Genomic DNA, 288,358 nt, shown 5'->3' with positions numbered 1-288,358 from the left:
GTCCAGGGCAGCCCCTGTGTCTGTGTAGTGGAAGCTGTTACTAAATGAATGTTTGTGTTCCCCCCAAATTCCTATGTTGAAGCCCAAACCCCCAGTGTGATGGTATTTGGTGGTGGGGCCTTTGGGAGGTGATTAGACTTAGATGAGGTCATGAGAGTGGGGCCCGCATGATGGGATTAGTGTCCTTCTAAGAAGAGGAAGAGAGACCAGCACATCTCATTCTCTCTCTCTCTCTCTCTCTCTCTCTCTCTCTCTCTCTCTCTCCTATGTGAGGACACAAGCAAAAAGGTGGCTGTCTGCAAGTCAGGAAGAGAGTCCTCACCCGGAACCAAATCTCCTGGCACCTTGATCCTGGACTTCCATTCCTCCAGAACTGTGAGAAATAAATATCTACAGTTAAAGCCACTCAGTCTGCGATATTTTATTACAGCAGCCAGAGCAGCAGTCTTGGAAAGATGTATTCTAGATGAAATAGCTTTGAGGTAGAAGAAGGCTATGGCTGTGATGTGAAATATAACTTCTGGTGTGTTATGCATTTAGATTTCAGGGTTGACCTGTTGCAGCAACTCGCATCACCTCACTTCTAAAATAATGCAGATAATACCAAGTGTACAGGGTATTGTTAGGAATGAATTAGGTAATCACTGTTAAAAAAATCCTGTGTGCGGTCTCACTCAAGTAACTCAAATTCAACAAGTGCCTAAATAGCACATTCTACCTACCTGGAACTGTGCTGGATGCTAGGGATTCAAGCCCCAAAAGCCTGCCCTCAGGGACATTTTAGTCTAGCAGGGCAGGCCTGTAAACAGACAGATTACTATACGTGGCAAATGTCCAGTCATTGGAGGGTACACAATACACAGGAGGGGGTGGTTAATTCTGGAGGATTCAGGAAAAGTGACCCCAAAAGGGTAGATGGGTAGCTCTCTGAGGAAGAACCAGAGCTTGCCAGGTTAGAAGAGGCAGAGACCTGCCCCAGGTGAGATGGGTTTGGTCGTGAATGGGGGGATGTGCTTAGTGAGGAGGGCCCATTCCTGGTCTTTAGAACGTTCATCTGAGCCCTGGGATTCCCAGATCCCACTTCCTATGGGGATGGGTCACTCCCAGTGAGCAGGCAGGGCGGGTGGAGGTCTGGGGAAGCATGAAGTTCTCATTTGCTGGTGGTAAAGCAAATACAAGTTTAAAATTTTTTTTTAAGGCCATAAAAAACTGTCCTGTTTTTTTTGTATTCACTTTGAAGGGACCAGCGGTATCCGTGTCTGCCTCCCCAGGTGGGCTGTGAGTTCCTAGGGAACAGGGACAGACCTGGTCATGTAGGCCCCCCGGGTTCCCAAAGCCCGGGTCCTAGTCTGTGGCCAGAGCTCCTCAAACCCTGTTGAATCCAAAGGAGCGTAAACCTCACCGGGTTCCCGGGCTGCAGCGCTGGACAACAAAACTGAAGGCCCCTCCAGGGCCTGCTTTCCCGAATCTCCATCCACGGACGTGTCAGAGGCTGAACTGAGGCTCCTCTCCCGGGGACCTGGGGGAGCGCCTGTGTCGGTCCACGGCGCCACCCCGCGGCCAGACCCGGGAACTTCATCGTCTCGGACTGTGGGAGCCCCGCCGCCCACCTTGCCAGTAGGATCATCCTCATCCCCACAGTTTTGAGGGAAATAGGAATCCTGAGCTGGTCATCCTCAGCCCCACCTCCTTCCCCCTATGAAGTCTCTGAGAAAGGACAGGCAATGCTTTGACCTCCATTGTTTTGGCCCTTGATACCTTAAGCCCCTGTTAAGGGCCTATTAAAGGGAGGTCACTGTGACAACCCAGTTAAGGACTTGGACAGATGTGGGTTTGATCCCAATTAGCTGTGTGACCCTGGGCGTTGCCTCGCCTCACGGAGCCTCAGTTTGCCTCTCTATAGAATGCGGATTATATAACTCACAGAATTGCTGTGAGGATTACAGAAGCCGTGTAAATGAAGCCAAGGATCTGTGAATGGCACATGGCAAGTGCTCGACAAATATAAACACAAGCATTCGTGCTTCTATAACTCCACTTGAGTCTTGCTTCGAGATGGTGAGGTGGACGTTAATATTATTTCCATTTGAACGAAATAAAATGGAAATGGTGGATCCAACCGCTTAAGGGACCTGCCCGGGGCCTTTCGGCAGAGGGGAGGCCAGGACTTGAACCCAAGTCTTGTTGTTCTTGCTAGCTTTCCAGGCAGCTCCTGGAAGAAGAGATGCAGAGGGCAGAACTGCCAAAGAAAAGTTGGGGGCATCACAGGAGAGGAAGAAAGAGTAGCTGCAGAACTTGAATGCAGCATAGACCTGCTCCACTCTCCTGTGGATGTTAGATTCTTTCTGGAAAAAGTTTTAGTTTAAGAGATGGTCCTGAGAAGCACCTGGCCCTGTCAGGAGACCTGGGCTCTGGTCCCAGCTGTGACTGGGTGACAGTGCAACGTCCCCTCGTCGGCAAAATGAGCGAGGGCGTTGGCCAAGATGTCTCTCAGGGCCTTTCAGCTCCCAACCTGTCCCTGGACAGCCTGCCTTGCAGAGATCCAGTATGTGTCCAGGGTCGGGGGTCATTGCCGTTGTCCCTCAGAGACCTCGAATGGAAGGTAAGGAGGACACCGAGCTCCGGCCTGGGGGATGACAGACGGAAAGGATAACTCAACTCACTCTCATGAACAGGAGATTAACATTAATCCTCATTGGGATGGCAGGGCTTGGCCCGAAGAGGCCCACACAAGCGGCCGGGGGAGAAGCAAGGCTTGCAGGGATGCAGGCGGGGGAGCTGGGCCCACTGACTGGGGGGCAAGATGACAAGAATCAGATGATCTGAGGCTTCGAAGACCAACACTGGGCAGAGCGGGAGGAGAGGCACGTGCTGGGAGACCACCTCTCTGGGTTCAGAAAGACCATGCTGTGCTGGGTACCCACTCCTCTCTGGGAGGAAGAGTGGCTGTTTTTTTATTGCTTTGCTTTTTGGCCGATATTTCAAACGTGAGCAGGCCAATTGGGAGATGTAATCACGGGCCTTCCATACATGCCTATCAATGGCAAGATGAATGGTCTGGGTGGTGCTCGAATCATAAATAACAGCAGCATATCGGGGCAAAATGAAGAGAGAGAAAAGCAAGTGAAATAAATCTATTGGGACTCCAGGGCCATCTTTCCTAGGAAAACATCAGGATGAGAAAGACTTGATTCCTATGCCAGACCAAGAGCCAAAAGTCTGAACGCTCTTCACGTGGCACCAAAGGAGCAAGTTGTTGACCTTGAATGGCTTCAGGACGTGCCCACGTCTGATTCACGCTTGTGTCTGACCCTCCGGTGCCTGGCACAGAACACACACGACTCTGATGGTCCAAATGGGTGAAGGACGGGGGGCAGCACAGCTTGGCAACCAGACCCCGAATCTGTATCTTTCCAGCAAATTACTGAATTTCTCTAAACCTCAGTTTCCTCATCTGTAAAATGGAGACATAATAAGAGTGCGGTTGTAAATAGTAACTAGAATATTGCACACAAAGCCTAGTGTACCGTGAGCACTGTGTCAGTGCCTCTTTGGTACTGCTAATGACTGAAGGAAGTAGCTGGAAACTGAAAATTCATCCCACATGCCACGCTGGTAGAATTAAGTTTTTTCATACCATGGGGAGATACAGGCTGAGGAAGCACGGGTGATGATGATGAGGGAGACGTTATGCTGGGGTTTGGGGCTCCCTAGCCACCCCTGCCCTCCTCTTTCCTCTCTCCACTCCCCCTCAGACTCGGGGAGGTGTCCGCTGATTCAGGCTGCAAACGTGGCAGACACGCAGCCCATGGCCCCCCTCAACTCTGGCCTCTGGGAGGGTGGGGTGGGCAGAGCTGTCTGTGATGATGCTGGCCCAGGAAAAACAAACCCCAGACCCCAGACCCACATTGACCCCAGGCTGAAGGCCAGCTTCCCCTTGGCTACCACTTCCTTCCCCGTCCAGGGTACCCTGTCCCCAGTGTGTTCAGCTAAACGAATGGCAAGCTTTTGGGGGAGCCAAGCTCTGCCCTTAGGGAAAAACAATTCCTACCTTCTCTCCTCTCTGTTCCAAAGGGATGGCTCTGCCTGACACAGGCAGAAAACCATGAATGACACATCAAGGAATTTAATGGGGTGAGATATTAGGCTTTGCATGAGAGCCCAAGTTCCAGGAGGACCTTCGAAGGAAATCTTTCTTTCGGTTTGGTGCCTCCTGCCACCCGGCTGGGGTGCCCGGAGGTCTTCAGCCGCTTCAGTGCTCTGTGCTCAGGGGACATTTAGTGTCAAGCCAGCCAAGCTCCTCTCCACATGAGGTGCCACCACAGATGCCCCCGCCAAGGCGCCCATGGCGAAGGATTGTAGCTGCTTCTCAAAGGCTGCTCAGGCTTGCGTGGGCGTGAGGTCGGTGGACAGGACCAACTCGGGGCATCCGAGACGCCTGATGAGACCAAATGCAATCAGACACCCTGACTTCTCTCCGTAGATGCTTCGAGCTCCATCTCTCAATAGCATCACCAGGGAGTCCGGACCGGGCATCTCAGGCACGGCATCCAGCGCTTAACGCCTGAGGGGCTGAGGCAAAATGCCATCCCAGGCGCCACTGGAGTGTCTCCAGTGGGAGCTTGCAGGGCTTGGCAAAGTACCCATGAGTTACTTAAAGGGACATCAGGACACTGGGACTCCAGGGCCATTAGATGTTGGACGAAAGACAAGTTCCTGACCAGAATATTCAGAAATTAGAAACCAGGCCTGTTTAAAACACACACACACACACACACATACACACACAAACCTTAGGTCCTGCTAATTCATAACACCCAAAAAGAGCGACATTCAAATTTGTGAAAAGTCAGTGAGCGGCAAAAATGTCAGAATCTTAGAAGTGGAAAAAAACCAAAAGTTGCCTGTTCTGGTGATTCTCAGACATGATCCCACGAATGGCCTGTGTTGGAATCACAAAGGGAGCTTAATAAAAATTGCAGATTTCAGGGCCACCGATGCTCAGAAATTTGTGGGGATTTTGTTCGTTTTTTTGGGGGGGTGGTTTGTGGTACACGGGCCTCTCACTGCTGTGGCCTCTCCCGTTATGGAGCACAGGCTCTGGACGTGCAGGCTTAGCGGCCATGGCTCACGGGCCCAGCCGCTCCGCGGCATGTGGGATCTTCCCGGACCAGGGCACGAACCTGTGTCCCCTGCAACGGCAGGCGGACTCTCAACCACTGCGCCACCAGGGAAGCCTGAAATTTGTGTTTTTATCAAACTCCTCAGGTGCTTCTAATGACAACCAGGTTTAGAAACCACTGAATCGATCTGCTGCTCCTGCAACTTTCCTGTGGACGTGAATCCCCTAGTGACTTTCTTCAAATGCAAACTCGTTTCAGGAGGTCTGGGGTACGGCCTGAGACCCTGCATTTCTAATGCTGATGCAAGACTGTTCTCCAACCTCCCCTTTATTGAAACCGGCAGAACGTGTCTCGGGACTTAGTAGAGCGTCAGTTCTTCTGTCTTAGGGCTGAAGGAATTCAGGGGGAGGCAGATGACAGGTAAGGAAAGAATTTATTAGTACAGGATGCTTGTGAGAGATACAAGCAGGCAGGCAAAGGAGTGGTGCCCTGAGAACTTAGTGGGCTACAGTTTTATAATCAAAGGGAAAGTTGGGGGGAGGGGAAGACCACCTTCTTCCTCATTCTTGAGTAGACATCACCGTTGCATCATCAGTTCCTCCCCCATGTCGGGCGGGGGAGTTTTCTTGGTCCCTACACAGTCAAACTGGGACTGTCATGGCACAACAGAAATGAGCAAAAAGGCAAGTAACATATACTAAAATATGATAAACCATCTCAGGTTTCGGTCTAATTTCATCTTTTCCTTGTATTTTTGTTTTTAGTGTGCACAGAGGAGCATGTCCTAGGAATCATTAACTTACTGACCTCACTGGGCAGGATGTGGGTCTCAGGTTACCATTGTTTTGTTGTTTTGGGGCATGTCTCATGCTTCTGTTGCATGTTTTGTTGCTAAGCAAGCCTGCTTGCTTTTGTTGTTAAGCAAGCCTGCTTTCTCGAGTGATCATTAATTTACAGGGGTCTCCCATACTTTTTTTTTGTCTACTTGCAATCCCCCAGTGGGATTAATTATTTGATCACCTACTTTGGTCCTTTTCTCTGGTCCTATCAATATTACCAAGGAAACGGATAAACTGAGCTGCAGGCATGGGGGAGACTGAAAGAGGAACCGCTGAGTTAGGAGGGAAACAGTGAGGTGGGTGGGGATGAGCCAAAGGGAGCTGGAAGCTAGCTGGGCAAAAATGACGGGAGAGTCAGCCCTAGAGCCAGCAGAACATCTCCACTGGGGGATTTCCTTACCAGACAGGAGTCTTGGGACTTGTTTCCTAATGATGGTTGCAGGCGTACAATGGGGAATATTCAGAACCGTGCCAGGCGGGGCTCACCAAAGGAGAAAGGCTCTCTGCAGAGACACCCCACCCCCAGAAGGAGAAGTGGCAGCGGCCGGACCATAGCTCTCCCCACTTTGGCAAGATGAGCTTCAGAGTCTACACGCCAACTGCTGGCACTTATTCCAGAAAGCTCATCAAGCACCTCCCCCATACAAGCGTGCACATGCGTGCACCCACACACACACACACATACACACACACACACACACACACACACCCCTTGGCTTCTCAAAAGTGGCACCGTGAGAGAGTCACCTATTCCAAGGGCTCTACCCCCGGGCACAGCTTTTGTTCAGCGCTTGCTGCAGCCCAGCCTTAGCTGCACCTCTTCTGCCTCGGGGTTTTGCACAGGCCTCCCTGGGATGCCCACAAGCAGACCTGGAGGTGCAAGGAGATGAAGACTCCCTGGGGCAGCCCTTGCCCAGGAGGAATGAGAGCTGATACAGAGATTCCTCTCTCCTGGGCATCACGTGGACAGTGCGGGGTGCCCTTACTGTCCAGCTGTAAGGGCATGCCTCCACGGGTGACCAGCTGAATAATGCACGCTTCATCGGCTCTCACGCCTTCTCCAGTTCCCTTTGCCCCGGCTCCGCATTCCTGTTCCCTTAGGTCACTTCCTAAAACAAACTACCTGCCCGTAAGCCATCCAGGCTCTGCTCTTGAGGAAAACCACGCTCACACACGCCTCAAGCAGTAGCGGCTAAATCCTGCAGGGCAAGGGAGGAGAAGGCTGGAGACTTCAGAGAGGACCCAGAGTGAGCCAGAATGTTCGAGGTGCTCCCTAAAGCCAGCAGCCCCTGCCCGAGGCTCATACAGCAGTGCAGGGGTATTCTGAGAACAAATTATGTCTTGTCCAAAAAATAGTTTAAGGTCCTCTGTGAGATGCTGGAAACAAGAGAAGGGAAGATAAAAGAAATGAGGCTTGTTTAGCCTGGAGAAGAGAAAGCAAAAAGGTTAATAACTGACTTCCTAAACGTAAAGTGCTGGTTCTCAATGTTAGCCGACGGAAACAGGGAGGAGGAGAGACAGGCTGAAGCTGGGGCTAAAGGACCAGGTCGCCCATCAGCATGCTGCCAAGGGGGAGATGGCATCTTCAGGTGAGGTAATGAGCTCCCCGTCATGGGAGGCATTCAGCAAACTTATTGGGGATAATGTGTATGGGATTTATTTTTTAGATGAGAGCTTTTCAAGTTGTTTTTTCTCTAGGCCCCTCTTTAAAAATCACGGAGCCTTTTCAAAGTAGGATCTTGGGAGTAGGGGTCTGCCCCAGAAGAGGGAACATTGCTAGATCTGTAACCTCATAAACTCCCCCAAGTCCAACAACACACACACACACACACACACGACTGAATTGTATTCCAGTTCTGATGTTATTCCACAGCAGGCGGTTTTCTCATGAGGTCTTGGCACCACCTAGTGGCTCCTTAGTCCATTACAACATATACTGGGGATAGATGGTATTGTAGTTTGAACACAAACACCCTCTTTGATTGACATCAATTCAACAAAAATATATTAAATACAAGATATGGGTGAGGAATTCCCTGATGGCGCAGTGGTTAAGAATCTGCCTGCCAATGCAGGGGACACGGGTTTGATCCCTGGTCCGGGAAGATCCCATGTGCCGTGGAGCAACTAAGCCCGTGCGCCACAACTACTGAGCCTGAGCTCTAGAGCCAGCGAGCCACTACTGAGCCCGCGTGCTGAAGCCTGCACACCTACAGCCCGTGCTCCACAACCAGAGAAGCCACAGCGCACCGCAACAATGACCCAACGCAGCCAAAAATAAATGAGTGAATGAGTTAAAAAAAAAAAGATATGGGTGAGGAACTGTGCTAGAATCTGAGGTGCAAAGGTAACCAAATAAGACATGGTCTCCCCTTCATGAAGCTCACAGCCTCATGGAAAGACAACAAACAAGTAAACAACAAAATAATCATTACACATTGTGCTGTCATCAGGAAATAAATCCATTGTGTGATAGAAAATAACGTAGGCAGGAGCGGGTCTCCCTGAGAAACATTAGGCCAAGCTCAGCAGGATGGGATGAGAGGGACAGGGGTGCAGAAAGCATGGGGGAGGGGTGACAACATTCCATGAAGGCAAAGCACAGCACATGTCTGGTGGCATCAAGAGCCTGGCTGGTCAAGGAGCCTAAAGATCAGTGTGTTCAGGGCAAAGTGAAGAGAACGAAGCGGGGTGCAGTGAGGCTGGGGCCAGGACCTAGGAGTGGTCCACGTTCGTAAACACTTCCTTAAGTGAAAGCACACGGGTAGTTAGGGTGGGTTCTTCCAGAACAGTAGCTGGTTGAATTTTAATTTTAAAAAAAGAAGAAGGAAAATGCCATTATGTGAACTTGGCCGTTGGCTCCAAGGCAGCAGGACCCCATCCAGGGACATCAGTGACAGCTGCATGCCCTGCTGAAGACAGGCTACATCTATCTGCTCCTGCCCTGCGTGATAAGCTGATAAGCTTCTGTGTCCCTGGCTAATTGCATTGAACCTCATATTCAAGTCTAGACCACAGGTTCTCAATCCTGGCTGCAAGTCACCTGGAGCTCATAAGAATCCCAGAGTCAGGCCACACCCCTGACTCGTGAAGTCGGCATCCCTGGGGGTGGGCCTGAAGTAGGAGATAGGCCCCTGGACCAGATAGCTGGTGTTTGTCAAATGGAGCAAAACTGAAGTTTTGTCCTCAGCCAGATGAGAATGACACCCGTTTCCCTTCCTTCATTGATATGGAGGGAAAGAACTAGCAGTGGGAAATTTCTTGCAGCAAAAATAGAAATGAATTTTCCTTTTCCTGAGAGCGAAGGGAAAAAAGGGAACAGCGAACAGACTAGAGAAGAAACATAACCTGGCCTGAAAGAGTTCATCACTCCTAGTTCTGTTTTTTAATAAATTTATTTATTTATTTATTTGTGGCTGAGTTAGGTCTTTGTTGCTGCGCGCGGGCTTTCTCTAGCTGTGGTCTTCGTTGCAGTGTGCGGGTTTCTCACTGCGGTGGCTTCTCTTGTTGCGGAGCACGGGCTCTAGAGCGCAGGCTCGGTAGTTGTGGTGCACGGGCCCAGCCCTCCGCGGCATGTGGGATCTTCCCGGACCAGGGCTCGAACCCGTGTCCCCTGCATTGGCAGGCGGACTGTTACTAATCCGCCGTGTCTGTAACTAGATTTGTACTTCACAAAGCTAACCTCACTCCCTGACACTATGTAAATTACACTCTGCACCTATCACCCCTAACTCTGTGTGAGTTACATCCTGTGCCTATCACTCCCTAACCTTATTACATCCTGGTGCTTACATTCCCTATGCCCCCTTCTAACAAATCGCCCCCTTCTAACAAATCACCCCCTGTAGGGTCACCATTTCAGAGAGAAGGTCGCCGGCCGATAAACCAGAGACAAATGGACCCAATTACCAGAATACCAGACCCAAGTTACCGGGCTGCCTGATGCCAGCTATGACTGTTTTGAAATAATGCAAAGGAAAAAGAATACAAGGCCTTCACTACTTTGATCCTTATCACATACCCCAGACTGCAAGCCCCGCGTATAAAATCTTCTCCGATTCCCCGAGGAGGGAGGTGCAGTTCTTGAGGCTCTAGTCTGCTGTGTCTTCCCTTCTGCCTGGCAGAAAAATAAAGCCATCTCTCTCACCCTCCAAAACCTCTGTCTCCCTATTTCTGTTCGGCATCGGTGCACAGAGAAGCCAAGATTTCAGCAACACCACCTGCCACTGGCTGGGAAGAAAGAACTCACCCTGGGCAGGTGGCAGCCAAGACAGCAATGCAACACTGAGTACTAACTTCCAATAAAAGGAGAATGAACATTAGGGTCACGATAATCAAGCTCCATAAGGAACTGGCAACATGCACTTAAGCGGCGCATGTCCTGCATGGGTTTTTTATACATTATATATTGCTGATGCTATTTTCCTAAAAGAAGACTGTTGACATACATCTCAATGCCTAGAAGGATATGCACCAGAAAGGTAACTGTGCCTACAACCTGGATGGTGAAAATCCAGGTGACTTAAGTTTTGTTATTGTTGTTGCTTATCTGCATTTTCTAGGTTTTTATGATGAATGTGTGGATTATTAATATAAAAATGTTACTTATGTAATATTTTTTAAAAGCAGAGCATAATCACACAGAGTTCTGTTTCATGCACAATTCAGGCGTGTAGCTGGTCTCTGGGTGCTCAGCTCACAACTTGGCTGCTCAGGACACTTCCTGACTGAATGAAATCTCTGCTGCTCAACCAGAGGGCAGGAGCCACACTGTACTTATTCGGTTGCTCGGCAGACACCTAGTAGGATCACCATAAACACGTCCATTCATTTCATTGTTACAGAGAATAAGACCATTCCTATCAGTCTTTTTCACAACAGAAATGGACACTTTCCTGTTTATCTATTTATGCAAATTCTGTCACACTGTTTTGCAAGGTATATTTCACAAAACTAGCATTCTCCAGACAATAGGTGTGCAAAAAAAAAAAAAAAAAAGTGGTGGTCTGTGAAAGACAGATTTCCTTCCTATAGGTATTTGCAGAGCCTCAACTATACAAATATTCATTGTGGATCTGCAACAGACGGGTACAGTATATGGCCTTCCCTAAATTTATGTAGCCATGAAACACTTTTTTCCCAGGAAACGTCTCCAGGGACCAGTGCTCCCAGGAATGTATTTTGGGAAATGCAAGTCTATCCTCCTAGCACATAGTTCTTTGACCTGCCACCACAAATCAGAGCAACTGTGCCCTGTCCCCTGTGATAAGGGCAGGGCAGCAGGGCCCAAGCAGGGTGCTGTACGGAATGAGACTCAGTGACACAGCTCGCTCAGACTTCTGTCATCAAGCGAGCTAAGCCACAGAAGTGGCTTAGAGCCTAGAAAACAAATGAGGAATGGCACATCAACTATTAACAACCAAGCACCAGGTGACATTTTAATTTATTCTGCTTACAGAAACCAAAAAAAAAATTATACTATTTTTTTCAGTCTCATCTGCGTTGGACACAAATACTTTTCAGAGGCAGGGTGAGAGGGAAAATGACAGACGTTTCACTGGCTACTGTAATACTGCTGTATCTCTCCCCAACTTGTCACTCCCAAAGACAGTCGCTGCCAAACGCTACTGCAAAAACACAATGCATTTACGTCAATAACACCTAACTGTACATTTAAATAAAAAATTAATACTAATCCCACCTAAGCTCTGCTAGAAATGTATGGCAGAAAACGACAGAGTAAGAGTATGAGTGAGACATGCACAGCCACTAAAAGCTGATGAGCACCTAGCTTCCCTGCAAGTGACAAAAAGCAGTGATGACGCCACTCTTCCTATGGGGCAGGATGAGACCTCTCTTTTATACCCTGCTCAAAATGTCAGGTGGACAATGGGACTGCATGAACGTTTAAAAGCAGCTCGACATTTTAGCTATCACCTTGCAGAGGTCATCGCTGCACTGCACGGCCACACTTCCCAAAGTATGTCCCTAAGAACACTGGTCCTTGAAAACAGAATTTGGGGCTCAAAAAGATTTATAAGATACTATAAAAAAAAAAAGATACTATAGACTATTATCCACTTCTTAGAGAATCACAATGTACATTACCACATGGAAGGTTCTAGAAGTCCTTTAAAAAGAAGTGCTTAACTGTATTTATTTATTTGTTTGTTTGTTTATTTTTGCCTGCATTGGATGTTTCTTGCTGAATGCAGTCGTTCTCTAGTTGTGGCGAGCAGGGGCTACTCTTCAGTGCAGTGCGCAGGCTTCTCATTACAGTGGCTTCTCTTGTTGCGGAGCACGGGCTCTAGGCGCACAGGCCTCAGCACCTGTGGCATGTGGGCTCAGCAGTTGTGGCTTGCAGGCTCTAGAGCGCAGGCTCAGTAGTTGTGGCGCACAGGCTTAGTTATTCTGCGGCATGTGGGATCTTCCCAGACCAGGGCTCAAACCCATGTCCCCTGCATTGGCAGGTGGATTCTTAACCACTGTGCCACCAAGGAAGTCCCGCTTAACTGTATTTAACCCAGAATTTCCCACTCTGTCCTTGGACTCTTTTCCTTAGGTAACATACGTCATAGAATATATTTTGAGAAATGCTCCTCTATGGCTTTGAAAAATTCTTTGCAGAAACAAAGCACAGAAAAATTACGTAACTCCTGGAATCATGTGCTGGTCAGCAACACAGAGGACGAGTGGTCATAAAACCACAGACCACCACTCTAGTGCCATCTCAACACTTTTGCCATAAACTGAACCTGCCTGAAAAGAGGCAACAATACATTTTCCACAATTTCCTTCTTTATGGTGTAAAGCGTTGGGCATGCTGATCACAGTACAGAATTGAACGTGGCCCACAGGGGCCCATACTTCATGCACAGAGACCAGATGTTTCTAGTCTTTTCCTCTTCTGTAACAATCAAATCATTAAACAACCGTCGTCGCTTATCACATGACTACAAGATTTTTCAAATAGACTTGACAGCCCTTTGTTCTTGACAGGACACAAGAAAACAATAGAGCTTCTAATTATTTTCAGCAAGAATTACACAGACCAAGAAATCAAAATACAAAAGCTTTTGGCTATATATGCCAAAAAATTTTAAAGTATTACAGCAAGGACAGGGAAAGATGGAAATCAAGGACATTACTGGAATGAGGTAAACATTTCATCCATTTGCATAAATACATAATTTTTTTAATTCTCGTTTCCAAGGAATTTAACATGATATATTGAAACGGAAGACAGCAAAAACAACTCTCCAGTTGTGGGACTTGGCAAACACAGTTATTATCTGTGCCAGGATGTAAACCGACCTCACACCTCAATAGCGATTCTCGCAAATCGATACTGCAGGGAGGCAGGCGGCCTCAGCAACACGAGACCCCTCTCCACTCCTGGCTGGCTGGACAGCATATCCAGCAAGCCCGTCAAACTAACAAACCCCAGGGCTTCCCCACAGCCGACAGCCATGGAAAAATCTCCCTGTGTGACAAAGCCAAGGAGAACTCTGGAGCAGTGAGAAGTCACAACCGGGAGAGGGCCTGACCACAAGCCCAGGGTCAGAGGCTGGTGCCCAGCGGCAGGGTCCCCCTCTGCCAGGCCCTCAGATGCAGCACAGCCTCGCTTCTGCCTCTCCTCTAGTTTCTTCTTCTCCTTCTGCTTCCGGATCTGGCTCTTGAATGGGTCACTGTGCTTGGGCTCCTGGGGCCCACAGTACAGCCGATCCTGGCTGAGCTGGAGGAGGTCCTCCTCAGCTGGAACACAGATCATGGTGTGCGGCTCGGGGTTGCCCTTCCGGAGCAGGGACAGCCTGACCCACACCAGGGCCTTGGGGAAGCGGTCCAGGACGGACAGGCAGGCCTCTCTGCTCAATTCTTGCTGCCCTGTGCCAGGAGCTCGTGGGGCTGCCCGACTGTCCCCAGAACTGGGTCCACACCAGGCTGACAGCTGCCTCAGTAATTTTCTACTCCTGCATGAAGTGGGAGACACACGTTTTGAGGATATTTTGTTCAAGGAGAAAATATGCAGTTAGAAGACTGGACATTGCTAGAGTTCATTTGATTTTTTAATACTCTATGGGGGGAAAGGATCAAAACTTCGATTTTTTAAAAATCAAAAATACACATTTACACACTTGTGTAATGATACTTTTCTTTTTATGTGTCTACTACTCTGAGACTCAAGGATTAAAGGTTTAAAGTTGAAGGCAGAGAAAAATAAGACAGTGGAGTAGAATCTATGGCTATATTCATAGTGAGAGGACTCGAGTAAAAAGGAACTGATGTTTTGATGAAAAAAGAAACTGTAAGGGACACTTATCTGAAAAGTAAGAAGGAAGGATATGAAATTACTGTACAGAAAAGTAAGTATAAAGCAAAGGGGTGGCACTCTTTTAAAATCAGAGCACAGAAGAAAGGGTAAATGATAAGCAGAATCGAATAGCCTGCAGCAGCACTGAGAGAAGAACACATTTTACACAGTAACCTCTGTGATATGACAATATCACAACGAATGGGAATCTAGTCGGCCACAAATGCAGATCATTCAAAAGCAATGGGAAGAAATCTAATTCAACGATGTAAAGAATACTTGCAGGGGTTCTTCATTACTTAAGATCACAATCGTGAGGGGACTGCTTTGTGAGCAAAGACTAAATAAAACAGGTCATAAACTGCCTTGGTTCAGGTCTATGGATGCGATATTTTAAATCATTTCGTCAGTTAGCTTCATGCCCCAAATCAAATGTATGTGATTTAGCCTTTTCCCTGGGCCCTCTATGATTCACTGGCTTTCCCTTCCAGAAGGTCCATAAATTCACTTGGGCTTTGTGTAAAGGAACAATGATAACTTTTACTTCTTGTAGCCTGGTCAGTATCAAAAAACAGACAATCCAAAAACGTACCCGGAAGTCGTGTGAACTCACCTCAGAACGCAGAGGAGACTGCCGGTGGCACCCTGGCCCACTCCCCCCTCAGTGCCCGCCCAGGTTGGATCATCTGTGTCCATCACTCCCTTGGGCTCGCTGGAGTCGTTTAGGGGTGTGCCCTCGTCATCAGACAGCTGACGAGTCCTTCCAGGCGTGGGAGCACAAGGCACCACATCTCTCCTCAGGCTACTCTCCTCACCACCTGGAGAGGAAGCTGCAGGTGATTTGTCTTGGGCCTGGACTCTTGATTCCCAGTCTCGAGTTAACTGCTCCCAGGGACAGCAGAAAGGTGCCAGGGTGCCAAGCTTAACGTAGTTGGGCCGTTTTGCCGGAGGGCGTCTAATGGAAATCAAAGAGGAGAACTAATTTTGAACAATTTAGGATGGATTATCAAAATAACCATGGCCACCGTACTGCATCTCTATTTTAAAAACAAACATACAAAAAAGTTTTTAAGAAATACGATTTTAAAAAATAATAATAACCAACTCCACTGGCTGGGCTTTTTTGTTTTCTTCGGTTTTTACTGTAAATAGGTAATGCACCCACAAAGTCGCCCTACGTGCATCACTCCGGGGAGTGCCACTCCTGAAGAACTGCAGGTAAAAGGTGCTCCTGGAGCTGTGCAGTGATGCCCCTGAATACTCACAGGGTTTGAAGTTCAAAAGGTCCAAAAGGGGGACTTCCCTGGTGGTCCAGTGGTTAAGAATCTGCCTTCCAATGCAGGGGACGCGGGTTCGATCCCTGGTCAGGAAACTAAGATCCCACATGCCATGGGGCAACTAAGCAACTCTGAGCCCACGCACTCTGGAGCCCGCGTGCCCCAAGTAGAAAGCCTACGCACCGCAACTAGAGAGCCTGCATGCTGCAACTACTGAGCCTGTGCACCACAACTAGAGAGAAGCCCGTGCACCACAACTAGAGAGAAGCCCACACGCTGCAACACAAGATCCCACATGCTGCAACTAAGACCTGATGCAGCCAAAAATTTAAAAAAAAATTTTTTTAACAAGGTACAAAAGGGGTAATGGTGAAGTTTCTCTCTCACCCTTGACCTCTGGTGACCCAGCTGTCCTCCACAGAGACAATATCACCATCTGTTTCTTATATATCCTTCTAGAGACATTTTATAAACTTACAAGCAGATATGTACATATTTCTTTTTTTACCCATTTTACACAAATGGTGGCAAACCGATTCTGTACTCTTTTGCTTAACTTTATACATTTAACAAAATATCTTGGAGGTCATTTTATATTAGCATATCAAGACATCCCTCACTCTTTTGCACAAGTCCTATCCCACTGGATGGTTATACCTTAAGTTATTTAGACAGTCCTCTCCTGCAGGACATTTTGGTTATTTTCAAGCTTTTGCTTCTATAAACGATGCTGCCATGAATGACCTTGAACATGTTGTACAAGTACAAGTATATCCACAGGATAAAGTCCTGGGAGTGGAAGTGCTAAGGCAATGAGTATTAGCACTTGCAATTTTGACAGATATTTCCAAACTGCCCTCCACATGGGTGATACCAAATGACCTTTCCAGCAACATGTAAGTGAGGGAGAACCTTCAAAAAACCACAAACTAGTGGGAACCAGGGCCTGCTCTGGTATGTAATGACCCCAAGAGGTAGGGAGCAGCCTGGCCATGGGCCCTTCTGGGCTGGGGTACTCTGTGGGAGTCCCAGCCTGCACCCTCAGGCTGATGGTCTCCTCGGGGACAGGCCCAGACATTCCTTCCCCACTTTGTTTCTTACTGTGTGCTATGCACTAGGACCTCAAATGGAAATGAACCTGTATGCTTAATCCGAGGTTCAGTTTGAGCCTATATTCTGGAGATTGAACCAAATGTGTTCTGGCCTCCTGAGAGGGGCAGCTGGTGAAAAACCCTCTCAGGGTACTTGCCTCACCTGGAAACTTCTAAAAAGAGACATGGACAGTTTACAAAAAGAGAGACAAAAAATGGTGAAAACACTTAAGAGTACCCAACCTCACTTGTAAGCAAACAAACAAAAAATGAAAACAGTAAGATGCCATTTTTTCACCTGTTTTGTCCGTATTAAAAGATTGGTAAGGACTTCCCTGGTGGTGCAGTGGTTAAGAATCCGCCTGCCAATGAAGGGGACACGGGTTTGAGCCCTGGTCCGGGAAGATCCCACATGCTGTGGAGCAACTAAGCCCATGTGTCACAACTACTGAGCCTGCGCTCTAGAGCCCGCGAGCCACAACTACTGAAGCCTGCGCGCCTAGAGCCTGTGCTCCACAACAAAGAGAAGCCACCATAACTAGAGAAAGCCCGCATGCAGCGACAAAGACCCAACGCAGCCAAAAATAAATAAATAAATAAATACAATTTTAAAAATTAATTAAAAAAATAAAAGATTGGTAATAGCCCATGTTATCGAGACGTGAGGGAAAACAGGCACCCTCAGAACTAGAGGTAAAATTCTACACTAATACAAATAGCAATTTGTCAATAGTACATCAAATCCTCAAAGCATGCAGCTTTTTTTTTTTTTTAACCAGAAATCTTATTTATGAGATTGAGCCTAAGGTCCTTCTTTGCCTTCTTTCCCCTACAGCTCCTCTCAAGTGATAGCTCTTTCTTTTTCACACTCCACAGGCCTAGGGGTGGGCACATTCCTCCTGATGCCCCCAGACTGCTTTTCTTCTCCTTCCTGCCCCCCTGAAGCACAAGCCATCAGGTAAACCACTGGCTCTCCCTGCTCAGCCAGGGCCTCGGTCAACTCCCCAGGCACCCCATTCCCCACCACTCTGCCTTCCCCTCCATCCCGACCCATTCTCCATGGCTTCAGCAGCTACATATATCATCCTTCTAGTACCCTGGCCCACCAGAAACTTCTCACACCTTTTACTTCACTCCATCTCAACCACCCAGTCTCCTGGTCACACCTTACCTTTTGGTCACTGCCAACGCTTGCTCCACCTTAAAATCTCAATTTCAAGTATCCTTCACTCAGAATGATGCCTCCTATTTTGCCTGCCCATTTACCTCTCCACAGCAACAATTCCTCAACCACTGGAACTTACTACGGTAAGTCCCCTACATACGAATGAGTTCCGTTCCAAGAGCAAATTCCTAAGTCCAATTTGTTCGTTAAGTCCAACAAAGTTAGCCTAGGTACCCAACTAACACAATCGGCTACACAGTGCTGTAATAGGTTTATAATATCGATACTTTTCAGACAAATAATACATAGAAAACAGACACAAAAAATAAAACAGTTTTAATCTTACAGTACGATACCTTGAAAAGTACAGTAGTACAGTACAACAGCTGGCATACAGGTGCTGGCATCGAGTGACCAGGCAAGAAGAGTTACTGACTGGAGGAGGGAGAGGAGGTGGGAGATGATAGAACTGAAGGATCCTCAGCAATAGGAGATGGAGGGCAGGCTGCAATGTCACTCATACCTGATGTTGATGGAACACATATTCGCATCGTTGAAAGTTCGCAACTTGAAGGTTCGTATGTAGGAGACTTACTGTATTCGTTTACCACTTCATCACTGCTCACTACCGTCCTCACATCTCTCTTCTTGGAAGCCTAGATGCCACAGTTCCTAAGAGAGGCACTCCCTTTACACACACCCCCAAGTCCCTCCCCCGGCAAAGGCTCTCCTGGTTACATTCAACCCTCCACTACCCCACGCCAGCACCTGACTGGCAGAACATGGCTGGAGAAGAACATGCAGTAGCCCTGAAGGGTCTCACTCTCAACACAACTTAAGTGGACTCTTACATTTCTTACAAATCTGATACGTTTCTCCGGTCGATTCTATCTTCCACTCTCCCAGGACAGTGTTTATATCAATTCCTCTCTCCTCAAATCTCCAACAGCCTCTCTCCCCCTTATTCCTAGATGATAACCTTGCCTATTTTTCACTGAGAAGACGGTCACGATCAGACTACTACCCAACCTCTGCGCAGAGTCTAGCCTACCTAAATCTGTATGCACATTTTCAGAGTCAGCCTTCCAGCTTACTAAAATAAGACAGCTAAGCCTGATCCTAAGGAACGTCACTCCTCCCCTTATGCCCTGGACGCTACCCCGTCTTCCTCACTCAAGGGCTTTGCTCTTGCCATTTTAGCCTCCCTCCCCTTGCCTGGATCCCTCCCACTAGTGTAGAAACATGTACTTCCATCAGGAATAGGCTCCAGGCTTCCCTGGTGGCGCAGTGGTTGAGAGTCCGCCTGCCGATGCAGGGGACACGGGTTCGTGCCCCGGTCTGGGAGGATCCCACATGCTGCGGAGCGGCTGGGCCCATGAGCCATGGCTGCTGAGCCTGCGCGTCCGGAGCCTGTGCTCCGTGGCAGGAGAGGCCACGGCAGTGAGGGAACCGCGTACCGCAAAAAAAAAAAAAAAAAAAAAGAATAAGCTCCACAAGGGCAGAGCAGACTTTGCCCGTCCTGTCCCCTGCTGCAGCCTCAGTGCCTAGAAAGGTTTTTTGACACACGGCAAGTTCTAAGTAAACATCTGCTAATGAATAAATCAGACAAATATGTAGAGATACAAATGGAAAGCTGTTCACAGAAGCACAGAGCAAAAAATCAGAAAGAACCTAATGGGCCACTGATAAATCACAGAACAGCCATACTGCATTGGCAAACTACAACTCACTGGGCAAACCTGGCCCCCTGCCTGTTTTTGTATGACCCACGAGCTAGGAATGGTTTTTACATTTTTCAATGGTTGAAAAAAAACACAAGAGGGAATTCCCTGAAGGTCCAGTGGTTAGGACTCCGCGCTTCCACTGCAGGGGGCCCGGGTTTCATTCCTGGTTGGGGAACTAAGATCCCACAAGCCGTGCGGTGCAGCCAAGAAAAAGAAAAAAACACAAGAGAATAATATCTTGTGGCACATGAAAATGCTATGAAATTCAAATAGGATTGTCCATAGTGTGAGCCTGGAACACAGCCGTGCTCACTCATTTATGCATCCTCTGAGGCTGCTTTTGTGCCACATGGCAGAGTTGAGCAGCTGCCATGGAGACCAAAGGGCCCACAAAGCCAGAAATAGTTATCATCTGGCCCTTTACAGAAAAAGTTTGCCAACTCTTGGTTTAGAGTCACATTTATTGATATGGGAAAACTTTCCATAATATACAGCTAAATGAAAAAAGCAGGTTTCAAAATAGTATATGTAATACAATGCCTTAAAAAAATTTGCGTCTATAAAAAAGTCTAAAGGGTGAGAAATAAGTATTACTGTCAATTATTATTTAACAAGCATGGAGAAGCCCCTGCACACTATGGGAGGCATAGGATGTACAACACACAACGGCTGCCCTCAAAGGGCTTGTAAACCAGCAATCCAGGAACGTATCCCCGTTCACTCACTCACTCATTCATCCATCATTCAAACAATAGCTGGAAAGCCAAGCAGGGCCTGTCTCTGGGGTTGCAGCAGTGCACAGGAGAGCACAGCTGTGGAGCTCACCGTCAAGGAAATACAACATTCAATTAGTCACCCGTTCATCAGTCAACAAAAAGAAAGGTATTAAGGCCCACTGTGCACTAGGCACTGGCTAGATACTGCAGATGCCACAACAAACAAGAGAGTTTTTGTGCTGCCAGAAGTCTACAGTTCAGTAGGAAATACAGGTGCCCTATGTTTCCTTTCCAGAGTATAAAGGAAATAAAGCCCCTCACTGGCCACTCCTCCAATGGAAAAAGAAAAAAGTCTAGATGGATAGATACCAAAATGTAAAAACAGTGCTTATCTCTCTGGATAAAAGGGATACACCAGTTTATAAAGTATTTTTGTATGTTTCCATACTTTCATTAAAATTCATAAGTATGTACTCCATCTATAACCATTACGAGAAACACAATTTCCATTTTGAGGAGGCAGGGCTCAGTAGCGGGAATCAATTAACAAGCGCCTGGAACTCAGGTCCACAGCTTAGGTGTACACCATCATCAGTGAAGCAAATAACCAAGAGAAAGGTTTGTAACCTGCATGGGCTATAAAATCTAGATACAGGGCAATCTCCTGACCTAAGTAGTGTCTTCTTAATTATGTCTTGGGAATGTTGACAAGTCTAGGAACTCCACATTATATAGTAAGAGTCCCTGAAGCCAGGACAAACATGATTGTTCAATGTGTCTTCCCCTTAAGACATCAAACTAGGGACTTCCCTGGTGGCGCAGTGGTTAAGAATCCGCCTGCCAATGCAGGGGACACGGGTTCGAGCCCTGGTCCAGGAAGATCCCACATGCTGCGGAGCAACTAAGCCCGTGCACCACAACTACTGAGCCTGCTCTCTAGAGCCCGTGAGCCACAACTACTGAAGCCTGCACGCCTAGAGCCCATGCTCCACAACAAGAGAAGGCAACGGAATGAGAAGCCCGCACACCACAATGAAGAGTAGCCCCAACTCACTGCAACTAGAGAAAGCCCGCACTCAGCAACAAAGACCCAACTCAGCCAAAACCAAATAAATAAATAAATAAGTTTATTTTAAAAAAAAAGAATCTGCCTGACAATGTAGGGGACACGGGTTTGAGCCCTGGTCTGGGAAGATCCCACATGCTGCGGAGCAACTAAGCCCGTGCGCCACAACTACTGAGCCTGTGCTCTAGAGCCCACAAGCCACAACTACTGAAGCCCGCGTGCCACAACTACTGAAGCCCGCGCGCCTAGAGCTCATGCTCTGAGACAATAGAAGCCACTGCAATAAGAAGACCGCGCACCTCAATGAAGAGTAGCCCCTGCTTGCCGCAACTAGACAAAGCCCACACTCAGCAATGAAGACCCAACGCAGCAAAAAATAAATAAATTTATTAAAAAAAAAAAAAAAGACATCAAACTAGAGAAGCCAGTTTCTTACCTTTTGTACTTTTCAAGAAGATTCTTAGCTTGCTCTTCAGCAAAGAGAATCCCAGCAGGGCAGTCTGGGAAATCACCTGGGACATTAGGTGACCTTTTATACTGAGAATGCATTACAGTCTCTTTTAATCCTCCAACTCTTGCACCTCGATAGATCTAAAAGAAATGCCAGAAAGATCCTGTCATTACACCAACTTAAAGTGAAACTGCTAAATTCTCTGTATGGAGAAAAATGGGAAACCTAAATACCCATCAAAAATAGAATGGATAGGGCTTCCCTGGTGGCGCAGTGGTTGAGAGTCCACCTGCCGATGCAGGGGACACGGGTTCGTGCCCCGGTCTGGGAAGATCCCACATGCCGCAGAGCGGCTAGGCCCGTGAGCCATGGCTGCTGGGCCTGTGCGTCCAGAGCCTGTGCTCCGCAACGGGAGAGGCCACAGCAGTGAGAAGCCCACGTAATGCAAAAAAAAAAAAAAAAAATAGAATGGATAAATACACTGGGGAACTACCCCATAATGGGTTACCATACAATAGTAAAAATGAATGAAATAGAGCTTCACCAATCAACATGGAAAAATCAATGTTGAGTGAATATTGCAAGTTGCAAAAGCATTTATACAAGGAATAAAGTTTAAGAACATGTCAAATATAGCTATTTTATTTTAGGATATATACACACACTTAATAAAGCTATAAAAACATGCATGATAGTGACAAACACCAAAAATAGGACTAGTGATTCCTTTAGAAGGAGAGAGGGAAATGGGATTGGAGAGGGATACACAGAGCGCTTCCAATGAACCTATAATGTCTTATTTCTTAAGCTGGATGGCGGGTGAAAGGTACACAGGTATACCTTCTGTATGCTTAAAACAGTTCATAATTTTAAAGTTAGATTTAAAAATATTCCCACTCCTAAATGATTAACTGAATGTCCTTTGCACTATGCGTAATCACTAAAATTAATTATCTGCCTGAATCTAACAGTCTTACATGTCATGTCCTTTATGCTCTCTAGCTCAAAGTAATTATTTAACCAGGAAAAAAAAACACACACACATTAGATTTTTAATAAAATTTTTAGCTGCAGTTAACAAAACAGGAATATATGGAACAGCACTTTAAAAAAAACTGTATTCTACACATCTATAAAAACTAAGTCTTTTGGCTTTTAAACTGTAACAAATTTCAAGTAAAGAAACCTCAACATTTTGTTGCCACTACTATTCAAAAATCAGGCCACTTTTAAAACCTCAAAAATTCAAAAAATGTCAGCACAACTCTTAGTAATGAAAACCGGGCTCCAGGGACTCTATGAAGTATCTCATATCCAGGATTATAGCTCAAAGGGCAGAAAACTAGCACTCAATTTCTAGGTCGTGCGTAAAGTCAGGAACATTTTCAGTGCTTGGCATTCACTAGGAATGTATTCTAAATGTTGTAACTGTTGGTCAGAATCGAAGAGTAACTTACAAATGGAATCCAGAAAGCCATGCCCCAGCCCTTTGGGAGGAGGACATCCCAGCCACTTCCCCAGCCTCGCTGGTCATCACCAGTCACTTTTCCTGGCTGTTGAATCAAAAGTATAGGAACCTTGGATTCATGGGGACCTAAAAAAAGCTGTGACCCGGGCACCAGCAATTCACTCCTCTTCCGGTTTAAATCCTGAAGTGGAAGAAAATTAATTCAAGACAAACAACCCTAGTCTTCCAGGAGATCCTACTGGGTCTCCCTATAGGCAGCTTTAGAAAGTTAAATGCTCTTTTAAAAGGCAAGAAAATGGTGTTCTCAATAAATAAATGTGAGCCATCTTAAGTACAAGGTATTCCTCCCAGGATGATTTTCCTCTATACAAGTGCTTTGGTAGAAAATGCCAAATTGTCTTAAATTAGAATATACTAGGTGATTCAAAGTAATAAAATAATAAACATTCATTCTGCTAATTCCTTATCTATCAGGATTAATCTTACATTTTGATACTCTGGCCCTACATTTATTTTCGTTAAGATTGGTGGTCATGAAGTAAAAGGGCTATAAACAAGAACTTCTCAAGGAGGGGCAAGTGGGAAAATACCCCAGCTTTTAAGAAAATTTCTCAGCAGGTCTTAAAAGAGAAGATGCTATAAATTATCTATTAAGTGGACTGCAGGGAGTGGACAACAACATCCTTGCAGATTTTTCTTGCCAGCTGGAGACAGGCCTGCCGCTCAGTTGAGAAGACTACACAGGAGACCACCTCCATGCTACAAAGTCTAACTCATGAATACCCTTCATGCATGACCACGTCCCGAGTCTCCTTTTTTTACCTTTGGTCAAGTTTCCACTACCTTCTACATATTGGTAATTCCAAAACGTCTATCTCTTTAGTCCCAACTTTTCCTCCTGGGATAGAAACCTGTCTCCTGGACATCTGCTCCTGGGACGTCCTGAGGCCCCTCCGTTTATCTGAGACTAAACTCATCTTCCCCGCTGCGTCACTCTCTTCCTGTGTGCCCCGGCTGGCTGAATGACATACAGTTCTCACAGTTCATTAGCTCATTCATTCATCCTTTCAAATATTTAGTCTTCATTCATTTACTTGTTCATTCACATATTTCCTAAGCACCTGGTATATGCCAGGCACTTAGCTAGAACTTGGGAAGACGGCAGTGACAAGTCAGACCTGCTCTGCCTGTCTTTTAGCTGAGCTCCTAAAACCAAGCTAGACCATTAGGAGCTAACCCACAGGCCTCCTCCTTTCTCACTAACCATCTTCCAATCAACCACTGAGTCTAGTCAGTTTTACCTTCCAGGTATATGTATTAAACCCCAGCCCCTCCACTCCAGCCACACTGCCACACTTCAGGCCCCCATCATGCCATCTGGACTACTTCAAGGGTCTCTTCTAAGCCCTCTCCAACCACAAGCCCTTTCTCCAGCTCTTCCGCCCCCTTATCCCCATCCCTAGTCACCATAGCACTGCCAGAGTGAAATCTGATCATGTCATGGCCCAACTTAAAATCTTCAATGGCCCCTGCATCTTCAGTCCAAATCCAAAACTGCCTCAAGGTCTTTTATGCTATAGCCCCTTTTGATCTCGTCAGTTCCATCTCCTACCCTACCCTTAACTCCAAGATATGATCTACGTGGAGATTCCTGAACATGCCATCCTGTTTTTGGCCTGGGTCCTTGCCCTCGTTCTCAACTCCGACAATCCTTTCTCCACTGTAGCCTTGGCTCCGGGCCCCTGGACGCAAGAAGCCTGGTTACTTCTGACCACACACCTAAGAGTTAGCTCAAATACCAGCTCCTCCACCCAGGAAGCTTCCCCCAGTTTCCCTAGTCCGGGCTCAGTGCCCCTTCTTTGGGCTTCCTTTGTCCTCTGTACTTGTTCAACCTGATCCTAGTCACCTACCCCATTCTCTAATGCAATACCTGGTGCTGATAGGAGCTCAATCATTGTGAAATTAATGACAGAGAACATTTAAGGGGAAAAATAATACAAGAAAAAAAATTTTAAACCATAAGATTATCATTTCAAGAAAAAGTCTTTGTATTAACCTTTTCTAGAGATTATTCTTCTCTAAGAACGGAAAATAGCATGGTATATATCGTAAGGGACCCAAAAATTGAAAATAAAAGGAAGTCTATGGGATTCTATAAAGTATGAAATAACGTTCATGGTCTCTAGAGTGATGAATTTCAGCCTGTTTTCACGACTTTACCATTAGTTACCTGATCCGAGATTTTATTCTCTGTGACACTCTTACAGATATCTTGGTTCCAAAGAAAGCTATGCGAACACTCCACAGGCACACCCTCCAGAAGCAGCTGTCTAACTTTCTCATTATCTAAGAGGGAAAAGAAATAGCCTTAAACCACATTCCTTAGACCAGTGAGGTCAAATTCTAAACAAAGCCAGGTGACCTTTTGTTACAATAAACTATTCTATAGGCTCCTCTAGAAGCCTAACTTCTCTAGAGGAATTTATTTACTTGAGTAGAAACTGTTATTCTTACAGTTGGTTTCATAATCTGTGAAACAACAAAGGCTCCTAAACTTATTTCTTTGACATTTATTTTTAGTCTGTAAGATGCAAATATTACATTAAATTGCCTCTAAATATCTGCCTGATTCCACATTTAAGATAATCACGTTCTAGGCATCACTGCAGAGGCGAACCATTTCTTGATTATATGCTCTGACGGCACAAATCATATTTTAACTATTGGCTTCAGGGCTCTTTATATCATCCCTGACCCAATGGTCTTGAGCCAACAGATACCATCTTTTTCTTCTGTCCTATTACTTCAAGTCTCTGATAACCCTTTTTTATTGAATTGAATTTATTCCTTTCTGTAAAACGTATTTTTCTCAGTCCTTTAAAATGAATATATTTGTTGTGAAATATGTTGTTTCATCCCTTTAAATGAGCTACACCATGCCAAAAAGTACTCTAGTGGGGAAGGAGGAGGAATTTTTTCAGTTATAAGCATATATATTGATAGAAGAGACTTCCTACATGCAATTACTTAACCACTAGGGGAAAAAAGTCTTTCAAATCTTATCTTGTTGGACTGAAGAATTAAAAGTAAAAAGTCAGACAATTCATGAGTTTAGGCTAAGGTCCTAAAATGCAACATAGAAAGGTCACTCAACCTGCATGGGTCTGATGGCTGAAAAAAGTAAGTTGGAAGTGACTTGGCCATAATGTGACAGATATCAGGGATAAACAAGTTAGAAAAAACGAAACTGATGAAAAGATCTGAGATGAAAGCTCCTTAAAAGCAGCAACTGCTTCTAGTGCTGCTGGAGAGAATAACCAGCAGCATCTCAAGTGACAAGGCGTGTACTGTAAAAATTCACACAGCCTCTCTAGGAGCAAAGAAGCCCCATCAAACAGCTGTCTGCCGAGAAGGCTTTCCTGTGGAGTGGTGCCATAGATCTGAGTGACAGAGCTGGGATTTTATTCAGATTTGGCTGCAGACAAAAGAGATGGCTAGGGCTTCCCTGGTGGCGCAGTGGTTTGAGAGTCCACCTGCCGACGCAGGGGACACGGGTTCGTGCCCCGGTCTGGGAAGATCCCACATGCTGCGGAGCGGCTGGGCCCGTGAGCCATGGACGCTGAGCCTGCGCGTCCGGAGCCTGTGCTCCGCAACGGGAGAGGCCACAACCGTGAGAGGCCCGCGTACCGCAAAAAAAAAAAAAAAAAGAGATGGCTAATACTTAGGGTGTAAAGGCATAGGAAAGCACAACTTCATCTTCAAATATTCTAAAAAATAATAAGTAAACAGATGAAACAAAGTAGATGGTACATCCAGACAACGGAATATTATTCAGCACTAAAAAGAAATGAGCTATCAAGCCATGAAAAGACAAGAAAGAACCTTAAATGCATATTACTATGTGAAAGAAACCAATCTGAAAAGGCTACATACTGTATGATTCCAACTATGTGACATTCTGGAAAAGGCAAAACCAGAGAGACTGTTGAAGGATCAGGGGTTGGAAGCAGTGAGAAAGGGATGAATAGACAGATCACAGCTGACTTAGGACAGTGAACCTATTCTGTGTGATACTGTAATGACAGAGCAGAGGACGTCTGCAGGCAAAGGAGGCCTTTTTTTTTTTTTTTTTTTTTTGCGGTACTCGGGCCTCTCACTGCTGTGGCCTCTCCCGTTGCGGAGCACAGGCTCCAGACGCGCAGGCTCAGCGGCCATGGCTCACGGGCCCAGCCGCCCCCGCCGGCATGTGGGATCCTCCCGCACCGGGGCACGAACCCGCATCCCCTGCATCGGCAGGCGGACTCTCAACCACTGCGCCACCAGGGAAGCCCCAAAGGAGGCCTTTTAAGTCAACAGTCTTCACTACTGAGAAAAAAATATCATCAGCTGAGTCAGCACGACCCTCAGTGTGCCCAGAATGACTGTCAATTCCGAGCGTAATTCTAAGTCCTTCCCCCAAGATTCACATAAAGCACATTCTCTTTCATCTCGGACCAAAGCTAATTGACTACATAACTCCAGAATTGTGACTTAAAGGTTGAATAGCTTATCTTCTCCTTTCTTAAATGTATTTGAAGATCACCAGATTTTAAAATTTTCTTAAGTGTTTCTTAGAGAAGCAAAGGAAATGAATAAAAGCTTTAATCATTTGGGATTCAAATGAACCAAAGTTACAGCCTTCAAATTCACTCTATTTTAAATTAAATTTGCAGAACAGTTAAAAAGGCCCAGCTGAAGCTATCAGATATTTTTTCTCCCAAGAGCAGAAACTGAGAAGTCATGGCAATAATGACCAATAACTGGGAACTTGAGAAAGTCAACAGTTTGGGGTACATGGTAATAGAGAGAGTGTAAAGAGAAAGACTAAAAAGAGCCCATGAGCACAATGTAAGGTCAGTATTTTCTAAGCAAATTCATCTCTGTAAGACAAAGACTAGTTAAAATAATCTTACAAAGCAAACCAGATGTTAAGGAGAGCAAATACTAAAAGAACAGATAGTAGAGCAGAACTTGTATTTTTAAATTTCACCCAGAAAACCAGGTCTTTACACAGTGAAATGCTGTGTTAATGAAGTTGAAAAGATTCGCAAAAACATATTGTTAATATTTATCAAACCCAAGAAATAAATGATAGGACTTCCCTGGTGGCACAGTGGTTAAGAATCCGCCAGCCAATGCAAGGGACATGGGTTTGATCCCTGGTCCAGGAAGATCCCACATGCCACGGAGCAACTAAGCCCGTGTGCCACAACTACTGAGCCTGCGCTCTAGAGCCCACGAGCCACAGCGACTGAGCCTGTGTGCCTGGAGCCTGTGCTCCACAACAAGAGAAGCCACCACAATGAGAAGCCCGCGCACAGAAAGGTAGAGTGGCCCACGCTCGCCGCAACTAGAGAAAGCCCGCATGTAGCAACAAAGACCCAACGCAGCCATAAATAAATAAATAAATAAATAAATAAATTTATTTATTTAAAAAAGAAAAAGAAAGAAATGATCAAGTAAACTTTTTCAAAGCACCTGAGGATATGCATCATCACTTCAGGGTCTTCACTGAAAGAGAAAACCATTTCCATCTCTGTACTCTATTCTACTCTCAATATTTCTGACGCTCAAGTGTGTGGGTGTTTTTCCCACAGCAAACAATTCTCTGACACCAGCTGAGTGTCCTACAATTTAACTCAATCCTGACGCTACCTACCTAGAGATAGCATCAGATCCCACAGGTTAAGGGCTCAGTCCCACAGACAGCTCCCACTTCAGACGCCAATTTTAAGTCCTGACCAACTGGCTATAAATTGGCCAGGTCCAATAATTTGCTAGAATGGCTCCCAGAACTCAGGAAAACAGTTTACTTAACTACATTACTGAGTGATTTTTTAATAAAAGGATACAACTCAGAAACAGCCAGATGCAAGAGATGCACGGGGCAAGGTAAAAGGGAAGGGGTGTAGAGCTTCCATGCCCTCTCTGGGCACCCCACCACCCAGCACCTCCTTCAGCAAACAGGAAGCTCTCCGAACTCCACTCTAGGATTTTTATGGAGGTTTCATCAGGTAGGTACGATTGATTGGCCATTAGCGATTAAGCTTAATCTCCAGCCCCTCTCCCTTCTCAGGGAGAGAAGGGGTGGGGCCTGAAAGTTCCAACATTTTGGTTGGTTCCCCTGGCAACCAGCCCCCAACCTTCGGGGCTTTACCAAAAGACACCTCATTAACATAAACTCAGGTGTGGTTGAAAGGGGCTTGTTAGGAATAAGAAAAGGCTCTCCTTTTAGCCTTTAAGGCTCTTGTCACTTAGGAAATTACAAGAGTTTTAGAAGCAAGGTGCCAGGAACCATGGACAAACACCAAAACATGTATTTCTTATTACTTCACAGCATCACATTGCTGTATCTTCTCTTTTCCAAGCTCTCTATAATTCCCAGCACACATAAGAAGATAAATTGTTTATGTTATGCAAGTCAGGCAAACCCTTCCTATGGTTTAAGTAGCACCAGAATTGATCTGTTTTGTCCAAGTCAAAACAAAGAATGACTTCAGATATGGAAAGATAGACTGGAAGCTATGTCAGAGAATTAAGACCATCATGACCTTCAAAACAAAGAGTGACTTCAGATATGGAAAGACAGACTGGAAGTTATGTCAGTGAATTAAGACCATCATGACCTTAAGATTCTTCTAAGGATTAATCTTTTATTAATTGACTCAGCTCATCAAGGTATATTTCTAAAATTAGTTTTGAATTGTCATCCCAGATGGTATGTCACATTTGTTAATAATATTTGTGTAATACTAACTCCTTAAAAAGTTTACTTTTTTATATAGCTCACATGCCGATACTTCTTCAAAGAAATTACTTAAAACAGGTTTTAATAAAATACAACAATAAGATTGGTGGCCACGATGGTAAAGTAAGACTCTGAACGTACCTCCTCACATGGGCACACCAAAACTACAACTGTTTACAGAGCAACTATCTATGAGAACGTCTTGAAGACTAGCAGAACAGGCTCTCCAGGACTAAAGATAATAAAGAAGGAACCAGATAGGAGAGGTGGAGACATGGTAGAGTCAAGACACACACCCCTGGGTAGGCGACCCACAAACAGGAGGAGAATCTTAATTGCAGAGTTTCCCCGAGGGAGGAGGAGGACCAAGCTCCACATCAGGTACCCCAGCCTGGGGGTGCTGCATAGAGAGGATGAGCCTGTAGAACGTCTGGCTTTGAAGGCCAGCTGGGCTTGAGAACAGGAGAGCTGGAGGGCTACAGGAAACACAGACTCCACTCTTAAAGGGTACACGTAAAATCTGCATGTTCCAAGTCCCAGCACAGAGGCAGTAATTTGAAAAGAGCCACTTGCTGATCTTAGAGAGTTTCCCAGAGAGGCAGAAGGCAATTGGGAGTCCTCCTGGGGACACAGATCTGGCGAGCATGTGGAGAAAAGGGAACCCTCATACACTGTTGGTGGGAATGTAAATTGGTACAGCCACTATGGAAAACAGAATAGAGGTTCCTCAAAAAACTAAAAATAGAACTACCATACAATCCAGCAATTCCACTTCTGGGTGTATTTCCAAAGAAAATGAAAACACTAATTCGAAAAGATACATGCACCCCTATGTCCACTGCAACATTATTTATAACAGCTGAGGTATGGAAGTGTCCATCAACAGATGAATGGATAAAGAATATGTAGTATATATACAATGGAATACTACTCAGACGTAAAAAGAATGACATTTTGCCATTTCCAACAACATGGATGGACTTGGAGGATATTACACTAAGTGAAATATCTCAGAGAAAGATAAATAGCACATGATAACACTAATATGCGGAATCTAAAAAACAAAACAAATGAACAAACATAACAAAACAGAGTCCTAGATACAGAGAACAAACTGGAGGTTGTGAGAGGGGAGACGCGTGGGGGGGATGAGTGAAATAGATGAGGGAGATTAAGAGATACAAACTTCCAGTTATAAAATAAGTAAGTCATGGGGATGTAATGTACAGCATGGGGAATATGGTCAGTGATATTGAAATAACTTTGTATGATGACAGATGGTAGCTAGACTTATCTTGGTGATCATTTGGTAATGTATAAAAATATTGAACCACTATGTTATACACTTGAAACTAATATAATATTGTAAATCAATTATACTTTGATTATTAAAAAACACAATGACATAAGATGGTAAGCTTTAATAGTAGAAATTAAATCATGTTTTTCAAGATAGACTTTAATTTTCCTTGGACTGATTTACATTAAGACAAAAGCCTTAGGAAGAATTTAATACTGCCTTATTCCAAAAAAGGATTTGAGGCAGCAAGAGAAACTAAGTAGAGTTTAACTACAGTTTTGAGATGATTACGACAGTAAACATTTATTGGTGTAGTAGACGCTGTTAACTTTTATGGTTGTTCCAGACCATATTGCTATTAAAAAAGAAAGAGGCAACAATGAATTGATTAAAGTGTTAGGCTCCCTAATTAACTAACTTACCTATACATCTTAAACTCCTCCCTCATCCAATCCACCTTTCATGTAAAGTTCTGGCAGAGTACTTTAATGCCCCCTTAATAAGCTAACTACATGTGAAGGTAAAAAAAAAAAATTCTGAAGTTGTTTCTACACACACCTGTATCCTTCCTCCAAAAATTCATAAGCTGATTTTAATTATTCTTCCAATTAACCGTGTTTAAATGACAGTAAATACGAGACATGATCACAATTGCTGCAAATCGCAATTTTAGACTAAAATTTTAGCCAGCCCCTACCCATCCCCCACCGTGTCACCCCAAAGAACTCCTGCAGGCCACTCTACTGAGTCTAAACCAAGACATCTTACCCTTCAGCACCTGGGATGGCCTTGCCAGGATTCGAACCTGGATCATCTGTATGGTCAGACAGAGGCTTCCAAAGAGCACAAGACCAGCTGCGGGTGCCGATCCCTTCCTTACAATTAAAATTCTGAAAAGCCAGGCATTTTCAGAGAACCAAGTTTGCAGAGACAGGTTTTACTTAGATACTAAAAATAGAGAACTCAGGGGAAAAAAATGAACATAAGGATCAGGCTACATGTTTACAGCTAAAAGATACTTCCTCATACACATCTCCTTTGAGCATAATCACCTTGAAAGGTAGGCAGGTAAAGACTGCCTTAATTCTTCTACAGATAAAGTTACTGCAGAAGTGTCACAGACAGAACCCTTCTAATGGGACTGACTGCTCTAAACAGTAAGGAAAACCAGGTTGTCTCAAGAACTTTACCTTGGCATTTTTCTGGATTGGGCAAAACTTTGGACCTCTTTTGAGGCAAATTTATTCGTGGATCACCAACTGTCAGTCCCAGAATAGTACCTGCTGGAATTTCTGCTGGTGATGTTATTCCTTTAGCAAAAAAAACAAAACAAAACAAAAAGCAAACAGAAAGTTATTCACAAATACATATATATTTGCTTTTATTTTCAAAGTTTTCTAATGAAACTTTCATCTTGGGCTAATTACGTAAAGACACGCATTCCCCATTTTTTTCCCCAAAGATACTTTCAGAGAATAAATTAACGTTCATAAAGAGTGAAGTTTCTTACAAAAAGCATTAAATTAACATAACAGGTTATTTTATGACATGAACATGTATGTTCCTATCAATAACTACAAGAGCTTCACAAACAAATGCAATCATGCAAAGGTAAGTAAGATTTTAGTTTAGTAGCTGGCACATGCATTTATCTATAGCAATGGAATGCCAATTATTTAGAATACTAACACCTCATTTGTGCTTTCTTGCTGTATTTTAACAAACAGTTACAAGTTAAAAAGCACACCACATTTAGGTAGCTCAACTGCAAGATGCTCTTTTAACCCATTTCCCACTCTTCCCTTCTTCCCCAGTACAACCCAGTATCCCCCCTGTTATACCTCCCAACAATTCAAAAATGGTTTCCTGTCTGTGATGAAGGGAAACGCTATCAGGATCCCTGCAGGTTTCAATCCACCAACAGTGAGGTGTCTTCTCTGTGTCCTCTCCCTCCTGGAAAACAACAACTCCTGTTCACCAGACAAATCATGGATCAGACTTAATAATTTTGGTTGAAATGGTTGTGCTATTGGCCCCCATCCTTTTTTCCCTGTTTGTGGGAATGAATCTTTTATGAGGGGAACCAGGGAAACTGTCACATCAGACTAATGATTCTTCTAATTACAGACAAGGACACAGGACTATACTTCTCTCAAGATTTCACAAACTAAGAAAAACATTCATGGTTTTCTGAGAGACTACCTACCTAATTGATTGCACACCTGTGGTCTCTGCAGCACAGAGCCAACAAGAGATGCCTTGTTCTTCTCCCACTCTACCAACTTCATCACCACAGAATGAAGCAATAAAATTTTCCTCACCAAAGAAAAACCAAACCAATACCTTTTGAAGAAATCTTCAGCAAAAGGATTTATTAGTACTATAGTATTTCTAGAAATTTCCAGAAAGTTACACAAGTATTTTACTTGCCTTTTTTCTGAACAGAACTAGGAATTGGGAAAGGTTTCAAACAGCAGCTCAAGTACCATAAGCATGCCCAGGAAGAGAACCTACAGCCATGATTCATACCAAAGTTCACTGAAGTAGGATGTGCCCCTACAGATTCTAACCTGTAATACATGCGCCCTTTACCTCACACAAACTCAGGTGGCACAAACTAGGGGTTCAAAGTACAGGCCCTGGAACCAAACTTCCTAGGTTCAAATCCTCCCTCTGCAACTTATGAGCCAGCATGGAGTAACAACTCTGCACCAGGCACTGTGCTAAGCCCAGGGGACAGAGTAAAGAATGGGACTGCCCCGTCCTTGCCATCACGAAGCTCAGACTCTAATGAGACACGAACATCGAACAAATAGGCAAACAAATCTAGACGTAAGTAGAGGAAATGTGCAAGAGGGGATGAAAACAACAGGGGGGATATAATTTAACTTAGGGGATCAGAAAAGGATTCTAGAGGAAAATGATACAGATGCTGAAACTTAAAGAATGAGGACGGCTTAGCCAAGAAGAGCGATAGAGGTGGGACATTCAGACAGGCTCTAAGGGAGGTGAGATCTGACATATTCTAGAACCTGGAAGAAGGCCAGGGTGGCTGAAGTGCCAAAGGCAAGGAGAGATGAGGCCAGACAGACATGAAGGTATAAGATTACCAGTCAAATTAAGGGCTTTGGAATTTATCTCAAATACAATGAGAAGCTATCCAAAAGCTTTTAATCAGGAAGTAGTGTGATGTGAATAAACTGTCAAAATATCACTTTGCCTCCTGCGTGGAGAACAGAGTGAAAAGTGAGAGCAATGAAGGAAAGTTAAGAAGCTGCTTCAGGATCCAGGAAAGAGATAACAGTGGTTGAGACTACTGTGGAAACAGGGAAGAGGGAGAGAGAAGTCATCTTTTTTTTTTTTTTAATGTATCTGTCTTCTAACAGCTCAAACTCTGTTCAGATCTATCACCATATTCAACGTGTCCAATCTGCGAGAGGCACAGGCACTGAGAGGTTAATTGCACAAATACAGAAAAACAAACCGAATCTGAACCCAAAATGTCTGATTCCTAATCTAGTCTCTATTCTCCAGACCTGCACTGTCAACATGGCAGCCACTAGCCACAGAGAACAGTTTGAATTTAACTGTTAGTTAATTAAAATTAAATAAAGGAACCAATTCACTTCCTCAGTCACGCTAGCAACTCGGTAGCTACCTGTGGCTGGTGGCTCCGTAATGGACGGCACAAAGAAACATCACCCTCACAGAGCGTTCTATTGGACAGAGATGCACTCAACACACTGTTCTCAACCTGTTAGACATCACCCTTAAAACTAGCCCCAGAAAATATGCATCACACAAGTACAAACAAAAAAAACTAGCATATACTTTCCAGGATTTTAGGGGCTCCCTGTTAGCTGCCTATGGAGAAGTTAAGAACCTTCTACAAGACTCAGAAGCTGCAGGGCAGTCTGTATTTAAATAAGAACAAGTCAGTTTACTTATTACATTCACTTCAATTTGCTCTTCTAGGAAAAGTGAAAGATAAAAGTCTTTGATAATAAGCATAAGTAGGGAAACAAACATTTATAAGCCATGGCCCAAAATGTTACCAAATTACATTAGGTTTCACAAATTTGCTAAGAAGGAGGTGACCAGAATAAAACATTACAAGCACGTTTACTCTCACAGTGTGGACAGAAGCAGCCTTGAGTGCTTCAGTTAGGATGCAGTGGGAAAGTGGACCAATCAGCCGGAATCTGTTCATCTCCATCGTCAAATCACTGAAAGAAAGAAAAGGTCTTAAAATGGAAACTTCCATCGTATATGATGTCTGTTTCACCAGCAAAAACAGAGCACATCTTCACTGAAAACAGTCAGTAGGTTCGGAGCAAATTCAACCCATACCTGATTACAATGCCTGTGGTTGAAGAGATCCAAGAATACGGTTGAAGTGGATCTCTAGTTCCATCACCGATGACTTTTTTAATTGGTTTAGCATTTTCCTCATCATCTTTCCATTTTCTTTTCTTGCCAATTTTCTCTTTGCGCAGGTCAGTTTGGCTTTTTCCTTGGGATGGTGTCAGAAGGGGATCAGGGAGGCAGACAGTCGACTTGGTGGGCTCCATACACTGGCACACTGCTTTTATTTCCTCTAAGATATCCTAAGGATACGTTTAAACATTTTACTTTTAAACTCTGGAATTTAAATACGTTTCAAATTTAAGTTGGTTTAGTTTATGTATTTTTTCTACCTTTAAAAATGTACATTTTTATTCTTCACAAATTAAACTACATTTATCATCATCAAAAAGGTTTTTTGATTCCTCTGCACTTAGAACAAAAAAAGAACTCTGAAATGTCAAAGATTAATGAAAACAACATGAATACTCTGACCAGTTTTTTTTAAAACTAGTTTAAAGAGGAATTTGGAGAAAATTTACAGTCTACTATATAAAAGCAGTGAGTATGATAAAAAAGGAAAGCTAAGCTAAATGCAGTATTAAAAAATCATCAGAATTACTCAAAACAGATTCTCATCATCAAACAGGCTCTCACAAGCACCTGAATACCAATGAACCAATTCAGGCTGATGGAAGCATTAGTCCCAGTGCACCATTTCAAGCCCTTTGCATAATAAGATTGGTTTTCATCTCTCCTTCTACTTAGGGCTTACTAAAAGTCAGGTCAAGATTTGCTCCACTTAATATTCACATAACTATCCTCCCTATATTCAAATATCAAGCTATTAATCAAACTTTTAGACTATTCAAATTTCTATAGCACTGATTTCCAACAGTAATCAAGAATACAGTAACAGAGTGATGAGGAAATACTGTCAAGGATTATACCTGTTTAAGACTTGGATGAAGCCAGATCCACAACTGCCTGCTCTCAGAAGTGTCACCAGGGGTCTTCTCAGCCTTCCAAATAAATGTCACAGGACCCAGCATTTCTCTAGGATATTTATTTGCCCGGTAAAGCATGAGACTACCTTGGCGCTTTCCAGACAAACAGTGAACTGCTGCAAAAGTCAATCCTGACATAAACAAAAACAAAAGTCTAAGATTTCAAGCGCTGAGACTGCATTATTAGTTCCTGATAGACATACTATTATTTATTGTCTATCTCCATGATGGATGAGGTGTTGGTTTTGATCACTGCTTAGATCAAGAAGTGATCAAAACCACCCAAGAAGTTCTCAATAAATATTTGAGTAAATGATTTAATGAGTTCTGAGTTTCCTCCTGCCTAAATTCACTCCACCAGAATAATGGTTCTCTCACTTTACACTCAACAATATTTGAAATGGCTTAAAAGCCACCCCAAGCTTTCCTTATATGAACATAGTCATTGGTAACAAGAATTGTCTCAGTAAAGCATGTTTAAATTCCAAAATGCTTACAGCAGACACTTGTTCATGAAATGAATACATATATAAAGACTAAAATAGGACTCTGGGCTTCCCTGGGGGCGCAGAGGTTAAGAATCCGCCTGCCAATGCAGGGGACACGGGTTCGAGCTCTGGTCTGGGAAGATCTCACATGCCACGGAGCAACTAAGCCCATACGCCACAACTACTGAGCCTGAGCTCTAGAGCCCGAGAGCCCCAACTAGTGAGCCCACGTGCCACAACTACTGAAGCCCGCGCACCTAGAGCCTGTGCTCCTCAACAAGAGAAGCCACCGCAATGAGAAGCCCACGCACTGCAAGGCAGAGTAGCCCCCGCTCGCCGCAACTAGAGAAAGCCCGCACAAAGCAATGAAGACCCAACGCAGCCAAAAATAAAATAAAGAAAAATAAATAAATGTATAAAAAATAGAATAAAATAAAATGGGACTCAGCTCTGAAACAAGTTTACCTGTGTCTATGCTACACATTGGAGAAAGTGCCTTCAGTATTTCTTCCTCTTTGCCCTTCAACTCCAAACAACAGTAGTAGGATAAATCCTGCAAAAAGAGGGAGATACAATCAAAAACTTGAATTTCCATTGAAAATGTAAGCGGCAGTATCCTACTTTTTAGAAAGAAAATATGTGTTTTATCCCATACTCACAGATAAGTTCGAAGTAGGGTGTAAAAACTACTGCCTCTAAGTAACGGATTATCCCTCTCCAAAACCTAACTAAAGTAAAAAAATCAGAGTAGAATAAGCAAGACAGGAATAAATTCAGCAATATTATGTTAAGGTTGCTCACTTTGGTTACCTAATTCAGGACCTCAGGATTACTGAACACTGAGCCTAAAGACACACGTGGCAGTTTATCCCATATTTCTCCACTGCTCAGTCTTGACCATGATATCCAAATTTGACTGAGCAATGTACAAGGAAAACTGAGAGCAATCAGAGTAAGGCCGTACCAATTTAAGTAAGATGAAGAGAGCTCAGACTGAGCGAATAAAATCAATTACATTAAAGAACTATAATAATGGTTAATGGATACTGCAAGGTTACTGAGTGCCAGCGCTGGGCTACCTCCTTACATGGACTGCCATTCAATCTTCCCAAGACCTGATGAACCAGGTACTATGGTAATCTTATTTGACAGATGAGGACACTGAGACAGAGACTGTTACTTGAACAGAGCCAGCCATATCATCAGTAAGTGGAGAAGCTAGCGTTCAAGTCAGGCTCACCGACCCCCGAACCAACCCCTCCGCCATAGCTCCTTTAAGCAATTTCAGTACACGCAGCAACTGAAACTAAAATGATAGGTAAGGCTCTGACAAACTCACATTAATCAATGCTATCACTCACACACAGAAACCTTCCCAGCAATAGCGATCCACTCTCAGCTATCAGTGGCAGAGGAACCCCACCAGAGTGTGTACAACTGGGTGACAGCAGAGAATAATGGTTAAGAGCGTGGAACTCTGGAACCAGACCACCTGGGCTCAAATCCCAACTTCACCACTCATTAGTTGTATGGCCGGGGATAAACTGCCCAACGTCTCAGTTTTCTCATTTGTAAAATGGAAATAATGGTAAAACTTACCCCATACTGTTGCTGTAAGGATTAATTGAGTAAACACATGTAAAGTACTAAGGATTAAGTGAGTAAACACATGTAAAAACACATGTAAAGTAAACACATGTAAACACATGTAAACACAGACATAAATTAAGTACTCAAAAATATTTGTTATTACGAGCTATTATTTTTATTACTTAGGACTAATCAAATGTAAAGAAAATACTTGATAACCTCAGCAAAAATTCTGTCCAAAATGAGAAGTAACTACATGTCTGCCTTAAAATTTGAGAGATGACAGAGTACAGTGGAAAAAGCAGAGGCCAGGGGAATCAGCTCCCGACGTAGCACTGGGGAGGGCCTATCTTGCTACGTAGGCCACCAACAAGCTGTGCGGCCCTAGGCAAGTCACTTCATCTCTCTGGATCCCAGGCTCCTCAACAGTCAAAATGAAGAATTTGACTATAATCCATGATTTCTGCTGCTGAGTCTTCAAATCAAAGGCTCTTAAAAGGCTCTTGTATTTACTTTACACCCACTAGGATGGCAATTATCAAAAAAACAGAAAACAACAAGTGTTGGTAGGACATGGAGAAACGGAAGCCCTTGTGCACTGCTGATGGGAATGTAAAATAGTGTAGCCTCAATGGAAAAAAGTATGATGGTTCCTCAAAAAAATTAAACATAGAACTACCACATAATCCAGCAATTCCTCTCCTGGGTATATACCCAAAAGAACTGAAAGCAAGGAACTGAAGAGATATTTGTACACCCATATTCATAGCAGCATTATTCACAACAGCCAAACGGTAGAAGCAGCTCAAGTGCCCATTGACAGATGAATGAATAAACAAAATGTGGTATATACATACAATGAAATATTATTCTGCCTTAAAAATGAGGGAGGACTTCCCTGGTGGTGCAGTGGTTAAGAATCCAACTGCCAGTGCAGGGGACACGGGTTCAAGCCCTGGTCCAGGAAGATTCCACATGCCGCAGAGCAACTAAGCCCATGTGCCACAACTACTGAGCCTGTGCTCTGGAGGCCGTGAGCCACAACTACTGAGCCCGCGTGCCACAACTACTGAAGCCCGGGCGCCTAGAGCCCGTGCTCCACAACAAGAGAAGCCACCACAATGAGAAGCCTGCGCACCACAACAAAGAGTGGCCCCCACTCACCGCAACTAGAGAAAGCCCGTGTACAGCAAGGAAGACCCAATGCAGCCAAAATAAATAAATAAATAAATAAAAATTTTTTTTAAATGAGGGAAACTGATGAATGATACAACATGGATTAATCTTGAAGACATCATGCTAAGTGAAATAAGCCAGTCTCAAAAGGAGCTGGCTTTTTTATACGAGGTACCTAGAGTAGTCAGATTCATAAAGATGCAAAGTAGAATGGTGGCTGACAGCGACTGGTGGAGAGAAGAATGGGAAGTTAGTATTTAATGGATGCAGAGCTTTGGTCTCGGAGATGAAAAAGCTCTGGAGATGGATGGTGATGACAGTTACACAACAATGTGAATATACTTAATGCCACGGAACTGTATACGTGAAAATGGTTAAAATGACAAATCTGTTGTTATGTCTAATTTACCACAATTTTTTTTAAGGTTCTTGTATTGATTGTTCTGCTACATTGCTCTCAAGAGGTAGCAGAGGATGCTAATACTAACGGCTTTCAAAAGTTGGCCAAGGCCATCCTGCCATTGAAAGATAGGCCCTCTGCAAAGAACAAATTTCTAAACATGTACTGGAAGAGAGAGAAAGCTACTAAATTAGCAACTGACCGGGGGCGGGGTGGGGTGGGGGGAGGCGCAGGAGAAGATAGGACAGCCAAATAAATACTATTATGCAGCTCTAAACCCAACTGTCCTCTTAAAGAGTTTAAAACAAACTTGCCAGCATAGATGGGTCTCAAATATCTGTGGTGGTGAATGACTGCTGAATGAACCCCGAGCATGACCGACAAGACCCTGCAGGATCTGGTTCCTACTTATTCTCCAGAACTAATCTCGTTCTGCTCTCACTCTCTTCATCTTTGTCACAAGGAATTTATTTCAATCCTTCCTTCCTATCTGGCTGCCTCTGCCTTCACCCACTCTGCCATTTCCTTATCCCTCAGAGCTCAGCTCAAGCATCACTTCCATGGGGAAGCACTCCTAATCCTGTTACGAATGGTCACGGTATTGTATAGTATTCCCTTATAGTTGTATATTTGGCTAATTATTTGATTGTCAGTGTGCCCCAATAACTTTAGGCTGCTTCATCTCTAGCATCTGGCAAAATGCCTCTTGCCCAGTAATTATTTTTAAAATGAATAATCTTAGATAGGGCTTTGGCATACCATGAACTAGTCTAAAAGTCAAAATCAGAAAGGGTCCAAACGAAAATAAAGGGGAAAGCAATCGGAAAAGCATACCTGAAGGAGGCAGCGGCTCGTCATGGCTCGATAGCAGGCTCTGTGGCTCTTGACTGTCGGCCTCTCCCCCAGGCAGTAGCCCCACCTCTTGACCATGTGAAACCGCTTCGCATGCCAGATGTGAGTTTCTAGCCATTTGTTCTTCTTTTGTCTCCGGTTAAATTCTAGTATCCGGTTTATGTGACATCGTCGAGCTTTATGGCACTTATTTTTTGAGTGTTCTTTTTTCTGATGAACTGCTTTCTCTGCCTATAGTTTCAAGAAGACAGGCAGATCCTAGTTGGTAACCATCTCAAAACAAAGTTAAATGTTAGGAATTCAAACAGCTAATTTTAGGTGAGGTGGAGTACCTTACAGACTCCATTAGTTTGCTTAATTTTTTAACTTGGTGATTTCTCCAATGAAAGTAGAGGAGGCAACAGAAAGAGTGAAGATTTTAGAAAAAGCTAAACCTAGGAAGGAAACACCGTTCTATCACTTACTAACTGGGCAAGCTTCGGGGACTGGGAAGATTAGAGTATTTATAAAATGTTCAACACAGTAACTCAAACTTATTTGTGGCTATTAATATTAGAAAGCAAGAAAGAATAAATCAAATGCTAGCTTTGTGTTGATTTTTTTTATTGTTTTTTAACATCTAAGAATATAACTAAACCCAAAACTTAGGACCAAAGATATAAAAGTGGGGAAAACCTGCACATTTCCTATCACTTAGGTAGGTACTGACAGACAAATGCTAAATGCTATCACTAGGAAACAGACTTCACATTAAATCTAGAGAGAACAAAATTCCTGTTTAGTTTTCATTCTTCACTTCTTCCATAGCTAAGCTAAACTTTTGTGGGAAAAAACTCTTTTCCATTAGTTTGTGGGCCCCTTAAGAATAAGGACTTTACCTTAATGGACCCTAACCCCACCACCAGCATAATACCAGTACACAGAAAGCACTTGGTAAAGAAATTTTGAATCAATTAGTAAAGACACAGGGTGGTTAGACAATCAAAGAATGTCCAAGCCAAGAATTTTGGTAAAGCCAAAAACAACTGGACTTGAACAAAAAATTAAATCCAAGTTCAAGTTTTCAACATTAAAAAAAGACAAAAGGCAAATACTAGGCATTGATGCTGCCTTTTTTAACCTTCCAACTCTCTACTGGTCACACCCCCAAAGTGCAGAGCTAAAATTACTTATCTGGTAAGAAGGTCAAATTTTCATTTTAAATCTGGCAGGGGAACATCAACTGTTTAACATCATAAAGAGAGAGAGGTTCCAAATGCTGTATTTAAAAGTAGCTGTAGGGCTTTCCTGGTGGCGCAGTGGTTGAGAGTCCGCCTGCCGATGCAGGGAACACGGGTTCGTGCCCCAGTCCGGGAAGATCCCACATGCCGCGGAGCAGCTGGGCCCGTGAGCCATGGCCGCTGAGCCTGCGCGTCCGGAGCCTGTGCTCCGCAACGGGAGAGGCCACAACAGTGAGAGGCCCGCGTACCGCAAAAAAAAAAAAAAAAAGTAGCTGTAATATCCAACAGCCTGCTAATTTTGGAGGGGAGTGGAAGTGGAGGTGCGGAAGATAATGATTAAACCAAAAGATATGCAAAATTAGCATACTGTTTTTTAGTCTTCATTTTAATAAATTATGTTAGGTTAATACTTCTCAATTTCCTTTAAGAACCACTAACCTAAACATTTACATTAAGGGACACTTATACCTCTTTCTGGGCAATCTCCTGTAACCGTCGAGGAAGGCGTTTGACATTGTGACTCATGGCTCTTCGTCTCATGTGCCGTGGCAGCGTCTGGAAAACCAGTGAATTAGAAGATTTCTGGGCCACTGCTTTCAACATGGCACCGATTTCAGCAGCTCGAGCTTGAGCAAAAGTAGAAGCTGTCGAAGAAAACACCACCATCATTAAAAACTCATCTTGAATTGACACTTTTCCTGGTAGGTTTCAGAAGGAAAACAGATTTGAAGCACATGAGCTTACAATTCACCCACTACCCTAACTCCTAATAGATTAACACCAATAGTAGTTATTTCTGTTACATGATTGTGAAACTAAGGATTCGGTTTTACTTTTCTAATCAGAAAAAATTTAGTTAAAAAATAAGGTAAAAAAGAGTTTTTTTAAAACAGAGAGCTGGGCTTCCCTGCTGGCACAGTGGTTAAGAATCCACCTGCCAATGCAGGGGACACAGGTTTGAGCCCTGGTCCAGGAAGATCCCACATGCTGTGGAGCAACTAAGCCCATGCACCACAACTACTGAGCCTGTGCACCACAACTACTGAGCTCATGTGCCACAACTACTGAAGCTCACATGCCTACAGCCCGTGCTCCGCAACAAGAGAAGCCACCGCAATGAGAAGCCCGCGCACCGCAACGAAGAGTAGCCCCCGCTCGCTGCAACTACAGAAAGGCCACGTGCAGCAACTAAGTCCCGATGCAGCCAAAAATAAATATATAAATTTATTTTAAAAATTTAAAAAAGAAAGCTACATGCAATATAATCACAACCATTCTTAAGTGTAATAATCCCACAAGAAAACAAAGAAAAAACAAAATTTTAAATGATTTTGACTCTAGGGGTTTTCTTCCTTAATATTTCCTGTTTTTTTACAAATATGTGACCATAACTATTTTTAGTTTTCTTTATTGAAAAAATGGACTATTTTTTCTGAATAATAAACAGAGCACTGGAGAAATTTAAGTGAATGCCTCCAAGAAGGCATAAAGAAACACCAGAAGGCACGCTTAAGGTGTGTACAAGGAATACAGGGTTACCAGGTAGTGAGGGGTGACAGTGAAGGGGGGTGTTGGGAAATGAGACTGGAAAGGGCCTGGAGACAGGTACTTACAGGTCTTGGTTGCCCTCAGAGTGCGTTAAATTGGGTTTTATCTTTGGAGATGCCGTGCTGAGGAGTGTGGATGGCGTTTTATACTTTTTAAAAAGGGGGGAGGGAGTGACAAAGATGACTTTAAGACAAAAAGTAACAGTTCACAAATCAGAACCTCTAAGAAGACAGTAAGAGAGAGGAGGGAGCCCAAAGGAGGGACAGCTAGCAGGCCCAGGGAGGCGCTGGTCTGAGTCCAGGCTGGAGGTGAGACGCGCCCATGTGGACGGAAGGGAGGAGAGAGACGGAGAGGCGGGGCCAAGGCCTGGGCGGAGAGAAGGCACTAGAAATCTGGCTGCAGGAGAAACGGAGAGCTCCCGGTACAATCAAACTTGGTTTCTGTACAAATACCTACCGGTTATATACTTGGGAATCTCCTGAGAAGTGCCCTCGGGACCTGCTTTCCATCCTCCCTTTTTTTTAAAGGTTACCCTTGAGGAAGACTGCTCCTTCGCATCAGACTCAGCCAGTGAATGGTGGGTCGTTTTGGTTTGCCGCTGTCGTGAAGTTCCAGAATGAGGCTCTAGTACATTTTCAAAAAAGAAAACAAAAAGAAAAACTGTCACTTTTATCAGAAATAAGGATTAGAGTGTTGGGTGAACACTGATCAGGTTTTTAATCCTGCAACCACCCTGTAAGTGGCTATTACTGTCCTCCCCTTAAGGAGGAGGGATATCAGGCAGGGAGGTGAGTTGACTTGCCCAAGGTCACATAGCTAGGAGGCAGCACACTAGCTAATCATGTCAGTGTGACACATGAAAGAACCTTGGGTATAACAGATATGAGGGAACTTTTCTCCATATAAATAGTGCAATGTGGCTTTTACACCTAAGCTCCCTTAAATACTATAATCCACATGATTTTGCGTATGCAGTCTTTCATCATAATTCTCTGGCACACTCAAGTTGAGAGCCACTATGTTAAGAAAGAAATAAAAGCAGAGTCTCTATACAAATGTCTAGGCATTCAAACCATTCTGACTTTAACACAATATCTCTATGAATACAGGGAAAGATCAGTAGAGAATTTTACAGCCTTCCTGTTTATTTCCATGGCAGTGATAATTATTAAGCCCCTATAATCATGAAACTTGTTGCAAGGTCTGTCACTGTGAGGTTTAAATGAGATAATGTGTGCTATGGCTTCTCACTTGGCACAATGGGCATGAATGTTGGATCTGAATCAATTTTCTGTTGCTGCCTGATGAACAGCTATCCCCTTCATATCACTTTACAAGGTTCTAAAATCAGCACACAAGTTAAACGCAGATATGATGAATGCACTGCATTTCTTTTAGGAAATATAGAAGTGTCATTTAATAACTGTTAAGGTACAGATAAAATATATCAGCTGTAAAATACCTACAGCCAATTCTCATTATTCCCAGCAGTTATGTTCTAGAAAGTCACAGCCAACACTGAACTAGTGAACACTGAACCACTGCTCCTAGAGAAAACAAGTATGTATCTATGTATGTATGTATATATACTTCTTACAGAGATTATGATCTTAAATCATAAGAACAACTCATCCTAGTAGATTCTATTTCCTCTTTTTTACAAAGAGAAAATGAGGTTCAGAAGTGTTAAGTGACCTACCGGAGGCTGCCCCACAATCGGAATTCAAACCTCTGTGATGGGGCCTCCCTGGTGGTGCAGTGGTTGAGAGTCCGCCTGCCGATGCAGGGGACACAGGTTCGTGCCCTGGTCCGGGAAGATCCCACATGCCGCGGAGCGGCTGGGCCCGTGAGCCATGGCCGCTGAGCCTGCGCGTCTGGAGCCTGTGCTCCACAACGGGAGAGGCCACAACAGTGAGAGGCCCGAGTACCACACACACAAAAAAAACACCCGGTGAGAGCTGGAGCTTCTTGCACTACACTGCCCTGTCCCACCAGTCTCCTTCCTCTGGTCATCTCTGTATGAAGCTGAAGCAGGAAGGCACTGGGAACCTCCACTGGGAATACCCACATCAGGTGACTCAAAATTTTCCCCACTCTTTGCATGTCCGCAAATGACCAAAGTGCCATGAGTATTAAGTTTGGGGTTACAAATTTAGCAACAAGGTGAAATTGCAAATATAATACTTGCAAATAATGAGGGTCAACTGTATCTATTTTTAACTCAACTCCTTTATCATTTAGATTATGACTATCAAAAGGAGCTGACAAAAGCAATCCGATCCAAATGGAAGTATGTGTAGAGAGCACCATGTTTATCTTACCTTTCTGAGACTGGAAAGGTTTTCCACCTCCATTATGGTACTTTACACCACTATCAGCCACAAAGCCAGAGGATAAAGTCACATTGGTGGGCTGGTTTCTCATTTTCTTAGCATGTTTCCTTTCTTTTGCAGTAGACATTTCTGGAAAGAAAGTAATAAATTTAGTACAGGGAGAAGGAACTTCCTTTCAAAAATAAAAATAAATTTAATGGATAAATGTTCAAGTGACTCAAAATTTGATTCTTCAATATAATAAATCTCCATTTATTGTAACTGGATTGATGATATCAAAACGTTATCATGGGGCTTCCCTGGTGGCGCAGTGGTTGAGAGTCCGCCTGCCGATGCAGGGGACACGGGTTCGTGCCCCGGTCTGGGAAGATCCCACATGCCGCGGAGCGGCTGGGCCCGTGAGCCATGGCCGCTGAGCCTGTGCGTCCGGAGCCTGTGCTCCTCAACGGGAGAGGCCACAACAGTGCGAGGCCCGCGTACCGCAAAAAAAAAAAAAAATTAGCAGATTGAACTAGCAATGATCCTCAAACAGTTCTGACAGCAGAAGAGAATGAATATAGAATACATCCTTATCAAGTCTGAGGATTTAGTTGAAAATAGCTTCCAGAAGGAATCTTAACTCTTACCTTAACATTCATGTGAATTTTACATCTACTCCTAAGAGTCACAGTTTGTATTTGTTTTCATATCCATTTAGTCAAAATTTTAATGACCACTAAATATGTGTCAGATTTTATAAAAGTGTTTTCTCCCAAAATCTTCAAACTGGACGTGTTATGTTTTCTTATACAGCATATGATCCCCTGGTTGATCAGACACACCCTTTGGTAGAGTAGACTCTGGTTTGAAAACCTGGGGATTAAAAGGGTTATGTCTGATTTCTTTCAATCTAAAAAATTGGTGACTCAGACTTAATATAAAGTCTGCCTTATGAATACAGGTATGTTGTTTCACAAGAAATATTTTACTCAATTATTTGTAATGCTCCAAGAAAGCGCCTTATTTAAAGAATCATACGGTGAACTGTTTTGTAAGTTAAAAACACCTCCTAATTATCCAGTTTAATCAAACTTAACAAGCTTTTGGGTACCTACGATGTGCATAATAGCTTTGGGCTGTGTGTATACCAAAGTAGTACACGGGTGCGGCCTCCTTCCTTAAAGAATTAGTCGTCTCAGGCAGCCAACACTTACTGAGAACTTCCTGTGTCAGGCACTATTCCCCATGCCTCACTCATCTAGTCTCACAACTCCATGAGGGAAGTACTAGCACTATCCTCATTTCATAAATGAAGAAACTGTAGCACAGAGAGGTCACACCAAGCTTGTGGTTGTATTGGGATTCTAACCGGGCAGTCTGGCTCTATTCACTATTTTTAAAACAAAGAAAACTTAGGGACTTCCCTGGTGGCGCAGTGGTTAAGAATCCGCCTGCCAATGCAAGGGACACGGGTTCGTGCCCTGGTTCAGAAAGATCCTACATGCCACGGAGCAACTAAGCCCATGCGTCACAACTACTGAGCCTGCGCTCTAGAGCCCGCAGGACAGAACTACTGGGGCCGTGTGCCACAACTACTGAAGCCCACATGCCTAGAGCCTGTGCTCCGCAACAGGAGAAGCCACCGCAATGAGAAGCCCGCGCACCGCAACGAAGAGTAGCCCCTGTTAGCCACAACTAGAGAAAGCCCGTGCGCAGCAACAGACCCAACGCAGCCAAAAATAAGTAAATAAAAATAAAATAAATTTTAAAAAAAACTTAAAGAATAAGACCACATATAATAAGAGACTAAATTTTGCAGTATAGCACAATAGGAAACTGGATAAGGGAAAGAAATGTGAATCTGTGAAGCTGCAGGAAAAGTCAGTGAGAAAATAGGATTTCACTAGTTGGAACTTAGGGAAGAAAGTATTCAGGGATCTGCTTTGTGAATTCAGGAGTGAGGATGCTGGATAACTAGACTAGAATGGAAAGAGACAGTAGAAGGGGATAAAACTGAGTAGGCAAGGGGAGGCCACAACTCTAAACCAATGAAAAAGCCAGAAGTTGGAAAGCCAAAACCTTAGCAGTATGTAGAACAAAATGAGAGGGAATAATGAGGATTTTCTTATATTCCGTTTCAGAAGCAGGGTGGGGCAGGGATTTTGCCAGTCTTTTTCACTGCTGCATCTCCAGGACGTAGCCTTGCACAAAGCAGGGACTCAATATATATATTTGTTGAATGTACATGTGCACGCATAAATGGAGTGAAACGTGCCTATAATGCGTATATTAACAGTAAAAAATATTTAGCCAAGTGCCACCGCTTCTGATACAGCATGACCGAATATCTGCCAAGAGAACAGCTCTGGGGCCATTTACTGGACCAAGACCTATAATCTCCTACCTGAAATCAGATCCCAGTCACTAGGCTTCTGCTGAGATAGAAAGGGAACGCAGAGACACCTTGAAAATCTTGGGGAGCTCTCCCAGAGAAGGGAGCATGGGAGGGGGTAGGTGAACAATGCCCAGGTCTCAGCGTGGTCCCCTCAGTGACCCATCTTATTCCTTTAGGATGTGCAAGCCTGCTCCCAGGACGGCCTCTGCCCGGAGGTGCAATGCAGAGAAATGACAGACACAGTGGGCTTGGTCACAGGGGCTGAAATGTAAGTAGATGAAGTAGGGGGTCCCCGGAGAAAGAGAAGCAGGCATGAATTTCTTGACATAAGAGAAGCCATTTTTGGCCCAAGCCATTTTGTGATCTAAGCCTGACCACAATGCTCGCCTTTAAACAGGTCTCAGTAATAGTGATCTTAATGGAACTAAAGAACAAACGACAGACAGTTATCAGGCAAGAGAAGTAACAATAGTAAAAATCAGTTGTAAACTCCCATTTCTATTTCCATGACAAGATTAGCCTGAAGCACTTTCTTGAGCTGTTTTGCAGAATCTGAACCCCCTCGAGCACTCAATCACCAGATCAACAGAACCTAACCTACGATGATGTTGACCTTTCTTATGACCCTGGAGGTTTCAACTAAAGCTTGGACTCTGTTGACCTTTGCCACAATTTAATGCTGAATTCCCCTCTGCTGGAGCCCCTTCATGAATATGCATGTATCCTTAGCTTAAAACTTCCCCAATTTTTCTGTTGGGGAGATACTGCTTTGGGAAAGATTCCCGGTGTTCTCCTTACTTGCAGCAAGTAATAAATCCTTCCTTCTCCTAATCTTTGTCTTCGTTGGTTTTTTTGGTTTTGTTTAGTTTTGTTTGTCTTGACATCCACCAAGACGTGAACCCAGTTCTTGGGTAACAGAAAGAGGTGCCAGGCAGGGAGAGGGGCCCCTGCGCAGGCAGCAAGAGAAGAAGAGTAGGTCAGCTGGGTGTGAGGGAGAGAATCGGAGGGGAGCCCGGCCAATACTGGGGCGCCGGTGGGGACCGCCACACACACTCCCCCATACTTGCGAACGCTGGCGGACGCCAGCCCCTCACGACCTACCTGCCAGACGCTCCGTGGTCCCGGGTCAGGATGACAATGCTCTACCACAGTCCCCGGCGCGACATGCGCAGCGAGAGAGCTGGAGGGCGCATGCGCCACTGTGACTGCGGCCTCCACGTGGCTCGGAGTCGCACGGAAACTACAACTCCCAGAATGCCGAGCGAACACCCCTCCCCCGCCAACCAGCGACTCTTTAAAGCAGGGATTCTAGCCCCAGCTGTTCAGACCCGTGAGACAGCAGCAGAAGCAGCCTACGTGGTAGTTGTCGCCGAGGGGCGGCAAGGAAAAAGGATTAGCCATGTCGTCTTTGATCAGAAAGGTGATCAGCACCGCGAAAGCCCCAGCGGCCATTGGTCCCTACAGGTACAGGAGGCCTGTGGGAGCTGAGAAGGACGCGGGGCCTGTGGGGTCGGAGGTTGTGGGGTCGGAAGTTGGGGGCTTGGGCCAGTCCGGGTCCGAGCTGCGGGGGGCCTTCGGGGTTCACCGGGCAACCTCATGCAACATGCTGCACCCGGAAACGGAACGCGGGAAAGCGGGAAGCCCACCGAGAGACCCACTACGTGTTATAAAATTATCAATTTTGTATTTAAAATTATAAAGAAAAAAGATAACGGTCTGCAAATCAGGGGAAATGCCATGAAATGAAAGATAGGAAAGTTGGGAGCATGTTGGAAAACAAACTATAGGGAACTAGAAATTTAGAAATGAGAATATCTTGTTTTCTAAATAACCGTGAAATGGGGTAAAACAAATTTTACTTCTAAATTTAAATTGATATTGTTTTCTTTATCAAAAAAATTTTTAAACATTTAATGCCATTGAATTGTGTACCTTAAAACGGTTAAAATGGTAAAAAAAAATTTTAATATAAATTTATTTATTTATTTATGGCTGTGTTGGGTCTTCGTTGCTGCGCGCGGGCTTTCTCTAGTTGTGGCGAGCAGGGGCTACTCTTCGTTGCGGTGCGCGGGCTTCTCATCGCGGTGGCTTCTCTTGTTGCTGAGCACGGGCTCTAGACGCGCGGGCTTCACTAGTTGTGGCTCACGGGCTTTAGAGCGCAGGCTCAGTAGTTGTGGCACACGGGCTTAGTTGCTCCACGGCATGTGGGATCTTCCCGGACCAGGGATCGAACCCGTGTCCCCTGCATTGACAGGTGGATTCTTAACCACTGCGCCACCAGGGAAGTCCCTAAAATGGTAAATTTTATGTTTGATGTATATCTTTTATCACAGTTAAGAGAAACAATGGCGGGGCTTTCTTTATCCAAAAACGAATAAATTGCCCTTAAAGTTGATGTGTTCGGCTCTCTTTCAGGTTTCAGTGTAGCTTATGCTTTTTCTTGAGACCTTATCCTAATTCTGATATTTAGTATCCTCATTACAGAAATAATCAGTTCCGAAAATAAGCACTTTGCAGAAAAGTGTACCCTCACAGGTGGATCCTTAATTGACCCTTCAGCAGTGATTAACCTTGTCTAATTACTTATTTTCTTAAGAGTGCTCTTGGCATTGCTTTCTTTTGCTCGTTTTACAGCTTTATTGAGGTATAAGTTACATACAAAATTCACCATTTTAAGTGTAGAGTTCCATGAGTTTGGGTAAATGTATCGAGTCATGCACCTACTGCCACAATCAAGTTTTTGAACATTTACATCACCCCCACAAACCACCCCCCCTTGCAAAAACAATCCCTCATACCCGTTTGTGTTCAATTCCCACCCCTACCCCTGACCCCAGGCAGCCACTAATCTACTTTCTGCTGCTTTTTTTGTTTGTTTTTTCTAGAATTTTATATAGGTAGAATCAAATTATATGTAGTCTTTAGTTGGATCTATCCGTGGGTGTTTTTTATTTTTATTTTTTCCTTTTTGCTATCATGAATAATGCTGTTCTGAATATCCATGTGAAGTTTTCGGACATATTTCTTTTGAGTAGTTGTCTAAGAAAGAAGTCGCTGGGTTGTATGTTATGTGTATGTGGTGTTTTTTTTTTTTTTTTCTTGGCTGCGCCTCACAGTTTGCGGGATCTTAGTTTCCCCACCAGGGCCTGAACCAGGGCCCTCTGCAGTGAAAGCCCATCCTAACCAGTGGACCACCAGGGAATTCCCTGTTTAAATTTTTAAGAAACTGCCAAACTGTTTTCCAGAGTGTGTGTACTATTTTGCATTCGCACCAACAAAGTATGAAGGTTCCAGTTTCTCCACATCCTCATCAATACTTGTTACTATCAGTGATGCTTTACTGTGTGTGATGGTATCATAAGTGTGGCTTTGGTTTGCATTACTCCTTCACTTTCTGTATGTCTTCTTTAGTGAAGTGTCTGTTTAGATCACTTGCCGATTTTTTACCGAGTTGTCTTTATATTATTGAGTTGTAAGAGTTCTTTATATATTCTGAATACAAGTCCTTTGTTAAATATGTGTTTTGCAGATATTTTCTCCCAATCCGTGACTTGGGCTTTCATTTTCTTAAAGATGTCTTTCAGTAAGCAAACGGTTTTAATTTCAATGAAGTCCAATTATCAATTTTTTTATTTTACATTTTGCTCTTTTTGTGTCTTAGCAAAGAAATCTTTTAGCATTGAGTTTTACAGTTTATATTTATGTTTTACGTATATCCTGGATTTCTGTTCATTGCAGTCAGGCTGTGTTAGTCGACAGGACCATTTACATTTCAGGACAGCTAGGCATGGATCCTGCAAGTGGACAGCTTGTGCCAGGAGGGGTGGCAGAAGAGGCTAAACAAGTGAGTCATTTTCCACATTTGAAGTTCCCTTCTCTACTCCTTTTTAATATTGAGGAGTATTAAGAATCCATTTGGCTGATTTGTTTATTATAGAGATAATCAGAGAAGTACTTTTTAAGTTACTGGTTGACTTAAGACAGTTTTACGTCAGTAGAAAGTTGGAAATGTGATGAATCATTTAACACCCAAAAAAAAAAAGATTTTACTTTCCAAGTTGACCTTAAACCTGAATTATTGGATATCAACTAAACTTATTGTGGTAATGATTTCACAGTATATACATGTATCAAATCATCATGTTATATACCTAAAACTAATAAATGTTCTATGTCAATTATATTTCAGTAAAATGGGAGGGAAAAACCCCGAATTATTGAAAACATCTTGCCACTTCCACATGGGTTGGGAAATTGTTTTATCAGGGCCAATGACCTGCAAAAAAAAAAAAAAAAAAATCCACCACCACAAAAGTAAAAGTCAACATTTTGTTAGAAAGAGAAATATCAAAGGTTACATGCAGTACGTTTTTTTAAATAAGAATGGGGGATATAATTCTAATCCAATAAATGGAATTAAATTATAATTTAATACATTCACTGAGTCATTTGTAATATCCAAAGATAGAAAACAATCTAAATGTCCATCCATGAGGAACTAGTTAAATAAATCATGCTACATCTGTACAACTAAATTCATATGGAAAGATCTCCAAGATAAATTATTATATGATAAAATAAAACCAAGATGCAGAACAGCATACACAATAAGCTACCCTCTGTGTGTGTGTCTAAGGATACATACATTTATGTTGGTACAAGCATTGACTGTCTCTGGAAGGATATACAAGAGACTAGAAACAGTGGTTACCTTTGATGAAGGAAACTGGGGCGGGGGAGTAAGGGTGGAAGACATCTTTTCACTGTATATGCTTTTTTATAACTTTTGAATTTTTTGTCATATGTATGTATTACCTGTTTAGAAGATTAATTTTTTTAAATCATCAACTATTATAATGTGACCAATCAAAGTGGAAGAATGAATTGAAAAATAATAAATTAAGGACAGGGTGAAAAACTAATGTTTTTCCAAAGCCCAGAATATCAAACATGTACACAATTTACTACTATTGTTTTTTGAGAAAAAGGAAAAAAACCTTTTTAAAATCAAATATTGCTTTAAAGAAAACAGGTTTTAATGCTTACTAGCTCATACTTATCCTCAGAGTGATATGGAATTAGGAGCCCCAGTAATAATTTCTGTTTTAGCTTAGTGGACATTGGCTGAGAATTTCACCATTCTAGCACTGAGGAAGAGACTTCAGTCTTTTTCCTCACAAAAGGAGGCAACTTCTCACTGTATTTCAGAAAGATTCATTCCATTAAAGAAAGCCAAGAAACAATTCACTTGTATAGAGGTGGCCTACAAAGAGTAGAATTTCCTAGAAAACGGAGATTTTTCTGCAACATAGGCTATTTAAGGAGATATTAGTAAAGATGGTTAATTGAATTGAATTAAGCTTCAATGTAGCATCAGTGCCTTAGGCCTTTCTTACCTCGGTTCACAGGCTCTTACAAACATGGGTGAAATTCTGAAAGCAGCAGGCTGTGACTTCACGAATGGTGAGCAACTTGATATTATTTCACATTTCTGTTTGATATTTCTTTGGTCTTTTTGAAGAACACATGGCATCCAGTAATATGTCATGCCATATCTTTGTTATTTGAAGTTGGTTTAATTTCAGTCCCATTTTAATCAAGACAGTCCAGAGCCATATACATAATATCAATGAAAAATTAATCATTAGTCAATCTAAGAAAAAAATGGAAACTTTTATTTGACCCAACCTGAGGATTATAACCTGGCAGACTTACAGAAAGATCAGAGGACTGTTCGAAAGAGGTAAGGGGAAAGGCCAGAATATATATGATTTTGACAAAGGGATACATGCAATCAAAATGGCACACATCTTGGTAGAAGGTTACTGCTGTTCGCGAGGAACGGATATCTTAGTTAATGGTTTTAGTGCTTCTCTTAGTATTGGGAATATGTGAAAAACTAGGTTCATAAAATTTTCTCCCGAAAATATCTGAGGGCCGGTTCTGCCAGTTTTCCCAGAGCACAAAGTGCCTTATCCTGATCTTTTCCCTGAATTCCTTTCTCAATGTATTGTAGGTCAGCGACTGCAGTGGCTAATGACTTGATTCTTGTATAACTGGATGGTGGGCAACAGTCTTACTTTACAATCCCCTCTCTTTCAATCTTAATTTCAGCCAAGGTTTGGGAGACATTTGGTGACCAGTTTGTCCCGTGGTCCTAGAAATGCTCATTCCCAGGTCAGGCGAGGATTTCATTAATATGCCACTCAATGTGCTATTACTGGACTAAAGCTCTGTTAATAGTAGCCAAAAGCCAGGAAATGATTCTCTCTTGTTGCTTCTTCCCATATCTAGAGTTACACTATTATAATCATTGATCCTGTAAACTATATTTTAGGTGAATAATTTCAAGTCCTGTAGTTATTATTTTTATTGGAGGCTCAGTCACATTTGATAATGCAAGAAACAATAATCTTGTAAAATAGGCAGAACACAAGTAATATAGCTAGTGACATTAATAAGGTCATAAGTAAGTAATGTTATGATCTAAGGGGTTACATGGCTGGCACCAGCAGAAGAACAACTGAACTTTATGGTTGGGCAGGTATTTCTGTTGTTGGAGGGGTCCGGCTAATGCTCAGTGCAGATGCACACTGCACACTAGAGGGGAGAGAGGAGGACTAAATGGGCAGAGAAACAATTTTTATCTTTAAATTTTTCTTGTCTTGCCTTAAAATATGAATCTTATTTCATCAGTACTGTTTTTTTAGTAATGTTTTGGATCAGACCAAATAACTAAATAAACCTAATGACAATGTATATATCTCCTAGTGGTAAAAACAACTGTTTTGCTGGCTGACATAAACGACTTCAGTACTGTCAATGACATCTACAAACAATGTAAGTAATTTGGCTTTATTACTATTTTCCATTTTAAAGAGAAATATATCTATTAACCTTAATAAGTGCCCATTATGAATTAGGAATGTTGGGAGATGCTAAAGAAATGGTCATAGATCCTGTCCTAAAAGAATTAATAGCCTGATTAGAAATACACAGTGTCCCCCCCATGAAAACATCCAAGATATTTCTATTGCATTCCCTAGAATAACATACTACAACCGGACAAATCCATTTCCCTAAAGCTTAATTTTGTTACCCTCCTCAGGCTTTCTAAGCCCTCCTAATCATTTTTCAACACGTAGATTGTATTTATTATCGCTGTGATAAGGTCTAGCCACCACCTCTGTTCTACTCTCTCAGAATCATTAGCTGGTTAGTTAATATTTCTGTGCCTTGGTTTCCTCATATGTAAAATGGGGATAAAACCTTATAAGGTTGTTGGAATTTTAAATGAGTTAATACAACATGTAAACATGTTAGAACAGATGCTGGCACGTTGTAAACACTCAGTAAGTGTTATCTGTTATTATTAACATTGCTGTCCTAGTGGGGAAAATGAATATCCCTACCACCTGGTGAGATAAGACAAAGGTATAACACGGAAAAGGCATCATCACTTATAATTATCACTTTAAAAACAACCTCCTTCATGTCAAACAAGATCAAAGTGTCAGAGTATGTGAGTATTTTCATTTTTTTCCCCAGAAAACTAAGATATTTTTTAAAATATTAAACATCATGGGAATCATGGCAAAATATTTTATCAAATATAAATATGAGCTTCTTTTTTTCCACGTTGCTTATATCTAAGAACTGACACATATCTGAAGCACTTACCAGATTCTTGTTCCTGCAGTGTTGAGTTTCAGCATAGTATCTGAAAACTAAAATGAAATTCTTTTAAATTTAGATTTCCAGAGTAGTTTTCCTGCAAGAGCTGCTTACCAGGTTGCTGCTTTGCCCAAAGTAAGTACACATTTGTCTTAAAATTAAGAAAATTAAAAATCAAGGCCACACATGGACATGAACACAACAGAATCAGAGTACTTAAATTGTGAGAAAAAGTAAAACAGCAGCTGTATTGTTTTACTGTTACTTAGAGACTATAAATTGAGCCAGGTCTGTGAGTTCTGCAGTAAAAGTTTTACTTTTCTATCATATAATAAAAAATCTAGGGAATTCCCTAGCGGTCGGTCCACTGGTTAGGACTCTGTGCTTTCACTGCCAAGGGCCCAGGTTTGATCCTTGGTCTGATCCTTGGTTGGGGAACTAAGCCCGCAAACCACGCAGCATGGCCAAAACAAAAACAAAAAACAAAAAAACAGTAGACCTTCTATTAGAAAAAGTCATCTGAAAACCAGTGGCTCATAGATTTCTCACCATTCCTGCTTTGGTATTCTAGTCGAACTAGAAGCTCTTCCTATGCCCCTTAGCAGCACAGTATTTCTACCTATAAAGAAGCAGCTCTTATGGACTTCTGGCAATTTTCCACTGAAGAAATTTATCTTCTATGAGTGGTATTTTTGTTGCTTTAATTTTTTGTTACTTGGAATGATCAGTATCATCAAACTTATTAAGGTATAGAATGTGATGGAAGGAGCTCCGAACTTGGAGTTATAAGACATGGGTTTGAACCTCTGCTGTTTAGTTTTGTGTCCTGGGATGGGTTAAACAACCTTTCTAAGCTACAGTGTATCCCCTGCATTGAGAGAACCCCTGATAATAGAGCTGCTGTGGGAATCCCATGAGCTAACATAGACGAACACATTGAGCATGATAACCTGGCCTACTGTAGACTCTTGGTGCGTGTGCCCCCTCCTTTACTTCTTTGATAAGTTTAATGTTAAAAAATGCATATGTTAAAAATTGCATCTGTTTTTAGTAGGTATTATGGTGCTCTCTTAATTTATTCATTATTTTCCTGACAGGGAGGCCGTGTTGAGATTGAAGCAGTAGCTGTCCAAGGACCTCTCGTGACAGCTTCGCTCTAAGTGGGCCCAGTGTTATTTAGTCTGGAATTTTAATAATGTTTTTAAATTAACATCTTAATTTTTACAGTATTTGTTGGAAAGTGTAAGGTTGACTGAAATATCTGAAGTTATTATGGAAATACCATATAATAAGGGGAATTGAACATGAGTTGAAGATTAATGATGAATCTAGTTACTGATGTTATAAATTACACTTCTGTAACACTCATTACTGGATGTGGGAAAAGAGACACACATTACATAGTTACTCAGAAAAATAAAAGTAATGGGAAATAGCATGTAGAAAAGATGAGTTACTATTCCTGAGAAATAATAAAGAGCACACCTAATTCAATTAAACTCTATTAATTTAATGGTGTGAACTATTTAGTTCTCATGTCAGATACATGATTCTGCTTTTACTTGAGTAAAATTAAAGCATTTAAGTTTGAATGGTAGAGGTAAAGGAGAAGAAACTGGACCAAATTTTATATAGATAATATTTTTCTAATGGAAATAAAATAACATGCAAATTTTCCTTTGTGTGATTCTGTTCATTTATTTTTTTAAAGTTTAATGTATACACTAAATCCTATTACCTAAATAAAGGTGGGGGAAATATGAAGTTTAAATTCCAACTTTTTTTCTCAAAGCTTACTTCTGGCTTTACATTTTTACACTGGTAATAAGGCTATGTATAACCATTTTGCGTTTGTTCTTTAAAGTCTTTTAACATTTTTAGAGACTACTACATGAATACCTCCTTGTTGTAGAATAAATTCCAACACAGAATTATGTAGATTAAAAAGTAAAAGTCCCAGGACTTCCCTGGTGGCACAGTGGTTAAAGATCCAGCTTCCAATGCAGGGGACGGGTTCAATCCCTGGTCCGGGAAGATCCCACATGCTGCGGAGCAACTAAGCCCGTGCATCACAACTACTAGAGCCTGCGCTCTAGAGCCCAAGCCACAACTACTGAGCCTGCGAGCCACAACTACTGGAGCCCATGCACCTAAAGCCCGTGCACCACAACAAGAGAAGCCACTGCAATAAGAAGCCTGCACACCGCAACAAAGAGCAGCCCCCACTCGCCGCAACTAGAGAAAGCCTGCGCGCAGCAACGAAGACCCAATGCGGTGAAAAATAAATATATAAATAAATTTAAAAAAAAAAAAGTAAAAGTCCCCTTCACTCACTGGCCATTCCACTTACCTCCCCAAAGATGACCACTGCTAAGAGTTTTGAGTGTAACCAGCAGATAGTTTTCTATTCGTTATATACTTAATCATCTAGTTTGGTTTTGGCTTGTTTACATAAATGGAGCTTTACTGTATATATTATTCTACAGATTGCTTTCTTCTTGTCTTGAAGGTCTTCCATGTAACTACCTATTGATCTACCTCATTTTTAAAGCTGTTGCGGAGTCATCTTTTGTGTAAATATACCTTAGGTGATTTAACCATTGATCCAAACAATTCCATATTTGCAAAATTATCATATCAATGCTGCTGTAACATTCTTACATACACACATAACATTTTACATATACCTATTTGTTTGAGGTTAATTTAGAAATGTCATGCTAATTTGAAAAGTTTGGTAAACCAAAAGATAATATCAGAAGCACTTGGGAAGAGCAGTTATAACACATTGACTAGAGATGTATTAATGTCTTTTGTTACCCGAATGTTATTGACAGAGAGACATACCAATATCACTTAATAACAAATCACCGGCCATAGGAGTTAGTTTCTGCAAAAATCGCCCAGTCAATAACGAGTTTAAGAGCACAGACTTTGGAGTAATTCTAACGGGATTCAAGGCCCAGATCTACCGCTTATTAGCTGTATGATCTTGAGCTAGTTATTTAACCTCTTTAAGTCTCAGTTTCCTGAGAGATAATAATTGCACCTTCTCAAAGGGATGTTGTAAGGATTAAATAAGATAATGTATATGGAAAGTACTTAGCAGTGTCTAGCATACAGCAAAGGATCAAAAATCTGTCACTATTCATCAGTATTTAATAATTATCATATAGAATAATGTGCTAGATGGAAAAGTTTCTGCTATTTACATACTTAAATTTATTGACATAAAAGATAAGGATGAGGATTCTTCAAGGAGGTAGAGTTGGGGAGTATAGCACTATGAGTTAGTTGATAAACAAGATTAGGCCCTGAAAATTATTTTAGACATCTTTACATGAAGCAGTACAGTACAGTAGTCAAGGGTGTAGGCTCTGGAGCCAAACTGTTGATTTCAAATTCTATTCCACCACTTATTAGCTTTGTAACTTTGGGCTAGTTACTTAAGCTCTCTGCTCTGTTTCTTCTGTAAAATATCTCCTTTGTTTCATCTGTAAAATGGGGATATTACTAGTACCTACCTTCTAAAGTTGTAAGGTTTAAATAAGTTAATATGTATAGAGCACTTAGAATAATGCCTGGCACATAGCTATGATGATAATGATAGAAACCTTTCTGTTATTTGGCAATAAAAAGAAATGAGGGAATTCCCTGGCGGTCTAGTGGTTAGGATTGGGCACTTTCACTGCCACGGACTGGGTTCAGTCCCTGGTTGGGGAACTGAGATCCTATAAGCTGTGTGGCACAGCCAAAAAAGAAAAATAAGCTATCAAGGCACAAAAAGACATGAGGAACCTTAGATGCACGTTACTAAATGAAAGAAGCCAATCTAAGAAGATAACATACTGTATGATTCCAACTATGTGACATTCTGGGAAAGGCAAAACTATGGAGACAGTAAAAAGATCAGTGGTTGCCAGGGTGGCAGAGGAAGTAGGGGAGGGATCAACAGGTGAAGCACAGGAGATGTTTAGGGCAGTGAAACTACTATGTATGATACTGTAATGGTAGGTACATATCATGCGTTTATCAACCATAGAATGTAAAGCTCAAAGAGTGAACCCTCATGTAAACTAGGGGCTTTAGTTAATAATAATGTGTTGGTGTTCATCAACTGAAACAAAGGTACCACACTAATTAAAGCGGTTAATAATTGGGGAAACTGTGCAGTGGGGAGGAGGAGTATTTGGGTACTCTTTGTACATACAAATGCCCTAGAAAATTTAAACCTTTTTTTTTAACGACTGTAGTAATGCAGTCTGTGGTAGACTGTTAAGTGAAAGGTCTTTTCCCTTTCAGTTAAAAAGTGTTGCTCATAGTTAACTGCTATTGCCTAAAAATATAAAGACTTAGGAAAGGGCTTCCCTGGCGGCACAGTGTTTAAGAGTCCGAAGTCTGTGTGCTGCAACGAAGAGTAGCCCCATCTCACCGAAACTAGAAAAAGCCCGCGCACAGCAACGAAGACCCAATGAAGCCAAAAATAAATAAATCATAAATAAATAAATAAATAAATTTAAAAAAAAAAGACTTGGGAAAATCAGCAGGTGACAAACACCCCCCGCAAAGTGTGCTTGGAAAAATGTTGGCAGGTGATGAAATTTGTCTAGGACAGTACCTGAGTTTATGTTACCCATCAAAACTGGTTTATTATCCACTACTTCACACTTATCAAAGAAGCTATGTAATTTATATCCATGGTTTAAACAATAATAAAATGAACATCTACGTACCAAATCCAGCCCAAGAAAGGAACATCACCAATACTCTGGGAGCCCTGCATAAGCCATTACCCTCACTTCTGCCAAAGGTAACTACAGTCCTAAATTTTATATGAATTGTTCTTGCTTGTCTTTATAGTTTTGCCATTTAGAAGTTATGCATTCAAATAAGAAGTGAAGATCATTTAGTTTTGCCTGATTTTAAATTTTATATTAGTAAAATACAGAATATATTTGTCTGACTTGTTTTCACTCAATATTATGGTTTAAAAAAATGTTAAACATCTAATACCAAGCAGATACAAAAGAATGTTGACCACCCACGTTCCTACCACACAGTTTGAGAAAAAGAACACTCTTACTGCTATATAAGACCAGATATGATGCTCCAATCCGGATGTCCCCTTCCCTCCCATCTCAGAGGAAACCTGAATTTTGCATTTATCATTTCTTCTTTCTTCTGTTATCGAATGTTTGAATCATTGAAATATTTTAAGTCTCTGAGCTGAAACAAAAATGAAATCATATTTGCATTGTTATTTGTTTTTAAAGGAATGTCTTTGACATGTCACCATTGAGTATGAAGCTTCCTATTGGTTTTCTTTTAATAAATTTATTTATTTATTTTTGGCTGTGTTGGGTCTTCGTTGCTGCGCGTGGCCTTTCTCTAGTTGCGGGGAGCAAGGCCTACTCTTCGTTGCAGTGCGCAGGCTTCTCATTGTAGTGGCTTCTCTTGTTGCAGAGCATGGGCTCTAGGCGCACAGGCTTCAGTAGTTGTGGCTCGAGGGCTTAGTTGCTCCTCAGCATGTGGGATCTTCCCAAACCAGGGCTCAAACCCATGTTCCCTGCATTGGCAGGCGGATTTTTAACCACTGTGTCACCAGGGAAGCCCCACTATTGTTTTTTATATATCCCTTTTATTAGATCAAGAAAATTTCCTTCTAGACCTACTTTGCTAAAAGCCCTTCCTCCCTTCCTTCTTTCCTTCCTTCCTTCTTTCCACAAATACTTAATAAGCCAGATATTGTCACGAGTGCCGTGATTTCCACAATAAACAGCCTAAAATTCTTGCCCTCAGGGAATTTACACAAACAAAGCAAGTAAATTATATACTAGGGAAATATATATCATAGGGACAGAAAATAGATTAGAGCTTACCAGGGGTTGGGAGTAGCAAGCTATGGGGAGCTATTGCTTAATGGGTTACAGTTTCTGTTGGAAGAGATGGAAGAGTTTTGGAAATAATTGGGATGGTTGCACAGCATTGTGAATGTATTTAGTGCCACTGAATTGTACACTTAAAAACAGTTAAAATGGTAAATTTTGTTATCTATATTTTACCACAATTTTTTAAAGTAAGAAAGAAAAAACAGACACAAAAAATTACGTTAGATTGTTAAGAGCTATAGGGAAGAGCAAAGCAAGGGGAGTTGGAGAGTATAGTGGATTGCAGGTTTAATAGGGTCAGTGAGAAGGTGACATTGGAGTTTAAAATGGTTGCTGAAATTTGTTGAATTTTTCCTGTTATCTATGAGGTTGTGATATGATTTTTTTCATTCAATTTGCTAATATGGTAAAATACAACTATAGTAATGACTTTTTTATAATGTAGAACCAACCTTTCATTCCTAGATAAATTCAACTTGGTCAGCATATATATTATAATGTATGTTTTATACACTGAAATTCAGAATGATGTATTTCTTTTGTTGTTTAGGATCTTTACATTTATGTTCAGCTGTGAGACTGGTTTTTGTCTTTTATAAAAGGGTTTATGGTTGTAAATATCTATCCTTGAATGTTTGATGGTGTTTACCTATAAAACTGTTGGGGCTTGGTATTTTCTTTGGGAAAAAATTTTAAATTACTGATTCCATTTGTTTCATGGTAACAGGAACATTCAGATTTTCTAGTCTTTACTTCAGTTTGGGGTCATTTACATTGTTGTAGAATTTGCACACTTCATCTAAATTTCACCTTTTTAATCTCTTGCATCTGTATTCAAGTGCCTTCATTTCATCTAATATAGTTTATTTGTGCTTCTATTGTTTTTTAATCAGTCTTGCCCAGAAGTTTATCAATTTTATTAATCTATTTACAGGACCATTTTTTGGCTCTTTTGATTCTTTCTATTACCTTTCTTTTCTTTAGCATTAATTTCTGCTCTTATATTTAATGTTTTCTTCAGCTCATTTATGACACTTCTTTCTACTTTTAATGTTAAGACTCTTATTTGGATGTGACAGAAACCCAACTCAACTAGTATAAGTGGAAAAAAAGAAGAGTTCATAGGCTCATGTAACAGAGAAATCCAGAGTACAGCTGGCTTTAATTATGTGTGTTCCAGAAACCTCCCGGCTCCATCTGTCTCTTAGGGGAAGATGCTGCAGGGCCACCAAGGTAGAGAGAGACCACCAAGGTACTAACCCAGCAGAAAGACATCATTTCCTGATATCTCTGGCAGGAGAGTCTCAGAGAAGCCTCTGATTGGTCCAGTCCAGGATAGGGACGCATTCCTAAACCAGTCACTGTAGTCAAGAAATCAGATACTAAGTGATCATAAAATGTCTAAAGAGTCACCCATATTTCCCTGCTGTTGTCATACACCTTACCTTTGAGGGAGTGGGTAATTTAAAAAATGCTTTGCTTTCTGAAGGACACAATGAGTCAAAAGTAATATGTTTCTATAACAAAAATTCACATAAATACAGAGAAAAGGTTTCAAACACTTTATTTCTAATAACATTCAATCAAAATTGTAAATATTGAACCAGCAGTACAAAATAATTTTATAAAAATTTTGGCCATATTTTCCCTATAGCCAATTATATTCAGTTCTGAGGAAATTATCATGATTATTTAAGAATAAAGAGCATGTGTCATCAACAAGCATTTAGAGTGCAAAATTTGTACTAGGCCCTGTAGGGCACTCTTCCTGCTCTCTAAAGAGCTTACAATCTTTTCAGTAACATTTGGTCAACAGTTAGAAAGCATTAACAATAACTTCAAATAAAATTTTTAGTTTCAGTGTTTTTTCCTAAGATATCAAAAAATTAGTTATCATAAATTGTGGTCAGCTAAGTGCTAATATACTTGGGCATAGTTGCTCTCTCTGTAACACTAATCAATATTTACTAATATAGCAAGGATTACTGGAACATTCTCTGTAACCTGCTATCTCCAATAGATTCCAGTGAGGAAAATCCAGAAGTGCTATGCTCAGCGGTTCAACAGACATAAAGTTCTATTAATAGTTGTGCTTTGGCTAACTTGCTATTGCAACACTAAAAAAATAATAATCCCTCAGATGCATCAACATGATTTTTGACTGATTGTATTATGTGTAATGTTAGATTTCCTCTTTTTAAAGTTTATATTTTCTGAAGTTTCTACCATGAACATGTATTCATTTTTACTAAGAAAAAATTATTATTTTAATAGTAAAGGAGTTCTTCCTTACAATTATTACCTAAATAATCGCTGTGTCATATACAAGTACTTAGAAGAAGTGTTTTTACCAAAAAAAAAAAAAAACACTTTTTAACAAAGCTCTGATATCCAGAAAACTTGAAGCAAATCCATACTGATCCACTAAATAACCACTAGCTGAAATAAACTTTTCATTTGTTTTCACAGTGGACTGCTATGAGTTCACCTTTGGGCCTTGTGTCTTCCTAGTGAGGTGCTGGGGCTAAAACTCCCTCCTAGCCCAAAGCCCCTCTACAACAGTACAGCTGCTGTGGAGAGCCTCTTCTCTTTATCACTGAATATATATATATATATATTTTTTTTTTTTTTTTTTTTTTTTTTTTTGCGGTACGCGGGCCTCTCACTGTTGTGGCCTCTCCCGTTGCAGAGCACAGGCTCCAGACGCGCAGGCTCAGCGGCCATGGCTCATGGGCCCAACCGCTCCGCAGCATGTGGGATCCTCCCAGACTGGGACACGAACCCGTGTCCCCTGCATCGGCAGGCAGACTCCTAACCACTGTGCCACCAGGGAAGCCCTGAATATATATTTTTTAAGTATTTGGAATCAGGGTCACATAAATTGATTCAGTATAATATGCATTACTTTTTTCATAAATTTATATGATAGCATGAATTATGTTTTGCTACAGTTACTTTTATTTTGTTAAGAAAAATTTGAGAACTACTTATATTTTACAAGGAAAAAAAAATGAGGCAGATTTCAAACCAAAATTATTGTCCCTAACTGGTTTCTCAGAACTCTTTTTCTGTAAACTGGTGAGGCTTGCAGATCTCTGTCCCAGTAGTGGATAGAGTTCTATGTTTATTCACGTCAGTTGCACATTATTAAAAAGAAAGGGTAATTTAGATTAACATAATACAGACTGGCCCCTCTTCGACCTTCAAAAGTTATTAAAGCCTGGCTGATGTCTGGAGACTTCTTTCATTAGGCTCAGAAGTAACGATATGGTTGTTAGCTTGCAACATCTCAGCTATTGCCCAGTACATTTGCTGGGTGGTATTTCTGAAGTAAAGCTGAAGGTTTCCAGTTTGACTCCATATGGGTTAACACTGACACGGAATTCCTTAACTTTTGCTGAAAGTAACAAGAACTGAAAAGAGAAATTCCACACCTGTCAACAGTTCTCTAAGATTACACTGATTCTGCAATTAAAACCTTGAGATTGCAACCAATCTCACTCGTTAACTTTATAAGCTCTGGGGACAAGAGGAGCTGACAAAGTTTTAGATTAAATGATACCTTGTGAGCAAATGCTTTCAACTTTTCAGACACAGCCATGCCTTGCTATTAGAGGATCATTCTCCTTTCACCCAACAGATGCACTGGGCTACATGAATGGCTTTATGATGTTCACATTGCGGACTTTTGTGAAACAATTCAGAATTGGGTCACCAGATTAGCTTTATAAAAATGAGATGCTTGTAATGTTAGATGCTATAAGAAGCTATTGTATTTACCAAAAGAGCACAGATTATTTGACTATGACCACCCAACACTCTTTGATTTTCCACTTCAATGTGGAAAAGAAACATTTTCCTTTAAAAGCCATTTTTAACTCAAGGCCAAGTGTGGAATAAAGTATTTGTTAAGAATGATGATGGGGAATTCTCTGGTGGTCCAGTGGTTAGACCTCTGTGCTTTCACTGCTGAGGGCCGGGGTTTGATCCCTAGTCAGGGAACTAAGATCCCACAAGCCATGCCACATGGCCAAAAAAAATTTTTTTTTAAATAATGACCTGGGTGTTTTGACTGCTCAAAGGCTATTAGCTATGCTAGGACTCTTACTACAAAGTTTAAATGGAAAAAGCAATGAGGTCACATGTTGGCCACACACTCCTATCATGTGGGTCCCCCAGGAGTGATGCAGAAAGCTCAGCTTCTCTGTTCACCGGTGCCAAATCAAATCTTGGAGGCAGAGTTTTGGGTGAAGCAGAAAAGGATAGCTTTATTACTTTGCCAGGCAAAGGGGACACAGCAGGCTCCTGCCTCAACATACTGTGTGTCCTCACTTGGAGAAGATAGTGAGAAGTTTTATAGTAATTGTTCAAAGACGGCGTGATCAGCTCATGGCCATTGTTCTGATGGGTTGGTGGTGAGGTAAGAGTCGGCATCATCAACCTTCAGGTCCAACTGGTCTGGGGTCTACATGCTTGTGGGCAGCATACCTTCGTTAATCGTTAACTTCTCCCACCTGGAGGGGGTTTCAGTATCTGCAAAATAGCTCAAAGATATTGTTGTGTGCATCTGTTGATGGGGAAACAGAGCCTTGCCCCAAGGCTGCTCTTGACTGTTTGTTTCTCCCTGGTCTCGCATCCTCTCCCTCCCCTGATTAACAACTGCTTGAATCTGCCTATTGGAACTCAGGGAAGGTCATGGAGGCTGAATGAAGGCTGTTTCCTGTAATCAAAGAAATGGGGGACACAGAAAGGCTTTGTGCCCAGGAGCCCCACAGGGCCCTGCTTGGTATCAGGAGATGGTACAGAGCACATCTGGCCAAGAGTTTTGGAGTCTGGATTGGGAATTTCCTAGATTCGCAGCTGGCACCCTCTGTCAGTAAACGCCAACGTTCACTCCCTAATGGGGATACCAGCTGGTGAATCGTTTGTTCACCATTTCCTTCCCAGCTAGATACAGAGAATTCTGAATCATCTTAATAGATCACAAAACTGGGTTACAAAGTGGTTGTATGGCCACTGGAATTAGAAAATCCAGTGGAAAATCCAGCCCTGATGGTAGTTTTTCTATTAATTCATTATAAATAGCTCAAGCCTTATCCAACTTGTGCATTTTGAATCTGGAAGCAAAACTGATAAACTCCTCTCAGAGTCTGGGGACTTAGAATGCACTTTGATATGCTAAGTCTATATACCAGTTTTAGGCAAAAGAAAAAAATTCTAGCAGTGGGAAGGATGGATTCGTGGTTTTACACGCACTTTTTCACAATGTAAGGACAAAATAGTGATTCGTGGTTTTTTTCTTAATTAATTAATTAATTTATGGCTGCGTTGGGTCTTGTTGCTGAGCGGGAGTTCTCTAGTTGTGGCCAGCAGGGGTTACTCGTCATTGCAGTGTGCAGGCTTCTCATTGTGGTGGCTTCTCTTGTTGCGGAGCATGGGCTCTAGGCGTGTGGGCTTCAGCAGTTGTGGCACGTGGGCTTCAGTAGTTGTGGTGTATGGGCTTAGCTGCTCCGCGGCATGTGGGATCTTCCTAGACCAGGGCTCGAACCCGTGTCCCCTGCATGGGCAGGCAGATTCTTAACAACTATGCCACCAGGGAAGCCCGTCATTTGTGTTTTAAAATGTGGATGTATAAGCATACACTTCTGTTTTAGCATATCCACATAGCCTTTTTAAAATTTTATTTATTTATTTATTTGGCTGTTCTGGGTCTTAGTTGCAGCGTGAGGGCTCTTTTAGCTGAGGCATACAGGCTCTTAGTTGTGGCAGGTGGACTCTTAGTTGCAGCATGCATGTGGGATCTACTTCCCTGACCAGGGATCGAACCCAGGCCCCCTGCATTGGGAGTGTGGAGTCTTAACCACTGGACCACCAGGGAAGTCCCTACATTACCTTCTTATGGAAGTAAACACAAGAAGTTTTATCATCTTTTCATAGAGGAACTAAAGGATATGGGAGGAACAACTTTACTTCCCATTTCATACCTTTCTTTATTATTTGAGTTTTACTACAGGCACTTATTACTTTAATTTTGTTTAAAAAAATAAATTAGCAGATTATTTAGATGAAACGTTTAATTTTAGAATATTCAAATATGGAACATTTCAATTTTCTTTATAGGTTTTGAATTACAAAGTTATTAATATTATCTAAAAGAATAATTTCTAAAAATGTCTTAGTAAACACATTAAAGGCCAAAGACAAAAGTATAGAAAATATCAGAAATTTATACAAATTTCCAAATTTTTCTGAGAATAAATGATTTTAGTTATTATGGAAAATAATGGTATTAATAAGTAATTTGAAAACTTTTACATTATAACTATATAATAATGCTTTTGAGAGAGACTTCTTTCAAGAATGAGCTCTGAATAGAGATCTCTTTAACATATGTTAGAGATTTTTTTTAAAAATCCACACAATGGAGAATGGACCCTTATGCCTATTAAGTAAATGAATCCTACTATTTCAGTACTTGATACAAAGTATAATCACTTTTTAAGGTGATCATATTTTACACTAAGCTCTGACATTTTCTATTTACTAGATATCTATATAAAAATACCTTTGGGTCAGGAAAAACACCTTTGGATTACAAAATGTAGCTTGAAAGATGTTATAGCAGTTCTGAGTTATGTAACTTTCTGACCCCAAATTATTACTATTTTTGGAACCACACTAAATATATAGTCTTACTAAGCTTGAGCAGCTTTGGAATGAAAACATTAGTGTCACACAAATTCATATTTCAAATTCAATATATAAAGAATTCTATATTCTTTTTTAATGAATTAAGTGTAAATGGGAACACTTGGTATTTATTATTCATTTATTGTTTCGACAAATACTTATCAAGCACCTATCATGTCCCATTAAAAGAGCTAAATGCATGAATTCAAAGACACATAAAACAATCCCTGTTCTCAATAAAATCACAACCCAGCTTCTTTACTTTGCAGGAAGGATGAAGTCATCTACTCAAGTAACTCCTCTTGTTAGCTACCTCACCTCTTTAAAGTCAGAAACATAAACTAACATTAAAATCAGAGTAAGGATGATAATTCTTCCCTCTATCTTATATTCTTAAAATTAATTACATCATCTTAATAGTCAGTTTAATATAGAAGCTAAAGTAAAATAGTCTAGTTAATTCATCTGAGCAGTTATTTTTAAACTAGATATTTACAAATAACATAAAGATATAAAATGTTTCCAGAATATAATTCTATCCTGATATTCATAAACACAAGGCACTCATTGGTGGACAAGGTTGCTATCATTATTATTATTCACGTATCATCATTTACCAAAATCCCTTGGCAACTTTGGAGGAATACTTGAAAAGTGACTTTCTGTGGTGTATCATTTTAACACAAATAGAATATTATAAATGGTTTTTAAATCTTGATTTTTCAGCTCTTTTCCACATCTAAAGCCTAATATTAAATCAGAGTAATCTTAAAAAAAATAAAATAGGGCCCAAGGAATAGATTCCACATAGGCAACAAATCTAGGTTTTAATTCTTGCTGTTTGTTGCCTCTTAAATATATTTAAAAGTTAGTTAATTTAAAATACCTTTGATGTCAGTCAAAAGGATAACACCAATTGAAACACCTCACATAAGTATAAAATCACTAGACAATTCAAAATGGCACATAAAACATGTATAACCTTTCATTGTGAAAATGCCTAATCTTATAACAGCACCAGAGTCTGCATTCCTTTAAGAAGAATTTTGTTACCATATTTAATACACCATAATCAATAAGGATGTATGGTAGTAGATAGACTTAAGGTGAGAAGGTAATTAGATGACATACTTTCCCAGGTTCCCACCAGCTCTAAATTCTGTGATAGGAAAGAAATACTGGTATAGTTTGACCGGTTATTGTTCATCATTCTTACTCTATCCTAATTCCAACTGTATGACTTTATTATCATGAGCTCCCTAAAATCTGCTAACTCCTTTCTCCAGCCACCTATACTTAAAGGTTTATACTTTCTTTTACGGTCTCATTTTCTACACTGAATGGACCCATTGCCACAGTGAAGAAAACACCCTCACACTCTTCAACGAACATATACCCTAGTTGGTATTGGCTCTGGCTATTGTAGTTTTCTTTTTCTCTCTTTTTTTTTTTTTTTGTAGTTTTGAATTGTAAGTAGCTAGAAAAACTGTTCACAGCTTAGCAGTTTTATGGAACAATGTAATCAAGAACATGATAACCACACTCCTTTTATAAAACATGTCGATGTTGAAAGATCTGTAACCACAAACTTCACTGCCGCTTTCTGTCTTCTCTGTTATGATACGCTGTGTCCGTTCACCCTTCCAACACCATACCTATCTACGGGGCTGCTGAAAGATCCACAGCTTCTCCTGTTTCTTCTTCTTTTGTTTCAGCCCCTTCACTTACTTTCTCATTCTCCATCTCTGTTTCAACCTTTTCTCCTGTTTCACCTGGAAAAATAACCAAAGGTGATATTAAGAGATACTTGTTTAGCATTAGCAACAAAGTGCTCCGCAGCTGGTTTCCAAGGGGGGCAGCTCTTGCTCTTTAGGTCTAGAGAGTAAGTTTCTCTGGTGGTATCAAGAAAGGCAATTGCCCTGGGTCTCTCAGATCCTCGGACTGGCCCATGTCACTTACCATTTCCGAGTCTTGGCATTTTCTTATATAAAATCAGGATGCAGAATTACCCAAGAAAGCCAGAAGAACATATTACAAATAGAAAGTTCCATTTATATTTAATTCAAAATGTGTTCTATGGGTGCCCAGAAAGCGTCTTGTTTGGTCATTCTGGTGTTTAAAGAAAACAATCATTGAACTTTTAAAGAGCTTAAACATTTAAAAGCCTGGCCATTGCACATACAAATTTTTCCCTAAGAAGTCACTTTGGGCAACACGGGTCCCCGTGCTTTGAGTGGAGCCCAGAAGCAGCTGCCTCTTTTGATAGGATTGTGCTCCTGTTCACCAAGGTGCCCGGGGCTTCCCACAGCATTACATGTGCCCCTCACTTCAACCACTGTCATTATCCTAGGCCCTAAAGACTTGAGTTTGCCAACCCTGATCTAACAAATATATACCTTTACTTGCTTCTCCCTTGTTATTCCCAGAGCACTTTTATATACCTTCACTAAAGCACTTAACCTCGGTAGACTGTAGTATTTTGTTTAAATTCTGCCTTCTCCCCGCTAGATTGTGAGCCCCTTGAGAACAGGGACTATCCCTTATTCCTGCAGCTAGCAAATGATTAGACACTCAAAAACTGCTGCATTAACTAATGAGAGAATTAAAAAACAGATGAATGTTTCACTTAATTATACTGTAGGGTGAAGCCAAAATTTACCAAAATGTAAATCCTGCTCTAGAAGAATTATTTTTATTATAACTCCAATAAAGAACAGTATAGATACCATTTGCTTTATACTGGTAAAATACATTTTTAAAAAACACCATTTGCTAAGATGTAGTACATTTCTCTAGTCTTCTAATAAAGATAAAAAGACTATAGGAGGACAGGAGCAGGCTGACAGTAATTTTCTAAGGGTAAGAGTGCAAAGATGAAAATGACACTCTAAGAGGCATTATTTGTGTGTTCTTTCATTAAAAAGTCAGTTCCTCCACTGACCATCTTTAATTTGTATCCTCATGCCATACATGGGGCGTGATGAAGAGTGAACTTGGAAAAATTCAGAAATTTAACATTCCTTCAATATTCCATTTTATTCAACAATGAAGCTCTAGGTTACAAATCTGGACACAGACTATGCTTTAGAAAATTTGTGCCAGAAAGTCAAATGCCTGTTTTTCAAGTACAGAATCCTTTTTGGTTTGGGTCAAATGAACTTCAACCACTGAAACAGAGACTAGAGGGACTGTGTCAGCCAATCCCATCCCCCAGAGGTGATCTTTTATGGAGCACACCTAAACCACCTGCATCTGTGACAGCATGACTTTTACCTTCAACGTGTTGGTCCTCTTCGTTAGCATGAATATTCCTGACCGTTTCCACATTTGCCCCTGTCTCTAGAATTCCTGCTGGATGTTCCATGTTTCCAACTATTCTTTCAGGTTGGATCTGCTCCATGTTTCCTGGACCTTCAGGAGTTTTATGGAGCGAATCATCCTTGACAGCTGTTTTCACAAGCTGACTTCTGTCTGATCCTTCTGGTGTCCCATTCTCTCTGGGAATCATCTCTAGAAGTTGGGACTGCTCATCCTCTCCCAGTGTTGCTTGAAGTTGCTGCTTTTCAGCTGTTTCCACAAGCTGACTTCCATCCAATATTTCTGGAGATTCCATCTCCTTGGGAACTGTTTCTGGGAGTTGGGACTGTTCATCCGTCCCCATAGCTTCTTGAGATTGTGGCTCTCTAGCTGCTTCCAGAGGTGGAATTTTCTCAGCTGTTCCTAGGGGTGTCATCTCTCCGGCAGCTTGTGGATTCTCAGTACCTTCCACTGCTCCAGGAGAGTCCCTCTCTCCCGCTGTCCTCGAAGGTTGACTCTTGGCTTCTGCTCCTAAAGCTTCGGTCTCAGCGTTTCCTTTAAAAGGCTGAGCCTCTGTCACGGCTTCCACGTCCTTCTTCTTTTCTCCTGCTCCTGGAGTATCATCTTTGCCACCTGGCTGAGGTGACCCAGACTCCTTCAGTCCCTTAAGAGGCTGAGTTTCCTCTGCGGATCCTGGTGGGTCTGCAGCATCCTTTGCCAGGGGCTGTTCATGGAGGGATTTAACACCATTAGCTGTAGACACGGCTGAAATCTTGAGCTTTTCTAGTTGAGGAAGGCTTTCCTCTTGTGCCTTGCCAAATAAAGTAGATTCTCTTCCCAGTGTACGTGGTTTTGGTTGGACAAAGCAGGACTCACTTTCTTCTGTGGTTGAAAAATACATATTTGAAGTTACTTTTTATCATTCATTTGAAAAGAAAAAATACAAATTATTGTTTAGTTTCTATCCTGAGAAAGCGTATTGCTATCAAGAAGTAGATTTAACAGTTCAAGACAGTCCTGGGTACAATACAGTTGAGTACAGAGAGGCCATACCATGACCCTAACATGCCCTAAGTCAAATCTCTTTAGTGTTTTCAGCTCAAATACCTAGTCTTAAGCATGAAGGTTCCCCCAAATCACAGGGTTTTTTCCTGTTTGTTCCTTGTGCACCTTCTCATGACTCCAGTTCCATATTCTAATTTAGTTCCCTTTGTTTCCTCATGCTCTTTCCTCTGCCCCACCCTTTCTCCTCCTTAGGCTTCGTAGAAGATTTTATAGCCCAAGAAGTGGTCCTTGGGCTGCTAGAGAGGTCTTACCTTCCCCCTAAAGCAGAATGGCCCTCAGTGAAAGGAAAGGGTCCCATGACAGAGAAGCCCCACTAGGTCAAAACTAAGATGTCTGGGAGAGAAAGTGGCAGGCACAGTCCAGCCTGAGTTTCATTTCATCTGGGGGTCTTGGTTAGAAGAGAAATCAGGAGAGAGTTGGGAAACATGCATTTTGATTCTGGCTCTTCCGCCAACTGTGTGACCTTGGGAACTTAGCTCCCAATAATCATATCTATAAGATGGCAGTGAATCTGTGTCTCCTACCTACGTCAGAGTTGCAAGAGGCATCATATCACATTAAACAATGAATGCACAAGTGCCCTCTGGACAGTTTAAGAAAGCAACGTGGCAACATGTTTATACTCTTTGACCCAGTGATCCTACTTCTGGAAATTTACCCTAAAAGCATAAAGTTCAGGGAAATGCTCTGGGGGAAAGTATATCATCCCAGTATTCTTTATAACAGCAAAATCTGGAAAACAACTTAAAAGTCTAATAATTTGGGGGAAAGATCAATCATCCATTGGGTGCAATATTATTGTACCATGAAAAAGATGATTATGAAGACCATATGCTAAAATAATAAAATAATTATTATATAATAAGTTAAAAAAACAGCACTCCCAGTTGGGTTAATCAAATAAAATAATGGATATAAAGTGTATATTAGCACAAGGTCTGCTATGCAATTATGTGCTCAATAAGTTAGCTATCAATTTTATATACAGTATGATTATAGCAGTGTTGATCATTGGAAAGGAGAAAGACAGGAAAAGCAAACAGAGGGGGAGATACTGGAAGAAAATAAACCAGCATGTTAAAATGGGCCTCTAGGTGATATATTTCCTCTTCTACCTTTTTTTCCCCCAAAGATAATTTTCCATCTTGTTCTTTTTTTCCCTAAGTTACCCCTGACCCCAGTTATATATGTATATAGTTTAAAGAGTTACCTGCTTATTTAATGTAAGTTAAGATATACAACTAAGACTCAGGTCTCCTCTCTCTTTTCCCCTTCTCTAGGGTCAAATTTAGCTGTCTGGGAGGGAGACTTTTTTTTCCTATATCTCTAAGTGAATTGCTACTTCATTATTTTTTAGTTTGGGCATTTCAACTAACTCCCACTATGGAAAATAAAGACTTAGCTCTTTTTTTCCGCACCTCCATCATCCTTCACCCTCTCCCATTACACGTTCACATTTCCTTTCAATTCAGTAATTGCATATTAGTAATGATTTAAGATAGTAATCATGAGACTTCCCAGATGGTCCAGTGGTTAAAAATCTGCCTTCCAATGCAGGGGACACGGGTTTGATCCCTGCTCCGGGGACTAAGATCCCACATGCCGTGGGGCAACTTAGCCTGTGCATTCTGGAGCCTGCACGCTGCAATGGAATATCCCGCATGCCACAACAAAGATCCCACGTGCCGCAACTAAGACCCGATGCAGCCAAATACATGAATAAATAAATATTTTTTAAAAATAAAAAACAATTGTAATCATGTTGTAATTTGGGTTATATCGATATTCAGTTATAGGTACACATAATGAATATGTCTGCTACGAAGAACTGAGCCCTGTAGTAAACTATTACTTGTGTAAACATTTTTTTTTGTTTTTCCCCTGAGTTAGTAACTGTCATGGATCATCACGTCCTTAGTTTATGTATTCTCATTACTTCATTTCACTGCCAATTGTTTCTCTTTTTAATACATTTATTCACATCAAATAGTCTCCCACCCTTCCTCTGCAACTGTGTTTGAATCCCCCAGTGGAAAGGAATTAGAGCCTGAAGCTGGAGAAGCAGAGTTCAGAGAGGATTTTGTGAGGCATAGGACACAGGCTGTGGGCCTGGGGTCCAGAGCTGGGAGGAGGGCTAGCCTTCGCCTCCCCCTCCAGCCTCATTATGCACGAAGCCTTCAAATTAACAGCACAGAAGGCAACTTAACAGAAGCAATTTCTCAGGTCTATAAAGAAATTCATTATGACAAGATAATTCATTTAGATACCACACAAAGGATGTTTAGGAGATGGCTGCCTTAGGGAATTGACAAGGAAATGTATTATTATGCTAATCACAGATGTCTGCCAAATTATATTTTCTGGTAAAATAGTTATTACAGTGATCAGTACTGTCAGTTAAATGAGACGAACGATTTTCATCCAGCTGTGCCAGCTGTGGGTGCATTCTACTGTCATCATTCTTCTAGAGCAGAAAGCTTGAAGGAAAAAATGTGTTGACACACCCAAATCATAGCCACTCAATTTTATATTTTGAAAAAATATATTATGCTATCAGGCTAAGTCAAGTTTTTTTCCCCAAAAGCTTTGTGAAAATTTATTTATACACAAATGGTGTCTTAAGTTTCCAAAGGATCTATCCATTTTTGCCATAACTAGAACATTGATGCCCATGATCACAGTATGGATTTTCATTCTTTTTTTTTTTTTTTTTTTTTTTTGTGGTACGCGGGCCTCTCACTGTTGTGGCCTCTCCCGTTGCGGAGCACAGGCTCCGGACGCGCAGGCCCAGCGGCCATGGCTCATGGGCCCAGCCGCTCCGCGGCACGCGGGATCCTCCTGGACCGGGGCACGAACCCATGTCCCCCTGCATCGGCAGGCGGACTCTCAACCACTGCGCCACCAGGGAAGCCCGATTTTCATTCTTATATACTTTTTCTAATCTTACTGGCATACGTGAAGTAGGGAAATGTCCTCAACATATAATATTCTTATACTGCAACCTGAAAATAGTCAACCAAGCTGGGAAATATTACAAGAGAAGTCACTGTCTCTAACATTTTTCTGAGGTAGCTCCAAAAGCTAAAACATCTTTAAAATGATCACCAAAAATTAGAGAAAGTGCGAAAAGTGTAGTGACACACTCATTTTGTAATTCATGTTGATTAACTGCACTCTGAATTTTGAAATAAATGTATTTGGGGGTTAATAAGTCCTCACTAGTCACTCAGTAGTTCTTTTTCCTATGTGATAGAAGAGAGTAATCTGCTCTAAAAGGGAGGACAGAGATCTTATGATCTTGAAAATGACACCTCCAATGTACTAGGTTTGAATCCTCATTCTTCCACTTACGAGCCTTGTTAAACCTCTTTGTGCCTCAGTTTCATCACCTGTAGAGTGGGAAGAGGAGCGGTCGAGCTGTTATGAGGATTACACGAGTTAATACCTGGAAAACACCAGCACAGCGACTGGCACCCCCTGAACGCCAAGCAAGCTAGCCATGGAAAGCATTACACTTCACCTGCCAGCCCTAGCAAGGAAGAGACCGTGGTGGACACACAGAAAGGTAAGGTAATTCCATTCATCCTAATACTGGTACCTTTCTCTGAGCCTATTCAGAAAAAAAGAAAGATCAGAGTCAATACATGAAAAGGGTTGGAAAACAAATGGTTGTTTCAAACCCTCTCTCAGAGAGCACAATACTAAAGACTACAGTGACCACAAAACTTCCTTTCTTATGCTTCGGAATGTTTTTATCCCCAGCTGCTGAGGGAAGTACAATTTGGGGATCCATCTGGGCTCCTTCCTCTTCAGCTGGAGCAGGGCATTCCAGACTGTTCTGATGTTCAGTGTGACTCCTCATCCCATCATCTACTTAACTGTGCAATCCAGACAAGTTACGAAACTCTCTGGACCTCAGTTTCCTTATCTGTCAAATGGGGATATTATCTTTGCCTTTCAGGCTGGTTAGGATCATTGATAATTCTGAGGTGATATGTGTGTAATTACTCAACATGGTATGTGACATGAGAAGGTACTCAGTAAACAGGGACGCAGCAAACGGCTCTGCAGGTTTCTCAATGCAGGGGGTGTGTCCCGCTGAAGGGGCAAGGGAGAGATGAACTCCAGCCTGTGTGCACCAGCAAGGTTGCATGCATCAGGGGTGGGAAGGGCGGCTTTTTCTGATTTCATAAAAGCCCTCTGTGGGTTAGCAGTAGCCCTGCCAATAAATTAGAGCTAATTTAGCAGCAGAAAGAATGAACTGCAACATTAAAGAGCTTAGATAGGGCTTCCCTGGTGGCGCAGTGGTTGAGAGTCCGCCCACCGATGCAGGGGACACGGGTTCGTGTCCCGGTCCGGGAAGATCCCACATGCTGCGGAGCGGCTGGGCCCGTGAGCCATGGCCGCTGAGCCTGCACATCCGGAGCCTGTGCTCTGCAAGGGGAGAGGCCACAACAGTGAGAGGCCCGTGTGCCGCAAAAAAAAAAAAAAAGAGTTGGATAAACAGTCCCCTAAACACTGTAAAGTTGTCACTGTTGACCTTTAAAATTCTGTTGTTACTAATGGTAAGTTTTAAATCATGGTTGTTGATAGAGAGTGAAGTAGTATTCATGTCAGCTATGATTTGACCGGACTTGACTGTCATTAATAAAGGCCACTGTTAGCTTTTATATAAACAAATATGTTTCATTCTGTTTGTTGGCTTTAATTCATTTATTCATCAAGTATTGATCAAGTGCCTACTATATGCCCGCTCTGGGCTAAGCACAAGGGTCACAGCAGTTAACAAGGAAGATCTGGTCCTCGCCATCCTAGACTTTACTGTCTGCATGGAAATTCAAACAATAGCTACATCCCTTATTAAGCACAGCTTGGTACCTACGCACGACCTCTTACCCAAGGGTCTCCACACTCTGTCCACATGGTTTTGTGAATCCCAGGATAACTCCTTGAGATGGAAGAAGGTTGTACATCATTTCTTCTAGCACTCTAACTTGAAAAGCAGTGAGATCTTTTGTTCAAAAACAGGAGACATTTTATGCCTAATCTGTATTATTATGTAATAAATATTGTGGACAGATGCATTGTTTCCACACCCGAAGTTGTTTAAGGATGTGACTGTTTTCTGAACCCTACATTTTATCAAATCATACACTGCTCTGGGCCTAATCCTTTGGTGCTCATTATCTCTCTTGATTCTGTTGTAAGTTGATCCCTGCACAAATTTGTTGTGACAGCTGAAATAACAGAACCCTTGTTGCAAGCACCATTGTGATAGGCACACAAAGAAGTTAAATACTAGGCAACATTACAGAAGGGATTAGAACCAGAACTAACATACCTGAAATTCACATTATGGTGGAAGCTTTTCTACTCAGTTCATTACCCCAATCAAACATGAAAAGTTTCTACCCAGCAAGGAGAAAAACTTGAGGTCAATATTTCCTAATCCATGGCTAGGGCATATCAGCCATCCCAAAGACCTCACTGGATTGTCTGCTGAGTTTTCTAGAGAATCAATGAGAAAGGGCATCCTGGTATTTTCCCTTGCTGCCACCATTTCTAGGTAGTGGGTTACTCTTTGCTGTGGTCCACGGGCTTCTCATTGCGGTGGCTTCTCTTGTTGTGGAGCACGGGCTCTAGGCGCGCAGAGGATTCAGTAACTGTGGCGCACAAGCTCAGTAGTTGTGACTCGCAGGCTCTAGAGCTCAGGCTCAGTAGTTGTGCCACATGGGCTTAGCTGCTCTGCGGCATGTGGGATCTTCCCAGACCAAGGATCGAACCAGTGCCCCCTGCATTGGCAGGTGGATTCCCAACCACTGCGCCACCAGGGAAGTCCCTAAAACTAGTTTTTATATCACAAGGTAAATGCAATAAAGTTTGAAGGTAAATCTAATTTTGAAACTTAATTACAGAGTAACAAGAACATGTAGTTGGAAAGATACTTCTGGAATACTTGATAAGTACACATGGAGATGGGGGGCTTCTGCCTAGGGGAGAGGCTGACATGGAAGAGCTACAGAGCCAGTCATCAAACATGACAAATAGTCACCACCTTCAGATATGATTTTCTAGTTTCGTTTTCTTTGGTTTCTTCTAGACTCCCATAAGATAAACTCTTATTTCAAAAAAGGTATTTTACAGTGATTGCATAAAACATTTTAAAAATTATCAACAGTATTTGTACTAAAAAAGGCAAGTTTCATTGATTGATGGTCATTATTGGCACATGGGAATCCAACATTTGAGCAGAAATCCAGTCTACAAAATCAAAGACTCGTCAGTGAACAAGGAAAAAGAGAAAGTGAAGATTATGTCTCTGATATGTATAAATTGTGACACTTCACCAACCTAAACAGGCCTCGCCCATGATGCTTCACTAGGAACAAGAGTGGCTAACATTTATTGAGGCACTGTGCCTAGAGCTTTATAGGGATTATCTCATTCAATCTTCCCAACAACTCCACAAGGTAAGTCCATTATTATCTCCATTATATAGTTGAGGAAATACAGCACAGAAAGATTAAGAACATTTATCCAGGAAGGGTGCACAGTTCGGAGTAGCAGAGCTCAGATGTGAGCCAAAGGAAGTGTGATCCTACTTTGAAGATTTAGGTGCTTTAAAGCAAATTGTGGTTCCAGGACCTGTACCATCAGTATTACCTGGGAGGTTTTTGATTTTTGTTTTAGTGCTAACTCACAGGCCCAAGCCCAGATCCACTGAACCAAAATCAGTATTTTTTTTTTTTTGCAATACGCGAGCCTCTCTCTGTTGTGGCCTCTCCCGTTGTGGAGCACAGGCTCCGGACGCGCAGGCTCAGCGACCATGGCTCACGGGCCCAGCCGCTCCGCGGCATGTGGGATCTTCCCAGACCGGGGCACGAACCCGTGTCCCCTGCATCGGCAGGCAGACTCCCAACCACTGTGCCACCAGGGAAGCCCCCAAAATCAGTATTTTTAATAAGATCCCCAGATAGTTAGCTTATCTATGGCAGCACTCTGGGTTTATCAGGGAAAGGCATGATGGGATTAGTTAGGGGAGACTAAAGCGGATGACAAACACACAGAACTGATGGGTGTGGGTGTCCCGTGTTCTCCGCAGGCATTGCTGCCCATCTTTAAACATTGGGTATGGTCTCTGTCCTCATGCTAGCATGCCACGGCAGCACAAGAGATGAGGTGAGTATATTGCTTCAGCAATGAAGAAAGGGCCAGAGCTGATCTAAGTGAGCTCCATACTGGGAAGCAAGATTTTTCTCAAGCTTCCTCATGTCCCAGAACTGGCTGGGTTTGCTAAGCCTCCACCTTGGCTAGGTCAGGACAAAGAGGTCTTCTAATTTCTCATCTGAAATGAAGGTTAATACTTGCTGTGCCTTGCTCTCTAAGAGCTGTGAGCAGGCGGCTCCACCGATGCTCATATTGGTGGCTGTTCTCCCGGCTCAGCCACTGTGTCTGTGCCTCACTCCATCACGGTGCAGAGTACAAAGGTGCCTGTGGCCAAGAGCAGGTGTCTGTGCTCAAGAAGGGAGTATTCCCATTACCAGTTAGCAAGTCTGTGGCTGGGATGGAATATTTAAATTTTGCAACAGGGCAGTCAGAGTCACAGCAGACATTTGGACCTCAAGTCTGGGTTGTTAGTGTACCCTGAGAGCCCCCAGAAAAAGCAGCAGGCAGACCAAGTAGGATTGTGAACCCAGGCCTTTCAGCTGACCGCTGCTACTGCTCTCTCACGTTAGGGATCCACATGCGATTCAGATGACTTTGCTGTCATGGTTAGTACAGATCACATTAAGGGAAGTGAAGGAGGGCTTCCCTGGTGGCGCAGTGGTTGAGAGTCTGCCTGCCAATGCAGGGACACAGGTTCGAGCCCTGGTCCGGGAAGATCCCACATGCTGCAGAGCAACTAAGCCAGTGTGTCACAACAAGAGAAGCCACTGCAATGAGAAGCCTTCTCACCGCAGCTAGAGAAAGCCCACGCACAGCAAGGAAGACCCAATGCAGCCAAAAAATAAACAAATTAATAAATTAAGTAAATTTAAAAATAAATAAAGTATGGACTTTGGTTCATAATAATGTATCAAGCTTGGTCCATTTCTTGTGACAAATGTACCCTACTAATGTAAGATGTTAATAATAGGGGAAAGTGGATGTGGACTATATGGGAACTTTCTGTACTATCTTCATAATTTTTCTGTAAATCTAAAACAATTCTAAAATCGTCTATTTTTAAAAAATTATAGTAGCAAAAGTACAAGAGCAAGTAACCTAGCAAAATAAGCTCTAGAAGCCTTAGAAAAATGTTCATAAAACTTGGGCCATTCACATAACCATTTTTGTGATTTTTGAATATTTTTGTACCACTTGTGCTATTACTGACAGTATTTTTGTCACTTTCCTTTAACACATTTACTAAAAAGAAAAAAAGGTCAGAAAATCAACAGATTCAGATCTAGACCTTGATCTTGAGGGAAAAAACAAAACTTGATCTTGGAAAAGCAATAAAAATTGAGATTTACTAAAATTGATATTAATTTATCATTTTTATTGAGGACTTACTAGACAATATTCTAAGCCAGGGGTCAGCAAATTTTTTTCTGTAAAGGGACTGACAGATAGTAAATATTTTCAGCTTTGCCAGGCATAGGGTCATTATTGCAACTACTCACCTCTGTCATCTGTCATCGTAGTGAGAAAGCAGCCTTAGACGATGTGTAAGTGAATGGGCATGTCTGTGTTACAATAAAACTTTATTTACAAAAACAGGTGGTGGGCTGGTTTGGCCATCAGGCCAGTTTGCCAGTCCCTGGTGTAGGCAATATTTAGGTTCCATTCCAGGTACACTATAATATTAACTCATTTATTCCTCAGAACAACTCTATGAAATAGGAACTACTGTTAATCCTATTTTACAGATGACATCACTGAGGCATAAAGAGGTTGAGTGGCTCAAAGTCACACAACTAATAAATGATCCTGAACCAGGATTTAGACCCAGACAGTCAACTCCAGACCCACATTTTAAATTGGAACTCTATACTGTCTCTTAGTATGTTGAAATTCTCGCTCTCACATGTGCCCCCCACCGCTCTCTTTCTCTCTCTCACACAAACACACACACACTAATTAAAGGTGTACAGGTGATTATAGCCTCTCATAACCATCTAGTTCATAGAACACTTCCCTGGTGGTGCAGTGGTTATGAATCTGCCTGCCAATGCAGGGGACACGGGTTCGAGCCCTGCTCCGGGAAGATCCCACATGTCGCAGAGCAACTAAGCCCGTGCGCCACAACTACTGAGCCGGCGCTCTAGAGCCCGCGAGCCACAACTACTGAGCCCACGTGCCACAATTATTGAAGCCGGCGTGCCTAGAGCCCGTGCTCTGCAACAAGAGAAGCCACTGCAATGAGAAACCCACGCACCACAACGAAGAGTAGCCCCCGCTCACCGCAACTAGAGAAAGCTGAGCGCAGCAACGAAGACCCAATGTAACCAAAAATAAAAATAAATTAAAGAAAAACAAAAAAACATCTAGTCTGTAGAGGCTACTCCAGGGCAAACAAAGGAAAAGGAAATTAGCCAAAGGAAACTATGCGGTTCCTATCAGTCTTAGGAAAATGGAAAAGGATAAGAATAAGGAGGGGAAAAAAGTTCCTTATCATTACCAATGACAGTGAGAAAGACACAAGGAGGGCGGTTTGGGGAGGACATTTCAACAGGGGTCCTCACTGGGATGGCTTACGGCAAATGTTCTCTCTCAGTAAGAGAAACTACTCGTGAAAGCAATAGAGCAGTTGAAGGCCTAGCCCAGGGCTTCCCATCTCTTTAATGTCACAGCACACATAGAATATGGTATTTGTGCAGCACACGGGGCACACGGAGAAAGCTGTACCCAGAGGGCTCGGACCATCCCGACCCTGCCTCCCTAGAGGCTGGGAGGAAGGCTGGCACACTGGATCCCATGCTCACAGGCTGGGAACTCTGATACATACAACACAGGGACAAATGTATTTCTGTCACCAAGAATAGACTAGAGCAGCATTAGCTGGGCAAGGCTAAGATAGATGAAGCAGGACTATCTGCAAAGGGTGGAATGTTCTCATCCTGCAGGGACCCTTTAGGACTAGGTTTTAAAGAAAAGCTGCTTGTTGGAGAAAGCAGAAAGGGCCTTTTCACGGAGTATAAAGACAAACACATTACAGGCTTGAAAAAGTATTGTCCCCGAATGAGTGTCCTGGTGAAAGGAGCAGACAATTAATTGATAGGAAAAAAAAATACTTGATTTGATGGTACATCCTTATGACTGTAGGGGAAGGAAGCAGATCGCAAGGGCCTAGTGAAGAGGAAGCAGGTCTATCACTGACCCCCAGGGGCCTGGCATGGGGGGACCTGGGGGAGAGGAATCTGGAACAGCCACAAAGGAGCAGGACGAGGCTGGGGGCTCAGGTCGTAGAGAAGGCTTGTTGAGCAGCGTCTTGACCAAGAGTCATTTCAATCTTTAGCCTATGAAGTCAAGTTCATTTTATACTTATCCGTCTTACATGATGTTAATTGGTGCTATTTTGATGTCCACTTTGAATTATACTGTCATGGCCATAGAGTAAATTGTATATAAATGAAATGTGACTTTCGGTGACCTGGAAAATATATAGATAGGGCAGAGATGTCATGATGCTTCTTGCATCTTTTTACATCTTGCCTCTTCTACTTAATGTTCATTTGGACCTGTCACTTATCTAAACGGGCCTAATATAAATCTGCTCATCTCAAAGCAAGTAAAGCCATACAGATTTGAAAGTTGAGAAGTGTTTGGTATGAATAAAGAGCATGTTATCAGGCCTTGGGGGCTTTTGTCTTATTAGAAAAGCCAGGCTGGAGGAGAGGCCAAGGACTGTTGATTGTGTCATCTGAGAAAAGAGGGTCATCTGTCTTGGATGTGGGGCTACGGCCACACAGTCACCATGTCACCAGAGCCCAGTCCAGTAGTCCTGGGGACCCCTTGGGCCCTTCCACGGAGAAGAAAATGGTGTCAGCTGAACTTGACCCCATGACACAGGTTGCCCTTTCTTTTCTCCATCTCCAATGACCACCCTTGTTTCTGAGTATGCTAGCACCACCTGGCTTATTTCACCCACCTTCATAAAGCGTAATGCCTATGGCGTTTTAGCTGTTAAAAACAATGTGAGGTTTTGTGGTTTGGATTGGATTTTTTGGTTTGGATTTTTTCCCTTAAAGGGATGAAGCTCTGACACCCTTGAATACACACAAAGAATGAATTCTAGCACCTGATGGCAATTCCCAAGGAAGGATTTAAGGAATGTGAACAACAGCAACAGCTCCGGTTCAGTAAGGAAGCTTCTGAGGCCATCATGATACTTCCCTGACATTAGCACTCACTTGGAGAGCTATATTCTGATATTTCGCTTTAAAAACACAAAATCATTACCTGTACTACCTACACCTATATACACCGGGATTCGAAGCCTGGCCAAGTTTGACGTTTTTTTTCATCAGTTTTGGTGAGCCTTTCAGGAACCCTCACGAGTGTTAGTTTTTTATTTTAAACTTGATGTTGTAAAACATTAACACAAAAGGGAAAGAGTGAAAGTGTACATGTGAGCTGGGACATGTGGCAATCTTACAGAAGAATGATTTCATAGAACACAATAAAGCTTTGTTTTGCTGTGTTGATCTTTTCCTGCATGACTAGGAGAGTCTCTTCACAACCCAACCCTGTCTTCTCAAGTCCATCTCGGCCAATGTTACCTTCCAGTCTTTGTTAGTCCATGGGTCCTGATGCCTACTCTTCCTCTGCTTTTCTCAGTAGTACTCTCATCCCCCTGAATCCCCATCTCCATCAGTCCATTCATTTACCCAACCACCCCCTCAAGAGATATGGATTGCATTTCTCCTTCGTGGACATCCACATGACGAGTTCTAGCAGAACCAGGACAGGACCCAGATGGAACTGGAGTTTGTGAAAAGAACAAGAGCTTCGGAGGCACACACATTGGGCTTAAGCCCCAGGTCCATCACTTACTAGCTCTGAGACCTTGGGCAAGTTACTTATCCTCCCCAAGCTGCAGTTTTCTAGCTGTACTTGGTGAAACTTAAGGCTCTTATGGGGATTACATGAGATTATGAGCTAAAGTAACTGAAACCAACTGGGTGCTCCTACCTTGTCTCCTGATTTCTGCTCCATGCTCATGTTGTGATGAGGTTGCACTAATGTCAAAAGCCTTCAATTTTAGAAAAAGATGTATTATGTTGTTGATGAGAGTGTAATTTGGTACAACCCTTATGGAAAGCATTTAGGCAGTTAGCTCTCAGAATTATAAATGTGCATACCCTTTGACCTAGTAATGCCACTTCTGGGAAATGGTCTTACAGTTATGCTTGCATACTTTCAAAATGATGTATGTGTAAAGGAATTCACTGCAGTCTTGTTTGCAATGGAAAAGACTGGAAACAAATCAAATGTCCCTCACTGGCGGTCTGGGTAAATAAATTACACAATGGATTCTTAAACAAGGGTAAAAAAGGAGAAAGAAGTACTCTATATTATAGAGAGATTATAGAAAGAGTTCCATATTTTTAGCTGAAAAAACAAGGTAAAGAATAATGGGTATAATACACTATATTTTATGAATAAAGATGGGAGAGGGAAATAATATTTGCAGTATATAAAGAAACTTTGGAACAATATACAAAACAAACAAACAAACAAAAACCTAATAAAAGTATTTACCCATGGCTATGACTGGAACTAAGCAGATGGTGGGGCTAGGGTGGGAGGTATACTTTTCACTGTACGCATTTTTCAAATGTTTGCAGTTTTTTGAACCACGTACATAGTTCTTATATTCCATTATAATTAGCTGTATGTAATAATCAAGCCCACCACAAAGACTTACTGAGCATTCTCTGTGCCAAGCTCTAGAGGCGACACAAAGACATACAAGACTCATTCCAGAGACTTCTAGCACTTGAATGAAAGTAATCCCATTTATATAATATGTGTATGCCAGAAAAGCCTATAAAACTCATTTTAATGTTAATGATGTTTGTTCTTCAATTACAAAGGAGAAGTGTTTGTCTATTTAGGACTGAAATGTCACTGTGTGAAAATATTTGCTGATGACTGAAGGTATTTCTACGGTACAAAGATCAATTCACATAACTGTGAAATTCAACCCTCTTCCTATTACCTAGGCAGTGTGGACTCCAAGCAGCTAGTGAGAGTTCAGATAAGAACAAACACATGATTACAGCTGTCAGTGGAAATGTACACATTAACCTAGCAATGAATTTGTCAATAATTACCATCTGTTTACTCTGTCCACATTGGTGCTTAAGCTATAAAATCTCAGGAAGAAGTCTGCCAGAAACAGATGGCATTTATATCAGGAAAGAATGGAACAGTAATCACACCTAGAAGCAGGGGGCTGGTAGCACAGGGAGGAAGGTTCGGATGCCAAAGACCTGGAAACCTTTGGGTCCATAAATGTCTATGAAGTCAACAGAATCTCTGTGTTCAGATTCATCAGCTCCTCAAGGCACTGAAAGGAACAAAAATTGTCCTAATATGTAGAACATGCTTCCATGAACACAAGAAATTCCAAATTCAATCTGTCTAGTCGTCCTTTGGAAGAGAAAAGCCTCTTTCCTCACACATTTCAGGGCATTCAGTAAAAATCTACGTGTGACTACCACATACTAGGCTCTGTTCTGCACTTTGAGTAGCACTGGATAATTATTTACACCAGAGGCCAGTCTCTACCTTTGTCCTCGTGCCCTCCCCACCACATCTCTTTCCCTAATGAGTCATCTTTTGGAGGTGGTGGAAAGCAGCTCAGTGGGATTCGGTGTCTGATGGGTCAGAGCAAATATCTGCACGCGATCAATAGTATGGACTATTCCTATTCAGCCTAACAGCTACCTGACCAGTAGTAGCTATCTGATTCTTTGGAGCCCAGAAAATAAGTATTATACCTCCATATTTTAGTGTTACAGGATTTTAGAGTTGTAAGAGATCTTAAAGGTAATCTAGTCCAAGCCATTATTTTATGATGCTTTTGCTTCTAGGCTAATACTGCACTATGTATAACAGTTCTTAAGCCAGTTACAGAAAATTATTAGGCGGAACTGTACAAACAGAAATCCAGTCTACAGGCTAGTTGATGTATTTGAGCTTTAACTCATGGAGTTCTAAGGTTGATATTGTGAATTTTAAAAGAATCTCTTATGATATGAAGATTATCTGTAGCTCTATGGGAGGGCACAGGAAACTTCTCTACATCTATGTAGCTGCTGAAAATATCTCTAAGGCTAAATGTCCTCCAAATATTTCTAGTTTAAACTTGGAAGCAAATATAAACTTCATATTTTACTGACTCTTACTTAGGGATAAATATTTTACTTGTGATAATATTTATTATATTTATATCATATTAATATATTATGTGCCTGTATTATAATATTTCTATAATAAACTATTATCATATTAAATTAAATTTATTAAATTATAATAAATACCCTATTATACTTTACTATATTTCTTTTGTTGTTTGCATAGTGGATGACCACACACCTAATGGGGAACCAGAGTGATTTGAGACAAAAACAGGTTTAAATCTAGTTATCACAAACTGGTTTAAGGAGGAAAAGAACAGATAAAAGGTCAAGTTCTAGAATCACAGTACCTGAGTTCAAAGCCCAGCTCTGACTCTCAAGGAGCCCCGCAAACTTGGACAAATTATTTACTCTTCTCTGTAAAATGGGGATGATCATCATACTTAGTGAAAGCATTGTTATAAGGATTAAATGAAGTAATTCATTCAACAATCGTGTGCCAAGCATTGTTAAGCACTGGGGGTACAGTGAGTAAATGCATGTAGGGGACATTTAATAACCTTGGACTATTTTTATCTAAAAGCACATAAACACAGGCTTAGGGTTGTATACAGAATTTAAAGAAGTTGTGAGCTACAGAAACAGGAATGAATTATTTATGGGGCCTCCAAGACCATGGAGTTGAAATGCTAATGAACATACAGTAGTATCCGATTACAAGAGAGTACTGTCTAACTGAGTATCAGAAGCAAAATACACCTGTTGATTGATTCGAGATGTGCATTGAGCAATTTATGCAGTGTATTATTTAATTTTCTATGCAACTGGTTGTCACTCGTTTTAACATTTCTTTCAGAGCAACATCCACGAAAACTTAAAACAGCAATGAAAGCATGAATAAAAAATGAAACGGGGGCTTCCCTGGTGGCGCAGTGGTTGAGAGTCCGCCTGCCCGTGCAGAGGACACGGGTTCGTGCCCCGGTCCGGAAAGATCCCACATGCCGCGGAGCGGCTGGGCCCGTGAGCCGTGGCCGCTGAGCCTGCGCGTCTGGAGCCTGTGCTCCGCAACGGGAGAGGCCACAACAGTGAGAGGCCCGCGTACCACAAAAAAAAAAAAAAAAAAAAGTGAAACAGTGTGACTCATATGGATGGTTATTTATACTGGCGATAAAATGTTTTTTAAAACAAGGTTACTCATTCTTTTCTGAGAGTATTGAAAAACCCCTTCCACCCGTTGGACACTTTTGTCCCTCCCCAAGAGTAACATTCCCTGCAATCATTTGTTTAACTTGTTTGTTGTCTGTCTTTTCCAATCTCAACCCCCAAGAGTAGGGTCACTTACACTGAATACCTTCAGCATCTAGCCAAGCACCTGGCTGTTATACAGTAGACACTTAGAACACGTGTTGAATTTCTATACAGGATTCAGTGAAAACCACTTTTTTATCACATGCATATTCGTCAAGAAATACTTAAGCCAAGGATAGAGGAAAATGTATCTGACCTCTTTAAAAGTGCAGTAACCTATTTGATGGAGTAATCTGAAATCTCGTACGTTTAAGAGATTAACAGCAGTTATCGTCAATTGAGGAAATTCCGCCTCTGTTTAAGAGAACGCTGTGGCTGACGGCGTTAGGGATTTAAAGCGAACTCTCCGCGCTCACACCCCCCAGCAGGGTCTCCCCACGCCTGGGCTCTCGCGGGGGGCAACGTGCGCAGCGGAGCGCACGGGAACCGCCGCATCCTGGGGCACAGCAGCGCCGCTCCGGGTTCCACTCGCATCCTCAGGGAGGAGCTGCCCCCTGCCGGGCCGCGTGGGCACGAGACGCACCTGACGGACACCCGGGGAGCAAACGACCCGAAGCCGAGGCTCGGGCGGGGGTGGGGCGGGGGGGCGGGGTCCCCTGCTCACCGCTGCGGGGCCTGCTGCCGTCGCCGGCCTTGTTGAGGGCGCTGCTGGAGCAGCCCATCGCGGGCAGGAGGGCGCCCGGCGGGCGAGCGCGGCCCCCTGTCCCAGCTCCGCGCGGGCTTGCGTCCCCGAGTCCGGATCCCGCGCGAACCGCTGCCTCAGCACCAGTTCCTCCGACTTCGCGCGGCCGCTCCCGCGGCTGCAGAGCGCAAGCCTGGAAAGGAAAGCGAGCCGCTCGCTGGGGGAAGGAGCCAGGGTGGGGACAGCAAGGACGCAGAAGAGGACAGAGACAAGGAAGGAGCCAGGTAGGGAGAAGGTGGAGAGGGTGGGAAAGGCAGAGAGGAAAAGGGCTTCAGCAGCGATAGGGATGATGTCAGGGAGAGAGAGGGCGAAGGCCTGGGAGGGCTCATCTGAATCATCGCGAAATCGCTGGGGAGGGGAGGAGGCGATTGTAGCCAGTGGCTATTGATTGGTGACTAGATTTGTGATGACAGTCTTCTTACATAACTTCAGTACTGCTACCACAAGGAAGTTTAACGTTGATAACATACTATTTAATCCACTTTCTCTTCAGCTGTGGTCAATTGTCCAGCTCAGGACCACACATTGCATTTAGGTGTCCTGCCTCTCTTTCGTTTGCTTTAACGAACTAAAGTAGTTCGTCAGTCTTTCGTTTTTTGTTTTGTTTTTTCTTTGTTTTGAGAACAGGCCATTTATTTTGTAGAAAGTTTCTCAGTTTGAGTTTGATGTTTCCTCATGATTGTTTTCAGGTGATGCAGTTTTGTCTGGAATGGGCAGACGTTATGTTGTCTGTGGAGTCATATAAAGGGGCACGTGATGTCAATTTGCCCTATTATTGGTGATGTTAACTTTTTGCTGCGTGCGGGCTTTCTCTAGTTGTGGCAAGCAGGGGCTACTCTTTTTTTTTTTTTTTTTTTTTTTTTTTTTTTTTTTGCGGTACGCGGGCCTCTCACTGTTGTGGCCTCTCCCGTTACGGAGCACAGGCTCTGGACGCGCAGGCTCAGCGGCCACGGCTCACGGGCCCAGCCGCTCCGTGGCATGTGGGATCTTCCCGGACCGGGGCACGAACCCATGTCCCCTGCATCGGCAGGCGGACTCTCAACCACTGCGCCACCAGGGAAGCCCCAGGGGCTACTCTTTGTTGGGGTCCGCGGGCTTCTCATTGCGGGGGCTTCTCTTGTTGTGGAGCATGGGCTCTAGGGTGTGCAGCCTTCAGCAGTTGTGGCACGTGGGCTTCAGTAGTTGTGGCTCGTGGGCTCTAGAGCGCAGGGTCAGTAGTTGTGGTGCACGGGCTTAGTTGCTTCCCGGCATGTGGGATCTTCCCGGACCAGGGATTGAACCCCTATGCCCTGCATTGGCAGGCTGATTCTTAACCACTGAGCCACCAGGGAAGTCTGGTGATGTTAACTTTGATCAGTTAGTTAAGGTAGGTTTCTTAACTACCTAGCAGTTAGTCTGCTAGTTTTCTCCACTGAAAAGCTACTGTTTTACTCTTTGTAATTTATGGGAAGAGAGTTTAAGACTAAGTATCCTGTATCTCATCAAACTTTCTTTTTAATTTTTATTTTATATTGGAGCATAGTTGATTAACAATGTTGTGTTAGATTCAGGTGTACAGCAAAGTGACTCAGTTATTCATATACATGTATCTATTCTTTTTCAAATTCTTTTTCCATTTAGGTTATTACAGAATATTGAGCAGAGTTCCCTGTGCTATACAGTAGGTCCTTGTTGGTTATCTATTTAAAGTGTAGTAGTGTGTACATGTCTCATCAAACTTTTATCTGCTACTTTAGCATACATTAATATTCTTGCTTGGAACACTTACTACTATGATGGTTATCAAATGGTGGTTTTTCTAATTTCCTAATTTCTACATTATTCCGTCTACATTTATTATTGACATTCTACTGAAAGGGAGCACTTTCCCTTTCCCTCCATTTATTATTCATTTATTTAGAGCAATAAATACTCATTAATTCTTATGTTAGTCAATGAGTTACATTATCATCTGTGTTAGTTTGCTAGGGCTGCCATAACAAAGTACCAGACTGGGTGACTAAGACAACAGAAATCTATTTTCTCACAGTTCTCAGGCTGGAAGTCTGAGATCAAGGTATCAGCAGGGTTGGTTTCTTCTGAAGGCCTGTCTCCTTGGCTGGTAGACAGCAGTGTTCTCCATGTATCTTCACATGGTCTTCCTGACATGTGTTTCTGTGTCCTAATCTCCTTTTCTTATAAGGACACCAGTCATATTGGATTGACATCATTTTACCTTAGTTACCTCTATAAAGGCCCTAGCTTCAAACACAGCCACATTATAAGGTATAGGGAGTTAGAACTCCAACATACGAATTTGGTGGGACACGATCAGCTCACAACACCATCATTATTTATTTTGATGCTCAAATTGCCTAAAATTTGTCATATTTCCCTCTATGGGTCACGGGGTACACAGCTATGGACATTACCATGTTTAGAGGTCTCTCCCTCCCTTCATTCCCATCTTCCCTTCTCCTCCCCCTCCCGATGCCTTCTCTTTTCTCTCTCTCCATCTTCCTCTCCCTCTTCCTTCTGCAGCACAAGCCTGATGAAGCCTTGGCCATCCAGTAGTCAGTTCACAAATCCCTTGGTAGGAAGGGGAGACTGGGTATCTTTGAGGAAGTACGCTTCACAACATTACAAATATGTACTGTGATTCTTCTCCTTGCCTTCTATCTGGGGTTACTGTGCCCCAAGGAAAGAGAAGTACTTTGAAAGTGGCTAATGATTTGGCTGGATTCCAAGTCAAGAACTGAGAATACAGGATTCGTGCCAGGAAGTTTAAAGGAGGAATGTGGATGGACCTTTCAGAATAAGCCTAGATTTGGGAAATATTTATTTCTCATATAAATGTTATCAAAAGGCCCTGTAGAAGTCAGTGTGGGCTGCCATAACAAAATACCATAAACTTGGTGGCTTAAACAATAGATGCTTATTTCTCATACTTCTTGGGCCTAGGAAGTCCAAGATCAAGATGCTGGCCGATGTGGTTTCTGGTGAGAGCTTACTTTCTAGCTTATGGATGGCAACCTTCTCACTGTGTCTTCACATGGGGGGTTGGGGAGGGGGGAAGATCTTCCTCTTCTTGTAAAGCCAGAGTCCTCTCAGATTAGGGTTCCACCCTTATGACCTCATTTAACCTGAGTTACCTCCTAAAGACCCTGTCTCCAGATTGAACCACTGTGTGGGTTAGGGCTTCAACATAGGACTTTGGGGGTGGGCCACAAGTCAGCTCATAGCAGGCTCCCACTTCAGATGATTCTCTTTCTTTTTTTAAGTGAAAGCCACATTTTATTTAGCTAGTGTAAATTTTCAAAACTCCATTGTTACAAAAAGGGATGCAATCACTCACAGATTAAACATAAATACATGACTTGGAATTCTCTGACTCTTAATGCTTTCGTGCTAAACCAGGGCTTATTGAGCCCAGGTAAAGTTCCCACCTTTTCCCCATCAATTATGTTTTAGGAGTTGACTTGGGTATCTTACTTTGCCTCAGAGATAATTTGTTAGTCAAGTCATGGTCTCTTCCATTTCTTTCAGAGGAAGCATTTTATAATCAGGTGAACGGTAATAATCAGGTGCCCCATGGATGTTACGAGATCTTTCTCACGAGACACCCCAATGCTTGCTCAATGGGCTCAAGTATAAAATGACAAGGATAGAAGGTATGTATGGGCTCACGCCACTTAACATGGTTTTCCTGGCAGAGTGCCTGATTTGCCAGCAGCAGCAAGAGTAACCAACTGTAAGCCTCTGAAATGGTATCCTTACTTTGAAGATCTTCCTTGCGGAAGACTTACTGGACCTCTTTGGGGACAGTAGAGAATCTTTACTGTAATACACACTGGATTAAATTTGCTTTTCCTGCCCGTCATGCCTCTGCTAACACCATCAATTAGGGGATGGTATTATCAAGCCATTACACATCCATCAAGACATTACATTCAGTATCATATCTTATCAAAGAACTCACTTCACTATGAGACAAGCAAGGTAATAGGTTAATTTCTATGTGATTTACCAGTCTTTCCATATACCTCATCATCCAGAAGAAGCCAAACCTATAGGATGATAGGGTGGCACTCACTTATGGCACAGCCAAGGTAAAGCACCTTTGAAAGTTGAGATGCTGTCCTGAGGTTTGCAGAGTGTGCTCTGAACCAGTGACTAATAAATGGCGGTGCCTCCCCCATGACCAGTATACACAGATCCAGTTCTTGCTCTCCAGCCTTCCTGTTCATTTGGTGAACTACAGCATAAATTCCTTTTCTGCTTAACTGGCTAACTTGTTTCTATTACTTACAAAATAAGTATCTAAACTAAGATATAATGCTTACTCTCCCTTCCCTCTCCCAGACCACACTCATTCTTAGCAATTACCAGTCCTGTCTTATTCCTTTAGTTCTATCTTGATAATACGGAATCATAACTGATACTGTGATTTTACAGGCTGATGTGTTACATCTTGAAGGCATAGTTCATAAATCTGTTTTACCTTCAAGGACTCCTTTTATCACTTTTCTTTGACATACCCATGTTATGATGTTGTCACAAAATTGCATTTATTATCTATTTCTCCATTAAGTAATCAGAGACATTTTCTGATCAGCATGACATGCAGTGTTACGGAATTAAATTTTACTTAAAAGAAAAAAAAAGAAGCCTGTGCATTATAGCTTTATTAAGAATAAAAGTATATGTTAGCCTTTTCAAATTATTAAAAATAAAATGTAAAACGTCATACTTTTGTGGACCGTTAGAAACACAGGAATCTCATTTAACACTAAAATTTCAAAAACTGACTCTAAGAAATGTAAAACTACTCTACTTTCCAAAAGTGTCACTCCTCCACAGTAAAATAGTGAATAAAGTGCTCTGGGTTCTTTGTATCCAAGAGTACAAAAATATACCCATATTGGGGCTTCCCTGGTGGCGCAGTGGTTGAGAGTCTGCCTGCCAATGCAGGGGACACGGGTTCGTGTCCCGGTCCGGGAAGATCCCACATGCCGCGGAGTGGCTGAGCCCGTGAGCCATGGCCACTGAGCCTGCGTGTCTGGAGCCTGTGCTCCGCAACGGGCGAGGCCACAACAGTGAGAGGCCCACGTACCGCAAAAAAAAAAAAAACAAAACAAAAACCCATTTTGAGGAATGGAAAAATTATTTTTAAGAAAATAGGAGAAGGTGTTTCTCTGCCCTATTTTTAATGCAGTGCAACCTGGAGCATTCCCAGTCTGAACAGAAAGGGGTATAGGAGAAATATTTTGGACTCTTCATTATTGTGGAGGCAGAAAGGGTGGGGAGGAATAGGTGGCATTCATTCCCTCTTGTCCTCTATGGGTTCAGAATTCGTGTCTCAGTGTATGTATGTTTAGGTAGCTGAAAGGCCACCAACATTCACTGAGTTTACAGAGTCTTTTCACTTGGATTCACAATCCCTCCCTCTCCCTGCTTTATTTCTGAGCATGTTTAATGTCCAGGGTACCTTAAGAATATGAAGGCTGAGTTAGACAAATAGAATTCCAAATCATTAATGGGTTGTTTCCTAATTTGGACATTGAATAAGTTAATAGTTGATGACAATGAATATGATAGATTTAACTGCTTAACAATAAGGGGATGGGCCAGTGTACTGAACCAATGAATAGCAGATGATCTTGTTGGTATTTGCTCTAACAGGGAATGCAGCCTGTCACTTTTCATTCTCACAGCAAGTAAAAACCAGAAGCACAATAAATGCAGGTGCCTGCAGAATTCTCAGAAATTTAGAGCAGTGATTTTGGGGAAGGAAAACCAGAGAGCCTTGTGTGAATTCTGTCCTGTCACGTTTACCTGTTGGTATTCTTTCTAAATCACTCTGAAATGCTACAGACTAGCATCCAGAAAAAATAAAATAATGTCTGAATGGCAAAGTCCTTTCTTGAAACATATAAATTCCTCGACTTTTTGGTATGAAGATTTTCAAACTCACAAAAAGTTGAATAGTACGATGAATACCTGTATGGCCCCCACTTGGTTTTTCATTTTTATTTTTTTAAATATTCTTTTTGTTTTTTCTGTAGTTTTACTTATTTATTTATTGGCCACGCTGCAGGGCATGCAGGATCTTAGTTCCGTGACTGGGAATCAAACCCAGGCCCCCGCCGTGGAAGCGCAGAGTCTTAACCACTGGACCACCAGGGAAGTCCCACCTCGCCGCCACCGCCACCCACCCCCGCACTGTAAAGTCAACAGTTGTTAACATGTTGCTGCATTTGCTCTACCTACTTGTTTATCTACATTTATTTTAGGATTTTATTTACATTTATTTTAGCAATTTGGAAGTAAGTTGCAGATATCATGACACTTCATCTGTAAGTACTTCCATACACATCTCTTTAGAATAATGACGTGACTTAAAGTAGCTATTTTTAATGAAACTAATAGTAATCGTCTAACACAGGGGTCAACAAACTATGGCCTGCAGGCCAAATCCTGACTTTGTAAATAAGGTTTGACTGGGACACAGCCGTGCTCATTCATTCAATGAATGAAATTCATTCATTTACATGTTGTGGCTGCTCTTGTGCTACATCAGCAGAGTTAGGTAGTTGCCAAAGAGACCATATGGCCCAAAAGCCTAAAATCTTTACTATTTGGCTCTCTACAGAAAAAGCTTGCCAACACCTACTCTAATAAATACAAGCGTGGAAATATTTACAAAATCTTCATGAGCCAAAGGATTTGACTGTCATTCTTGCATGGCAAGTGTTTCTTCCCCTAGTGTTTGGGTTTTGCAATGTTGTGAACCACAATTTAAGTTGTGGATGGGTGGCTGCAGTGGGGAGTTAGGGAGATAGGAGTGGGACTGAGGAAGAGAACTAACATCCACTGCACACTTATTATGTACACGGCCCTGTTCTAGGTGCTTCATACACCATTACGTTTACTGTGATCCTCATAACAATACCATGAGGTAGACATTATTATCCCAGTTTTTTGATGAGGAAGCTGAAGCTTAGAGAGGTTAGACAACTTGACCAAAGTCCTGCAGGTATTAAATAGAAAAACCAAGAACCTAAATATATCTCCAAAAAAGATATGGCAAAAATCAGTTAAGGTTCCCTAGGAAAAATTCTCAAACATTTTGTGGTCATGATTCATATGGATGAATGCATGGATGAATGAGTACTTTGGGCTCCCCTGGCTTCCAGTACAAAACCATGGTAAGATCCCTGTGAGAAAGCACCTAAGGCCTTTCTTTAAAATATAGTGAGGACATTAAGAAAACAAACAAACAAACAAACAAAATATATATATATAGTGAGGACATATATTAAGGACCAGAAATTTGGTATTATAAAATGAAAAGCACCAAGGAAAGTCACCTCAAGTGCTTTAATCATATACTTTCTAAAATGCGGGTAATATTTGGCCTGATTACTTTGAGGGAAAGTAGATATTAAAAAGCATTCAGGGGCTTCCCTGGTGGCGCAGTGGTTGGGAGTCCGCCTGCCGATGCAGGGGACACGGGTTCGAGCCCTGGTCTGGGAGGATCCCACATGCCGCGGAGCGGTTGGGCCCGTGAGCCATGGCCGCTGAGTCTGCGCGTCCGGAGCCTGTGCTCCGCAAAGGGAGAGGCCACAACAGTGAGAGGCCCGCGTACCGCAAAAAAATAAATAAATAAATAAAAAGCATTCAAAGTATGGAGCTCATTATAAAAGTGTAAGGCATCATTAGTTTGTCTCTGTCTAAGCATGTATGCCTTAGAACCAACTAGGCTATTTCATTCCTCTCTACTTCTCAAATTTGAGTATGTATGAGAATCGTGGAGGCTGCTCATTAACCTCAGATTCCCAGGCCCTACATCCAAAGATTTCTTCCACAGACCTGGGTGGGGCCCAGGACTCAGAATCAGGTGATTCTGAATCAGGTGATCTGGGAGCCATACTTTGAGAAATACTGCTTTAAGATATAATTGATGAGGCTTCCCTGGTGGCGCAGTGGTTGGGGGTCCACCTGCCGATGCAGGGGACACGGGTTTGTGCCCCGCTCCGGGAGGATCCCACGTGCCACGGAGCGGCTGGGCCCGTGAGCCATGGCCGCTGGGCCTGCGCGTCCGGAGGCTGTGCTCCGCAACGGGAGAGGCCACAGCAGTGAGAGGCCCGCGTACCGCAAAAAAATATATATATATAATTGATGTTTCACAAGCTCTATTGAAAACAACCACTTTTTTATTAAAAAGGAGCTCTTTACGTAACAATGCATGCTGTAAAATAATACAATGTAAAATAATTCAAGCAGTACTGAAACATACAAAGTAAAAGTAAATGTTCTCTCCTCACCACCTACTTTTATCTCTCATCCAAGATACGTTCCGATGATTAGTTTTCCAGACTTGAATTGTCTATGCATATACCAACATATATACTGGTTAAGAATGATGAACATTTGATGTTGTTTCTATTTTTGTTTTGCTATTAAAATTAATTCTGAAATAAATATCTTTATTCTCATGTCTTTGGGCATGAGAATGTAGGATAGATTCCTAAAAGGTGACACACGATGACAGCTTACCTATTGGTCAGATTTTACCTTTTTTTGCGTGTGTGTGTGTGTGTGTGTGTGTGTGTGTGTGTGTGTGTGGTGGTGGTGAGAGACTTTCTGTGCCTAATATTTTGAATGATTCGTTACTGGATATCTGTATCAAGGTCCAACGTTCACAACAAAAAGGTTTTTAATTAGACCTGTTATCACCCCCAGTGAAAATTCGGCTTACAAGTTCCCACTAACACGGCCACAAAAGAGGTGAGTTTAGGGGAGCCAGAGGGGGGCGCCACCGTTCTCTGACAACTTGTACAGGCAACTTGGGTGAGTGCAGGGGAGGGCACGGAGCTGCTTCAGCCCCGGCGGAACCGACAGCAGAGGGTAGACCCGGGAGCTGCGGCACACCCCGGTCCTCCCCGAGTCTCCTCAAGAGCCCCGACTTGGGGCAGAGATGCACTCAGCGGCGCTAAGACCGAGGTCCAGCCGCCGCCGCCGCCGCCGCCGCCTCTTCTCACCGCCCCTCCCGCCTCACTCTCAGTCGGTTTCTCCAACTCGCGTCCGGTTCCACTTTCCTCAGTTCCTCAGTCCTCAGCTATGAGCAGCGGAACAACACAGACGGCGAGCGAGGTTTACGGCCCGCAGCCGGCAGGTGGGCCGCACCAGTCAGTTGCCAAACCAATTCGAAGTCCCTAGAGATACCCACATCAGCCCTTCTCTTTTTGCCCCGCCCCTTCCGCTTGTGATTTGCTTCAGCTTCCGGTCGCGGGGTCTCAGCCCCGACGTGAAGAGCTTGGCATTGTGGGATTTCCTTCCTTTCTCGCTCTCCGGCCATCTTGGCGGCTGCAGTAGGTGAGTAGGCTCCTCCGTACCGAGGTTTAGGCCAGGCGGGGAGTCCAGGGAGTTGCCCTTTGGAGCTTCGGATCCTAAACTTCTGTCTTGTCCTCTGTGTTCTAGGCTGGGGGCGTCCCGCGCCTAAGGCAGGAAGATGGTGGCCGCAAAGAAGACGGTGAGTGTAGCAGGCCAGGGCCGGAAGCCTGTTCACGTGCGGATATAAGTCTCGGCCGGGGCGGGCGGGTCCGAGCACAGTGGGCGCACAGCGGGCCCGCTGGCCTTGTAGGGGTCCAAAATGAACCCGAAGGACTCTCTCAAGGATTTGGGACCCACTGCGGAGGTTTTATTAAGGGGTTCAGCTTCCAGGAAGCTGGATCCGGTTTTGAGTGGTTACAAACAAGGCCTTCAAGTCCGTGTTATATGTTTGCTTTGTAGAAAAAGTCACTGGAGTCGATCAACTCTAGGCTCCAACTGGTTATGAAAAGTGGAAAGTACGTGCTGGGGTACAAGCAGACTCTGAAAATGATCCGACACGGCAAAGCGAAACTGGTCATCCTCGCCAACAACTGCCCAGCCTTGAGGTAATTGAAAGAACCTGAGTATGTTTGTCGCCCACTGCAAATTGGTCGTGAGCGAATATCCAGGAATGTGAACTTCCAATCTGGGTAGCATAAACTGGGCATCATGTAAAATTTTGTATTACAGAGGGACACCTGGAGAATAATTCAACGGTTGTTGATTTTTGGCTTTTGATTTTTCTCCCCCTCGTCATATTCTCTCCTCGTATGAGGTTCTCTTTGGGAGAAATGCGTGGCAGAAGGGGTAAAAACCAGAGAACGTCAAAGTTTGAGGGCAGCGCAGAAACATGACTTGTTTGTCCATGTGTCCTGCCTTTTGGGTCATTTTTTTTTTTTTTAACTTTAAGATGCTTTAAAAGAGCTTCATTTTATGAACTTGTTGTAGTGTAGAAAAGCTAAGATCAGAGAAGTTCAGGCTGGCCTGTGGAGCTGCAGGTTCCCAGTTCACCCAGTTTTTGCTTGCCTCACTGTTTTGAAACTGAATTTAGTGGGTATTGTAAATAAGTTAAAGAAACTTGGACCATGCAGAATATAAGCCGTGTTTTCAGTCCCTTTCCTTTGTTGATTTTCTATGGTAATACATAACCTCACAGCATTTCATGTAGTGTCTGTAGGTAATTGGCAAAGCCTGGAGAGATCTCTTCTTCCATCCCATCCCCTCCCAGACCTTTGGTCTTATTCCAAACCTTTCATGCTTACCTTCTATAGCAGTGCTTTTCAAACAGTATGCACACAGTCACGAAGGATCTGGTTTAAATGCAATTTCTGATTTAATGGATCTGGATAGGGGCCTGAGATTATGCATTTTTAACAAGCACGTTTTGGCACTACTTGTCTGCGGATGCACACTTTGAGTAGTGGCAACAGTGTATTAGGACTCCCTTCAAATTCGTAAAACCATTCATGTCTACCTACTTAGTGGACACAAAACTGCTAACTCTGGGGAAGTACAGGCATATGGCATCCCTGGTTTTATTGCACTTCACTTTATTGTGCATCGTAGATACTGCGAGGTAGGTAGGGTTTTTTTGTTTGTTTGTTTTTTATGAATTGAAGGTTTGTGGCAACCCTGCATTGAATAAGTCTGTAGGTTCCAGTTTTTCAACAGCACTTGCTCACTTCATGTCTATGTCACATTTTGGTAATTCTCGAGATATTTCAGACTTTTCTCTATTACTTGTTCTGGTGATCTGTGATCGTTGATGTTATTACTGCGACTCCCAGAAGGTTCAGATGATGGGTAGCTTATTTATTTATTTTTGCAATAAAGTATTTTTTAATTAATGTATGTACGTTGGTTTTTTTAGACACAGTGCTGTTGCACACTTCATAGGCTATAGTATAGGGTAAACACAACTTCTGTATGCACTGGGAAACCAAAAAATTCCTGGGACTAGCTTTATTGCAATATTTGATCTATTGCAGTGGTCTGGAATGAATATGCAGTATCTGAAGTATACCTGTAATATCACTCTCCATCTAGGTTTCCGAGCACCAGAAGGGTGATAGAAATGGCTTAGAAGTTGTCATGGGAATTATATAATGTAAAGTGTCTGGTGATAGTAAATGCTAAGTAAATGATAATTTTATTTTGTACGCTACTCTTCCACAAGCACAGGTATTTACTGGTTGTCCCATCCCTTGTAAGGGATCCAAGGAAGGATGGTTTGTATTGAATAATGGATATGGTAATGTTTTTAGAAGTAATAACTGGCTTATTGTTGGAAGGCCTTACCAACATTAGAACTAATGAGAGAAGTAACATTTAATCTGTGTCACTTGGTATGGTATTTATTTACCTTCTTTTGGTTCCCAAAGGAAATCTGAAATAGAGTATTATGCCATGTTGGCCAAAACTGGTGTCCATCACTACAGTGGCAATAATATTGAATTGGGCACAGCGTGTGGAAAATACTACAGAGTATGCACACTTGCTATCATTGATCCAGGTATGCTTTTTAAATCATAAAGTAATTCTTTTCCTTTATGATGAAATACAAGTATTTCTTGCTATACAAATGTCTTTGGTTTCTAAGTTCAGATGTTGAGGATTTGGATATAGCAAGGGATATCCTGTAATTTTATTTTACAGAGAATTGATAATGAATGTCAGTACAGAATTACCTTTTTATAAATGAAATTCTCTTTACTTTGAGATCATGAGTTTCATTTCATGCAGCACCTAAGAAATGATGACTTTAGGGCCTTGGTAAAAGGTGAAATTATAAAGGGACAGAATAATCAGGTGAAACGGTAGAAAAAAGGAATGTTTACTGGCTGCCTGAGAACAGATGGATAAAATTAAGTTGAGAAAAAGAAGGGCCTACAGAAACATGTCATGTTTTGAACTTACGAATTTTTAATTCATAAAATACTGCGAATATTCTCGCTGTTCTGATTTTGTAATGATCAGGGCAGGCTAAACATTCGCTATATTAAGACCATGCATGTGTCCCCAGACCTAGTTCTTTTCCTAGGGCTGGTTTTATAAATGCTGGTGATAAACCAAGTGTGATTTACATGATGAATCTTATATGGGAAATATCTGTGACTCTAGGTATCCGATCAACCTTGAGAAATGGTAGCACAGCTAGTGTAATAACTTTTGAAGATAACAATTGCTAATTTGATGATTACCTGTTGACATTAAATGAATTGTAAAATTATTGTGTTTTATTTTCTAGGTGATTCTGATATCATTAGAAGCATGCCAGAACAGACTGGTGAAAAGTAAATCATGCACAATTTTTCTTTAATAAAACTGGCCAGAGCTTGTTTTAAAAATACTGTATTCATTTCAGTCATTTTAAAAAATTTCTTTTTGTTTTCAGTATACCTTCCTGAAGCTAGGATTAGAGAGGATGGGGCAGCTAGATATATTGGCAACACTTCCCAGACATCCCAGTTTCTTTCCCTGTTTTTGTAAAGGGAGCGCACTGAGTTCCTTTCCTGTACTAGATTTTTAAGAGACTTAATTTTCATCATTTTCAGTCTCAGGATATTGTTATTTTATATTTGAGTATGTCAGAGGCAGCAAGGTTCCATACCCAGAATCTAACCAGAATTGCAATTTACAGTCCAGCTTAAATCCACCAAATCTGTGTAGCAAAGAGGATTAAGTGAAGTATGTTCCTTCCACCCCAAAATTTTCACAGGCTGAGAAAAGTTCTGTTGAACTTTATGAAGCAAGGTCTTACCGAAGGATGTGCAGTGGTTAGGGTAGAAGAAATGTACTTGGACAACTTAAGAATATTCCTAGATCTTCAATAGTGTTAATTCCACAGTTTTTCAAAGTGTGTTTTATATAATTATAGTCCTAAAAGATATACTGTGAGGTAGGTTTGGTGATCAGATTTTGGGGAAACTGCATACTACATCTCCCAAGTATGTCCTATGTAAACCTTTTCCCACATTTAATAATATCCTTTGAAACATTCAAAGGAGTTAACTTGGGGGAAGAATGTTGACTTAGATATACAGAGCTGAATATTGCTGGTAGGGTGCACCCTGCACAATTTGTGTTGGGCTCTAAGGTTGTAGAAGTGTCAGAAATGTCTTTTGGTCTTCAGAATCAATCAACTTGGGTAGGCAGTTTTTGGTGGTAGGGGAATGATCCATAGGAGATGTGGATGCCTTCAATACACTATCCAGGAAGTATTTACTGAACTTGAGTCAGAAGGCTACCTCTTAATAGTTATGTAACAGCCATGGGTGGGTCAAATTCCTACTTTCACAGGTGAGGGAATTGGTTTCTTTCAAGCTAGATGTTGCATGATTTTAGTTTATATCTGAAGTTAATCTAAGGTTGTGGGTATAATTTGGAGAGTGGCCATTATTAACTAGAGTTTTCTTACCAGTTCATTTACTCAAGTTTTCTCGATTAGGGAGTACTACTGACATTTTTCGATGGGACAGTTCTTTGTTGTGGAGGATTGTGGATACTGCTTGATATTTCTCATTCCTGGTTTTCCTTCCATGTTATTGTAACAACACCCCCAAGCGCCACCACGTTTTCACAGCATCTCTTGGTTAAGAGCCACAGTTATAAAATCTTTATCTCTGATAAGAATTTTTTGGTCAGACTACTGCTGATTTCTAATGCTGTTAGTCTATTTCCATGGTCGTTCAAATGTTTGTCTTTTGGTTAAGGAAGTTTGTGTGATTATTACTTACTTGGTCAATTTCTTCTTTCACATTGACCTTTCATGCTATTTGTTTTTTGTTTGTTTGTTTTGGCTGCGTTGGGTCTTCATTGCTGTGCACGGGCTTTCTCTGGGGCGGTGAGTGGGGGCTACTCTTCGTTGCGGTGTGCGGGCTTCTCATTGTGGTGGCTTCTCGTTGCAGAACATGGGCTCTAGGCGTGGGCTTTAGTAGTTGTGGTGCACGGGCTTAGTTACTCTGTGGCATGTGGGATCTTGCCAGACCAGGGCTCAAACCTGTGACCCCTGTATTGGCAGGCGGATTCTTAACCACTCTGCCACCAGGGAAGTCCCTTCGGGTTATTTTTGGATTATTTTCCCCCTCAAGGTTGACTAGTTCCAATTAATTTCTTAACGTTTGGGTGGTACCCGAAGAATACAGTATTGTGACTACCAGTGACCATTTCTTTGTAAAGGTTCTGTTGCATGACTTTGGCTGTAGGCATTTTGGAATTATGGTTTTTAGAAAAATAATTTATGATTTCTAGGGCCTTCTAGGTAGTGTTAATATGCTGTAAGACCATTTGGATTTTACCTTTTCTTTATATGTGCCTTTTATGCACTCATCATTTCAGCAGAAAGTTTAAAGTTCAGAGGAAAGGAGTTTAGAACTAGTAGATGGGAAACATACCTCATTCATTCTGGCCTAGGGTAACTGTGATGAAGTGCCATTAAAGTGCTGCCAGAATTGGAGAAAATAAGGTCTAAGGTGGCATTTTAAAATATATTTTTCTGATTATAATGAAAGTACAGTAAGTCCCCTGCATATGAACGAGTTTCGTTCCGAGTGCGTGTTCCTAAGTCCAATTTATTTGTAAGTCCAACAAAGTTAGCCTAGGTACCCAGCTAACACAATCGGCTATATAGTACTGTACTGTAATAGGTTTATAGTACTTTTCACACAAATAATAAAAGATAAAACATTTTTAATCTTACAGTACAGTACCTTGGAAAGTACAGTAGTACAACAGCTGGCATACAGGGCAGGTTCACATCTTTGAAAGTTCACAACTTGAAGGTTCGTATGTAGGGGACTTACAGTAATGTATTTGGCCAGGAAGCTCTAATATGCAAGGATTGCAGGAAATTCCAGTCAATTGGACTAATCCATACTTAATGCTGAACTACCTGTTTTTAGGCCTAGAAATAGGAAAGTCCCACAGAAGAGTTTGGATATTGTGGAGTATGTTAATTGCAATCAATATGATATGGATGCAGGAGCAAAAGGTATATAGAGAAGAAAGAAAACTTTAGGCTGGTGGCAAATGCAGTTAGTTGGGCCTTCTAGACGATGATCATCTAGTTCACAGAAAACAGTTCTCTTTGATTTCTTGCAGCTCTTACTTCCAGCTACCCCTTAGACTTGCACTCCCTCTGCTTTCAGTGGCATCTTGTTTCTTTCCCTCTTCCCTCTTCTTGTTGATAGTAGGTCTTGAACATCTTGTACATTTACCATTTATTATATTTACTACCTCCTACCTATTTGCTTCAAAAGATAATGTAGGAGTGGGAGTCTGCCAAAGTACTTTCCTCAGGTAAGATAAGCAAAGAATCCATCCATTTAACATACAGTTAAAAGTATCATCCTTGTGTGCAGTACTCTTGGCTACTGAAGAGTAAAAACAGCTCTAACGTAACATGTAAGTACTGTACGTGTTAACCCATTCAATCCTTACGACAATCCAATGAGGTTGTACTATTTTATTTTTTATTGAACTATAGTTGATTTACAATATTGTGTTAATTTCTACTGTATAGCAAAGTGATTCCGTTAAACATATACATCTTTTTTATATTCTTTTCCATTACAGTTTATCACAGGATATTGAATATAGTTCCCTGTGCTATACAGTAGGTCCTTGTTTATCCACCCTATATATAATAGTTTGCATCTGCAAACCTCAACCTCCATCCCTCCCCCATCCCACCCTCCCTTGGCAACCACAAGTCTGTTCTCTGTGAGTCTGTTTCTGTTTCATAGATAAGTTCATTTGTGTCACAGTTAAGATTCCACATTTAAATGATAATATGGTATTTGTCTTTTTCTGACTTCACTTAGTATGATAATCTCTAGGTCCATCCATGTTGCTGCAAATGGCATTTCATTTTTTGTGGCTGAGTAGTATTCCATTGTATATATGTACCACATCTTTATCCATTCATCTGTTGATGGACACTTAGGTTGTTTCCATGTCTTGGCTATTGTAAATAGTGCTGCTATGAACATAAGAGTACATGTATCTCTTTGAATTATTATTATTATTTTGGCTGCGATGGGTCGTTGCTGCGCGCAGGCTTTCTCTAGTTGCGGCAAGCGGGGCCTACTCTGCATTGTGGTGCGCGGGCTTCTCATTGCAGTGGCTTCTCTTGTGGAGCACAGGCTCTAGGTGCATAGGCTTCAGTAGTTGTGGCTCACGGGCTCTAGAGCACAGGCTCAGTAGTTGTGGCGCACAGGCATAGTTGCTCTATGGCATGTGGGATCTTCCCAGGCCAGAGCTCAAACCTGTGTCCCCTGCATTGGCAGGCAGACTCTTAACCACTGTGCCACCAGGGAAGTCCTGAATTATAGTTTTGTTTGAATATATGCCCAGGAGTGGGATTGCTGGATCATATGGCAACCCTTTTTTAGTTTTTTCGGGAACATCCATACTGATCTCCATTGTGGCTACACCAATTTACATTCCCACCAACAGTGTAGGAGGGTTCCCTTTTCTCCACACCCTCTCCAGCATTTGTTATTGTTATTTGTAGACTTTTTAATTGTGGCCATTCTGACTGTTGTGAGGTGGTAGGTACTTCATTGTAGTTTTCATTTGCATGTCTATAACAGCAGTGTTGAGCAGCTCTTCATGTGCCTGTTGGCCGTCTGTATGTCTTTGGAGAAATGTCTATTTTGGTCTTCCTCCCATTTTTTGATTGGGTTTTTTTGATATTGAGTTGTATGAGCTGTTTGTGTATTTTGGAAGTTAAGCCCTTGTCAGTCATACCATTTGCAAATATTTTCCCCCAGTTCATGGATTGTCTGTTTTGTTTATGGTTTCCTTTGTTTGTGCAAAAGCTTGTAAGTTTGATTAGTTCCCATTTATTTTTGCTTTTATTTCTATTGCCTTGGGAGACTGACCATTGGTACAGTTTATGTCAGAGAATATTTTGCCTAAGTTCTCTTCTAGAAGTTTTATGGTGTCATGTCTTATATTTAAGTCTTTAAGCCATTTTGAGTTTATTGTAGTGTATGGTGTGAGGGTGTGTTCTAACTTCATTGATTTACATGTGGCTGTCCAACATTCCCAGCACCACTTGCTGAAGAAACTCTTTTCCCCATTGTATATTCTTGCCTCCTTTGTCGAAGACTAATTGACCATAGGTTTGTGCGTTTATTTCTGGGCTCTCTATGCTGTTCCATTGATCCATATGTCTGTTTTTGTGCCAATACCATGCCATTTTGATTACTGTAGCTTTGTAGTATTGTCTGAAGTCTGGGAGGGTTATGCCTCCTGCTTTGTTCTTTTTCCTTAGGATTGCTTTGGCAATTCTGGGTCTTTTGTGGTTCCATATAAATTTTAGGATTACTTGTTCTAGTTCTGTGAAAAATGTCATGGCTAATTTGATAGGGATCACATTAAATCTGTAGATTGTGTTGGGTAGTATGGCCATTTTAACAATATTAATTCTTCCAATCCAAGAACATGGGATATCTTTCCATTTCTTTGAATCATCTTCAGTTTCTTTTATTAATGTTTTATAGTTCTCAGCATGTAAGTCTTTTCACCTCCTTGGTTAGGTTTATTCCTGAGTATTTTATTTTTTTGGATGTGATTTTAGAAGGAACTGTTTTTTTTACTTTCCGTTTCTGATTTTTCATTGTTAGTGTAAAGAAATGCAACCAATTTCTGTATGTTTGCTGTATCCTGCTACTTTGCTGAATTCGTTTATCAGTTCTAAAAGTTTTGTGGGGAGTTTTTAGGGTTTTCTATATATGGTATCATGTCATCTGCATATAATGGCAATTTTACCTGTTCCCTTCCAATTGGAATACCTTTATTTCTTTTGTTTGATTGCTGTGGCTAGGACTTCCTATACTGTGTTGGGTAGAAGTGGTGAGAGTGGGCATCCTTGTCATGTTCTACATTTTAGCAGGAAGGCTTTAGCTTGTCACCATTGAATATTATATTGGCTATGAGTTTGTCATAAATAGCTTATTATGTTGTGACATATTCCCTCTATATCTCTTGGTAAGAGTTTTTATCATGAATGGATGTTGAATTTTATCAAATGGTTTTTCTGTATCTGTTGAGATGATCATGGGTTTTTTGTCGTCTTTCGTTGATGTGGTGTATCACATTGATTGATTTGTGTATGTTGAACCATCCTTGTGACCCTGAGATGAATCCAACTTGGTCCTTGCTTATGTGATGTCAGATTCAGTTTGCTAATGTTTTGTTGAGAATTTTTACATCTATATTCATCAAAGATACTGGCCTGTAATTTTCTTGTTTGGCAGTGTCTTTGTCTGATTTTGGTGTCAGGGTTATGGTGGGTTCGTAGAATGTCTTTGGGAGTGTTCCCTCCTGTTCAGTCTTTTGGAAGAAGAGTTCAAGAAGGATTGGTATACGTTCTTTGTATGTTTGGTGGAATTCACCTGTGAAGCTATCTGGTCCTGGACTTTTGTCTGTAAGGAGTTGTTTTTTTTTTTTTTTTTAAACAGGTTCTATTTCATGTCTAGTGATCAGTCTGTTCAATTTCTTTCTTTTTTAAAAAATTAATTTTTGGTTGCATTGGGTCTTCATTGCTGTGTGCAGGCTTTCTGTAGTTGCAGTGAGTGATGGCTACTCTTGGTTGCGGTGCCTGGGCTTCTCATTGCAGTGTCTTCTCGTTGCAGAGCACAGGCTCTAGGCGCGTGGGCTTCAGTAGCTGTGGCTTATGGGCTCCAGAGCGCAGGCTCATTAGTTGTGGCGCACGACCTTAGTTGCTCTGTGACATGTGGGCTCTTCTCGGACCAGGGCTTCGAACCCGTGTCCCGCGCATTAGCAGGCAGATTCTTAACCACTGCGCCACCAGGGAAGTCCCAATTTATTTCTTCTCGATTCAGTTATGGTGGGCTGTATGTTTCCAGAAACTTGTTTGTTTCTTCCAGGTTGTCATATTTGTTGGCATATAATTCTTCATAGTATTCTCTCAGAGTTTTTTGTATTTTGGCTGCATCGGTTGCTATTTCTCTTTTTTCGTTGCTTATTTTGTTTATTTGGGTCCTTTTTCTTCTTGGTGAGCTTGGCCAGAGGTTTGTCAATTTTTGTTTACCCTTTCAAAAAACTAGCTCTTGTTTTTATTTTATTTTTTTCTATTTTTAAAACATCCTTTATTTATCACCTCTATGATCTTTATTATTTCCTTCTTTCTGTCATCTGTAGGTTTTGTTTGGTCTTTTTCTAATTCTTTTAGGTGGTAGGTTAGGTGGTTTGAGATTTTTCTTGTTTTTTAAGGAAGGCCTGTATCACTATGAACTTCCCTCTAAGAACTGCTTTTGCTGCATTCCATACATTTTGTATGGTTGTGCTTTCATTGTCATTTGTCTCAAGGTATTTTTAAATTTCCTCTTTGATTTCATTGTTGACCCATTGGTTCTTTAGTAGTGTGTTTAGTCTCCATGTAATCATTTTTTTCTCATTTCTATTTCTGTGGTTGATTTCCAGTTTCATGCCCTTGTGGTCAGAAAAGATACTCAAATAATTTCTATACTCTTAAATTTGTTGAGGCTCATTTTGTGCCCTAGTATGTGGTCAATCCTAGAGAATGTTCCAAGTGTCTTGAAAAGAATGTATATTCTGGTTTTCTTGGATATAATGTCCTGAAAATATCAATTAAGTCTAAATGTTCTATTGTATCATTTAGGATCTCTGTTGACTTATTGATTTTCTGTCTAGAAGATCTGTCCATTGATGTGATTGGGTGTTAAAAGTCTCCTACTATTATTGTATTCCTTTCAGTTTCTCCCTTTATGTCTGTTAGTATTTGTTGTATGTATTTGGGTGCTCCTATGTTGGGTGCATATATGTTGACAAGTGTAATATCCTCTTCTTGTGTTGATCCTTTTATCATTATATGGTGTCTTTCTTTATGGTCTTTGTTTTAAAGTCTATTTTGTCTGATATGAGCATTTTGATCCCCCACTTTTAGTCATTTCCATTTGAGTGAAATATCTTTTTGCATCTCCTCACTTTCAGTCTGTGTCCTAAAGTGGGTCTCTTATAGGCAGCATATTGTGGGCTCTTGTTTTTTTTTTATCCGGTCTGCCACTCTGTGTCTTGATTGGAGCACTTAGTCCATTGACATTTAAGGTAATTATTGATAGGTATGTATTTATGGCCATTTTAAACCCTGTTTCCCAGTTGATTCTCTATTCTTTGTTTCTTTTTGTTTTTCCTTTTGTGGTTTGATGAGTTCCTTTTATATTGTGCTTTTGTTCTCTTTTAAAAAATTTTTTTTAATTTTCAGCTGCGTTGGGTCTTTGTTGCTGCGCGCTAGCTTTCTCTAGTTGCAGCGAGCGGGGACTACTCTTTGTTGCGGGGCATGGGCTTCTCACTGTGGTGGCTTCTCCTGTTGCGGAGCACGGGATTAAGGAGCATGGGCTTCAGTAGTTGTGGCACGTGGGCTCTAGAGCGCAGGCTCAGTAGTTGTGGTGCACGGGCTTAGTTGCTCCACGGCATGTGGGATCTTCCCAGACCAGGGCTCGAACCTGTGTCCTCTGCACTGGCAGGCGGATTCTTAACCACTGTGCCACCAGGGAAGCCCTGTTCTCTTCTTTTTGGTTTTTGTGAGTCTCTTACATGTTTTTGATTTGTGGTTATCCTGTTTTTCAAGTATGTTAACCCCTTCCTTTACGTGCTTTAGACAATATTCATATATGCTCAAACACATTTTAAAAAAACCCTACATTTTCTTACTCTCCTCCACATTTCATGATTTTGAGGTCTTCTTTTACATCTTCATGTTTATCCTTTTGCTGTTCATTGTGGTTATCACTGCTTTGACAAAATTTTTCTTTTAATCTGTATACTGGCTTATTTTCTCTTTCCTATAGCTTCTTCTTTTCTATTTAGAGAAGACCTTTCAGTATTTCTTTTAGGATAGTGGTTTTTTTTTAAGCATTAAAAAAATATATTTATTCGGCTGCACCAGGTCTTGGTTGCAGCATGCGAACTCTTCATTGCGGCATGTGGGATCTAGTTCCCTGACCAAAGGATCCACCCGGCCCCCTGCATTGGGAGCGTGTAGTCTTAGCCACTGGACCACCAGGGAAGTCCCTAGGATAGGTTTAGTATTGCTGTATTCTTTTAGTTTTTGCCTGTCAGAGAAATTCTTTATCTCTCCTATTCTAGATGATAATCTTGCTGAGTATCCTAGGTTGCATATTTTTCCCTTTCAGGATTTAACTGAATATATCTTGCCACTCCCTTCAGGTCTGTAAGGTTTCTCTAGAGAAATCAGCAAGAGGGTTCCCTTGTAATTAACTCTTTTTCTCTTGCTGCCTTTAGAATCCTCTTTTTATCTTTAACTTTTGCCAGTTGAATTATAATATGTCTTAGTGTAGGTCTGTTTGGGTTCATCTTGTTTGGGACCCTCTGTACCTGGGTATCTTTCCTTTCTAGGTTTGGGAGGTTTTCAGCCATAATTTCTTCAAATACGTTTTCAATCCCTTTTTCTCTTTCTTCTCCTTCTGGAATTCCTATTATGCATAGATTGGCACACTTTATATTATCCCATAGGTCTCTTATATTGCTTTCTTTTTTTATTTTCCATTTGGCTTTCTGACTGCTTTTCTGATTGGGTGATTTCTATTATTCTATCTTGGTTCTTCTGCACTATCCAATCTGTTCACTGCCTTTAGCTCTCATCTCTGCAGATGAGTTTTCTAATTTTGGCTCCTCTTTAATAGAGTTTCTAGTTCCCTTTTACAGTAATCTGTATTTCTGTTGATAGCCTTTCTTAATTCCTTCAGTATTTTCATTATCTATTTTTTGAACTTGGTGTCTATCAGACTGAAGGGATCTGTTTGTTCTTTCCAGGGGAGTTCTCTCGATGTTTTAACTGGGGGTCATTCCTCTGCTTCGTTTTACTTGTATTTCTCTTACTCTGAGTTTAGGAGAAACAGTTACCTACTGTGATCTTGGAGGGCTATGTAGGAGCGTCCCTGTGTAGCCTGCGTGGGTTTAATATTTTTGGTGCGAGGGCTATGTTTAGTATGGATGCCTGCCACCTCTTTGCTCAGTGTGTCCTGGCCCTTACCTCCTTGATAAGGGGGTGTGACTGGTGGTGTGGTGACCAGCGCCTGCACCGGATGTTAAGTGGGGCCTTCTTTTTGCTCTGTGGTTGTCATAACCCTGTCAGGGACAGTGTCTGCTCCCTAGTTGTTGGAGTACAAGTCCCCAGATCCGTTTCTGAGTTGCGCTTCTGAGCTGCGGTGCGAGGTAGGTGGGATTGAAGTGCTCCCACCGGGAGAAGAGCCACTGAGTATTTCTCCGCCGGAGCTGTCTACCTGGGAGTGTGCTCTGTTGTTCACCTGTCATCCTTTTGTGCGGGCTCACAGAGTACACTGTTGGCACTGCCATCTGTCCTGCCTCAACCATAGGAGTGCTGGCAACTGGCCCTGGTACCCCCGAGGTGGTGTTTTCACAAGGCCACCAGCACAGATCCACTGAAGTCAGGTCCCAGGACTGCAGTAGTCTCGCACCTGGACCCTCTGTGGAAGCTATGGAGGCAGCCCAGACCTGTCCCAGCCATGGCGACACCCGTTTATTGCTCCACGTCCCGTAGTGCTGAGTTTACAAAGCTGGAGGTGGAGGTGTAAACCCGTAAACCCGTGTCTCATGCAGCCCTGAGGAGAGGTGCAGCCCTGCTTCCTAAGTTGCACAGCCTCCGGCACCTGATCCCAGAGGCCGCTGGGGCAGTGGCTGGTGCACAGAGGAAAGAGGCTGCCACACTGGGCCCTGCCCCTTCCTTCGTGCACTGCTTAACAGTGGTGCTTTGCTTCTCTGGGGGGCCTGGGCTTCTGTGTACACCTCTGCTTGCGGCCGTACTGCGCTCCAGCCCCTTCGGGCTGTCTCCACACGGCCAACCCCAATCCTCTCCCCAGGTCTGTCCTCTAAACCCGAGTTTCAGCACCCAGCCCCCACCTGTACCCACGGGTGTGGGCGTCTCAGGCTGGGGAGCACGGGGAGGTGGCATGTGGTTGTGCTCCCCTCTGAGCCACTGATTCCTCTTTCACAGCTCCTTCCCAGGGGCGCAGGTCCCATCCCGCTTCCCCGACTCCCACCCCTGCCCCGTCCTACACAGGTTCACGGGGAGATCTTTCTTGTCCTTGCAGGTGTTTAAGGTCTTCTGCTAGTGCTCAGTAGGTATTCTGTGAGAATACATACGTAGATGTATTTTTGATGTGTTTGTGGAGGTGAGTTCCATGTCCTTATACTCCACCATCTTGATTAGAGCCCTGAGATAGTACTGTTTGACAGATGAGGAAATCAAGGCTTGGAAAGGTCACACAAATAATGAAACTGGAAAGCAAAACTTTTATGCCTGAGATGTACACAGAGCAAAACAAGGAAAATGGAGAACTATTTCAAATTTTAGACAATATTCAAGTTAAATATCTTATATTAGTATGTAAATTTGATGGATTGGTTGGAGGTTTTGTCTCCCACGAAGGCATATTCCTTCCCAAGTTGGAGAAAGTTGAAACGTATTTAATAGCTGAAGTGTGGGAGTGGTGGCTGTGTGTTTGTGTGCGCACAGTCTAGGGCCACTAGAGGGAGCCAGGACTCAACAGAAGACAGATTTGCTCCAGCTGGAAGCAATGCCTAAACTGTGATTACATTTCAAAAGGTAATGCCAACCCAAATCAGCACTTCTAATGAAAACCTGTTTTCAGGATCACTCGGAGGACTCAAATATGAATATAAACTGAAGGTTTAATACTTCGAATCACAACTCTTATACCTGGAAAGAATTAGATGATTTCCAGATAGGATTGTGGCCCAGGAGATGTTCTTCCTAGTTTACCACACTGCCCTTTGGGAGGAAATTTTGATGGGAACGCTTGTCTTGAAGCGTTTAAACATAAGCTTATTCAAGGTGTTTTGTTTGTAAAAGCATCATTTGGCCTCAAAACTACAGTAGCTTCCATAGGATGGATGTCATTGGGGGTGGGGGGGTCTTCATTTCTTAAAGCAGCTGCCGCTTGTATTTTCTTGATCCTATAAGTGCCTCGAGCTGATAGATTTGAAGTCTCCTTCGACTCTGTCCCAACTCCCACTTCCTTGTTTTCCCAGGGACACCACCACTCTTGTGTATATCCTTCTGGAACATTTTTTTGTACTTAAATTTACATATTTACGTATCTTTGAACAACTAGCAGTGTAGTTTGGTTTTTTTTCATTTACCGAAATGGTATGCTAAACACAGTTTGCCATTGACTTTTTAAATTCATCTTTGTTTTTGAGTTTTACCATGTATACATGTAGACAATACGTTTCTTTTAATTTTTTATTTATGTTATTCATTTGTTTTTGGCTGCGTTGGGTTGCTGCGCGCGGGCTTTCTCTAGTTGCGGCGAGTGGGGGCTACTCTTCGTTGCAGTGTACAGGCTTCTCGTCGTGGCTTCTTTTATTGCAGAGCATGGGCTCTAGGCATGCGGGCTTCAGTAGTTGTGGCCCGTGAGCTCTAGAGTGCAGGTTCAGTAGTTGTGGCACACTGGCTTAGTTGCTCCACAGCATGTGGGATCTTCCCGGACCAGGGCTCGAACCTGTCCCCTGCATTGGCAGCCAGATTCTTAACCACTGTGCCACCAGGGAAGCCCAATACATTTCTTTTAAATATTGCATAGTATTTCTGGGGTATGCCACAATTTATCAGTTCCCCCTCTGAGGATGATTAGGTTATTTGTAATTTGTTAACTTTTATCAACTCGAGTAACATTCTTTTTCTTTTTGGACAAGAAAGTAGGATTTATTGGTGGGCGTGAGTAAGGAGGGGACAGCACCAAGGCTCTCACGAGTGCAGGGCCCGCCATTTGTCCAGAGAGCCACGATTAGGGATGTATTTGACCCCACAGGCCCCGGGGTGAGCCACTTTTCTGCCACCATGTTTTCAAATTCATCTGCATTAAACTTAGTAAATCCCCACTTCTTGGAGATGTGGATCTTCTGGCGGCCAGGGAACTTGAACTTGGCCCTGCAGAGGGCCTCAATCACATGCTCCTTGTTCTGCAGCTTGGTGCTGATGGACATTATGATTTGGCCAATGTGGACCCTGGCCATTGTGCCCTGGCGCTTTCCAAAGGTACCGCGCATACCTGTCTGGAGCCTAGATTGGGGACAGCATGCCAGTCATTAATGTACACTGGAAACGGCTGTCTCCAAGGTCCCTTAAGGCAACCCGTATAGGCAACAGGCTGCATACACTACCGAGGAGGCTAAAATCTAGTTAGATACCTGTAACTGCAGTAGCTATAGTACAGGGTAGGGCTGCATTTTCAGTTTTACTAGGTGTTGATAGATTATACTCCAGAGGCTGCCCATTTGTGTTCTCACTAGCAGTGTACAAGAGCCCCGTATTTTCACATCTTTACCAATGCTATAGTCAGACATGCTAACTTTTGCCAAGCTGATTGTTTTAACCTGCATTTTTCTGATTATCAGTGAGATTCAACATTTTTTTCATATGTATTTTAGCCATTTCTCATGTATACATATCTTGCACTTAAAGTTAAACTTAGAATTTTACACAGAATACCATTCTGTGAAGTGAATTTTAATATTGTATTAAAAAATCGGACTTGTTACACAATACATATGTTCTATGACTTTATGTATACATCCATATACATATATCAAGGTAAAGTCCAATACAAAAAAAAAAATAGTTTTCCCATGGCCAGTGTTCTACAGAAGAAAGACTGTGCAAACTTTATTTTGTAGTCAAATAAGATTGCAACACTAAGGCAGAACAAGGCAAAAGCAAATGTGTCCACAGTATATTACAGAATATCTTGCATAGCTTATTTGTTCTCACTTGATAAACTCATTTTAGGATTCTGAAAGATTTTTTTTTCTCAATGAATTTATACAAGTTAGTGTGTACTTTTTGCCTTTACTGTATAGCAAACCAGCTTTCTCAGTACTAGTTATGTTTTAGTTTACAACCTTACAGAATTAATGATAGCTTGAGCTTTTGGGGCTCTGAACTGTTTCACTGTAATCCTTGATACAATGACATACAAATACATGTAGCATTTTGAATCTTCATCTGTATCTCAGGCGATTTTCCAGGGCTTCCATTCTCTGTGTCATTTCTTCTAGTAAATCTCAAATTAAGGAAGAGGAATCTGAATGGCCTATATTTATTTACATTCAAATCAACTTGATTTATCTACATAAGAATTTGTATCCTGAAAAATCTAAGGCTTTTGGGTTTTTTTTTTCCCCATTCCTGTTAAGTATTTTAAAATTCTGACTTACAAGTTTATAGTAACTCATTAGCACATGCTATCAAGACTATAAATCTGTATGGGGTTAAATACTCTTTTTTTTTTTTTTTAACTTTAGAGTCAGGTAGTTCAGTTCAAATTTTTCTTTTTAAAAATTTTAATTCTACTCACACCCCTGTTGCTTATAAATTAATTTGCCATAGCACACCTCTTGAAGCCAAACGGATGATGTTGGGAACGAGGTGAAGAGAAGAAAACAAAAGGATTAGGCCTTGGAAAGTAAGATATGACATCAGAAGAGATGAAGAAAGATGGGGAGTTTTCACCAATGATGGTAGGACCAAAGTGTAGCAGCAGCCTTGAAGACTTCAGACCTATGCTCTTTTATTTTTTTTTATTTTTAAGCTTTTTTTCTATTTTTGGATGTGGACCATTTTTAAAGTCTTCATTGAATTTGTTACAATATTGCTTCTGTTTTATGTTTTGGGTTTTTGGCCGCAAGGCATGTGGGATCCTAGCTCCCTCATCAGGGATTGAACCCGCACCCCTGCATTGGAAGGCGAAGTCTTAACCACTGGACTGCCAGGGAAGTCCCAACCTATTCTCTCTTCTATATAACTGCCTTACTCTCTTGTGAAGTAAACCCTCAGAGGTGGGCTGGGAAAAGGCAGAGCAGAGGAGCATTAGAATAAACATTTGTCTTCCTTCCTGAAGCTGCTTAATACCCTCCACCTGCTCCCTTAATGGCAGAATGAGAGCCTGGATTCATCACCTGTATTAAACACTGTCAGATTATTTTACTTTACTTTATGGAGCATATTTCCGGTTTTCAGAGAGGGAATGGCTATATGCTGTTCTTTATTTTATAAACCCATTTGCACAGAAATAATTCAGAATTAAACCATTTCCCTTTAGACTAGTTGATGCATGTTGAGCTAGATATCAGGCAGCTTTAATAAGCTTACTATAATTTTAAGTTCAGAGCAGTTGGCAGGGTGTTCAGTGTATAAAAGCACTGAATCCTCATTTCTCCATTATCCCAAAGCATCCCTTTTATTTGTAATAATTGTTTTAATGAATCATTGGATCCTGCTGTTCCCTTGGTAGAATGTTTCATCTTAGAGTGCTGATATAAAAGATCTCTGCTGCCAAACAAAAAAACCCCCACCCCAGTCCTCTAGAACCTACACGCTGACCAAATGTGGCCGCAGCGTGGCTTGGGGTTTAGGTAAAAGACTTTGAAACCTCTTCATTGTACATAATTCTTTGCCTATATGCACTGTATCTTTAATGCACTTGAGATCTGGTATATAGCGTTCATTTCCTCCCAGCAGAGAAGGAGTTAAATAAGTCTGTTTTTTCTTAACCTTGCATACTGACTGGCTGGCTGGCCTTACTGCTGAACCTCCTAGAACCAACCGCAGGTAGCAGCTAAGTGCTTGACCTGTGCTGGAAGCTTGGCTTGCCCTTGGCTCTCAAGCACCTATCATCAGTCTGCTTAAGAAAAAGCCTTTCCTCGAGTTCAGTGTTCTTGACTTTATGGAAATGACTTCATTTGATATATACCCATATATAGAATTTTTTGAAGTTGTGGTAATATTCTTTGCATTCCATACAGAAGCATAACATTAGAAAAGGATATAGCGCTGCGTTAATTTTCTTACTTCTTCATTTGCAAGGTTCTGGAACATTATAAGGTTTTCACATTTGCATTGATTGTGTTTTTCTTCCAAAGGACTTCCTAAGAAAGCGGATGGAAAGTGTTCAACTCTATAACCCACCAAACTTCCCAGACGCATAACAGTAGGACTGAATCAGCATATGAAGGAAGCCATAATGAAAGAAATGTTCAACTTTTTCCATGCAGCCAGATCCAGTAAATACCAGGAAAGGGCTGTATGTGCTTCTAATGCTGGAAGTGGCCTTTGTTGTGGACTGCGGGAAGACTACTCCACTTTCTTGTAGTTGATTTTTTTAGTTCTCGTTTTTCTTAAGTTTTTCTCTTTCCCCCTCTCCTCCTTCCTCCTTTCCTGTCCTCCCTTAAGCTGAGTGTGTTGGCAAATTGAGAGGCTGATAGCAAATTACCCTATAAATATTTTACTTGGACTTACCTGAGGATTTTGTCGAGTGGAAAAGTTTTTGTGTAGACCGTGCGAGATTGTTTTCTTCAAACAGATATCGGTGTTGCACTGCAAAATTAGAACAGGAAAGTATGTCTCGGATGTTTATGGTGACTGGCTGAGGTTCTGTAAAGAGAGAGAAAACTGAAGTCAAACCTGTTTAACGTGGCTGTGTTTATAATACAGCCATCGACTGTCAGTAAGGTACTTGGTATTCCTAGAATGGGGTACGTAGCTTTATTTCGGGACATACTATGGCAGAAAGACTGTCAGCAGAGAGGCTATTACCAACTATGGCTAAAACAGTGTAGAGTAAATGTTTCCTGTGTGATGGAACAACTTTTGTGGGGAAGTTGTTCCCCGCAGAATTTTACAGAATTTTCCTTCTGTGGGGAAACCATGGTGCAAGTATGAACCAAAGATTCTAAAAATACTGCTTATAAAAAATGTACCTGTTGGCTGGTGGGCCCTCTTTGGCAGTTCCCCTGCTGGGGAATCCCGTCTTCCACCAGAGTCTTCCAGAGCTGAGAGGTAAAAGATGACCAAAAGAGTGACAGTTGTCCACATGGGCACATGTGTTCTTTAGGAAACTGGTCCCAGATCAACTCCTTACCTACCTGCCACCACCCAGGATGTTCTGGTTTGATTTGGTAACACCACCGATTCACAAAAGCACTTGGTTCCCCCAATAATCTAAGACCTTTCTAGGGCAGTTCTCTCTAGTAAGAGAAGCCTGGATCCCTTAAATGCATCTTAAGAATATCCCCAAAAATGTTACGTCTAGAAGGTAGGGTGGGAAAAAAATTAAGTTTGTCCAAGGATTAAGTTGCAGTGGCAGCAGCTCCATTTGAGGCGTTTCAGCTTAAATGAAAGAGCTTTGAGGCAAAACATTATCAAGTTGCATTAGAAATCTGAAAGGCCTTCCCTTCCTGGCCTCTTTCATCCCAGTGCTCTTTCCTGTGAAGGAATAAGACACATCACTTTGGGATTTTACTGGCGACTGAAGCTGGGACAGGAGTAAAAGGAAAAATGGGCAGAACTGCTATATGCAAGGACACCCGGCACCATAGTGAACTGGAGAAAAGCACAGGGGGCTCCTATACATAAGAAAATCTAAATTCTAAAGGGCAGTTTAATGTTCTGTAAACAGAAGTAGTCCATGCAAGAGGGCATTCTTTAAATTTTCATCGGTGAGCTTGGAAGGACTACCATCCCTTTCCACTCTAGTTACAGGTGTATCCCAAAATTGTGCATCAGCTTTCCTGATTCATATAACGGTTTTTTCTAGTTACGTGATCATCTCCATAGGGTTTTTGTGAGGATTAAGCATTTTGCCGTGTGTCAGAACACTTATCACACCGCTCGGTACAGAGCAGGTGCTCAAGCAACGTTAGCTATTATTTTGTCTTCTCTCTCCCCTATTCCACTTTTTGTGCTTAGTGTTTCTGGGCATCACTGGCCCTGCCTACAAGGGAGGCACTTTTTTGAGCACTTTGAAGGAATGGATTGAGAATTTCTCATTCACGTGCTGCTCTGTTTGCCAAGGTCTCTCCTAGATGTAAGCTATAGTACCTTCACATATGCCTTTCCGTAGTTTATCACTTATCTCGCCCATCGTGCTGAAGTCTTCGGCATAGAAGAGATGCTCTTCTGTGGGCTCAGAGGCAATCTCTTGTAGTTCTTCCTCGATGGCTTTCCCTACCCCAACAGCATACATGGTTACACCTAAGGAACAGAGCAAATTAAGAACAGGGTAGTTACAGACATGGAAAACAAACTTACGGTTACCAAAGAAGAAAGCGGGGGGAGGGATAAAATAGGAGCTTGGGATTAACATACACACTGCTTACTGTATACAAAACAGGCAACAGGGTCCTACTGTAGAGCACAGGGAACTATATTCAATACCTTATGATAACCTATAATGGAAAAGAATCTGAAAAATAATAATGTATCTATGTGATTATATATAATATATATGTGATATGTATATAATCTGAATCACTTTGCTGTACACCCGAAACTAACACAACATTGTAAGCCAACTTTACTTAAATTAAAAACACAGTAGTTAGGGTTGTATTCCCAGGATCTGGAAGTTGTGTGTACTGCACCCAAAGCCAGCTAGATATTAATAAGTGGTGTGATTTGAGGGGTCCATGTCAACCTCCTTTGACTTTTGCATCATTTTTATTTTGGCCTTGTGAGCAAAAGACGGGGATCCAAGAGAGAGGAAGGTGAGGCATGAGGGAGAGGTTGGGGAGCTAGACCACCAACCTGTTGCTCAGCTCTGGACAAGGTCATTAACAAATCTTCAACTTTTCCCTGAATTAGCCTTGTGGGTAAAGTAGAAAAGAGCACTACCTTATGGCTAAATGAGAATCTCTTCTGGGAGAATTCTAAGAAACAGGTCAGTTTATGACCTTGTAACCTAGTTTCTACTTCTCAGAGGTACAGATAGGAACTTTAAGTGACCTGTGGCCAAGCGAAGCTGTATTCTGCCCACCCATCTTGGGAGGACAAAGCCTTGTGAGGAGGTGCTAAGCTGAAAAGGAGAATCTGCAGACCAATGGAAATCCCCTAAGTCAGAAAAAAGAACAAACCCAAGTATCAACCTTAGATTTCAAGAGGCATATGAGATTGTTCCAAAAGCTTTTCTAAACAGAATTGATCATTAGACTCCCTTCCCCAATATCCTCTTCAACTGAAAGTAAAAATAAGAACGTAAGTTCTGCTTGACTTTCAACATTTTTCAGCAGGTATCTTATTCTGGCTAATTCATTAGACTAGATTTTTTTTTTTTTTTTTTAATAGACATAAAAATGGCTCTTCAAGCCAAAGGGCAAGAGTTGGCCTCATTCTAAAGTCTGTGTCAGGTCAACAGCCAAGTTCAGCATATTTGTCTGAGAGCCCAGTGACTTTATGCACAACTTCCTAAAAAGGATAACTACTATTTTAAGATTGTGTTAGCTATACATAGGAGTAATTAAATTCATTAGAGGATGTCACTTCAGATAAATCTTGTTGATTCAAGAACCAAGTAAACATGTTTCTTCCACCACCTGTCTTTGGAGGATTCGTGGAAATTTGAGTGGGTAAGAGTAAGGTAGATAGGCTTTAATGAGACAAATAAAAGGGTTGACAACTGTCTTTGGAGACAGGGTGCTTTCCCCTATTTTAAGAATGCAGGTTAGAGGGGCCTGTGGGTTTGACATAGGCTCAGGTAAGCTAGTCTAGAAGCAGGGGAACTGGGTGTGAGCAGCCAGTTTTAAAATCCACCCAGATGATTCAGGCAGGACACTTTTTGTGGCTCCTACTCTATTGGGTTCAGAAAAAAAGTGACGTAAGCAATATCAATAAAACGGCCTCCTCTGTGAAGAGAGTGACAATGTTGACATGAACCAGCCTTTCTGTGAGCAGGAACAGGGTTCACTAATGCTATTGCCAGCACTTTCATCCTTTGTTTATTCACTCAGCAAGGACTGGTCACACATGTACTGTGTTCCATGCCTGATGGAGGCACTGAGTCCATAAAGTCTTGGATGAAGCCTGGTTGGTACATATCCTTTCCCGCTTACAGGACCTGCTGAAGCAATGTGCCCTCGACAAGTTCTTAAAGAAAGCAGCTTTCAAGCAAACTGCTTCACAACCTCAAGGTTTCTCATCTCCCCAAGAAATCCAGACACTTTCCCTCAAGCTCTCTCCACCAACCGTCATAACTTTTGGGTTTCCTTTCATCAGGAGCCATATTCCCCCTCCACACTTGACATCTATACACAAATGAAGTAACCTCAAGTCCCCCCTGCATTATACATGGAGTCAGGCAAACCTCAGAGAAGAGGCTGAGCTCTACTGAGCAACAAGAGTTTAGAGTTACGATCTTGTCTGACATCTTGATTTTTCTCAAAAGTTAACTTTTGCCTCCTGCAAACACAAGAGTATTCGCTGTCCTAAGGCTACTGCACTCCCAGAGTGTTCACTGGAAGCATTGCTTAAAAAAGAAAAGTATTGGTAAGCGTTCCTCCTACCAGGAGTCTATTTTTATCAAGCTCTTCAGGTGACTCTAAAGCAACCAGACCAGTGTCTGGGAACTGTTGTGTATTTCTCTGGTTAAATAGCACGTGCAGGATTGATTCTCTGCTCTGGCGGTCACACCCTGGCTAGTAAATCACAGTAGATGATTACTCAGGTATAGTCTGTGTGTAGACCAACCTTCCAGTCTGCAAGATTTTTGTATCCTTCCCGAGTCCTTTAACTCCTGTGGGGTGCCTTTAAGGCCACTAGGTGGCAGTTTAGTAAAGGTGTGTAACAGTGGTGACAGGAAGCCTTTCTGTCCGCTCAAAGAATCTCACTCCTGTGGCCCCATGTGAACACCAAGTGAGTTTAAGAAACCCGAACCTTGAACCTTGAGTGGTGTAAACCACACCTCCATCCCATATTACCATTGGCCTGGGCTTTACTGGCCCACTCGGAGACATCATCCTGAGCCCGTCCATCTGTTAACACGATGGCCACTCTGGGCACCTGTGCGGAGAGAGGCCTGGCCCCTTCTACTTGGGTAAAACTTCTCTCAAACATGTGTTTCAGAGCCAGTCCGGTCATAGAGCCCTTGCCCATGTATTTCATGTGGGCCACAGCTTTTTTCATGTCTTTGGCCGAGCTGAAGTTTCTCAGGGTAAACTCTGTGCGGACCTGCGTGGAATACTGGAGCAGCCCAACTCGAGCGGCTTTTGGGGAAATTGCCAAGGAATCTATAATTCCAGTGACAAACTGCTTCACAATCTCAAAATTCTCTTCTCCGAGGCTCTTGGATCCATCGATCACAAAGACCAGGTCAACTGGGCCTTCAGTGCATCCTACAGGAATGAAAGGAAAGTTGAGCTAGTCAAATGATAAAAATCACTTATGCACAAGAGGAGAAGAAAACTCTGCTTCCACTGGAGGCATAACCACTTGGGAGAGCCACCTTTATTCTTTACATAATACACAGGACAGACAGAAAGTGTAGGGAGAGTAACGAGCAACAATAATGCTCAGAATTGCCTTTATATGCAGCTTGTCAAATTGTTAAAAAGTAGTATTTTCCACAAGCAAAAACACACAGCAGATGTACAAATTGGAAACCAGGTCCACACTGTACCCTGGGTCACCGGCAGCCAGGTCTGGGAGGGACTGTGTGTACAGTACTCTGAAGGGTCTGACAGCACCCAAAAGATTCCAATAACTTTACTCCAGGCGGGTGATAGCACCCCGGTGCTGGCATCTGACAGACAACGGACTTGGAAAGTCTTCCAGTTCAGCTCGGCCATCACCTCTTCCAGGGAGATTTCCTAGTAACCCAGCTTGTCTTAGTTACTCTCTGTGTAGCCCTAACACTACTAATTTAGTCGACAAAAAATTGTTACTGAGCACCTGCTTTGTGTAAGGCAGTCAGTGCAGCAGGATTGCAATAGTGACCAAAGCAAAATCCCTGACACCACATTGCTTATAGTCCAATGTACTCTGTGCAGTGTTCCACACTGTACAACAGCTAGTTAATTATGTGTCAGTTTCCTCCTCCAGTCTGCAAGTTCCTCCTCAGCAGGAGCCATTTCTCATTAATTTCTGTACCTCCAATACCTGGCACACAATAGTTGTTAAATAAATGCTTGTTGACAGAATAAACAAAGGAGGTGGTGTCCATTGGGTAGCACACCCGTAAGTATCCTATTGACTTTTTTTTTTTTTTTTTTGGCCGAGCCACACAGCCTGTGGGATCCTAGCTCCCCAACCAGGGACCGAATCTGGGCCCTCGGCAGTGGAAGCACGGAGTCCCAACCACTGGACCACCAGGGAATTCCCCCCTATTGACCTTTTAAAGTTTTAAAATGAATTATCACTGTGAATTCTTTATCTATATGGAAGTTTTCCAGGCAACTCAGATGGGTGACAGTAAAAGCTTTATGCAAATACGTAAGCAAACTGGGTGTGGAGAGATTTTTTTGTTATTTAGGGCTGCATAAGAAAAATTTACAGATCCCAAATGAACTCATTTCAAACAGTCTACAGTATGCAATATACATTCTCTTTTACATATCAATCAGCTGTCTAATATTTGAAAATGAAGCACAGCAATATTAGGAAGTAAAGATACACATGCAAAAATATTTCTATTCCTGGGCTTAACTAACATGCTAATGTAATTGTGTGTGTGTGTGTGTTGGAAGAGTTGGGTTCTTCTCTTTCTTCATTAAGTGCTTGTCCTCTTTACCCAACCTATTGATCTGTTATTAATGAAAGAGGAAAAGGCCAATTCAGAGCTTCATTTACATTCATAGCCCGAATCTCAAGGAGTGTGCACGTGACTCTCCAGCAGACTTCAGAAATAGTGAAATAATTTTCCAGCAGCGAATCTGTTTTCTCTTCTTCCCCATATACTCTTTTCGTACAGAATGAAACCAACACCTGCAGCCTCCATGCATAGAGGGGTGTAGAAGGCTTCGCCAGGAAACAAGAATCCTAGGTCGAGTAGGAGAGCATCAGGGTGAGAGGTGCCAGACTCGCACTTTCAGATCCAGGCAGAATGACAGTCCCTCTTGCTGGCTACTTGTTTGCAGGAAGGTCACTCAGCTTTCCTTGGATGTTTTCTTTCGGTAGTTAAGTCAATGAGACTGGAACGGAGCAGTGTTTTGCTTTCTGAACTTAATTTTCACAGAGTTCCAGAATTTCAGGGTTGGACAAGACCTTTAAAAGCCACTGGTCCAGCCACCCCTGTTGCTCACATCTTTACTGCATCCCTACCCAGTAGCCATTCATTCAGCCTGGACCTGAACACCTCTCCTGATGAGGAACTCATCACTTCACCACTGAAGCCCCATCTATAGATGGCTCTGCTGTTGATGATTACATTTGTAGCTATCATTTGTCAAGCAATTGGAATGTGCCAGCACTGGGCTAAACACCTTTAAATACATGATATCCTGTATTCCTCATGACGATTCTGTGAGGTATTATCTTCATATTATATGAAGAAAGACTCAAGTTAAATAATTTCTCCAAGGTCACACAAATGTATGATTGGGTGTTCAAATCCAGGTCTGTCGAAGCTCATGATCTTAACTAATTAATCACACAACTTCTCTGAGACAAAGTGTCTTTGTCCTCATACTCAGCTGTAGCTTCTCCCCAATGTCCTTTCTTTCCCTGGGGTTTGGGGGGGAGTGTCATATAAATAATGGGTGAGGAGATTGTCAGTTTGGCGTTTGAAAGGTACCTCAAGTCTTTTTTTCTACATAGATCTTCCTTTATTTTTCACTTGACATCGTATTGAACTTCCCCACCATGATGCTTTCTAAATCTTGTCTCTATCCTTTTTCTTTATTTTTTTTCTAAAAAAAAATTACATGCACATGGAACAAAGTTCAAACACTACAAAGGGTATCTATATCTATATATCTCCATCTCTATCTACCTATATAGCTATATCTATATTGAGAGAGAGAGAATATAGGTTAGAGAGAGCCTTTTGAAAAATACATCAATGGTAACATACTATAAAAACCATTCAGCACCATGCTTTTTTCACCTAAAATATCTTGGGGATACATCTAGAGCTGCTTCATTCCTTTTAACAGCTGTATAGTATTCTATTGTATAGATGTACCATAATTTATTTAATCAGTATCTTATGGATAGACATTTACCTTATTTCCCATTTTTGCTACTGCAAATAACGCTGCACAAAATATCCCTTTAAATATGGCTATGTGTTCTTATGTGATAAGAACACATGCACTTATCTGTGGGATAAACTCCTAGAACTGGAACTGCCTTTGAAATATCGCCAAATTGCCCTCCTAAAAGTTGTACCAATTCAGACACCTAGTGATAAATTTACAATTGCCTATTACAACATACCATTGCTGGAGACTTCCCTGGTGGTCCAGTGGCTAAAGTCTCCATGCTCCCAATGCAGGGGCCTGGGTTTGATACCTGGTCAGGGAACTAGATCCTACATGCCGCAACTAAGTGTTCGCGTGCCGCAACTAAAAGACCCCACACTTGGCAATGAAGATCCTGCGTGCTGCAACTAAGACCCAGTGCAGCCAAAAAAAAAAAAAAAATATATATATATATATATATACACACACACACACACACACACACACACACACACACCATTGCCAATATAAGGAATCATCAAACTTTTTGAACTCTGATAACTAACAGGTAAAAAAATGTATGGTAGCTTTAATCTCTCACTGTACATTTTCCCTTTTTTTTCTTTTATGGGTTTTATGTTTCATGTCATGTTTAGAAAGTTCTTCTCTGAGATTATAAAATAACTCAAGATTTTTTCTGCTACTTTAGAGGTATTATTTTTTAAGTTTAAAAGCACAAGTCTTACCTCCCTCATTCCAGATATTCTTATTCAGCTAGGATCATTCTAGCCTCTTAGCTGATAGTGAACTTACTGTCAACTAAAACCAGAAGTTTTTTCATAGGTGCAGTTAAGCTCTCTTTTCCCCATTCTGCATCTATGCATACACATATATCTATGGTAGAAGCAGAGGTGAGGGATTTATTTCCTGCAAATACTCCAAAGAGCAATTGCTCCCAAACCAAATTAAGGCAAAAAACCAAGTTGAGATCACTTACTTTTGCACCGTCTTCCATCCTCAGCTAGAATAAATCCCTCTGAACATTTGCAGATGTAAGAACTGCCACGATTAACACAAATGTGTTCACAGCCATGGTAGGTTGATTTGCAGACATCCTTCCCTGAGGGTAATGTAGGAAGTTAAGCAACCTCATCAATGTGGAAATGAGCTGGATTGAACAGTCATGTCAGGACAGATCATAGAAATAATCCATTAAAAAAAATCTCTGTTCAAACTTCCTCTATAACATCCCCCTTTTCAGTCTAATACTCAGGATAGGCCATGGTAAAGGAAACCTCTCAGAAAGCTCTAGTTCCCATGAAACTGAATGGTAAGATGGGTGATCAGGTGTCCTGGATTTATTGTTAATTTTTAGAATTGTTCGATGTGCTTTGAGTTTTGATTTTCCCAAGCTACTGATTTTTCCCCATAGACATCCCAAACGCTTCAGTTTTAATTGATGAACATTTCTTATGTGTGAGATACTTTAAACTCTCCAAAGTAGTTACAGCCTTTTAATCTTCACAACATCCTGTGGAAAGAGGAGGGCAGGGATAATTATACCCAATGTATAAATGAAGAAACGAAGTTTCACAGAGTTGCCCAAGGTCATACAACCAGTTGATGACACAGCTGAAGCAGGATGTGTCCTGAGTAGTCCTCCTCCACGGCATGAAAGCCTTTGGTTCTCTGGTTCTTTTCTATCATTAGCTCCCTAAAAGGAGAAGCTTCCTACGAAATTGGAATCAGTGACTATAGATCCTTCTGGAAATGGGAATGGTGGGATTTGATTTAGCAATCAAATCACAGGAAGAAGTTGTGCCTTGTGTACAACTGTGTACAAATAGCTCAACTTACTGAGCAAAAAATATGTTAAATGAAGAAATGATGCACATGTGTGCCCCTGCTTACAGAAAGAGAAGCATGAACAAATGGCTCAGGCAGACACAATGGGCAGAACTGCAGCCATGGGCTCCGTAGAAGGACACCCCCTTGTGAAGGCAAAACATAGGCTAGTGTAGGGAGCCCTGCAGAGTCAGGCCACGGACCCACAGGCATCCCAGGAATCGGATTTTCAGACAGAACTTCTCACTAACAGTAGAAGCCCCTCTTCCTGGCAGAAGAATGAGGAATGAGTTCTCCCCAACCCCACGAAGGCTGACCTGTGGAGGCCCCCAGTTATGTCGGGTATCCATGAGGATATTCCCCCAAATCAACCTCAACATCAAGTGAAGTTTTTTTTTTAAACTAAAAAAAGGAACGTCCTGCCCACCAGAGCAGAGTATCACAAAAACAAGTAGACAGTGTCAAGATCACCCAAAGTAGGGATTAACAGCTCAGAATCTCACAGTGGAGGGAAAATCCCCACCCTGTTCTCGTCTACTGCCCACCTCACTGAGCTCAGCCAACCTGTCTCTTCTGTTGGGGGCTGTGATGGTTAACTTGATGTGTCACCTTGGCTAGGCTATGGTGCCCAGTTGTTGCATCAAACACCAGTCTAGATGTTGCTGTGAAGGTACTTTTTTAAGATGAGATTAATATTTAAATCAGGAGCCTTTGAGTAAAGCAGATTATCCTCCATATTGTGGGTGGGCCTTATTTTGAAGACCTTTAGAGAAAAAAAGACTAAATTCCCCAAAAGGAAGAGGGAATTCTGCTTCCAGACTGCCTTTGGATTACAGCTGCAACATCGGTTCTTCCCTGAGTCTCCAGCCTGCCAGCCTGCCCTACAGATTCCTTGTCTGTTTATCGATCTATACACACACACACACACACACACACACACACACACACATCCATTTTATTGGTTCTCTGGAGAACCCTGACCAATATACCTTCTAAGTAAACTCTCAGAATCTGTTTTGAGTGACCTACAGAAGCAAATGATAGAATGGATAAACAAGACTCACAGAAAATCCTTTCGGCCCTTCTCGCACCTTCTGCCCTTACTTATAAGGTTTTCCAAGAAGAAATAGCACTATAACTGTTCTTTGATCCTTATAGAGATTGCTGGCAGAGATTCTCATCCCATCCAATGACTAGCCAGGCACCGTGTTAGGCTCTGGGCATCCACACAACTCTTGTGGAAAGGGCCTACAGCTGGGAGAAAGTGAAAAGCAGCAAAGAGCCTGACAACCCAGGATCTTGACTGAGAAATTGTTGAAGAACTAAGGGTCTATTGTACTGATCACTAGCACAACAGTTTCAGAGCACCCAAGGCAGGAACTTACAATAGTGACACTGATTATAAAGGAAGACTTTCAATGCTTAATGAAGTTCTCCAACTGTCCAAGACCCACAGATGGAAAAGTCCACCTCTACCTTGAAGCCACTTACTTCTGCAGTGTTTCCCGTCCTCAGCGAGTCGGAATCCCTCCAAGCACTTGCAGATGTACGACTCACCACTGTTCACACAAATGTGTTCACAGCCGTGGTCTACTGCTTGGCAGACATCTTCCCCTGTGAATAGCAGAGCAAGTTAAATGTTACCAACATCAATTTTCCCTGGGCTTCACCTGGGAATTTCCATCCATCTCAGCCACTGGACTCCAGGGCCACCTGAGCTCAGTGATCTCTGGGGAGGAAGGTAAAACTGAGGATGAACTTCAGCGGCTCTAATTCGGGCTCACTCTCCCAACTTCCTCACTATCACCGCCACCGTCATTCACCAGCACCTACTTCAGTGTCTCATAAATATGCAACCCATCATCAGCTTTCTGCAGATGTAGTTTGTGATATCAGAAAGGAAACACTGTTGGTATGATTACTTAGGAGATTAAACCTCAATTTAGATTAGTGGCACTGAAATCTAATTTTGGCTTTTTCCCTGACATATGACTTTGGAGAATGACTTAACCTTACCTTTCCTTTCTGAAAAATGAGAAAAATACTTTCAGTTACCCATCTTTTCTTCAAATGTGAAATATGAGTTGTTCTTTGTAAAGTACTTTTGAGAAGCTTGAGAAAAAGACGACTGATAGGGGTGGGAATCATTTGCTCAGGTTTACACACTCCCCTTTGACTATATAGAGACGTGTCTTGGCCCCATCTAAGAGGCCTTGCTTTCTGAGACACAGAATGGCCTCATCATAAGGTGGTCTCTAAGAGGGATTTGTGCCACCAGAAACAACAACAACAATACTATTAAAGATAAAGAAACAGAGGCTCAGAGAAGTTAAGCAACTTGCCCAGCTAATAAATTGCAGAGCTAGAAGCTGATAGAATACTGGATTTCAGACTGTACATCTTTCCAGTAGAGCACACTGCCAACCTGTCGTTTCTTTCCACAGGGCATAAATGAATACCTTCGGTTGTAGCTCTGGCACTGATTTTTTTCATTTGTCCATTTGTTTGTTTTCTTTTTAATAGACTTTATTATTTAGGACAGTTTTAGATCTACAGAAAAATTGGAGATAGTACAGAGAGGTCCTATAAACCCCATACCCAGTTTCCACTATTATTAACATATTATACTAGTGTGACACGTTTGTTACAATTAATGGACCATTACTGATACAGTAATATCAACTAAAGTCCATAGCTTATTTATATTTCCTTAGTTTTTAAGCCAAAGTCATTTTTTTCCGATCCAGGATCCCACATTACATTTAGTGGTCTTGTGGCATTGGTTTTTGAGAGTAACTGATACACAGAGATCAGGACGGTGGATTTCATGCAGAGGTCAGATACAGTAATGTTAGCCCACTCCAATAAAAACTTACTTCTGCAGGTTTTCCCATCTTCACGGAGTATATACCCTTCAAAGCACTGGCACACAAAAGAGCCTCCACTGCTTACACACGAATGTTCACAACCATGGTTCCCCAAAGCACAAGAGTCCAATTCTGACAATCCAATTGGAATTAGAGAAAGAGAAAAAGGAAATGATTCATACATTAGTTACTTATTCAATCTTATAAGACATTTCAGACGCCTTAAATGAAAGCAGTACTTTATCCCACAGGGCACATTTCAAAATAGAAAGCATGTCTATGAGCAAAAATTCTTAATATATAAAGAGCACATAAAATAAAACAATGTGATCATCTCCATAGGAAAAATGAACAAAAGACATGGAAAGAAAAGTTATAAGAGAGATAAAAATGGCCTATAAATATTAGAAAATAAGTTCCACATCATTGATTATCATATAACTGTAATGTCAGCTTATCTACATATCTGCTTATGTATGTATGTAGGTGCCCTACTTTGGTCATTCATCCATCCAGTCATTCATTCATTTGTTCACCGAGTTGTGGAATATTTCATGAGTCCCTTCTCTCTGAGTCAGGTACTCTTCTAGGGTCTGGGGATGTAACAATGAATAAAACCAAGTTTCTGCTTTTGTGAAGTTTACATTTGGTGGCAAGGGTGGGAAGAAAGAGGGGCAAGATAACAGACAAACAAATATATATGTTAGATGGGGAAGGTGCTATGGGGAAAAGCAGGATAAGGGGGATGGAGAGTACCCGCTGGTTTGGGACCTAGGGAGGGCTTGTTATTTTACATGCTGCAGTCAGAGAAGGTGACACTGAGCAGAGCCCTGAAGAAAGAGATGAGTGAATACGTAGTGTTTGGAAAGAACAGCACCCAAGGAGAACAGCATCTGCAAATGGCAGTGGTAGGAGTGGGTGTGGCACATTTCAGGAAAGGTAAGGAGACCAGGGGGCCAGGCAAGTGATAAGCCAGGATAGACCACGTGGGAGTCACAAGCAGTGGTTGCATCTAAGTAAGAAGGGGTCACTGGATGGTTTTGAGCAGTGGAGAGACATGAACTGACTTTATTTTTAAAGGACTACTGTGCACAGAATGGGGCACAGGTAAGGCTGGAGCACGGAGAGCTGGAAGAAACCCAGTGCACTGATCCTGGTGGCCCAGACAGGCTGGTGAGAGGGGTCAGACTGTGCCTGTACTTTGAAGGTAGAGCCTACAAGCTTTGCTGATGGGTTGATATAAAGAGTTTATCTTCATATGGATATGACAGGAGAGTCACAGGTGACTCTGAGGTTACAGGACTGAGCAACTGCAGAATGGCATTGCCGTCCACATGGCTGGGGCAGCTTCTGTGGAAGCAGGTTTGTGAACCTGTGAAAACCAGGCTGATATTTAAAAAACCCCTTACTGAGGATAGGTGGGAAGTGATTTTTTATAAGAACCAAACATAATTCTGAGAGTCAATGCTATCATTTCAGATCGAGGAGAATTTCTACAATGGATATGACTTGAGGTTATTAAATAAATGCTCCAAAGTGCATAATCACTTTTACAGTCAGGCACAGACCATACGCTTTTTTCTAAGACATTTTTGCAGTATCTTTTTTGGAAGGGAGTCCTGAGAACCACCCTATGCGTTAATTAAAGCAGCTGTTGTTGTTCTCATTTACCAGCTAGGGAAACTACGGTTTGGGAAGATGAATGGCTTGCCAACATCAAATGCTAATAAGTGATAGCACCAGATTAAACATGTAATCTTCTGATAATAAATCCCTAGCTAAATAAATGTTTTCCCTAGCTACACTGAGTTGCTATATTCTAAAGTAAGCTTCCAAACATGAAGGGAATTGTGCTTGTCTTCGTTTGGGCAGAAGCGCTGCCAAAATCGTTGTACAATGGGAAGGCATTCTATCAACGAACATTATTAACTTCAGAGGAGAGTCAAAGCAGAGCTGTCCCCTCCTCTTTGCTCTGAACATGACTTACTTCTCTGGGCACAATCTAGACTCATTATTAATGCAGAACATCACCCGATGGCTTGGGGTAATCCCTCACATAGTGTTGAGTGGAAATGCAGTTGAGTGATCCATAATACAGACAGCTGGCTGGCTGTGGAGGCAAGCACTTCTTTCCTCACCATGAATTTCTATTAAGAAGACTCCATTTTCCAATGCAATACAATAGCTATACATAACTCTTCCAGTCCAGTTTTGCCAAGCCATAATCCAGACAGACCCCCGAGCACACCCCTTCTTTTTTTTTATAAATTTATTTTTATTTTTGGCTGCTTCGGGTCTTCATTGCTGTGCGCGGGCTTCTCTTGCTGTGGAGCACAGGCTCTAGGTGCGCAGCTTCAGTAGTTGTGGCTCGTGGGCTCTAGAGCGCAGGCTCAGTAGTTGCGGCACACGGGCTTAGTTGCTCTGCGGCATGTGGGATCTTCCCGGACCAGGGCTCGAACCCGTGTCCCCTGCATTGGCAGGCCGATTCTTAACCGCTGCGCCACCAGGGAAGCCCACACCCCTTCTTTCTGGAGCTTCCCCCATGCCCTGTCCTGTCCCCGTAGCTCCATCTCAGGCTGCAATTTTGAAGAGTAATTGTCTCGGTGCAGGGACCCTGAAAGGTCATCGGCCCCCAGGTTCTCCCACGCCGAGTCATGGTGGTCTGAGCCTGTACTAGGCAGAGTGGCACTGCTATCCTTTATCAGGAGCCTGCTGAGCCTGAAGCCCCTGTTCTCAGGGGGCGTATTCACTCTTGGCTGCAGACTATCCCAGGAGCTCCCAGCCCAGCTTCTGAGCTCTCCTGGGCTTTTGTACTAATAGCTGTTTGGAAATTTTGTTGTGTGCATGCTTTAAAAGCATGTAGAGAGTTTGGGTTTTTAACCTTTCCCCTCCTCACCCCCTGAGAGCATGTGATCAAGAGAGAGGAGAGCTGTGGTTCTCACCCTCTGGTGAGCATCAGTCACTTGCAGAGATTATTTTAAAGGCAAAACAGGCCCATCGTTCAAAATTCAAACATATTAAGGGCAGACTTCCCCTATGGAGGGGTATCTGGCAATATCTACCGAAAGTACAAAATGTACCTTTGGCCCGGCAACTTCACTTCTGGAATTCTCTCCTGCAGATACCCTGGCACATACAAAGTATATCGATAATTTGATATATTTTTTTTAAATTTTTTATTTATTTAATTTATTTATTTTTGGCTGCATTGGTTCTTCGTTGCTGCATGTGGGCTAGTTGCGGTGAGCGGGGGCTACTCTTCGTTGAGGTGTGCAGGCTTCTCATTGCGGTGGCTTCTCTTGTTGCGGAGCACGGGCTCTAGGCGCGCAGGCTTCAGTAGTTGTGGCTCCCGGGCTCTAGAGCGCAGGCTCAGTAGTTGTGGCGCACGGGCTCTAGGCGCGCAGGCTTCAGTAGTTGTGGCTCACGGGCTCAGTAGTTGTGGCTCACGGGCTCTAGAGTGCAGGCTCAGTAGTTGTGGCACACGGGCTTAGTTGCCCCGCGGCATGTGGGATCTTCCCAGACCAGGGCTCGAACCTGTGTCCGCTGCATTGGCAGGCCGATTCTTAACTGCTGTGCCACCAGGGAAGCCCCTGGTATACTTTCAAGTTATTCACGGCAGCATTGTTTGTAATAACAAAAAGTGGGAAACACCCCAATTGTCCACGACTACTCAGGAGACAAGCTGAATAAATATTCTGTACAATGAGACACGACGCAGCTGTAAAAAGAATGAGGCAGTTCTCTATGTTAATGATTTGAAGAAATCTCCAATAAGTATCATTGAATGAAGAAAAAAAAAGGCATAGAATAGGGTATACAGTGCACCACTTTGTGTGTGTGTGTGTGTGTGTGTAAGGAAAGGGGAAAAAATATAAACAGATATTTGTATTGGCCTTTATTCACACACAGAAACAGAGGATAAATAATACACAAATAAAAATGGAATATTAGCTATCTGTTGCTATGAAACAAGTTATACCAAAACTTAGCAGCTTAAAGCAACATGTATTATCTCACACAGTTTCTGAGGTTGTGGAATCCAGGAGTGGCTCAGCTGGGAGGTTCTGGCTCAGAGTCTCTCAAGAAGCTGCAGTCGAGCTGTCCCCTGGGGCTGCATTGATCTCAAGGCTCGACTGGAGCTGGAGGATCTGCTTCTGACCTCACTCATGTATTCCCTGGCCTCAGTTCCTCCCTGGTTGTTGGCTGAAGGCTTCAGTTCCTCACCATGTGGGCCTCTCCACAGGGTTGCTCCCGACATGGCTTCCCCCAGAGTGAGTGATTCAAGAAGTGAGAGAGAGCTCCCAAGAGAGCAGCCACAGTGTCTCTGATAACGTAACTGGAGAAGTGACCTCCTTATTATTTCCATATGCTGTTGGTCACACAGACCAACAATGAAGGAGGGACTACACGTGTGTGAATTCAGGAGATGGGGATTGCTGGGGGCCGCCCTGGAGGCTGCCCACCACCCGTTCCTGATGGGAAGTGGAGGTAGGGGATGGGTGGAAGGGCAAGAGTAGGAGCCAAACTTCTTAATGTACATCTTTTCGTATTGTTCTGATTTTTAAACCATGTAAAAACCTTTTGCCTATTCTAAAAATAGAATAAACTTTAAACAAAAAAACTTACAAAAGTATTCCTCTTGCTCACCTTTGACACACTACAGCATTATTTTTAAAGGCTGCACCATGATTCATTTAACCAGTTTCTTTTCTTTCTTTCTTTCTTTTTTTTTTTTTTTGCGATACACAGGCCTCTCACTGTTGTGGCCTCTCCCGTTGCGGAGCACAGGCTCCGGACGCGCAGGCTCAGTGGCCGTGGCTCACGGGCCCAGCCGCTCCGCGGCATGTGGGATCTTCCCGGACCGGGGCATGAACCCGTGTCCCCTGCATTGGCAGGCGGACTCTTAACCACTGCGCCACCAGTGAAGCCCTTTTTTTTTTTTTTTTTTTTAAATAAATTTATTTATTTGGCTGTGTTGGGTCTTCGTTGCTGCGTGCAGGCTTTCTCTAGTTTTGGCGAGCAGGGGCTGCTACTCTTCGTTGCGGTGCGCGGGCTTCTCATTGCGGTGGCTTCTCTTGTTTCGAAGCACAGACTCTAGGCGCGCGGGCTCAGTCGTTGTGGCGCACGGGCTGAGTTGCTGCACGGCATGTGGGATCTTCCTGGACCAGGGATCAAACCTGTGTCCCCTGCATTGGCAGGCGGATTCTTAACCACTGCGCCACCGGGGAAGTCCCCTAACCAGTTTCTTATTGGAAGGGCATTTAGGTGGTTCCTAGGCTTTGCTATTACAAACATTATGGCAATGGATATTCGTGTACCTGTAGTTTTGCATACAATGTGAAAGCATGTCTGAAAGATAAACATCTAGAAGTGGAATTGCCTACTTAAAGGGAATGAACATTTACAACTGGATACATATTTTCAAATTGTCCTCCAAGGAGGTTGCATCAATCACCGTAAGATAATCTCTATTTCGGGGGGTCCAGGGTGCCGCCTGGGCTTCTGGATGTTTTAAAAGCCCCACAGATGATTCCAGTAAACCACCAGGGGTGAGATGCTGGCACTGGACCCAGAACTTATATTCAGAGACCTTCCCAAGTGTCCAGACGATTCTGCACCTCCACCGTCATGAACCACACGCTATCGTCTTTCTCTTGGGCTATTATTACATCGTCCACTAACGGGGTCTCCACAAACCTACTTCCGCCCCCTCCAGCACATCCTCCCCGACTCAGCCCAAGTCCTCTTTCCAAAATGAGAATCCGCTCACATCACTCCCTCCCTCTGCCTGAGATCTTTTAACGCGTCCAAGAGTCTGGATAAGACATAGAATCGACGGTGAGGTTCGCGGGACCTGCCCCGCTGCGTCATCTCATCCACGCTCCCCCAACTCTGAGTGCTTTCTTTCAGAACCTCAGTACCAAGCCAGAAGCTCTCCCCGCACAGAGCTCTGCACAGCCGTTCCCCTGCCTCTCCTTCGTCCGCCACCTCCTCCAGATGTCTTCCCAGACCCCCCCACCCCCGCATAGGGCCCAAAGCACCAGGCATCTGCCCCCTCTGGTAACATCACAGCTGTTACTGAACAGTTAGTTATGTGGTGGCTTTGGATCTGTGCCCATCTCCTCACTGGACCACGCTCCCACGGGCTCTGACCTCCAGGGGACCACGGGCTGCATCTGCCCTCCTCTCTGTGGACCTAACTTAATGCTTGGCCCACGACAGGTCCTCAGCAAACGCCTGCTGAGTACAAGGAAACATTTCCTCAGTTTTCTACTCTGAAAACCGAGGGTAACTAGATCCACCGCCCAGGGGTTTTGTGCTGGTGTTTTTTTCTTTCTTTTTTTTTTTTTTTTGTGGTACACGGACCTCTCACTGTTGTGGCCTCTTCTGTTGCGGAGCACAGGCTCCGGATGCACAGGCTCAGCGGCCATGCCTCACGGGCCCAGCCGCTCCGCGGCATGTGGGATCTTCCCGGACCGGGGCACGAACCCATGTCCCCTGCATTGGTAGGCGGGCTCTCAACCACTGCGCCACCAGGGAAGCCCTGTGCTGGTGTTTTAAATCAGAACCCATGCGGTGGGGATGCTGGCGGTCAGCTGGGCTCCCCTTTCTCTCCCACGTACCAGTCTTACAGGACGCAGTTCACATTTGTTCAGCAAAATGTCCAGTTTCCGCACATCAGGGACATTCCGGTCACTCATAATTAAAGAACTACACGTGGTAACTCCCCGACCACAGGCTCTAGCTGCCCTCCAGTCACCAAGTCTGGAAACCAGCTTGGAGTCAGCTTCTCCCCAGAGCCAAAGGTACTCCCACTAGGAAAGCACTTCAGTGGTTCCCTAACAGGCAAAGAGAGCCACCATCCCTGACTCACGATCATGGGGTGCCTTCAGCCTGGGGAGAATGGTGGGTACCCCGACGAGAATTCATTCATTCAGCAAGTGTTAACGGAGCACTTACTCTGCCAGGCTCTACCCTCATTCTCGGGCTGGAAGGGACCTTGGGGATGAACTGGTCCAACTCCTTCCTTTAGAGTCCAGGAAACTGATGGCCACAGAGAGGAAGTGACTTTCGCAAGGCCCCTTACCCTGCAGAGATGATTAGTGTCAGCTGTGCTGGGGGCAGAGGCGTGATTAGATCACAAGTCTATCACCTCCATGTTCCCTGGTCCAGCTGCACATCCAGTGGTCATCCTAGCCCAGCAGGGTCAGCACAGTCTGCTCAGATAGGCTGGTAGATTCTCAGAAGACAAACTAAAATGGTTTTCTCAAGGGAGGCTGGGTCTCTAAATAGTTTAATGTAACTCTAAATGTTGCAGGTGATTTGTCTCAGCGGCTTCTCCAGGCTCACCTCTCTCCAGTCTCCCTCTCACACTCAGCACTCAGTACTTAGTACTCAGTACTCAATGTTTTGTACTCAGTACTAAGTACACTCAGCTTCCTTCAGTTCACTCTCTGGACCCTGGGCTGGCATGTGCTATTTCCTATGCCTGGGAAGACTGCTCCCCTCCGTTTTAGTCCTTTCGGGCTGCTATGACAAAATACCACAGACCGAGTGGCTTATAAACAATAGAAATGTATTGCTTACAGTTCTGGAAGCTGGAAGTCTGAGATCAGGGTACCTGCATGGCGGGGTGAGAGCCCTCCTCCAGGTCACAGACTTCCTGTATTCTCACATGGTAAAAGGGGCTGGAGAGCTCTGTGGGCACGAATCCCATTCATAAGGGCTCCACCCTCATGACCTAATCACCTTCCAAAGGCTCCACCTCCTAACACCATCACCTTGGGGGTCAGACTCTCAACATATGAATTTGGGGAGGACACAAACATTCAGTCCATAACACCCTCCATCTCTGGCTAGCTCCCTCCATCAATCTCTAGGTGTTGGATCAAACATCTCTTTCTCAGGAGACCTTCTCTAGACTAGGTGAGGGTCCCCCTGCCACACGCCCCTGTGACAGCTCTTCTTCCCATATCATGACTCTCATCACACAGAATGGATGATCCATCTTTAATATCCTTCCTCTCTGAGAAACTTTAAACACTGTCAGGGCAGAAACTGAACCTTCATCAACCCCAGGGGTGCCCAGTGCCCAGCACAATATGACCAGCACAAAAATGCAGGTACATGGTAAATACTTGTGGAGACTGAGAATCAATGAACCAAGAGTTTAAGGAAGTACCTAGACTCAAATCCAGAGACGAGAGTGAGGACAGACTTGATTGGGAACCATCACTTAAGTGAAATGGATGAGAGGACTTAGGAGAAATCTCAGGGTGCAGGAAGAAAACATTTTCCCTCTAAAAGAAGGATCCTCTTTTTTTTTAAATGTAAGGAGGCAGGTCTACACATTAATTAAACCCTCATCGCGAATGGGGTCTGCAATTTGTGATCAAGGTGAGCAGAAGTTTCAGGACATAGCACAGGTTTTTAGGGCCCGTGTCTAACAGCCCCATACACTGATACAGCCTGTGCTCCTCACATCTGGATTCCACATGCACGTGACTCATGGTGACTCATGCACGTCTGTGGTGCAGTAGTCATGGGGTGATGTGTTCTGAGGACTCGCACCTCTGTGGCAATGACAAACAGCAATCCTGTGTCTGGGGCTCCATGTAGGAGGTTATTAAAACCAACCCCAACCCCCAGAGGGAGACAGCCACAGTGGCCACCTGCCAAGAGGGTAACCAAGGCCGAGAGATAGAATTACACCACATGCTGGCTTTTTAAAATAATAAAACTAGGAGCAGCCATTCGTTTGCTAACTCTGTGTAGGCTTTTTCTCAGAGAGACCAGAAGCAGCTGAACTGAGATGTACTTTTAAAGGGCATCTCACACTGGGTAAGAGATCCTGAAGTCAGGAGACCCCAGTTCTAGTCCTGACTCTGTCACTGACCCCCAGGGCCAGCTTGAGGGCACTGGCTTTCTCCCTGTGCCTGTTTCCCACAAAAGAAAGGAAAGATCTTTAAGTTTCCTTCTGTTGCGTTAAACCTCTAATGTGAATACACGAGGGTAAAGGTGGTCTTTTGCCTTAACTCTCTGTGATGGACTGAATTGTGTTTCCCCCCAAATTAATATGTTGAAGCCCTAACTCCCAATGTGCTGGTATTTGGAGGTGGGGCCTTTGGGAGGTGATTAGGGTTAGTTGAGGTCATGAGGCCGTGGCCCCCAAGATGGGATTAGTGCCCTTCTAAGAAGAGACAAAAGACAGCTTATTCTCTCTCTCTCTGTCATGGGAGGACACAGCAAGAAGGCATCCATCTGCAAGCCAAGAGGAGGGTTCTCACCAGAACCTAACCATACTGGCGCCTTGATCTTGGACCTCCAGTCTACAGAACTGTGAGACAATACATTTCTGCTGTTTAAGCCACCCAGCCTACAGTATGTCATGATGGCAGCCTAAGCAGACTAATACACTCCTCTTGCCCTGCTCAGGGTTGCTTCTGTCCTTCAAAGTCAAGCTGGGAGGCATCAGGTGGGAAAAGGCCTTTGCATTTCACACCCACCTCTGGTGGCCAGAGTAGGAGTATCCCCAACCGAAATTCCCAGTGCCCTATGCTTGTGGCTCAGATCCCCATCAGCACCCTCCACTTGCTAGAAGAAGGGAGTACCTGGGTTCCTGAGTCTGACTCCTCCCAGGGTGGGCCATCTCTGGAGCCCCACAAGGGGGGCAGGCCTGGCCCTGGGAGTGGGTCTCCAGGCAGCAAGGCAAGGATGCTACCTCAGCCCTCTCCTCAGTGTGGGGCAGTCCAGCAGTGGGAAGCAAGACCATAACAAGAGTACCTTACGGTTTATGGCAATTGACAAGTTTCCCAATGAATGTCTCTCCCTGTGCCACACAGAGACCCTGAGAGAGAGGCAGAAATGATCATTCCCAGTTTACATATGAACAATCAGATCCAGAGAGGTCAATTCCCTTGCCCAGCATGGGAGCTACGGGATTTAAACCCAGTCTTTGGGCTCTCAGTTCAGTGTTCTTTCTACTCTGCCACGCTGGTTCTAGATCTGGGCACAGACAGCCACAGAGTGAGGTGGGGCCACGAGAGGTCCTAGTGGAGCCTGCCTGCAGTGGGCGGGGCAGAGCTGCTCCCAGCAGGCGAGAGGGGCAGGACGTTCCCCATGGAGGTGATGCTGGCCCTGGGCTGGGTCTCCGCCAGCAGGGTGGGATAGGGACGTCGTCCTAAGTGGAGCCAGGATGGGCTGGAGGTACAGGGCTTACTCAGAGGATAGGGGAGCTGCCCCCATAAGAACTGGAGGGAGCAGGGAAGACCTGGGTGCGGCTCAGGAGGGGAGGAAGGGGTTCTCCATCACTGCCAAATCAAGGCACTCGACTGGAAACTGGGGGAGACAGTGGAGAGCCACTGAAGGCTACTGGGCAGGGGTGGACCCCGTGCCAGGTGCCACAGGGTGAAAAGACTGGTGGTCTCTGTCCATTCACTCTCTCATTCATTGAACTTTATAGAGCATCTCCCGTGGGCCAGGCCTGGAACCCAGGCTCCGAATAAGATCCAGTCTCTAACCTCCAGGAGCTCGCAGGGCAGTGGGCTGTGTGTTCCATGCACATCTAGCCTATAGAGTCTTTCCTGGTGCTGGGATGCCCTTGTACTAGGTCTATCTCAGGGAAATTTCCAGGAGGTAGAGATGGGAGGAGTCCTCTCAGCTGCAGCTTGTAGAAGAGACTCCCCCATTCCTCTCCCCACCTTACCCCCCAGTCTGTGGAACAACCCTCCAAGGCAAGGAAGGCTCCTATGGGCAATCACAGCCTGGGGGCCAGGGGACCTAGAGGAAGGGAGGATGGGCATCACGCTCGAGGCCAGAGAGCTCAAGGGTGCCTGCAGGGCTGTAGGCATAACCGTGTCTACTTCCTTCCCGGGCCCTGGGAAACTGGGCCTGCTCTTCATGCTTCAGAGAACCTTCCATAAAGCGAGTGCAGTGTTCTTCAGGACACCTGCTATCAAGGCTCTAAGTGGAGGCTGCCTTTATAAAGGGCCAAGGACACCCTTAGCTCCTGAGCCAGGCCTGGCTGAACCCCAGCTGCCTCCCCATCCAGAGCCCAGCACGATTTACAAAAAAGATGCAGTCATGGCATCAGGCTCTTTGTGATCTGGCATAGAGCCGGGAAACATACATCCCAACCCCAGTTAACTACGGCCACACTGAAAACACAGCCCATTATTTCAGGACAGGGCAGCTAGACTGAATCATCCTTGGGCAGAAAGAGAGTCTTCAATTAGGGGACGAGCTCAACAGATATGTATGGGTAAAATGCATCTCTTACATACCACCATTGCCTGAGGATAGGATAATCCTAACCCATCTGATCATCTCACATCTCATATGGACACACCATATATAAATAAATACTTATCAAAATTCACTTCTAATGGCATTGTTGAACATTTACTCATGTGGATGATATCACTGTATCATTAGTTACAAACACTATAAATGAGAAAATGGGCAACATTTAAAAGGGTCAGTGGCCATAACAGATGTGGATATAGGGAGGGAGGGAGACGGGCACGCGATTGTAAGGAAAGGAGTAGCATTTGTTTGGAAGGGCCATGAGCATTTCGTAGAAGTCCTGCAACTATCTTACAGTCAGCTCTTGGTCCTCACGGTAATGGGGAGGACCAAAGAAAGGCACGAATAATCTAAGATGATGAGAATTAAAACAAACCAGTTCAAAAGTGTGCTTCTGGCTTTGGCATGCAGTCAAAGGTAGATACAATTCGACACACCCACCCTCTTTCTGCACCCCCATACCCAGCCCGTCCCTGTGCTGGCTGTGCTGGCCATGCTGGCCATGCTGGCCAGAGCAGCGGGCTGCGAGGCAGCTGGGCAGGCAGCCACAAGCAAGCCATAAGACTCAAGACTCTATCCCAAATGGGGGAAACATTTTCTCACAGGCTGCATAGTTAGAGAGGCACACCCAGCTGTGCAATCAGCTCACCTGCCCAAGAGAACAGACGATATAAAAAGGTGGACAAGTTGTGGCCACAATTGTATCAGGGGTCAGGAAAGTCGGCCCTATAACCAGAAAGACCAGCAGGACAGACAAGGTACATTACGATCCTTTCCCTCCACTTCTGATCCCTTCTTTCAAAAAGACTATTTTTTAATCTTTAGGCCAACCTGGAAACAGGATTGCAGGGCAGAAAACACAGCATTCTTGAGTGAAGAGGAGAAGAATATCTGTGAGTCCTTTTTTTTTTTTTTTTTTTTTTTTTAAAGTAATGGAGACAGGAATTGGGACCAGCTGCAGGGAAGTATGTACCCAGGAAACATCACCATCTGCTGCCAGATTATCCGAATTGGGGGTGAGGTTCTCAGCAGCTTCCCCTTCTCCCAGAACTGACTTTGGAGTCACATAGCCCAGAGTTTGAACCCATCACTTAATAGCTAGTAACCTTAGGCTCTTTACTTAATCTGAGCTGCAGTGACCTCATCGGAAGATGGGGATTCCACGGGGCGGCGGCCGGACAAAGCATGTGGCCAGCACAGAGCCCCGCCTGAAGTCCCCAGTCAGTAATGCGTCCGCATTATTATAACTCGTGCCAGCTCCAAAATGACCGCGAGGCAGACAGGAATAGGGAACAGCCGTCTCAGGGAGTGGGGAAAGCAGCTCGGGGCCGGTGGAGCAGCAGCCACCGGCGCTGAAATCTCTGGGAGAGGCCTTCACACACTTTCACCCACGAAACCCGGGGTGCGGACACACCGGGGGTCCCTGTCCTCACTGCCCCCGCACCCCACGATCGCCTGTACCGAGTCCCGCTCGTCCGACCTCGGAACACTCACTGGCACAGGTCTTGCCGTCACTGCGGAGCACGTGTTCCTCGGGACACTGGCAGGCGAAGGATCTGTCGGTGTTGACGCAGGAGTATTCGCAGCCGTGGTCATTCAGCAAACAATAATCCACTCCTGCAAAACCCAACAGCCCGGTGAGAGGTCCTCGAGGCTCCTGGGCTACTGAGCATGGGAATCAAGTGACCGTCGTGCTTACACCACGCCCCCACCTCCGCCCCAGGTTCTGCACCGGGAAGGCACGCAGTCCCCAGGAGACACCCCTACGATCTCCAGGGTGCCAAGAGCAGGGGACAGAGGGGGCCTGCTGTCCTGTGCCGTCGTCACAGTTTTCACGCCTGTTGCGAAAACCTCTGCCCTGTAAGAGAAGCGAAACGGGGACTCACGGGAGCAGGTCTTGAGGTCCTCGTTGATGAGGAAGCCTTCCGAGCACTGGCACACAAAGGAGTCCCCGGTGTTGAGGCACAGCTGCTCACAGCCGTGGTCCTGCTCGGCGCAGTGATCCACCCCTGAGGCAATCACACGAAAACAGCGTAACCGGAATAAAGACGCAGACCTACTAGAGATCGGACTTGAGGATACGGGGAGGGGGAAGGGTAAGCTGTGACAAAGTGAGAGAGTGGCATGGACATATATACACTACCAAATGTAAAATAGATAGCTAGTGGGAAGCAGCCGCATAACACAGGGAGATCAGCTCGGTGCCTTGTGACCCCCTGGAGGGGTGGGATAGGGAGGGTGGGTGGGAGGGAGACGCAATAGGGAGGGGATATGGGAACATATGTGTATGTATAACTGATTCACTTTGTTATAAAGCAGAAACTAACGCACCATTGTAAAGCAATTATACTCCAATAAAGATGTTAAAAAAAAAACCCGTAACCAAGGGCGCTGCGCCCACCAGCGAGGGGGCATTAAAAAACAAAACCACCTCCCAGGGAGCCCCTGCTGGGCTATTTCACTTCAAAAAGAGTGACGTGGAAGGTTTCATTCTACCCTGTGCCACTGGCCTTGTTCGTTTTTCTTCGCATTTCTTTGAGGAGTAACGTGCATACGACTCCTGTCATGGGTGGTCATGACAGCAGCCCTCTGTGCCAGGCCTGGGCATGCATCACCTGCCATCCCGGGGCAACGCTGAGAGCAGGTGCCTTCCCCACTGTCACAGAGAGGAGAGCCAGGCTCAGGAAAGTCGAGCTGCTGAGCCCACAGCCCGCAGCTGACAGACAGTGCGTCAGAATGAGGGCTCCGCACCCAACGACTTGGGCTCAGACCCCACGTTCGCCGCTTCCCAGACGCGGGTTGCTGGGCCGTCATCTGGCCTCTCTGCCGTCACCTCATGACTTGAGAAATGGGGTTGACGATTACTTTCTTAGAGGAACTTGGTGAGAGGAGGTGATTCATCTACAGCCCTCAGAACAGTAGCTGGCATACAGTAATTACTTCCTGAACGCTTATTATTACTAGTACATTGCTGGGGAAGACTTAATTGTATAGTTTCTTTATATCTGAAAATGAAAAAGTGTTGTCACCTCCCATAACCAGGACACCCAGATTCAGAAAACAAACCAAAGCCAAGGCCTGCATGCGTGGCTGATCCTGGCACCGGGGCCCTGAACAGCTGGCTCCGCTAGGATAACAGACACACAGCTGCGGTGAACGGCTCCCACAGGACAGCCCTGCAGGCTGCCTCCCAGATTTCCTTGATGGAGGAAACGCACACCCGGAGACTGGAGGGACACTGGAGGCCTTGTGCAGGGCCATCAGGTGGGCCTCTTTGACTCCCACAGGGCCTGGGACTGGTGCCTTCTGGAACATGCCACCAGTGGATCTGCCTACTGCAAACACTTGCAGGATCTCAGGAGCCAGAGGCCTGTATTCACATCTCAGTTATAGCATCTACCAGTCATGTGACCCCTGGGAAACTTAATCTTTTTGTGCCACAGTTTCCCCATCTTTAAATAGGGATAAGAATGTCGATGCTTCATAAGGCTCCGGTGCAGGTCAAGTGAGCGAGTGCCTGGAAAGTGCTCACGGCCGTGCCTGCACAGAGCAGGTGCCTTGTAAGGGCTTCCTGTTATGACGGCCTGGGGGCTCCCTGAGCCCCCATGGGGAAGAGGATACCATGCCTTTCTCTGGGGACCCCTGGGAAGAAATGGCTTGGTTTATACTTTCTTGAAGCTGACTAGATGGTCCTTCTTACTAGATCCCAGAGAGAAAGGAGGCAGCTCATGGCCCCTAGGGCTCTAGGTGGGCTCATCCAGGTCATGCCAAGCCTGCCCTGGGATACCTGCCAGAGCTGTCAGCTGGCAGACCCCGCACTCCTGGAAGAAGGCAGACTGTACACAGATCCATCTTCACCGGGGCATCTTCTTGAAGAGTGGAAGCACTCTTCCTCACCACTGGCTTCTCATAAGGACTCAGAGACTTCCAGAGGCAAATGCAGAGCAGTGCCAACTTTCTGGTTCAAAAATTCTTTGACTTCCGAGATCGATCCTTAGAAAGCCTAATCGAGGCACTTTGTTCCCTCTGGAGACGGACGGGGCGCTAGCTTTCCTGAGGACTGCTCTCTATCTAATACTTCATCTGTGAAACTTCCCCTCCGGGCAGTTTAAGGTCCAAGTGCTGAACAGCTGCACTGTTCTCATTCACAATCTATCTCTGTCCCCAAAGCTGGAGCAGCTGTGCGGCTTGCTGGGTGGAAAGCGACACAAAGGGCCCCTTCTATGCTGGTCACGTCACAGCACCCCTCTCCAGCGCACCAGGGTCACAGGCCTCCACCGCAGTGTCATGCACCCCCCCAGCCCTACTGGCCTGGACCAGTGGAGACTGTGCCTCATAAAAAACGACGGAGCCATCCAGCTGGCAAAGCCTGCACGTTTCCGCGCATTTACATCACCAAATGGAGGTTTGTTGTGCCTCTTACAAAAGAAAATTAAGAAAAGTCTTCATAAAAAGTCCCATGTTTCTCAACCCTGCCCTCAGATCAGCTCTGTGGTAGCTCAAGTTCTCTCTGAGGTCTGTCTCCTCCGTCCCATTGTCTCACCCTGGGGCCAGCACTGGTTACTCTGCCAGGCTCCATGACAATAATGAACCATTATCTTTAACTGTATGTTTTCCTTGGGCCAGGCACAGTGCTAAGAGATGGAAATGGTCCTGATTATTCCCTTTAACAACTCTAGGAGACCAATACTATTATTATCTTCACTTTTTTAAACAGATGGGGAAGTCAAAGCTTGGAGAACTTGCCTGGGGTCGCACGTCTACTATGTGGTACTAAACAATCCAATCTCTGAGGTAGGTAGCATGAGTAGTCCCATTATACAGGTGATGAAACTGAGGCCAGGAACGTTAAGCCTGTCGGACCGTCAGGCTCACTGGAAACCCAGGGGCGTCAAAAGTGACTGGCTGCTAGCGAGCCTGGGGGCCTGTGTGTGAACCTGGCCTTCCCATCAGAGCCCCTGCCCTGGGCACACTCACGGCTGCAGGTCTTGCCATTGGGGTCCAGGGTGTAGCCCCGGTGGCAGCGGCAGTAGTAGCCCTCCTCCGTGTTGATGCATTCATGCTCGCAGCCTGGCTTGTTCAGCGCACAGTAGTTGATCCCTAAGGGGAGAAAGGGCAGACCCTACTTCAGGCTTGGGGCTTCTCCAAGGGCTGAGGTCAGCCCCTCACAGTAAATATTCAGTAAGTAAGATGCTCTATAGCAGGTGTCCCTAACCCCCGGGCCACAGACAAGTACTGGTCCGTGGCCTGTTAGGAACCGGGCCGCACAGCAGGAGGTGAGCACCAGGCGAGTGAGCGAAGCTTCATCTGTATTTACAGCCGCTCCCCATCACTCACGTTACCGCCTGAGCTCCGCCTCCTGTCAGCACTATGGTGAGTTGTATAATTATTTCATTATATACTACAATGTGATAATAACAGAAATAAAGTGCACAATAAATGTAATGCCCTTGAATCATCCCGAAATCGTTTCCCCTCCACCCCACCACCCCCAAGTCCATGGAAAAATTGTCTTCCACAAAACCGGTCCCTGGTGCCAAAAAGGTTAGGGACTGCTGCTCTACAGGATGGAGACAACAGCTCCTGCTCTCTATGAGCTTGTTTGAAAGAAAACCTGGCACCTGCAGCGAGCCTCCGCACTCTCCAGCATAGGTCTCTTCCCCAGTTGATGGCCAAAAAGCTGGTGAAATGGGTTGAGTGCCATGGTTCCCAGCCCATCTCCCCGCAAGAAAGATGGAAAAGCTGGGAAAATTCAGTCTCTTCTTACAGTTAACCTGATAACTAGGGCTCAAAACATGTAGGGACCTGCTGTTGGCAGTGACATCTGACAGTGACATGGGACAACACAAGGCAGAATACACAACAGCTGATCTTACAAGATACCCAGCTATTTAGGAGATGCAGGAAAAGGCAGTTGCCTTAAGAAGGATCCAGTGCTCAACCTGGCTCTGGGTGAGAGCATAACAGCAAAGGTATCAAGAAACTGGAGAAGACGCATCTCTGATACTGGCCCAGGTAGTTGCAGGTCAGTCCTATGGTAACATTCACCCCATCCTAGCTGTGTTTCTGCCAGCAGAGGGAAGCAGCATCACAACCAGCAGCCAATTAGCAGTTTCATTTTCTGGTAGAAAATGCTAAAACCACAAGATAGGCCACTCCCCACCCTCCCACAACTCACACACACCAGAGAAGGTAATAGGAGAGATGGAGAACTATAATGGGAAATAAAATAAGCTTGTGGAGGGCCTCTATGAGACTGGTGTTGTGAGAAATGGTCACCAGCAACCTCAGGGGCTGAGCTGGATCCATTTAACTGCATTGTTCTTTTTCCTGGGGATGTGGCAGACATTGTTGGTTGCCTTGCCAACAGCTATTACCCTGTCTTCTTGAAACCAGAATCCTGACTCCCAAGGCATGAGTCATGAGTTGTCTAAGGCAGCCTGGCAACCATGTTTTCCTTTGTCGGTGATTGGTCTAGAGCTGGGAATATGCTTAGTTCTCGCCAATGAGACATAGGAGGAATTTATTGGGGCCCCTAGGAAAGATTTCCCTTCCTGAAAAGACAAAGATGTATGAAAAGAAATGAAATGAAACCCACAGCCGAGGGACCTCAGACTATCCCTTAAAGGGTCCATGATGTGCCCTCCCATGTGACTAGTGGGTGGAACTTTCCACGTGCACAGAGCACGAGCAGAAGTAGCTGCAGACCGAGCACAGGGAAGGAACTCCCACGACATGCAGGGGCTGGCCTAAGAGAAGAGGTCACACCACGAGGGTCATGGACCCCTTGGCACTCTCTCTGTACCTCATCCCTTCCGCATGACGGAGGCAGAATATTGTTAGCTGTGCGTGATTTCTCAGCTCATCAACAGCCTTACCTGTGCAGAACAGACTGAATGCCAGGCAACAAGCAAAGAGCTTCAGTGAAGAAAAACAGGCCCGGCGATAAAACTCCGGCCACAGACACACAGACAAACAAAAAGCCAAGCAAACAGACACAGAACACAAAGGGTCCCACAGTTCGGGGCCACATAGTGTAGGGCCTGCAAATCCTACACTTCATTACACCAGTAGAGAAAAGTGAAATTATCTTCAGTAAACACTGTTTTTAAAAGCCAGCATTCAGCCACTATGGAAAACAGTATAGAGGTTCTTCAAAAAAATTAAACATAGAATTACATGTGATCCAGTAATTCCACTTCTGGGTTTATACCCAAAAGAACTGAAAGCAGGGACTTGAACAGTACTTGTATATCCATGTTCATAGCAGCATTATTCACAATGGCCAAAAGATGGAAGCAACCCAGGTGCCTACTGACAGATGAATGGATAAACAAAATGTGGTATATACGTAATGTGGAATTTTTTTTTTTTGCAGAATTTTATTTAAAATTTTTTAATAGATCTTCATTGGAGTATAATTGCTTCACAATACTGTGTTAGTTTCTGTTGCACAACAAAGCGAATCAGCCATATGCATACACATGTCCCCATATCCCCTCCCTCTTGAGCCTCCCTCCACCCTCCCTATCCAACCCCTCTAGGTCATCGCAAAGCACGGAGCCCATCTCCCTGTACTTTGCTGCTGCTTCCCACTAGCTATCTAGTTTACATTTGGTATAGTGTATATCCGTTGATGCTACTCTCACTTCGTCCCAGCCTCACCCTCCCACCCGATGTCCTCAAGTCCATTCTCTATGTCTACCTCTTTATTCCTGTCCTGCAACTAGGTACATCAGTACCAATTTTCTTTTCTTTTTTTTTCTTTTAGATTCCATATATATGTGTTAGCATACAGTATGTGTTTTTCTCTTTCTGACTTACTTCACTCTGTATGACAGACTCTAGGTCCATCGACCTCACTACAAATAACTCAATTTCGTTTCTTTTTATGGCTGAGTAATATTCCATTGTATATATGTGCCACATCTTCTTTATCCATTCATCTGTCGATGGACACTTAGGTTGCTCCCATGTCCTGGCTATTGTAAATAGTGCTGCAGTGAACATTGTTGTGCATGTCTCTTTTTGAATTATGGTTTTCTCAGGGCATATGCCCAGTAGTGGGTCATATGGTAGTTCTATTTTTAGTTTTTTAACCTCCATACTGTTTTCCACAGTGGTTGTATCAATTTACATTCCCACCAACAGTGCAGGAGGGTTCCCTTTTCACCACACCCTTTCCAGCATTTATTGTTTCTAGCTTTTTTGATAATGGCCATTCCGACTGGCGTGAGGTGATACCTCAGTGTAGTTTTGATTTGCATTTCTTTAATAATTAGTGATGTTGAGCATCTTTTCACGTGCCTCTTGGCCATCTGTATGTCTTCCTTGGTGAAATGTCTATTTAGGTCTTCCGCCCATTTTTTAACTGGATTGTTTTCTTGATATTGAGCTCCATGAGCTGTTTATATTTTGGAGATTAATCCTTTGTCTGTTGTTTCATTTGCAAATATTTTCTCCCATTCTGAGGGTTGTCTTTTTGTCTTGTTTATGGTTTCCTTTGCTGTGCAAAAGCTTTTCAGTTTAATTAAGTCCCATTTGTTTATTTTTGTTTTTATTTCTGTTATATAATGTGGAATATTATTTAGCCTTAAAAAGGAAGGAAATTCTGACATATGCCACACATGGATCAACCTTGAAGACATTATGGTAAGCGAAACAAGCCAGTCACAGAAGGACAAATATTGTAAGATTCCGCTTATATGAGATTCCTAGAGTAGGCAAAGTCACAGAGATGGAAAATAGGATGGGGGGTTGTCAGGGGCTGGGGGGAGAGAGAATCGGTACAGAGTTTCAGTTCAGAGAGATAATAAAGTTCTGCAGCTGGATGGTGGTGATGGTTGTACAACAACATGAATGTACTTAATGCCACTGAACTGTACCTGTAAAAAGGGTTACAATGGTAAATTTTGTTATGTATATATATATATATATATATATTTTTTTTTTTTTTTGCGGTTCGCGGGCCTCTCACTGTTGTGGCCTCTCCCGTTGCGGAGCACAGGCTCCGGACGTGCAGGCTCAGCAGGCATGGCTCACGGGCCCAGCCACTCCGCGGCATGTGGGATCTTCCCGGAGTGGGGCACGAACCCGTGTCCCCTGCATTGGCAGGCGGACTCTCAACCACTGCGCCACCAGGGAAGCCCTGTTATGTATATTTTAACACAATTTTTTAAAGGGCCAACATTGTCTTTAAGAAAGATTTACACACAATAATTAAATTAAAAAACATGAAGATTCTTTTTTTTTTTTAAAGATGTTGGGGGTAGGAGTTTATTAATTAATTTATTTATTTTTGCTGTGTTGGGTCTTCATTTCTGTGTGAGGGCTTTCTCTAGTTGTGGCAAGCGGGGGCCACTCTTCATCGCGATGCGTGGGCCTCTCACTATCGCGGCCTCTCTTGTTGCGGAGCACAGGCTCCAGACCCGCAGGCTCAGTAGTTGTGGCTCACAGGCCTAGTTGCTCCGTGGCATGTGGGATCCTCCCAGACCAGGACTCGAACCCGTGTCCCCTGCATTAGCAGGCAGATTCTCAACCACTGCGCCACCAGGGAAGCCCAAAAAACATGAAGATTCTTAAAGAGGTTATCACTCAGCTATCTGGCAAACAGCAATTTAAAAATGCCTCTTCTCCAAATGGTACTTTACAGCAGAGGTTTAACTGTAGATCTTTGCCTTCTTTATGTGCTTCAGTCACAATTCTTCACATGTTACTTAGTCATTCACACATTTATTCATTCAATCTGTATTTATTGACTACCTACTATGCCCCCCACATCTGGTCCAGTCTCCTCCCTAACTGTGATGAGCTATACATGGGCCAGGCTTGGGTGTAGGTTTATCTGGCAAAGCCTGGAGTGTCCAATAACCCTGCGAGGTCAGATGGCAGGATTGTCAGATGACCAATCAAACAGCGCTTATGAGTGCCAACTCGCAAAGGAGCTGGAGACCTCACTGAGAAGATGAGAAATAAAAACATGAAAGATTAGTGACCCAGACAGTAAACTGTAATGCCAACTGAGTGGCACAGAGAGTAAGTTTTAGAAAAATTGGACAGGCTACAAAATGTTAAAGCAGAAAGTCGTGTTCCTTCAGTTTAGGAAATCGGGGTCCAGAGAAGCAAAGCAGCCTGTCCAAGGTCACATGGCCAGCATGAGTGACACTGCCAAGACCGGCCTTCGCGTCCCCCGGCTCAACCCGTGGCCCCCGCCCCAGCTGTTTAGAATGTGATGTCTCCAGGACTTCCCTAGTGGTCCAGTGGCTAAGACTCCACACTCCCAATTCAGGGGGCACGGGTTCGATCCCTGGTTGGGGAACTAAGGTCCTGCATGCTGCACGGTGCGGCCAAAAAAAAAAAGAATGGGATGTCTCAGCCATGGTGCCAGCGTGAGCAATCCTGGAGTCCAGCACACGGGTCCCACCCACCTCTGATTCCACCTTGGGGTCCCCGTCTAGACCGCCAGTCCTGGTCTCTGTGTCGCTGCCTTAATGATTTATGCTTTAAGTCGATGACAGCACTTTCCAGAAAAAGAAACTATGCCTGGATTAGGAGGAAGAACAAACCCTGGCCAAGACTGTTTTCTTCAGTAGGATTCTGCCTTGAACTTTCTTTTTTTTCCAGTTTAACTGGATGACATCAAATTCCTTTGAAAAATAGATTTCTTATTAGAATTGAAAATAGCCCACATCCATCAACTGCCGATTAAATGTGAATGGCTGTACCCTGCGCTTGAGATCTTCAGTGCTCTCGAGATCCTCAGATTCCTAATAAGAAACTCCAGATTTTAAGCCCCAGTTCTCTGCTTCCCGATTCCATGTAATGCTCCAGAGAGAGGGTGAGCGCTCACTTTCCGTTCTGCCCTAACTGCCGGAGTGTGCGCATTAGGGCGAAGTGGCTTTCAGAGGGACCTCGGAAGTGGAGGGCTGGGTGTGTAGCAAAGACAATGGAAAAAGTAATGATGAGGCAGGATGCTGGGAGAAGGGCCGATGAGGACATTGGGCTTTAAAAACAAATTCCATTTTTCTTGGATGAAAAGTAGGGCACCTGGCTCAAGAGGAAATGGAGCTATCACTGAATACATATGAATGAGCGTTAGGGACTCGGGCTGGGCCGCAGCCTGAGACTGGCCGTCTGTGGGCGGTGGTCACACTACTCCCAAATGGTCCCTTGCTCTGCGCTCGTCCTTCTGTTCTTGGCCTGCCTCCTCCCTTGACAACTGTGCAGGCCATGCCTTGGACTCTTCTCTAACTCCTAGTGCCTCTCTAGGCAGGATGGAGAGGGAGGGGCAGAGGACGAGGGACCCCTAGATGACTGTAAGAGAGGCGTCAAGCCAGGCCCCCTCCGCTGATGGCCACATGCCCAGCTCGCTTCCTTCTCCCTCCAAAAGCGACACACCGTGAAGCCTGCAACTCCAATGAGTGTCTGAGTTGAACCAGATCTAATTATCCCCCATGTAAGGGATTTGGGTTCACAAAGGAGTCCAATGGTGAGTGCTTTTCCTTGGGTGAAGTCAGCCACTGACACTCTCACCCCTAGAAAAAGGTGTAAATAGCACAGAGAGGAGTGGCCAGGCTGACCTTTCCCACGTACTGCATGCATGTGTGGTCTAATGGAAAACTGTCCATCTGATTGTTTTCACATTCTGAACGCTCTCAGTTAGAATTCCCGTCCGATGTTTGAATGTTTCCGGGGTTTGCATCCAGGCAAGGTGGTGGGAATCATTTTTTATAAGAGAGGCTCAGTTTCAAAATATGGGCTCTGCCACCGTACAAGGTTTAACACGTATTAGAGTGAGCGTGTGAGTTAACATGGGCTGTAAGCAGACTGTAGCTTGTGGACTCAATTCTATAAACCACAAAGCTTTTCAAAAAAGATATATGGTAAAACTTTTGAAAATCCGGTCCTGTGATGCAGAACGCTGCTGTACTTACCACCAGGGAGAAGTGAATGAAGGGACACATAAGAGAATATGTCCCTTAATGGGAGTTCCAGAGAGTTCTGTGAATGACACTGTTGGGAGAATGTGTACAATTCAGTGCGCATATGTGTGGACTAACTTCGGGAATGCTTTTTGAGAAAACACTTGCATGCCTTAAAAGGGCCATCTTTCTAACGAGATAGAGTAATTCAGACGATAGTTGCCATCTCTCCAGGATGATAAATCTCAGAGATCCATTTGCTCGTTCATTCACTAAATATTGTGTCACACCAGCATGCGCCAAACACTGAGGTGATGAGGATTCACGAGTGAGAAGAAGAGAAGAATCTCTGTCCTTGTAGACCTTGCATTCTAGCAGCCTCTCAGGGACAGATCTCTTAAAGACATCCCACTGGTGGTCCGTGCTCTAGATCCCCGGTCAAGCCCTCTGAGGTGCTAGACGACAGTATCTGAGTCACTCAGCACATCTTTAATATCATCCTGCTCACACCAAGTACCTCTTGAATGCTGCAGGGATGCCCCAGAGTCTTCTATTTTTCCTTCCTTCATAACAAAGAGGAAAAGCTGCAACTTCCCCTTTCTTAGCAGCCATCAAGTGTCTCATCTTGTAGGACTGGAAGAAACCAGCTCCTTTTGCCTCCAACTCTGGACCCAGCCTTTTCTTTCTCAAAGTCCCAAATACTTGTTGCAGGTTGGGCGGGGGGGTAAAAAGAAGGGAGGATGTGCCCTCATTTCAAATAGGTGGGAGCTTCAGCTTGGGCCTCGATTTCACTAAATGAATCTGATGGGCAGACCCAGTCTATGCGGTCTCTAAAAATTATCCCCATCACAGGATCAGGTGAGACAAAAGGTAAAATAAAAGGCAGAATACTGTTAGCAAACACAAATACTGAGTACAAGTGCACCTGGTTGAGATCTGCAAGGGAAAGGAAAACCAACAGGGCCATCTGAGGAACAAGCCCTTCTTCAAGGCCCAGTGCAACTTACTTCTGCAGGTTTTCTGATCTGGATTCAGGGTAAAGCCTTTTAAGCAGCGGCAGGAATAGGAATCATCTGTGTTAACACACTCTTGCTGGCATCCATGGTTAGGTGAGGCACAGTAGTCTATCTCTGAAAAGAAAGAAAACTCAGAATGAGGAACAAAACTAGAAATCTAGGATAGAAAACTCAAAGGATTTGCAGTCTTAACTTTTCCTAAACAGATACATTCCCGTGACCTCAAACACTCATGCCATAGAGGGATCTATCAGTGAAGGTATTTCCATGTTTAGGGATACGGCCCCCCAGGAAGAGAACTTTCTTGACATGTTACAAAATGTTTATGCTTTGTGAAGATGCTTTCCTTGTCTTGGTTCACGTCAGAGCCACTAAAATGAAAGTGTGTGACTGGGTGCTGTTCGTTGTGTCACAGGCTGGGAAGAGAGAGCTTAGCTGAATATTTTACTGAACTTATGCAATTAAAATAATGAAATCTTCCCCAAGTCAAACTTTAAACCACTTAACTGAGTGAAGCACTGAGCCAAATAGGATAAAAATGATATCCTGGGAAAAAGAAGGCCTGGGAGTGAAAGGCATATTTTGAGGGCAAAACACCTCCCCTGTTAACGTCACTGGCCTCATCTACACTTAAATCATCTCAAGGCTTCACAGTCAGGGAATGTGATCTCTAGGTACACATTAATTTAAACCAAAATATTCAGAAACAAAGGTCACATGGAATTTTTAATAGTGAAATTTTACTTGTATAAGTATTTTTTAGATATGGATTAGGACTGTTCTACTGACAGGTCTGCACCAAGTATTTTGCTGTAGTGGAACTTGGGTGCATTGTCTAAAATGGCTTGAAATAAGTGGCCACTGATGGGGTCTTAAAAGGTGTCTTTTTGTTTTAATGAGGATTTTTATTGTTTTAAGGAATATATGAACCACATATATCATTTTCCTAATGAAGCATTTGGTATAAATGAGTTTTCCCAGCCTGTACCAAAGGAAACGAAACGAGTAAGAGAAAGGCATACAATATTCTCAAACGAAAAAATATTGAGAAAATGCCAATTCTTCCGAATTTAAAGTCATGGAAAATTTTAAACATGTATAAACAAATGAACTGACTAGTCTAATAAATCCACGTACATATCACTTCAAGAGAATCAATCTACAGCTGACCTTGTTTCCTGTATACTCCCATCCCCCATGCTAAGATGCCATATTACTTGAAAGCAAACCCCAGATGTTATATCATTTTGTCTATAAATATTTCATAATGTATCCCTAAAGGACTGGAACTCTTTAAAAAATATAACTGCAATACTACAATCACATATAAAGGTATTTAAAAAGACTTTTTATTTGGGAATGATTTTAAACTTACAAAAGTTGCAAACATAAAAATACAAGTAGATAGGTACAAGAAACACATATATATGCTCTACCCAGATTTATCTATTGTTAACATTTTATCCCATTTGCTTTATCATTTGCTTATCTCTCTGAATTATTTGAGGGTAAGTTACATATATCACCATCCTTTTTCCTTAAACACAGTGTGTGCTTCCTAAGAGTAGGGATATTCTCTAATATAACCACAGTGTAGCCATACTTCATAAATTTACATTTATACAAGACTTTTATTTAATCTACCATCCTTATTCTAGTCTTCTAAGTTGATCTAATAATGTTCTTTGTAGCATTTTTCATCCTCCAGTATAGAATCCAATAGAGGGTCAGAGATTATATTTAATATTCATGTATGCTTAGCTTCCTTTAACCTGGAACCATGCTGTCTAATGTGGCCATTTAAATTAAAATGGAATGGAAACAACCTGAATGTCCATCAACAGAATGGATAAAGAAGGTGTGATGTGTGTGTGTGTGTGTGTGTATATATGTACACACACAGTATGAAATGTTATTCAGCCATAAAAAAGAATGAAATAATGGAATTTGCAGCAACATGCATGAACCTAGAGTTTTTTTTTTTTTTTCCTGCGGTACGCTGGCCTCTCACTGTTGTGGCTTCTCCCATTGTGGAGCACAGGCTCCGGACGCACAGGCTCATCGGCCATGGCTCACGGGCCCAGCCGCTCTGCGGCATGTGGGATCTTCCCGGACCGGGGCACGAACCTGTGTCCCCTGCATTGGCAGGCGGACTCTCAACCACTGCGCCACCAGGGAAGCCCGAACCTAGAGATTATCATACTAAGCGAAGCAAGTCAGAAAGAGAAAGACAAATACCATATGATACCACTTATATGTGGAATCTAAAATATGACACAAATGAACACATCTATGAAACAGAAACAGACTCACAGACATAGAGAACAGACTTGTGGTTGCCAAGGGGGAGGGGAAGTGGGGAGGGAAGGAGTGGGAGTTTGGGATTAGCAGATGCAAACTAGTATATATAGGATGGAAAGCAACAATGTCCTATTTCATAGCACAGGGAACTATATTCAATATCCTGTGATAAACCACAATGGAAAAGAATATGAAAAAGAATGTGTTGATATATATGTATAACTGAATCACTTTGCTGTACAGCAGAAATTAAACACAACACTGTAAATCGACTATAATTCAATAAAATTTTTAAAAAAATTAAAATAGATTAAAATTAAATAAAATTTAAAATGCAGTTCCTCAGTTGCACTGGCCACACCTTAAGTGCTCAGTAGCCACAGTAGCTCCTGACTACTATATTGTATGGTGCAGATACAGAGCATTTTCACTATCACAGAGTGTTCTATCCAGTAGCAACAGTCTAGAAACACTTCCACAGCCTTTGTGTTTTATGACATTAACATTTTAAAATAAAACAGTCTCCCCTGCTCATTTTTAGTTTTATTGATGTACAATTGACAAAAAAGAAACTGCACATATTTAAGATGGACATTTGATGTTCTGACACACATATGTGTCCATGAAACTATCACCACAACCGAGGTAATGAACTTACACATTTCCCTCAGATGTTTCCTCAAGACACTTTCTAATTCATTCCTTCCTACTCCCTCTGTCTCCAAATAATCGTTATCTCCTGTCAAGATAAATTAGTTTACATTTTCTAGAATTTCACATAAATGGAATCATACAGTTGTGTTCCTTTTGGTCTGGCTTCTTTCATTCCTCATAATTATTTTGAGATTCATCCATGTTCATGGGTATGTCAACAGTTTGTTCTTTTTTACTGTAGAGTAGTATTTCATTATATGGATATAACACAATTTATTTGTCTATTCACCTGTTGGAGGGATTTGAGTTGTTTCCGGTTTGAGGCTATCACAAATAAACCAGCTATGAACATTCATGAACAAGTCTTGGTGTAGACATATGCTTTCTTTCTTTTTTTTTTTTTAATATTTATTTATTTATTTGGCTGCATCTGGTCTTAGTTGCGGCATGCAGGATCTTCGTTGCTGCATGTGGGATCTTCGTTAGGGCATGTAGGATCTTTAGTTGCAGCATGTGAACTCTTACTTGTGGCATGTGGGATCTAGTTCCCTGAGCAGGGATCGAACCCAGGCCCCCTGCATTGGGAGCGTGGAGTCTTAGCCACTGGACCACCAGGGAACTCCCATAGACATATGCTTTCATTGTGAGTAAACATTTAAGAGTAGAATGGCTGTGTTGTATGGTAGATGTATTAATTTCTTAAACATTCCCACCAGCAGTTTATGAGAGTTCCAGTTGCTCCACATCATTACCAACACTTGGTAATTTTAGCCCTTCTGGTAAGTACATAGTGGTTATTTCATTGTGGTTTTATTTTGCATTTCCCTCATGACTAATGCTGTTGGATGTATTTTCATATGCTTATTTTCCATTTCTATATTTTCTTGGAGTGTCTGGTCAAATCTTTTGCCCATTTTTATTAGGTTGTTTGTCTCCTCACTAAGTTTGAAGAGTTCTTTATATGTTCTAAATACAAATCCTTTGTTGGATATACATTTTGCAAATATTTTTTCCCAGTCTGTGGCTTGCTTTTTCATTTTAGTAATAGTGCCTTTTTTTTTTTTTTTTTTTGCGGTACGCGGGCCTCTCACTGCTGTGGCCTCTCCCATTGCGGAGCACAGGCTCCGGACATGCAGGCTCAGCGGCCATGGCTCACGGGCCCAGCCGCTCCGTGGCACATGGGATCTTCCCGGATCGGGGCATGAACCCGTGTCCCCTGCATCGGCAGGCGGACTCTCAACCACTGCGCCACCAGGGAAGCCCCTAATAGTGCCTTCTGAAGAACAAAAGTTTTAATTTTGATGAAGTTCAGTTTATTCATTTTTAATTTTTATAGTTTGTGCTTTTTGTGTCCTCTTTTAAGGCATCTTTGCCAAACGCAGGGTCACTAAGATCTTTTCCTATGTTTCCTTCTATAATTTTTATAGTTTTCAATGTTACATTTAAGTTTAAAACTGATTTCAAGTTAATTTTTTTTTTTTTTTGCGGTATGTGGACCTCTCACTGTTGTGGCCTCTCACGTTGTAGAGCACAGGCTCCAGACGCGCAGGCTCAGCTGCCATGGCTCACAGGCCCAGCTGCTCCGTGGCATGTGGGATCTTCCCAGACCGGGGCACGAGCCCATGTCCTCTGCATCGGCAGGCGGACTCTCAACCACTGCGCCACCAGGGAAGCCCCCTCAAGTTAATTTTTGTATGTAGTGTGAGGTAAGGGTCAAGTCCCTTTTTTTTTTTTTGCACATGGCAATCCAATTGTTCAGCACCATTTGTTGAAGACATTATCCTTTCCCCCATGAATTGCCTAAGTACCTTTGTTGAAAATACTTTCACCATATATGTGTGGGTCTATTTCTGGACTCTGTTCTGTTCCATTGATCTATACTCCACCTTTACACCAATACCACACTGTCTTGATTACAGTTGCTTTATAATTGGTATTAAAAATCAGGTGGTTTAAGTCCTTCAACATTGTGCATCTTTATCAAAAAGGGCTATTTTAGTCCCTTTCATTTCTACATATGTTTTAGAATCAGCTTGTCAATTTCTACAAAAAAAGCATGCTAAGATTATGATAGATAATACTGTGATCTATATAGATTAATTTGGAAAGGACAGACATCTTAACAGTATTGAGTCTTCTGATCCATAAATATATCTATTTAGTTAAGTCTTCTTTAATTTCCCTTAGTAATGTTTTGTAACTTTCATTGTAAAGGTTTTCACCATCTTTTGTCAAATTTATCCCTAGGTAGTACATATTTTTGATGCTATTATAAATAGCATTTTAAAATGTAAATTTGTGATTTTCCATTGAAAGTATATAAAAAGGGACTTCCTTCATGGTGCAGTGGTTAAGATTCTACCTGGCAATGTTATACAGCAGAAACTAACACAACAATGTAAAGCAATTATACTCCAATAAAGATGTTAAAAAAAAAAAAAGGATCCGCCTGCTAATGCAGGGGACATGGGTTCAATCCCTGGTCCGGGAAGATCCCACATGCTGTGGAACAACTAAGCCCATGTGCCACAACTACTGAGCCTGCGCTCTAGAGCCCGCGAGCCACAACTACTGAGCATGCGTGTCACAACTACTGAAGCCCACGTGCCTAGAGCCCATGCACTGCAACTACTGAGCCCGCATGCTGCAACTACTGAAGCCCGCGCACCTAGAACCCATGCTCCACAACAGGAGAAGCCACTGCAATGAGAAGTCCACACACTGCAACAGATTAGCCCCCACTCGCCGCAACTAGAGAAAGCCCATGCATAGCAACAAAGACCCAAAGCAGCCAAAACAAAACATAAAACAAATGAATGGCAAAGAAAAAAAGAGGGAAGGAGGACATACAGAGTAAAAGAGACTCAGTTAAAAAAAAAAAAAAAAAAAAAAGCATATAAAAAATAATTGATTTTTGTATGTTGACCTTGTACCCTGCATCCTTGGTAAACTCACTTAATAGTTCTAGAGCTTTTCTGTAAATTCCGTTGGAGATATTGTCTGTTAATAAAGACAGGTTTTGTTTGTTTGTTTTACTTAATCACATTTTTTGTATAGAGTTTTCCATTTTTAATATTTGGTTAAACAAAAAAACATCTTTTATAAACAAACCCAGCACAGGGCCAACAAAAAGGAATAAAAGCAAGGAAAACAAAAAGCCTAGGGTTGCCCCTTACTGGGTATCAGGGTCAGGCCTGCTCCCTTTCTTTCTTTTCTTCCTTTTTTTTTTTTTTTTTGCGGTACGCGGGGCTCTCACTGTTGTGGCCTCTACCGTTGCGAAGCACAGGCTCCGGACGTGCAGGCTCAGCAGTCATGGCTCACGGGCCCAGCCGCTCTGCGGCATGTGGGATCTTCCCAGACTGGGGCACGAACCCGTGTCCCCTGCATCGGCAGGCGGACTCTCAACCACTGCGCCACCAGGGAAGCCCCTGCTCCCTTTCTTAAAGGAAGTGGGGCTTTTTTCCCTTGGGCATCAGCATAGGTCCCTGTTCCTAAGCACCAGAATTGGATATGAACAGAGAAACCAGCCCTGAAATGTGTTACTTAATCATTTTGATTTTATATTTGTATTTGTTTTCTCTTATGCTGAAAGTATAGGTACAAAGTGACATTAACATTATATATATTTATTGTATCATATATTTATATGTGTATATATATAATTTCAAAATAAGAAAACAATTCTATTATTAATGCTAACACTACTGGAAACAGTTAAAGCTCTTTTGTTTTTCGGATATCTGCCACTTGGAATGTAAAGTCAACATATTCCCTGCCTGTCACTTAAAATAATTCTCTGGGTGATGATGCTAACAACCTCATATACAGTTAGGCTCATTTGCTTCAATATGTTCTGCAGACAATTCTCCAACACCAATTTGGAGCCCTGTAATTTAATTCAATTCTGACACTAACTACCCAGAGTTAACATGCAGTCTCACAAGGTAAAGTGTAAGGTCCCCAGTAAGACTGCCCTTACTTCAGATACCAGCCTCCAGTGGGGTCCCCAGGTCACCTTCACTTCTGCACAGCCACCTACAATTTTGGGGTCTCCCACAACTCACTCCTTTCAATAATTTATTAGAATCACTCACAGAACACAGGAGAGTGCTATATTTACAATGACCATAATAAAGATGCTTTTAACTCTTCCTTTCCAATCTAGGTTTCATTTCTTACTTTCTTTTTTTCTTCCTTATTACAATGGCCAGAACCTTACAGTCCATGCTAAATAGAAGTGGTGAGAGTGGGTATCCTGTTTTGTTCCTCATCTTATAAGGAAAGCATTCAATCTTTCATCATTAAGTATGATGTTAGCTGATAGTTTTTTCATTGATGCACTTTATCAGGTTGAGGCAGTTCTCTTCATTCCTAGTCTGCTGAGAGACTTTTTTTTTTTTAATAGTAAATGAATGTCAGGTCTTGTCCAGTGCTCTTTCTGTATCTATTGACTTGGATCATATAGTTTCTGCTTTTTAGTATGTTAATGTTTTAAATTTCATTTGAATGTTAAATCATCCTTGAATTCCTGGGATAAATCCCACTTGTTCATGAGGTATTATCCTTTTTATATATTTTGGAATTTTATTGCTAAAAATAATTAAAGATCTTTTGCATGTATTTCATGAGGGATATTTGTGTGGTTTTCTCTTTGTTTTTGGCTGAACCATGCTGCATGCTGGATCTTAGTTACCTGACCAGGGAATGAACCGGTGCCCCCTGCAATGGAAGCACGGAGTCTTAACCACTGGAACACCGGGAAGTCCCTGGTTTTCTTTTCTTGTAATGTCTTTTTCTGGATTTGTATTAGGATAATGCTGGCCTTATAGAATAAGCTGAAAAATGCTCCTTCCTCTACTGTTTTCTGGAAGAATTTGTGTAAAATTGGTATTTGTTCTTCCTCAAATGGTAGAATTTACCAGTTAAGCCAACTAGCCCTGGAGTTGTCTTTGTGGGAAGGTTTACAAGTACAAATTCAATTTCTTTTAATAGATAGAGGCCTATTCAGATTATCTATTTCTTCTTGAGTTAATTTTAGGAGTTTGTGAATACAACAACACATAAAAAAGATCATACACCATGACCAAGTTGGCTTCATCTCAGGATCACAAGGATGTTTCAACATACGCAAATCCATCAGTGTGATACACCACATCAACAAAAGAAGACAAAAACCACATGATATCTCAACAGATTCAGAAATGCATTTGATAAAATTCAATATCCATTCATGATAAAAACTCTTACCAAAGTGGGTATAGAGGGAACATATCTCAACATAATAAAAGCTATTTATGACTAACCCACAGTCAACATAATACTCAACGGTGACAAGCTGAAAGCCTTCCTGCTAAAATCTGGAACATGATAAGGATGCCCATTCTCATCACTTCTATTTAACATAGTACTGGAAGTCCTAGCCACAGCAATCATATAAGAAAAAGAAATAAAAGGTATCCAAATTGGAAGGGAAGAGGTAAAATTCTCATTATATGCAGATGACATGATACTATATACAGAAAACCCTAAAAATTCCACACAAAAGCTACTAAAACTGATAAATTCAGCAAGGTAGTAGGATACAAGATTAACATACAGAAATCGGTTGCATTTCTTTACACTAACAACGACATATCAGAAAGGCAAAGTAAAGAAACAATCCCTTGGGGACTTCCCTGGTGGTGCAGTGGATAAGACTCCATGCTCCCAATGCAGGGGGCCCGGGTTCGATCTCTGGTCAGGGAACTAGATCCAACATGCATGCCACAACTAAGGAGCCGGCAAGATGCAACTAAAGAGACCATATGCTACAACTAAGGAGCTGGCAGGCTGCAACTAAGGAGCCCGCGAGCCGCAACTAAGGAGCCCACCTGCTTCAACTAAAACCTGGTGCAACCAAATAAATAAATAAACATTAAAAAAAGAAAGAAACAATCCCTTTTAAAATTACATCAAAAAAGATAAAATACTTAGAATAAACCTGACCAAGGAGGTGAAAGGTTTATATGCTGAGAACTATAAAACATTGATAAAGGAAACTGAAGATGATTTTAAAAAATGGGGACTTCCCTGGTGGTCCAGTGGTTAAGACTTCATGCTCCCAATGCAGGGGGCACGGGTTCGATACCTGGTCGGGGAACTAAGATCCCACATGCCACACAGTGTGGCCAATAAATAAATAAATAAATAAAGGGAAAATACTTTATGCTCTTGGATTAGAAAAATTAGTATTGTTAAAATGCCCATACTATCCAAAGCAATCTACATGTTTAATGTGATCCCTATCAAACTACCCGTGACATTTTTCACAGAATTAGAACAAATAATCCTAAAATTTATATACAGCCGTAAAAGACCCAGAATTGCCACAGCAATCCTGAGGGAAAAGAACAAAGCAAGAGGCATAACCCTCCCAGACTTCAGGCAGTACTATAAAGCTACAGTAATCAAAAGAGCATGCTATAAAAAGAAATGAAATTGAGTTATTTGTAGTGAAGTGGATGGACCTAGAGTCTGTCATACAGAGTGAAGTAAGTCAGAAAGAGAAAAACAAATACCGTATGCTAACACATATATATGGAATCTAAAAAAAAAAAAAAAAAGGTCATGAAGAACCTAGGGGCAGGACGGGAATAAAGATGCAGACCTACTAGAGAATGGACTTGAGGACACGGGGAGGGGGAAGGGTAAGCTGGGACAAAGTGAGAGAGTGGCATGGACATATATACACTACCAAATGTAAAACCGATAGCTAGTGGGAAGCAGCCGCATAGCACAGGGTACTTGGTGCTTTGTGACCCCCTAGAGGGGTGGGATAGGGAGGGTGGGAGGGAGGGAGACCCAAGAGGGAAGAGATATGGGGATATATGTATATGTATAGCTGATTCACTTTGTTATAAAGCAGAAACTAACACACCATTGTAAAGCAATCATACTCCAATAAAGGTGTTAAAAAAACACCTATTGGCACAAAAACAGACATTTGGATCAATGAAATAGAATAGAGAGCCCAGAAATAAACCCACACATCTATGGTCAATTAATCTTCAACAAAGGAGGTAAGAATATAGAACTGGGAAAAAGTCTCTTCAGCAAGTGGTGTTGGGAAAGCTGGACAGCTGCATGTAAGTCAATGAAGTCAGAACACACCCTCACACCATACACAAAAATAAACTCAAAATGGCTTAAAGACTTAAATATAAGACAAGACACCATAAAACTCCTAGAAGAGTACACAGACAAAACATTCTCTGACGTAATCGTACCAATGGTCAGTCTCCCAAGGCAATAGAAATAAAAGCAAAAGAACCCAAATGGGACCTAGTCAAACATAAGCTTTCTCACAGCAAAGGAAATCATAAAGAAAACAAAAAGACAACCTATGGACTGGGAGAAAATATTTGCAAATGATGTGACCAACAAGGGCTTCCAAAATATACAAACAGCTCATACAACTCAATAACAAGAAAACAAACAACCCAATCAGAAAATGGGCAGAAGACAGAAATAGACATTTCTCCAAAGAAGACATACAGATGGCCACAGGCACATGAAAAGATGGTCAACATCACTAATTATTAGAGAAATGCAAACCAAATCACAGTGAGGTACCACCTCACACTGGTCAGAATGGCCACCATTAAAAAGTCTACAAATAACAAATGCTGGTAAGGTTGAAAAGGAAACCCTCCTATACTGTTGGTAGGAACAAAAATTGGTGTAGCCACTATGGAGAACAGTATGGAGGCTCCTCAGAAAACTAAAACTAGAGTTACCATATGATCCAGCAATCCCACTCCTGAGCATATATACAAACAAAACTATAATTCAAAGAGATACATGTACCCTTGTATTCATAGCAGCACTATTTACAATAGCCAAGACATGGAAAAAAGTGTCCATCGACAGATGAATGGATAAAGAAGATGTGGTACTTATTTCCAATGGAATGTTACTTAGTCATAAAAAAGAATGAAATAATGCCATCTGAAATTACATGGATGGAACTAGAGATTATCATACTAAGTGAAGTAAGTCAGAAAGAGAAAGACAAATACCATATGGTATCACTTATATGTGGAATCTAAAATATGACACAAATGAACTTATCTATGAAATGGAAACAGACTCACAGACATAGAGAACAGACCTGTGGTTGCCAAGGGGGAGAGAGGGTTGGGGAAGGGTGGATTGAGAGTTTGGGATTAGCAGATGCAAACTATTATATAAAGAATGGATAAACAACAAGGTCCTACTGTATAGCACAGGGAACTATATTCAGTATCCTGTAATAAACCATAATGGAAAAGAAAAAACAATCAGTAGTTTGGTCTTTCAAGGAATTTGTCTATTTAATCTAAGTTGCTGAAGTTATTGGCATAAATTTGTTTATCATTTTCACTTATTATCCTTCCAATGTTTATAGGATCTGCAGTGATGTCCACTCTCTCATTCCTGATATTGGTAATTTGTGTCTTCTCTGTTTTTTCCCCCCTGACCAGTGTGGCTAGAGATTCATCAATTTTACTAATCTCAAAAAACCACTTTTTGATTTTACCAGTTTTCTCTGTCGGTTTCCTATTATCTATTTCTTTAATTTCAGCTCAGATATATACTTCCTTTCTTTGAATGTCTATTAACTTTATGAAAAAGTGTTAACCTCACTGTTCACTAAGTCATTCAATAAATATTCTCTGAACATCTACCATGGCCCAGGCACTGGAATCAGCAGCGGGCAAAAGTGCAGTCCTTTCCTTCATGGAACTTATAGGAGTCACTTATATATAATCTCTTATAATGGAACAGATTGTTCGTTAATCAAATAACACCAACAAATATACATTTATAAGTTGGACATACATAATTTTATGAAGAAACGGTAACTAAAGACATGATAATAAATAAAGCAATGAGAAAAAATTTTCTCCTAGTAAATTAACAAAAAATTTTAAAATCAGGCAATTTGGACTTCCCGGATGGCGCAGTGGTTAAGAATCCGCCTGCCAATGCAGGAGACACGCGTTCGAGCCCTGGTCCGGGAAGATCCCACACGCCACGGAGCAACTAAGCCCGTGCATCACAACTACTGAGCCTGTGCTCTAGAGCCTTCGAGCCACAGCTACTGAAGCCCACGCGCCTACAGCCCGTGCTCTGCAACAAGAGAAGCCACCGCAATGAGAAGCCTGCACACTGCAACGAAGAGTAGCCCCCGCTTGCTGCAACTAGAGAAAGCCTGCACACAACAATGAAGACCCAACGCAGCCAAAAATAAATAAATAAATTTATTTTAAAAAATCAGGCAGTTTGGGCTTCCCTGGTGGCGCAGCGGTTGAAAGTCCGCCTGCCGATGCAGGGGATACGGGTTCGTGCCCCGGTCTGGGAAGATCCCACATGCCGCGGAGCGGCTGGGCCCGTGAGCCATGGCCGCTGAGCCTGCGCGTCCGGAGCCTGTGCTCCGCAACGGGGGAGGCCACAACAGTGAGAGGCCCGCGTACCGCAAAAAAAAAAAAAAAAAGAAGAAAGAAAAATCAGGCAATTTTATGGTATAGTATAAAAAAATGGTACAAAGTTTTTGGAAAATAATTTTGTAATATACATCAAAAGCCTTAAAAATGTTAATAGCCTTTGACTCAATAAATTTCCTTTCATGTTTTGTTCCTAAGAAAATGATCAGAAATGCAAAGATTTATATGCAAGAACATTTATCACAATACAATTTGAACAGCCAAAAAATGTGCTGAACAAACTGTGATACATACATATAATAGGATATTATGCAGACATTAAAATGCTTTTGATAAGGTTTAAATTACATGTGAAAATACTCATGATTTAACGTTATACTCTATGATCTCAACTCTATAAACATATATACATAAGCATTAAAAAGAAAGACCAGGCTTCCCTGGTGGCGCAGTGGTTGAGAGTCCACCTGCCGATGCAGGGGACACGGGTTCGTGCCCCGGTCTGGGAGGATCCCACATGTCGTGGAGTGGCTGGGCCCATGAGCCATGGCCGCTGAGCCTGCACGTCCCGAGCCTGTGCTCCGCAACGGGAGAGGCCACAACAGTGAGAGGCCGGTGTATCGCAAAAAAAAAAAAAAAAAAGAAAGAAAGACCAAGAGAAATGTAGCAAATCAGTATTAACAATGGTTATTGCTGGGTGATAAGATTACAGATCATCTCATTTTATACAATTTCATTTCTATACTATCCAGTTTTCTACAATGAGTCTATATTACTTTTGCAATTAGAAAAGGTGTTAAAAATAAATATACATAATTGTGAGACTAGTTGCCATGGAAAATGGCAGAAATAAAATAGAAAAAAGAACGGTGTGGGAGGTGCCCAGTAATTTGGAGAAGAAAATAATCAGGGAACCTTGCTAGGAACAATATGTATAGCTTCTGATGTCTATACCTGACACACAAGATACAGGCAAACAAACAAAGCCTGTTTGGGAGCTCAGCATAGGGGAGTGACCATGAGCTCCCAGGGATCGCTGGAATTTGGGGAGATAGGAAGCGAATGTATGACTGTGGAGAGGGCAAGCTATATGCACTATGGACCGTAACACCTGCCTCACCATCTCTCATTCTAATCTAGTCATATGGACTTTCTTGCTGTCCCTCAACACTGCCAGGCATCACAGTTTCTGCCTCAGGGCCTTTGCACCAGTGCTGTTTCCTCTACTTCAAAAGTTTCCTCCTTCCCTCACCTGCTTCAAGTTTTTGACCAAATGTCACTTTCTTGTTGAGACTTGTAATCCTCTGTGTCCCTGCTCCAATAGAATGTGTGCTCCATAAGTACAAGAGGTTCTTGGTCTGTTTTATTTACCACTGCATTCCCAGTATCTACAAAAGTATCTAGCATATAGCAGGCGATCGACAGGTATTTGTTGAATAAATAAATGGTTACTGGTGTTACTCTTAATGGAGTGTTTTGTGAAAGTTTAGATGTGTAAACATTGCCCACTAAGAACCAACAAGGAGTCACTAAGAACAGAAGACAGCTCGTGAACACTCCTTGATGCTTCTGGCCAGGCTGTTTAAACACTTCCCTCCAGGAGGATCTCAGCTCAGACATTCGGCCAGTTATGAACTCAACCAATGATTCTTTCATCCAGCACACATTTCTCCATCCGGTCTATGGGGCATGGGGATCTCTTTAGCAAATTGATGGAATGTCTGTTAGAGTCTAGATAGTTCCTCCCACATTTTCGATGCCTGGCTAGTCTACTAAATGAAATAAAATTATTCTGATATGACTCATTCTTAGTGAACAGGAAAATGTGAGAAGCTTAATTTGTCCTGTTGGTCTCAAAATGCAAGGAAGTAGTGATCAGCTCAGTATAAGGAATCACTTTCTAAGAGTCAGAGCTGTATAAAGTGAAATGCACTGCAGGGGGTGTAGTGAGTGTCCTGTCAGTAGGGGTATTCAAGTGGAGGCTGGATGATGACACAGTGAGGATATTGTAGGATGGGTGGTTGGGCTAGAAGTAGGTTGAACTTGAAGGTCTCTTTCAACTGAGAGTCTTTTTTTTAAAGAAAACACATTTAGTTTCTTTTCCTTTATCATTTATCACAGGATATTGAATATAGTTCCCTGTGCTATATAGTAGGTCCTTGTTGTTTATCCATTCTATATATAATAGTTTGCATCTGCTAATCCCAAACTCTCAATCCACCCTTCCCCAACCCTCCCTCCCCCTTGGCAACCACAAGTCTGTTCTCTATGTCTGTGAGTCTGTTTCCATTTCGTAGGTAAGTTCATTTGTGTCATATTTTAGATTCCACATATAAGTGATACCATATGGTATTTGTCTTTCTCTTTCTGACTTACTTCACTTAGTATGATAATCTCTAGGTCCTTCCATGTAACTGCAAATGACATTATTTCATTCTTTTTTACGGCTAAGTAATACTCCATTGTATAAATGTACCACATCTTCTTTATCCATTCATCTGTCAGTGGACATTTAGGTTGTTTCCGTGTCTTGCCTATTGTGAATAGTGCTGCTATGAACATAGGGGTAACTTTTTAAATTATAGTTTTGTTTGGATATATGCCCAGGAGTGGGATTGCTGGATCATATGGCAACTCTATTGTTACCAACTGAGAGTCTTCGATTCATGCACACAGGTCTTACGAAAGCAAGTGGCATGTTGCAGGCTGTAAGAAGATACTGGGGCTCAGCAGGTTAACAACAAGCTGGCCAGGAAACCCAAAGACTGATACATTCTAGTTCTTCTATTGCTGATGCAGTCAAAAATTATTTCCTATGTCTGTGTTTCATTTTTAATGCAAGTATAAATATTCATTTGGTACTTTGTGAAAGCACTCCTATTTGAAAAATAAGGATAGAAGTGTCAACCAAGTTATCAATGGAGCCTGAAAAATAATGAGTAAAACGATCTCAAAGCCAGTAAGTAATAAACAGCAAGATGCAAAATACGATGTCGACAACTGCCTTTACTCAACGTTACAGGTGTTAGATGATTAAGCATTAGACATGAAACCCACAGTCTCCTTGATACCAAAGACACAAATCCTATCTCCTGAAAAGACCCTGAGCATCTGAGAATGTTCTCGCGCCAGCTCAGGAGTAATGGTTTCTATGGACCTCTAAAAATCTTGTCCCCGTAATATTCAGCAATTCCACTTCTAAGTATACGCCCAAGAGCTGAAAGCAGGGACTTGAACAGATACGTGTGCACCCATGCTCATAGCAGCATTATTCATAATAACCAAGAGGTGGAAGCAACACAAGAGGATGAATAAACAAAATGTGGTGTATACATACATGGAATATTATTCAGCCTTAAAGAGGAAGGAAATTGTGACACATGCTACATCATGGATGAAACTTGAGGACATTATGCTAAGTGAAATAAGCCAGTGACAGAAGGACAAATACTGTATGATTCCACTTGCATGAGGTACCTAGAGTAGCCAAATTCAAAGAGACAGAAAGTAGAATGGTGGTTGCCAGGGGTGGTGGGGAAGAAAGAGGAGGGGGGAATTGTTATTTAATGGGTAGAGTTTCAGTTTAGGGAGATGAAAAGGTTCTGCAGCTGGATGGTGGTGATGGTTGTACAACAGCATGAATGTACTTAATGCCACTGAACTGTACACTTAAAAATGGTTACAATGGAAAATTTTATATTATGTATAGTTTACCACAGTAAAAAAAAAAAAAAAGTCTTGCCAATATTTTGCTAATTGATGGCACCTGCATATTTCTACCCTTCTCCCCTCTAGAAAATATTCAGATGGATTTGTATGGGATGCTTTAGGGTAAAGAACTGAACACTCCTTACATATTTTAATTATATGATTTGTTCAGGAACATAAAGCTCTATTATGTACATTTTAGCTTAATCATAAATTAATCATGCTTGGTATATTACATTGACAAGTCTATAATTTTTAGATCAAAATTGCACACTTACTAATTGGATTAGCTTTAAAATATACTTTTGGTTAAAAATAGAGACTCAGGGGCTTCCCTGGTGGTGCAGTGGTTAAGAATCCACCTGCCAATGGAGGGGACACGGGTTCGAGCCCTAGTCTGGGAACATCCCACATGCCATGGAGCAACTAAGCCCGTGTGCCACAACTACTGAGCCTGTGCTCTAGAGCCCGTGAGCCACAACTACTGAGCCCGTGTGCCTAAAGCCCGTGCTCTGCAACAAGCAAAGCCACTGCAATGAGAAGCCCGTGCACCGCAACAAAGGATAGCCCCCGCTCACGGCAACTAAAGAAAGCCCGCACGCAGCAGCGAAGACCCAAGGAAGCCATAAATAAATAAATAAATTCATAAAAAAAAAATAGAGGGCTTCCCTGGTGGCGCAGTGGTTGAGAGTCTGCCTGCCAATGCAGGGGACACGGGTTCGTGCCCCAGTCTAGGAAGATCCCACATGCCGCGGAGCGGCTGGGCCCATGAGCCATGTCCGCTGAGCCTGCACATCTGGAGCCTGTGCTCCGCAACGGGAGAGGCCACAACAGTGAGAGGCCCACGTACTGCAAAAAAAAAAAAAAAAAAAAAAAAAAAATAGAGACTCAAATTTAAGGAACTGAGTTTCTTTTATTTCATTTTCGGCAAGTTGATGAGGAATGGGAAAAAAACTGTTTTAAATCTCTCAACATCACAGCAGCAGCCAGGCTCTGACTTGGCTGGAAGCTGATGTGATACCTCATTAACTAAAAATAGGATCCCTGACTTGATTCTGAGCTTTCACCTCCATCCTGTGTTTCTGTTCTCTTAACTGGTCCCTATTTCTCAGTTTGTGCTCCTGTTTTTGTCAGAGATCTGGAGCATTCCCAAGTGTCTTGGTTCTTACAACTGAACTGCCTTATTCCCTACTCTCACAGCCTTCCAAGTCCTCCGGAGGCAGGGGCGGTTTCTATTCTCTTGCCAGTACCCTCCCCAGGTCTGGCTCCCTGCCCTGCCCCCAAGCATAGCAGGAAGGGGACCCTTCTAGGGGACTCATCTCCCAGAGGCTGACTGCCCAGCACTCTTCTCTGCCCACACATTGGTGGGGGGGCCCACTTCTGGGTCTTGACTCCAACAGGGCCCAGAGACAGCTGAACTGCCAGGCTCCGTGCCTAGCTGGTGAGACCTCACAGCTGGACCATTCCCTCCCCTGACTTTCAGCTGGAACTCCTGTCCCAGGTCCCCTGCACAGCACTATCTACTTCTAGGGTCTCCTCGTTTGTACTGTCCTGGGGCTTGTCATTCTCCACATCCCCTGAGATTCTGGATAGGTGACGTGTTGATGGTGAGGCTCTGGGAACAGGGGCTGGCAGTGAGGTCAGGCGACCCCAGCCAGGGAAGGAGTGCTACAGAGGCAGGAAGGAGACTGGAGAGGATACATGTGTCCCTCCAGGCCTCGTCCCAGGGTGGCAGCCGCATCCCCACCTCTTCTCGTCCAGCTGGTCTCCTCCTTCCCTTAACTCCTACCATGAGTCTTGTCTGTGTCACCCTGGGAGCCTTTGGTCATATAACACCTCACAGGTGACTGAGCTGCTCTGTGTGGCTTGTGTTCCCAAGCAGCCTCCAGCAGAAGTCTTGAATTTTGAATTTTTTAGGCGCTATTAAACTTACCCCAGGCACGTGGTATATGCTCAATAGATGCCAATTTAAAGTCTTTTTGAAGCCAGTGTCATCCCTTCAAGAATTTGCTTGGCACCAGGCCACGTGCTCAATGGTTTAGATGAATTCTCTCATTTAGCCTTCAAGACAACACCATGGAGTAGGTGGTATTATCTCCCCTGTTACAGCTGAGGCAACTGAGGCAAGATCATCCAGCAAAAATGCAGATGAACTGGGGTTTGAACTGCCCTCGGCGGCATGTGACCTCCCCTTTGATGGACAGAACTGACTCATCAGCCCAGCAGCCACGACTCCCCGAACGCTACCCCAGCCCAGGCCGCTGGCTCATAGCTCAGAATACTCAGAAAGGAAGGGAGACTAGGAACAGAACACTCCATTCACTCTTTCTCTTATTCGTTCAATAAGCAACTGTAGGCCAGTTGTGGAGATGGGTCTGCCTGGCTGATATTTTTGCACATCTTTCCTCCTCCTGGCCACCTACATCTCACTCTTCTTTACCTGGTGAAGGATGGCTCTGCCTTCAAGACTCAGCCGAGATATCTCCTCCAGGAAGGACCTGGCCTTATTCATTGCTATTGGCATGTGGTTTGGGGTCCAGAAATGTATGTTTTGACTTCCTGTGCCCCTTACAGTTTTATCCTCCACCCCTGCCTCTAGCTCTGGTGCTTATAAACTGTTGATATGCAGGGACTGAAAAGCAAGTTGATGTTTCAGGAGTTTTGGGGGGATGTTTTTTAAAAACTATGCAGGCATATCCTGCTTTACATAATAGATGTAGTTAGAAAGGCTGTGGGTACATGAATTTTTTATGAATTGAAATCCTGTTTTCTCACTGACGGACATTTCAGAGGTGACTTTATTCTAAATTGCTATTAAATGTCACTTTTTAAACATGCTGGGCCCCAATACTTTAAAAACAAACTTTCTCAAGTGAACCTTTCTATAGGATGATAATTATCCATATACAATCCCTTAAGTGCTCTGACATATCTTTATACTTAAAAGAATGTTTTTGGAATCCTTTTACAAAACGAACGACCACCGTCAGTTTATAAATTGTTATGGTCAGATTTGGGGAGCTCAAATTAATTCTGATGTGGATGCGTATAGTTAAAATAGAACTAAAATAGAACTAAATAGCTCAAACAAATAGAACTAGATAGCTCAAACAAACACTGAGCAGTTCTCTGCAAAATGCCCTCCACCAACTCCTCCCCCACCCAGGGGCAGCCACAGTCAACTCCTTTTGGCTCAGAGATTTTCCTTTACTTGTGTGGAGTCAGAGCTGCAGCCCACAAGCCACAAAGCTTCAGTGAAAGTATTTCTTAAGCCCTGTTAACACTGGTGGGCACAGGCAGGCTGAGCCAGCATGAAGTAAGATGGTCTGATTCTCATCACGCTCTGTAGATGCTGGAGGAACACTCCGACATGTGGTATCTGATCAAAGATACATACTGTTGTCAGATGCTGTGAAGGGTGACACTGAGATAGAGTGGGCTACGGTCTTAGAACAAGTTAAGAAAGGCCTGACAAAGGAGGAATAGAGCAGAAGGTAAAAGGCCCCCTAACCCCAGCACATAATCCTGTGCTACTCTGTGCTTGGAAGATTTCCTCAGCCACAGTGCTTATAGCAGTAGCATCAAAAAATGTGTGTGTATGTGTGTAACTTACTTGTGCATGTTTTCTTATCTGGGTTAAGAGCAAATCCTTTAGGGCACCGGCAAAAGTAGGAGCTGTCGGTATTTACACACTCATGTTCACATCCGTGGTTTTCTGAGGCACAGTAGTCCACAGCTGTAAAGATTAAAACACAGAGTTTAAGTAGAAACACAAACAGAGGTAAAGGGCATTGTAGAATGGAAACATACTTATAACAAATATAAGTAAGGATTAATATTTTTGCCCCCAGAAGAGGATGGATAGATAAATATGAATCTAAAACCTCCCTTCCGAAAAAAAATAAATCAGGAGTCTGGATCAGACAGTTCATATCAGAAGATACTAAAGAACTTACAGGACTCCCCTAGTGGCACAGTGGTTAAGAATCCGCCTGCCAGAACTATAGCCAGGACATGAAAGCAACCTAAGTGTCCATCGACAGATGAATGGATAAAGAAGATGTGGCACATATATACAATGGAATATTACTCAGCCATAAAAAGAAACAAAATTGAGCTATTTGTAGTGAGGTGGATGGACCTAGAGTCTGTCAGACAGAGTGAAGTAAGTCAGAAAGAGAAAAACAAATACCATATGCTAACGCATATATATGGAATCTAAAAAAAAAAAAAAAAAAGGTTCTGAAGAACCTAGGGGCAGGACAGGAATAAAGACGCAGACGTAGAGAATGGACTTGAGGACACAGGGAAGGGGAAGGGGAAGCTGGGATGAAGTGAGAGAGTGGCATGGACATATATACACTACCAAATGTAAAATAAGTAGTTAGTGGGAAGCAGCCGCATAGCACAGTGAGATCAGCTCTGTGCTTTTTGACCACCTAGAGGGGTGGGATAGGGAGGGTGGGAGGGAGACACAAGAGGGAGGGGATATGGGGATATATGTATACGTATAGTTGATTCACTTTGTTATACAGCAGAAACTAACAAAACAATGTAAAGCAATTATACTTCAATAAAGATGTTAAAAAAAAAGAATCCGCCTGCCAATGCAGGGGACACGGGTCCAAACCCTGGTCCGGGAAGATTCCACATGTCGCGAAGCAACTAAGCCCGTGCACCACAAGTATTGAGCCTGCACTTTAGAGCCCGCAAGCCACAACTACTGAGCCCGCGTGCCACAACTACTGACGCCAGCGCGCCTAGAGCCTGTGCTCCACAACAAGAGAAGCAACCACAATGAGAAACCCGCGCACCGAAACGAAGAGTAGCCCCCGCTCGCTGCTACTAGAGAAAGCCCGTGTGCAGCAATGAAGACCCAACGCAGCCAAAAATTAATTAATTAATTAATTAATTTAAAGAAAAATCCAATGGTGGCAAGGCAGCATGGAAACAGAGTCCGATTATTAATAGTGGGTGGCATTATGAACTGATGAAAATTCTTCTGGAAGGACATTTGACAATATTCACTCTGGAAATGTGGCCCCAAGAAATAATTGAAAAAAAGGAGGAAATTAACTATACAGAATAAGCTATTTGTAGCAGCATTATTTACAGTGACCAAAAAATTAGGAAAATAAGATGAACATTTAATAAGGACAAATGGTTTAGTAATTTATGAGACAATGTGCTGGCCTATTTCTCATTAATCCTACAAATAATCACTGAGCACCTACTGTGGGCCTGGCCCTATTTTAGGTGCTAAGGATGGAACAAAACAGACAAAAACTCCAGTCCTAGAGAAGCTTCCATTTGGATGGTGGTGGTAGATAAAAAAGAAAATAAACAAGTAAAGAACACAGTCTCTTAGAAGGTGGAGAGTGTTCTGGAGAAAAATAAAATGGCACAAAGGAATAGAGACTGTGGCGGGGTGGGTGAGAGTGAGGGTATGATGTAATAGCAGTGGTCAGGAAGGTGGCAGTTGGGCAGAGTCTTGAATGAGGTATGGGCCCTGTGGGTATCTGGGAGGGAGCATCCTGGGCAAAGGGAACAACAGCAGGTGCAAAGGCCCAGAGGTGGGAATATGCCTGGTGAGCTGGACGATCAGCAAAGAGGCCAGAGTGGCTGGAGCAGAGAGGGGTGAGAGATGAGAACAAGTGCAGATCAGGAGGGACCGTAGGGCCACTGCCAGGACTTTGGCTTTTACTCTGAGTGAGTAGGGAGTCTCTGGAGGGTTCTGAACAAAGGAATCAAGAATAGACCATAAAAAAAAAAAAAAAGAATAGACCATAGCAGGAAAATGTGACAGTAGAAAACCAGCTAGGAGGCTAGTACAATAATCCCAGTGAGGAATTGGAGGGTCGGGGGGGAGGTAAGCCAGAACAGTGCAGGAAGGAGGTGGGGCGGAGAGAGAGGGGTGGTCCTCTGGGTTGAGCTGTGTCCCCCTTAAAAGATACCTGTGAATGTGAACTTATTTGGAAATAGGGTCTTTGCAAATACAGTCAAGGTAAGATGAGGTCATTAGTCTGGGGCCTAATCCAATATGACTGGTGTCCTTATAGGAAGAGAAGAATGCCACGTGGAGACAGATGAGAGTGATGCAGCTGTAAGCTGAGGAGTGCTGAGGACCAACACCCACTGTCAGAAGCAAGGAAGGGTTCTCCCCTACAAGTTTCAGAGGGGGCATGGTCCTGCCAGCACCTTGATGTCAGACTTCCAGCCCCCAGAGCTAGGAGGCAATACATTTCTGTTGTTTTCAGTCACCTGATTTGTGGTTCTTTGTTGGGACAGCCCTAGAGAACTGTCAATAATACACCAGGTTGAAAGTGGGGTCAGTAAGATTCCTGTCAGATTAGAGGTGAGGTGAGGGAAAAAGGGAGGGAATAAGGTGGACTCAGGGATGGGGAAGGTGCAGGTTTTGCAGGGAACGCTCAGGAGTTCCATTTGGGGCAGTAGGTAGTTATTAACATTATAATTCTAACATAACTGTAAATAGGAAGACAATTACGATTTGGTGAAAGAAGTAGATCTGAAAGTTGTATATTTACAGTGATTATATCCAGGTAAAATATGGCTCTAAGGCAAAACCTGAAAATTAGAAATAAAAATGCTTGCTGTGTAGGCAAGGTAGTAGGATTAAGGATGATATTTTTTTTCCTTAAAAAATGTTTCCGGGCTTCCCTGGTGGTGCAGTGGTTGAGAGTCCGCCTGCCGATGCAGGGGACACGGGTTCGTGCCCCGGTCCGGGAAGATCCCACATGCCGCGGAGCGGCTGGGCCCGTGAGCCATGGCCACTGAGCCTGCGCGTCCGGAGCCTGTGCTCTGCAACGGGAGAGGCCACAACAGTGAGAAGCCCACGTACCGCAAAAAAAAAAAAAAAAAAATGTTTCCCTCTATATAATGACTTAGGATATCTGAATATCAAAACTTTGTAAATAATAACAAGGAAATGGAACCTGCAAATCAATACTCATGCACAATTTAAAAAAGCAAAACCATGCATTGAGAAGATATTACATACTTAACACGGTAATCAAAAGACGCAAGGGGAAAAGCTAAAGATTTTAAAAGGGTAATAACATGTGTTGTGTTTATTCTTTTGCTCCCAGGCTTCATTAAGTTTCTGTTAAGTTATTGTTTTTTTGTAACTTCACTCCCTAAAGAGTTCTAATAGCACCTGATATTTGTGATTTTAATATGCAAGCAATTTTGGTGGGAACAGTGTATTCATACAGTCTTAGGATCTGAATATCATGGACATTAGCCAGTTCCTGGAGTTGAGTCAAAATATAAATTTTGAGCTAGCAACAGATCTTTCTAAAAGTTAATGTCTCATCTTTCCAGAGCCAATGTATCAGGACTTCCCTGGTGGTCCAGTGGTTAAGAGTCCACGCTCCCAGTGCAGATGGCCTGGGTTTGATCCCTGGTCGGGGAGCTAGATCCCACATGCTGCAACTAAGAACCCACATGCCGCAACTAAAAGATCCCACATACTGCAACTCAGACCCGGCACAGCCAAATAAATAAATATTAAAAAAAAAAAAAAAAGAATCACTGTATCATTAAACAAATAACCGGGGACACTGAGGGCACAGATAAAGGATACCAAGCCCTGGCACGTGCCCCAGGCCACATGTCACAGGAGTGGGCCTTGCTGTAGCCCACACTAAACTGTATTAGCAGGAGACACTCCCCATCTGCAGCCTCCTTGTGCTGGGCCTGAGCTGCCATCTTGCAAATCTCCCAACCCCTGATATGGGTGTCTGCTGTCAGTCAGCTGCGCCCACCTCAGGCCACCCACTCGTTAGTATCCCTTCCAAACAGAAGAGCTGCTAATCTACCTGACATCCACGTTCCCTGCCCCTGACAGCACCACGATGGTGAGTGGGCAGGTCACTGTACCTAAAAGGCGGGAACTCAGACGCTGCCTCTCTCTCGAACTTCCTCTTACACACCATGGGGTATAACCTCTGTGCCCGGCCCTAAGAGAGACACTGGCCCCATATCAGACTGGGGAGAGACTAGAAACTTTGCTTAGGCCTAAAGTCTAAGCCACATACTCCAATCTCGCCTTTTTTCCCAGAATGCTCTAGAGCACAGTATCCAATACTGGATGAGGTGTTAATAAAGTTGCACAGAAGCAGCTCTTTTAATTGACCTCCACTCAACGAACTTCCGATCAATCACTGCTTTTCATGCCCTCTGAAAATATGGGACCCGATGCCCAGAACACGCTAAATGCTCAAGGTTATTGGAACCCCTGTGCTTTCGAATACCTGTGCACTTCTCTTGTTGGTTGGGCTGCATGCTTATTCTTTCTTTCTTCCTTTCTTTCTTTCTTTTTGGCTGCGTTGGGTCTTCGTTGCTGCATGCAGGCTTTCTCTAGTTGCAGCGAGCGGGGGCTACTCTTCGTCGTGGTGCGTGGGCTTCTCATTGCGGTGGCTTCTCTTGTTGCAGAGCATGCGCTCTAGGCACGCAGGCTTCAGTAGCTGTGGCACGCAGGCTCAGTAGGTGTGGCTCGCGGGCTCTAGAGTGCAGGCTCAGTAGTTGTGGCACACGGGCTTAGTTACTCCACAGCATGTGGGATCTTCCTGGACCAGGGATCGAACCTGTGTCCCCTGCATTGGCAGGCGGATTCCCAACCACTGCGACACCAGCGAAGTCAATGGTTTCATGCTTACAAAGCAGCCCTGGAGGAACACTTGTGCTCCAGAGCACCTATATACTTTTCCTATTGACTGATTGTACACTTATAAAGCATCAGTTGTCTAAGTGTGGTGGTGACCCAACTGCAACAATCATCCCTTGAGAACTTCTTAGAAATGCAAACTCTCAGGCCCCACCCCAGACCTACTGAATCAGAAACTCTGTGTATGGGGTCCAGGAATATGTGTTTTAACAAGCTTTCCAGATGATTCTGATGCATGTGAAAATTTAAAAACGACTGTTAAAATGAATCAAAGTTGTTTTTGTTTCCAAACTTTTATATGCCATTGGTACACATTATTGTAATTAATTGAAATACTATAAAACCCGATTAAATATAAGTAAGCACTAAAACGAATTGAATTTTTTTTTTTTTTTTTTTTGCAGTACGCGGGCCTCTTGCTGCTGTGGCCTCTCCCGTTGCGGAGCACAGGCTCCGGACGCGCAGGCTCAGCGGCCATGGCTCACGGGCCCAGCCGCTCCACGGCATGTGGGATCCTCCCGGACTGGGGCATGAACCCGTGTCCTCTGCATCGGCAGGCGGACTCTCAACCACTGTGCCACGAGGTAAGCCCCGAATTGAATTTTAAAAAGAGAAAAAACCAAGTTGAAAGCTTTGGAAAGAATTAAGGCAATCTGCTAACCAAAATTTCTCTAGAACCAGGCATAGATGAAACATGTAAAGGACTAAGGAAAATTTCATTAAAAGTTACAGACTCTGCCCTTAGACTGTTTTACAGAAATCTTCAAATTCTTTTCTTTTAATTAATTAATTAATTAATTTATGGCTGCGTTGGGTCTTCATTGCTGCGCGCAGGCTTTCTCTAGTTGAGGTGAGCGGGGCTACGCTTCGTAGCGGTGCGCGGGTTTCTCATTGCGGTGGCTTCTCTTGTTGCAGAGCACAGGCTCTAGGGCATGCGGGCTTCAGCAGTAGTGGCACACGGGCTCAGTAGTTGTGGCTCGCGGGCTCTAGAGCGCAGGCTCAGTAGTTGTGGTGCACGGGCTTAGTTGCTCCGCGGCATGTGGGATCTTCCCAGACCAGGGCTCAAACCCGTGTCCCCTGCACTAGCAGGTGGATTCTTAACCACTACACCACCAGGGAAGCCCGAAGTCTTCAAATTCTTGCTCCAATTTAAAAAAATCAAAATTGAAAACCATAGACAACACATTATGGGTATGATTTATGCAAGAAAGATCTTTTTAAATCATATATTTAAAAAATGAACTAAAAATTAGTAATTTTTGGAAGAGTAATCAAAAGCAATTTTTATTATAAGTACATTTATGTGTTTTAAAGAAAATGTAAATGCTTAAGGTAGGTTTGGAGATGCATTTTGCATGATTCTGCTCTTTAAATGAAATTTTTCATCAATTAGCCAATCTCACAGGATAAGAAGTTTTCTCCTGGACTTTGATTCTCGTGTTGGTTTTGTTTCTAGTGTGCATAGCTCTCTGGGGAACTGAAAGGAAAAGGGGAGATTGGCAAGGCAGGATTCAAGCATTCCTGGGTCCCAAGACCCTGGCCTGTAAAACCTGAAGGTGTCAAACCCCACTTTGATTTGAGGGCCACCCACTGGCTCACTGCCAGACGTCTGGGGACAGCAGAGAAGGGCATCGAGAGACACGGAAGAGCCCACTTCTGGGCACGTGAACCTAAAAGCTTTCTAAGGTGAGAGAGTTCCAGTCCGTTCAACTCTGACATCCTTTGCTGCATGTTTTGGGTTCTTTGCATAACTTCCTTGGTTGCCAAATTGTACTTATAAAAAGAGAGGCCAAGTTTAGGGGGTGGATATATGGAGGAGGTGACTTATGTGTGTAACTCAGAGGACTATTGCTCCAAGTCCTCTCCTACTTCAATGAAATCCTTTCTTGGTCATTTTGCCTGAAAATTCTACTCTCTACAACCAGAAAGATTAATTCCTTGGTTGTAGTTCTTCGGCCCTCCAGATCACGAAGTGCTGAGATCTCAGGGTCGGAAGCCAGGCTCGGCCTAACATGTGAGAAATCACTCATCTGTCTCCTATTTGGTGCAAGGTAATAAAGCCTAAGATTGACAGTCTCTGATTTACAATCTGGTCATATTCCAAGGTCTCCTCAGCAGGGATCAGTCTGCAAAGAGGATGGCCTTAGAAGAAACAGGATATTTTACGGAGGAGTGTTTGGGTTTTTAAGTGTGTTGATGACAGAGTAAGAAAAACCAAATTTGTCATTTAGAGAAATGGTAGAAACAACTTACTTGATGAGTATATATAAGACACACTCACAGAGTCAGAGTCACAAAACCTCTCTTACCCAGGGCATGACTGAATTCTTACATGTAGGAGTTCAAAACTCAGAGAAAGCTTCCTATTGATTTTGATAACAATAAGGAATTGTTCTGGGCTAAATTCTGTCTTCCCACCTTAAATTCATTTGTTGAAGTCCCAATCCCCAGTTGGTCAGATGGTGATTGCGTTTGGAGATAGAACCTTTAAAGGGTGATTAGGTTAAAATGAGGCCATTAGGGTGGGTCCTAATCCAATCTGATTGGTATCCTTATGAGAAATGGAAAGTTGGACACACACAGAGGCACCAGGCATGCATGGGCACAGAACAAAGACCACATGCAGAAACAGCAAGCCAAGGAGAGAAACCTCAGAAGAAATCAACCCTGCCGACACCTTGACTTTGGACTTCTAGCCTCCAGAACTGGGAGAAAATAGATTTCTATTGACACTCACTCTGCGGTATTTTGTTATGGCAGCCCTAGCAAACTAAGACAGGGAGAAATCCTTGTACTGGGGGGAGATCATGCTTCAAGCATGAGAAGTAAGCTGAAAATCTGACCTTTCAATACAAAGATTGATCCTCCCATCCCTTGTCACCAACTTAAATATCAACCATCCCATTCTCACTGAAGGTGACTGATACAGGAGAATATAGGAGGAAAGTTTTGAGGGCAGCAATAACAGTATGCTAAATTCCCATGTTATGTACCACCGTCATTCTGGGTATGGACCTCAATATGATTTTTCAAATGTTCCATATGTTTGATGCATTATTAAATGCAAGCATTCATAAGAAGACAAAAATTCATAAAGGATATAGAAATTTAGATTCAACTGTTTCTCAGTTGACCATGTATAGCACTGTTCCAAGTGCTTCCCATATATTTTTTTTAAATTTTTATTGGACTGCAGTTGATTTACAATGTTGTGTTAGTTGCAGGTGTACAGCAAAGTGAATCAGTTATACATATACATATAACCACTCTTTTTTAGATTCTTTTCCCATATAGGTCATTACAGAGTATTGAGGCTTCCCATACATTAACGTATTTCACCCTCACATCTCACCTACCTTGGAGGTAGGTACTGTTTTCCTCAATTTACACATGAAGCCACTGAAACAGAGAGGTCAAGAGACCTATAAAATGTGGATGACGACAGTACCTACCTCAAAGGATTGTTGCAATTATAAGTAAAAGGTTTCAAATAGGTCCTAGGATTTAGTAACATTAAAGAAGTGTAGATCATATTTTTATCACACTGCTGCCCTAATCAGATAAGGTTGAATTTGGGAGTAAAGAGATACCTTAATGCTACTCAGTTGTTCCACAACCGTTTACTGAGCAATTACTATGTGTCAGGCATTGCGCTAAATCCTGGATGGTAATGACAAGCAAATAGCATCTTAAGATGGTAAGACATCTTTTTTTTTTAATTTAATTTTATTTATATTTTTATACAGAAGGTTCTTATTAGTCATCCATATACACATCAGTGTATACATGTCAATCCCAATTGCCCAATTCATCACCACCACCACCACCCCCCCACCGCTTTCCCCTCTTTGCGTCCATACGTTTGTTCTCTACATCTGTGTCTCAATTTCTGTCCTGCAAACTGGTTAAGATGGTAAGACATCTTTGAAGAAAGGCAGGAAGGAGAAGCCAGGCTTTTAGCTGTGATTACCTCCAGGAAGTGAAATTGAGGAGTAATGTCTTTCAGGTTTTGATTTTATACACATCTGTACTCTAACTTTTTTTTTAATAAGCAAACGTTGATTTTGTAATTTAAAAACCAATGAAGTGGAAAAGTTTTTTTTAAAAAGAAACATGAATACTTGAGGTTGTGATCACTCAATCTCAGTCAATGATTCAAGAAAAACGTTTTGCAAGTCTACTCTGTGAAAGATGACAAGTATAGAGATTGGTCTCTGCCCCCCATGGGTTTGCAATCTGCTTGGGCAGATAAGATGCAAACAGGACCAAAGCTACCCCAAAAGACAAGGCAGTCAGTAAACATCAGGAGAGCAAGTTCAGCAAAAAATTTACCCTCAAAGATAGAGCTAAATGGTCTTTGAAAAAATGTACAGTTTTGGATGGAAATTAACACAGCTTTAGTGGAAGCCGATGGATTACAAACACCAGGACTCAACTAAAGCAAAACGAGGACTTCCGTTAGTCAGTAATCCACTCGATCACCTGAATGTTGAAACAAATTCAGTTCTAACCAGAGTCAAATGAGCAGTTAGGGAAATGGGACTCTAGCACTTGAAATTAAAGTTCCACTAACTCAAAAGTGTGGAAATGTTGGCTAAAAGGTCCTGAGTCTGGCTAAGAATTGAATGTTCTTGTGGTCACAGTCATAATTCTGGGATGAGGCAAAGTACTCCCGTGGGGTCCATTCACCAGTAGCTGGTTATGGTGAATTTCTACCAAACTTCTTTAAATGAAGAGATTAGACTTGCTGTCCCTGCTTTCTCCCCCCACCCTAGAAATCTGTCCTTTTACCCCACCCCTCTTGATCATTATCAACGGCCTCCTGGTCATTTTTGTGTCCCTAATGTCTAGCAGAGTGCCTGGTAGAGTCTGGAAATGTCTGCTGAGATGAATCAATGACTCAACTCAGTGGCTTTTTCTCTAAGTTCTGTTCCACTTGGCCTCGCTGGGGCATGACGTTAATATTGACCTGGCCTAGAAATTCTCTTTCCCATCATATTCCATGACGTCTGGTTCTCTCGCCCACCTCTCCCCAACTCCTCCAGTCCCACCTTAGGCGGTCCCTTCGTGGATATTCTTCCTGACCCACCTCTCCCTCTTGCTTCCCGCATGTGGCTGCAGCCCCAGGCTCAGGCTTCACTCTCTCCTAAGGCCACACTTCATGGCATCCAGGAGATGATGATGATCCTAATATGTGTTATAATCATAACAACAGCAATAACAACAATTGTCTAACGTGTATTAGGAACTTTACTCGTTATCTTATTTAATCCCACAAACTATGATGTAGGTATTTTTACTCTATGTTATAGATGAGAAAACCAAGGCTCAGAAATAAAAAGACACATGACTAGCAAGTAGCAGAACTGGGATTTGAGCCCAGGTGTCGCTGTATTGAAGGTCCAAAACAAACACGTAAGTGAACACCGGAAACGGAAATTAAAATTCAGAAGGAAATGGACTGTGCTGCTTCCTGCCTGCACCACTGGTTCCGCTCTCTCCTTGTGGTGTTAGCGCTGCCTCTGCTCCCTCTCGACGTGTCCTTGTAGGTGTCCCATCTCAGCTTCAAACCCACTGTGCCTAAAACTCCTCATTATCTTTTCTAAAAATCCCATCACTGTTGCCATCACCCTCAGAGTCATGGAAGCTCAAACCCAGGATTCGACTGTGACTTTTCCTCCCCCTCTTTATTCATCGCACCTTCTCTCATTCCTCACCCCTTCCTTCTCTCTTCATTTCTACGGTCGCTACTCAAATCTGGCTCTTGTCACCCCTCACCAGAGGGCTACCTCTGGTAGCCCTAACTGGTCTTTGCAGCCCTCCCTATCTTCCTCCTGGAATCCATCCTGCCCTCTACCACGAGATTAAGTTTCCTGAAATGAGGCTTTGCCTTTATCAGTCCCACTTAAAAACCCTTTAGTGTCTCTTTTTCAGAGATAAAGTCCAGACCCTTTAGCCTGGTTTTCAAAGCCCTGTATACTCTGATTCCACCTGCTGTCTTCAACTTCATCTCCTACTTCTCACCTGCAGGGATTCTCTGCTTCAACAGAGTTTGTCTCCTCAACTGCTGAAGTCAGGTTGGCCTTAACTAGGGTGATCCTATACTTTCACGTTCAGACTGGAACCCCCTTGAAAGTGAAAGGGAGTGCTCTTGAGAAGTGAGCCAACAGCCATAAACTGGTGTTATCTGTGGGGAGGAAGGTGATCTCTGCATCTTACTCTTCCGCCATCTTCCTCCCAATCTCCAACAGCCATAAACTGGGACCCTCCTGGATTAACTGGGATTATGGTTCCCCATATTCATACCGTTCTCTGCCCATCTACATACAGGCCACTCAGACCAGGGGCTAATGGAATGCTTCCAGGGTCCCTAACAGCCTCTGTTTCTCCTCTAAATGTCCTGCTCTAAGTCTGATACCTGGAGTCTCCACTTTGACAAGTCCCTTCAGATTGATGTCTTCAGGTTCGGCTGCCGGTTTAGCTTTCAGTTTGGTGGCTTCTCACTGTGACCGTCTCTCCTGATCTACCAGCTCTCAACCTGGCCCTCCCGGCCCGGTCTCAGTCCGCACCTCTACACCGTCACTGCCCTCATGCCTCCCCTTGCCTTAGACATCTGTCCCATTGCTACCCGTCCTTCCTCACCCAGATGTCCCCCACACTAGCCATGCGTCTGTCCCTCTTCTCTGACCTCCTGTGGCCTCTATTACCTCTATCATTTGCTTTGCACTCAGCACAGCCCCGTCGACATTTTGCAAGTTTGTTCAGTCTCCCTAACCAAAGCAACTGGCCACAAAAGTCCAGGGCCACTCAGTCATCTGACTCCCAGCCTCTAACAGGTCAGGCATTTGGTGGAAGAGGATGAGAATAAGAACCTCTGATGCATCAGGCCGGGGTCACACATGGTCTCTCCCAGTTTCCCATTCTTCAGCTTGAACCCCTGCTCTGAGGAAGGCAGACATTCTTACACACTGACAGAGGCAGCAATAGCAACACGCATCTCTGGTAAACACAGTTCACGCCAGCTCCCCGGCAACCACAGCATTTCTTCTCAGGCTTGTTGCTCTTCAGTAAATGTCAAACTCCAGAAGTTTCAGCAAAACCCTTAGAGACTCAAAGGCTGTCTACTACAGAGGACCGTTAGGCAATTATTTGGCAACACCCAGAGACCTGGGCTCCCCACTGCTTTCCAGTTTCCCGAGGGCCAAGGCTGGTCTCCTGCTCCAGCCATGGCCCCTAATGCCCCTGCTTCGCCAGCTCCCCGTCACTCACACAAGCTCTGGGCCCTCCCTGTTCTTTCTCTCACCCTAATTAACCAGACACCCTCAACCTGTATCCTGTAGCTCAGCCTTACTTCCAACTGATTTCCTTCTGACACAGCAGCACCCAAAGTTTCTCCCCATTTAACAACCGGTAAGGGAAAAATATATATGTAAAACAAAATAGAGAGTATGACCTCATTTTGGTAAACATTAACAAAATGTTTAGAAGTAGATATTTATGTGGGGAAAGGTTTGGCAGAAAATACAACAAGCTATTACTAGTGCTTTTCTCGTCTAAGTTCCTCAATGAAAATAGATCACTTGCATAATAAAAATGAATGAAGAAAAAAAAAAAAGCTGGTGTTCCGCATTGGCTTCTTTTTTGCCAGTGTTAATGGATGTGGTACCCTGCTACCTATCACGGTCACCACCCACAGAATAAGGGGGAAAAAACAACGCAGGCTTAGGAGACCAATTCCATTTGTGGACTTCTGATGAGGGCCGTTTTAATCTCCATCCGTGTGTAAAAACAAACAAACAAACCCATTTTATTCTCATCATCACCTGCAAAGAACAGGCCCCACCCGCACTTTTGTTTTGTTGCTTTTTCCTTTCCCATCCTCAGCTAAGAATCACAGTGTGCTGGAAAGCGTAAGTTCTATGTGCAAAAAAATCATCATTGACTGTTTGCGGGAAGCAAAACAGAACAGGTCCTCTGAAAACAACAGAATATGGAACAGGACATGTAGGTATTCAGAGTTAGCAAATGAAGGTTCCAGTTCTGATGTCAGTCAAGTCCTTTTCCTTCCTTTCCTTATGGATTTTCTGCCTCATAAGTATCCAGCTCAGTTTACTGAACACCTACTATTTGCCAGGCACTGTTTGTTGGTGGAAAGATAAATGAGGCTGTGCAAGTTTAAAGGGCTTTGCAGACAACCTGGGAGGTGCCACATGCATATTAGGGATTCGCTGGTCTGCCCTGCAGGTGCCGATGAAAACCATTATCTGTCACCGAAGAAATTAGGTGCCATCCCCCCACCTCTCACCGGCCCTCGCAATGTGGAGTTGCTGCTCAGTGGGAAACCGCTCAGCTGATTGTGAGCCAGTGCCTGTAGTCCTGAGCACTGCCCTTGAGACTTCTTACCCAGGACCAGCGTTTAAGGCTGCTATTTGTTTTCTCTGACCGTGGTGTCTCACTACACACAGCTGGCCTCTCACACCTGGCCGTCACTGGAGCTGTCACTGAGCTGCAGATCCGTACTTAGAAGGAAGGCTGCCTGCCTCTTCGAGGTGCCACTCAGCCACCTTACCCACCACCAACTGGACCTCATGTATAACATGTGAGCTATACTGAAGTCAGGCCAGCCCAGACATACCTTCCAAACGGAACGAAAATCCGCCCAGTCCTTTCCGAGGCACTCAGTAACGGACAATTTTATTTACATAGATTATCATAAATATGCCTTTTGCTGAGGGCCCAGAATGAGAAAATGCTAACCTCAGCCACAAACGAAGTCTTTAAAATTCAAATTCTGACTAACAACTAGACCAGAGAACTTGGAGCACTTTGTTGAAACTCAAAGGAGAGCAATTGGATGTGTGGGCACCCCCCTCCCTTCTTACTAGCTTCTCTTGTGCTTCCCCATCAAGCAAGGCTGGGTGGGATACTCACCCACACACCGTTTCCCGTCCTCGGCCAGGGTGTAGCCACTGTAGCACTGGCAGACAAAGGAGCCCAGCAGGTTCACGCAGAGCTGCTCGCAGCCGTGGTCCTCCGCTGCACACAGGTCCTGGACTGGGGCAAAGCCATACCATTAGAACATGGCTCTCAAGGAGGTGACCCTCGGTGACCCATGGCCATCAACAAGCAACTCTACAGCACTCGTCAAAATAACCTTTAGGGCTTCCCTGGTGGCGCAGTGGTTAAGAATCCACCTGCCAATGCAGGGGACACGGGTTCGAGCCCTGGCCCGGGAAGATCCCACACGCTGCAGAGCAACTAAGCCTGTGTGCCACAACTACTGAGCCTGCTCTCTAGAGCCCGTGAGCCACAACTACTGAAGCCCGTGTGCCTACAGCCCGTCCTCCGCAACAAGAGAAGCCACCTCAATGAGAAGCCCGCGCACCGCAGTGAAGAGGAGACCCCACTCACCACAACCAGAGAAAGCCCACGCAGCAACAAAGACCCAACGCAGCCAAAAATCAATAAGTAAAGTAAATAAATTAATTAAAAAGAATAACCTTTAAAAAACATTGCAAACGTTATAAGATCATAGTGGAAAATTTGGGAAACATAGAAAAAAAAATAGAGAAGAAAATTCACCTGTAACCCCCCACCTGCAGTCCTACCATCCAGAGGCCACCGCTATTAACACTCGGGTGTGTTTCTATGTATATAGAAAAACTCATTTTTCAAAGTTGGAATTATTCATCTCTATTAAATGCATTAAATAATTTAAAATTAACATCAATTTGTGGGACTTCCCTGGTGGTCCAGTGGTTAAGACTTGGTGCTCCCAACACAGGGGACGTGGGTTCGATCCCTGTTCAGGGAACTAGATTCCACATGCGAGAACTAAAAGAGCCCCATGCCACAACTAAAGATCCTGCACAAGGCAACGAAAATCCTGCGTGCCGTACCCAAGGCCCAGTGCAGCCAAATAAATAAATTAATTTAAAAAACCCACGAATTTGTATTTTTCCCACCTCAATGAAAGTGTTCTGAAAACATTTGGATGGTTCTTGGACTGAAGTTATCACAAGCAGGTATTTGCGCTTGTCTGCATCAAGTACCATTCCTATTCTTTGAGAACTAAAAGGCTTCATAATCAGAGTCTCACCAAGGTACGCACCGATATACACAGTCTCACCAAGGTAATCTGGTGCTGTCTTTGACATTTTGCAGAAGCTGAGAGAGAGCACAGTGAAATGACCTGCTACTCCACCAAAAACATGGCAGGTCTAGAAGAGCCTCTTATTCCCAAGTCTGCATTGGTCTCTTTGGACATCGTTTTCCTCCTTCCATTTCTCTGTCAGAAGGACCTTTCAAAGTCCTCTTTGTGCTCTACTTAGTCATCCCATAAATGAGGAAAATGGGAAGCCAAAGGAGGTTAGGTAGAGGTAACACAGATTACTAGGGAGAAATGAATGGATGGCTATTAACAGTTCTATTTTGGTCAAATATTTATTAGTGCTGGGCCCTGGCTATTTACTCAAATGCAATGTAAGAACACACTCCACAGCATTTACTGCAGTGGAACTAAGAATCTATCAGAGGATGAAACGGTTAAAGGCGTTTTCACTCCATCACCGACTCAGTCTCTCCTTTGAAGAAACAGGCTGACATGATGGCATTATTTCTCAGCAAGGAGAACGGCTTGGTTTCATAACTAGCTCTTTGAGTGACTTTACCATTAAAGTTGGAGAAAATCAAAGAGCATTAAAGGGATTGAATATATTAAAAATTGTTTTCCTCTGGTTAAAAGTTACCACTATGACAGCTATGGTAAAAACTTAATACATAGAAAGCTGGATTCATCCCTGAATCCAATGGCTACACTTTAATGTAATCTCCTAGGTCTCTGAGTTTTAATAGTTTATTATGCCTTTAGATAATTATAACATATCAAATTGATAAAAAAGATAAAAGCTGATATATTCATCACCTCTATCAAATGCATTAACTTTTTTTAAAAAATAAAAGCTACATCATAAGATTAAAAAACATTTAGGTCTAAGATTCCACAAATAAGGATTCTGGTTTTAAAATGCTAAAAGAATTATTTTCATTCCCCAATCAATAAAGTAGATGAAAAAATTATAGATGCAAATTCCTCGCTTACCAGTCTATTTCTATCTTATATTTCCAGTTGGGAACTCCAAGTGAGATTTCCCATGGATCCAGATATAAGGAAAATAGCAAGAATCAGAAAAAACTTCAGCTCATGCAAAAATCATGGTGAATAATTAAAGAGTGACAAAATTTACAGTTAGTTACAAGTTTAAGCCAGAGACCTAAGAAAAATCTGAATCTTCAGATACTTTTCATTTATTCAGTCAATGAAGCACCTAGTTTATCCCAGGCACTGGGGCTATAGTGGCGAACCAAACAGATAAAGGGGTTCCTGCCGACACACAGCTTGTACTCTAAGGGTTAGTAATGTGAAGTTCTAGGAAGAGAATTTCTGATAAAAACTCAGAAGTGGAATTTATCCAAAGAAAACAAAAACACTAATTCAAAGAGATATATGCACCCCTATGTTCACTGAAGCATTATTTACAATAGCCAAGATATGGCAGCAACCTAAGTGTCCATCAACAGATGAATGGATAAAGAAGATGTGCTACATATAATCAATGAAATGTTACTCAGCCATAAAAAAAGAATGAAATTTTGCCATTTGTGACAACATGGATGCACCTTGAGGGTATTATGCTAAGTGAAATAAGTCAGACAGAGAGAGACAGATACATATGATCTCACTTATATGTGGAATCTAAAAAACGAAACAACTGAACAGCATAACAAAACAGAAATAGACTCATGGATACAGAGAACAAACTGGTGGTTGCCAGAAGGGACGGGTTAAGGATATGAATGAAATAGGTAAAGGGGATTACGAGGTACAAACTTCCAGCTATAAAATAAATAAGTCACAGGGACGTAATGTACACATAGGGGATATAATGAATAATACTGTAACAACTAGGTATGGTGACAGATGGTAACTGGACTTATCGTGGTGATTATTTCAAAAAGTGTATAATGAAAATGTAGGGCTTCCCTGGTGGCGCAGTGGTTGGGGGTCCGCCTGCTGATGCAGGGGACACGGGTTCGTGCCCCAGTCCGGGAAGATCCCACGTGCCGCGGAGCAGCTGGGCCCGTGAGCCATGGCTGCTGAGCCTGCGTGTCCGGAGCCTGTGCTCCACATTGGGAGAGGCCACAACAGTGAGAGGCCCACGTACCGCAAAAAAAAAAAAAGGTAAAAAAAAAATGTAAAATACTGAATCACTACATTGTACACCTGAAACTAATATTGGATGTAAAGAGTGTTTCTGACTGAGAGAACAGTGACTGCAAAGGTCCTTAGGTAGAACAAACTAGCCCCATTTGAGGACTGGGAAGGCCAGAGTAGCTATCAGATGCATCCTAAATAACTAAAATACAAAATAGAACATGCTAGAAATCCAGAAGAGAGGTGCTGCCAATACAGTGGGAGTTCAGAACGGGGATACATTACTGCCAGCCAAGGCTGAATCCATCAGAAACGGCTGGCAGGCCAAGCGGGAGAGAATGGAGAAAGGGAAATGGACCCAGGGCGGGGGGAACAGTAAATGTGCAGAAACAGAGGAAAGCAGGACAGGCATGGTAGCTGAATTCCACTCTGGGAATTCCAAGGGAAGTAGCAGCAGGGAGCATCGGAAGGACAATTGACACCAGATGGCAGAGGGCCTGGAATCAGGCTGCGTGGTCTGAACTGTGCTCAGCAGGCAGTGGGGACCACTCAAGGTCAAAGCCTTAAAAAGGGAGATGGGCCATTTTACCTGAGTTGGGCTTTGGAAGGATAATTCTGGTTGCATCACAGTTTCTTTTAGCTCTGGGAAATACAAAGGACTTCTAGAACAGATAAATGAAAATCACTGCTTTGGGAACAGAGGTAGTTTTCTGAATTCCAAGCCAAAGTAGCTTGGGTTTGCTTGCACGTTGATGGGAAAATCAACCTCTTGACAGAAGGACCTTCAATTGTTCTTCAGAGCTCTTGGCCCCGCCCATTGGCTGTCAGTGCATGTCAGGGCACCCCTGCACTTCTCCTTCCTGGCATGTATCACAATGTTAATCACATAGGCGTTTACGTAGTGATGTATTTACTGTGTCTCCCTTGCTAGGCTCCCTAACTGGGAGGAGAGCATCCCTGCACAAAGTCCTCGTGGCTGGAAAATGACACCCCAGTACACTGGAACAACATAACCCCAAATCCCAAGCCCATCTCTGAAGGTGGGGGGGTAGGAGCTTCTCCACCTGGGTCCCCCTTCTCAGCTCCCACAGCTGCTTTGCCTCCTCTCTGTGTCCAGAAGGAATCCTGCCTAGCAGTGGTTACAAAGGGGTGGTGGCAGTTTAAGTAATTTTTTTCTCTTATTTATAATGATCTGTTTTTGAATTTTCTAACAAGAGCTTATACAAAGAGCTTTTTAATAATGAAAAACAATCAACGTTACAAAAGAACCCCTTTGAAAGTAGCATCTTAAAAGCAGTGAGGACTTCCCTGATGGTGCAGTGGTTAAGAATCCGTCTGCCAGTGCCGGGGACACAGGTTCGATCCCCAGTCCGGGAAGATCCCACATGCCGCAGAGCAACTAAGCCTGTGCACCACAACTACTGAGCCTGCGCTCTAGAGCCCGCAAGCCAAAGTTGAGCCCGTGAGCCACAACTACTGAAGCCTGCGTGCTACAACTACTGAAGCCCGCGTGCCAAGAGCCCGTGCTCTACAACAAGAGAAGCCACTGCAGTGAGAAGCCTGTGCACCGCAACGAAGAGTAGCCCCTGCTCGCCGCAACTAGAGAAAGCCCGCGCGTAGCAAGGAAGACTCAACACAGCCAAAGATAAAAATAAAGTGTGTCTTTATAAAATAAAAGAAAAGCAGTGAACCAGGATCTTGAAGCAATAAGCATTTTTCCCCAAGACTTCCCCCCATAAGGTAGGTAGAGAGGCAATGAGATGCTTATGCCTTCCGGAACAGGACAGCCATGAGTCACTACAGGGTCCCATCTACCAGAGCATGACCTCGGCTGCTCATTAAAACCATCTGGGGACCTTTGGAAAATCCTGATGCCCAGCCCAACCCCTTAAATCAGACAGCTGGGGCTGGGATGCAGGCAACACTGTTTGCTAAAGCTCCCAGATAATTCCAGTGTGCAGCCAGGTTGAGAGCCATTGAACCTACAGGATAAAATTCCTCACAATCATCCAAGGGGAAGGGGCCCAGATGCAAGAGTCAGCCTCCCCCTTTATCAACTGAGTCTGCAGGCTCAGATTCTTCTTTTAAGCAAATCTCAGAATTTTTTGCTGTCCTTGGACCCCTCTCCAAGTGGCTAAAAGACCCCGGACACTAAGTGAGGGTGCAAAGTGTGGTAGGAACAGGAGTTCCAGAAGAACGATCCCACAAACAGCAGGCCTGCCAGCTGGCCTCAGGCCTTTCATACTGTTTTTAGAACACTGGGGATTTATGGCCACTAGTGATCTGTACTGTCCCAAAGGAAACCATGGAGGATTAATTTAATTAAACAAAGAGTAAGGAATGAATACAGACTAGGTTCTCACAAAACAACGTTTTTGTTTTTCTGGCAGTAGTCGCTTCCATTTGAAACAAATACAGATGTTTTTGGATGATTCCTTATTCTTTAGGAAAACAGGAATTTTTTTTCTCACAGCCTGGGAGGATTTCACTGAAGGGTCATAAAACCTTGGGCGTTGGAGAAGCAGTGGATTCAGAGTTCCCATTACCCTTCCAAGCCTTCTCTACCCCGTTACCCCCACTCATGGCTATGGACTTCAGCCCGATGTCACCTCCTCCAGGAAGCCTTCTTCAGCTTGGCTGGGCTTAGAGTCTCCTTCCTCTGGGCTCCTCTAGCCCTATACACACAGCTCCACTAGAGGACTTATGCATTTAGCCCACAGTATTAGAAGGACCGGATCACAGGTCTGTCTGCCCCATGAGAATGATCTGGTCTGACTCAGTTTTGATTCCCCAGTGTCCTAGCGCATGTAGTTGGTGCCCCATAAGTGTTCGCCTACTGAATGAACAGTGACAAAGTCCCATACCCCTTGCCTCCCGACAGGGATGTTTCTAGAGTCCTAAAATATCTCCTCCATCAGAAATGGGGTCCTGGGAAGATGAGTGAGATGGGAATAAAATGTTTCCCGAGTCTCTGTACCTCTCCTCGTCCCCAGCAAGAGATATTCCTCTCCCAGAAGAGTACAATGACATCGGGGAGCCCACCCCCAGCTGCAGACACCAGAATTCTCATGACAGCTAAGGAACCAGCTGCCTTGCTGTCTGCTGCATCCCTGGTACCTAGCACAGTGCCTGGCACATTGTAGGTGCTCATTAAGTGCTTGTGAATGGATGAATGAACCCAACACCTGAAATACAGGGTTGTCAGTCATTCCTCACTCATCAGTCTTACCCAGGCTGTAAGCTCTGAAAGGCACAGGATAAGTCTTCGGTGGTGTTCAGGGTGCCTGTGATACCACACACTTCACACAGCAGGTGCTTAGTGGACATGTGTTGATCTGACTTGACAGTCACCAGCCTGGAGTAGTCAGGGATGGGGGGGCTCTTATCTGACCACTCCCTCTTAGAGGTCAAGTTCCCCTTCATGGTTTCTCTTACCACAGTTATAATTTAACACTTAATTTGCAATTGTTAATTTCATGTCTACTTCCCTTGCCATTTGAAGGCAGTGCTTGTTCTGTTCAGCCCTCCAGCTCAAATAACTAGCATGGTGTTTGGCATGTGGTCAATTTTTTAAAATATATTTGAATGACTGAATTCATTCATTCATTCATCAAATTGCTCAAACTGCTAGGAGAAAAACAGTGGATAAAATAGATTTAAAAAATCAATCAATCTCTGTCCCCATGTAGCGGATATTCAAGTGGGAAGCCCGCTCCTACTGACTCACATTGATACACCATGCCCACCTCTTCCCAACTCTGCGTTCAGCAAGGCCAAGTGGGTAGCTTGAAATCAGCCATGGTGGTAGTATTGACAACATAGGAAGTGGTGAACATTGCAAATTGGAGCTTTCCCCCCTGGGGACCTGGTTGTTAAACATTTACTAGCATACCATGGACAGGGGCCAGACATAAAAAACATAAACAGGTAAAAATATATATTACGCTAGATCTTAGAAGTGCTATAGAAAAAAATTAAGCAGGAAAGGGGGGTTGGGAGTATGGAGGAAAGGGAGCTTCTGTTTTAAACAGTATGGTCACAGAAAAGATTATTATTTTTTTTTTTTTGCGGTATGCGGCCCTCTCACTGTTGTAGCCTCTCCCGTTGCGGAGCACAGGCTCCGGACGCACAGGCTCAGCGGCCATGGCTCACGGGCCCAGCCGCTCCGCGGCATGTGGGATCTTCCCGGACCGGGGCACGAACCCGCAACCCCTGCATCGGCAGGCGGACTCTCAACCACTGTGCCACCAGGGAAGCCCAGAAAAGATTATTTTATACAAGGACCTGAGGGAGGTAATATGAAAAAGTAGGGATCAAGGGGATTGAATCTTGGAGGAGGAGATAAGGGGCAGTTATGTTTCTTTCCATAGGGCTTAAGGGAAGCAATCAGATAGAATGAAAAGAATATGGCCTTTGGAGCCAGGCCTGGCTTCAGCGAGGTGACCTGTGTGACTTCATATAAGTGATTTCTATGAGATTGCATTTTCATAGAGGTTAAATAATTAAGTGGAGAAAACATCTTATGGCAGGGTTAAATGAGATAATATAGATGATAAAGCATCTGAGCAATGGGAGGTACTCAACAAATGTTAGTCTCCTTTTTTCCTAGTTTAGGGTAAAGAAAGGTCTTGGTGGTGCAGGCCTAGTTAAGCATGGAGGAAAGGTGAACCCCAACCGAATTTTGCCTACATCACAATTCTAATATAATATCACTTTATTGGGTGCCTATGAAACCCCCCACTAGATTCAGATTTCTTTAAATGACATCAATGTATCTGTGACTAAGTTTTGGTTTGTGAGTTCTATGCTGAATTGATCTGACACAGCAAAGTAGGCAATTTTGAATTTTATAACAAAAGATCTCAACAAACTCAAACAATGCCTTGCCAGAGGGCAAATGTTAGCGTATATAGCTGACAGCAAAATCCACTTGTTTCTCTCTTTTTTTTTTTTTGGTGGTACGCGGGCTTCTCACTGTTGTGGCCTCTCCCGTTGCGGAGCACAGGCTCCGGACGCACAGGCTCAGCAGCCATGGCTCACGGGCCCAGCCGCTCCGCGGCATGTGCGATCTTCCCAGACCAGGGCACGAACCCGTGTCCCCTGCATCGGCAGGCGGACTCTCAACCACTGAGCCACCAGGGAAGCCCCGATTGCTTCTCTTGTTTCCTGGAGAATTTTAGGAGGGATGTTAACTGCATCTGCTCAGTCTTCCTAAGTGAAATAAATCAGTGAGGATTTGATAACTAAGGGCCCCAGGGCTATGCTCAAATCCTTCCCTAGCACTCCCCTGAGGCTCACAGCCATTCTAGATTTAAGGGCCTTCCTCAGTGTGTGATCTTGAAACCCTAGCACAGCGCCTCGGCCGAAGAACTTGGAAAACTTCCATCTGGTTACACTGGATGAGAAGCACGGGACAAAGACTGCAGTGGCTGTGCCTGACATCATCCTGGGTGAAATCAAAGGCTTTTTACTGACTTTTCAGAATTTTAGACAAGCTGAATTGCATGCTGTTGACACCAATGACAGTTTAATTTCTCCTCTGGACTTAAAGCAAAATGGACACCTTTAAAGACATGCTCCACTTTTTTTCTTACGGCTCCTGCTGCTATTTAGCCTGAGATGTAGAAATCAGAAATTATGTATCACAGTGAGAGAGAAAAGAAATGTATTATTAGAGCTGTTATTTCACTCAGCTGGGAAACAATGCCATTTCTGCCTGCTCCAACCCCGAAAACTCACTTGAACTTAAGGCTCTGCAAACACCTGCCAAACCTAAGCCTGCATTTTGAGGACCATCCCCCTCCTTTCATCATGTCTGAAAGCCCTAATCTTATTTTGACAGCTGCGGTTTGGATTTGAAGACTTTCAGCAGTAAATGTGAGCCAGCAGCCTTGTGCTTCTCTGCTGGAAGAAACACCACCAACCCCATGTCACCCAGAAAAACAAACCTGTCCTTCCAGGCAAATTCCAGCTCCAAACTCGCATCCCTCCTCCCCCAACGGCTTCATTCTTTTTCAATCAGTTCTCCTATTCATGAACGAGATTTTAGTTTTCTTTTCAGAAGGGGAAAAGAGGAGGATCCCCAAAACAAAGCCTGAAAACATAAGTAAATCTGACTGAATGAGGTTGATCAAAATAATAAATAAGCGTGAACGAATAACGCCCTAGTCAGGCAGAGCGCGTTGCAATTTCCAAATGGCTGTCAGTCGCATCATCACATTCTCAATATGAACTCCCTGAGGAGTGGAATTTCCCAGGGAGAGATCTAGTTTAAAACAGCGGGGGCAGTGGTTTTCAAACTTGACCAGAATCCCCTAGAGGGCTTTAAAAGGCTGTTAAAAGACACCCTCCTAGGCTGCATCCCTGGAGTCCCTGATTCAGTAGGTCTGGGGTAAGTAGGGCCTGGGAATTTGCATTCCTAACAAGTTTACCTGCAAAGCCGCCTGTTTGTGTGCACGCACGCAGCCTGCTCGCTCTTGCACTTGCTCCGCGCTGTCTCAGCTTTGTGGGCTGCCCCAAAGCTGAGACCTTGACCTCCCCTTTCCACACTCCCTTCCTCCCTCCAAGATTCCATCCATCTTCAGGGTCAATTACCACCACCAAGCGTATCCAGCCAGGCATTTTTCTTGAACGCTAACCCTCATCTCCAGCTGCATCCAACCACTTGTGTGGGCTCTGGCCCGGACTCACTGCTTTCCCCGCAAAACCAGGTTTCCTCTCTTAAGTTATTTATCAGTTTAAATTCTAACACCCCCCACCCACCACTCCCCATCTTCGGTCATAAACTCCTCCCTGGGGTGGGGATTATTGCTGTGATCTCCTAATTAACTCCATGGGCATAAGAAACACATGCACTGAATTGACTGAACTGATTTGAACTGTAAACTGATTTCATCGTCCATGTTCTGCTCTGCACGTGCAGAGCACAAGGCAAGCCAAGATCTGAGTGTTCTTGGAGGGTCTTGGGTCTCAAACATATAAGAGGAAACACTTATTTTTCTCTCACACACCACAAGAGCGTCTGGCTTATAGAGGGGAATCAGTAAGTATTGAATGAATAAATGAACAAATGAGTGGATGGATGGATGGTATTTCTGCACCTATTATCTAATCCTAATTCTAATCCTATGTATATATTACTGCCACGGTCAATTTACTAAAATGTGGTTTTCCCCTTGACACCCTGTGTTCAGCCCCTCTATCCACCAAAGACAAAAGCTGGAACTCAGCTTGAGAATCAAATCACTCCATAATTTGTTCCAGCTTAAATTCCTTTCCCCATCCCCCACTAATGTCCCAAACAAACTATTCCAAATAGGCAGTCTGTACAGTTAGCAGCCCCTAAAGACAACAAGCTCTACATTTCTCTTCTCTTCTTTGACTTGCTAGAAAAACCCCTATTCCCCAAAGCCTTCCCTGACTGTTCCATGACTCTTTCTCCAATCTCTTCTCTTGCAGCCTTCTGTCTCAGCACCAGTTACCTTCCCAAACCACCCTGTTCTGAAAATACATAGATATACCTACATCTATATTATTGAATTTAAATGACATACAATAAACTACACATATTCAACATAGACAAGCTGGTAAACTTGACAGATCAACATATCATCACCATAGTCGAGATAACATATCCATCACCTCCAAGTCCCCAAAGTTTCCTAGTGCCCCTTTGTAATCCCTTCACCTGTCCCTTCTCTCCCCTTGGCCCCAGGCAACCACTAATCTGCTGATCATAGATTAGTTACCATTTTCTAAAATTTCATATAAATTCCGAATCCTATAATATGTACTCTTTTTTTGGGGGGGGCCTCATTTCTTTCATTCAACACGGTTATTTTGATATTCATCCAGCTTGCTGCATGGGTCAATAGTTCATTCTTTTCATTGCCTAGTTGTATTACATTGTATGCATATATCACAATTTGTTAAGAATTCACCTGTTGATGATTTGGGCTGTTTCCAGTTTTAGGTTATTACAAGTAAAGCTGCTATAAACATTTGTTTGGATATAAACTTTAATTTCTTTTGAGTAAATACCTAAAAGTGGAATTATGGTAGGTACATACTTAACTTTGTAAGAAACTGCTAAACTGTTTTCCAAAGTGGTTGAACCATTTTACATTCCTACCAGGAACAATGATAATTCTGTTCCCAACTTTGCTAATACTTGGCATGGTCAATATTTTAAAATGTATCCAATCTAGTAGAAGTATAGTGGTATCTCATTGTGGCTTTAATTTGTATTTCCTTAGTATCTAATAAGTTTAAGCATCTCTTCTTTATATATCTTCTTTGGTTTAGTGTCTATTCAAATCTTTTGCCCATTTTGACTGGGCTGTTTATTTTTCTATTATTGAGTTGTAAGAATTCTTTATAAATTCTAAGGTCCTTTGTTGGATATATATTTGCAAATATTTAATTCCAGTCTGTGACTTGACTTTTTCCCTTTAGTAGCAGTGTATTTGGAAGAGCAAATGTTTTAATTTTGATGATGTTCAATTTACTGAGTTTTTCTTTTATGTTTTGTGTCCTATTTAAAAACTTCTTGCCAAACCCAGGGTCATCAAAATTTTTTCTTTCATTTTTATCTAGACTTTTAAATGCTTCTACTCTATATTAACATTTGAAATCAATTTTGAATAAATTTTTGTATATGGTGTGATGTAAGGGTCAATGTGCATTTTTTGGCATGTGGCAATCCAATTGTTGTAACACCATCTGTTGATGACATTATTTTTTCCCCATGAATTGCCTTGGCACCTTTGTCAAAGAACACTTCACCATATACGTGTGGGTCTATTTCTGGACTACATTCTGCTCAGGTGTTGTCCATCGTTACACCAATACCACACTGTTTTGATTACTGCTGCTTTACAGTCAGTCCTCAAGTAAGATAATTTGATCCCCACAACTTTATTTCAAAGTTTTAGTTGATCCTCATTATTTGCAGATTCTGTATTTGCGAATTCACCTACTTGATACAATTTTTCTTGGAACCCAAAATCAATACTTGTAGCATTTTCAGGGCCATTCATGGATCTATACAGAGTGGTGAAAAAATTGAGCTACCTAATTCACTTTCCCAGTGAAGGTCAAACAAGCAATGCTCTGACTTCTTGTTTTAGCTCTCATACTGTAAATAAGCATTTTTTGGGTGTTCTATTTAGGGCCATATTTTAAAAATTTTTTGTGCTTTCTATTGATGACCTCACTGTGTAAAATGGCCCCTAACAGTAGTGATGAAGGGCTGTCTAGTGTTCCTAAGGCAAGAAGGCCGTGAGGTGCCTTTTGGAGGAAAGATGTGTGTTAGATGAGCTTCATTCAGGCATGAGTAATAGTGCTGTTGGATGTGAGTTCAATGTTAGTGAATCAACAATATACACTCAATAAGGTGTCTTTAAACAGAAACACCCATAAAACAAGGTTCTGTATCGACTGGCGAAATGTTGTGGCCAGAAGTTCTCAGGAAACGAACCCTGTACTTCCCCTAGGAACGATGATCCAGTAATCACTATTTCAGTGTTAACAGAGACTTATAAACCATAACTATCGTGAATAATAAGAATCAATCGTATTTGACTATTCAATTTTTTCCCTTTTCATTTATATATTAGAATCAGATTATCAGTTTCTACCCAAAAAATTCTGCTAGGATTTTGATAGAGATTGCTTTGAACCTATAGGTCATTTTGGAAAGAACTGACATCTTAGCAATAGTAAGTCTTCTATTTGATGATTTGACATATCTCTCCATTTATTTAGGTCTTCTTTAATTTATTGCAGACATCTTTTGTCTTTGTCAATGTACGTCTTTTGTCAAATTTATCCTTAATTTCTATATTTCTGATACTAGTGTAAAATGGTACTTTTTAAATGTCTATTTCAGATTTTTGTTGCCAGTATATAAAAATACAACCAAATAATTTTGTATATTGAGCTTTTATCTTGCAACCTTGCTGAATTCATGAATTAATTTTAGTAGCTTTTTTGAAGATTCTATTAGCTTTTCTACATATGCAGTCACATAGTCTGTAAAGACAGTTTTACCTTTTCCTTTCCAATCTGTATGACTTTCTAATTTATTTTTATTTCATTATTATATCAGTTAAAACATCCAGTCCAATGTTGAATGGAAGTGTGGCAGTGGATGTACTTTCTTGTTCCTTATCTTAAAAGGAAAACACTTAGTCTTTTACTCTTGAGTATGATGTTAACTGTAGGTGTTTTCATAGGTGCTCTTTATCAGGTTGAGGAATTTCCCTTTTATTTCTAGTTTATTGAGAATTTTTATCATGAACGAATGTTGGGTATTGTCCAATGCTTTCTTGGCATCTATTGAAATGATCCTATATTTTTTCATTTTTTTCATCTGTTAATATGGTGAATTGAATTATATTGATTTTTACTGATGTATAGTTGATGTTGTATAAGTTACAGGTGTACAATACAGTGATTCACAATTTTTAAAGGTTTTACTCTATAATTATTATAAAATATTGGCTATATTCCCTGTGTTGTGCAATATATCCTTGTAGTTTTGTGTGTGTGTGTATGTGTGTGTGTGTGTGTGTGTGTGTAGTCTTTTTTTTTGGCTGCACTGGTTCTTCATTGCTGCACAGGGGCTTTCTCTAGTTGCAGCAAGCTGGGGCTACTCTTTGTTGCGGTGTGCAGGCTTCTCACTCGGGTGGCTTCTCTTGTTGCAGAGCATGGGCTCTAGGTGCGCGGGCTTCAGTAGTTGTGGCACGTGGGCTCAGTAGTTGTGGCTCGCAGGCTCTAGAGCGCAGGCTCAGTAGTTGTGGCACATGGGCTTAGGTGCTCCGCAGCATGTGGGATCTTCCCAGACCAGGGATCGAACCCGTGTCCCCTGCATTGGCAGGCAGATTCTTAACCACTGCGCCACCAGGCAAGTCCATTGTAGCTTATTTTATACATAATAGTTTGTACCTCTTAATCTCCTACCCTTACTTACCCCTTCCCCTTACCCCTTCCCCTTCCCTCTCCCCACTGGTAACCACTAATTTGTTCTTTATACCTGTGAGTCTGTTTCTTTTTATTATATTCACTAGTTTGTTGTATTTTTTTAGATTCCACATATCAGTGATAACATCCAGTATTTATCTTTCTCTGTCTGACTTATTTCACTTAGCGTAATAATACCCTCCAAGTCCATTCATGTTGTTGCAAATGGCAAAATTTAATTCTTTTTTATGGCTGAGGAGTATTCCATTGTATACATATATCACATCTTCTTTATGCATTCATCTGTTGATGGACACTTAGGTTACTTCCATATCTTGGCAATTGTAAATAATGCTGCTATGAACATTGGGGTGCATGTATTGCGTTTTTGTTTCTTTTGAATATATACCCAGGAGTGGAACTGCTTGATCATACAGTAGTTCTTTTTTTAGTTTTTTGAGAAACCTCTATACTGTTTCCCACAGTGGCTACACCAACAGTGTATGAGGGTTCCCTTTTCATCACATCCTCGCCAACATTTGTTATTTGTGTACTTTTTGATGATAGCCATTCTGACAGGGGTGAGGTGATACCTCATTGTGAATTTGATTTGCACTTCCCTGATGGCTAGCGATGTTGAGCTTCTTTTCATGTGCCTGTTGGGCATCTGCATGTTCTCTTTGGAAAAATGTCTATTCAGGTCTTCTGCCTGTTTTTCAATTGTGTTGTTTGTTTGTTTGTTTTGATGTTGAGTTGTATGAGCTGTTTATATCTTTTGGATATTAACCCCTTACCGATCATATCATTTGCAAATACTATCATTCAGTAGGTTGGCTTTTCATTTTGTCAATGGTTTCCTTTGCTGTGCAAAAGCTTTTAAGTTTAATTAGGTCCCATATGCTTAGTTTTGCTTTTATTTCCTTTGTTTTAAGAGACAGATCCAAAAAAATATTACTATGATATATGTCAAAGAGTGATCTGCCTGTGTTTTCCTCTAGGAGCTTTGTGGTTTCTGATCTAACATTTAGGTCTTTAATCCATTTTGAGTTTATTTTTGTATACGGTGTTAGAAAATGTTTTAATTTCATTCTTTTACATGTAGGTGTCCAGTTTTCCTAGCACCACTTATTGAAGAGACTGTCTTTTCTCCATTGTATATTCTTACCTCCTCTGTCATATATTAATTGACCATAAGTGTGTGGGTTTATTTCTGGGCTCTCTATTCTGTTCCATTGATCTATGTGTCTGTTTCTGTGTTGGTACATACTGTTTGGATTACTGTAGCTTGGAAGCACAGTCTAAAGTCAGGGAGTGTGATTCCTCTACCTCTGTTCTTCTTTCTCAAGATTGTGTTGGCTATTTAGGGTCTTTTGTGTTTCATACAAATTTCAAAATTATTTGCTCTAGTTCTGTGAAAAATGCCATTGGTATTTTGATAGGGATTGCACTGAATCTATAGATTGCCTTGGGTACTATGGTCATTTTAACAATATTAAGTCTTCCAATCCAAGAACACAGTGTATCTTTCCATCTATTTGTGTCGTCTTCAATTTCTTTCATCAGTGCTTTATAGTTTTCCAAGTACAGGTCTTTTACCTTCTTTTTTTTTTTTTTTTTTTTTTTTTGCGGACCTCTCACTGTTGTGGCCTCTCCCATTGCAGAGCACAGGCTTCGGACACACAGGCTCAATGGCCATGGCTCACAGGCCCAGCCGCTCTGCAGCATGTGGGATCTTCCCAGACCAGGGCACGAACCCATGTCCCCTGCATCGGCAGGCGGACTCTCAACCACTGCACCACCAGGGAATGAACTGACTAACTGGTGTCCAGAAGAGGGTTGAGACACTGACTAACTGGTGTCCAGAAGAGGGTTTCTGGACAGTGAAAAGACCCAAATCCGAGTCATCTTAAGATGTATTCATGCCTCCCTTGAAAAAGAGAAAATTAATGGGGAGTGGGGGATTACACTCTTCAATAATCAAAGGGCTTTCTCTTTTTAGTTGGAAAAGGAAATAAACTTTTTGGTATATAGCTTCAGATGGCAGAAATAGGATCAAAGGTGGGAATTACAGAGAGTAGGACTTCAGCTCAACCACTGATCCAGGCTATCTGGAGGTGGGATACAGGTGCTTTGTAATGACCTGGTGTTCCAGATGGGTGATGATGGTTGGACATGCACCATCACTGTGGGACACCGGGAAGAAACAGAATTCCTCGGTTAAGTGGGAAAGAGAGCTAACAGTCTGACAGACAAGGTCTGTTTCTACTCGAAGATCCTATGAATCAGCCGTGTCTGCCTACTCTCTCCACACAGGCAGGGTTGGAATAGAAAATGGTGGGTATAGTGTCTGTGTGTGTGTGTGTGTGTGCGTGCGTGTGTGTGTATGTGTGTGTGTGTGTTTGAAGGCCATCGCCTAAGAGGCCCTCTCACAATCATCCTGTACAATGACAATATCACAGGAGTTGGTAGTTAACTTGGGGGAACGACAATCATTTGAATGTTAGTTCTGGTGAATTAGTTCTGAGTCTCCCCTGGGAACAGTGAGCCTTTGAACCTGCCTGTCCTCGTGGGCTTGGAGGCAGGGTTGCCTTCCACCTCCAGGATCATGGGACAGTATCAAATGGTGGGTAAAAGCTAGGCCCATGCAGTCACACATAATAGGATTTGGCTTCTGGTTTGGTCTCGTTATGAGCCACAGGACCCTGAGTAAATCGTCTAACCTTTTTTGGTACCTTATTTTCCTTGCCTGTAAAATGAGAATGCTAAACCTACCTGAAGAGCTCAGTGTCAGAGTTAATGAGATGATGAGTACGAAGCACTCAGGAGAGCTCCTGGCACATGGTAAACACTTAATGAGTGGCTGTAGTTAGGCCAGACGTCCTGTGCAGCACACTGATCTGGGCAGGGGCTGCAATCACTTTGGACCGTAACTACCTTGGCTGTTTATTCAATTTACTTCCATGCAAGAAGGTAGCTCCAAGAGAGCAGAAACACGGCTGTTTTATTCACTCTTTGATTTCTAGTAATTTGTACGGGGCCTGGAACACCTTAAAGGTTCAAAATTGGACATAGCTGTGTCTCATTCCCCTCCAGGCCCAGTGAGTCTCTCTCCACGTCAGCAGGGACAGGCCCCCACAAGAGGCTCAGAACAGCCTCCCCTTGGCACAATTTTGCATTGTTCACCAGACCAAGATCATGGCTCAGTAGCTGCGGCACACAGGTTCAGTAGCTGTGGCACACAGGCTCAGTAGGTGTGGCGCACGGGCTTAGTTGCTCCGCGGCATGTGGGATCTTCCCAGACCAGGGATCGAACCCATGTCCCCTGCACTGGCAGGCGGATTCTTAACCACTGCACCACCAGGGAAGTCCCCTGGGTGACTCTTAATTACTGAAGCTTGAGAACCAATGCCTGGGTTCAGGCCCCTCTGACCCGGGCCTCCTTGCTCCTCCACCCAAATCAGTCTGTCTGAACCCAGGCAGTTTCTGCATCACGCTCTTTGCACCCACAGCCCTAGAACAGGAGGGAGCCAAGGCCAGACCGACACCTGGGAGAGCCTGGGGCCTCAGGACTTGAGGTGGGACCAGGCGGGGGCTGGCAAACCTGCTGTGTGGGGAAGGCCCAGGTCATGACATCAAACTTTTTATTTTTTAGTTGCTGGTCTCGAAATTCCTCAGGATTGACTAAGCCAGGCCATGGAAAGTGGACATCGGTAGATGCCCGGATCCCAGCGGATCATCGGGGCAGGTCGCAAGGAGAACTTTCTGTGCTCCCGAGAAGGGCAGGGCAGGATGGGAGTTAGCAAGGTGGAGGGAGGCTGAGTGCTCTGCAGAGAAATGCTGAGTGGGAGGCTCCTGGAGAGGACGGGGCACGTCTGAGAAGATGTTTAGGTTGTTTGCTGAGCGGTATGCGAGGCAACCTTGCCTGGGCTCCCCCAGTCCTCCAGTAAATTCTATTAAACCCACGAGCATATGGTACTAATGATTTTCGTTGTGGAAACTGAAGAAGGGTCAGAGGTTCAAGCGGGAGGCCAGGATGATTCAGGCTCCAACAAACAAACATCCTGGAGGAGCCGGAGGACACAGGGTCCCCCAGGACTTACATAGCCTGAGGGCTTTGGGCTTCTACAGGCCACAGAACCGGAGAAGTCGAGCAGATGTTCCCTAATCTTGGGGGTCAGGGGGCCCCTAGCCAACCATTCTCAACCCAAAGTGAGAAGACAAAAGGAAAATGTGGTTTGGCCCTATAAACGGGATACTAATTACAGCCATTTGTGCAAACTGTTTTCCATTAGTGCTTAATTGCTTACCATGTGGTATAATAACAATTACGCATTGCATGACCTACATGTCAGATTAGCTGAGTTTTATTTGCCTCCATGTGGGCCAGTCTTCCTCATGTCTTGAGGAAGTCCGGTTGTCTGTGGGCTAACACAGTGGCTTTATTTATAACTTGAAAAAAAATTATAGGCACAACACTCAGTGTATGGGTAGTTCTCTCCTCTAAGAGGCGGATTACCTCATGTGCTTCAAATGTCAGTATGTTGTCTAGTTTTGGGGCTTGGCCAAAAAAAAGAGAATGTGCATTCTATTACACTTTATATCTGATTGTCCTTTTCTATGTAGGAGACCTATAAAGCATCCCTCACCAAAGCAATGAGGTCCCCGCACACCTCTAAAACAGAACTCAAATAATCATTCCCAGCCAATGTCAGTAGCTCATCCTAAATCCACGCTTCAGGGAAGAGAATAAAATACAGAAGCAATTCCTCAGGGCACAGTCAATAGAGACAGCGGATGAAAAGGCTCTTCAGCGGTTCCCCCCTAAAGAACAGCTTGGAAGTAAAGGACAGCAGCTCATGAATTCAAAGAGGCTATTTCTGAGAAGGAGCCTCCAACGATCTTCCAAACTCTTCCTGATGGCCTACTGTGTGCCTGGCTGTGGCCTCAGCGCTGTGAAGGCAGAGTGGGGGCCAGGGGTCAACACAAAATACACGAGTTACAAAACCTCGTTTCTGTCCTTAGGGAAATGATGACTTGGTTGGGGGAGGGGCCACAGATGAATTAAATGGGCCCAGATAAAAGAGGAGAGAGGGGCTTCCCTGGTGGCGCAGTGGTTGAGAGTCTGCCTCCCGATGCAGGGGACGCGGGTTCGTGCCCCGGTCCGGGAAGATCCCACATGCCGCGGAGCGGCTGGGCCCGTGAGCCATGGGCGCTGAGCCTGCGTGTCCGGAGCCTGTGCTCTGCAACGGGAGAGGCCACAACAGTGAGAGGCCCGCGTACCGAAAAAAAAAAAAAAAAAAAAAGAGGAGAGAGTGGGAGAGCAGAGGAGGACAGGACAAATACATCAGCAAAGCAATCTTACTTCTGCAAGTTGTCTGATCCGAGTTGAGGATGTAGCCTTGTTTGCACCTGCAGACATACGAGCCAGGAGTATTGATGCAGAAGTGGGCACAGTTATGCTCCAGGATGCTGCACATGTGGACCACTGAAAGGGAAGACATGGCAAGTTAAGGCAACGATGATGCCTTCTCTGATTTCATCCCCCTCGCAAACATTCATCCAGAATCTACGCTGTGAAGGAACGAGCAGGACTCAAAGAGAAACAAGCTGCAGTCCCTACCCTCAAGGGGTAGCCTTTGGTAGGACCAGACAGTTCTACATAAATGCCATCAGCAATATATACATAGAGGGCCGCAGAGGGTCAAAGGGAAATGATGTTAGGCTGAGCCATATGAGATTGCTGAATATCCAACTAAAAACAGGTCAAAAACGACCTACAAAAACAGAAATTTCACAGTGCAATTAATAACATCCAGTTGGTGGGCAGAGGGATCAGAAAGTCTGCTGATACCAGGGGTGGCTCTGACTAACGTGTGGACTTGGTAGGCAACAGCGGGTTTGGAGGAAAAGCTATTAGTTAAATGAGGATGTGGTAAAGAATTAACAGTTTCTCAGGATCATAAATCCCTAGAGTAATGTAATTTTCTAATAGGCAAAAGTATTATAAAAATTTTTGGAGTTAAAAAATGCACTCATATGTTTCCATAATCTTTATGTCTCAATTTAAAATATTTCTGGATGGACCTAGAGTCTGTTATACAGAGTGAAGTAAGTCAGAAAGAGAAAAACAAATACCATATGCTAACACACATATATGGAATCTAAAAATTAAAAAAAATGGTTCTGAAGAACCTAGGGGCAGGACAGGAATAAAGACCCAGATATAGAGAATGGACTTGAGGATACGGGGAGGGGGAAGGGTGAGCTGGGACGAAGTGAGAGAGTGGCATGGACATATATACACTACCAAATGTAAAACAGATAACTAGTGGGAAGCAGCCACATAAGACAGGGAGATCAGCTCGGTGCTTTGTGACCACCTAGAGGGGTGGGATAGGGAGGGTGGGAGGGAGACGCAAGAGGGAGGGGATATGGGGATATATGTATACGTATAGCTGATTCACTTTGTTATAAAGCAGAAACTAACACAACATTGTAAAGCAATTATACTCCAATAAAGATGTTAAAAAAAAATTTCTGGGACTTCCCTGGTGGTCCAGTGTTAAAGAATCAGAGTGCTTTCATCTTCGTTTGTAGACACACTCAGAGCGATGAAAAATTTAGGTCACCAGCTGAGGTTGAACAAGATGATGCTCTGCATTCTTGTTTCTGCTCTCAGACTGTGAATGAGTATTCTTTTCAAGTGCCACACTGTTCGCATTTTTGTGCTTTTTGTTGATGATTTTGCTGTTTAAAATGGCCCCAAGTGTGGTGCTGGAGTGTTGGTGTTTGCTGAAGTGAAGTGTGTCTGGTGTTCCTAAGTGCAAGGAAGCTATGATGTGCCTTATGGAGAAAAATGTGTGTTTGATAAATTTCATTCGGGCAAGAGTGATAGTGCTGCTGGCTGTGAATTCAATGTTAATGAATCAACAATATATAAAGAAGGTGTCTTTACACAGAAACACACATAAAACAAGATTATGTATCGATCAGTTGACAACAGTGTCGGACCAGAGGCTCCGAGGAACTTAACTCTGTATTTCCCCTAGGAGCTGTGGTTCAGTACTTGCCACTTCAGTCAGCGTTCACCATGACGTTATAGGATGTAATTACCAAGAACAAGGAGAATCAACTATATACCTTAGCTTTGATCAAATACATTTGATCTAGTTCATTCTTTTTAATTGCTTTATCCATTGGTCATATGACTAGTCTTCATTATATTTAGCCATTTCCCCACCAGTCCACAGTTTTGCTTTCCCAGTGCTGTGATGAACCTTCTTAAACACATCTCCTTGAGCACATGTGCAGTTGTTTCTCTAGGACCGGGTCCTACTTTGTTTTTTTTGGGCTGCGTTGGGTCTTCGTTGCTGCGCATGGGCTTTCTCTAGTCGTGGCGAGCTGGGTCTACTCTGCGTTGCGGTGCGCGGGCTTCTCATTGTGGTGGCTTCTCTTGTTGCAGAGCACAGGCTCTAGGCGCACAGACTTTAATAGTTGCAGCACGCGGGCTCAGTGGTTGTGGCGCACGGGCTTAGTTGCCCTGCGGCACGTGGGATGTTCCCAGACCAGGGCTCGAACCCACGTCCCCTGCATTGGCAGGTAGACTCTTAACCACTGCGCCACAGGGAAGTTCCTGGGTCCTACTTTAAATAGATATCACCTCACTGTCTTGCAAGGTAGTTTATACCAGCAATGCATGAGAGTAATGATTCCCACCTCCTCAAAACTTCAGCACTCAGGATTATCAAACATTAAGTTTTTGACCATGTTAAGAGGGAAAAATCATTATCCTGTTTTTAATTTGCCTTTGCTTTGCACCCTGGAAGGCTCTCTTCTTTTCCTAGGCTGCTGGAGTCAAATTACCCACAGGCACAGAGGCGTTCTTATGCAACTCTCAGCATGACACTATTTTCCTCCATAATGAAGAAAATCTAAAGTCTAGACAACCAGCAACACAGCAGTTATACACTGGCATGAGGCCCAAGTGATGAGTCTGCTGCCTGACTTCTCACCGAGACCCTGACAGATAATTATTTTGACAGGAGATGTGAGGCAGAGAAAATACCTGCTGGGCAGCAGACAGCACAGTGGTGATGAGAAAGGCTTCTGGAAATAAGATTACAGCTGAGCTTCACCATGACCTTGTAATGAATTACTTAATTTCTCTGAACTCCACTTTCTTCACCTGTCAAATAGGGAAATTAAAAGAACTATTGCATAGGGTTTTGGAGTGACAGCTTGTTACTAAGGCTTGTCTTGGCCATGTATGATAAAAGAAATTGGAACCAGGAGACTGTCCCACGTGCCCCAAAAGAAACTGAAACCAGAAACTTGGTGTACTGGAAAGAGCACTGGGTTAGAAGCCAGACGACAGGTGCTCTGGTTCCCTTCTGCCTCGAACAAGTGAGGGAAGTTCATGTAAGTTGCATAGCTCTTTCTGGCCTATTTCTTTACCTGTAGAATAAACACATGTATGATGTCCAGGCACCTTCAGTACAGACACTTAATTATTTTCTAGAAGCTGCCTTCCTTCTCATTCCAAATGCGTGCTGACTGGGGGAGCGGCTGTGTTGGTGTGAGGTAGCCCCTCTCCTGGCCACTGTTGGGTGTTCAGGGTCTGACAGTCAGAGTCTTTTCTTGGCATTTAGCCACTAGAATTGAGGAAAAAGGGGTTTATACCGAGGGCAAGCATATCTGGGGGCTGACAGGGTGCATGCTCTCTGCCCCTGGACCAGAGAAGTCCAAGGAGAAGCAGAGTGGGGATGGAGAGAAAGCAAAGCTGTCATTCACTAAGCGTCTCCTTATTTCCATGAGTAATATAACACAATCCACCCTTCTAAAGCTAGTTCAAGTTGAATTTCTATTACTTTCAACCAGAAGAATCCCAAACATTTTTACTAAGGTAGTATAAAAATTTTCCACCTGTAAAATTCTATAGATGAGGAACCGGTGATACTAAGAGCATCTGGCCCTAATGCCTTGCCCTCCCGTGGGGCAGGCCTTTATGATGTGACTGAAGGGGGCACAAGAGTCCTGCCTCCTACGGTGACCTGCAGGTGGTCTCACACCTCAGAAGGCCTTGTAGGTGGAAGCTGGGTCCAGGCTTTGCATTCGGCGGAAGAAATCACTAATCAGCAGACTAAGTCTTTGGCAGGATTGGATTTTTTTTTTTTTTTTTTTTTTTTTTTTGCGGTACGCGGGCCTCTCACTGTTGTGGCCTCTCCCGTTGCGGAGCACAGGCTCTGGACGCGCAGGCCCAGCGGCCATGGCTCACGGGCCTAGCCGCTCTGCGGCATGTGGGATCTTCCCAGACCGGGGCACGAACCCGTGTCCCCTGCATCGGCAGGCGGACTCTCAACCACTGCGCCACCAGGGAAGCCCAGGATTGGATTTTTAACCAGGCGATCTGAATGTTAATAAATGTTTATTAATGAATGTGTCATTGACTAAATGAATGATCAAAAGAGTGGTGGGGGCTTCCCTGGTGGCGCACTGGTTGAGAGTCCGCCTGCTGATGCAGGGGACACGGGTTCGTGACCCAGTCCGGGAAGATCCCACATGCCGCGGAGCGGCTGGGCCCGTGAGCCATGGCCACTGAGCCTGCGCATCCGGAGCCTGTGCTCCGCAACGGGAGAGGCCACAACAGTGAGAGGCCCGCGTACCGCAAAAAAAAAAAAAAGAGTGGTGGGCTGACTGGGGGTCTTGAAAGGAACAATTACTAGGTACGGAAAGTCAAGGCCTGTGGAAGTCCATCTGGCCTCCCACTTAGCAACAGGGCCTTGAAGGGCTGCAGTAAGTGTGGACTTTACCCGGGCTGGTTGATGGGAGGTGTGTCTTAGGAACACTGTTAGCGCCTTCTATTGTGCCTGGCCTGGGCGGGGTGAGGCTCTTAGGGTAGGAACAACCAGCCTCCAGGCTTTAAATACCAGGCTAAGCTGATAAAGCAGATACCAAGAGGTTAAGTAAAAGCAGCCCTGGGAATTCCCTGGCAGTCCAGTGGTTAGGACTCTGTGCTTTCACTGCCGAGGGCGAGGGTTCAGTCCCTGGTGGGGGAACTAGGTGTCGCAAGTTGCCTGGTGCGGCCAGAAAGAAAAAAGAAAGGCAGCCCTGCCCAGGTTGCAAGTCATCAGAAGGCTCAGGACAGACGTGCATTTTTCAGCCCCTAGATTCAACTGTCCTCTCTCACTGGGTGGCAAAAATGGTGGGCCCCAGGATGGGTAGGTTTTGGTCATCTTGTAGACAGGGCCTCATTCACAGGAGGCCTCTAAGATTCTCCTGGAGGTCTCGGAGTGGCCTGAGAATGCAACCTCAGGAGCCCTCCTCTCCCAGCTGTGGCTGGTGTGGGAATTCACTGCCTGTGGGTACAAAGCCACTGCTGTGCCTGAGTTCACGTCCACACAGCCAGTGAGCACAAGAGCCTAATCTCTTCCTAATTGTACGATAAAGGTTCCTGTCTTGATCGCTCCTGGAGATACCCTGTCCCCACCGATCCACAGATCCAGATCCAGCAGCGTTTTTTGGTTCTGCCCAAAAGCACACGAGCCTCAGCTCAGCTTCCCTCTGAAATCCCTTCTCTAGGTGCACTTTGACCTCCACGTCCCTGCCTAGCCTCTCATCAGCATTTCTCAAGCTGTGGGTTATGTCTCCGTAGCAGGTCACGAAATTAACAGAGACTCTGGGCTCATTTTTTTTGTTTTTGTTTTTAAATGAAATAGAAAAAACTATTAAAAATATCATTCTTTTCCTGGCTTACTGCAATCGCCCTCCCTACATATCTCTAGCTGGCAAACTCCTACTCTCTCTTTTTTTTTTTTTAAGATTTATTTATTATATATTTATTTTATTTACTTTTGGCTGCGTCGGGTCTTAGTTGCAGCACGCAGGATCTTCATTGAGGCACACGGGATCTTTTCATTGCGGTGTGCGGGCTTCTCTCTAGTTGTGGCGTGCGGGTTTTCTCTTGCCTAGTTGTGGCGCGCAGGCTCCAGGGCACGTGGGCTTTGTACTTTGCGGCACGCAGGTTCTCTAGTTGAGGCACGTGTGCTCAGTAGTTGCGGCACACAGGCTTAGCTGCTCGGCGGCATGTGGGATCTTAGTTCCCTGACCAGGGATCGAACCCGCATCCCCTGCATTGTAAGGAGGATTCTTTACCACTGGGCCACCAGGGAAGTCCCCCTTACTCCTCTTTCAAGTCTGTGTAGCACATAGTAGTTAAGATGTAGGTTCTGAGCCAGAATGCCTGGGTTCACACCTCAACTCTGCCACTTAGTGCTATGTGACCTTGGACAAGTTACTGAACTTCTCTGGGTCTCTATTTCCTCTTCTGTCAAATGGGAATTATAGCAGCACCTACTTCACAGGTTTGTTGTGAGAATAAAATGAGTTAACATACGTTAATAGAGCAAAACAGCACATGCACATATTAATATCATTAAGTGTTAGTTATAATCATTATTATCTCTTTAAAGCTCTCCTGGACTCCCTAGGCAGACCCTGGCATTCTTTGATCAGAGGGCCCCCAGTGCCAGGTGACTTCCCAAGGCCTCTGAAGTGCATACTTCATATAGCCAACATCCCATTTCTCTGTGATGAGAGCATCTTCCCACCAGCCTGAAACCCTCAGACCCGGCAGGTGGAGGGTAAGAGTTCTGAAGCCAGAGAGACTCCAACTCTGCCGCCTGAAGCTGCTTATCCTTTCTAAGCCCCAGTTTCTACTTCTGTAAAATGGGGTAATAATACTTCACAGGGCTGTTATAAGTATTCAATGAAATAACATATTGGAAAGTACCTAGCCCAGGACAAAATTGGCTGTTATTCTCAGAGTGTAGCTCAATAAATGTTTAAGGAACAAGTGAGACTTCCAAAACCCCAGAGAACTGCCATCTGCAACATGGTAGACGCTGTTGTCTGAGGATTGGAGGGCAGGTCAAAGCTGAGGCCATCTGCCTACCCTGCTGGTCCTCCGTGTGTTTGACCGTAATCATACACAACATGGTGCACACTGAATGGGGCTCTACAGTTCATAACGCCTGTTCACACATCTACTCTCCGCAGGTAAAATCCCCAGTTTACAGATGTGCTCAACATCTATACAGCTGGCAGGTGGAGTCATTGAAACCTCAGTCTGCTCCTCCCCATCGCAAAGGCTTCCCATCAAACTCCGAGGTGAGTATCAACCTCAGAGCTGGTGTGCCTAGCATGGCTGGACTGTGGAGGCTGCCTGCAGAAAACCGTTTACCTTAAAAGAGGAATTTCTATCTCCCAATGCGAAGAGGAATGAAATGAGCAAGAGGTTTGGAAGTAGAACCCACCATCTCCTGGCTGCTTGGGAATTCACTTAACAAGTTTACAGTCCTGTAAAAGGGAGGGATAGAGTCGTGCTGCCTCCCCAGATTTTCGTGAGGATAAAGTGTGAAGACACAAGAGAAAGTGCTTTGTAAATGTTAGTTACTGCGATCCTTACTGCACAGTTGATGAAGAGGCCCCGGGGCCTCCTTCACCTTCCAAGACAGTTGACAAGTCTGCTCAGCAGAGCCCTGTGATGAGGAGAGACAGGAGCTGGTCTTCTGTGGGGTCGGAAGGGTGATTCAGTTCCCGGGCCCTAACAAATGAATGAATGAATGGCACGATACTGATGTTTTCTTAGGGCTTCAAGATTACAAAAATGGGAGTAGCCAAGCTGCCTTTTAATTTTGCTGCCAGGCCATAAAGCACAGAGAAGGTTCTTCTATGAATAAGTCCACATCCTCAGCCTCATCATATTACCTTTCCCTTTGCTGAGCAATTCAGAGAGCTTATAAAAGAACTCATCCATTAACATTTTTCCAAGACAACTGAATAAACACGTCAAAACTGTTACAGAACCAATTTCTTTTTTTACTATTTCCAGGAAAGAGGGAATATAAATTCTGCAGAAGTCATTTAAAGTCATAAACCTTAAAAACGTTTGCAGTGCATTCTACTGGCTGAAGTTTTCCAGGTGACTCAGGCCACGGCGCGCCACAGAGACCCAGCCCCTCTGCGGCGCCAGGGAAATGGCACTTCTGAATGTTTTCCAAGTGACATTGCAGAGCAGAAGTTTCTTTTTCCTTCATGGCGTTGATTTTTTAAGTAAAACTTTTGATTTTGGAGTCAAGAATTAATGGAGTCTCTGCTTTTTGAAGTTAGTTTTCAGCAGAGGATTTTTTAAAAAGGCGTCAAAAGCACACCATACTTCCTTCCTGAGGCTTTGACAGGGTCGGGGGAGGTTGGTGTGTGTGGGGGGTGTTTCTAGGCTTTGTCACATTCTGAGAACTGGTCTAAAGGTTCCTATTCCCGGTAAGTTGGAGATGAGTCTGGTCCTTAAGGTCATTCTCCATGCAGACTTCAGGGAAATACTGGTCATTTCAGAAGAGATACTTGCTTTTGTTTTCCCATCAAAGAAGCATGGCAGTTGGAGGGGTCAGGGGCCAATAGGGGTGGGCAAAGCTGGACTGGACACTGTTTGCCAGGTCAGGAGGCTTGCTTCCCATTTCCAGGGACCAGTGTGGAGCCTGGGTTGGCAGGCTGGCGCCCTGCCCTTCTGGAGGAGAAAAGGACGAGAAGACGGTGGCAGAAGCAGGAAACTGGGGAGAGGGCGAGTTGACCTGCTGGGAAAGCTGAGGCAGGAGCTCAGCTTGGAGGTAAGTGGGAGGAGTGTGGCAAGAAAGTGTGAAAGAAGCCTTGTGGAGGGCAGGGTTAGAAAGCAAGACGGGGAAGAAGACCCTTAAAGCAGAAGAATGCAGCTCAAGGACTTGGGGAGGCATGTCCTTGCAGAAGAGTCGGGAGGCACCTGCCATCCTACCAGGCGGGAAGGTACCAGGAGCACGTCTTGGTCTTCCCCATACACTGGGCCTCTTTCTGAGTTGAGAAAACATCCACTGCTAGCACCACCATGGGGCAAAAATGCTCAGTATTCCACACCATCCAAGGAGAAGTTATGTTATTATTTTGGTCCTCCCATTCCCATGCTTACTACAACTCATGAATTCCAACCTAGGGAATGCCAGGGCAAGCCAATGTGCTGGAGAAAAACTCTCCCTATCTACTGTTCCTCATTCTGCAGTTTGAGTGTAAATGTCCCTTCCTCAGGGAAATCTCCCTGAGCCCCCTGGCCTAGGTCAGGTCCTGTCCTGAATTCTTCCTCCGTTACACTGTTACAACTGCAGTTACTTACGTATTTGTGTAATTGCACCCTTCATATGTCTCCTTGGCCAGAGCGTGAGCCCCAAAAGAGCACTGTGTCTACCTTGGCCTTTGCTAAACACCCCTTGCCAGCCCGGTACCTGGGACTGGTTTAGCACAGAATGAACACTGGGAGATGAATGAACTCATCCTAATGATCCCGAGAAGAGCCACAGAGAAACAGGACTTACTGCACAACTTGTTCTGGAACACTGAGGTCAGCGACTCAATCTGGCTGAAATTGGCCACCAGGAAGACGTGGTCCTCGTGGGGCTCGCTCCCGATGGCCTTCAGCGTGTTGAAGTCCACTTGGCCCACGCCGATGGCAAAGATCAGGATGCCTGTGTCCCGGGCCTTTGCAGCTACCTCGGCCACCGAGTCCTGGGGCCTCCCATCGGTCACAATCATTATGACCCGCGGCACGTTCTCCCTCAGTGGCCGGGCACCCTCTGCTTCTGAGAATGCGATGTTCAGGGCGTACTGGATGGCCAGCCCCGTCATGGTGCCCGTGGACAGATGCCGCATCCTCTTGACGGCGTGCTCCACCTCGGACTTCCTCTTGAAGGTCTTGAGGGAGAACTCGTTCTTGACGGTGCTGCCATACTGGAGCAGGCCCACACGGGTGACATCAGGGCCAATGTCCAAGAACTGCAAGATGTCCACGATGAACTCCTTGACCTTTGCATAGTCGTGGGTGTTGACGCTGCGGGAACTGTCAATGATGAAGACCACGTCTGCCCGCTTGTTCTCACAGGAGCTCTCTGGGGAAAGAGGGGAGGGCAAACGCATCAGAAGAGTGTTAAGCATAAACACACTCCTATATATAAAATAGAGAACCAACAAGAGTCCACTGTATAGCACAGGGAACTCTACTCAACGTTTTGTAATAACGTATAAGGGAAGAGAATCTGGAGAAGTTATATATACATATATATGTATAACTGAATCACTGTGCTGTATACCTGAAACTAACACGGTATCGTAAATCAAATATACTTCAATTAAAAATAAAGAAAAGAAAAGGAAAGGGAAGAAAAGAAGAGTGTTAAGGACCCAGTGCAGGTTGGAAATCCTAGGGCCAGGGATCACCTTTCAAACCTCCCGTCTTCATCATTTTTCTTCCCCCCTTGGGAAGGTTGTAAGGGTGTATATGTGCATGACTGGGTGATCATGGGCATTGGCAACAAAGATACTATTTCTGTTTATAAGATAAATGAACTTCAGTTTCTAGAAAGTCATCAATGCAGTTTTCAGGTGGGCAGACACCTGAGCAGGGTCAAAATTACCTTATTGTTTACTGCACAGCACATAGGCTTGGCTGGATACTGCAGGGAGTATAGAAGACACTTAGGGGGGGCTTCCCTGGTGGTGCAGTAGTTAAGAATCCGCCTGCCAATGCAGGGGACATGGGTTCGAGCCCTAGGCCGGCAAGATCCCACATGCCGCGGAGCAACTAAACCCGTGTGCCACAACTACTGAGCCTGTGCTCTAGAGCCCACGAGCCACAACTACTGAAGCCTGCGAGCCTAGAGCCCGTGCTCCGCAACAGGAGAGGCCACTGCAATGAGAGGCCCGCACACTGCAATGAAGAGTAGCCCCCACTCACCGCAACTAGAGAAAGCCTGTGTGCAGCAACGAAGACCCAACACAGCCAAAAATAAAATTAATTAATTAATTAATTAAAAAAAAAAAAAAGAAGACACTTAGTGGGGGCGACCCAAATCAAGGAGCTTACAGTCTACCTGGGGAGACTTAATTACTGGAACAAGGAAAGAATAACTAGTATGAAACTATGTGGTGCTGACACTAGATGTTCAAAGAACAGGGGTATCAGTGGGCTGGAGTCAAGGAGATGGGACACAAGCTGGCTTTACAGATGCATAGTGTTTGGACTGAGAGAAGGAACACATGGAGACGGACACATGAACAAAAGCCCAAGATGGCATGAATAGAGTGGATAAAAGAACGAGTGATGAAGGCCCTGCTAGGAGTTATGGATAGGAATTAAGTTGGAGGGGTAGCATGAAGCCAGTTACAAAATGACTTTAAATTCAGACTGAAATGTGTACACGATGCCACGGGCGATGGGCATAATATGATTAGCATTATATTATGTAACTTATCTCTTCTGTAGGGAAGTTACATAATAAAAAGCCAACTGAGTGGGGCAGAAGTTTGTGGAGAGGATATGGACAGAAGGGAACCCTCCTACACTGTTGGTGGGAATTGGTGCAGCCACTGTGGAGAACAGTATGGAGGTTCCTCAAAAAACTAAAAAGAGAACTACCATATGACCGAGCAATTCTACTCCTGGGTATATATCTGATAAAAACAGAAATACTAATTCAAAAAGATATACTCACCCCAAGGTTCATTGCAGCTCTATTTACAATTGCCAAGATATGGAAGCAACCTAAGTGTCCATCAACAGATGAATGAATAAGGAAGATATGGTGTGTGTGTGTATATATATAAATATATACACACATCATACACACACTGGAATACTACTCAGCCACAGAAAGAATGAAATTCTGCCGTTTTCAACAATGTGAATGGACTTGGAGGGCATTATGTTAAGTGAAATAAGTCAGACAGAGAAAGGCAAATACTGTATGATATCATTTATATGTGAAATCTAAAAACATAAAACCAGTGAATAAAGCAAAAAAGAAACAGACTCACATATGTAGAGAACAAACTAGTGGTTGCCAGTGGGGAGAGGGAAGGGGGAGGGGTAATATAGGGGCAGGGGATAAAGAGGCACAAACCACCATGTATAAAAGGAATAAGTCACAAGGATACATTGTACAGCACAGGGAATAGAGCCAATAGTTTATGACTATAAATGGAGTATAGCCTTTAAAAACTGTGAATCACTATGTTGCACACCTGTAACTTATAAAATATTGTACATCAACTATACCTCAGTTTTTTTTAAAAAACCAAAAAACAGTTGAGTCAGGCAAGGGTTTGCAGGGTGGATGATCCAGACCATTTTTGCACAAATCTGGTTGAGAGAGAAACTTAATCTCGACCAGGGGTGGGTGGTCAGGGGAGGGAGGTAGGGGCAGTAGTGGAAATGGAGAAGGTACCTGGCCAAGAAACATTTCAACAAAGGGCACAGTTAAATTGGAATAAGGCAAATGTCCAAGTCTCTCGTTTACCACCACAATCGCCGTACTCATTCCTCAAGCGCGCAAGCAAGAAGGCATTCTGGGAAGCGGGTGAGATTGGATGAGATAAGAGGCCTCTGGCCTCACTGGGTGGAGGCTGGGCGTTCCTGTTGGGATTTCTCAGATGTTCTGAGCTATGGCCTCCAGCCCCTCCCCACCTCCCTTTCCCAGACTTCCCACTGCTAAATCCGGATTTGATAGGGATTAGAAAAGGGATCTCAAATGCTTGCCCTAAATCCCAATCACTGCAGCTGCAAGAAAGAGGGAGAAAACCAAAAATGAAGCAGTGAACCCAGTCATTGAAATGAGAAGTGCGAAAGGCGGGTGAGGTCATCCCATCCACGCGGGCCTGCCAGGTCGTGACTCGCCCCTGAGCACCCACACACACACCTGATCCATCGCAGTCTCAAAAGTCTAACAATTTTAGGGGAGGAAGCACGCCCGCATGCCAGCATCATGGCAGAAAGCCAACCTTCTGTGGCACCCACATATAACACTGGAGGCTGGGTGAATTTAAGGTGAGTTTCTCAAACCAGAGCTCCCAGAAACTGCCTTTGAGGACTCGGGGATAAGATCAATATCAACCCTGACATTTGCAGGGTGTTTTAACATCTTTACTCCAGAGAGCTTTCATCATCACTACGGTCTCATTTGATTTCCAGAATAAGCTCTTAAGAAAAGAGCTAGGAGTACCGTACCCATTGGACAGATGAGAACATGAAGGCACTGAGAGTTTGAAAATCTCTTATAATTTAGAAAAAGAAAACCTATATGGAGACAACACCAACACCCACCTCACTGGGTGGTTGTGTGGATCTGAGGAAATGCTGTGGGTAAAGAGCTTAGCCTTGGGCCCAGCATGTGGAAATCCCCAATATGTGGGAGCTGCATATGCAGGCTCTGCTTGGCCCACACCGCGCCCCCAGTCCACACCTTCCTAGGCCCAGGCTGGGGAGGGGCGGGGCTGCTGCTGCTGGGTAGTTTGTGCTGCACACAGGCACCTGCCCAGGGAAGCGAGGGGCCTGAAATCCATGCTAGCCCTGAGCCTCAGGGGCTGCGTCCACCGTGAGAGGCACCTGGAGGGAGTGCCTTTCTCTAATTTTCACAAAGGTGTCTATGGTCTAGCACATGGTCCCGGGCCAGAGCATAGCATGACAGACCTGCAGGTCCCAGGAAAGAGGACACGGGCCAGGACTGAGGCCACTCCAGGAGCCACACCTGCTCCCCATTTCAGTCAGAACTTCATGCAGGGAGAATGATCTCCACCTGCTCAGGAGGACCGGAACCAGCCCAGACCCTGCCACGGAGGAGGATATTAATGAAAGACTCCTTGGAAGGGAGAGAGGGTTAGAGTCTGCAGACTGGCTCCCTAAGAACTCTCCTCCTCTGGTGATCTTTGGAGGCAGGGGGTCGTCTGGGACTGGGATTCTTACTGTGGGTCTTAGTCATGGTGTCAGCATCCCAGGAAGCATCACAATCAATTTAAAGGGAAGCCTGGAAGTTCCAAGGGGAAGTATGTGCTCAACTGGATTAGTTCCCATCAAAACAAATGGGGAGTTTCCACAATGCCTGGCATTTACAAAAACACCACAAAGATTCGAAATGGAATTGGAGGGAACCTCCAGAGAGCAGTGATTGTGAGTTGAAAACGACGAGTCCTGGCAGCCCAAGCGACCGAGTTTCTTCAGGATGTCTCCCCGGGTCCCTCGAGAGCTCAGAACCACAGCTCTGCAGCTTGTCCCTGAAAGGGACAGTTCAGTGGTTCTCAAACTCGAGGTGCCTCCCAGTTCCCGGGAGGGCTTGTTAAAAACTCAGGTCAGTGGGCCTCACTTCCAGAGTTCCTGATTCTGTAGGTCTAGGCTGGCACCTGAAAATGTGCATTTCTAGCAAGTTCCTGGGTGAAGTTGATGCCTCTGGTCCAAGGACCACACTCTGAGAAACCACTAGTTTAGGAACTAGAGAGATTTCCGGAGAAATGAAGTTCTGGCAAGTCTTGACCTCATATCTCACTGTGAATTCCCCAACATGGGGAACTAATCATCTCTATAGCCATGCGGTAGGAATCCAGTAAGTCTTCAGTCAACATCTGTGGAGTTAAATGGAATTCTGGGTGGTGGAGCAAGGTTTCAGGTGGAAGGGACTGAGTCAGAGCAGGCAATTCAAGGAGGTGGATTAAAACCACAAAGTCAAAAAGTGCTAGAGCAGGTCTCTGGGTCCTGCTAACAGAGTCACAGATTCTAGGACCCAAATCTTTGCCATTTTATGAGGGAGCATAGCCACTTTGGAACTTCTGATCCATGGACTCACACAGACTAATAAAATCTTAGAGCTGGAGGGTCTAATAGAGTCCAAATTACTCACTTTACAGAAGGGGAAACTGAGGCCCAGGGAGGTGACTCTATCTCCACGAGGCCTCATGGCTCATTAGGGTCAGACCTGGAACCGTCCTGGTGCCTTTCTCCCATGTCATGGTGGGCATCCGGTAAAACTCTCAATACCGCTGGCATTCAATATGAGCTTTGTAAATACTTGGGGACATTCTGCAATATCTGCCGCACAGTTTCTCCACACGGGGACTGCTGAGAGATGTTTCCAGAAAATGGACTCTCCTCTGTGCGTGTTCCTTTCACATACTTGTTCTGATAAACAGCCTCCCTCCCTGTCTCAGCCTGTGAGAAGAACACACACGATCTTCCTTCTCGCCCCTCACAACAGACTTTCCACAGCAGTTGGAAGAGGGTTTCTGGGCACATCATAAAAACGTCATCCCCTAGGGCTTCCCTGGTGGCACAGTGGTTGAGAGTCCGCCTGCCGATGCAGGGGACACGGGTTCATGCCCCGGTCTGGGAAGATCTCACATGCCGCGGAGCGGCTGGGCCCGTGAGCCATGGGCGCTGAGCCTGCGCGTCCGGAGCCTGTGCTCCACAACGGGAGAGGCCACAACAGTGAGAGGCCACAAAAAAAAAAAAAAAAAAAAAGTCATCCCTTGAACCAAAAGAGTAACGGTCTGAGCCTTGTGAACAGCACTTCCAGTTCTGTCAGCTTGACTCTACAGCCTACTCAATGGGCAAACAAGTGTCTCTTCCCCCTGCAGAGAAGGTGAACCTGAGCCAGAACAATTTTAAGCAACATTCCCACCCCAGCAGGATTACAACGTGCAGTCTTGGAACTATTCCCTTCCTCTCAGGATTGTAGATTTGTTGCTGATTGGTGTCCCTTGCTACAGCTCAATTTAATTATGGCCGTGTAATTGTACAGTAAATATTTGGTACTATCTGCCTGGAGAGGTCAGGGCATGTTTGGAGAAGGAAGGTATGTGAACCTCGATAACAAGGGTAAAATAATTTCATCCAGAGACTGAAAGGGGCTCTGAAATGCTCAGTGAAACAGCAGCAGAGTCCTATGACCTCAGGGCAAGCCCAGCCAACGCCACTTTCTGTCCATGTGGTCTTAAACCTCTCCTTCACCTCTTTGACCCTCAGTCTCTTCTTCTGCGAAATGAGAATAATAATACCTCACAGGGCTATCGGGATACTCAAAAGAGAATATAATAATAATTTATAGCTACTGTTTATTGAGCACTTAATAAGTACCTGGCCTTGTTCAGAGTACTTTTACACGGGATGGCTTATTTATTCTTCACACCCAACTTAGCAAGTAGGTACTATTCCCATTTTACAGATGAGAACAATGAGTCTAGAAAGGTTAGGTATCTAGCTCAGGGCCTCATACTTAGGAGGAGCCCGGATCTGAACTCATCTTCTCTGGCTCCGTAGCCCACACTCTTAACCACCAAGCAATGCTCAGAAAGGATTCTGTCCTTTTAGACCTGCCTTTCCCAGCACACTCAAGATGCACCAGAACTGCACTGGCTCTCTGGGGGTCAATTCTTTCCTTCCCTGGAATCAGGGCCTGAAAGCTATGGCTCAAACTTGCCTGTCTCCTGCCAACTGCTTCTCCCCTGCTAAATGCCTATTTGTATTTTTTTAAGATTTAATAAAATGATGAAAACAGATGCTTGCCTCTCTGAACAGCAGCGGCTCAGCACATGAGGCTGCTAGTGGTTCACATTCTCATGCACTTAACTTGCCTACTGTGAGATTCGTAGAAGCAGGGCCCTGGGGGAGACAGAAGAATGGGACAGGTGTGACAGAAAGTCGATCACTGATCGTTGATGGAACAGGAGAAACATGATCTGGACAACAGGCAAATGCCCAGGGTGGGGTGGAGAAGGGAAATGGATTTCAGAAAATGTGATGCTTCCTAACAATTCCCAGCAAAGTTCCCACAAGTAGATGGTTTGTGGACACTTTAAAAAAAGAACTGGGAAAAATATAATGATATAAGGGGGAAAAATGGAATAATTTCTAGGACAGTGCAAGAGTGGATGGACGAGGGGACTGAAGTGTGATTTCCAGGTGACATTAAAGGCCAACTTGAGGGTGGTGAGCATGAGACTGAAGGGACACCGATAGCATGTGGTGTGTCTTGCTCCGGCTACACTCAGCTGCCCAGGAACAGGGGAAAAGCAGGCAGAAGTTGATACAACCAGGGTTGTCATTTAGCCAAGCGAGAGTGATGAGTCAGGAGAGTGACCAAGGTAGGCAACAGAACGACTATAAAGATTTCCTCTGGAATTAAACTGGGGGAACAGGAAGTAGAAGACAGGAAGGGGTAAAGGGCAGAGAAAAAGCAGCAGGGCCAGTGGATTGAAAGTCCAGATGAGGTCACAGGATTGTTGAATCCTAGAAGGGGTGAGCTGGGGAAACAGGAGGTTTAAATTGAGATGAGGAAGGGACTGCAGTTATTCTAATCACAGGGTCAGGAGTATGGTAAGAGAGGTAAATGGCTGAGATATGGTGGAGGGCACGAATACTCCAGTAATGATCCCCCAAAGGAGGCATGATTCATGTGGATACTGAAATCACCAAGAACTATGACAAGAGTAACGTTGGAGAAAGTGGCAAGGAGCCGAGAGCTAAAACTCGTTTTGCAACTAGGACTAACCAGAGGGGTTTCTTTAATTCCCTAAGAGTGACCAGAAACACTTTGGAACATGATTCAAAGGTCATAAAGGCACAGAGAAAAAACTAGCTCACCAAGAGTTTCAAAGGGAGAAAAGCAGTTTTATGATTACAGAAAGCGGGGGTGGCGGTACCGAGAACTTGATGATGTTGAGCCAGCAGGAGACTGAGAAGGGAAAAAAAGCATGCACAATTTATGGCTTTGCTCCTAGTTAGGACAGATCAGGAGAATCAGAGGAAATCTATAGTTTGGATCTCAGCAAGACAAATAATTGACTCCAGTGAGGAAGAAATGCAGATTCCACATATTTAGACCAGTTAGGTAGAACGGTTACATAAAGCCAATCTTTATTTATTTATTTATTTATTTATTTTGCGGTACGCGGGCCTCTCACTGTTGTGGCCTCTCCCGTTGCGGAGCACAGGCTCCGGACGCGCAGGCTCAGCGGCCATGGCCCACGGGCCCAGCCGCTCCGCGGCATGTGGGATCTTCCCGGACCGGGGCACGAACCCGTGTCCCCTGCATCGGCAGGCGGACTCTTAACCACTGCGCCACCAGGGAGGCCCTAAAGCCAATCTTTGAACAAATATTTAGTGAGAACCTATTGTGTGTCAGGCTCTGGGAATATAACGAAGGAAGACTCCCAGCTGTTAACAGCAGGCATACAGACACATAATAACAGGATACAATAAAATAGGCAGACTAAAAAGATAAGTAGAATGCTCAGAGAGAAAGGGAGAGCATGGCTGACTACCTCTGGGTGTGGGTACCCAGGCTCCAGGGCAGGATTAGCAATGTCCCCCCTTTTTTTTTAACCTTGTCCCTGGCAGACATTATGAATCAATTCCCACCCTCTCCCAGTCAGCCTGGACTCAGCCTCAGGATCCTTTCAACACTGCCCTGAAAGTACCTACAGACAATGAAAGGGAATCATTTTGCCAACCTGGTTTTAGAGTCTGGGGCTCTACCACAAAGGTTGAAGTACTTAATTTTATCTACTTCTAAAAAACTGAATAAAGGTAAGTTAGCTAATCATACTTTTGAGACATTATCTGATAATTAGTGCTAACTTACTACTATTCAATGGGAAATAATAAGGGTGGCCACGTCGATGGCCTGCACATGAACTTTTAGACAAAATCACACTTATGATGGAAGGCTGCTGGTAGGCATGGGGTCAGAGCAGAGGAAATAGAAATTTCCTAAGAAATAGTCTCCTCGGGCTTCTCTGGTGGCGCAGTGGGTTAAGAATCTGCCTGCCAATGCTGGGGACATGGGTTCGAGCCCTGGTCTGGGAAGATCCCACATGCCGCGGAGCAACTAAGCCCGTGCGCCACAACTACTGAGCCTGCGCTCTAGAGCCTTCGAGCCACAGCTACTGAAGCCCGTGAGCCACAACTACTCAAGCCCACGTGCCTAGAGCCCATGATCCACAACAAGAGAAGCCACCGCAGTGAGAAGCCCACGCACCGCAACAAAGAGTAGCCCCCGCTCGCCGCAACTAGAGAAAGCCCGCGTGGAGCAACAAAGACCCAACACAGCCAAAAATAAAATAATTAAATAAATAAATTTATAAAAAAAGAAAAGAAATAGTCTCCTCAAATTGTACAAGTGGTATGTATCCTCCACTATAAGAATATAAAATAGCACATCAGAATTCAAGGAAATTGCATCCCTTAAGCAATTGGTTTATGTGTATTGAACTATATGGGCCTAACAAAGACAGACAGACAGACTGAGAGAAAAGACTACCGCGTAACACCCACCATCACGCTCAATGAGCTTGTGCCCACAGACACCTGAGATGTGGCCCCTGTGGCCACCTCATGTGTTCCACCCCCATGTGCCTCTAGACTATGACCAGCCCTGTGATTTACAGGTGATCTCATGGATATTTCAGAGGCAATTTGGAGTACCTTTGATTTTTGCCTCCAGTGCGACTTAACCTGCAACTCCCCTGTATTTAGGGCTCTTGACTAGGGTGCCATGGTCCTTGGCCAGGGCTGAAAGGACCACATTTCAATTCTTCCCCCTCTAATTCCCTTCTTAGTCAGTTGCCGGCTACTGCATTACCTCACGCCAGCTGTTTTACAATGCAGATGATGAGCTATGGCTTCCTCTGAATCAGTCATGCTCCACTCACATCTTCCTAAAGAACCCCTGGGGAGTGGCCTGAAAAGTTGATTATATTATATTATGGATACACCCTGGACTTCTTAATGGGATCTAAGACATATCGTAGACACATTAGAAAATCAGTTCCCACTTGGTAACATTTTCCAAACAGTTTTCCAAATTCTGGGGCATTTGTGGTTCTCACTACACCACTACACACGATGCTGGAAGGAATTGCTAAAAAGCTGAATAACAGAGTCAGGACCAGAAAGGATTTCTGAGGGCTGGAATAATGAGTCAAAACTAACAAGAGGAGGGAAGGGAAAGCTGGGACGAAGTGAGAGAGTGGCAGGGACATATATACACTACCAAATGTAAAATAGATAGCTAGGGGGAAGCAGCCGCATAGCACAGGGAGATCAGCTCGGTGCCTTGTGATCACCTAGAGGGGTGGGATAGGGAGGGTGGGAGGGAGGGAGGGAGATGCAAGAGGGAGGAGATATGGGAACATATGTATATGTATAACTGATTCACTTTGTTATAAAGCAGAAACTAACACACCATTGTAGACCAATTATACTCCAATAAAGATGTTAAAAAAAAAAAAAAACTAACAAGAGGAAATCTAAGTGGTATGTCAAGCCCTGAACATAAGGTTCAAAAAATCAACTGTATAAACCACAGAAAGGAGACATCTGGATTGACAGCTAGGCACATGATAAAATCTCGAGCCAGGACAGCAAATCCCAAGCCTTGCACGCCGGCCCTGAGACCCCCAACTCCAGCATCTGTGAGACACCAACCCCCCCCACCCCCGCTAATCAATCCCAGCCTCAGAATCAAAGCTCAGCCACAGGGGTCCTCTGGGCACAGCATCCCCCATCCCCTTCCCACCCCCCAGTGCCTGGAGGGGGCCTGAGAAACAAAACCAATTTGCCAGCCAGACATTCTCTCCACTCACTCCCATTAGAGAGCTCCAGGCCTTCATGCCCCATCATCTCTCCGATGGTTTTCCTGGCCTGGGAGAGTAGAGAGACTCTCTCCACAAATGGACCTTATTCTTCCCCTCTTCATAGCAGAACTTTCCGATGACGAAATATTTTGGTGAGTTTCATCAGAGTCACAGTAGCTCAACTTGGCAGCTGTGAGTTCTCAGGATAAATGAGCCTAGGATGCTGTCTCATCAAAGCAATTTCTTCAAAAGCCACCATCCTAAGGGTCACTGACAGCAAGGTCATGGGAGAATGAACTAATGAACTCTTTAGCCTCTTGGACCCACCCACTACTCCCTGCCCTATATCTTACACCTCAGTGATATCTAACGGTTTGTAGTTCCCTACACACCATCCTCTCCCAGCTGCCTCCTCAGCTGAAGCCTTGGCCCTGTGGTCACCTACGTCTGAGCATTCTTCTACCAGCATCTCATGTATGGAGCTACCGGCCACATGTAGTGTCTTTTTTTTTTTTTTTTTTTTTTGCAGTACGCGGGCCTCTCACTGTTGTTGTGGCCTCTCCCGTTGCAGAGCACAGGCTCTGGACGCGCAGGCTCAGCGGCCATGGCTCACGGGCCCAGCTGCTCCGCGGCATGTGGGATCTTCCCGGACCGGGGCACGAACCCGTGTCCCCTGCATCGGCAGGCGGACTCTCAACCACTGCGCCACCAGGGAAGCCCTGTAGTGTCTTCTATGAATCCCTAGTAGCCAGCAGAGTGCAACGCACGTAGATGCTCAGTAGGGTCTTGGCTTCTTTCCTTCAGGGTGCCTATGTGATGGGAGGGGTAAGAGGGCAAAGAAGGGAGAAGGTTGCACACACCCCTCCACGAGCCAGAGTGGGCTGGGGGAGCTCGTCAGTGGAGGTACAATAAAAACAGCCCACAGTGGGGATCCTCAATGTCCTGATGACGTCAGAAACGCCTGGGGGTACTTATTTAAAATGATGAATCCTGGGCAGCACCCTCGACCCAGTGAATTAGAATCTTTGAGGCTGAGGCCCGCGAATCTGCACTTAGACAACTGTTCCAGATGATTCATAGGTGTGACAAATCTGAAGACTCTATCCCAAGGGGCATGGGAGCCTGAGAGACCATCAAAGAGGCCACAGAGCAAGAGTCCAGAAGAGACCCCTTCCTGTGTCTCAGCACCCTCCTCCGCAAGACCAGGAGAGACCTTGTAAATATGGAAACCTTACGTCCTGGATTCTCTCATGGGTTCTGATCCACATCTGGTCCATTGTCAGATCATGTGTAGGTCAGCTGTGTCCTGGCTTTTGATTAGGTTCAGAAAAGGAACAAGGTAGGCACCATTATTACTTCCAACTTACAGATGAGGGCACTGAGGCTTAGAGAGGCTAAATGACAAGTTCACTGGCGTGGGGAGTATGAGTGGTACGAGACAGGGATTTCACATCCAAGCCAGTCTGATTCTAGTACCTGCATTTTTAGCCTCCGTTTCCCAGCAGGTGACCTAGTGTGAAGTGTCTCCTCTGAATAGAAAAACGTCCCAGAGGAGAGGCTTATGAACTTACTCTCCCAGTCACCAGTTAACACATTAAACCCCAGTTAATATCTGGGAGGGCCAACGGCAGAGACTTGAACGAGACTCAGGAGTTAAAGCTCAACTCAAGACACACTCCCCCAAGTGCCAAGTCCTCTTCACCCTCTGTCCTGGGCCAGTGCCTTTGGCCCCAGAGCTTCACCTTTATTTTATTAAGTTCTTTCTGATACCTACGAGCACAGCCGCTGCACCTACTCGAGTCCACAAGTGCCTTCTGCACCCCCAGGCAGTGATGACAGTAGCGCAACTAGTAACAATGTGCAGTGACATCATCCCACAAATTCCATATTTGCTGGCCTGCAAGCCCCACCAAACCATAAGGCAAACCTCTGAGGTCACAAGTGGGCATCGTTCATCCTCATCTCACAGATGCCTGGCTCAGGGCTGCACATAGAAGGCAGTGAACTGAAGGCACTATGGGCAAAATACAGGCACATCTCAGAGGAACTGCAGGTTCCATCCCAGACGACAGCAATAGAGCAAATATCGCCATACCGCGAGTCACACGAGCTTTCTGGTTTCCCAGCGCGTATAAAAGTTATGTGTACACTATACTGTAGCCTATGAAGCGTGCGATCGCATTATGTCTAAAAAAGTGTACCTTAATTTACCTTAATTTAAAAATACTTTATCGCTAAAAAATGCCCGCCATCATCTGAGCCTTAGGCAAGTTGTAACCTTTTCGCAATAGAATATCAAAGATCAACCATCACAGATCACCGTAACAGATAGAATAACAATGAAAAAGCCTGAAATATTGCAAGAATTACCAAAACGTGACACAGAGACACAAAGTGAGCAAATGCGTTGGAAAAATGGCACCAATGGTCTTGTTTGATGCGGGGCTGCCACAGATCTTCAATTTGTGAAAAACACAGTATCTGCGAAGCACAACAAAAGCAAAACCCAAGAAAACGAGGTCTGTCTGTACAGTGCTGGTGCTGTGGGGCTGTTGCCACCCAGAGGATGCCAGGCCTGGCCTTAGGCGGCTTACAGCCCAGGCAGGCAGTGACACAAGCGTGCAGATGGCAGCAGAACAAGGCAGGAAAAATGAATTACTATTCAGGAAGCATAACATATGCTTATAGCCACGACAGCTGAACCCTCCATCACAAAGGTCAGTAGAGACTGTACTGATGAACAAGGAGGCATGAATCCAGCAGAGGTACAGAGCAAACACATCTCTATCTCTTGGCCGATTACTGAGGGCAAAAGCAACGTTGTACATCCAGACGGAGGTGATTTCTGTGATCTCCTCCCCACCCACACCTGCTCTGAACGCCAGTTGATACCATTTATGTGCTCCCCTCATGAACACCTGAGATATGGTCTGAATGTCAACTTTCATTCTATTAACTCCTTTCCGACACCTACAAGCAGAACCAAAGTTCACAGGCAAGCACTGAAACTTACTGTCAGATTTGACCTGTGTACACGTTAACCAAAACCAAGGGGAACCCCTGCAGGGCAGAAAGAGATGGCTGTGGTGGGAGAGAGACTTGCAGGATGGATTCTGTCTGCTCCTGGAGATCCACACTGGGAAGTTTTTATGCAAAATATACTCGCCAATGTCACAATGAGTTTGTTTTGGGGTTTGTTTTTATTTAAAAGAAGGTTCTGGTGAATGAGCCTGCATCTTTGGTTAGCAATGGTGCTCCATAAACCAGAGACAAGGGCCAGTGGCGCCCTGAGGGATCCTGGGTGGACACCAGCTCAAATTTCCTTTGTCCCTGCTGACCCTCATAAATTCCTCTAGGAACGCAGCTCTCAAAGGTCCTCAGGGAGTACGCCCCAACTAGCCAGCAAAATGGAAAAGAAAAAGAGAAGAAAGAAAAAACATGCCACATCACACCAGTCTCCTCTCATAACTCTTACATGAGCTAAAAGAAAAGAGACATCGTATGAAGTTCGACAACTGTGGTTTCCAGAACCCTGGACAATTTTCTTTGCGAGAGAGCCCAAGAGAAAGCTTCCCCAGTTTAGCCCTTGAGAAAAAAGTTTCCAATGAATTGACTTTCCTTGCAAGGTAAAGCAGTTTGCTAAAGTTTCACTTAAAAAAAATATGCCCCTCACATCTACTCTGTGTGTCTACAAGCAGGCTTTCTCTTAATTGAGAAAAGAAGGATAAAGAAGCCCTGAAATGGTCGACGGTTTTAAAATTCACTGAGCTGACCGAACAGATACAGCATCAGTTTGGTATTCTCTATCAAAACCCTTCTCACCAGCTTTCTTCCTTCCTCAAATTGAGAAATGACTCATATCTTAAAATTGTAATCTACACACACACACACACACACACACACACACAAAACCCATCCCCCAATACAAGACAGTACAGAAAGTACTGGGAAACAGGTGATCTCTCCTTTCTGCAAAGTGAAAAAGAGTGTAGGTGGCTTTTAGAAAGCAAACTGGCATTTCACCCACAGGAGCATTTTACCTTAATACATTGGACAATTGCCTCATCTGCTTTCTGAGTGTCCAGATGGAAGTCAGGCGCAGAGCAGAGACCTGTGAACAGCAATAGGGTCGGGCTGGGGAGGAGTGAGGACCACGAGGAAGAGGCCTTGCTAGATGCAGTCTTGTAGCTCTTCCCTGGAAGGGGAGGGGTGCAGGCACACACAGAGGCAGGGGCGGAAGCTTCCACAGACCTGTACCAGCCAAGGAAAAGTTTCTCTCACCATTTCGGTTTGGCTGAGTTACGCAAACACTGTAGACCCCTCCTCTCTGTGCCAGGTGCTGGGGATACAGCACAAGAACCAATCTCAGCCTGGGAGACGCTTACAACCTTGTAGAGAAGACAGCTTCCTAAGATTCATAAAAGTCAAGTGCAACTAGAGCCTGGAGGAGAGCACGATCCCGGGATGATGGGTGGGAAGATTCCTAAAGAAGCTGAAGGGTACCACATTATATTGTCTTAAAATATTATTCCATTATTAAAGGATGAGCAGGTATTGGCCAGGCAGAGTTGGGTTGGGCATTTTAGGAAAAGGGTTGGCATGAGCAAAGGCCTAGAGGCCAGAACAGAGCAGGGTGCCATGTGCATGGGTAATGCAGGTAGGGTGCTATGGCTGGATCTTAAAGGACAGGATGGGAATGACAGGAAGGGCTGCATGTACCTCCTACTGAGAAGTTTGGACTCCATTAAGGAGCCCATGGGGAGCCACTGAAGGGTTTTAAATGGGCCCATTCTCTTTTAGGGCACATTCTAAGGGCTCCTGATTCAGCCCAGACTTCACTCTTCTCCATCCCTGGCCCAACACAAAGCCCCTCCCACTGGAGTTCCCAGCATGGTCTCAGATATAAATGAATGTCCCCTATGTATATACTATAGAGAAGGTACCAGGGAGAATTTATTTCCTTTTTTTTTTTTTTAACATCTTTATTGGAGTATAATTGCTTTACAATGGTGTGTTAGTTTCTGCTTTATAACAAAGTGAATCAGTTATACATATACATATGTTCCCATATCTCTTCCCTTTTGCATCTTCCTCCCTCCCACCCTCCCTATCCCACCCCTCTAGGTGGTCACAAAGCACCGACCAGGGAGAATTTAAAGACAACTCCTTTGTCTTTAGGAGTTGAGTTTCTGCCCCTTTGTTATCTAACCCTGGAGTGAGTCTACCTGAAGGACTTTCAGCTGGTAGAGCAGAAAGCTTAGGTCAGCAGTTGGCCCCTTCCAACTCATCCCTCTTGGGTGTCCAACTCCTCTACTGTTATTTCTCTCCCTAGTTAATTGAATATTCAAAGGAAATAACTATTGATTGAATGTCAGTTGGCACTCAGCATGAACTCCCACCTCTTTTTATGAGCCTTCCTGTACTGCAGACGTTAAAAAGACAAGAAGCACATTTCACTGACTCCCTTGTAGCTAGGGTCCTGGGTGAGAATTAGGTAACACCAAGTACATACACTCACAAAGGAGGAAGTGAGGTGAAGCCTGTTTCTGCTGGCAAGTAAGGTGGTAGAAACACAGACTCGGTGTTCTAGTGTCCGCTCACCAGCTTCACAGATGTAGTTATGGCAGCAACAGCATCCTGATCCTAGCAATTGGTTCTTAGGTGATGGCCCTGAACTTCCACTCCTTCACCCTTTCCATTAATTATGTAAGCACCTAAGTCCCTGTATGAAATCCCTTTCTGCTTAAAATACCTAAAGAGGTAGACTTCCCTGGTGGTGCAGTGGTTAAGAATCCACCTGCCAATGCAGGGGACACGGGTTTGAACCGTGGTCCAGGAAGATCCCACATGCCGCAGAGCAACTAAGCCCGTGCGCCACAACTACTGAGCCTGCGCCCTAGAGCCCGTGAGCCACAGCTACTGAAGCCCGTGAACCTAGAGCCCATGCTCTGCAACAAGAGAAGCCACCACAATGAGAAGCCCACACACCGCAACAAAGAGTAACTCCCGTTCGCTGCAACTAGAGAAAGCCCACACGCAGCAACAAAGACCCAACGCAGCCAAAAAATAAATTAATTAATTAAAAAAAAAAGTAATGTGCATGTTTAAAAAAAACCCAAAACCTAGAGAGGGACCTCCCTGGTGATGCAGTGGTTAAGAATCCACCTGCTAATGCGGGGGACATGGGTTTGATCCCTAGTCTGGGAAGATCCCACATGCCACGGAGCAACTAAGCCCGTGCACCACAACTACTGAGCCTGTGCTCTAAAGCCTGTGAGCCACAACTACTGAGCCCTCGTGCTGCAACTACTGAAGCTCATGTGCCTAGAGCCTGTGCTCTGTAACAAGAGAAGCCACCGCAATGAGAAGCCCGCACACCGCAACGAAGAGTAGCCCGCACTCAACGCAACTAGAAAAAGTCCAAGCGCAGCAATGAAGACCCAATGCAGCCAAAAATAAATAAATAAATAAATTTATAAAAAGACAAAATCAAATACCTAGAGAGCTTTGTTTCCTGCACTGGCCCTGGTGGTCCCCTCAACTCCTCAATACATCTGCCTTCTTGACGCCTCCCTCATCTACAGTAAGGTCTTGATGAAAACTCCAAATACATTGGAACAAAAAAATACAAGGCATGCTCAGTCCTCTTCACAAAGCTCACCTGAAGACCTAGTCCCTTCACGCTTTGTGAAAGCGGGGCCAACCTTCCTCCCCTCCCCTGAAGCGTCTGTTTGCCTATCCCCTCCTCTTCTCTACAGTGACTCCCTCAGGAACCTAGATTGTTCTCATCACCAGGTCCTTTGGAAACTTGTCCTCTCTCTCTCCACTCTGACACAATGCTTCATTTCCTCCATCCTTACTTAACTTGGCTTAGGCTTCCATCCCTAAGTACACTGAGACAGTATATTACACAAAAGGAAATCTACCGAGCCAACGATTTGTTTCCTCATCACTAGGGGTGCTCGAGCGAACACTGGGCTCCAGCTGCTGCAGCTGACTCAATTAAGCTTAATGCCCAATGCCAGGGTTGCTACGGAAACCAGAAATAACATTTCAGGAATCCCTCACAGCCTGGGTGACTTTGGTTTCTAGGCTGTTCTACAAATAGTCTTTCTTGTAGCTGATCATTAACATGAAGAGCAATTAATAAGACAGCAAGTTTCATGATGATGAAATGATCAGACTTGATCATCACAAAGCAAACTTAGGCTATGCAAATTTTAACACTGAAAAGGAACTTTAAAGGCTGGATTCAATTTCCGTATTCTGCAAATGGAGAAAGTCATGCAGGGTAAAGGTGGGGCAGCCTCCTGACTCTCAGGCCGCCCATGTTCCCTGACACCACACACATTCTCCATCCTGGGCAAGTTACTTACTCTCTCTAACCTTCAGTTTCCTCTTTTACAAGATGGAGACAATGACTGTACCTGCCTCAGAGGGGTGCCATGAAGATTAAGTAAGTGAATATGTGTAAAGTACTTAGAATGGTGCCTGGCACAAAGTAAGAGTCAAATAATTATTTTTGTTATTATTATTATTTCCACCTGGTATTGTGTTGAGGGCTGTATGGAAGCAACATGGCCATAGCAAAGACTGCACTGCTATGGACTGGGAGTCCAGAGACCCATGTTCTGGTCCCCACCCTGCCACCCACGAGGTGACAGTGGCCACATAACCTTCTTCTTTTTTTGGAGAGGGGGAGGGTGGCTATGTTACTTTGATCTCTAGGGTTGGACTAAATAATTTCTCAGTTCCTTTCCAGCTCTCGTATGCTATGGTTTTAAGTAAAATGAATTAAATAGGGATGTTCCTTGACCTTTACAAGTGGTTATATCCATGTCTATAATGATATCTAATATTGACTGAGCAACGATTATATATCAATATAATGCTAGATGCACTAACTCCTTACCATTCACAACAACCTATTATCCCCATTTAACAGGTGGGAAAACTGAGTCTCAGAGAGCTTACAGTGATATGTCCAAGGTCACACAATTAGTAAGTAGTAGAATCAAGATTCAAATCCAGGAATCTAGAATTCATACTATTGATGATTAATCTACAGGAGACAACAAATGTACACAAACAGCTATAGAAGGGTACAACCTGCATGACTTTATATCACATTAATGTTCCCTTACTGTAACTGTAGGTACTCTGCAGCCTTCACATAAATTCCCAGCAACTGGTACTATTCAAGAAACTTTTGGGAAACTTGCCACAAATAAAATAATTCTTAGTTCTTCATTACACTCCAGGGCTGATCACCTCCACCAGCATCCCTCACTGGGATGACGTCGTTAGCCTCCTAAATGGCCTTTGCCTTGTTCCTCTACAGACTGTTCTCAATCCAGCAGCCAGAACAATCCTTTAAACACAAGTGAAAGCATGTCACTCTTTTGCTTAAAACCCTCCGATGGTTCCCGCCTCTCTCAGAGAAAAGCCAAAGACCTAACAACGACTCACCAAGGTCCCCATGTTACTTCCCTGAGCCACACTGCACTGGCATTGCTGCTCGAAACACTTCAGGAGAGCCTGGAACATTCTTCCCCTGGATTCAGCGACTGTCCCCTCACCACCTTCAAGAAAATGCCTTAACACAGTAGACTAGATGACACTAGTGTTGCCGACTTAAACTTCACTTCTCTACTAAGCCCCTTCCTGCTTCCTTGCTAAGATCCCGAGCAGCAAGAAAGTGACCATGACCTCTGCGAGGATAGGTCCCATCCCCACCAGGAACGACTTCTTACTGGAAGAAGACAGTCTTGGTTATTCCAGTCTCCAGACGAGGTAGCTGGAGTAGGCACACAGTCTGGTTTTGGCCTATGGGGAGTAAGGGAAAGTCTACTGAAGATTTTGGTCTCTGATAAAAGGAGTGAGTGAAGGGACAAAAAAGTCCTCTTTCCTCCACTCTTATTCTCTTCCTGCCTTGACCATAACCATGGAAAGATGTGATGTTTGGAGCTGCAGCAGCCATCCTGTGATTTTTTTTTTTTTTTTTTTTTTGGTGGTACACGGGCCTCTCACTGTTGTGGCCTCTCCCATTGCAGAGCACAGGCTCCGGACGTGCAGGCTCAGTGGCCATGGCTCACGGGCCCAGCTGCTCTGCAGCATGTGGGATCTTCCCGGACCGGGGCACAAACCCGTGTCCCCTGCACCGGCAGGCGGACTCTCAACCATTGTGCCACCAGGGAAGCCCCATCCTGTGATTATTAAGGCAGAAGCCTAAGAAAGGAAAGCCAATCTCCTGGGATGAGGTCACTTCAGCTGGAAATAGCCCTGGGCTCAAAGATAAAGCTGAGCCACTGCCACGAACTGGGAATCACTGATCTCCAGACTTCTTGTAAGATATTCAAATACCTTTTAAGAAAAACACTGTTAGCTTATTCCAATTGCACCCTACCTAATACCCAGAGATTTCACTACTGATATCAAGCCTGCTATAGAGTAGCTGCTCAACAAAAATGTGTTTGTTCTACGTATGAAGGAATGAATCTGATGGTACAACTTTTGACACTTTAAAAATAAAATGTATTAAATTGTTTTGCTAATTACACATATTTTCTGAAATGCTCATGTAATCAATTTTTTAGACATCCTTCTCTAAGATCAATATCTGATTTAAGGGTGAAAGAGAAAAAAACTGCTACTTTATATTTAAATCAGTAGGTGCTCAAAGAGATAAATAAAAATTAACAATACTAATAATATTAATAAATGTCATCTCTCATTCATTTATTCAGTACACATTTATTGTGAGGCTGCTACACCAGATGCTTTATACCCACAGACGAAAAGACCTAGTTCCTAGTTTTAAAGATCTCACAGTAGAGTGGGAGCACAGAAGAGTTAACACCACTTTGCAATGTACAAATTGTGTTTTAAAAATAAACTTTTTTTTTTTTTTTTTTTTGCGGTACGCAGGCCTCTCACTGTTGTGGCCTCTCCCGTTGCGGAGCACAGGCTCCGGACGCACAGGCTCAGCGGCCATGGCTCACGGGCCCAGCCGCTCCGCGGCATGTGGGATCTTCCCCGACCGGGGCACGAACCTGTGTCCCCTGCACCAGCAGGCGGACTCTCAACCACTGCGCCACCAGGGAAGCCCTAAAAATAAACTTTAAAATCGACAATAACAGCAACAAGCATTTATTGAAAGCTAAGTCCATGCCAGGATCTGGGCCAAGCCCTTTATCTGCATGATCTCATCCCATCTTCATTCCCACTCTGAGGGAGGTGCCATTATCATCCCCATTTCACAAACGAGACAACTGGGGTTAGGGTTGTTCTGCTACTTACTCATGGTCACACAGTGGAAAGCCAGAGCTCACATTTGTTCAAAGTTACCTATGGTTATTTGTAAAACCAAGCTGACAAGTGTGGTGGCAGGTGTGGAAAGGTTCAGGAGCCACGGTTGATTGGAAGGTCAGTAAGAAGATGGGGCCATGAGACTGTCAGGACAAAGGAAGCCATCTTAGGCTGCCTCTGCAGAACTAGAGGCTCCTGATCGAGAAACGACAGTTCAGGACACCATTCTGTATTTAAAGGAAACATAGGCAGGGTTATTTCTCCCTCCTGAACTTTAACATGTAAACCAAACTATCAGTTTAGCTTCTCCAACGGATGTCCCCTTGGGTGCCCCCTAGACACTCCAACTGAACATGGCGTTTGAACTCACACAAGGCACTCAATGTTTGTTGAACAAATAAAAATATAGCTACTGTGGTTGTGTGTGGCAGTTTTACATTGCAGCGGTTTGCAGACACGGATTATGTCCATCTCGTCTGTGTCTGGGGCTGGCCTTAGCTTCAGTGGTTGGTTGGTTGATGGCTTTGCTCCAGCCCTGACTCAGTCTGACCACTGGCTGAGGCAAACGTCTACATGAGAACAGCCCATGTGGTAGGAGGGGAAAGGGCTCCCCTGAGCCCTAGAAAACTTGGTGTTAAGCCCTAGGCTGCTGGTGGTCAATTACTTCACCTTGAGCAAGAAGGAATATTTCTGGACTCTGGTTTCCTCACCCTTAACCCTTATTTGTACCAGGGACTTCCATGGCAGTCTGGTGAAGCCCATAACCCCTTCTCAGAATACAGTTGTTAGATGTCCAAAATAAAATGCAACACACACTAGGATGGCAATTAGAAAAAAAATGGAGAATGCCAAGTGTTGGTGAGGATGTCAAGAAATTGGAACTCTTGTGCATTATGGGTGGGAATGCAAAATGGTACAGCTGCTATGGAATACAGTTTGGCAGTTCTTCAGAAAAGTTAAACATAGAATTACCATGTTTCCCAGCAATTCCATCCTCGGTACATATCCAAAAAAATTGAAAGCAGACACTCAAACAGATACTTGTATGCCAGTGTTCATAGCAACATCATTCAAGTAGCCAAAAAGTGGAAACAACCCAAGTGTCCATCAACAGATGAATGGATAAACAAAATGTGGTATATACATAGGATGGACTATTAGCCATAAAAAGAATGAAGTTCTGATGCATGCTACAACATGCCTGAACCTTAAAAATGTTACGCTAAGTGAAAAAAGTCAGACACAAAAGAACAAATATGGTATCATTCCACTTACATGAGGTATCTAGAAGAGGCAACATAGAGACAGAAAGTAGAAAGGAAATTCCTGGGGGATGGATGGGGAGGGATGGGGAGTTCTTTCTTTTTTTCTTTTTTTTTTTGTGGTACACGGGCCTCTCACTGTTGTGGCCTCTCCCGTTGCGGAGCACAGGCTCCGGACGCGCAGGCTCAGCAGCCATGGCTCACGGGCCCAGCCGCTCCGCGGCATGTGGGATCCTCCCAGACCGGGGCATGAACCCGTGTCCCCTGTATCGGCAGGCGGACTCTCAACCACTGCGCCACCAGGGAAGCCCCGGGAGTTATTTCTTAATGCGTAGAAAGTTTCTACTTGGGATGATGAAAATATTCAAAACGTCCTGGAAATAGACAGTGATGATGGTTGCACCACAGTGTAAATGTACTTAATGCCACTGAATTGTACACCTTTTTGGGGGGCGGGAGGTGAAGTAGAAAAGAATAGCTTTGGTGCGGTGAACTCGTGGATGGCGAAGATGGTGGCTTTGGGATCCGCCTGGCGGCCGCTGTGCAACCTTACAAGAGGAAGGCGACCGCCTGCGCCATCTTTGCACAGCTGCCGGCGTACAGGTCCCTGATTCTCGAAGGAGGGTCCACAGCGCCTCGAAGGGGTTTAAGAGGTTCACCGGTGTGTTATTTTTGAATAAAGCTTGAGAGCTTTGGAAGCTCAGCAGGGGCAGTGCCCCTTCACAGAGATTCAGGGATAGCCTGGTGGCTGAAGGCCTAAAGTTTGGAATTCTTCTCCTGGAGAAGTGCTGTTGGGATAGCTGGAATGCCTAGGTAATGGTTCCTGCCACTTCATCAACAAGCTGTGACAAGAAGTGGTGAGTGACAAGAAGTGGAGAGTAGCGTGCCTTCTACGTGGGTACTGTGAATTTTGCTGACACAAAGGATGTTCTCTACCTGGGGCTGGACAGATCCTCGGAACTTCACGGCTTTCCTGCATTAACCAGCCTGAGCAGCTGTCAACCTCCTGAGGTGGAGGGAGGGGACTGCCTAGAAATTTGGGGACCAAAATCAGTTAGGTGGCCTTTACTTGGTCCTACCCAGAGGATTCCAATAAAATATTTTAAAGCAAAAAAAAAAAAAAGAATAGCTTTATTACTTTGTCAGGCAAAGGGGGACACAGTGGGCTCCTGCCCTCTAAAACTACGTGTCCCCTGTATACTTTAACATGGTTCAAATGGTTAATTTTATTTTATGTATATATTAAGACAATAAACAAACAAATAAATAAATCCAAAGGATGAGAAAGGAGGCCAATTATTTGAACTACAGTGAATCAAGATATTAAAAAGAAAAAAAATTGTGGATATAGTACCATACTGACTTTAAAAAATAACACTAAATAACAAGATCAAAAGATGCGTTACTAACTAGTGTAATTCTGAAGTAGTGGTGAGCGTAAGCACCATTTTGAGTTATCTCTCACGACTATAATGTGCCGTGGACAGATCTGTGATCCTATTGCTGAGACGGCACTGCTATTACTCTTGTGGTTTACAATTATAATAGAAGGAAATGCTAAGTTGCAGTTAGAGGTTAGTGAAAAAGGATGTTATTTTTGCTCATCCAAATTACGGACCCACTGAAGTCTCTCCAAGGGATCTGTGGAGGCCCATGGACCCCAGGTTTAAAACCTCTCAGCGAGATGATCTCTAAACTCTCTTCTAATTAAAACGGTGTGATCTAGCGGGGATTTCTGGCTCATCTGAATATTATGGATAAATTAACATCTCTGATAAGTTTTTTTTCTTATCTGTAGCTGGCGATTATTATAAAATCTGCCTCTCAAGGGCCTTGTGAGGGAAAGGGAGGTAAGGAAAGCACTAGGAGCTTTGTAAAACTGTAAAGCTCTCTGTAAATGCTAGGAAGTATCAGGGAAACCTAAGAGTCCACGGAGACGTCTGCCCCATCCCCTGCACGTCCGTCCCCCAGGGCTCAGGGTTCCTTCAGAATTTTTGCTCAGATCTTTGTGAACTATGGGAACAAAACACTGGGCCCCCTTTGTTAAAGAATACCATGCCCCGTGTAAAAACATAGTTTTATGAACTATAATGTATGCCAGCAGATTCGAAAATACAGACAAATCAGATCATTTTAAGGAAAATACCAATTATTAAATAGACTCAAGAAGAAACAGAAAACCTAAACACACTAATGACTCTTAAAGAAACTGAATGAGTTGTCAAATATATCCTCTCTACAGAAGGCATCAAGCCTAGATGGGTTTTTTTTTGTGTGTGTGGTACGCGGGCCTCTCACCGTTGTGGCCTCTCCCGTTGCGGAGCACAGGCTCCGGACGTGCAGGCCCAGCGGCCATGGCTCATGGGCCTAGCTGCTCCGTGGCATGTGGGATCTTCCCAGACCAGGGCACGAACCCATGTCCCCTGCATCTGGCAGGCAGACTCTCAACCACTGCGCCACCAGGGAAGCCCCTAGATGGTTTTATGAGTAAGTTTTACTAGCTCTTGAGGACGTCTTCTCTCACTGATCCTATACAAATTTCCCCCCAAAAGACCCATGCTGCCTGAAACTGTGGGATGTGTACCAAACCCTAAAGACGTGTATTCCTTTAATGAATGAATAAATGATAAAACTGAGGCAAATTATGAAACGAAACATAATGTATTAGAACTAAACTACTTTGGTAGAGAAAAACAGCTACGTAAATTGCGTGGTCTGCCTATTCCTCTTCATTTTGGAGACAAATTCACGTTTGATTGGAAGAGGGGAGTGAAGGAGCCTGCTACCTTCAGTGGTTGGGACAATCACACACAGGACAGCCACAAGGCACTGGCACCAGTGCATACGGGTGAATGGTACCCTGAGCAGGAGGGGATGCTTCCCTGGCTGTCCATCAACGAGTCCCAAAGATATAAGGATTCTTCATCTTGCACCAGGCTTAGCACAGCGCCTGGAACATGGGGACTCTCTTAACATATTTATTCAATGAATGGATGGAGTAGACTGGAAGAAGGCCCAGTGTCAGGCCTGGGGAATTAAGAGCTGGAGATGGAAAGCAGCCTCTCACAGGCTTGGCCAGACCTGAGCCCCTTGGACAGGATTCCTCTGAAGTTTACTTCATGGTCCAACTTGACTTTGAAAGCCTCAGGCGCTCATCCTCCCAGGGTTTCTCATGGCCAAATGCCCCTCACTGCACCTACTCCATTGTGCCTTTCCAAAAGTCCCTCCTGGCTCTGAGCCCAAGCGGTCAGATGCTTACGTTCCTCCTGTTTCTCCCCCAGCCCATTCCCCTGCATCAGCTCTTTGTACATCTGGCCATCCAGCTCCCTCTTTGATGTTCTTACTCACTGACTGCCTGAGGGCTTACGACAACTTCTCCCTCCTCCTCCTTTCTCAGCCCCACCATCCTGTGAGCCGCCAAAATACACACACTGCCCTCCTTTCTCCTTTCATCTTCCCTATAAATCAGCCTCCTCTGGATATACTGAAAGGAAGCTTGTCTGAGCTAGTGGTTTTAATTCCTGCCTTCTGAAAGATCTTACTCGGACTTGGTTTCACATCCTGGCTAGACTGCACTGGTTTCCCATCTGCAGCCCGAGGATATTGGCTGCCCAATCCCCTGGGCTTGTCCAATCTGCTTTAAAGACTCAGAAATGCACGGTGGTAAATTAATAAGTACCACACCACTGAAGTCTTTGAACATGCTTCCCTGGCATATGTCAGTAACAGTTATACCACCCTGAAAGGGAAGATAAAGGGAACAGAAAGGAAAAAGAGGCTACTTAGGAACATGTTGGAGAAGACATACTGTCCTCCACAAACTGGAAAAGCAGGAAGCAAAGCAGCTTGTTACGGGCTGAACTGTGTCCCCAAAATGCATAAGTTGAAGTCTACTACCTCAGAACGTGACCGTATTTGGAGATAGGGTCTTTAAAGAGGTGATAAAGATGAAAAGAGATCATTAGGGTGGGCTCTAATCCAATATGACTGGCGTCCTTATAAGAAGAGGAAATGTGGACGCAGACAGGTGCAGAGGGAAGCCCGTGTGAGGACACAGGATGCGGGTGGCCATCTGCAAGCCCAGATGAGAGGCCTCACTGTAACTGAGCAGGACCCTACGGGGCCTTCCTGGGACAGACCCCTCCCCATATCCTCTGCTCTAGCTCCTCTCTGAAGTAGCCAGATAATAGTATCTCATGCATATTTCCTGAGCTTTTCAGATACTAAAAACCACCACCCAAACAGAAAAAATTAACTACTTGATGATCATGAGCAAGTAGCCCCCAGACCTTCTGGCATCTAAGGATTGATAATGTTAACCACCCTGCTACCTCACCATCAACAGATAAGGGAGCTTTGAATGAGCTGATCACATGCTCTGGGACGCCCCTCCTCACCTGGCCTTTAAAAATGCTTTGCTGAGGGGGCTTCCCTGGTGGCGCAGTGGTTGAGAGTCCGCCTGCCGATGCAGGGGACACGGGTTCGTGCCCCGGTCTGGGAAGATCCCACATGCCGCGGAGCGGCTGGGCCCGTGGGCCATGGCCGCTGAGCCTGCGCGTCCGGAGCCTGTGCTCCGCAACGGAGAGAGGCCACAACAGTGAGAGGCCCGTGTACCGCAAAAAAAAAAAAAAAAAAAAAAAAAGCTTTGCTGAAACCCTTCAGGGAGTTCCGGGATTTTTCTGGGCATGAGCTACCCGTTCTCCTTGCTCGGCTCTGCAATAAACCTTTCTCTGCTCCGGACTACAACAGTTTGGTTTGTTTGGGCTCCCTGTGTCTCTGGCACACAAACTTGCGTTCGGCAACATCACCAAGAATCCAGTCAGCTGGCACCTTGACCTGGGACTTCTGGCCTCCAGAATCATGGGAAAATAAATTTCTGTTGTTTAAGCCACCCAGTCTGTGGCACTTTGTTATGGCAGCCCTAATAAACTAATATACAACTCAAGTTTCCATAATATTTCCTCTCAAGAATACATGAAATGTTTATGGATTGATAATTCAGGCAACTTTTGAACTAGTTCTCTTTGTGTCAATATTTTCAGTATCTAATAGTCATTAAATATTTAGACATGGATTTTTAAAGTAAAGATGATTATTCTTTATAATCATTTCAAAAGAATATAAAATATCTTTTAATATTTTCAGTGGGGACTTGGAGAAAGATACAGAAAACATTTCATCAAATTTGCAAATGATTCAAACTTGCTAAGTTAAGGAGGAAAAATAAATTAGTTGAGAATGATGAACCTAAATGAAGAAGATAAAATTTAAAACAAAGAATTTTAAGTATTCCACTTAAGTTTAAAAAAAAAGTTTGGTATATCAGGGGTCCCCAACCCCTGGTACCAGTCCACGGCCTGTTAGGAACTGGGCCGCACAGCAGGAGGTGAGTGGCCAGTGGGCGAGCGAGCGAAGCTTCATCTGCTGCTCCCCATCGCTCCCCATCGCTCCCCATCACTTCCCCATCGTTCCCCATCACTCCCCATCTCTCCCCATCACTTCCCCATCTCTCCCCATCGCTCCCCATCACCCCCCATCTCTCCCCATCGCTCCCCATCGCTCCCCATCTCTCCCCATCACTTCCCCATCACTCCCCATCTCTCCCCATCACTTCCCCATCGCTCCCCATCTCTCCCCATCTCTCCCCATCACTCCCCATCACTCCCCATCACTTCCCCATCGCTCCCCATCACTTCCCCATCTCTCCCCATCTCTCCCCATCACTCCCCATCTCTCCCCATCACTCCCCATCTCTCCCCATCACTCCCCATCTCTCCCCATCTCTCCCCATCGCTCCCCATCACTTCCCCATCTCTCCCCATCGCTCCCCATCACTCCCATTACCGCCTGAACCATCCCCCACCCATCAGTGGAAAAACTGTCTTCCACGAAACTGGTCCCTGGTGCCAAAAAGGTTGGGGACCACTGTGCTATATGATACTAAGCCACCTGTAGTAAAAGTTTAGTGACTTTTGTTGACTGCAAGCTCTACGTGAATTAACCAAAAAAGCTAAGGCAATATACCTGTAATCATTCTTTCACTCATTCAGTTAACATTGCCAGAAGTGAAACCCAGGTATTCAACAAATTATATGTTGCCAGTCACTAAAAATTTCGCAGTTTCTCCCTTGTTCAAAAAATGTTATTTCAAAGGCTCCTAAGGCAGATTTTTCTTGGAAAGCAAATATTTAGCTTTTTTTTTTTTGAGTAGAGGAGAAAGTCCTTATCTTTGAGTTCATTTCCTAATTCTGCAAGCACCTCCCCAGAATCCTGGAATGTGATGGTTTGCAGATGAGAGGTTTATTTAACCCCCTGCACACAAGGCCTTCAATATCCCTGAAGTCTGAGGAGCCAGTTCATTTCCTGGGCTACAAAGTTTCATATGGAAGAAAAATCTGTCTCCTTAAAAGCACAGGTATTGGGACTTCCCTGGTGGCTCAGTGGTTAAGAATCTGCCTGCCAATGCAGGGGACACGGGTTCGAGCCCTGGTCCAGGAACATCCCACATGCCACAGAGCAACCAAGCCTGTATGTCACAACTACTGAGCCTGCGCTCTAGAGCCCATGAGCCACAACTACTGAAGCTCGCACACCTAGAGCCCGTGCTCCACAACAGGAGAAGCCACAGCAATGAGAAGCCTGCACACCACAACGAAGAGTAGCCCCCGCTCGCTGCAACTAGAAAAAGCCTGCACGCAGCGACGAAGACCCAAAACAGCCAAAAATAAACAAATAAATTTATTTATTTTAAAAAAAAGCGCAGGTATTTGGGTCCGCATCTCCTCTTTAAGGCCTTAACAAGTCTAAACTCTGCCATAACACAGCCTTCAGAAAACCCTTCATCTTCACTTTTTTTTTTCAAACTAAACATCCTCAGGTCTTTCAACTCTTTTCTGCATGCCCTGGCTTTAGAGACTTTTCCTCTTTGCTCATTTGTTGGTTCATTTTCTCCTTCTCTAGGAATTTACTGAGCGTCTGTCGTGTACCTGGCATGTTACTAGCATCGCCAATACAACACAGACATCGACGTCAGCAATCAATCACTACCAAGGCTGACAAGCGCTGGGCTGGGACAGACGGGCATGCTGCGGGGATGTGATGTGGGGTACTTAATCCCAACCTAGAAGATTAGGGCTGCTTCCACATAGACCCGAAAGATGAGTCCAATTCGGTTGGATGAAACAGAGGAGGTAGCATTGCCAAAAAGGGTTTGAGCAGAGGAAATGTTATGTTGGCTTCTCCAACGCCGCCTCTGCTGCTCAGTGGTTGCACGACCTTGTGCAAAACATTTAACCTCTCTAAGCCTCAGTTTCTTCATCTGGAAAATGGGGATAATAATACCATGAAGGGAAGGGTGAACTGCCTAGCACAGTGCCTGGCACATAGTAGATGTTTCCCCCAAACGGGCAGCCATCATTACCATTATTATCATTATTATCATCAGGTGGGGAAACCTGGGACACAATTGGCTCCAGAGGGGTAAGGCTGTATGCCTCGCCCCCCAAAAGCAGCAGCCATCAAAGAGGAGAAAAGAACGGTGCCTATGTCACCCACCGAGGGGACGTCCTCCACCCCATCCTCCCACACATACAGACTGCAGGTGCCAAACACGTGGGCAAGCTGAGGATCAAACATCCTGGAACTGAAGGAGGGAGTGAATGGAGAGGAAGGGATAATGGAAAGTTATGGAAAAGGAAGGGGATAAAGAGTTTACTAGAGAAGGTGAGAGAGAGAATCTGTAAAAGAAAAAAAAAAATCAAGTTATACATTCATGGGGTAGGAAAGCTTTTAACTCTGTGGCTTGTTAGAAGTCAGATACTAATGCTTTTTGGAGTTTTCCCAGTACTAATCACAAGATTGGAATGAAGAATTCACTTCATACGGTTTCTAAAAATTGAATGATAACAGAGACGTTAGTTTATATGTAAAACAAGCACAGGCAGGGAGAGATGAGATGAGATGTACTTTCTGCATCTGGGCTGAGCAGCAGCCATGACAGTCCCTCCATCAGGTCCATAATTCCATCCCGACCGTATTACAGAGGATGCATAGAGGGGGACTGATAAAAGGGGGGGGGGTGATTTTACTTCAAAGGCTTTATTTTTTAAAAAGCCTTTGCTACAGGACTTCCCCACTGGCACAGTGGTTAAGAATCTGCCTATCAATGCAGGGGACACGGGTTCGATCCCTGGACCGGGAAGATCCCACATGATGCAGAGCAACTAAACCCGTGCACCACAACTACTGAAGCCCGCCCACCTAAAGCCTGTGCTCTGCAACGAGAAGCCACCGCGATGAGAAGCCCGCGCACCGCAACGAAGAGTAGCCCCCGCTCGTCACAACCAGAGAAAGCCCGTGTGCAGCAACGAAGAGCCAACGCAGCCAAAAATAAATAAATAAAATAAAATAAAAAGCCTTTGCTATAGTTAAAACAATTCGATAAGCTCTACGCATCAACCTTCATTTTTATAATCAGTTCTAATGATAAAGACACACGCCAGCCACTGGATTCTTTAGATATGTGCTAATCGCTGCGCTGTAAGAGGCTTGAGTCCCCCCCCTTTGCTAACTCCCCTTAGGTAGAAAAATGTTAGCAGCTTATTTTCAAAGCCCCAGAAAGGGTTGATTGACCTGGCTCACAGTTTGCTTATACTCTCCAGCTGCAATTTTCTCAGCAAATGTTTTTCATCCTGCATCTGGCTCGTGCCCCACAGCACCTCTTCCTAAGAGCTTTTCCTCCTGCCCATCCCCACCCCACCTCCTAGATTTCTCTTCTGCGAAGGTTCTCAAACTGAGGTCTCCAGAAATGCAGTTTCTCAGGCCCCAGCCCAGACTTACTGAATCAAACACTCCAGGCATGGGAACCAGCGCTCTGCGTGTAACGAGCCCTTCAGGAGCTTCTGACACACAGTGAAGTTTGGGAACCACTGTTCAGTTTCCTGATCCTTACGCACCCCCCACCCCCACCCCCGCCGCCTCCTGCCTGATTCTGTTGCCCCACCCCCTCTGTCTCAAAGCTTCTCCCTCTCACCTGGAGAGAGGGAAAGAAAGCCAAAGATTGCGTGGGGGGCGGGGGGGCGGGTTCACTACGGGAACCAGAGAAGGGACAACTGGAAGGTGGGAATCGGTGATGTCACCACGCCCCAGACGAGACCTGAAGGATCCCTGACTTCAGCCACCTCAGAGGAAAAAGCGGCTTGCTAAGAGGCTGAAACCATGCACAAGAGGATCGTCTCGGGGGTCCAACACACGCGGAGCTTTCGCTGTGGGCGGGGCCAAGGCAGGGGCTCGAGGTCGGCGACCCCGGTGTTTCCCGCAGGAGCAGCAGCAGCTCCAAATACTGATGGGCATTTCCTGTCCTTCTCAAAACTCCTGGTCGGGGATCAAGCTCGAGTGTGAGGTGCCTTTTTCTTTGCTCAAACACACATCTCCTGAGTCACGCATCCTCTCCTGGGGCGAAGAGCGGGGGCGGGAGGTCACCTTTTCATTCTAGGTTTAAAGAAGCCTTAACAAGTTGGCCAGATGGCTTTACTTCTCTTCGCCTTGGCTTCCTCGTCTGAAAATGAAATAAACCAATAACCACCTTGCAGTGGTTTGTTTTTTGTTTTTTTGTTTTTGTTTTTTTTTTTTTTTTACAGATCAAGTGAGCTAGCTTGCCCCTGCTCACAACAGGGGCTCGGTAAGTGAGAGTACCTCCAGAGGTGTCATGAGACGTGAAAAACAGTCCCTTTCTTCAAGGGTGTACAATCCGGTACTCAAAACAAGGCAAGTACAAAAATCACCAGAATAGGAATCCTTGGGTATGTGCCTTTATTACCCCTCAGAATAAGGCAAAGAGGGTTGACGCCTTGGTAGAGGACCTGCAGTGCATGTGGCCCATCCCGGGATGGGAGGGTCCTGCCTGGCTGGCAGCGGGAGAAGGTGGCATTTGGCCTGGCCCTGGCTGATAACAAGCCTTGGCCAAGGAAGGATACTCCAGGTAGAAAGAAGAGGGTGAACAAAGCCCTGGAAAGCTCAGGGAAGGAGAGAAAAATTGTATCCATGACAAAGTGGCTTCAGGGCATTTAAGACTGGTGGCCTCAATGGGTCTGTCCTTCCAGAAACCAGAAGCTCAGATGGCTTCCGGCATCTGCTTTTCCTCCTTCACTGAGGGTGCCAACAAATGTCAATTAGGGGGATTGTTTCAGGATGTGGAAATTCATTTACTGTCAGCCAATGCTTGAAAATGTTAATAATTATCAACCTAGGCGAAAACGTCCATTGGCAATACAGAGCAGGACATTCTTACACTTATGCCAGCCAACTCCTTCAGTCACATTGCTAATTTAGGCGGTTTCAGCTCCTCATACAAAACACATTGCATTCTTACTCATGTTTTGAGGTCAGGTTTAATTAGAGATGTATGCAGAATTGAAAATAAATGCCTCTGGGCTTCCCTGGTTGCGCAGTGGTTGAGAGTCCGCCTGCCGATGCAGGGGACGTGGGTTCGTGCCCTGGTCCGGGAAGATCCCACATGCCGCGGAGCGGCTGGGCCCGTGAGCCACGGCCGCTGAGCCTGCGCGTCCGGAGCCTGTGCTCCGCAATGGGAGAGGCCACAGCAGTGAGAGGCCCACGTACCGCCAAAAAAAAAAAAAAAAAATGCCTCCTAATGTACTGTGATTTCCAAGGAACAGAATTTGGGGCTGTATACAGTGAGTTCTTAGATTAGCTTTATTAGCTTTATTTTTAAGTAGTAAATTAACTGCTATGGAGAAATTGCACTAAATTCTGTGACCTCCACCCTCGCACACCTCTGGAATTTTTCCTAGCAGAGTGTGTGGGGGGAGGGAGTGTCAGCTCCCACCATCCCCTGAACACACTATGGGGTCACCCTCCTTTTAAATTTAATTTTTTTAATATTAAAAAACCCCACAAGCATGAATTCTTCATGGGTGCTATTGATCCAAAAGGGGAATCTATTATAGGGAAAGGAAGTAGAAATAAAATGAGATAGGCTGGTAAATTTAGAAAAGAAAGCACATGTCAACAAGACTTGGTTTTAAAAGACAGATGAAACGGGAGGCAGTGGGCTGAAGCGCAGACAGTCTGAGTGTGCGCTCTCATCCCAGGAGTGAGGGGAGTCACCAGTACAGTGGGAGTTTGGGCAAAGGGGGGCGAAGGTCTCCGAAAAGGCTGATACGCCCCCACTGGTTGCCCTGGCGACAGGTCCACCCCCATATGACTGCGACATACTAAAGAGAAAAATGTGCACAAGCAAAGCAGGCAGCAGTTAAGGATGGGAAGCAACAGGACTTCCAGTTAGCACCACCTTGAGGGGACCTTAGGGAAGAGTCTGGGAGGGGACGGGTGCCACTGATGCAGGATGGGTGCAGAGGGAAGAACCTGAAGGCTTCCGTGAGCTTAGGCTCTGCGGACAGCACACCCTGCGGCTCCAACTCCACCAGCCGGCATAGTTGCCTTGAAGGGACTCTGAGTTGGAGAATGTGCTCACTGGTTTTCCTGGTGGCCTGGGACTGCAGGCTCTCCCTGCCCTTTGCCCCAGCCCTGGAAGGCTTAGGCAGTCCAGATGGCACAGTAGGGGGTAGAAAAGGAGTCAGCAGTGATCGCCACTGTTGTCAGCTGAGAGTCCTCCAGGGGCTTCCACCCCTGCAGCATGAAGCCCAGACTTTTCGTCAGAGCCCGTGAGGTCCTAAGTGAGCTGGTTCCGAACTCCTCTGGGCTCGTCCCCAGCTCAGACCACCTGCCTGACAGACAGGGTGGCCCCGATGGCTTCACCAGGTCCCGCCTCCGTGCTCCATCCTCACCCCTCTCCTGCCAGCTCATCCCCCAGCTCCACGTGGACTCAACTTTCCCTAGGAATGTTTCCTGAAAGCAGCCATTTACAAAGTGTGGTTTGGGGACCCCCTTCACAGAGTCCATGAGATCAAAACTATTTTTGTAACAGTACTAATGTTTGCCTTTTATACTCTAACTCTCTTATGTGTGAACATCGTTCGAAATGTGGTTTTAGATTCCACATTGCAGTTAAGCTTTAAGGAACTACCATTTGTCAAGTTTTGGTGTCCTATCGGAGAAGAATATCCATAATCACATGAAAAGGCTATTAAAAGACATCTTCTTTTTCTGACTACATGTCTGTGTGAGGCCATAGTTTCTTCATGTAACCCAACCAAAACAATATTTCATGACAGACTGAATGGATGAGAAATGAGAATCCAGCTGTCTTTAATTAAGCCAGACACTGAACAGATTTGCAAAAATGTAAAATCCTGCCATTCTTCTCACAATTGTTTTATTTAGAAAATATTATTATACAAATATTTTTACTTACATTATGGTTAGGTTGTGGGTTTATTATTGTTATTTTTAAATTAATTAATTAATAGTTTTTAAAGTTCTCCATTTCAGTTTCTGATCCAGTAAACCTCAGCAGACTTAACCCACAAAAATAAAAGCTCTTTGGTATCCTCAATAATGTTTGAGTGTACAAGGGTCCTGAGACCACCTTCTTATACTGAGCCTACAGCAGGCAGAGTAGAGCTGTAACTTAGCTATGCCTCTACCGTTGCACACCGACTCCACCAAATTAGTGACCTTTTTACACGTCTGTCTCCCCCACTGCACAAGTGCTTCCTGATGGTGGTTGTTCTTTAACCCCCTCATGTCTGGCACAAAGCAGAAAGTCCAGATGAATGAATGAAGTAGAAGGGAAGCCCACGTGGACACACATCACAGGCTACCGCCCGAACAACATGCAAACAGTCATAGGAGGGCAGATAAATATATGCATTATTTTTTTAAACTGGCTCAAGTTGTTACTGGGCCTCTGGCTTGAATTTAGATATAAATATAAATTTTTTTTTTTTTTTTTTTGCGGTATGAGGGCCTCTCACTGTTGTGGCCTCTCCCGTTGTGGAGCACAGGCTCCAGACGCGCAGTCTCAGCGGCCATGGCTCACGGGCCCAGCTGCTCCGCGGCACATGGGATCTTCCCGGACCGGGGCACGAACCCGTGTCCCCTGCATCGGCAGGCAGACTCTCATCCACTGCGCCACCAGGGAAGCCCAAATATAAATATATATTTTTTTAATCAGAAAATTCAAATGAAAAATTAACCTAAGAAACAATTCTGCTCCTACTCTTTTAAACTTTCAGAGACACCCCATGCAAGCAAGTAACTGGGGAAATACACCATGCAGTGGATATCACAAATACAGCCAAAATGATTTGCCACAAAAAAAGTGATCAGGGCAAGGACCACAACAAGCACAGCTTCTCCATCTCTGTTCGCTGTCAAAGGTAGACCAAAAGCAGGTGGCACTAGAGGATCCAGGCCAGAGTTGCGGTGTTTGCCTTTGGTTTCACGATTCTCACTCACTCACCATGTTCCCAAGTCAAGCAGCCCTCCAGCATGTCAGGGAGCGGCCACGCCATCCCCTGTGGGGCAGAGATGTGCCATATCCCATCCCCCTCTTTGTCCCTGACACATTCTCCTACCAAATGAGAAAAGGGGAGGGGGAGGATACTGGACGTGGGATGGATGCCCTTAGCAATACAGGCTCTTTTACCCCCGAAGACAAGGGGTTTCTACCTCAGAGCTTGAGCTCAGGGTGAAGGAGAGGGCAGTGAATGCTGACAACTAGGGGACGCCCCGTGGGGGGGGAGGGGGTATGAGAGTGTGTGAGTGTGTGTTTGTGTGCATGTGTGTGTACAAGTATGTGTCGGAGGTGGGGAGAGAAGAGAGAGAGAGAGAGGCAGGGGGTGGGGATGGGCCTACACATCTCCACCACTTCTGTCTTTCTAGACAGAGAGATAGATGATAGATACATAGATACATAGATAGATGGTAGATACATAGATAGATAGATGACAGATAGATAGATAGATAGATATGTTTATCATATGATGGTATTGTTTATCATCTTGAAATTTATTTTTTTAAAAACCCTTTAATCAGCGTACTAAATATCCCCCAGTCCTTTCCACATTTGCAGAAGTCCTATGTTTATGTCACTGGAAAAAGATTCTCAAGAGACTAAAGACATGGAGGGCCCAGCATCATGGAGTCATTGTTTAGGTTAACACCGTAAAGGTTCTGACCTCTCAAAACAGAGCTTTTGGTTCCTCTGGTCTCTAACTGTCATTTCGGATGCTGAGGTGACCAGGCACTGGGCAGTTCTCTCCGTGGCCTTCACAGGGGGGTGAGATTTTAGGGGGTACAAATATAAAACAGTTTTGGAGAACAACTTCATGGAATGATGGTTGTGGTAAAGCTTTCATTCACTGCATACCTATAATTTACATATATTAATTATCTTGCTTTCTCCTCACAAAAATATTCCAAGATCAGCATTAACATTCCCATTTTATGGATGAGGAAACTGAACCTCGGAGAGGTCATGTTGCCTAAGTGTACACACTTGGTCAGTACCAGAGCCAGGTCTATGCCAAAACCCACCATCCTTCCACTGGCCAGCCTTCCTGTTACCCCCGCATCCTAGGCTTTCCAGAGCCCATGTTTAGAACCAGGCCCATACATCTATATTCTGTGTGTTTTCAGGACCTTTCCTTCCTCTTGGAGAAAGAAAAGAATTCACCTGAAGAAAACACGTTCACTGGGTGAGCCTAATAGACCTCTAACATTTTCCATTTCTAATATGTTGATCCCACCTCTCTTTCGTGCCAGCTCCCACCTTCCCCAAACCCGCCTGCTCTTCTTCCCATGCTGCCAGGCAGGGAAGCATTATTAACACAGATTAGCCAGACAAATCCAATAAAAAATTCTCATAACCTCCTTGTCCAGGTAAGTCCAACCAGGACTTTTTCAGATGAAAACTCGTGCCCTTGCTTATTGGAGAAAAGTCATGAGCTTCAGATTAAATGAAAAGCTTTGCAATAGAAGAGGTTTAATTTCATTTGAAAACCCGTGTACAACCACATTCTCAACTCAGGACGCACTCATTGCCAATGAGATGCTCTCTCCCCCAGCACGCCCAACACGGGACCCAGGGCTGGGAGAGCTGTCCCGACGGACACCCATCCCCTGGTCTGGAGGTCCACCCTCGACCACCTCTTCGTACTTCTGTAGGTGGAGCCCCGTCACTCACCCAGGAGGGCCGTCTGAGGGTGGGTCCGAGCATGTCTCCCTCTGGAGATGGACCTGGAAGGAGGCCACTCCCTGGCCTCAGCGGGGAGGAGGAGGATCTGTCCGAGGATCAGCAGAAAGCAGCCCAGCAGCATCTTTTCCATCTTCAAGAAGAGAAAGAGGGGCAAGGCTGTGACAAACACAATGCGAGAAGAGGGCTGGGTGAGGTTTCTGGGTCTCCCTGAATGGTAGGTGCTGCAGACTCGCCCCCCGCCTTTCCCCAGATCAGACAGGCCACTTGTACTGAAAATTCCATTTGTGTGTATGACCCTCAGACCCACTGGTAGGTTCTTGGATACTCTGAGCAGGGCATGCATAGTTGGAATTTTTTGTCACTTTGGTCACTGTAAGACTGAATGGAAAACTTGGGGGAAAAAAGTCGACCCTGGAGTTTCTTTTCAGTCAAGTTCATTATTAATTATTCATAGTCACATTCTATATCTTGCATTTGAAAAAGGAAAAACTACATCTGAGGATTCCAAGTAACAATATTTTCTTAGTCTAATAATAGTGGATGGTACAAATTAATATATATATGTTTCCCAAGGAATACATATACGGTTGCATAAGTTAGCATGACTTAGCCTCCCAGCCTCCCTGCCTTCCACACACATGTATTAAGAGGGAACGTGGTGCAGTGTTTTTAAGGGCTTGGACCCTGGCACCAGACCGCCTGGCTTTGAAGTGTTCTGGCTCTGACACTTGCTAACTGTGTGTGACCTTGGGCAACCTGCTTAAACTCCGCATGCCATGTGGGAATATGGTTAATTGGGTGACTTAATCCATGTAACAAAAGCATTCAGGATAGTGTCTGGCACACATGGGGAGGTGAGGACAAGCAAACAAGCAACAGCGTTAGGGGACCAGAGAAGAATAGGATCAAACGCAACGTTGAGCACAAAGCTCTCAGATGCAGAAAGAATTTTGACTCTTGAGTTGAGTTTCAGATATCCGCAGGGGTGAGGGAGTTTCAACCAGAGTAGCACACTCTTGACCAGACTTTACCCATTTTCTGTACTGGTCCCGGAGAGTAGCTGGTGTGAAGGCTCTGGAGGAAAGATTCTGGGCAGGGAAGCGACATGGTCAGATCCAGGGTTTCCCGGGATGGCCAATCTCAGTGCTTCACTTGGGACGAGAAAGGTACTTTCCACATGGTGAATGATGTTGACTGTTCTGCCTGGCAAACCCTCATGGAGAAGGCAATATCCTGGGACTAGGTTTAAACGTATTTTTCTTCTAGTTTCTATGTGGGTGTCATAGCAATTTATTAATTTATACAAATTAGTGAGGAGGAGGGAATATTTATGGAGGAAGAACATTTAAGGAAGATCATCTGCCTGTAAAGTCTTTACTAAATCCTCATCCTGTGCTTGGCAATTTCACCCAATTGATTTCATTCAATCTTCATACTTATCTTGCATAAATCAGAATTATTATTTCTGCTTTTTAGAGATGAGGAAACTGAGGCTCAGAGAAGTTTAGTAACTTGACCTAGGTCACCCAGCTAAAGTAAGTAGCAAAGTAAGGATTCAAACCCAGGGTAAGAGGCTAATTTGCCGATTCACTGATTATCAGAAAACTTGATTAGCTGCAAGTCAAGTCCCCAGAAGGCAATTCATGAAAGGCCATAGCTGTTTCACCATCAGAGGTGGAAACAGGGCAGGGCAGGGGCAGGGACCACTTCCTAAAACATGAAAAAATAATACTCAATAATTCAGTGAACTGTTTGCTCAGCAAACTGCTTTCAGAAATTGACCTGGAGATGAACCCAGGCCTGTCGACCTTCAAAGTCCACAGTTTTTCACACTTGCTGTGTTGATTTAGCTCACTCTTCACTATGCATTAAAATTCTATTAAAAATAGCAGATGTTTATTCAGCACTTACTATGTGTCAGGCACTTGCCCAAGTGCTTTAAATTTATTAAGTCATTTAATTCTTACAGTAACTAGAGAAGTTCAATAATTTGCCCAAGGGTATGCAGCTGATAAAGGCGTGAAGCTCCAGAGAGTTGCTAGTTCAGTACAGATAACTACTGCCCACCCCTTATAAACAAATTAAACTCTTTACTAATTGGACGGTTCCCTATTCATAGCTTAATCTGTGAGATTCCTTTTTAGAAAAGGAAGAAAAAAGATTTTGCCTCTTTCTCTTATCTTAAACCTACTGTTTACTGTCAAGTTTCCTTGGTATTTATCACATTTTATGTGACATTCTAAGTGTGTTATGTCATTTATATGTGATTTACTATTTTAATGATGTTCTCCTTCCTCTCATCTGAGCAAATACAAAGTCCACGTTTATTTCTTTTAAAATGTATACAACATGCTCTGAAGGCGCACGTCCATCCTGACACATCTGCAATAAATCCAAACATTTAGAGCATGATGTGGTGGATAATTATCATTTTCAAAAAACAAATACCACTTCATGTGGCTTGGGTTTACTGTGGATTTCAAGAAATGTTTGCATTTTCAAGTCACCATGGCTAACCAAAAGGCCCTGAAGATAGGTGAGGGATAGGAAGTTAAAAATAAACAGAAATAAACACTTCTAGCTGTCTAACCCTGAGAAGGTTACTTTCCCTCTCTCTGCCTCAGTTTCCTCATCTTTAAACTGGGGATAATGAAGAAACCTCGTTGTATGAATTAAATCAGCTCATATATATGTAAAGCACATAGAACACTGCCTGACACATAGTAAGTGCTCAAGAAGCGATAGCTACTTATTATTATCATCCTTATGCAATCAAACCAATTAATATAAAGTACACATTGCTAATTTTTGTCATACTGAGCCATTTAATGTACCTTATATTAACTTTGATGCTTTCTTATGACTACTCTAATAAAACAATGACACACAAATCCATAATTTAAAAATACATGTTAGTATCTAAAAGTATTTAAAACTCTCTTTTTCAGAATGAAATAATGCCACTTGCAGCAACATGAATGGACCTAGAGATTATCATACTAAGTGAAGTAAGTCAGAAAGAGAAAGACAAATACCATATGATATCACTTATATGTGGAATTTAAGATATGACACAAATGAACTTATCTACAAAACAGAAACAGACTCACAGGCATAGAGAATAGACTTGTGGTTGCCGAGGGAGAGGAGGGATGGATTGGGAGTTTGGGATTAGCAGATGTAAACTATTATATGTAGAATGGATAAACAACAAGGTCCTACTATAGCACGGGAACTATATTCAATATCCTGTGATAAACCATAATGGAAAAGAATATGAAAAAGAATGTATGTATATGTATAACTGAATCACTTTGTGTAAAGTACAAATTAACACAATATTGTAAGTCAACTGTACTTCAATAAAATATTTTTCTTTAAATGTTCTTTTTTCAAAATGCAATGGCAAAGCAAGTCACAGTCTGGTAGAAAAGATTTACAAAACATTGTCTGATATATCATTTATCTCCAGACAGAAACTCTTATAACTCAACACAAAGACAAACAACCTACTTGAAAATGTGCAAAATATTTGAACACTCACATTGCCAAAGAAGACATTCAGCTAACAAATAAACATATGAGAAGATGTTCAACATTCTTAGTCATTAGAAAAACGCAAATTAAAAATCACAATGACATTCCATGACAAATCCACTAGCATAACAAAAATTAAAAAGACTGATATAACCAAGTATTGGCGAAGATGTGGAAAACTGGAATCCTAATACATTGCTGGTAAGAATGCAAAATGGTATAGCCACTTAGGGAAACAATTTAGCAGTTTCTCATACAGTTAAACATACACTTCCCGAATGAGACAGCACAGGGTGACCAACTGGTCTGGTTTGCCTAGAATTGCCTGTGTTTTTGCACTGAAAGTTCTTCATCCCAGAAAACTCAGTCCTGGGCAAACTGGGCAAACCAGCAACCTAGATATTTACCCAGAAGCTATAAAAACACACCCACACAAAGACTTACACTCAGATGCTCATAGAAGCTTTCTTTGTAAAAGCTGAAAACTGGGAACAACGCAAATGTCCATATATTAACGAACAGATAAATAAATTGTGGTACATCCATACAATGGACTACTATTCAGCAGTTAAAGGAAGGATGTAATGGGTGAATCTCAAAATAATTAGGCTGAGTGAAAGCAGCCAGACACAAAAAGAATACATCCTGAACAGTTCTATTTATATGACATTCAACAAAGGGCAAAACTCCATGACAGAAAGATCAGTGGTTCCAGGGGGTGGGATGGGAGAAGATGGTCAGCTACAAAGGGGCAGGAGGGGAATTTCGGGGGTGATGGAAATGCTTACATCATGATTATGGTGGAAGTTACATGGCTCTATACACTTGTCAGATCTCATCAAATTATACACTTAAAAGTGATAAATTTTATTGTTTTAAGTTTGACTTCAAAAAAGCTGTTTAATAGAAACTAAAAGAATGGGGAAAAGGATACTGTATACAAGTCAACATAAAACCAGCATGGCAATATTCATATCAGACAAGAGAGGCTTTTTTAAAACAAATGCAATGGCAGTGAAACAAGAAAAAAATAAGTCAGTACACGTAGCCCACATTAATCATTGTTTCTCAGGGGGGCATTTACAGCTTCTAGCATTTGAAGAACAGGAGCCAGAGCCAGTTCCAACTGGAAAACAAAAAGATGTTTGAGAAACAGTTCCTTTCACATATGGATAGGCATATGAGAAGAATTGTTCTGCTGAGAAATAGAGGTTAATTCAATCAGAACAGATTCCATGAAGCATTTGGGGGCATGGAAAGAATATTTTTAAAACAACTAAACAGCTTTGACTTTTGTTCTAGCAATTTTTCTCCTCTCCATGAGACAATGAGTCTTTTCATTTAGCTTTACTAAGAGGGTGGGGCAGAGAGAGAAGGAGATTGTTCTAAGCATCACTGTTTCAAGTAAATCGACAGACGCGTGGCATCCCATCAGAGCCAACACTATGTGCTGTGGGCCTTGAGAGGAGAGGCCTGGCTCTGTCACAACATGCTGCGACCTCAGTTAGGTGACTGAACTCTCTGGGCTTTAACTAGTCAGCCAGGAAATGAGAGGCGTGGTCTGGAAGCAGCGTTTCTCAGCCTAAACCAGACCACAGGCCCAGGACAGGGGCCCAGGACAGGATAGGGGCCCAGGACAGGACAACGCCGCTCCCCTGAGGAAGATGGGCATGACACCCTCTTCTTGCCCCTGCACAAGAAGACAAGGGAGCTAAGGCACTAATATTTTTCTAAGTGCCTACTATGGGCCAGGCAGTGAGCTGGGCACTTGTATATTGTTATCTCATTTGGTCCTACAGTCATTCTGTGAGGTGGACGAGGTCCCAATTTCATGGGAGGAACACCGGCGGCCACAGATAGAAAGACACTCTCCAAGGTCTCAGAGCTAGTTAAGTGACAAAGCCAAGACTCTAGCCCCGCCACCTCTCAGGCAGCCAGCCTACTTGCTAAAAAAGAGATGTTGAGTCCCCTCTCCAATTCTGAAAGTTCTTAGACATCATATTCAAGAGTTTTTTCCCTCAAAGGCCATTCCATTGGCACACCAAGTGTGCATACTAACTACTCTGTGTTCAGTGAGAACCAGTTACACAGGGCTGGGGCCGCAGCAGCCCCAGAAGCCTTCCTTCCTGTCTCCCACCTCAGACCAGAATCCCCAGCTCCCACAGGGCCGGCAAATGGAGCCCAACCTCCGTTTAGATGTTGACATTTAGATGTTGACTTGATGTTGGCTTTCTGTGACTTTCACCCAGTGGTCAAGGCCTGCTTGCCAGCCCACAGCCTTTCCAGATACAGACTCAAGTCCTTTCATGGTCAAGGTAACTCCATCTGCTCCGGTACCCGGACTGGAAACTCGGCCTCAGCTTCCATGTCTCCCTTGCGTCACCATCACATTCATGGGTGCACAAGCCCTCGCTTTCCCGCCTCTGCTGGCTCCCTGCTCCAGCCCTCCTGACGGTTCCTGCCACTGCAGCAATGCTCCAGTCTATTTCTCACCCAGACTTCTCCAGAAGCTTTGGAACTGCTCTTCCTGCCTTGGGTCCTGTCCCTTCCCTGCTCAGAACCCACCTATGGCCTTACTGTGTAACATTCATGTTCAAGGCCCTCCATGACAGACCACTGCCCGCCCTACAACCATGGCAGTCCCACGTGCACCCCAGCCCCTCTACCGGTGCCAAAAGCATTCAGATTCTTGTCCTAGGTGGGTGCCTTCATCCATGCTGGTCCCTTGGCCTGGTCTACCTTCTGTATTATTCAAAAACGCATTCATTCCTAAAGGCTCAAGTCATACTCTCTAAAATGTTCTCTGATTTTCAGCAAGGATTGACTTTTCTAGGCACCCCGACAACGGGTTTGTTGTCTGCTCTAGCACTGGGTTTTTTGTTTGTTTGTTTTTGTTTTTTGGCCACGCTGCACAGCTTGTGGGATCTTAGTTCCCTGACCAGGGATCGAACCCACGCCACCGCAGTAAAAGCACAGAGTCCTAACCACTGGACCTCCAGGGAATTCCCTAGCACTGTTTCTTTTTCTTGTTTCCATATCTGTCTCCCTGCCTAGACTCTGAACTGTTCCTTGAAACCACACCCATGTGCTAGATGCTGAATTTCATAACTAAAGTTTTAGAAAATAGGCAAATGTTGAATAAACACATTTATTGATCAACAAAAGATCAGTAAATGTTGAATCTAATTGGCCCTAGTTCTGCACCTGACAACTGCCAAGGCCGAGCCCAGGTCTTCGTCTACATACTCTGTTTGCCTTAATGCGGGCAACCCCAATGGCTCTCTCCTATGATGGGAGGAGCCTCTGCCCCAGATTTCTTGGCCTTGAATATACAATTTTTAAATGATATAGATGAAATATCTAGTTATAATAATTAAAGTATCCATTTAGTCATACATGCATATTCAAAACATTCAAAATTAAAAAATACATATTCATTTAGAAATAATGTTTTATTCATTAAAAATGTTTCAGGAAACAGTGTTTTCTCTCTTTCATGTCATAAAACAGTTTTCAAATGCTTGCCTCTCTAACATCTGTATTTCATCAACGCTAAAGATGTTTTTGTTTTCTGACATCTTTACTTCTAGGTTGTCTGAGATACAGCACTTTCTGAATCTATATATGATGCTGTCACTGGAAATTTTATCTCAGACCACCAGTTCCCACTTATGTAACATGAGAACAGTTGTTGGGTTTTTTAATATGTCCTGGAGGCATAAATTCACCGTCTCTGCAACTTACTCATTCACTGTGTTGCTCTTAAAGTATCGTATCCAGTGTCATCCAGCCCTTGCAATTGTGAAACTGTGCCCAGAAGAATAATGACTAAATTTGGGTTGATTTTTCTTTTACTGTTTTGGTCATTGACTTCTACATGCATTCAAAATCAGCACACTGATTGAGGACATTTCAAGCTAACTAACGTGTCTTCCCCAAATAGTACTTTGTTCAACATATTTCACAGAGTTCCACATACTCTGAGAGACTTTGCAAGGACTCACATATACAGCAATTTCCTCTTTTCCAAGGAATCATTTTCTGGGGAAAAAAAACCCCTCACCTCATATTTTGGAACATATGGTCATTCCTACCTTACCTTTTCTCCCTTCCATTCAATCAAGCACCATGTTCTACCACGTGATGTCTCGCATGCCTTCTCCCTTTTCCATCCATCCCAAGGTCACAGCCCTAGTCTTGCCCCTTATTCATATTGGAGAGACTACAAAGGTCCTGGCAGACACTGCTGGCTGCCCCCCAATATCCTCCCCTCCTTCTTTAGTAATAGAACCCTCACTTTTTAACTGGACACGTAATGGGGCTGGAATAAAGACCAAGATGCCCAGTCTTCCCTTCTTCCCTAGCAGGTGACTACATGGGGGTTGGGGGGATGGAAGTGGATGCGGCGAGTACAACTTCAGAGACGTGTCCATAAAGGAGGGGTGGGGGGATGAGCACCTTGCTTTGTCCTTCCTGCTGGCTGGAAACCCAGCAGTCATTTTGAACCACGAGGCACCATGAAAATGGAAGTCATGCTGCATGGTAAAAGTGACGGGGCACAAAACTGTGGGTCCCCTACCCCATGCTCACTTTGGACACGCTGCCTCCAGGCTTCTAGACAGAAATAAACTTCCTTCTTCAAGTCACTGTCATTTCTGTTTTTTGTATAACTTGGAGTTGAACATAATCTTAATTAATTGACTATTTCTAAGTCTCTCCTATTGACTCCATCTGGCACCAGCTGAATTCAATCTTCCCAACATAATACCATGCTTATCATGTGCCTGCTCAAAAACGATCAGTGACTTCTACATACCAAGCCGATAAAATCCAGATTGCTGGGCTTCCCTGGTGGCGCAGTGGTTGAGAGTCTGCCTGCCGATGCAGGGGACGCGGGTTCGTGCCCCGGTCTGGGAAGATCCCACATGCCCCGGGGCGGCTGGGCCTGTGAGCCATGGCCGCTGAGCCTGCGCATCCGGAGCCTGTGCTCCGCAACGGGAGGGGCCGCAGCAGTGAGAGGCCCGCGTACCGCAAAAAAAAAAAAAAAAAAATCCGGATTCCTTAGCTTAGGGCTCAAAGTCCCATAATCTGGCCCTGTCTTACAATGTTAACCTCAGAAACACCCCCATCCATTCCACCAACACACACACACACACACACACACACACACACACATTAACCCTCCGTTCCAGCCCAGTAGCTCCATACAATGTCTCTTACTCGCCGCTGGTTGGATTGAGTTTAGGACAACGGAGATACAGGGAGGGAATCACTCCCTTTCAAATTGAAGTGTGAATGGAAACAACCTTAACAAGAGAACAGATACACTGTGGTGGGGCTATTATACAACCATAGAAACGAGTGAATTACCACTTGGTGCAATATCATCATAAACTTACAAACATAATATTGAAGAAAATAAAATTCAAAATGGACAAAATGAATCTACAGTCTTAGGAATCGGGATAGTGGTTACACTTGAGGTGTCAGTGCACAGAAGGAGGTGTGAGGGGGCATTATGGGGTACTGGGAATGTTCTGCTGATTACTCAGGATGCTGACTACACATTCATGAACAATAATCCAGCTACACGCCAGATTTGTGCACCTTTCTATATGTATGCTTCAGTTAAAAATTTACTTAAAAAACAGGCAAACTCAGTTAGAAGAGCAGTGACCTTCAGGGGGAGGTGATAATTAATTGGGTAATTGTGGGCACAAAGGGGGGGCTTCTGGGGTCCCGATCTGGGAGATGGTCACGTGAGAGTGTTCATTTTGCAAAAGATCCATTGCACTGTTCCCTTATGGTTTGTGCATCTTTTTACATGTTCTTTTGATTAAAAATTTACTTAACAAGTGAAGTGTGCAGTGCTACTCCTGCCACCCTTGCTCTCTGATCATGCCATGGACAAAGGGATTCAGGGAGAGATGTGAGCTGCAGCAGAGATTTTAGAGAGAGGCTAATGGGTATTCTCTCTTGAGTGGGCTATTGTGCACATTCTGGAAGAGGTGTTAATAAGAATGAGGGTGCACAGCTGGTCCTGACCTGGAACTCCTTCTCAAGCCCTGGGGTGGGCAAAAATAATGTCCCTTCAAAGATGTCCATGTCCTAATCCCCAGAATCTGTGGATATGTTACGTTACACAGCAAAGGGGAATTACAGTTGCTAATCAGCTGACTTTAAAAATAGGGAGATGCCCTACATCAACTATACTTCAATTAAAAAATAGAAAAAAATAGGGAGAGCATCCTGAATATCCAGGTGAGCCCAACACAATCACCAGGGTCCTTAAAAACAGAAGAGTGAGGCAGCATGAGAAGGACTCAGCCTGACATTGCTGGCTTTGAAGATGGAAGGAGGCGACAAGCCAAGCAATAAGGGAAGATTCTAGAAGCTGAAAAAGGCAAGGAAATGGATTCTCCCCTAAAGCCTCCAGAAGGAACAATTCACCCAGTAAGAACCATTTCAGACTTTTGATTTCCAGAAACATAAGATAATAGACTTTTTAAAAACTGAAGTATAGTTTACAATGTTGTGTGAGTTTCAAGTGTATAGCAAAGTGATTCAGTTATACATATATATATTATATAGAATATATATATTCTCTTTCAGATTCTTTTCCATTATAGGTTATTACTAAATATCGAGTGTAGTTCCCTGTGCTACATAGTAGGTCCTTGTTGTCTACCTATTTTATATGTAGTCGTGTGTATATGTTAACCCCGAACTCCTAATTTATCTCTCCCCCCGCACCCACTATCCCCTTTGGCAACCATAAGTTTATTTTCTTTCTGTGAGTCTATTTCTGTTTTGTAAATCAGTTCATTTGTATCATTTTTTGAGATTCCACATGTAAGTGATATCATACGATATTTGTCTTTCTCTGTCTGACTTAATATGATAATGTCTAGGTCTATCCATGATGCTGAAAATGGCATTATTTCATTCTTTTTTATAGCTAGGTAATTATCCATTGTACATATATACCACATCTTTATCCATTCATCTGTGGATGGATGGATAGGTTGCTTCCGATAAACTTGTCTTATGTCACTAAGTTTGTGGTAACTTGTTACAGCAGCAATGGGAAACTAATACAGACATTGTCTGGAAATTTCAGAGAGGTGGTAATTTTATTAGAGGAGATCTTAGGGATGGGGGCATTCTTTGTATTTCAATGGAAATGGAGAAGGAGAAGGAGCTAGAAAAAATCAGCAAACACTGTTGATGGGGAAAAGGAGACGATTCTGAGGGGCTAGTGTTAAAAGTTGAGGGTTTGTCAAAGAAAGGGAGAAACTGTGAAAGTAGCAACTTCAGAACTGAGTTTGAAGCAACCCAGGGCTCACAAAAGATTTGACCCATAGTCTTGACCCCTGTGGTCTTGAGCTTCTCATCTTTAAGACAAGTGAAAACAAACTCACCTAACTGGGAAGGTGCAAGGATAAGCCCTCAACAGAAGTGAGATAAAATCCTTTGATTGGGATTTCTCTGGTGGTCTAGTGGTAAAGAATCCGCTTTCCAATGCAGAGGATGCAGGTTCAATCCCTGGTCAGGGAACTAAGATCCCACATGCCACGGGGCAACTAAGCCCGCGTGCCACAACTACTGAGCTCGCACGCCACAACTACAGAGCCAGCACACCCTGGAGCCTGCGTGCCACCACTAGAGAGAGAAAACCCACATGCCACAACTAGAGAGAAGCCTGAACCCACAAGGAAAGATCCCGCATGCCTCAACGAAGATCCTGCGTGCTGCAACTAAGACCCGACGCAGCCAAAAATAAATAAATAAATATTTTTTAAAAATCCTTTGCTTTATATCATTTTCTCTAATAATAACTATTTATTAGGCAGAATAATGCCCCCAAGGATGTCTAGGACCTAATCATCCCAGAATCTGTGAATATGTTGCCTTTGTGGAAAAAAGGAATTTGCAGATGTGATTTTAAGCTAAGGATATTGAGAAGGAGAAATTAGCCTGGATCATCCAGGTGGGCCCAACGTAATCACAAGGGTCTTTATAAAAGAGAGAAGAAGGGGGGAAGGAGAAGAAGGGGGGAGAAGGGGGAAGGAAGAGAAGAACTGGAAGCTTCTATGCTTCGAAGATGGAAGAAAAGACCAGGAGCCAAGAAACATAGGCACCTTTCAGAAGCCAGAAAAGGCAAGGGAACAGATTTCCCCCTAGAGCCTCCAGAAGGAACACAGCCTTGTCGACACCTTGATGTTAGCCCAGTGAGACCTATTTCAGACTTCTGACCTCCAGAACTGAAGGACAATAAATTTGTGTTGTTTTAAGCACGAAATTTGCAGTCATTTGTTACAGCAGCAATAAGAAACTAGTACAATAACCTAAAATAGCAGTGGGGTATTCCAATGGGGATGGAGCCACGGTCTCCAACAGTAAAGTTTTCTCTGACAATACTCTAAAAAGAATTTTCGAAAAATGTTAGCTAGTCCACCTGCTCAGCCACTGACTTTACATGCAGATAGTTCAGTAAAAATCTTATTTTCAATCAACTCACTCCGAGCACTGGCAGATTAATTCACATTAATTATCTCATTTAACCCTTATAACAACACTATGACATAGATCATATCATCCCCATTTAATGGATGATATAACTGAGGCTCAGATAATAATAACAATAAGTATAGGTAATAAATATTGAGCACTTACACTGAGTTAGGCATTATACTAAGCACTTCATGTATGTTAACTAATTTAATTCTCCCAACAATTCTATTCCCATTTACAGATGAGAAAATTGAGGCAGGGAGTCTAAGTAATGTTCCAAAATCCTTGCAGGTAATGAGTGGCAGGGCTGAGACTGGAACCCAGGTCCCTCAGGTGCCAAGATCAGGGTCGTACTCCCACAACCTCTCATCACTGTCAGCATCATTACCACCAATTATTGATAACAGCCGAGGCCTCTGGGATGGAGCCCAGCCCCGCCTTTCTTTCTGAGTCTCTTTCAGGGTCCTACCAGGTAAGGCAGTGGTGGCTGTCTAACGAGCCACGTGGAAGGGTGTAAAGATGACCTCACGGCTAGAGCTCCAAGTGGCAACTGGTCCCTTGGAAGGGCTTCCCTGGCACTGTTTATTAGCAACAGCAATGATAGCCTCCACTCCATGCTTGGCATTTCAGCCTCCCTCTTCCTCTGACCCTCCTGACTTATTCCCACATGTACATTAAACAGGGGTGCCCTCCTGAGCTTCCCTAAAGACAGGGAGTCCCAGGAAAGGGCTCTCTTAAACACACATGCTAAAAACCAGAGGGGAGCCAGTCCCGGCCCAGGGGTAGCATTCGAGGCTCTGGCTCACTTGGCTGGTCTCAAACTCAGCTGCTCACCCCTGAGTCCCACCATGTTGCTTCTCACCTCCCACCCAGCTTCACACCCAACACCCTGCAGGCCAGCGTTTACACTGGCACTCCCTCTTTGCCCCAGGCAGAGCTGATTCTAGGAAAACTGTGGGATTTCTCTGTAGAACCTTCAGTGATCCTCTTATTCCTGTCTACCTTTCAAGGAGAAATCTTCTATTTCCTTTTCTTTAAATCTTGGGCCTCATTTCAACTACCTCTTGCTGAACAGATATATGGTGATGCTGGTAAGAGCTTAGAGCATGACAGCCATCTGAGGGTGTCTCAGAAGTGGACGCTGGTACCTCCAGCCAGTGAGCTCAGGCCTCAGCGCCTCCAGCTTGCCAGGGCCTGGACTCCTGAGCCCGGAACCCTGGATCTGTAGAAAAGAGACGCCTGGCAACACAGAGGTCTGACTGAATTCTATTGGCAGGACTAAAAGTTTGGGCAGATAGGAAAACAGAAGGTGAAAAGCCAACAAATATCTACCTGCATTCTCAACAGGGGCTTCTAAGGGACCAAGCTTCAGGGGCTGAGAGGAAACTTTCCAGACCATAAACCAGGGAACAGCAATATGGTTTTCTGAGGCTGGGAGAAACAGGCAGGGAGAACCGTGTAGGATGCACTCCTGAATGGAAAACTCCAGTTAAATACATGTAGATCATCTGCCACCCTCACGTACCCACAGAGGGCCCACCTTCCTGACTTGGAGAGGAAGTGGCTGCTTGTAGGAACGCCTTGCTTTTCTGGAGAGACAGGTGATGGAGCTAATCACCAATCTTAAAATGCCTGGAACTGTTCTAAGGACTTGAATTTAATCCTCACAGCCCTTTAGGTACTATCAACCCCATTGGACAGATGAAGAAAGTGAGGCATAGAGCAGTTGGGTAACTCCAAAGTTGCCAACCTGTAAGCTTCACTCACAGCCGGGGTCTGAACCTAAGCAAGCCAACCCCAGAGTCTCTGGTCTTGACCATGCCCCTCCCCCACCCCCGCAGCGGGAAACCAATTAAACGCACTTGGTGCAGATGCAGCCCAGCTCCCTGATTTACGACGATTTGGGACTTGGTCAACTGGGTTTGTTCCGGGCGGGAGTGTGTGTTCCCGAGGAGCTACCTTCCTGGGCGTCCAGTCCAGGAGACCTTAACGAGACAGGGTCCCCATTTTTCTGTCCTCTCTCCGAACTGCCCTCGGGGTTTCTAGCAACTACCACAAAACGCCCTCCCCTTTCCTTCCTTTCTCCGCAATGTAGGGAAGCTGGAGCTTTAGCTGTCCTAGAGAACCAAGAACAAAATGCAGATGACACGGGCATTAAAATACCAGCCGACCGAGGCGGGGAGTCGGAATCGATCCGCTGGCCAGCTGAACAGCAATCACACCGCATCCCCGCTCAACAAGTCTCCCTTTCCCGGGGTCGGTGGAGGCCAGGTCTGGGCGGCCCCGCGGCGGGGCACAGCGCCCCCACGGGGCACTGCGGGGTGGCTGCCGCGCGCTGCGCCGGGCTCAGGGAGCTCGCGGAGCTCGCCCGGCCAGGGCGGCCCAACTGGCCCCGGCCGGGGGTCCCGCAGCGCCGCCCTCCCTCTCGCCCTCTGCCCCGAGGGGTCGGGAGCCAGGGGCCCGGGGCGTCCGGCGGGAGAGGCCGCGCGGGGCCGCACGGGCCGGGGCGCGGGCCTTTGGGCGCGCCCGCGTGCGTGGGTGCCCAAGCTCTGCCTGTCTGTCCGTCTGTCTGTCTGCGCCTCGGGGCTGCGGGGCCAGGCAGGGCCCCGGGGAGAGCGCGCCCCGCTCACCTGCAGCCACCGCCGGCGCCTGGGAAGCGAGACAGGGGCGCAGCCTCCCGGGTCTTCGTCGCTGGCCTCCTCGCCGCTCCGAGAGCCACGGCTCTCCTCGGGAATCGCTCGTGGGAGCCGAGGAAGAAGCCCGAGGTGCTGCAGCTGTCTCCTCTTTCGCCGCTTCCTCCGAGTCCCATCCCAGAGCGCTCCGCTCGCTCGCTGGCTGCCTGGGCGGCTCTGGGCCAGCGCCGGCAGGCGGCGGGGGAGGCGGCGCCGCGGAGGGTGGGGAGCGGGCCGGCGGGAGGAGGGGTGTACTGTTTGGGGATGGGGCAGGAGCGGAGAGGGATAGGCCGCGAGGACCGCCCCACCCTGCAGGCAGCCCCGGGAGCTGGGCACCCTGGCCGCGCGCCCTGCCTGCTGCCACCTCGCTCTGAGGGGTCCGTCCCCAGGCCCAGGCGGGGATCGGACTCCAGGGGTCTGGAGCCGCACGCAGGCTCAGAAAAACAAGGAGTTTTGGGGTCTTGGAGTGGGGTGGGGAGCGGAGGAGAGCATCTCCTGGAGGGAGAAAGGCATGATGGGGGTCCTGTTTCCTGAACTGGGGGTCATGATCTACAGGAGGAGACCATCGGTGACGGTGATGAAGAAGAAAGTGGTTAGAATTGGGCTAATTGGTGACAAGTGCCAGGAGCTCTCTTGGCAGTGCCCAGAACACCGGTGCCAGTTCATATTAACAGAGCGTCCACTGGCCAGAGACCAGGCCCCTGGGTGGGGACGGGACTAAGGATGCCAGGACGGAAAGGAAACAAGGTTCCTACCCTGAAGGAGCAGAGAAAGTCTAGTCCAGGCAAGACTTTTGAAATTATGGGCAAAGATGTTTGCAATTTTGTAAAGCGGGGGAACGTGCCCTGAGAGGTCCCCAAGGGAACTTTGGAGGGATGTGAAAGCCAGGATTGGTCAGTGGCAGGGAAAGGGCTGGGGAATGCCACTCTACCAGCTCTCCCTGCTCCTGGGCAGCTGGGGGTGAGTGGGGTCTTTACAACAGGCTAGGACATCTCCTAATAATTGCTCCAAAATTCCAACCCCAAACCATTAACCCAACCACTCAGTTCAGGTTTTAACAAGCTATGGGGGAGAGGCAGCAGAACTAACACGTTTCAAAATGTCTGGTGCCAGAATCTGATCATTTAAGTCCTCCTGGCTGCCTTTACTCCAAACCGTTGTCACTCCTATTTGATGATAGAGTTGGTTTCTGGAATATGAGTAAAAACCTTGTACAAAATCAATTTTTTCAGGAAAGCTCCAGGTGGGTAATTAAAATCCTAGCCATAAGGCAAGGGGTCAACATACTCAAGCCATCGGGCAACTCAGTGGTATCCTAAGGCCAAGAAAGAATCTTGGATTCATGTTCCCTTACCCTGCACCTTAGGCCCACTGGGCACTCTTGGCTGCCTGCACTGATCAGAAATAGTTTCTTTGTATGTCTTTGGGAGGAGGTAGGTGGAAGTCAGAAAGCAGAGGAAAGTCTTCAGGAAATGTTTGGTCTCTGAAGTCTTGGATCCCACAAATGAAAATTCTTCCCGAGTCTGGGCCAGTGAAAATCCCCTAGGAGCTGGGGAAGTTAAGTTACAGTTTATGGAAACTTACAGTTTAAATGTGTTGCCTTATTTCAAGACACCAGTATGATCCAGTAATTTAACCAGGAAAACAATAGTAATTCCGAAATCCTCACAAATTTTAGTGAATTGTAATTTAGTAGTAACAGATTTCAGTGATTCTGGTGTATGCCAACTAAGATGGATGTTTTTGCCCAGGGAGTTCTATCAGAATTCTTCAGAAGAGGAAATTTCTGTACAAAGCATGCCTGCGGCCAAGTCAAATAGGTCAGTGAGTTGTTCACCTCGTGGAATGATCTTCAGGTCTGCTGGGGAAAAAAAAAAAGAAGAAGAAGCAAAAGCGAGTTCAGTATCCTGAAATATCAAGTAAGAAAAAACAACGGCTTAGTTTCCCAGTTACCTTTAGGGTGAATGCAAGTTGATAATAAAAAAGGCTGCTGGGGAAAGCCCAAATTTGCCTTTTCTGCCAGAGGCCCTGCTACTGGTTTAACGTAGAGAACCTTATTCAGAAACAGTATGATTTCTTGTTCTCAGATGGGCACTCATACAAGCAGACAAGAACGAGGGCGTGTAGTATCTTAGAATTCATGAGTTAGAATCCGTAACTTTAAATTACTTACACCTTGGTAGCTATACTGGGTTCAGCTCACTTCTCTGTCTCTGCAGGGGGTCTACTATGGAACAGAATGAGGCTGGGGGTTGGGGGGGCAGTCATTTGACCCAGGCCTCACATTCATGAATAGCCTCAAATACAGACTTTGAGGCCCTAAGCATTCATTTGTTCCTTGCAAACATTAGAACTTTTGTTTTGCTTTGTGTTGCACATTAGAATCCTTCCTAGAGGGCAGATTCAAATGAGACTCTATCAAAGAGAAGAGGACCAGAATATAAGGAAAACAAAGAGCAGACAGGTTGGCTCACAGAACTCATAGCCTAAAATAACTTTTGTACTGAATTTTTTTTTCTTGAAAATAGAAACATCAATTTTATTGACAAGATAGGGCCACAACGGGCAGCTCCACAGAACACAAATGAGGAAGAATCTAAAATTGCAATGTCACCTCACTCGCACTGTTTCTCTAGGTGACTGATGATGTTTAAGTCACATGTAAACTGTTGGAGCCCGTCCCTGTCCCACTCAAGCAGAAGGGCAGGATGTCTCCCCTGGGAGAGGAGCTGTCATTCCTTTGGGGCACCTGCCAGTTGGTCAGAACAGGAGATAAGGTAGAGAGGGGAGCCCTGCCAAGCCGTGGCTGGGTTTCCACTCCAGCCTTGGGTAAGGAACCCTCCGACATGGGGCAGTGCTTCCTTCCAGATGCCCCATCAATGTGGACAGCTAGTTCCATGTCAGAGGTCCCCCTGAGGACAGGCTGGCTGATGGCACCATCATCCCAAGTGAAATGATTTCTAAATCATTTCATCCACCTTGGAAAGAGGATTCACGTTTTTATGTTGTCTTGAATCATGAGCTCCCGAGGGCAGGAACCAGGTCTTTAGCTTGTTTACACATCTTCCTTATGCCGTGCTGTGGAAGAGACTGAGCTGCTGTGGCCTTAAACCTGGAGTTTAGAGTGCTTTTTGTGGAATCAGGCTGATGAGGCTACTTATCAAGAATGAGCTAATAGGATGGCGTGGGGAGCCTTAAAACCTGGGCAAGATTGAACGGAATCTGACTCGTTTCCTTGGATATTGACAAGGCTGAAACATTGCCCGTCTCCCTGGAGACTAGTTTCCACTTTCGAAGTGGAGGATGGACCTGCTATGTGTGGAAGCATCACTCAGCAACGCAGACTGCTGCTTCTTGCCTCCTGAAGCCCAGGAATTGGCAAAGAGCCACCTGCTATTAGAAGCCAGTAGCCTCATTCCTGTGACACTCAGCTAACTGCCTTCTCGCCACGCCATTACTGAGTCTCTGTCTGCATCGGTTGCCTGGTGTTAAATCAGACTGCAAGATACTTGGGCAATGAGTATGTGTATCTGTCCTATAAAACCTTCCAGCATGCTGGCAAAGCTCAATAAACTCAAGAATAACAAACATATCAGAAGAATAACAAAAATATCAGAAGAACGAACGTGGCTTTTCCACGTTCTCTCTTGCTGAAGAAAATAACTGGAACATGGTTATTACCGGGATCCAACAGAAGGGGGAATGCTACAGATGGTCCAGTGGAAAGAATAAGGAATAAGGAATAAGGCAGTGAACTGCTGAGAGACACAATAAATCGTAAGATGGAGAAAAATAAGATGTAATGCAATGAAGTGAACAATTTTTTGTTGGTCAAGCACTCTCTGAAAAGCAGCGATGGAAATGTCTTGACTCATTTAAAACAAGAATTGACAAAGCAAGTTCCAAGTACAGAAAGTGCCAGAACATTACTGGCTATATGTACACTAGCTCTGAACCAAAACATGTAGAAAAGAAGATGCAATAACCAAAGTGTGAAAGAGCTGAGCGTTTTTAGCTAGAGCAAGTTTTAAGACAGCTCAGCATCCCTGGCCAGGCCTGATGAGAGTGTGCAGACCCACAGTGCTTCACCGTTAGCTCCAGACTATCCATGGAGCTGAGAAGTTTGGGGGGAGAAGGGGGAGTGACTATTTATGGGTGTGGAGTTTCTTTGGGCGTTAATGGAAATGTTCTAAAACTGATAGTGGTGATGGTTGCAAGACACTGAATAATATTAAGAACCATTAAATCATACAATTCTATGGCATGTGGATTACATCAGGTTTTAGTTCTGAGTCCTCATGCAAACACATTTAGTCTCTTTTTGAATCAGACTGCCTCTCTTCCATGTTTGCACACCTTGCTTGAAACACTCTCCTTCCTGGAACCAGGTCTCTCGCACATGGGCAGGGGGGCTTCTTGCCCCATTCCTCAGCTTCTCTTCCTGTGCTTTCACACACCTTTTCTGGAGTTCACACTCCTCCTCTGATTACTACTTTCCACTGCAGGACTTAACCTGCTGGTGGGGACTTCTGGACCAGTGTCTGTGGTCCCCACTACAGAGAAATGCGCAAGGCTTTACTGTTGCAATGTAAAGGCTGCAAGACAAACATGCTTTATCACATACAGCCTTTCAGGGGCTCTATTTAAATCTGAAGTGCCCAGGAAGTTGAAGAACACATCAGTTGTACTGGCTCATGGGCTTAGTTGCTCCGTGGCATGGGGGATCTTCCCGGACCTGGGATCGAACCCACGTCGCCTGCCTTGGCAGGCGGATTCTTAACCACTGCGCTACCAGTGAAGTCCTGGTCACTGACGGTTTTAACAATACATTGATCTACTAGGAAAGGGAAAAGAGAAAATTCAAGGGAGAGGCACATCTAGTGATTTAATTTTTTATTCAGAGCCCTACTGAATTAGGCTCACATAAAAGGAACTTGATCACAAGAATAGAGCTAAGAATGTCATTTCCTTTTGATTGCAAATTGTGGCAGAGCATCAGCTAGCCCCTCATTTTAGCTGTCCTTTAATTTTCCTTCAGAGATCAATCCTTCTATTACCGTGTTGCTGAGTTTTGCCCATCACCTTTACAACTTCTAGAAGGCGCCCCAGCCCCACAGTAGACACGCTCATAGGGTCTATGGAGGAGAGACCTCCCTTTGTTCCCTTGCACAGTCTATAGGAATGAGATTTTTTTTTTTCTCCAGTGGTCTCCTCTGGGAGAAGTGGTCTCTGTGGAGCTTGAGCCCCACTGAGTTGTTGTTAAGAATTAGTCACAATCACCGTGGGTGGGGTTACAGGTGGTTTTAATTCCTCTCATGCTTATTTTATTCCTATTCTAGTAACTATTTTTGAGTTCGTTCTATTTGCCAAACAAGTGCCAGGTGCTGGGGAAGGAACACAGACACAGTTTCTGTCTGAGTTTCTTATCTATTAGGAGATTACAGAAGAGAAAAGCCACAGGAACCAGAGTGTAAAATGAGCCTTGATTGGGATGCTATGGTATGCTCTGCTATGGTACAACATAAAATGAATCTCTTCCAAACTAGTGGGTCATAGAAGGCTTCCAGAAGGAAGTGACTTTCAAGATGAGACCCAAAGGATGAGTTACTGGCTTTATTTTCTATTTTTTCTTGCAATACATTACTTATGTCCTTTTTTATTTTAATCTTTTAAATTTATTATTTTTTTTGGCTGCACCATGCAGCTTGCAGGATCTTAGTTCCCTGACCAGGGATTGAACCCGGGCCACTGCAGTGAAAGCGCTGAGTACTAACCACTGGACTGCCAGGGAATTCCCTTATGTAATTTTTTAAAAACCCACAAATTTATAATGTTTCCTGATACCCGAGTCAGACCTGGATTCACTACTAAGATGTTTAAGGAAGTTGGCTCTCGGGGACACAGATGATTTAGTGCATTAACCTCACAGGGTGGAAGAAAGCCTACAGCCACATGGGAGAGGGCTGCTCTAGTCTGCCTCTACTTGAGAGGCGTGAAAACAGACACTGTGAGAGAGGCTTTCTGGGGCGGGGACAATGAAGGGAGTTGGGTCTCACGGCCCCAACTATTCCTCCAAGATAATGCAGACACATCACTGTTCTACTCCCTTATGATGCTTGAAAACTTACTGTACATATTCTTCTTAAAGATAAATCAGTGCAGTTTAAAATGGTGCCTAATTTCCTCAGAAGAAAACTGCTCACTTAAAACAATTAGCCACTCTAAAAGGCCCACTTCAGTTGATCTTTCTTCCTACCTGAATAAATTTTTTTTAATTTTTATTGGAGTATAGTTGCTTTACAATATTGTGTTAGTTTCTACTGTACAGCAAAGTGAATCAGCAATACGTATACATATATCCCTTCTTTTTTGGATTTCCTTCCCATTTAGGTCACCACAGTTGAATAAATTCTTTATGATAAGAATTAAAAGCTGATATTCACAGAACACGATTCAGCCTAATTAAACAGAAAATTGACAGCTTTACTTGTGATACAAACCTCAAGTAAAAAAATCCACCCTAAGTTTACAAAGTTCACACAGCTTTACATGACTGGCTTTGCTTCTTGGTACATGTTCATACCAGTTAGTAGAATTCAACCTTATCAGTAAGAACTGAGAGGTTAGGTACAGAATTCTGAGATTCTAGATGTCTCAGAGATATGAAATACCCGCTTAAATGGACTCAACTGGCATCTAAATCTTGGCTCTGCCACTTACTGTGGAAACTTGGATCAGTTATTTTCCTTTAAAAGTCTGTTTCTTCATCTGTAAAATGGAGATAGAGTTAATATGGGGGCTTCCCCGGCGGCGCAGTGGTTGAGAGTCCGCCTGCTGATGCAGGGGACACGGGTTCGTGCCCTGGTCCGGGAAGATCCCACGTGCCGCGGAGGGGCTGGGCCCGTGAGCCATGGCCGCTGAGCCTGCGCGTCCGGAGCCTGTGCTCCGCAACGGGAGAGGCCACAACAGTGAGAGGCCCGCGTACCGCCAAAAAAAAAAAAAAAAAAACCTAACGTTGAGAGAACTGAAGGAAGATCTTGGAAAAGTACAACAGTGAAATAAAGATACATTTGTTTAGCTAAAATGAATACTGGGGGAAAAGTGACATCACACAAAGGCCACCACACAGGACAGTGTCCTTTGTGCTGTGCACGTCACACAGAGAGCAGACCCAATGTTCCTTCGTTTCCCAAGAGCTGGCGTTTCCTTAGGTGGAGAGGCCACAGATGGGAGCCTCATGGGCTCTTCAAAAGGTCTAGATTGGATGCCCCAAATTTAGGGTCCCAGGAATCCAGGAGCTGTTGTTGCATATGTCTTTTCATGGGGGGAGCTGATATGCCACAGCACTGGGCTGTGACTAGCAGAAAATCTGATGGCACATTCCCTCCTAGGCTTTCCTGAGAAATATGGCTCAGTCCCTTGATGCTGGCTAATTACGCCCAATCTACCCGGGTCACACAGTTCCTCTCCAAACTCTCTCTATTGCAACAATATACTCTGGACATCTTGACACACACCAAGGAATATATATATTTGCTGAGTTGAAGAGGTTCTCATCTTAATAAGTTTACTTAAGTAAAAACTTGTTTTTACTGCTAATGGCTTTTTAAAAAGTATGTGTTAAGTTTTAGATGGGATAAAATAAATAAAACCTTAGTCCATCGTGCCGTTTTGAGCCAAACTCTTCATTCTGGAGCAGCAGCTGTTTTGCCAACTACGGTCATATTGATGGGTGTAGAGCTGAGAGTTTTGCTTTGACGTAACTTCTTCTGGGTTGGCCAGGTGACAGTTTCTCTCTTCTGCTGTCTCCACACACCAGTCAGCGGTAGGAATACGTGGGCTTCTGGGCAGAAGGTCGCAGATCTGGCTGGCTTCCATACACCAGTCATCTGGCAGAAAACCTGGCCAGCGTGCAAAAACACTTGAAGTGAATTCCATGGGTGTGGAGACATCCTTGCAATGCCTCCTTTTTCCTTCCCTTTTAGGACGTACATGCGAGCTGGCCAAAACTCATTTTACACAGCAGCAGGCACTACTTCTGGGATTGACATGGCTCAATTTACGCAGGCAGTCCTTTGACATAAGTTACATCCGCCCTCTCCCCTCCAGAACATAGGAGTCTGCCTACGTGACCAGAAGCAATGTTACTTAGTAACATTTAGGTCCGTTTCCAGACTGGCTGCAAAAGCTGACGTATCTTTTCTTTTTAAATGGAAATAGTGTTTTTATAGTCTCATCGGTTTTCCTCTATCACAAAAGCTCCGATTGCACAGCAGGATTTTTTCTCCAATGGTGACCATTTCAAATACAATATATCCCCTCTATGGAGAAAACTTTAATGGTTACAGTCTCTAAAGATGGTCTATTGAGAACATGACTGAGAAGTACTGTTGATTAACGAACTGAGGGTGGAAAGACAAATGCAATGAGGTGTGGTTCAGTTAAGCAGTCAAACTAAACAAATGTCTGTCTGGGGCCAGAAGAGAGTTTTAAAAAAAAAAATGGGGGGAGAAAGGGAGGGGGAAGTGTCAGGCATTCTGCGGGACAATAGGATAGGGTGGGGCAGGGACAAGGACATCAGACCCAGGGGAGATGCGGCACATGTGTTTACGTAGGAAGAAGGTGCAGGAAGGGGACTGACTAGTCTGTTGGCCTGAAAACTTCCATGGGATGTGCCATTCTGGAAACCTGATGGGCTTGTGCAACGGAAGCTTGGTTTCTAGGGTGGGCAGACCCCATTAAGCCAAAAGGTGTGTTTTCCTCTTCTCCCTGTCCAGCAAACAGACTTCAAACCCCCCACCCCGCACTGGGCTGCTTATCAGTGAGCCCACTTGCACACCTGGTGGTGCTGGACTGAATGTCCGTGACCTTAAAATAGGGTTTTGGGGGGTCAAGATGAAAAACCCCGAGGAACCCTCAGACAAGTGACCAGAAAGTATACAGGCACGAGAGCAATTGAGGTAATGACTGTTTTGTTTCTCTGTAGACAACAAAATAGAAGAAAGGAGCAGGATATTAAAGTGGGGTTTAAAACACATTTAAGAGAAGTATATATCTGGATTAGCAATGACAAGGACACAGCGAATTGCTGAGTGGGCTCTGGGGGGTCATTGTAATCCAAGCATCACAACCTCTCCATAGTGGAGACAGGAAGACAATTCCTTACTGTGTAGAGTAAGTACGGGGGCAGCTCTGGAGCTCAGCCTGGGTTGTTATGTCAGGAAAGCCCAGCAGCATTGTGACATCCTGGTTGCCTGTGGTGCTACTGAGTGTCACGTGAACAAGATCCTCTCCGAGGACCCTACGTAGTCTCAAAACCAGCACTCTTCTCCACTTGACCATGCGCCATTTTTTACATTGTAAAAAAATTATTAGGCAAAGCACTGGAAAATCATGGGGAGTAACATGCAAATAACTGTGATTTCCTATGTGCCTTCCACAGGGATCAGTGAAGTTACCTGATAGGCCTTTCTCATACCTAACAATCCTTCATGGGTTAACCTTCTGGGTATAAAACTTCAAGGAACAGAATTTCCAAGGTTCAGTTTATAAAGAATACTAATGAGATACATTAGAACTGACTGAGGCCGATTCTCAGAGATAAAAGTCATCCCCCCTCCTCTTATTTTATTCTACATTTCCAAATTATCTGAAATACCCGTTCAGGAACAAGCCAAAGCCACTCTTATTTTAATCTCCCTTGGAACACAGTAAGATCTGAACAGCTTATTAAAGCTGCACTGTGGACAGAAAGCAATCCTATTTGCAGCAGCTGAGCTGGCAAACCTTTGGCAGAGGCGGGGTTAGGAATGCTGGAAGCTCGCGTCGGCTTCTCTCCATTTCTCTTGGCCTAAGATGCTCTGATTTTACCAGCACTGAAATATTAAAAAAAAAAAAACATATGTGTGAGACAAGCCATAAAACCTCCTCCTTAGGCCAAACCGTGTGTGTCTAACGCAGCCCCACTTGGGCAAGAAGCGTTGCCAGGCACAATCACCAGAGTCAAAAGGTGGTTTTCTTGGATGTGGGCAAATCTCACTTTAATTGCAAATGGCTTCATTTACAGCACATTCAATAATGAACAAACAGGAGAGCTGTGACTTTTTTTTTTATTTTTATTTATTTTTTTTTTTTGCGGTAGGTGGGCCTCTCACTGTTGTGGCCTCTCCCCTTGCGGAGCACAGGCTCCGGAGCACAGGCTCAGCGGCCATGGCTCACGGGCCCAGCCGCTCCGCGGCACGTGGGATCTTCCCAGACCGGGGCACGAACCCGTGTCCCCTGCATTGGCAGGCGGACTCTCAACCACTGCGCCACCAGGGAAGCCCGAGCTGTGACTTTTGAACATGTGAATATATAAAAGTCCCTTGAAATTCAGGTAGTCAAGATAAGGGCATTTCACAAGGAAAGCACCCCTGCCACCTCCCGTCTTTCCGAAGACTGTTTTACACTCATTTTAAAAGATGACAAGGCATACTCAGAAGTTCAAAGTAGTAGGATATGCCTTGCAGGGAGAGAAGAAAACCTTTTTTCAGATTGTTGGGTAAATACATATCAGCAATTCCACTTGACAAAGGCTGATGGATGTCCTCCCTGAGTCAGGCTAGGGCAGAACACTTAGTGAAAGGGGGCTCTGAGCGGGGATGGGAAGGAGACTGCGAGAAAGGGAGAACCTGATACCACACAGTACCAACCAGTTCCCCTCTAACACGCCACGCCGTGACCCCAGACGTGGGTGCACAAGAGCAGCCACCGGGGTGGTGACTGACTGTCCTCGCTGCTGGGAATGGACAAAGGGTCTCAATTTAGCCCGTGGACAAAATCCTTGACCAGCGAACTCAAACTGTCACTGAATTTAAATCATAAAGGATCTAAGGAAATTCTTGTTTTATTTATGTGTATATGTGGACTCCTTCCACGATTCCTCTTCCCCTAAGGGTTTGTTCTATACACTGGAATGGCCTAAGAGAAGCACTGTATAATTCTGATTTTATTTTATGCTTTCCAAAGAGAAAGGAGGGAACGGAGAGAACAGGGTCACAAATTCTTCAACTTTGGGGCTCAGCACGTACAACAGACTCCTCGGACAGAAGGTTCATCCGGATTGTTGGCTAGTTTCAATGCCGAGGAAAGACTAGGGGAGCCCACCGCACTCGCACAGAAAGAATTCTACAGTTACTCTATCACAGTGCTCTAGCCAAGCATATGGTTCAAACTACAGAGAGTCTCAACATCTAAAATTTTAAGTTGTAGCATTTCAGCAACAAATAAGCTCAGAGAGCTCGTCTCAGAAGTAAAATTGAAGAACTATTGCTCTGATGTATGGAAGTCAAGCTGTCGCTCTCAGCTACGCCCCACTTCCAGGCTTAGGCAGACACGTAAGGTGGTGGTGGATCCTTGGTGGCGCCATTCACAGTGGCATCATCGTACGGGGGTAAGAGCACCTGGGAAGAAGAAAAGACACGGGTTAGTGTTTAAAGGTGCACACACATTCCCCTGAGCTTCAACTTTAATTGAACTTTTCCCATAACCTGTACCAATATCAATTTTCCAGCAAGTGGCTAGACTTTGATGAGAGACTTTTTGAATCCTTAAAGAGGCAGAGGGAAGAGACTTTTGGACCTTTCTGAGTTCTCCAAACCCTGTCCACTTGTACCTGGATGTCACAGTGCCTGGGGGGTCCAAAGGTGCCTCTAGGACAAGGAAGGAGGCGGCGGTGGCTCTGAAGAGGGAAAAAGGCTGCAGGGTGATGTGTATGTGTGTACAGGGCAGGTGCCTGATTGACCAAGGGGCCCCTCATGGTGACATCTGAGCAGTGGACTGGGAAACACAAGGGCTTTGGTACCAATCTGGACTCAAAGCAGGGCTCAGCCACATCTGATCAGTAACACCATGGGTAGGTTAGCTAACCTCAATATCCATGCCTGCACAATCGGGATAGCTGAGAATTAGAGGTCTATAAAATACCTAACATACTGTGTGATACACACCTGACATGGCAGATGTTATCTGTAAACGGCTAGAGAGGAACGAATAAGTATCAGCATTAAGTTGATTAATAACATTTCTGTTCACATTTCAAGTATAAAAACAATTGCATGTAACTGTTTATGAACTGTCAACCTAAAAAAAACGTTGGCTGACTTTGGCTTCCTTGAGTAGTTACAAAACAGAGACTATCAGCTCGATATGATTAGCCTTTATTCAGTCAACTAACATTTATTATACACCTGCTATGTGACAGTTCCTGCCCTTAGGAAATCAGAGATGAGATGAGTTAAAACCTTACTCAGCTCAGGCTTCCCTGGTAGCGCAGTGGTTAAGAATCCACCTTCCAGTGCAAGGGACACGGGTTTGAGCCCTGGTCCAGGAAGATCCCACATGCCGTGGAGCAGCTAAGCCCGTGCGCCACAGCTACTGAGCCTGCACTCTAGAGCCCACGAGCCACAACTACTGAGCCCGCGTGCCTAGAGCCTGTGCTCCACAACAAGAGAAGCCACTGCAATGAGAAGCATGCGCACCGCAACGAAGAGCAGCCCCCGCTCGCCACAACTAGAGAAAACCTGCGTGCAGCAACGAAGACCCAACTCAGCCAAAAATAAAATAAATAAATAAATTTAAAAACAAAACAAAACAAAAAGAACCCACCCAGATCAAGGGCTTTGTGTAAAGAGAAAGAATATTCACAAATGAAATGGAAAACAAAACCAAATTTTGTTACTTTTTCTATTATGGACATTACTTAAAGTGGTAAATGGTTATCAATTTCATGAATTTTCATTTACTTATCCCTTTAGGGAGGACACTAAAATTCTCTTTTCAAGCTTCTGTTCTAAGTTCTTGTCCTACACTACTCCCTCCATACACACATACACACATATCCCTCTCTAACTCAACACAGTTCACTACTTAGTTTTCTCTTCTTCCAGTCTTACAGCTCCTGTCGGGCTGAAGCCCTGTCTTACTTAACCCCAGGACTGGGCCCAGGGCCTATTTACTAGCTGGAACTCAGAAGATGTTAGTCACATAAATGAGTGAGGTATCATTTAGGCTGGCTCTTGGAGACCGTACGGTTGGTGCTGAGGCAGGGGTGGAGCCTGGCATTCTAGGCAGGGGGCATCTGCATGGTTAGGGTCCAATCAGGAGACAGAAGCCACCCAGTGGTTTGAACAGAGAAAGTTTAAAAAAGAATTATTAACAGGGGATTAGAGGTATGGAGAAGTAACTAAGGGGGAAAAAAGAGAACTCTAACGGATATTAGTGCTGAGCGAGGGTACTCAAGAAAGGAACAAACGTGGAAAGGGGTCGCCTCCCTAAGCCTGGGAATCAGACGCTGTTGGCTCAACCCACTGGATGGTAGAAACGTTTCAGGCCAAGCTAGTGAACCACCTGCTGAGACACGGCTGCAGAGGTGCTGTTCACGGGGAGAGGGAGGTGACACCTGCCCTGGAAACTGCCTGAGATGGGGGTGTGCTGGGAAGGCCATCAGGAAGAGGGGCTGCCGGTGCCGCTGCCCCGGGGGCCGCGGCCAGCAAGATCCGGACGCTGTACTGCACACACAGACCGGGGAAGAAAACACCGTCCTCCTCCAGAGCACTCTGCCCACAAGGCCAGACGGTGGGGTGGCTGGCAAAGGGGAGACTGTCACAGGGCCAGCTCCGGGTAGGCCGACCTGGGAACGCAGGACCTGCACAGCAGGAAGCGGGTAACTGGCTCCGCAAGACACGAGGACGCCAACGGGCCTGAGAATCGCTCCCCAAAGTGGCAGTGAGCTGCCCCTGTGTCCCAAGTCCTTCGGATCAGGCGTTACCCAAGCAGAGTCAGGGCCGACGTGCGGCTGCAGGTGCTGCTGGAAGGGAAGGTGCACCCAGGGCACGTTCAGTGCAGGACGCCAGTCCAAGGCCAGGAAGCGTTCCTGCGTGCTCCCCACAGAAGGAAACCACATGCTCCGCACCCAACAAGCCAGCACCTACCGAGGACGCAGAGGGCGCTGGGTCCTGCCCACACAAACCGGAACACACCTCGCTGTCTGCTGAGGAACTCACACCCTGGAGAGGGCAGAGATGGGTGCAATGGGTAAGACTGAGCGTGATCAACTTGTGGGTGTAGACGAGGTGTGAAAGCACAGACGGGGACAACTGATTTAGGCCGGAGGGCGGGGACGGTCCCCAGGAGGACAAGTTGGATCAGGAAGAGAGGAAAGGGGACAGCACTGCAGGTGGGGAGGCAGGAGCACGGGCAAAAGAAGGGAAGCTGGAGGGAGAGCTCCTTCTGGGAACCGAGGGGTTGTGATGTGAATGCTTCGGGGAGAACGTGGTGCGGGAGAGGCGGGAAAGACAGGCAAAGACCAGGACATGGAGAGGGCCTTGAGTCCACCTTAAGGAGCTTTTCCAGTCTTTGGCAGCAGTATCTCCATTAGGAAGCCTACAAGTCCCAGCTCCAGCTGAGGAACAAAGTGTATTCTCTACACCAAAGCCATAGCCCTGGCCTCTGCGTCTGCACATCTGACTCAAGGACTGAGCCTCCAGCACCCATGTGTGTGCACGTCAGATGCGGTAACTTATAACCAGCAGAAAGAGCTGTGATCAGCAAGAGAAACATTCGATTTTGCATGACTGAGTGTCAGCATTATGCTCCCCAACCTCATTAAACAATTAACTGATTCCTATCTATCATTATCCTTGGAGAAGTGACCCTAAAGCACAGTGGAGCTACTTAAAAGTGAGTGAAATCGGCCATCACATCCAATTTATTTTTTTCTCTGAGCAAAATGCAACACTCAAACTCTCCAAAATGTTCACAGATGATTAAACACAAAATTTTCTTTAAAAAGAAGAAAAAGTCCTGCACATTTGCCTTTTGCTTGTTAAAAACTTATTTTCATAGTAGGCCTGGCCATTTATTTTCAAACCTGTTTTAAAGTTTCATTTCGAATCATTAACATCCTAATGGCTTTTTTTTTTTTTTTTCCCGGTACGCGGGCCTCTCACTGCTGTGGCCTCTCCCATCACGGAGCGGGCTCTGGACGCGCAGGCCCAGCGGCCATGGCTCACGGGCCCAGCCGCTCCGCGGCACGTGGGATCCTCCCGGACCAGGGCACAAACCCGTGTCCCCTGCATCGGCAGGCGGACTCTCAACCACTGCGCCACCAGGGAAGCCCCCTAAAGGCTTTTTCTCTCAAATATTCTATTGCCTTGGACCCTTTAACCAAAGTCAAGATGCCTGGTGAAGACATTCTCCTTTCACTAAGATTCTGACACCCTCAGGCTTGTCTTCACCTCCCCATTACCACATACTAAATGCTGACCATAAAAATACTCTTCACAGAGCACTTCATCTCCTTGAATTACTTTTTAAAAAAAATTAAATTAATTAATTAATTAATTTTTGGCTGCGTTGGGTCTTCGTTGCTGCACACGGACTTTCTCTAGTTGCGGCAAGCGGGGGCTACTCTTCGCTGTGGTACGCGGGCTTCTCATTGTGGTGGCTTCTCTTGTTGCAGAGCACAGGCTCTAGGTGCGTAGGTTTCAGCAGTTGTAGCATACGGGCTCAGCAGTTGTGGCTCGCGGGCTCTAGAGTGCAGGCTCAGTAGTTGTGGCACACGGGCTTAGTTGCTCCGCAGCATGTGGGATCTTCCCGGACCAGGGCTCAAACCCATGTCCCCTGCACTGGCAGGTGGATTCTTAACCACTGAACCACCAGGGAAGTCCTCTGAACTAATTTCAATGAAAAGTTCTCCAAACGGAACTGGTTTTAAATTCTGAAGTGACAGTGTCATCTTTTTTTATTATCTAAATGATGTTAATTTTTAATGATGATTTCAAGGAAGGGTTGGTGAAGTCAGGATTGCCATACTGCTTCTATTACAGTCTGTTAATACTGACTAAAAACACTTGCTATTGTTCTTTTCTTCTAACATCAATGAAGTACTTGGAAATCGGAGAAAATAACTTTAGGGTCAATTAAGATAGAAGATGCCAATTAAGATGCCATACAACAAAACTGATTAAAACACAATGATTTTGACATTTTTAGAAGCTGGCATTTAGTTAAGCCCAGTTTTTTATTTTAAAAACTTTAACCATTCACAATGAATGACCAGGACTTCCCTGGTGGCGCAGTGGTTAAGAAATCACCTGCCAATACAGAGGACACGGGTTTGATCCCTGGTCCTGGAAGATCTCACATGCCACGGAGCAACTAAGCCTGTGTGCCACAGCTACTGGGTCTGAGCTCTAGAGCCCATGAGCCACAACTACTGAGCCCAAGCACCTAGAGCCCGTGCTCTACAACAAAAGAAGCCACATCAATGAGAAGCCCGTGCACCGCAACGAAGAGTAGCCCCTACTCGCCACAACTAGAGAAAGCCCATGCACAGCAACGAAGACCCAACACAGCCAAAAAAATAAAAAATAAAATAAAACAATGAATGACCAAAAAATAATCTCTGAGGACTAAAATTATAGGTCACGTTCTACTGTGCTGTCTGGCAAACAGCAGCTACTCAATGAGTAGATAAACACAAATGCATTATATATCTCAGCCACACACCACTTTACTTCAAGCAATATTCAATACAACCAAAACTCTAATCGAAGTACAGACCCTTGGAGTTTGTCTTAATAGGATCTCAACCACAGAGTGACGGATGGTGGAACTCTCTTCCACACAGATGGAAAATCCCTCTTGTCAATGACCCCAGAAGGGCATCTGTTCATTAGGAAGATTAGCATCCATCTATATATAGTATCTCTTAGGAGCTCTTATGCTAGGTGACATGTACTGGTGGGAGAGCAGCTCAGCATTCATTTCAATTCAATCCAACAAATATTCAAGGGAAACTTCATTCCCAGCTACATCAACATACAGAACAGTTGGAGGGAGAAATAAATTAACATCAAAGGTTGCAAAATGTAATACCCTGGAATAGAAGGGATTCCAACTGGCCATAAAACTGCAAGTCATTAAAATTTGGAAAACTAATTCCATCAAATAGTAGGAAATAATAAAACGCTCAAGAGGAAAGAACTACTTATTGGGAAAAATAAGAAATGTTTGGATACTATGGTTAGAGTTTTACTGTAATATCAGAGTTAAGGCACTAAAGGCTCATTTGGAATTGTACAGTTTGCTAGGACTACATTACATATAAGTTACAAAAATGTCTTTAGACATTCACAAAATTATGTGCCAAATTTTATGTGTGCATTTATTTTCCAGGGGAGAATGTTCAGAGCTCTCATTAGATTCTCAAAGAGCCATCCAGAGATTCTGGGGTCCAGGACTGGTGGGGGGAGGGCAGTACAAGGCACAAGGTAGATTGCACCAGAAGTCTGTCCGCTGGCCCTGCATCCTAATGAGGGTGAGGTAAGTTAAAATGAAATCAAGGCCCAGGATGACAGCTGTGCGGCACCTCATCCACCTTGGAGCAGGAGGAGAAGCCCCAGCAAAGAACGAAGACTGACCAGTTATCTCACAGAGTCAAACATCTGGAAAACATTAATAGGTAATTGAAAGATCTGGGAGATCGGGGTGAGGTAAAAGGTTAAAAACTTGGCAGCTGAAAAAACAAGGCAAATGTTTGCTCGAGGAAAACAAAAATTGTACAAGAAAGGGAATGTACATGACAGAGCTGTGCATGAAACAATAGTCACATTATCAAGGTAAACATTAACTGGTGATGTAACCAAAGAATTTGATGTGAATGTATTAGGTGGATGAAGGCAGTAGAGAATATGGGGAGGAGAGTAGAAGTTACATTCTAGGGCTTCCCTGGTGGTGCAGTGGTTAAGAATCTGCCTGCCAATGCAGCGGACACAGATTCGAGCCCTGGCCAGGGAAGATCCCACATGCCGCGGAGCAACTAAGCTCGTGCTCCACAACTACTGAGCCTGCGCTCTAGAGCCCGCGAGCCACAACTACTGAGCCCACATGCCACAACTACTGAAGCTCACGTGCCACAACTACTGAAGCCCACGCGCCTAGAGCCTGTACTCCGCAACAAGAAGCCACGACGGTGAGAAGCCTGCGCACTGCAACGAAGAGTAGCCCCTGCTCACCGCAACTAGAGAAAGCCCACACACAGCAACGAAGACCCAACACAGCCAAAAATAAATAAATAAGTTTATTTTTTAAAAAAAAACACTATAAATGGAGACGTCTTTTTCCTTTTGTTTTTCTTGGCTCCTTTGTGGGGCAGTGGGTAGGAAGCAAGGGACACAGTATTCATGAGAGCACAATAGCTCACGAGACCCAGGACTGTTGATAACACATCAGTAACAGTCCCTCAAAGCTGCTTCACAATTAAGATGAACTTGGCAGGATGAAGTTATCACTCCACTCCCTTCTCTGGCCTCAAGAAAATATTAGAACGCAAGACTGCACAGCTGAGACTGATGTTGCTACAGGGATAATCCTAAAGCTGTCCTTATTTATTCAAAGGATTAAAAAAAAGCAAACCACTGGTAAACTTAGATTTTAAATACTACCCTGCAAGTCACAAATGACTGCCACAGAGCAAAGTGGAGTGACATCACAGTTGAGAAATGCTACAGTTATAAACAGCAGAGCCCCTGAAGA

At 44.0% G+C, this 288,358-nt stretch overlaps 5 protein-coding genes across 6 annotated transcripts; 2 read left to right on the top strand and 3 right to left on the bottom strand.

The window, feature by feature from the left end:
- Positions 1 to 13,135: 13,135 nt before the first annotated feature.
- On the bottom strand, positions 13,136 to 46,403 carry POP1 (POP1 homolog, ribonuclease P/MRP subunit; the record flags this gene model as incomplete). Of its 2 annotated transcripts, XM_079722343.1 has the most annotated exons (16): positions 13,136 to 13,932; positions 14,887 to 15,228; positions 21,749 to 21,903; positions 23,221 to 23,412; positions 25,462 to 25,577; positions 32,124 to 32,208; positions 32,504 to 32,628; positions 33,160 to 33,271; positions 35,451 to 35,544; positions 35,669 to 35,925; positions 36,613 to 36,800; positions 37,623 to 37,710; positions 41,158 to 41,406; positions 42,864 to 43,039; positions 44,400 to 44,567; positions 46,265 to 46,403. In XM_079722343.1, 16 exons carry the CDS (start codon positions 46,401 to 46,403, stop codon positions 13,278 to 13,280), a joined length of 3,141 nt encoding a protein of 1,046 aa, XP_079578469.1. In that variant the 3' UTR covers positions 13,136 to 13,277. The 2 variants fall into 2 exon arrangements, with proteins under 2 accessions (XP_079578469.1, XP_079578470.1); XM_079722344.1 differs by lacking the exon at positions 32,124 to 32,208 and having other exon boundaries at positions 32,509 to 32,628.
- Positions 46,404 to 50,049: 3,646 nt separating this feature from the next.
- Positions 50,050 to 57,999, top strand: RIDA (reactive intermediate imine deaminase A; the record flags this gene model as incomplete). The annotated part of the gene is made up of 6 exons (XM_079722726.1): positions 50,050 to 50,114; positions 52,389 to 52,494; positions 54,059 to 54,113; positions 55,422 to 55,490; positions 56,404 to 56,459; positions 57,422 to 57,999. 6 exons carry the CDS (start codon positions 50,050 to 50,052, stop codon positions 57,482 to 57,484), a joined length of 414 nt encoding a protein of 137 aa, XP_079578852.1. The 3' UTR covers positions 57,485 to 57,999.
- A 12,102-nt stretch (positions 58,000 to 70,101) lies between these two features.
- Positions 70,102 to 89,585, bottom strand: ERICH5 (glutamate rich 5; the record flags this gene model as incomplete). Its single annotated transcript, XM_079722580.1, has 2 exons — positions 70,102 to 70,674; positions 89,528 to 89,585. 2 exons carry the CDS (start codon positions 89,583 to 89,585, stop codon positions 70,562 to 70,564), a joined length of 171 nt encoding a protein of 56 aa, XP_079578706.1. The 3' UTR covers positions 70,102 to 70,561.
- Positions 89,586 to 98,863: 9,278 nt separating this feature from the next.
- On the top strand, positions 98,864 to 102,306 carry RPL30 (ribosomal protein L30). The gene is made up of 5 exons (XM_079722489.1): positions 98,864 to 98,962; positions 99,068 to 99,119; positions 99,380 to 99,525; positions 101,341 to 101,471; positions 102,207 to 102,306. The coding sequence occupies exons 2-5, from the start codon at positions 99,099 to 99,101 to the stop codon at positions 102,254 to 102,256; spliced, it is 348 nt and encodes a 115-aa protein (XP_079578615.1). The 5' UTR covers positions 98,864 to 98,962; positions 99,068 to 99,098; the 3' UTR covers positions 102,257 to 102,306.
- A 13,257-nt stretch (positions 102,307 to 115,563) lies between these two features.
- On the bottom strand, positions 115,564 to 269,870 carry MATN2 (matrilin 2). Its single transcript, XM_079722824.1, has 19 exons — positions 269,741 to 269,870; positions 255,048 to 255,189; positions 217,295 to 217,864; positions 208,264 to 208,386; positions 188,657 to 188,779; positions 174,653 to 174,775; positions 154,904 to 155,026; positions 146,953 to 147,075; positions 143,862 to 143,984; positions 143,470 to 143,592; positions 130,681 to 130,803; positions 129,296 to 129,418; positions 126,957 to 127,079; positions 122,762 to 123,175; positions 119,892 to 120,044; positions 118,772 to 118,843; positions 118,311 to 118,445; positions 117,839 to 117,940; positions 115,564 to 116,067 (listed from the first exon to the last, which is right to left on the bottom strand). Exons 2-19 carry the CDS (start codon positions 255,187 to 255,189, stop codon positions 116,015 to 116,017), a joined length of 2,871 nt encoding a protein of 956 aa, XP_079578950.1. The 5' UTR covers positions 269,741 to 269,870; the 3' UTR covers positions 115,564 to 116,014.
- Between the last annotated feature and the right edge of the window lie 18,488 nt (positions 269,871 to 288,358).

Source organism: Hyperoodon ampullatus (assembly GCF_949752795.1).
Source record: "Hyperoodon ampullatus genome assembly, chromosome: 17".
Lineage (NCBI taxonomy): Eukaryota > Metazoa > Chordata > Mammalia > Artiodactyla > Ziphiidae > Hyperoodon > Hyperoodon ampullatus.
The sequence above is the reverse complement of the archived record's forward strand: the minus strand, read 5'-3'. Positions and strand labels throughout refer to the sequence as shown.

Coding starts and splice junctions, on each gene's coding strand:
- RPL30 (XM_079722489.1), top strand. CDS start 99,099: ATGGTGGCCGCAAAGAAGACG. Junction 99,120..99,379: donor TGGTGGCCGCAAAGAAGACG/GTGAGTGTAGCA, acceptor TTTGCTTTGTAG/AAAAAGTCACTGGAGTCGAT. Junction 99,526..101,340: donor AACAACTGCCCAGCCTTGAG/GTAATTGAAAGA, acceptor TGGTTCCCAAAG/GAAATCTGAAATAGAGTATT.
- MATN2 (XM_079722824.1), bottom strand. CDS start 255,189: ATGGAAAAGATGCTGCTGGGCTGCTTTCTGCTGATCCTCGGACAGATC. Junction 155,027..174,652: donor AGATAAGAAAACATGCACAA/GTAAGTTACACA, acceptor CTTTCTTTTCAG/AGATAGACTACTGTGCCTCA. Junction 127,080..129,295: donor GGACGGGAAACACTGCAGAA/GTAAGTGGCTTC, acceptor CATTACCCTCAG/GGAAGGATGTCTGCAAATCA.